This window comes from Strigops habroptila, chromosome 12, assembly GCF_004027225.2.
Source record: "Strigops habroptila isolate Jane chromosome 12, bStrHab1.2.pri, whole genome shotgun sequence".
NCBI lineage: Eukaryota > Metazoa > Chordata > Aves > Psittaciformes > Psittacidae > Strigops > Strigops habroptila.
Genome location: NC_044288.2, coordinates 24,155,433 through 24,399,225, shown reverse-complemented (window position 1 = coordinate 24,399,225; position 243,793 = coordinate 24,155,433). Strand labels below are relative to the sequence as shown.

The 243,793-nt window shown below is 38.1% G+C and overlaps 4 protein-coding genes across 7 annotated transcripts; 3 read left to right on the top strand and 1 right to left on the bottom strand.

Moving 5' to 3' along the window:
* The first annotated feature begins 16,773 nt into the window (after positions 1–16,773).
* On the top strand, positions 16,774–38,378 carry SPDL1 (spindle apparatus coiled-coil protein 1). Of its 3 annotated transcripts, none has more exons than XM_030503659.2 (13): positions 16,774–16,963; positions 18,355–18,402; positions 20,501–20,676; positions 22,117–22,293; positions 22,601–22,795; positions 23,139–23,288; positions 23,902–24,000; positions 24,851–24,961; positions 27,533–27,673; positions 29,121–29,227; positions 30,299–30,486; positions 31,438–31,783; positions 37,627–38,378. In XM_030503659.2, exons 3-13 carry the CDS (start codon positions 20,518–20,520, stop codon positions 37,775–37,777), a joined length of 1,824 nt encoding a protein of 607 aa, XP_030359519.1. In that variant the 5' UTR covers positions 16,774–16,963; positions 18,355–18,402; positions 20,501–20,517; the 3' UTR covers positions 37,778–38,378. The 3 variants fall into 3 exon arrangements, with proteins under 3 accessions (XP_030359519.1, XP_030359517.1, XP_030359518.1); XM_030503658.1 differs by adding an exon at positions 17,091–17,243 and having other exon boundaries at positions 16,791–16,963; positions 31,438–38,378; XM_030503657.2 differs by having other exon boundaries at positions 31,438–38,378.
* A 3,682-nt stretch (positions 38,379–42,060) lies between these two features.
* On the top strand, positions 42,061–213,309 carry DOCK2 (dedicator of cytokinesis 2). The gene is made up of 52 exons (XM_030503652.1): positions 42,061–42,247; positions 52,094–52,177; positions 55,016–55,056; positions 56,774–56,829; positions 56,983–57,079; positions 58,572–58,720; positions 60,751–60,886; positions 62,123–62,277; positions 62,882–62,963; positions 63,456–63,591; positions 64,180–64,255; positions 65,272–65,348; positions 65,701–65,826; positions 66,684–66,808; positions 68,326–68,424; positions 69,762–69,834; positions 69,930–70,033; positions 72,187–72,370; positions 72,473–72,570; positions 74,096–74,185; positions 74,445–74,545; positions 77,135–77,269; positions 80,494–80,602; positions 86,997–87,067; positions 87,739–87,845; positions 98,857–99,005; positions 105,661–105,756; positions 142,969–143,067; positions 144,496–144,590; positions 160,956–161,034; positions 170,480–170,580; positions 170,676–170,734; positions 173,580–173,728; positions 179,775–179,860; positions 184,054–184,210; positions 185,453–185,493; positions 186,047–186,137; positions 187,201–187,320; positions 188,997–189,086; positions 190,413–190,517; positions 192,758–192,899; positions 194,866–194,947; positions 197,852–197,936; positions 199,447–199,533; positions 199,862–200,038; positions 201,331–201,414; positions 204,529–204,666; positions 206,958–207,085; positions 208,328–208,508; positions 209,847–209,967; positions 210,872–211,014; positions 212,504–213,309. The coding sequence occupies exons 1-52, from the start codon at positions 42,205–42,207 to the stop codon at positions 212,576–212,578; spliced, it is 5,514 nt and encodes a 1,837-aa protein (XP_030359512.1). The 5' UTR covers positions 42,061–42,204; the 3' UTR covers positions 212,579–213,309.
* On the bottom strand, positions 107,403–141,862 carry INSYN2B (inhibitory synaptic factor family member 2B). Its single transcript, XM_030503653.1, has 4 exons — positions 141,645–141,862; positions 117,329–119,497; positions 114,270–114,344; positions 107,403–110,777 (listed from the first exon to the last, which is right to left on the bottom strand). Exons 2-4 carry the CDS (start codon positions 118,702–118,704, stop codon positions 110,591–110,593), a joined length of 1,638 nt encoding a protein of 545 aa, XP_030359513.1. The 5' UTR covers positions 118,705–119,497; positions 141,645–141,862; the 3' UTR covers positions 107,403–110,590.
* An 11,041-nt stretch (positions 213,310–224,350) lies between the features above and the next one.
* On the top strand, positions 224,351–228,045 carry FOXI1 (forkhead box I1). Of its 2 annotated transcripts, none has more exons than XM_030503656.1 (2): positions 224,351–225,104; positions 226,393–226,636. In XM_030503656.1, the coding sequence occupies exons 1-2, from the start codon at positions 224,497–224,499 to the stop codon at positions 226,634–226,636; spliced, it is 852 nt and encodes a 283-aa protein (XP_030359516.1). In that variant the 5' UTR covers positions 224,351–224,496. The 2 variants fall into 2 exon arrangements, with proteins under 2 accessions (XP_030359516.1, XP_030359514.1); XM_030503654.1 differs by having other exon boundaries at positions 224,352–225,070; positions 226,083–228,045.
* Positions 228,046–243,793: the final 15,748 nt, after the last annotated feature.

Below are 243,793 nucleotides of genomic sequence, written 5' to 3'. Positions count from 1 at the left end.
AGGGGATAACTGATAGTGAGCTGGTATGTATAAACGTGGCAGGGGATTGCTGAAGGCTTAAGCAATAAGTAAGTTAAAAGAATCAAACGAGTTGCACTCAAGGCAGCCTTTTTTCCCCAAAGGACAGTCAGATAACTCAATCCTGTATCACTGGGCAAGACATAAGACATCTTCAACTCAAAGCTGTATTAGAGAGTCCTAAATCACACCAGTCCCCCAAACAGTTACTGTACTTGTCTTACCATAACCAATGAGCAGAAAGGCTCCTTCCAAGCCTGATTTTGAGAATGAGTGCAACTTATAAACTGCAAATTCCCAGCATAAGCATTTGTCTAAGTCAGTCTCTGATGGGACATGAAGAGGCTAACTCCTGCTCTTGTGAGGAGCTGCTTTGACAGAGCTGGTTAAATTAACAACTGCGCAATGAGCACTCCACAAAGGTGAAGGGATTGAGCTGTAGAAATATTCGGAAAGTATATTAGTGAAACATCAAATTTCTATTTATTTCTGAAAAGATACTGAATAAAAAATAACAAACAGCATCTTTATAGGATGATTCCCTAATTCACATTGATTCTTTACATCTCAAACGCTTGAAATGGGGGTTTAACTTACAGAGAATGTCCAGCCACACCAGCATTAATAAATGCATTGTGAAACTATGGCAAAAGAGGGAGCCATTCAGGGGAGATCTCTTTAACTCTCAGCAAATGTGTCTCAATCCCTATGGTGGGAGCAGCAGCAGCATTGTGAGAACCGCCAGGCACAGAGCAGCAGAGGAAGGCAGCCAGGGGCAACACCTCCCAGGCCTGCAGCAGGGCAAGGAGACACACTCCCCCTCCAATGCAGCACAGAAACCCTGTCATTCAGGAGCACCACGGCTTGGGCACTGGCCTGTGCCCAAAACCTAAGGAAGATATAGACAGAAGGATAAAACCTATTTATGAAGAGTTCAATTTCTGATATGCTTCTGGTGTTAGAGGCCCAGGCCCAGAAAGAATCTTGAACATCAGCCCAAGGCCTTCATTAAACTACATTGTTAATACCAGGGAAGATAGCCCTTAGTACAGCACGCAGTGGAGTAACACCACAGTGCATTTTCACTACTACAAATTTAACTTTTATATGTCCCTATGTTTTACCTAGATTCTTCCCTCTAAAACCTTTTGCATTTGAAAAAGCTAAGCAGAGCATTACCCAGATTAGGCTTGCCTTGTTTGCTTCCAAATGTAACTTGTTTTTTCATGGCAGCTGTAGCCCCTGTCCTCAAGCATGCAGTATGCCAAGATATGAGATCACCATGAAGTTTTTAAGATCAAGAAATACCTTTGTGACATGACGCTAAGATTGCATTTGATGGACAGCTACAATTTCTGTTTATAGCATACCATTCCAAGGAAAAGATACTTTTCTGAGCAGTTTAATTTCAGTTTTATTCAGCTCATTTGCCAAGAAAATGAAATGCTGCCATAGCACAATATTTTAATGTGATTTATATATTGGTATGTGATAAGTCAATGTGATCACATGTCACAGAATATCTAATATTCACTTCAGACTTTGACTTCTGTTTTCCATAACTAAACTATGCAAGTAAGGAAAAGCACTGTACACAAATTTCTGACAAAGGTACACTGTAACTGGATGTAATGAATAACAACAGAAAACCCAAAACAAAACCCCAGAAAACTCCATCACAAAGCTACTGGATATTTAATACTGTTTCTTCTGCCTTGTTTGCACATTTAATACTGAGAAATGGTATTTTTGAATGAGGTACTTCTGAATATTTGATCAGAAGATCAAATTCCACCAGAGTTTTACTTGAACATCAGTTACTAGCACCATACCACTTTCTGTAGAATAGAAAATCAGTTACAGGCTCTGGATGCCGAGCTGCTGATGCACGGGGTAACTATTTCTATATTGACTGGCAGACACGCACATTTCACTGCCCATTGTGAAAGCCACTGTCTGAAAACGCAACATTGGTCCCAAGTAAACCCTTCAACCAGACTAGGACACAAATCCTGGCTTTTATTCCCAATCCACAGTTTTAAAGTACTTGAAAATCAGAAGTTTAATATCCTACCTGTAATGCTTATATTCAACCAACTATTGCACTGAATCCAGACTGGGCATAGTCAGTACAAACTGATCCTTAATACTTTGGTACTTGTGTAAGCATAAACATCATGTAGTACTCCAGCAAAATTTCAAGAGCCAGCTTTAGCATGTGCATTTAGAAACACTTCCCTTTGGAAGTGTAGCTCTCCACTAACCTTTTGGTAATACAACACGCTCGAGGAAAAATACGTAATCGCAAGCTACTGAAAACAGCAAGAACTACATTCACCAATACAGGCTCCATACTCAGTATAAGCACAGTATTTCCCAGCTTGGTATTAAAGTTATACCAGACCTATAAGTGCATTCTGCTCATTTCAAGTCATATTGCAAATGCCTACAAACTCAAGTACATGGTGATTATTTCCAATAGCTGTCTGTTGAGACCCATGTTAAAGCAACAGAAGTTTCTGTACCTAAAAAACAGCACAACAAATCATGAACGGAAATTTAAATACCAATTCTCCTCTCATTCATTCTCCACTATAAACCAATTGCTAATAACCTAAATGCCTTTCACTGACAGATCTGCTAGCTAGACCAAGAAAAACAAAGATACATTTCTAATGAAGCTAAAACCCATCAGCCACTGATAGCTGCTTTTTACAATTCTACTTTTGAAACTTGCTTCACTCACCTGTAATTCCAGAAGCAAGATGACTATATGCAAAGACAAAGGAGGAGGCAGCTCTAAGAGCTAATGCAAGTTCTATGCTGGAGATTAGCTGCACATAATGGACTAAAAATTAAAGAAAAAAAAATCAGGAAAAAAAAAAAAACCCCAACGAATTGTCCAGTAGCCAAGATATGTCAGGATCTAAATGACTACACTAAAGGCTGGGATCTTCAGGACTCCTGAGGAAAAGCAGGTGCTCAACATATAACTATTTCAAACACTTGTTTGAAGATGCCAGCCAAACAGATTAAACCCAATGTGGTCCAATTCATTTTGACTCATATTCTGTTGGAAGGAATATTAATTGCATAAACTTTTGCCAGTTTTCTGCCTAAAAATTAAGCACATTTGATTCTATTCCCCTGAAGGAAAAGTAGGAATAAAGTAACTCCATCATTACAAAGGTGTATAAGGAGTCAGCATAAGTGTGCTCAAATAAAATGAAACTGTGGTAAACAACTGACTCAGTGGGTGAGTCTTCCTACTCCTCCCATCACATTTAGAGTTTGCCTAAGGAAAAGCCTTAATTGAGGCTTGCTTTCTCAAACTGGGAAGCGACTGCCAAAACACTTTGTGCTAGAAATTAACAAATTAAAAATTCCAAAAGCACCTTAAATAAATTATCTAAGATGAGGGAAGCTTTTAAATTTAAGGTAGGAGCTAAATTTTATTTAGGAGTTAGGCAGTCTATGTTATTCTTCTAGCTGGTAGTGTACTGTACTTGTGTAACGTGACAGCACAGAAGTGGAAATAGTATACCCAATAGGTTTATATATACCATACAAAGGTTTATAGTGAAAGTGTAGCTAGTTTCATAGACTCATTCTATTCCCCCACTTTAGGAAACAAAGCAATGATCATAAGAGCAATTGCTTATATGTATACACTATCTCCAGAGGCATGAACCTTTCAGATTTCAAGCCAACTCTAAGCATAGTAACTCTTCAGTTCAGGTTTCTAATACACTGAACTTGAGCTAAAAAACTTCAAGCACAGCTACAGGTTGGGCAGAGAAGTGATTCAGAGCAGCCCTGGGAGAAGGACTTGGGGGTGTTGGTTGATGAGAAACTTAACAAGAGCCAGCTTCAGTGTGCACTCGCAGCCCAGAAAGCCAACCGTATCCTGGGCTGCATCAAAAGAAGCGTGACCAGCAGGTCGAAGGAGGTGATCCTGCCCCTCTACTCTGCTCTTGTGAGACCCCACTTGGAGCACTGTGTGCAGCTGTGGTGTCCTCAACATAAGGAGGACATGGAGCTGTTGAAGCAAGTCCAGAGGAGGCCACGAGGATGATCAAGGGGCTGGAGCACCTCCCGTATGAAGACAGGCTGAGAAAGTTGGGGCTGTTCAGCCTGGAGAACAGAAGCTGCGTGGAGACCTCAGAGCAGCTTCCAGTATCTGAAGGGGGCTACAAGGATACTGGAGAGGGCTGGCTTCATTAGGGACTGTAGTGACAAGACAAGGGGTAACGGCTTCAAACTTAAACAGGGGAAGTTCAGGTTAGATATAAGGAAGAAGTTCTTTACTGTGAGGGTGATGAGGCACTGGAACAGGGTGCCCAAAGAAGCAGAGAATGCTCCATCCCTCGCGGTGTTCAAGGCCAGGTTGGACAGAGCATTGGGTGACAAGGTTTAGTGCGAGGTGACCCTGCCCATGGCAGGGGGTTAGAACTAGATGATCTTAAGGTCCCTTCCAACCGTAACTATTCTATGATTTTATGTCATATATATACAATATGATGTTCGTATCTGTTGTTTTATTAGAGTTTCACATTTTGTGCTAATTAATGAATTTAATTTCAAGCTTCATTGTACTTTTCATTAATTGTCCACCTAATCAGCGGCATTCTTGAAACCATAAGAGTACATTGAATAGAGAACAAAAATAGGATAGCCAAGAATTTCTTTTTAGGATCATATATAGTTATGTGGTTCAGCTCAGAAATATAAAATTAGGCTGTCCATCTTCCAGAATTATGGCTAGAGACCCAGTTAAGCAAGAAAATTAATGACAACTGGGACAACAGCAGGGAGATGTAGCTCAAAATCTAATTAAAAGCTAACAGACGTCATAGGTAAGATTCCTGGATTTCATTTTCCTGTTTGAAATTTATGTATGAAGTGTGCCCATTTCTTCAGGCCTCAAATTTCTTGCAGTCACTGAGCATCAGTATAGTACTAATAGTAAATTGGAAGCCAGAGCAGAGATTCAGATATAAAATGCATGGGGTTTCAAAAGATATTTTGTGGTCAAATACAGATTTTTAAAATCTTGTAGTCAAAGCCAGAGAAATAGTGAATAGCATACAACAAGATAACAGATTGCAATAATCAAAAGTCACATTGTTTTGCTAGCAAATTGCTTAAGTAAATAAATGTTGTCAACTGTAAGGACTCTATGCCTCTCGAGAGTTAGGTTAAAATCTTAATGTTCAAGTCTGTTAAGTGTGTAAAATGAACAGCCTCAACAGAAGGCACGAGGTAACAGATGTCTGTCTGTCCTGGGTTCAGCTGTAGCAGTCATTTTTCTCCTTTTAGTAGCTGGTGCAGTGCTGTGTTTTCAACTTTAGCCTGAGAACAACGCTGATACGCTTTCAATTCTCCTCCCCATCCCTCTGGGAGCAGGAGGGGAAGAAGGCAGGAAGTGAGCGAGCGGCTACATGGTTCTGAGTTACCGGCTGGGCTTAAACCATGACACTGCCCTAATCAATTACATGACTTGGATACTTTCCTCCTTCTCTCCCACCCCCCCCCCCAAAGTGATGGGAGCTTTTAAATGAACAGCTTCCAGGTCAGGTAGTACAAGCAGCCAAATGAACCATCTCTATCTCAACCTGACAATTGATTATGATTTTTACATCTGGCTTTGATTAGTTTTTGCTTTCGAAGTTGGTGCACAACATCGCATTTGATACCACTGAACTCTAGAGAAGCAATGAAGACTTAAGCCTAAAATGCAGCACTTTGCAAAAGTTATTTCCAACTGAAAAATAAAATTCTAGTAGCTCGTTGTACATACCTGCTCCAAATACATCTTTTCTAAATGTACCTTCTAGAAGAACACTTACATACCAATAAAATCATGAAATAATTTAGAAGTAACAACTACTTTCTGCAGAATAGTAGCTTTTAAGAACAGTCCTACTGAAGACTCTAGATTAAAACCAGTTTCAGTATAACTTTCAACACAAGGCTACCTGGCTTCAGAGAACAATATTTTAGGATTGAGCAAGCCTCTAAAAAGTTTCTTAGAGCTTAAATGCATAAGAGATGGATTCTAAGGACCCAGCTTGAAGACTGTAAAGATTAAAGCTTTACATCTTTAATTTGATAACCTTGCCTTTAAATTCATTATACAACTAAAAGAAAACAGTAACACTTTACATGGCTGAACAGACCTCAAGGCAAGAGAAGTGCCTACTTCCCTTGGAAGCAAGCTTTGCTATGCAATACTATCTGTAAGATAACAAATACTAATTGTTTGGTTTATGCAATATATACCTCTTTCACTCCTTTCATTCTCCTTTTTTTTGTACACTTGCTATTCCAAAGACAGATCATAAATATCTCATTAGCCTGTGAATATCACACTTTGTAACAAGCTAGTGGCACACAAAGTTATCACGTGCCTGTCTGATTATCCACCTAAACTGTGAACAGTGTGTATATATATAATGCCTTACAGCTGAATAACAGGTTTCCACTAGATTTAAGCTTATAGGAGTCTTCTGTGTCAACATGTAATTTAAAGAATCAAGAGATTTATAAATAGAGAATAAGCAAGAGTCAAATATCAATTATGTGCAAAGACTTAGCAGAATGAATTAATTCATAACTAACAAAGTAGATGACAATTTTAAAAATTAACAGCTATTGACAGGAATGCAGCTTGTGCTGAGAGAGAAGAGGCTGATAAAATGCTGAAGGTAACTGATATTTCTAATCTCAAAATTTTCTGTAATTTAACTGGTAATATCCAAAGAGGCCTTTATTCAAAAATGTTTCATGGAAACCTCTGTGAAAGAGAAGCTGTTATGAAATTAAGACTTGGGTAAAGCATCCCAGTCAATTCATTATTGTCTTCTCTGGCAAGAATTACTATCCTGGGTATATTGGAACAACTAACATTACAGTATTTTTATAGCATGCTAGTCTTAGCTTAGCAACGTAGTTTGCTTCTTATCCATGTGAAAAGCTATCCAGAGTTCTAAACAAACACAAGAAGCTATTGAATTTCACTCCAGAAAATAAAACTTGGCACCTTGGAGGAAGCTGCACTCAGCAAGGTGAAAGGTGCAGGCAGCCCCATGGGGTACTGCAAGTATGAATCATTTAGTGAAAGGAATAAAGAAAGGTACATTTACAGCAAGTAAACTGCCATATCCTTCAATACTCACTGTAGGGCTAATCATACTTGCAGGAAAATATAGTAAAGAAAAAACACATCATCTTCCATGACATAAATGCCCCAAGACAATATGATACTATGCTTAACAGCATAAGTCATCCTAAAGGAGTCTACTGTCATCCTAGATGGTGAAGGAGAACTGATGTAGGGTTGTTCATGCCTTGTTTTGACAATATTTGTAGTAGTCATTTCTACCTCTGCAGAATCTGTCTACTCTAATAATAAACTGCTGGATGGAGCAAGAGCAATATTTTAAATCACCCTGGTTCCAATAGGTTGGACACAGACAAGCACCCTTTACCAGATGTCTAATGCTCATCTACTTCCAGAAGAGAAGGAAAAACTCCTCACTGTCTAATGTGTTATATTTATCAGCTGAAACACATTCAAGCTAGACTAGCAGTGCCAGTCTAGATTAAAATAAACTATACCCCATTTGATTGTCTGGGCCCATGAAATCTGGAATGGAACTTAGTTGTAATGCAAGTAGCTTACCTAGAGGAGCATCTGTTAATGAATAAGCAGTTTTCACATATTCTGCAAGAACACGATGAAGTTCTGGTTTTGGCTCTACAGGTTCCTGCCTTAATAGGCAAGAGTAAAGAGCTTATCTTTCCAGAAGCCTAGACAACCTGCAGTTCTATACAGCTCCACAAATTTAACTCAGAGGGTTTGATCTAGAGAAATCTACTCATACAATAATCTGGTTTAACTTTTAGTATAACTCTTCCACATCTGTTTGCTCTGCAAAGGAGTAAGCAAGTATATTAGTATGTCAAAAACTCCACTCTAAACAAACCTCTTCAACTGATATGACAGTTTGATTTCATATAAAAGCTTTATCTTCACAGCAGGTAGTTATTTGCTGCTATGCTGCACTGAACAAAACATTACTTAGCTAGCACAAAATACTTACATATCATTCTTCACAAAAAAACACAGGGTACTACCCAGGGAAGCACTAGTATCTTTACTTCCCGTGCCTCATCTACTGACTGTAACCTCAGCTGACAGACCAGTAAGAAAACCAAGTCTGCAAATTCCAGGAAAACAAGCAGCACTTTGGAAGAGCAAGCACCTGCCATTGCTGGGGAAAACCAGCTCTAGAACTGTACAACAGTACATGCCAAACATGAGAGAGAAAGCTTATAAGCCATCATAAGGTAAATACACAGGAAACCAAGATTCATTAATTTTGTTACTCATGCAAATAGTACTGGTTTGTAGCTGTCAGCATGTAAAACCAGCCAAAAACCCAAGAGAAAAACAACCCTGTGGACAGATGAAACATCTTGGCTGTAGGCATGCAGGAAAAGATATGCAAAACAATGTTAATGATAAAATACACAGAAATTTTCAGGATGGATTGAAACAGAGTGGTACGTGTACTGTAATTTTAGATTACTCATAAGAAATGGAGAAAGGCAAGGTCCAGGAGTCAGCCCATCTGTAGGGATCTGTCCCTACTATTCCCCGTATAGACTCCAGTTTCCTAACCAAGTTCCCTATATTGGGCACTTCAGCATAAGCAGTTCAAACTGTTCTTCACTATTTTACCAGTTGAAGACTTGTCTGTAACCATTGTTAACCATATTAGTATTTTTCAGAATCCCTTTGTATGTAAAGCCATACCTATCAGAGAAGTCAAAACCAGTAACTGCCCACCTTAATTTATCATAGTATCAAAATAAAAATTGAGATTTGCACTTGGAGAAAGACAGTGACATCCAGTGGTTCATTACTTAGTCAGTGACATGTTCTAAAAAGCTATTTTCAGAACTATTTCCTAAGTCCTATTACTCATCTAAATAGGATCATTTAAATCAAAGCCAGATCCCAGCTGCTCAAATCAGCACACAATTTAAAACAGATCCTAAGACATTACAAAGACATTCTGCATACCACAGGAAAAATATAGGCTTATTGCAAGCTTAATATTGCTATTCTTAGATATGATCAGTGTGAAAAAAATATCTCTTCACACTTAACATAAAGAGCATTTGACCTCAAATGCCTAACAGAAGTTAGCTATGTTCTTATTGCTATGATCAAGAATAAACGGTTATTTAATGACTACATGCATGAAAGTTTATGCTAATTTCTATTTCAAGTTCTGTATGTGTATATCTTACAGGAATAATATCTGAATATATTAATTGTTGCTAAAAGAAAAGACCAAGTAGCCCAAATCTTTTCACTAAGTTGCTTGTGCTCAAAAAGCTACTTCATTGCTTCATTTGGGCCACGTGAACAAGGGTGCGATACCTGTCACAGGTAAAACTTACCACATTTTAAGGTTTGCCCAGATGATCAAAAAGTTTAACAAGTAGCTTCAAAATATACAAATAGTATTTTATAAACCTGGTACTAGCCAAAATGAAAATAAAGAACAGCAAATATTTCAAAAGCAATAAAAACGCAAGGAACTAATGTTGAAATCAACCTCTGATACTACTATTCCCAGCTACACAAAGTACATGATCGTGATAAGGACTAGAGGAGAACCCAGGTAAGTCACTGAATTTTAACTTTGACCTTTTTATTTTCATTGTGTTCATTTATGTTTTAACTTCTTTCACCTTACTCTTCAGTAATGAGGATCTTTTCAAGTAGAACTACTGCTTCCCTTCACATTAAACTCATTAGCAGAAAATAGCACCCCAGTAGTTTGGGAGAAGTAGATATGCCTTAAAACATTCTACAATTGGGCAGACTCAATCTAGCAAAAATTGGTCCTGAATACTGAATATAACCATTTTGCTGCTTTCCTGAGTTAATCCCTAGCAGGAAGCCTATATATTTCAAGAAAAGAATGTTTCAGTGCTCAGAACTGCTTGCATTTCCACTTAAACTGAAAAAAGCATTTATGTGTCATTGCTGCAATTTGCCCCAATTCACATTGGCATTTTCTAGTAAATGTTGCCCAAGTTAAGACTTAGGCAAGAAAATATATGTAACTGGATATTTTAGCATGACATCACAATTGGTATAGAGTGGTGTTAGTTTTTCAAAATGGTAGACTTGAACCTAAAAAGCCCAAGACTTAAGTCAGAGTAGATTATCTAGGCTAAGTTTGGCTAAAGTAAGACTTTGTAAAGGCTGATACACTGCTTCACTAAATGACACAGTAAGTTCCATGGTTGGAAAGCTTTGTGCACCACATATTTCAGGCCATTCATACATAATTTGTCTGTGCAAAAGGATTAATTGTATTACTAAAGACACTATAATAATAAATACAAAGCATCAAGAATGGTTACAGGCCATCTTCCTTGAAGCACTTTGTAACTTTAATATTGAGTACACTCAATATTAAACAGTTCGTTATTTTGAGATACAACATTAATACTTAACAATAAAATAAAAGTAAATTGTGTTTAGAATTTTAAGATTAAAACCAGACTCTAAGTTATTCATCTGCCAGTAAAGCTATTGATTGGTATAATTATGTAGCAAATGAAGTTGAAAATACATCAGAATATCTTACCAGGCAGGGCAAATACAGAAAAACACATATCAAAGTGATTGGACCCTTCAAAAGTGACTATAAGGGGAAAACAATTATACGGGGGTGGAGGGGATCACAAAAAGGTTGTTGGCTTTGTTTGGGGTTTGGTTTTTTGGGGTTTTTTACAAGCTTTTTTTCAGAAGTTTTAGAAGACATACCTGCTTATTGGCAAGACTTCAACAGCTCACATCATTTTCAGCCTGCCAGTCCCAGAACGAAGCTATTTGGTTGCTGTGGTTGAGGATATGCTTGTAAAGTAGTAGGCAAGCAGGCAGTTGAAAATAGAATTAGTTAGTGGTTAACTTTTAAAACATCCATTTCTGTCTGATTCAGGCAGACTCATGTCATGCTGTACAGCTCTACAATCAGAACAGGACCACTTAATCCCAAATGGCACCACATAGATTTTTCTCAAGAGTAAGGAAAAATCCATTAGTTTTACCTAATTAAATACTTGAGCTCACCTTTTAATGAGGACAGAGACCAGCATTAAAAAGTCACAAGCATTTACTCATGGAAAAACTAGAACTGAAACAGGCTAAATAACTGCAGCTCAATTCATTACTCCTTTCTACTATAACCTAGGATACATTTACTCAACTCAACTGATCCTAAGTATTCTACAATTTTCAAACCTTCAGTCAGTTGTAAAGCAATAAACCTCAATCAATGAATACGTGACCCATTATGCTCCATGCGTTCTCACCTAAGATGGCTATAAGTTATCTACATCTCAGTTTATAACACCATTTTTCCACATAACATGGGACAATGTTCAAAGCTTAATTTAGACCCTTTTTGAACACTTCATGATACTATGTTTAAATAATAGCAGGCCTTAAAAGTAAAATACACTCCTTGAACCTTCCAATGCTTATATACCTAAATACAGCTCTTAAAGGTTACCACACTTGCTTTTTGTTTTTATTCTTCGTCTTATGTATCAGAGCTATATAATCCCAAAACATCATTTTCAAAACTAGTTTGTAGAGAATAAATTGATAAAAAGCAGATTAACAAGAAAACTAGCACCATCTTTAAACACCACGTTAGAATAAATAAAGCTAATGGTAAAAATGAAAAAAAAAAAAAGAAAAAAGGAAAAGTCAAAACAATCTCCTTTGTGTTGTATATTCACACAGACCACACAAACTACCATATCTTCAGGGCAAGTAAAGATCTTTTCTAGTGGGCCTGAAATCAGCTCCAGGTGAAAGCTAAATGGTTTTGATAGTGAAAAAGCTAATAACCTGCAGCCTGCAAAGCTGACTTTTCCCTCCAATTGATTAGAAATGCATGGTACCAGTGCTAGAATTATTGTCCAGAATGAAGCTGATTTGTATAAAATTAAATTTAATCAAAATTAAAGATAATTGCCCTGTCCAAGTGCTTACTGAAGAAAAATGCAGTCATGTAAACGAATTCGAAACATAGCTTTTGTCAAAATGAAGCCTTATCGCTTCATTAATATTTAATAGCTGTCACCGGCTTCTCATTATACTTCTTTTTCACCAAGAAAACTTCTACGGTGGGGATAGAGGAGTGCTGTCCCACCTGGGAGAGGCTGCAAGCGGTGGAAGCAAGCAGCAATTAGGCGTAATAGCCACAAGGTGGTGCTGGGGGTCTGCGGCAGCACGGCAGCCGGCGGAGGGGCCTCCGCACCTGACACTGCTCCTCGTTACCCTGGATGGAGTGAGAAATTGGCCTGTAAAAGCTACGTGGCTGGGAGAACGCCGGCCAGGTTAACTACCATGACACACACGGAACTTAAACAGCATATGACTGCGTTAGGGACGCTCTGCTATTAGTGAGGTGTATATATATAAAAAAAATAATTTTAGTAATTTATAAGTAGTTTCAGTAAACTACTTATAAATAGTAAACTACTGTTTGGGTTAGTTAATAGTTGTACAATTAGAACTTTTAATGATGATGTCTATATATATATTTCTATGTCACAAAATGTAGCTTTTAAATACTCATTTGATGTTGTTACCAAAATGCTTTTCTGTGGAAGAAAATAGTATTTAAATACTGAATTAACTATATATTAGCGCAGTATGTTGAACGATGGCTGGTGTCAACTAAGCAAATTCATAATTCATAGAAAAAAGCAGTGGGGATTCTGAACCACCATTTAATTACAGATTGATCTCAATGGATATCTGACTTTCCATTGGATATGAAGTTAAAATGACTTGTCCAGGTACTGCTTAAAGGAGGAAAAGTTAAAATTAATTTGAGTTACACTATGTTGAAGGTTCTATTGCATGTTGATTTGGTAAACTGGTTATGAGATTGAGCAAGCTCTAGAGCTACCAGGTATAATCAAACAAAACAATCAACTCTATAAAGTTAGTACTATAAATAAAACTTGTATCATTATCTTGTTGGTTTTATCAATGTCTTGCAATTATGACTTTAACCATGGTTATTTAAAGAACTTGAAAGGTACAGCCAATTTAACCTGATATTAATAAAAAAAACACCAAAAAACCAAAAACAAACAGGAAAAACGAAAGTATAGTTTACAAGCTGCTAGTGGAGTTATAATGTGGATTTCCACCATATTTTGACTATAAATTTATATTCTGAAGATGAAGAATGTATGTATTCATAATTGGACCCCTTGGTTGCATAAATCCAGCGATATTATTGTGAGGCTCCTGACCTATTCAAATAAGTAGTAAAAAATATAACAAATCTAAATAAAAGTACTGGAGAGAGTACCTGAAAGCTTGTATTTGAAAGCCTCTTACACCTACTAGCCAGATTTTTGCCAAGTAATGATGTGAACTCACAGAAGGCTGGTTAAGGTTAGAATAGTAGAAAAAAGCCAAACATCTTTGTTTAGTGAAGATGAAGTCATTTGGATGAGGTCAGTTTCTAATAGTTTAGAAAGGATTAGAAACAGTGTGTTACTGGCCCTCAATCTGTTGCTGTAATTAGTGAGCTATGTGAATTCCTTACAAAACAGCTTGGGTGTTAGTGTGACTGCTCTTGGATTTCACAGTAATAAATTAAAAAACATACACCTGTAAATTCTATTTAATTGCAGGTGAAAGTGTCTCATCAAAAAAAAAAACCAAAAAAAACCCAACCCTCAGAACAGTTTAACATTTACCAACTGAAAAACGTGGAAGGGGTTAAAACTGAGCTTTTGTGACATTCCACTAGCAAATAAAGTAACATGACTTTAAACTGTGCAAAATTGAGTGTTCTTAAATACTTAAAAGCAAGAACATGCACAAAAAAACCCCTCAACAACCTAATGCTCCAACAAGTTTTGATCATCCTGAGCCCTGCATCTCTTGTGCCAAAATGACTTGCACAGCTACACAACTGATGAGGTGCTTCTCAATAGGCTGCTGTTACTTGCTGGCTCCATATACCATTTGGGATCTCAAGCACCATTAGTTAACACGTTTGTCAGCTCATAAGTGATTTTGAGCAGCTAGCATGGAATGACTGTGGGGGCTTTACAATGTCATTTGGTTTTACGTAGATAAAGGCAACAAGCCCCCTGTTCAGAGGGTTGGGAGGGGTCCCCAACACATCTACTTGTATGGAATTTTTGCCTGCTAGCATAGATGAGACTTACAAACCACACATTTACATTTTACACAGGCTCAGCAGTGCATAGACTTAATTTAGTGATCTAAAATGTCAATAAACAAAAGTAAACATGCTTAGGAAACATTTATGCTTCAGTAACTACTGGATTTGTAGAATATTAGGAAAATAGCTGTTATTGAGGTCATAAGCAGGAGAAAAGTTTCTAAGAGCAAATATATAGTTGTAGTGGCAAGCAAGGGACTAAATACAACCCAAACTGAAGAGAAACATGAAAAGTAAAAGTCTTCTCATAGCTAAGTGGGACAAAATTTATTACAAATGATGGACATAATGACCTGATCATTCTATACTCTTAAGGTAACATCTATTTCAAAGCTAAGTACAACTCCAGGTTTATACCCAAACTATAAATATTGGTACAATGAAACTATTAGATATCCTAACGCTGGTGAATGACCTTGTAACAGCCACCCCACTAGACAAATCTGTATTGCTGGTAAGCTATTAGCAACTAATGTGTGTGTTTTATACTCACAAGACGTAGATGTCATCTGTAAAACAGTATCCTAGTGGATGCCAGTTCAATAGGAGAAAGAGAACAGTTCTGAAGATAAGGACATGTTTTAAATAATGAATTGGTTACTTGCACCTAAGCTCCTAACTCTATTTTAAAGGCATAAATGGAAATTCTAAGATGAGGAAAATACTATGGAGTTTCTACCATATTTCATATTTCAGCTGTTCCACATGACTGTGGAACCAAAGGTGTGGGGGAAGCAGCAGCTATTTTAACCGTTTTATGATTTAGCATGCTACAGCAGTTAACTGATCTGGTGGATTAATCATGTGAATACTTAGCATTTACAATGTATTTTATATTTTTCCAAGATGCACTCTATTAACTGTCCAGAGAATTATATGGATTTGTTAAATAAGTCACTGTTAACCTTGTTGTAAAACAAGGGTGTTTAGCCGTGGGTATTTGGAGTGGTTAATCACATGGTGAATGCAACAGAATCAGGATTAGAACAGGATTCTCTTGTTTCCTAATCCTGTTTTAATCAACTTGGCATTTTTGCCAGTTTAGACAAGTCTCTAACGTTTAAACCCATTTCTGTTTACAAAAGCTAAACTCCCATTTTGACAGAAGGGCAGAAGTAGTATCATTTTGACAGTTGTAGTAGTTTTACTGGCTTCCTTTGTAGAATTTTACACTATGTGCTTGTTTTCCAAGCCCTTTTTATCTTAAGACATCTATTTCTGTCCTGGTTGCTCCAAATAGGGTCGTTATACTTGCATCTACTGAAAGCCTGTTGCTTGAATTTAACCTTGCATTAATGGAAGCGTTTTTCATTAAAGGCAGAATTTGCCTTCTATGCAATGGCTTTTATTAGGAATGTCGCATTAAACATGAGAATAAACGTTCCACACTTGCTGACGTGGTTAGAGAAAGTGCAATAAATATATGAATTTTGCAGAACAGACTAAAAATTTAACCACTGCTTGAAAGGTAAAAATTACTCAGGTTCTCTTTTGGGGCAGAGAAAATGGCACATAAGATAGCTGTGCTTGGGATCTCAACCATCAGAACGGCATAGTGAAAGGCTCCAGCTAACTAATTTTGTTCATCTTTGTGGATATTACTGAGATCTTCAGCGGCTTAGAAAATCTGTGAGCTCTGGACACTATGAAACCCCTCCCTGATGCAGGAAGCAAAGATGAGTAGAAACTAGAGCAAGCCAAGGAGAAAAAACAGGAAGTTAATTGTTTGGCTGACAGGTGTGCTACAAGCACTGTAACTTGTGTAGCTCTTACAGTTTGGATGTTAACCTCTACAGGCTCCAGAGAAAGGTCTGGGTCAATAAGACGGCAACATTCCTCAGGGGCAGGCGGCCTCAGCAGCGCCTGTTGAGGACAGTGGGCTGTGGGGTAAGCCACACTTATGCCACTCTACTACCAGAATCAAAGCTTCTCCTACGGAATATTGCGCAGGAGGAGCAGACTGATCCTCTGCTTTGCAGGTTTCCCAGATAACACGTAGCACTATGTACACTTTGCCTTTCATCACTTACTCTGCGTGTTTCCTTTTGAGTGAGGTGGCACTGCCTGCGGCTCTAAAGCCAGGCACATCCTCTGCACCTCCAGTCTCCTGCGTTCTTGAGCAGCTACGGCCGGTCACCTACAGCTGGGCTGCTAACTTCGCTGCCTTCTCTTTCCTTTCAAATACGTCCCGTGGTTTCTGCGCTAACGCCCTTCCCTACCGACCTCACCTGCCCACACCACACCAAGCTTGGAGGAGCGGCTCCTATGCGACACACTCTAGAGGAACAGAGCGGCACCTCCCGCTCCTCACAGGACCGCTCCCGCCCCGCGCACGCGCGGCTGCACCCGGCGGGCGGCAGCACCGCGCACGCGCCGAGGTGGAGCTGAGCGGAGGAGGCGCAGACGGGCGGTGGCGGCAGCAGCAGCTCTCGCGAGATTTGGGGCGGGGCCGAGTTTGAACGGCGGGAGCAGCGGCGGGCGGCGGGTTGAGTCTGTGCGCGGCGGGGCTCGCTTCTGCCTCCGTCCCTTGTTCGCCCCAGGGCGCTCTGCGGTGGTGGGGCCGCCGTGTGCTCCTGTCTCCTTCCCGCTCCTCTTTCCGCGCTGCATCGTCTGAGACCTGCGGCCTGCAGGTCCGTCCTTCGCCGAGTCCCGCTGCGTGTGCCTTCCCCTGTTGCTCCGGGGCGGGGGGAGGAAGGCTGGTTCGTGTCTTGCGGCCCCGGGTTGGGCGCACTCCTCCTCTGCCGTTTTTTCCCGTAGAGTTACGATATGGGCAGAGGAGGCTCTTCCTACCGGAACCGGCCGTAAGCCGCTGCTCGGGTGTGTGAGGTGCTGAGGGGACGTGCCGGGGCTGGCCGGCCCCTCGCTGCAGTCGGTGTAGGACTTGCCCGCCCGGGAGCGGGTTTGTGGGAGGTGAGGAGCCCTGAGAACGTTTCATTTGGTGTGTGTGGTTTGGGAGGTGAAGAATTGGACGTGTTCAAGTAGCTGGAGTGCAATGGGAATACCTGCCTTATGGGAAAGGAACTTGCTGATGATGTTAGCGGTCAGAAAACTGCATAGGTACTTGTGAGCAGATCAGGACAGAGAGAGCCGTTAGGTGTGACCCCTGGGAATAGCAGTTAACTACAAGAGCAGTTAGTGAGAGAAGGAAGTTGGCGTGCCAGAATAGTGCCTTTGTATCTCTTACCCCATTATTTTTATCAATGAGTACTTAAATGGTTGAATAATCAAGGACCGGAGCCCTCAATACAGAAACCATCATAAAATGTTTGAAGATAATTAGGTAAAAGTGAGAAACTCTTCTAACTCCTGGTAGAATAAACCAAGACTGATTTCTATTATGTCCCCTCCTACCTGCTCATCTTGCTGCCTTTTAAAAACATTCTTTTCAAGTTAGTGTACTTAACCTCATATATAAGATTAAATTACAGGTAATTACTTCCCTATATAATAATACAGCCTTATGAACAAAGCTACCGGGATTTGTTTATTTTCATCCAGAATTGACAATGAAAAGTTGAGGATGTCTATGCTCTGAAGGCACCCTTGATGTTTTAAACTTCAACTATGAAATTAAAGCCTCAGTTCTCTTTTTATGAGATCTCTCAGTAAATGATTTATGAAGAGCTCAAAGACGTTGTAATGTGCAGAGAGCATGTAAAAGAGACAGAAGAAGTAGGAGGGAGCAAGACAAAAATCCCCAAATAACCCTTAAAAATGTCGTGTGCTACGAGGTGACCCAGGGTGTAGTCTGTTTACTTGCCCCACAGGCCAATTGCAGAGCAGCTATCGTTTGCCAGCATTGCCTGCTCTGCCTGTTTCTAAGCTATCTGTCAGCTGCCTCAACTCCAATTTGAATAAGATTTGCATTTCTGTGGGATTTTAGCTTGTGATCTGCATTTTCATGAGACAGCCACAGGCATTAAGCCTGTGCTGAGAGGACTGTGCTGTAATGGCAGCTTGTACTCATCTGGACTAGACAACAGTTGATTTTTTTTTTTTTTTTTTTTTCTTATTTCTAAAGGTGGAGTACAAGAATAAGGTCAAGAAAGACTTAAATGGACTTCTGAAGGTGAGTTAAAAATGTTACTTGAGTTTAGTAAGCTAGAAGCAATCAAATGGCTACGTTGCCTCTATACTGTTGTTTTTTCGGAAAATAAAGCTATTTTAAAAATTCTGTTAATGAAGTGAATAGGATTAATTCATCCTTTTTACTAATGTGAATGCGTGCCTGGAGTGGTTACCTATATGCTTGGATTGATAGATTTTACTGTTAAATGTTTCATTATTGAATTGTACCTGGCCTTGCGGTAGTAATAATATTTTTTATTCTTAGTTATAGGTATGCAAAATTCCTGTCTTTCCAGTGGCTTACTTTAGCATAAATGTGCAAAAGTAGTATTTCAAGCTTTGCAGTGGTTAGATGTGAAAAACTCGTTTCGGAGCCTGGCTGGATAAAGTCTGTTTGTGTTAAACTTGGATAACAGCAACAAGTGGTGGAAAATGAGTAAACCGGAATTTGATAATTTCTATCTTGTAGCTCAGAAAAGAATTAGCACAGTGTTGGCTTGATGTACTCCTGCGTATTAAAATTGCTTTTGTTTATAGGAAGCTAGGTAACCAGTAAGAGTTACCCATGTTGAATGAAAGATAGCAAAAATAAAAGTGAAGGCTGTACATTACAATAATGATTCTTAAAAATACTCTTATGTATTGAGCTGTGAAATTTGCTCTTTCAATACCAGCATCTTGCTGACATACATAAGAATAATATATATGCCGGTGAGAAATGGCAACAACTAAATTCTTTATGTAAGAAGAAAAAGCACAGAATATGACCTTCAATGAAGAATTACGTTAATCTTTGCATTATATAAAAAATTATGAACCTTGGCTTTGAAAAATTAAACTGCAGGGATGTTCTTTATTTGTATATCATTGGTGCTGCATGCTTTGAGAGAACTCTTGGATTATGTTGTTCAGAAGACTGAGTTGCTTAGTGTTTTCTGTCTTAATAGGATTTGTTTGCAGTGTGCTGGTTTAGTAGATTTGGGAGCAAGCAGTCATATAAGCTTATGGTGTTAATTTGAGTTTTATTTTTTAAAGTTGCTTGTTTGGATTTATTTTGACTAATTTTTGCAAAATTCACCTTTACTGGTGTCTTCTGTTATGATACAAGAATAAAAGGGATGAATTTTCTGAAACATGATAGAGGTGGCAATTAACAAGTAGGTTACCTGCAGCAGGTTACCTTAGGTGTAAAGACATGGAAGACTCCATTAAGCACTATAAACAAATAAGTAAATGTATTAAAATTCCGTATCTTTTACCAGGGTTTCTGTTTTTGACTCTTCATCTTTATCCCTTTCTATATCCCACATAATGTTACTAGGAGTAAACTATCCTCATACAGCTGCCTAAATGGATCTTAGGTGTTATTTGTGTACACAAGAAATGCTATACTTAATTGTGGGTTTATTTCTAATACCGCAGGAAATATCGTCAGCCATATGCATAGAAGTGTATTTTCAATGTTATTTCCTAACCTCCTCTTTTATATTCATTAGGAACTGTAGTGGTAGGACAAGGGGTAATGGGTTCAAACTTACACAGGGGAAGTTTAGATTAGATATAAGGAAGAAGTTCTTTACTGTGAGGGTGGTGAGGCACTGGAACAGGTTGCCCAAGGAAGTTGTGAATGCTCCATCCCTGGCAGTGTTCAAGGCCAGGTTGGACAGAGCCTTGGGTGGCATGGTTTAGTGCGAGGTGTCCCTGCCCGTGGCAGGGGGGTTGGAACTAGATGATCTTAAGGTCCTTTCCAACCCTAACTATTCTATGATTCTATACATGGCAAGATAGCTGTATAAAACATTAACTCTGGTTCCGGTGGGCTAGGAACATTGTCTGGTACACAGGAGTTGTTTTGTTGCATGCTATTAGTTAAGACATAGTCAGGTGTTAACCAAGTTTATTGAAGAAATAGCTATTACCTTACTGTTCATGGGAGTGTTTGTTCATAGCTGTCTTTTTTGTGTGTGTGTGTGTGTCTTAATGCAAAAATACATCCTTGTATCCTGATTAAGAAAGGAAATCCAATCACTTCTTTCAGATTAACTGCTGTCACTTACTGCAGTGTATTTTTTAATCCTTTTGCATTTGCTATGTTGAAGTAAAAAAAGGAAGAAAAATGGAGACAGAGACCATTCTAAGCCTTAAACACCAACTCAAGGAAGCAGAGAATGAGCGAAGAAAGGCAGCACAATATGGCTTACATTTATTGGAGTCTCAAAGTGAAGTTCAAAATCAGTTGGATGAAACACGTCGCGAATTGACTGAAAAAACTGAGGTGATGTTTTAAACTTTGAGTAGAAAAAGTAGTCAAGAACTTTGTTTTGACTCTTTTCTGAATGTCACAGGTGTTTTAAATGCCTTTTAGAGTCTAGATTAATTTTAATAAGCCTTTTTAGTGTAAATATTTGTAGAGAGGGCTTTTCATCTCTTCTCTGAAGATATTCAGCATAATTTTATCTAACTGGGACAGGGTTTCATAGCTAACTGTGCATCAAGTGTTCGCTACCATGTAGGAATGTAAAATGAAGTGCTACATTAAATTTGTCTTAAAGTACGTGGTTTGGGTATGTTTAGCAATTAATTCATGTTACGCTCTCCCTGTAAGCTTTGTATCACTTAAAGCTGTAAAAGGAATGCTGGCAGCAAGACTGTAGTATTGAATTCTTCTGTAGTGGGGTTTTCAAATATTCTAAATACTGAGGGATTCTGATTTTATTAAGACTTTCTTTACAGCTCAGAAAAGAGTAGTATAGTGTTGAAATATAGACGTATTACTTAGTCAACCTTATTCTTCATAGTAATTGTTAAAGAAAATTCCAATCAGGAAAATCTCTTCCACTTCTTATAAGCATGTTCATTTTGATGTTTGTTTGCAGCTGCAAAGCACAAGTGATGAGGAAGCAGGGCAGGATCACCCTTTTCTGCTGACAGCCTCCTATGGTAGCTAGTGTGTTGAGAAGCTGCATCCGTACGCTGTGATCCTGTTATAGGCTGGAGCAAAATTATGAGCAAAGCTTGGCTGAACTAGATCAATTGGTAACTTAAATTCCAAGGGCAGGTGGAAGGAATTGTCTGCTTTCATGCAGTGGAACAGCGTCTTGTGTGGGAACCATGGGTATCCAACAGATTCCTTTGAACTTTTGAATCTGTGGTTCTCCTCTTTGAAATCTGGGAGCCAAAGTAGTTACTGTGAACACAAGTTTTAACAGTAGGCACAAGGGACTTTCAGAAAAATCTGTGTGCTCTTCTGTAAAAGTCTGTGTAGTCTGTGGGATTTATTTAAAATCAGTAGACAATTTAGATGAATTATGTGAAGATGAATCCCTGAAGCCTTGTGCAGTAGGGGAACACTTGATGGACTGTAACAAGTTGTAACATAATTGTGTTCCATAGTGGTAGGAAGCACACCTTAAGCTCTCACTACGTTTGTTCCAGTTGTAGAAAAGATGCCCACAGCCTTAGTGGTGGGTGCAAAGAGATACACGGTTTCCATGAAGAAGAGAGTGTTACACAATCAAATAAGTCATAACATTTCAGAGCAGTTTTTGGTTTTCTTAAAACATGGGTCTGACGATTCCCTATTTGGGACTTAAGGTTGAGTGAGCTACAAGTTTAAGGCATTTAGTGTCTTGGTGCTGAGCCTATATTGAGTAAATTGCTCCCTGAACATTTATAAATATTGCATCTAGCTTTATTAGTCTGTTATTTCTTTCAGGAATTTGAACAAGAGAAATACTCTCTCCAGAGAGAAATTGAACTCAAGAATCGAATGTTGGAAAGCTTGAGTTTTGAATGTGATTCCCTTAAGCAACAGCAAAACATGCAACTGGATAAACAGAAAGAACAGCTTGCCAGAGTCTATGGACAAGAAATCAGTGACCTTAAAAACAAGGTTTGCCAACTAATATACAGCTAAAATGTTGCTAATAGCATTTTAAAGAATGTGTTTAACATTTTAAAGAATGTGTTTAACTAAAATAACTCGTATACCTATGATGTGTAGGAGCTTGCTTGGTTGTTTTTTAGCAAACATCTGCATAGTCACATTGTTAATTGCAATAAATTTCATACTTATTTTAAAGAGTTTGCTCTTAAATTGTATTTCTAAGACACTTTCTGTGATTAGAACAGTCAAAAGCATTGTGTGTTTTTAGAGTTTATTATAAAATGGTACTACTTAGTTATGAATTGTCTTTAAGTTGGAGAACCTGAAAGCGGAACTAGATGAAACGCGACTCTCAGAGAAACAACTGAGGCACAAAGTGGAGCATCAGAAGGAAATAATTGCTGCCAAGTCAGAAGAATTACATATCATGTCTCAGCGTGTACATGAGACCATGTCTTCAGAAATGCTCAATCTTCAGCTAGAACTCACTGAATTAGAAAGCGTGAAGGTGAGTGACTAGTACTTCATTATCAGCAGTGTAGGCTAATGGAAGATAAAATCCTGTGCTTTTGCCCTTCTCAATTTTCACTACTTTGTGATTGTTGCTACCTTGTGACTGGCTAACTATTCAGACAATGGGTACTGAACAAAATGGCCTTACTAACTATATTTTAATACAACCTCTTCAAGATAATACTTTGTATTAAAAGTAATGGCTACTGACAAGCCTATTTGGTTCACATAGTCCTGCTTTTCCTCATATTGTTTTAAAAATGGTTTATTTTATACTTTTTGGGGTTTGGTGTGGTTTTTTTTGCCTTTTTTTTTTTGTTTGTTTTTCTTTTGTTTAGACCAGTGTTGAAGAAAAGCTGAATGAACTACAGTACAGTAAAGAACAGCTAGAACTCATAAACAGTAACCTACGTAATCAGCTGGAGCGTCTACAGGGAGAGAAAGAAGAGAGGGAAAAAGAAGTTGTTTCTTACTGTAATGCATTAGAGGTATTCTCTTCCTGTTATTCAACAGTCGTAGATGATCCCTAAATGGCACAAGTTGTGCTGTTAACTTTTTAGTGAAGCATGAGTTTGGAGGGGGGAGGATATTGGCTCATCATCTTTGGTATTGCCTCTTGCTAAATACTCTTTCTGTTGGCTTTCTTTTGTGGAAGGCTGTGTATGGAGATCCTTGCATGGCAGAATTCTGCCTCATAATGGGACCTTCTCACAGGTCACTGATAGAATTCTCATTTTTATTTCAAGTTTCTACTGAATGTCTTGGAAAATTTTGTACTGGGTAGTAGAGGATTTGTGACAAAATAACACAGCAAGGCTAATAGTCTCAATACCATTAGTTCGGTTGATAAATGTCAAAGTTTTCCTTTAATGGATTTAGTTGTGCTCTGGTCCTGAAGAACAAGTGGAATATTAAGCCTTATAATGAAGCAAAATTGATTGTCTCTTACTAACTAGAACTGTATGCGCAGTTAACTACTGCAGTACAATATAATCTGTGCTAAAGGTATAGGAAATGAAAGAGGTAAACCCATCTGATTAAATTCATACATGCAGTATATCAGATGCTTAAATGGCTAATACCCTCTTTGCTTTAATCTAGAAAGCTCGCGAAGCTAATCAGGAGCTTCAGGTTCAGCTGGATCATGCAGTGCAGCAGTCTTTGGACCCTACAAGAAAAGGCAATTCTCTCTTTGCTGAGGTACAATTATTCCACAGATACCCAAGAATATACAGAGGAGAAAAGAAATATTTCATAAGTTTTATTTCTTATATTACATTGAAAATATTCAAGTATTTGTACCTGATCTGGCCAGCAGGAATCTCTGATCCTCAAATATTACTTCACTGTTGAACTGTCTAGGCACTGACCTACTGAAAACAATTCTTATGCATGCTCTGAATTTGAGGAGTTAATAAACTTAATGGAATAACTTAAAGTTACCTTGCTGTCAAGATAGAAGATGGGACTGACAATTCTGCCTGCAGCTTTTAGCTCTTAGTAGCTTTGTTCAGCTGGTAACTGTTCTTTAGTGTAGAAGATATTATGTGAAATATAACAAGATGCTGATAAATGCTGTCTTTTAAAAACATGCTGAAGATGGCTGGATGTTTGCATGTTTGGGAGAATTTTTGAATTAGTTCTATGAATAGGAGTTCAGCTGCTGTTAAATGCATAGGGAGTTATTTTGTTTTCTGGCAGCACCCAGGGAATGGGTGAAATTAGTACACAGTTCATATTTTTTTTTATTCTGATGCCAGTGGACAAAACTATTCTACAGCAACACTGAAGCATATGCAATGTTACTTGGATATCAAAAGAAAAATCTGTTGCACTTTACTGCTTGGGCTTCAGCTGCCCCAGCACTGTCTGCTCACTTTTATCTCAGAGGTATTGACAGTAGTGCATCATTTCAAGTACACTTGCTGGGAAAGCACTATTTGCAGAACCAACATGGATTGCTAGGTATCACCCCCTTGTAAAACTCATCATCCACATGACAACAAGTGTTATCATTTTCATAGTAATAACTGTTGACAATGTTCTGTAGGTGGAGGACCGTAGGGCAGAAATGGAACGACAACTGATCAGTGTGAAAGTAAAATATCAGTCCCTACAAAAGCAGCATGCATTCACTAGAGAACAGTTGCAAAGAATGAAGGTATGACCATTACTGCAATACTGCAGGGTTTCCTTGGTATCTGACAAGGCACTGCTTCAGTGCGCAGCCTGGGGCTTTGGTTATCTTTTAAGTATGATACAGTAGTCTGGGGGAGGGAAATGGGAGAAAAAATAAGTGAGATGTCATTGTGCTATTTGACTTCTATGGTACATCAGCATTTTTCTATTGCTACTAGTGTCACTACTTTATCCTGGAACTTCACGTTATACTGAAGGCACTGTGTTTGCTTACTTTGGAGTAAACCACAACTCCTGTCATTCAAACCAGCATTCAATTAGTCTTGAAAATTGCTGTTGTGGTTTTTTCTTTTTTTGTTTGTGTTTTTTTGTGTTGGTTTTTTTTTTTTTTTTAAGTCTAATTCTTGTACTACATGAATGGTTTATTTGTGGATTAACTATGGTTGCCAGGAATGAACATAAGGAGAATGGCTTGTACCCTGTCCTCTGATTACACTGTTCTGTTCCCCTTGTCCCAGGTTGCTTTCTTGTTTTGTTTGCCCATGTTTTTCTTGCTTTTCCTCTATTTGTAGTGCAAGAAAAAGTAATAACTTATGTCTTAACTATTTAATTTAGACTATACTCCCATACGATGTGAGCCTGTTGGTTAATACTGTTGAGAACTAGTTAGCAGAAGCTAATTTACAAGATAATGTGAAGGGGATGCTGCAAAACTGCCAACTGTTTTCATGTTGGTCTTGTGATTTTTCCAGCACAAGTGTAGATCCTTTCATTTGATCAAATTCTTCATCATGCAGTTAGAGGAGAGTGTTTAAATATCAATAGTGATGATAAGGAGTAATGCTGAAGATAGTAAGTCTGTGTTACCTGGCTTGTGAGGAGAAGTAGGTGGAAAATAATTGAAACAAAAAAACCCAACAACTGCTGATGCAGGAAAGGAATTGTCTTTCACTAAAATCTGACCTTTAGAGCTAAATACTTGAGGGAGTGAAGTGATTGAATAGGATCTGTTTCTTCATATTCTCCTTGTAACATGAGGTGAGGTCAGTCATACTGATTGAATGGTATAAAAAAAAAATTCCTAATACTGAAGATTTTCACCAAGAACTGAGGCAAATTGCTGTCTCTGTTCTACTACTCAATGATTTTATTTGGAATTTCAATTTGTATTCAGTTTCTTGCAGTGCCAACACCTGGAGACAGGCAGTTTGTCAGGGCAGCTGTTTTGCTTAACCTTGTACCTTAGATCCCTGTTAGGATCCTCTCTGCTTTGTGCTGCGTTATGATGCTGTATGTTAAAGCTCAATCTGTAGTTAACTGATCTCTTCATTCAGCAGCTGATTCCCATGGTGTAGTTAACTGTTGTTGCAGCTGTAGTTGTCAGAATGCCTGACTGGTATTTGCTGATGGCTTCTGAAGATCTGACTCCTGAACAGATTGTAGGCAGTGCTATTGGGAAAGTTTTACCATGTCTGGTGTTTTTTCCACAACCCACGGTATCCCTTCCAGTTTCTGTTCTTTGTTTTTATGTAGATCAACTGCAGTCTGCAGTTCTGCCAGTTAGCAAGTGGGCTTGTAAGCAGAAGGGGAATAGGTTAATGTCTGCAGGCTTGGGAAATGTAAGCATAGCTTTAGTCAGCTAGTGGGGGATAAAGTCTGCCTCCCTTTATGTCCTGTAGGAGCCATGAGGAGGAGGTGGCTCAATCTTTCTTTAGCTCTAGTTGGTGTACAGAATCATTGGTCTCCGTGACTCGATATAGGAGATTCTGTAGGGTAAATACTCTTCTCTGTCTTTCTCTGTTAATCTGTAGCCTGAATTTGTTTGAGTTGATCCTTTCCCTGTGATTTCTCCAACTGTACTACAGTGGTACTTTATCCATACTGACTGGACTGGGAAAAGTGCTACAGTTATCACTAACTCCCTGCTAAGTCTTTCTGTTACTGCATTTCATATTGTTTCTCCACATGTTTGAACATCTGAGGTATCACTTTGAACTGAATGCATTAATGCCCTTGTACTATGATGATATTGTTAATGGCATCAGAAAAATCTGCTATAAATGCAAGACTCATTGATAAACTTCTCCTTTTGTAATGAGAGAGGGTGTTGCCTGGCTTGGAAGGGTGCGCTTCACTAAAGGAACAGCTAAAATTCTTGGATTGGTATTACAGAAGGCAAGCTTAATGTTATCTATACCCCTGAATCAGGGTGACTGCAAAAAAAAGGGTTTTAAACTCATTGATGAACTAGAGTGTGTTTTCCCAAGTAAAGCGTTCTCAACAGATGCATTTTAGCTCTGATAAACAGCCTGGACTGGAGTTTGGTGAAATGTTGTGTGTGTCCTTGACAGAATACTTATAGGTTCTTTAGTAATATGCGGAAGAATGTGGCACTTCAGGGCTACTCTGTTCTGTAAGTTTTCAGCTGTCCTAAAGATTTCTAGTGTCAACCTAAGGTGGTAGTTGTGAAGACTATTATTCAGGATTAAAATTACAAGGCTTCAGTACCCTAATTCTTCTGGGTAAGAGGCTGAGGTTTTCAGTCACTTAACCCAGTATTTGTTGTAAAGATTTTGTTTTCCGTTTTTCCTAGCTGCAAATGGCTACACTGCTCCAGCTGAAAGGCTCTAAGGCAGAATTTGAGCAGCTGGAACGCTTGCAGTCAATGTTAGAACAGAAGAATGGTGAGATAGAAGATCTGCTTCTGAAAGTGAGACAGCTAGAAAAATTTAAGGTATGTGGTCTGTAATTAAGTGGAAAATTCATAATCAGAAGCTAAAGCATGAGAATAAGGAGAATTATGAAAACTGTTTGAAGTCCATGCTCAGGTTTGAAAAGGATCCAAACGACTTTATTTGACCAAAGTTCCATCTCACAGCTGGAGAACATACACTTCTGAAGCACAGTGAAGCAGGAAATTCTATACCACCTAGTCCCTGGTTTGGAAAACAATCTTTCTGGGTTCCTGTGTGTAGCAACTTTGTATTTTACATAGTTACTTGTAGTTTAAATTCAATTCAATTATGTGGCAAAGGTCACTGAGGTAACATCTGATTTTTCTCTTAGAAGACACAACCCTTTCACCCTTTGACTGTGTGTTCTTTGGCTTTACTCCTTTTTAGTTTCTCAGCTATATTGGATTTCTTAGATGTTTATTTTTTTCATGCATCTCAACTTTGCAGTTGAAGTATGCCCTTCCCTAGAAAAACTGAGTTGCTTCATCATCCTTTAAAGCAGTTTCTTCAGTCCTCTTATGCAAGTTGGTAGCACATTATTGTATTTTTCACCTTCCAAAATATTATAACACCACCTGTATGCACTATGTTACTGAGGTTTGTGTGTATGCGGAGTTAAAACCTATAGCTTTCTTACATACATATGGACTGGTTTGGCCATTTCTTATCACAGCTCTGGCATGAAACTTAGCTGTATTGGCCTATGCATCCTCTGTTCTGCATTTAACCAGGGTGGCGAAAAGCTAGGCTTAACCCATTTCAGTAAGCAATTAGATGGCTCAATTGCTTTATCACTTCTGTCATGTATAAGCTTGATGAGTATTTTTTTATCTCTGTGCCATAGATAAGTCGTGTCAGGAAATTAAATAATTGATTAATTAACCATTTAAAGTACTGGTAGTATTAAATCGTGAGTACTGCTTGTTCAAAAAAAACCCACAAAACAACCCGCCCAGAATGTCACATGTTACTGCTGTGTTTTATGGGAAGTTTATTGTGTTTATGGCATCTTTACTATGAACCAACTCTCTTGTTTAAAAGATGTAATTGATTTTGAGGGTTTGACCATTGTGTTCCTTTGGGGTCCAGCTGCTGAAGCCTAGAAATAAAGACTGAAACAAAATCCCTGCAGATTAACTAAATGGCCTGTATTTTCTAGTAAAAAGGAAGATAACTGTTCTTCAGTGCTACTTGAAAACCTTCTGGGGTTGGGCTAACTTGCTTTTTGTATTTCTCTTTGAGTGAATGAGAGAGAACTGTCAGTTTCAGTGCTATCTGACATTTGTAACCAATGAGGAAGTACTTGGAGCAACTGAGCTCTCTTGTATGTTGAAATGCCTCTATGATGAGGCTTCTCCATAGAAATACATGGAAACTGTCACCTCAGGACTTAAAGTGCTTCTGAAAAGTCCCTATTTGACAACCTGATATTTTTTTCTTTATCAGACTTTGTATGAGAATATGGAAGAATCCAGAGCTAGTAGCTCAAAAGGAGGGGAGTCTGAAGATGGTTACTATGTGGATTTACTGCAAATGAAACTTGACAACTCAAAGTAAGTACTTAATGGTCTGAGGCCTAGATATTGCTTGTAGTCTGGTTATCTTCTAGCCACTTGGTTTTATTCTCCCTTTTTTTATTACTATTTGTATGTAATCCACTGACTATATGTGTAAATATACTCATTTTCTTATTCTCTAATGCTGTGGAACCATTCTATCTTTGTTGTGGGACTGTGAGTTGTTTTGGTTTTAGTTATTGTTGCAAAAGATAGCAGCAGAACTACTTTTAATTCTTGTTGCCTTCTAGAATTGTTGTTAATGCTCCTAGATACAAGATAATTGAGAATTAAATAAAATAATCTGTAAGGGAACTGAATTAAGCTTCTTCAAGACTACAGGCTGTATGTATGTATTTCTCTGCTAAAAAGAGACATAATAACACTTGAAATGTTTTATTGGACTCTTTAGTTGTGTTCTTTGGCTAGCGAATTCCATATCTATCAATTAGAAAGTCCATAGTCTTCAGGACTGTTTTTAAGCCCTCAGATGGAAGTATTGCACATGCAGCAGGAGGCCATGATCTGCTGCGGGAATTTCCTGATAAGTCCGTTCCCTCACTGTGGTGCTGTTATGAGAAACTGGCATGACCCAAGTATTTTGGAATTGCCAAGGAATGCTGATTCAGTGCTTATGATATGGAAGTTAATGGCCTCCGAAACAGAGGCAAGGACATCCACTGAGTATTAACATAACTGGTTTTGTGTTGGACATTTGGAGTAACACCTCTGTGTAAAGTTTGTATTGTCAGTTACAGGAGTAATTATAGTAATTTATACACAGAAAACTTATACTAGAAAAGCCCCAGTGAAAGAGTGAGTTTCTAGGTTAGGGAACGTTTCTTAAGCCAGCATACAGCTTTGTTTTTAACATGAGTTTTATCTCTGGTAACTAAACTCACTGTTCTATGTGAAGTTCAAGTGAAAACTTTCATTGTATTGGAAGAGGTCTCTAGCATTTCCTGCTAGAGTATAATCCCAAATTTTATGCGCTGAATGCTTAGTTGACTTTGTCTCTACTACTTTACTAAAAACCTGCATAACTGTATCATTTTCCTCCTACCCCAGCAAGGAAACGGAAACCTTGAAAAATGAACTATCTTTGCAGAGGATGAAAGCTCTGCACGAGAGCCAAAGGGTTCTGGAAGTTGAAAGGAAACTCTTTGCAAATGAGAGGCATTTGCAAACTTGTCAGAGTGAGAATATGAACTTGCGAGTTATGCTGGATGAGCTAAAAATGAAATATGAACCTGAAGGTAAATACTACTTTTCTGTATGGGAAAAATGAAATCTCTGGTCTTCTCAACCTTTACAAGGTGAATGACATTAAACAGGAAACACTGGGTTAGTTCAGATATGAACTAATATTTAAAAGGCTGCCTCTCTGATAATAACCTGCTCCAAAACCTGCTGAAATGAAATAGTAAAGACCTATCTTTCTCGAGGACCTTATGTCAGTATGTATACAAACACTGATATTGGGAGACAAAAGAGTACGTATTAAGAGTGTTCAGCAGTTTTACAGAGCGTAGCTAGATAACCACAGTCAAGTAGGTGGGAACAGATTCTCAGGAGATGCTTTTCATCAAAGTAGCAGTATCTGTCTGTTGATGAGAAGTGTTGGCTTTCTGAATGCAGGCAGCTGAAAGGAGCTTTGTGCAAAGCATTCGGAGGAAAAACCGCTTAGTAGCTCAAGTTAATGTGGATTAAGTTCTGACATCAGAGGCTCACTCAAAAACCAGCTGATAGCTGGGTACGTGCAGAAACAAGGGAGTTACAGCCTGTGGAGGTGGATGAATGGGGAACCAGAGTGGTGAATTGCATTTGGTACTTGTCCATGCCCAAAGGATTTAATTTTGAAAACCTAGTTGTGGAAGCTTACCTCAGCAGCCTCCAAAATGGAAATAACATAATAGAGTATTCTCACATAGTTCAGATCAACTAGTTGAAAGGCTTGGTTAAAAAGGTGGAGTGAATGGGGAGAAAGAGTTTTGTCTCTCTTTCAGCCTACTGTCTACTGGGATGCTTACTTACTCTAACAGGTTAGATCAAGGACAGTCTTTAAGGAATGCGAGTTGTCTATTAAGAATTATTCCAAGGTCTTTAGTCATGTAAAATGTTCTTTATTAGCTTTATTCTGAACATATTGGTGGGCAAGTTAACTCCAGCTTCACCTGTGTATGAAAAATATATTCCTTTTTTCTTAGAATTACTTAAAGGTGCTAAAACTAAAAAGAGGAGGGAGAAGATTCCAGTGGACAATACTTGTGAATACTTGGACAGCAAAAATACTTCAGTAAAAGAAGCTGCTCTTATGCAGTCGCCAAGTAAGGAAGACATAAAGATGACTTCTAAGAACTTGAAGCAAAGTGGTGCTTCTCCAAAAAACCACGCTCCTGAAGCAGTGCCAATGAATATGGCTCTTCAAGTAATGCAGAAAGTAGTTGAACCTGAAAGAGAAAGAAAAAGAGTTAAAATTGAAGATAAGAATCATGATGCCTTTACTTCATGTAGCAGAAGTGGAAGCAATTCCTTGACTTCAGCTGCCCCCAGGTCAGTGTCGGCTTCTGTCTATGGTCAAGGCAATCAGCACAGACCTGCATCTCTTTTCTTTCGCTGCGTGAACTATGCTATCCACTTCTTTATCTATTTCCTCAGTGTTGCATGCAGTGTAATTCCTCAGCTCCGGCTGCCTGCGTTGAACCTCTTGATACCTTTAAGAAAGACTAAGATGATGACTAATAAAAGAGACTCTTGAAACTGTAACAATCTTTGAAATAACTTTTGCACTGCTTGAGAATGCTGAAGGTGTGCATGTAGCATGACAGCGTGCCCCGTTTGCTCTAACATCAGAAATAGCTCTTCTGTTTTCTTGGTCCCTTCAGAGCTACCACATGCCTGTTACATATCAAAGTAATAAAGGCAATAGGTATCATGCTTCAGTTTGACTGAATTTCAGCCCTCATCAACTACCAGATTTAGCTAAAACCCAGGAATTATTTAAGTAATTATTAATCTGAATTAGATGAGCAGAATTTGTATGAGCAAACAGACAATTTATGATGCTTTTTGTCAGACAAATGACTTCCATAATCTGCATGCATGAAAACTAGAAACACAACTGGTAAATTAAGATCAAGTTTTCCCCCTGAACTGAGAATTTCAGTTACTTTTTGATATATGAAGTAACTTAGAATAATAATTAGCTCAAACTTTTTTACCTTGGTAAAAGGAATGCTCATCTCTTTTCTCTTTTTCAGCTGATGCTTTTGTATTCTGTTCATACTTATAATCTTTGTAAACATGTGTTTGAGTGTTTGGAGGGGGGGAAATCTGGGATAATTTAGATACTTTGAGCTTACAACTTGCTAATGTCTGCTAGTAAAAATAGTTTGTCTCTAGAATGACAGCAGCTTCAGAGATAGAGGAAGGCATAACGTGGGAATCTGTATGGTACGCCCCAATCAGTGGCATTCAACTGTAACTGGATTGATATTTTGACTTTCAAATCAGTTATTGAAGGTTGCATTGGATGCAGTGAACAGTTTTAAAGTAACCAGTTTTAAAGTACAATGTTCTGAAACAGTCTGGAAAGAATATGTCAGAATTGGCACTTTAAGTAGCAGTGTCAAAATATGTGGGGACTTACCGAGGAGGAAAGATCAGAAAGGTCAAATGTGGGGGGTGCAAGTTGAGAGGGAAGGCTAGATAGTTTAATGATGGTCTTGTGTTTTGCCAGTGTTCTGTACACATCAAGGAACAGATTTCATGTAACCAGGGTGTGAAGAGTTTAACCGATTTCCTCCCGTTTCTTTTGGAAAGGAAAATCCAGTGTTTGCCAAAGGAAGTTGTTGGAAACAGTTTATGTGAAGTGAAGGGGAAACCTACCAGAGGGAGGGGGTGAGGAAAGTATTTTGTGGAGTTGATGTTTGAAAGCAGAGCGAGTGGGAAAAGTACAAGAGGAAGGTGAAGTCAGCTCAGAGAGAGGGTTCTAATCTTGCACCCATTGCTGTTGGCTCAATAAGAAACAAAATATAAATCAATAGATTTAAAAAGTAAAATCACTGACACAACAGGAAAAAAAAAAAAGCCACATAACACCATATAAGCTTCTAAGTTGTTTTCAGTAGCGGCATGAAGCTGTGAAAAGCAAATCCAGGCAGAAGGTTCCATTCATATTTTTATGTTAATGATCTACTAACTCCCCAGTTAGTGAAAAGATTGAGGATTTACTTAACCCTGAATCATTATCATTTATTATGAAATAGGAAATCCTGGTAAAATCTGAGAGGCTGGGTTTCTAAACCTAAATCCCTGGAGTGTTCTGTGGTGGATGTGGCCAAGCCCTAGATAGGAATACAAGCTAAATGCAAAGACACAAAAAATACGGGCAACTTGAGCAGGAATGTGGACCTGAAAACGGAGACTTTGGGGAGGAAAGAATAATTGGCGTGTGCATGGTGGGCAATTGTCAGTGTTTCACCTTGCGATGCTCCAGCTGAAAAGGCTGTTGTGGTCAGTGAGGGGTATTTTTGCAAGTGGAGTAGTTTTTGTGCAGCCATTAGCTTAGCTTTGTCATCACTGATCTATGAAATGTGGCAGTGAGAAATCATAGTAACTGTGAAAGGATTGCAAACTTCATTTCTAGGAAAGGTTGTTTGAAAAGCTTCGTTGTCTTTGCTGAGGGGGTGATGAAAAAGTGGTCAGAAGTGATCTGTGTGTACTGGTATGGGTGACAGATTTCCTTGTTTGAAGCTGCTTCTTTGCTGATGTGATTGAGTAAGATGAGGCTGGGTAACTTGGAACTAAGAGCATCTGTCTGTATCTGCAGAGCATGTGTGTACTTAAAGCGAGTAAACACTGGAATAATGTATTAGGTGATGCTGATTAGATTATGGTATGTGGATGTTGAGAGCATACTACTTGAGACTAAAGATTGAAATTTTAAGTCATTTTTAATTGTGAATTGCTACTGTAATTCAGACAATGCAAAGGTTATAGGCAGCAGTAGCTTTTGTTAGGCCAGCTGGTCAGTAAAAAGGTACACTTCTGCGTTGAAATGCTTTTCTTCATGTTTGACACTGATATAGGAAATTCCAGTCCTTGCTGCCCAATTTAGTTTGCATTTAGATTTGAGCTTGTCTGCTTTAGTTTGATCTCAAGAAGGGTTTGTGTGCCTAAAAGCTTATTTGTTCTTTTAAATTTAGTTGGATTACATATACCAAACCCACCTCACTTGAACATGATCCAAATGCCTGTAGCCATTTGGCTCAGCAGGAGATGTGGTTAACTAGTACTCTCTGGAGTTTTAGTCGTGGTGCTCATCCTTGGGAAGTAAAGCTCCATCTGATGGCACTAATTGATCTTCCTTGAATGGGTAGAAGGAACCCCCATTACATTACTGTGAAGTCAAAGCTTGATAGAATCATGTCATAGTTTCACAAGTGGCTTTTTTGAGTGAGAGTGTTTAACTGTCATATCTCCTTTCTGATCCATCCCTTGCCCTGTGCTAACACGTGATGAAATATGCCAATGCTGTTAAGGGGTGGTCAGTGCTGTGAGCTGGCCTTGGTTGTGGTGGGTTAATGTTGTCTTGCTGCCAGCTGCCCACCCAGCTGCTCTCATTCCCTCTCTTCAACAGGATGGGAGAGAAAAGAAGGTGGAAAAACCTTGTGGGTTGAGATCAAGACAGGGATCAATTAGTCATAGGCAAATCAGACTTGGGGAATAGCTGGGGAGTTCATCGCCAATTACAAATAGTGGGACAGTGAGAAAGAATGGCAACTATCTCCCCCCTGGCCCCCAGCCCTTCTTTTCAGGTTCAACTTTACTCCTTCATTCCCAACTTCTACCTCCTCCTTACCAAGTGGCACAAGGGGAATGGGGGTTGCAGTGAGTTCATAACACTTGATCGCTGCTGCTCCTTTGTTACCGTAAAGGTTGGTAGAAAAGAATTAATTTGCTGATTTTTGAGCTCCATGAGACCTAATTTCAGAAGGTGATGCTCAGCTCTTCGCTTAAGAATCTGTTAACTCTGTCACCTCACTCATTTGTCCCTTTTCTTGTGATATGTAGTAGCCTGTAGACATGGTCTGTCACACAGTAATAAAACGTTCTTTTCAACAAAAATTAATTCAGTATGGTAAGTAAGGTGTGGCTCAACTACTCAGGCTGCAGAATAATCATCCTGAAGCATTTGCAGGATGCTATAAGATACTAAGAATGAAAGAGGAAAAATTATTTGCTTGGATTGTCCATTGTCACATTAGAGCTCAATGATTTGAATGTTCAGGCATTTCTGAATACTTACTGCTGCAAACTAAGGTTTTCATAAGTGAAGCAGATTATGACGATTGCTGATTTAGAAAAAAGCTGTCAAAACTTTAAAGTGTAGCTTATAACATGAAATAGCTCATTTCATCTTCCTGAGCCAGAGTCAGTCCTCTGATAAAATCACTTCAGGTACTTACTAGGGTAGCTGTAGTCTGAGGAAGTTAACTCACTGTTTGCTGGCTTGCGTAACCATCCTGGTGTGCATTAGGAGCATACAAAGATGGTTCTTTTCTCTCTTCAAAGAACAGATTCTAACAGCTGTTTACTGCTATGAAACACTGTTGTGTTTCTCCTGTGAATTTGATTTCCGCAGTTCTTACACTGTACACTAACAGAATTACCTAATAACGTAGAAAAGGAGTATTTTGTATAAATCCAATTGTGCTGCTTTAGAACATAATTGAAGTCAATTCAATTTTTATTTGGCTTTTTGGTTTGAGTTATTTCTTTGTTCTGGATTTTTATAGGGAATTCTTTCTGGGAGTTATGGCTGCTGGACTACTGTTTCTGGTGGCCTTGCCCAGAGGTTGTTTTAAGGTAGCATAGGGGAGGGACAAATGAAGAGCATCTACCACAGGAACAAACTCTCCATCCCTAGTTAACAGCTGCCAGGGAAGCATAGGCTGAACTGCAGACTAAACACTAACCAGAACCAATTACCAAGAATAGACTTTTTCTCCTTTTCTGAATAATTGCTTCTTGTGGTAACCACATGATTATTGGGCTACATGCAAGCAGCAGCACATCGAAAATGGAGAGCAGCTGGGGAAAAGCCAGCCATAGACAAAAATGGTTACCCATTGGAATTACAGGTGTGGACTTACTGCAGAGCAATGGTGAGCAACACTGCTGGCCTAGGGGGATGCACAGCGAAGCATAACTTCTTTTCAGTCTGTTGATGTATAATACGTAGATTGCTTGCAATGGATAATAATAGTTTGATATATTATAGACTGGGGGGCAAGTCTGTAGTTAAACTTCCCAAAACTTCTTTGTTACGGCTCCTTTCATAGTCCTCATCTTCAGCTGTATATCTCTCTATTGCAAATACATCTCCATCAGCTGCGTAGCAGCTACTCTTGTTTGGAAACCCATCACTGAAAGCAGCTGTACTGCTGGAGGTTGCTCACTGGAGGCTCTTGAGATCACTAGAAATCCACAGAGTCACTAGAGAGTTGCTTTTGCTGGTGTGGTGATGGATTAGCATAGAATTTGCATTGGTATGTGAAGTGATGTTTCATTTGGAACTTCATTTTCCATAATCTGTTTGGCTGTGGGATTGTGTCTGATAGTCAACTCGTTGTAGGTGATTTGGTTGAGTGAATACCATTATTCATCAATCTGTTCTAATGACACATTTGCATGATTATGAAGTAATTCTGAAGTAATCAAAACACCTAATTGTGCTCAGGTGTTTAAATCTCATTTTTTACCTTGCCTATAACAGCAGCGTGGCAGTTGTGTTCCCTTTTACAGTCACAGCAGAATTAAAACATGTCAGTGGCAAATGATGTCATTTAGAACCTGAAAATAATTGTTTTCCTACAACTTAGTTTCAAATACTTGGGCATTAAGATAAAGGCAGGAGTAATGCAGCACTGGGGGGAAACTAGTACATTGCTTTCAGTGTAGTCCTTGATTTGGTGGTGTGAAAGCAGAATGTTTGACTTCATCACGTTTGTGTTCCATTGCGGGGACTTTTCTCTTGGAATTGTGCTTTTGTGAATGATTTCCTGTATGTGCATGGCACAGACACTGTGCGTTTGTGGTGTTTAACGGCTGATCCCAACCAGTTAACACATTCTGTAACCTTTTTTTACCAAACATTTCAGCAGATAAGGGCATGGGAGGGAAAGGCGATGCTGAAAGTGGTGAGCTGTTACTAGGACTGATATAAAAATGCTTTATTTTAGTCTTGTTTTACTCTTAAGCACTGCTTGTTCTTTCTTAGCATATGGATGGTCTTGTATGCCAGTTGGCTTGTTGACTTCGCTTGAAACTCTTATCTTAGCCCTGTTTTTTATTAACAAAATATGTATTTAGAATGATTGCTTTGCCTATAGGTTAACAGCTGAATCCAGCTTTGAAACTACGGAAAAAGAAGATGAAAAAGAAAATAAAATCACGATCAAGAAGAAAACGCAAAAGAAAAAATATACAACGTTGTATGTATCTTCTAAGCCAACTGCTGAAACACAGTGTGCTCAGCAATAACACAGTTCTGGAAGGCACCTCAACAATTTCGAGTCCTGCTTCAGCAGGAAATACTGAATAAACTTATGTCACACATGCATGTACAGATTCCAAACTTCAGTATTGATCTGCCCTGCTCTGTGAAGAGTATGGTGGCATTAATGAGAGTTGCACTTTTGATATCTTAACTTCCCAGAGGGCATCTGATAGTTCCCTGGCACCTGAAGTGATGCAGTGTCTTGAATCTTGGCTAAATCTCTAAACATGTGATAGTTGTTACTTGTTTGAAGCACAGTGCTATTCTGAAAGATAAGTACTGGCTACAGGTCTCCTAATATATCATAAGACAGGGGTCAGCCCTGAGCGAGAGAGACTAGACAGTGTTGATACAAAAGTCAGCTAAGCCATGTGCTCCTGAATTTCTTCCCTCCTGGATTCAGAATTCTTAATGGTTTGTTTTTCCCCCTTATATGTAATTGTTCAACTTTCAGACTGACCTGATTGCAAAGGTGCATGTGAATCTCTTTATGCATTTTTATGGGACAGTGTTCTTTTGAAACTATAAATTCTTGTATCTGTATCAATATTTGAAATAAACCTTTCTTTCTCTTCCTTTCTAAAATGTAGTCTGTATTGCATTTGTGAGTTTCCCACCACCAGAATACTTCTAGATAATGTACAAATGTACCTTACAGATACTGTGTCTGGAGTTAAGTAATCTTCTGTAGAAACATGGTGGTGTTTGTTAGTTTGTGGTGGGGGGAAGTCAATATGTTATGGTTTCTTGCATGAAATCGCATAGGAAGCTTTTGGAGAAATTGCTCACTAGATGTGCCTGATGAATCTGTGAATGCATTTTGTCTAAGACAACTGTTGGGATGTGCTCATTTACAGCTGTGCCTGCTCAGAAGTGGTGCTGGAGGCTGTTAACTATGTGCACGCTGAAGGGCTTTTGCTGTCAGTTGCTCATCTCCACGAGTCCTGAACTGTACCATTTGGAGTGACACAGAAGTGACTGAAGCTGTGGCTTGTCACTTTGTAGTGCAGTTTGAACTTGTTACCAGCACATTTCTACATAGTTAAATTTAGGCACAGTCTGGTGGCTGTTACTGCTGTTGTTGAACAATATAATCAGAAATCCATGCATCACAGAATCTAATTGTGGCATGTCATCAATCTAAGAAGTTACTCTTACTAATGAAGTCTGCATAAACTGAGAATATTTGATTTGTCAACTTTTATTAGGATTTTCCATGACATTACAGGCAGAAAATGTATATCTATGGAATTGTTCTTACTACTCTTGACTCTGACTGCACATATGAACATTAATACTACAGTGAAGAAATAGTGCTTTTCATGCTACAAAATATTAGAAGAAAGCCTTTTTCATGCATATGGTGACAGCTTTGTTTACTGTTGCTGTACTGAGATGCAAATAGCATAAAACTAAAGTACAGAATTGTTTTAATAAGACAAAAACCTGCAGTAATTTGGCATTAGATGTATGTACTTCAAATGGAGCACTGAGCTGTAGATGTCTACCAACACAATTAATGATGTATTGAGCTACTTAGCATATGACACTTCAATTTCTTTTTTAATTGGAAGAAGTTGTTAATGCTATGAACAATATTAGGGTGTTATTTCAACAAATTTATAGATCTGATTAGGGTTATCTAGTTAACCCCAAACCTGGCCTGCTGTGGCTTACTTTGAGTAGGTAACACTTAATCTATCACATGCATGCTTATCTTTTGCAGAATCACAACTAGTAGGTGGGGGATGATGTTTGGAATTTGGGGTGTTGTGGTGCCATAACATGCTTCAGGAATCGTCTTTGAAGTGCATGAGAATGCCTGGTGTATTTTTCTTTCTGTTTAGTTGCATCAGTTGCTTTCCTGCAACTGTGCTCACAGGTCTTGTCGTGTAATAGAATTAAGAGCCAGTTAAATGCAACTGCTGTGTCCTGCTTAATTTCTTCTGTGTTATGGAAATGAGCATAGCTAAAAGTCAATAATTAGAGGGCCAGCATTTGCAAAGATGTTGTTTTCTGAAATTGATAGCAGTATTAAAAGAAGCAAAAATTCTCTCTTCTTTTGCCAGCTTCCCACGAGGTAGGTTCTACCCATGAATTCAGAAAGATTTTTAGCTTTTGGGGAAGCAAAGAATTATCTACTCTACTGAAAAATACTTTCTGCCTGGAAAAAGACTTCAGGAAAAGATGACAAGGTATGTGAGAGCAATGAATGATTATCTGTTCACTGTTTTCTGTGGAATAGTGATGTGGAATGGTAATTGCACAAACCAACAAATACTTGGAATAAACCCCCCCACTGAGAAGGGAGTAACTATTATCCTGAATTCTCTAGAGCCATGTTGGGGGTTGCCCTCTGCTGCAGGGTTACCATGCATGCTTTACTCTCTGGATGCATTTTGAAGTTGAATAAAGATTCTGTTGCTCAATCCATTTGTTAAATCTATCACCAGGGCTTTTTCATACACAGAAGATTGTCTCAGCTGACTTATGGGAAAGTGGTGCTAGGTCTGAGTAGCTGTGTGTTGCAAAAGCATCAGCATCGTAGTAGGAGCTAGTAGCTAATGAGCTGTAAAAGCAGCATCATGAAAGCATTCCACACATCAGCTGTTGCTTCCTCCTGAGAGCTGGTTGTGGGGCAGGGGGTGCCAGGTGTGAAGCAGCAGTGACTTGAGCTCTGAGGTATGGAGCAGTGTTATGCTCTGTGCATGGTGGTATTCAGGTGTCTGTACTCTGCAGAATCTGACTGCAGATGGGAGAGATGGAGGGTATCAGACAACTGTTGCACGTTGGATCCCAGTTTGGAGGTGAAATTCCTGCATGCAGTTACTTTTCAAAGTATAGTAGCATTGTATTACTTAGGCTTATTAGACCTACATGCTGAAGCATGTCTTTGAGTGCTAGAAAGGAACAATTTTTCTTCAGGACTTTTGTATTACAGGGAAACATAATGAGGAACAGCAGTGTAGAACAAGAAAATAAATGCAAGTCATGACCTGTAGGCCAACTGGTATGCGGGAAGGGGTGATTTGTTGCAGGAGGGGGTCAGAGGAGTGAGGGAGATAGTTATCACTGGTTAGGAAGTTGTTACTCAAAATACATGGTAAACTAAAAGATGAAATGGTTCAGCCTCCAAATCTTTTTGATAAACTGTTATAAAGTGGGTGTTCTGTGGAAAAGAAAAATTGAGGACTTTTGAAGAAGCTGAAAGTCTGTAGATGGAGATAATCTGAGTTGCTCAGAATCATGCTCACTTTAATAAACATGAATTTCATGGTGGGTTTCCTCCAGAAATATGCATCAGAATTCCACGTGCAACGAGGCAGCCTGTGCTTCTTATGATTGCTCGTTAAAACCAAGAACTGCCATGTCATGTGCTACCAAAAATGTCCTGACGGATGTAGCACAGGCTGTGTTTAATGGCTGTGATGAACAAGGATTGCTAAATTGCAATGTACCATCCAGGGGACAGGATTGTCATATGAATTTGTTTACAAACAGTAAATCTTTTAAAGCATTTTCTGTTTGTTTGTTTAATTCCCAACTACAAGAACGTGAATGAAGGTGACATACTTCAATTCAGTAATCCAAATTAAAAAAAAAACTTGGTTTGATCTTTGCACATCCAAAATACCCTGTTAGCTCTCACAGCGGCCTGTGTGAAAGTAAAGGCTGAAAAAAAAATACAATAAATTGCTGTTTAAAGTTTTGCCTTGACAGTAAGTCTCTAAGGAAGTTCTGCTTTTAGAGAATAAAGAGACACTCTGCTGCTTTCCTCCAAAGGTAAAATGACAAATAAAAAGGAATGGGTGTAGTTTGAAATGTAGCTTTGTCTTCATTTCTCTTACAAATAGAAGTCTGTTACGAAAAACAGCTTCCCATTTCTGGATGGGTTGGAAGAAAGTAGCTTCAAAGATGGAGTGTCCTGTGGAGTCAAATATTTAACATCTAGTTTGGGCATAATGCAAGAAGTAGGGCCCCATGATGTTTCAGAGCTGAACTTGCCAATGCGTAGACTGTTGGTGTAACTGGGCTTTGCATGCAGCAGCCTTTCTGCTTAGAGCTGAAGCTCAGTGGTGGTGCAGGCACAGGCTGGGGTTTTTCACTCCGTTTTGCCTGCTTATGTGTTACTGCCAGTATCGTGCAACAGCAACACCCAGTTTGGGATTCCCCTCCCCCATGACACTGGGGTATGAGATCTTGTGTTGAAAAAAGAGGAAGGAAGCTCAGCTCAGAACAGCAAATCTCGCAGCACCCTCACAGCTGCCTCAGCCTGCTGCTAGTCCTCAGTGACAGCATTTGGGAAAGGGATCTTGCTTCCAGTGCCTTTGTTCCTTATCTTGAAGTCTGTGTCCTATAAACCCTGGTTCCCTTGGTGGTGATCATCCTTCAGAGCCTCACGGATTCATGTATGATGGCAAGATGGAGCAAGACAGACAAGAAGAGTGGCGTGGGTATGTAACTTGGTGAACTGCCATTTGTCTTCAGAACTTCTGAACAGGATGTGGGCAGGTGTTTGCTGTAGTGAGGACGGAACGCCCTCTGCTTTACCATGGTGCCTTCATTAAAATGATCCATTTTGTACAAAGTTGTAATCTTTCAGACATAATGACAAGTAGTACATGAGTGCCAGCAGTTTTGCTCTCATGGGAATGCAGCAGTAGTATGTTGTATAACACAGCAACTAGAAGGTAGGGGGAGCAAACGTGGGGGGGGGTGTCCTACAGTTGCTTCTGAGACTGTCACTTAAGATTAGTGTTAGAGAGAAAGCTGTAATGAGTTGGCAAGTCATACTTTTTGGGAGCAAAGTCACCTTCCAACATCAGTTTATCTTAAAATGAATTATGTTCACTTACATAAAGGACTGAATTGGGTTTTTTTAAAAAGGCCTTAAAATTAGGACTCAGCTGAAGTACTTGAAGAAATGTCCTGCTGAAGGTAACTGCAGGTTCTCAGTACAGAAAACAGTTAATCTTGTACTACTTGTGTTTTATTTTACCTACTAGTGTAGTTATAAATGTGGAATCCCTAAATTCTTCTAGAAGACACTCATTATTTTAAGGAGGCCATATTGTGAAACACATGAGAAACGGATAACCCAACTGGCTTCATGAAATAAAATGAACCATCAAGGAATCAGTAAGAGGAAAAGAATGTCTTCCTGTTCAGCTTTGATGTGCAGCAGTGGCAGAACTGCAAAATGGAAGTAGCCTGTTCTGGTGGCAGTTTGTATTGCAAAATAAAGGGTACAAATATTTTCTGTTTCAGTTTTATAAACAGGAGAAAGTACTAAATTTTTGCACTTGTTTTTCTGAAAGCTGCCAATTTGGGAGGCTATGACAGGATTTGTTGGCTGTGGTCTCTGCATCCTATACATGTGATGGATGTTACCTCACATATGGATAGAAGTTCTAGATACTCATCAGTTATTTCTGGGAATAATATAAAATAAGTTTCACTTACAGCAGCTTCTTACAAGGAGCATTTTGGGTCTGGGTGAGTTTCATGTCATTACAAAGGAAGCTTGCTGCTGTTGTACTGTCACTGTTAACATTATGGAGGCCAAATAACCTGACTTGATGTTCAGTGTATTATGAGCTAGGGACTTAACTGCACCTATCCCTTCAGTGGACTAACGTACCAGGTTTGAGGAGGCCCTGGCTGTGATCTGTCACTTGCTCAGCAGGCAGCTGCCATGCTTTGCTTGCATTGAAGTCCTGACAGTTTGGAACTTCACAGCCAATGTGATCACTGAGTGTACAAAAAGCCAGTATGATACAGGAGGCTCCACTGTATTTGGAGGGTGCAGTGGAGCATAATAAAAACAAGCTTGTGAAACAGCTTCATCAACTAATGGCGATCCTGCGAAGTTTGTTTTCATGACAATACAATTCATTTAGATTGAACAATTTGACTTAAAGTATTCAGAATATGCAATTTTCTATAGCGGTAGTCTTTGCTACCTCTGATCTAAGAATATTTCAAAATACTGCACTTTTAACTGAATCACTTAGCCTAAGTACTTAGTGCATAAAATGAGATCTGGTAATAGAATGTAACATTTAATTTCAGTAGTTTGATACTGTTAAGCTTAAACTGCCATAGAGACAACACAAATACAGGAGTTTTTAAAAACTCTGGACTAGGTTTTGTTGGACCAGTGCTCTTGCTCTTCAAATACTGTCTGCTCTAACAACTCTGGCACTTGTTTTAGAGGATGTACTATGTGTGGCTCAAAGGGTGGCCTCAGCGCAACCCCTACTCTGTACAGGTACCACTTTCTGAAACATAGTCTGGACAAACATTGCTTCTCCTTTTCTCACCCATCTCCCTAATCAGTCAGTTGTCCCCTTCAGTCAGGTTCTTTAGGTTTACAACAGAGACTGGAATCATAAGAAGTCTGGTTGTTTGAAGTCCTTGTGTGCCAAAGACACGTGGATTACTCATGTCAGTCACCCCACTGATGCAGTCTGTTGCATCATGTGGATGAGGAGTCCTGAGACTTGGGAAGTTTCCAGGTGCCAACACAGTGACCTGTAGCTTGAGTACCAGGTGTTAGAACTAACTGAAAGACTAACCTGCTGTCATAGAAGCATTTAGGACATCAGAGATAGTTTTGTTTTCAGGAAGAATGAAGATAAGGGCAAAATAAAACTCCATTATTGTGGTTGGGGGGAGGGAGAGGTATTTATTTATTTACAAGTTTAAAAATTTCATTTCCTGCTGCAAATTAAGGAGTCAGCACTTGACGTACTGTTGAGGTGAGCTCGAAGAGACAAACAGCCACTCTTTGACTAAAAGAAATCTGTAAAGAGCGCAATTACTGAGAAGGGATTATGAAGTGCACCAAATAAGAAATGATGCAACTGGTTGCATCAAATGCATTCTCATTCAAATGTTGCAAACTGATGCAACAAATTCCTTAATATATATATATATATTAAGGAATTTGCTAGTGTTTCAAAAGAGACAACAAATGTATCAAAGCTTTGATACTGTTGAGTTTAAACTGCCGTAGAGACAACACAAATACAGGAGTTGATTAATAAACTTTATCAAGACATTATCAAAGCTTTGATAAATTTTCTTTAAGTAGGTAAAGGAAGTGATGTATCCAGCTTGTGATGCAGCAGATGGACCTCTGCTTTGCAATCTGATAGTTCTCAAAGATGATACTTTTTCCTTTGTAAACAAGTAAACCTGGTCAGCCACTAAGTCGCTTGAAATCACGAAGTCCAGAACAAAGACTGCATAGTCTTGCCTGTGCAGGGCTAGTAATGGACCAATGAGATTAGGCCTGCTCCTTATAGAGATAATTCCAGAAGTCTCATGGCTGTGAGGGTCCGGGTAAATACACTAAGGTAGCACATATGAGATGTTAAGGAATCCATTACAAAGCATTTCAAAGCTGAAAAATAACAGCAGCTCTTTAACACTGTCGCATTTACTTTGAATAATACATTCCCTCTACTGTAGCTACCATAGCCATGGCAGATGATTGCACTACTCTATAAGTTGTTTTATATGTTTCCTCCTTGCCTATTGAACTTATTCCTGAAGAAGGGTAGGTATGACAGTGCTTTCCAGTGGGAACTCCAAAAGAGGGTGTCACTTTTCTAGTGCAAGTCATGGAGGAGACTTGACACTGTGGACCTGGTGGGGTTTCCTTTACCTCTGCTGTGCTAGGCTACAAGCGTGTGTGTTGATGTAAAAGGGAATCTGTGCAAGCTGCTTCACTGTGTGTGGTAACAGTACACTTGCTGTTTCTCTGCTCACCCTAAGTAGGTCTGTTTCCTAGGTTAAAGAAGTTTTTTTCCTGTTAAGCATTGTATTATAAGACTTTTTATACTTGTATGTAAAAAAAAGTCACAATTGTAGCAATGTCTGTGGCTTAGTCTGTCATAAAGCAGAATAGACAAAATGAGAACAATAATCAGACTATCCAACAATAATAAAATGCTAGTTGTATAAGCATTTATACATGTAATTTTGAAGGTCATCCTCAGTAGGGAGTTCTGTTTCTGCTTTACACCATTGCTTTAAGTTAATAGCTACAAATTCAATAAGCTATTACTTATCCCTAGGAGTTGTTTCTCTTAGTCAAGCTGTTGGCTCTCAGTCCCGTTTGTTTTCCCTTATTTATCTTGGAAACTAAATGTGTTTATTCTTTCATTATATGAGTTGGTGAGAATAGTGGGAGAATCCTTCACCAAGAGTAATTTAAAAAAGCCCCAAATACACACACCACCACCAGTTCTCCTTCCCTATAACTATAAATTAAATGTATACTCCTAGAAACTGAAAGGAAAATAGTATAATTGCTTAATTTTAACTCTAGGAAACTCAACAAATAATGAGGCCTGGAATATGGGGTATTGACAACTATATTCAGGAATGAAGTGCTTTTTGAATTTAAGGTGTGTTGTAAGAATGCCTCTTGTGTCTCAGGAAAATAAGAAATATGGGCAAATTGAGTCTACGGAGACACAAAGCCTGTGGAAGATTACAAGCTTTTGGAATAACACAGACTAAAAGCTTTTTGACAGTAGGGGTATTGGAACTTTGTTTTCAAGTCTCTCATGAATGGTTCTCATGTTGAATTTGCAAGTCTTTTATTAGAGGCATTCCTGATGCCTTCAGTTTCCACTGATGAGGAGAGTTTCAGCTCGAGTGTTGGTCTCAACCTGTTTTGGATGAGCAGTAGTGTGCTGGGTAGATCTGGAAGACCACAGGATCCCTTGGTTATGGTAAATGCAGGCTGTGTGTCCACTTCTGTGTTTTACCTAATTACATAGGATATGCCAGATAGCTGATACTCAGCTTTGCAGTTGGAAACCATATTTCCTGAGTTTACACGTGAAGCTTGTTCTTAGTCCTGAAGCATTCCCAGCATCCAGTGTATGCTATTTTCATGGATGGTACAAGGCAGGAAGTCATAGTAGGCTGATGGGTTTGATGACTGTTTCCTATTAATGTGCAAGATGAAAAGTGTCTGAAATCTGCTCAGACCTTGAGGAAACTATCACATTTGTGAAAAAGTTCCAAGCTGGCAAAATACTGTATTGGCATGTTATAGTCAAGTGTCAGATTTACTTCTCTCCTGCTGAACCTGAAAATGGCTATTTGTCAATTTGAAGCCTACATTGTGGGGAGGAGTGAGTGAGTTCTTTGGAACTGTAGCAAAGCATATGCTCAGCCTGAGAGCCAAGGGCTGTGACTGACTGGTCTGATTTCATCTGCTGAAGACCTCTGAAGATGATTCTGCATCTCTGAAACTGAACGAGGTTGAGCTGTAAGGGAGGCAGAGTTTTGTTTAGGGTAGGTTGGCTACTGCATAAAATGTAACTCTCGAACCCCACAGGCTGTTCTAGCTGCTTGGGAAACAATGAAAGGGAAACTGAAGTAAGATGAAGACAAAGCTGGGAAAGGAATCTCTTAATCCACTGTTTTTCATGAAAGGAAAAAGTACAATTAAATACTATTTATGAAGAACAGACTTGTAAGAAAAAGAACCATGCTACTGTTTTCTATGAAAAGGAAAAGTCAGAAACAATATCGTCATATAACTAGTTGGATATGTTAGAACTTCCTGGTTCTTATAATCCATACTGGCTTTATTGTGTTTAAGAAGGAAAATAAGTAGCTCAAGTCAGCTAAAACCTCCATCTGGCCCCAAGATTAAGCACAAGAAGAAACCTGTATTCAACTACTGCCTGAGCTAATGGCTTCTCGTCTGAGAAATGAAGAGTTACCCTTTGCTGAGTGTGATCTGCAATAAATGAAATCAGCCTCTATCCCACCTTGAGCTTTGGTCCATGCCTCTGACTTGTGAAATGGTCATCAGAAGTGTGTCCTTGTCATGTTCATGGTAGCATGTGGCTCTTTGAGAGTTACAATACTGCAATACAAATTTTATAGGTTTCTTTCCAGAAGTCAAGAAATCCTGTTAGGACTACATACTATCTTCACACAAAGCTTGTATGTGTTCTTGCTGAGTGATTTCACCCTGTTTTTATGAGAAGAAAATGGTAACTGAACACAAAGAATTGATCTGTAAGGAAACATTACTACCCAGGAACAGGATTCTTGCTGAGGAGGTGTTTGAATAAGCAAAACTCTTTATGAGTTATTACATGGAAATCATTCCAGATACTCCTCCTGTTATGGTAAAGTGAAATGAAGAGCTTGTTCAGCAAACCTATGCCTCAGCAACGTTGTTTCTAATTCTTTTTAAGTGGAAGGCTGGAAAGTAGCCAAGGAAACCAACTTGAAATATGGCATATTACTACAAAGTGAGTCTCAAAAATGAGACAATGTAATGCTTGTATTTCTTACAAAAAACAGGGCAGGATCTTCACATGAAGGAAAATGGGCAGGAAAGGCAGGTAGCAAGATCAGGATAATAAATGGCTTCAGTGTTGCAGGTCTGTGGGATTTTCTTTACTCATCATTCCCATTTTGCAGTGGCTTACAGTGTAATCATATAAGTATCAAGAATCTGGGGTTTTAAAGTACATAAATACCGAGGAGAGCTAGCTTTTTGAGGAAGGGATTCTGTTACCTGGATACCTGTGAGTTTTTTTAGAGAGTTTTGTGTGTGAATCTTCCCAAATGAGGTACAAAGTATGATTTTTATTCCACTTTCCCCTACTTGTCATCTTCTAAATGGAGGGCATATAATTTAAATTACAAAACGTTAACTGTGCTTCTGTCTTAGTTTGGGGTTGTTTGAATTTAATTCTTAATTCTTAACAGGAATCTTCCTCTGAACAGTGTGAGACTGTTTCATTCACCTTGTGTCTTGTGAAATGTCCTCTACAGATTTTTCACTACTCGGCTTTGGAAAACATGTACATACCTGTGTAGCTTAATGAAACAGGCTTCATAGCCACACGTGTAGTGACCAGCATTCATGCGTCTATATATAGTGGGAGTGATGTGCATATCATATCTGACAACCCTGGCTTTAATAGACATATTGGAATGAAATGCAAACAGGAGTTTTCTTCAACCTTCATAGTTCTTTTTTGCTGCTGGGATGGACACAGGTAGATGTCTTCACTTATGCTCTGGGGGGCTGAATGTGAGAGTGCTAGTGAAATCAGACACAGAAGCTTCTTAGAGTAACTGTCTTTACAACAGGTCTTTTTTGCCTGAACAAGAACACTTCCATCTTCCTGAGGTGTAATTCAAATCCCACTTTTGTTTGAGCAGTTTGGAGAATCTTTTCTCGTAGCAGTTTGACCTGGTATTTCTTCAGGCTTTTGTTCTGAAGCAATATTGTTGAGGTGTGCTGGCTTCCAGCTCAGCTCCTGAGGGAGCTAAGCCAAACCCCTAGAATCAAAGCGGGGTTTGCGGGTGGGGTTTTTGTTTCTGTTTTCTGTGTGGTGTGTGTGTCCTGCTGTAAAATTACCACTGAAGTTATGGTGAGCTCTAAAAAGAGCTGATCCGGGGACAAATTTGCTAACTGTATTCTCAATGAACTGTGAAGTCCATATTTAGAAAGACTGTCTTAAGGCTGGTATTCCTTGGCATTGTCTGTGCCATTCTGGGAGAATGTGACAGTGTCTGTGGACAGATATGGTATTGATGAGAACACCTTAGTCTGATGCTGACTGCTAGGTATATGCTGGCATATGTCGTCCAGATCTCTCCCACTAATCTTACTGACATGGCATCAGCTGTTCCTGAGGCCAGTAGTTGCTGCTGGGATTTAGTATAAATGCTGGGGTCTTCAAGCAGGCCACCTTCTGTGCCTTGAGGATACTGTCCCCTTTGTGTTTATGGCTGGGATAGGGGATGCCAGGGAGTGGAGTGGTAGAAAGTTCTTTGGAGTGATTTGAAGGGGCCTTTATTTCTACTGGCTGGAGAGTTTATTTAAAAACAATTAATAATTGTAAGCATCCTACCCAAAACTTTTAAGTCCATACAGGTTTTTCTCATACTGTTTCTGAAGAGCAAATAAATGAAATATGCGTTTGTCTGTGTGCACAAAACTGCATCCACACAACCGCATAGATCTCAAAAGAGGGTGGATGGAAAGGAACTCTCCTCTTGACTGGTGAACTCTGGAGTGATACTTGCAGTGTAAGAGGGTCACAGTTTGTAAAAGAAATTATATCATTCGCAGCTGACAGGAGACATAACTGGATGTAATAGTCAAATTTTGACTCACAGCTCATAATTCAAAACTAGCAGATGTGATAGTCAAGCTGTCTGATGCTGTAGATAATACAGCTGGATGTAAGCTGATGGTATTAATATAGCATTTTTTTGCAATGGTATATGAGAGATAATTTCTTACAATAAAATGTCTGGATAGGTCTATAGCTTAAAACTTTGTAAAGGAATCTGTGAAACTCATCCTACCAAACAATCCAAAATCTACAGTCAAATCTCTCTCAAGTTTCCACTTACTCATTTAGAAAAGTCTGAGCTTATACAGCCACTTCCCTTGTTGTTAAAAGAAGGTTTTAAGAGCGCAAACCCAATACACAATGTGAATATATGGCTCGGTGATTTGCATCTGTATTTTGAGATCAATACACTTGGAAGTAGAGCAGCATATGTTTTGAAATATAAAGTAGCTGCTAGTCAACAGTGGTCTTCATCTGTATGGACACTGAAAGAAGATAGTAAGAGCGCTCACATGCCCCCCAAACACTCTGGTGGAAATATCTCATGAAGTATGGGAGGCTTGTTTGCCATATTCCAGTTCTTGAAATCTGTGTCAAGACTAAAGAAAGGAAGCCAGTCAGCACATCCACTATACGCATCTGTACTGAAATTCACATTTGTGTTGAGCTAAGGCAGTTCTTGGTGGGTCAATGAGGAGGCAGCTTCAAGATTCTCTGGAATGAATGGCTGAATCTGGACAGCAGAGCCTCGCTTTCCAGTTAATTTTTTTTTTCCTCCCCCCTTTTTTTTTTTTCCCTCCCCATTATGTTTAACGGTTGAAGCCCTCCTCTGCCCAGTCAGGAGGAGAAACTGGTAGGAAGACCTCTTCATGTCAACAAAAATAATAACTTACTTTTGGTCCAGTAAGCCTCTTAATTAAATCTGAAATTCCTTCTAATTTTAGTTCAAGAAATATAATAAATATAATGATGGCAAAAGAAATTAGAAACTCAATTTATGGAACTTGAACAAGTGAAGAGGATGAATCTAATCAGCTCTACACCCCTACCTGAGGAATTTTTATGAAAGGCAATTGGATTTGAGACTTTAAGCGTAATTTTAAGTAAAATGTGTCATTAGTATACATTTTGGCCTAGCAGAGATGAATATCATGCTTTAGAAGCCGGGAGGGACATGCGAGCAAAAGGTATGTAGGAATATACTGAAGGTAGGCCCAGCGTTACCTAAGTTTGAATGCTCTGTGTCTGTGGACTGGAACACTGTCATGAGAAACGAAAGCAAACTGCTGACTGCTGTCTCTAATGAACAACAGAGGTCATGTTTACCAGCCAGCGTACTGTTCCTACCTGGACAATTTAATCATGGGTTCAGGCTTATGTATTTGAATCAGTTTCCCTGTATGATGCTAGCTTCAATAACTACTACTTCTACTCTGTAATGATCCTGTAAAAGTCTATAACCATGCCCATGAAATAAAAAATATACAGAAACAAATGTTCACCAGAGCAGCCCACATCCTGTAGCCCTGGAGTGTAAGAGCTAGTAAAGAAGCCGATGTTCTTGAAATCTCTCTGAAACTTGTCTCTTTCTTAACCACATATAGATAAACTTCTGATGAGAACACTTTTAAAATCTGCTGCTCCTGTGATCTTTTCACAGTGATTAACTGCAGAAGATGATGAAATTTTCTGCTTGTTTCCATATGAAACACAGTTTCATGTTAAGATGAAGCATCTAAACCCATGAAAGAACTCAGTAAATTCAGTTTCTGTGTGCATGTCTGTGCCCCTTCTCACCAGTGTAGCCATAAATTCCTGTAAACTACACTGGACTAACAATTCTCCAGCACAATGCACATGTATATATTGAAGACCTGTGTCTAATTAGGTGCTTTTAAATCCTGTGCAGAGCAGTTATGAAGAACAGCTTGGTTTTATGTGCATGCAGATTTGTTTGTTTTCAGCATTGGCTGTTTTCAACACCTTTGCATTTTCATAAGAAAAAAGACTAGGTAATGGTAACAGATGAAACTTCTTGATAGAATTGTGATTCCCGTTGTTTATTCTAGTGTATCAGAATCTTAGTAGCAATGTGTGGTTTTCAGTTTAACTCCAGTTTATGGCTGTATTGAAAAACATTATTTTCATCCTTTAATTTTTCAGCTATATACAATTTCAAAGGCACAGGAATACCACAACTGACTTTACAGATTGGTGATGTGGTCCATATCTTGGAGTCCTGTGAAGGTAAGTCAGTTGTCTCCAGGCTATAGGTTTATCTGAATAACTTAACCCTTTTAATTCTTAGCAATTCTCCGTGTTGCATAAGTAGTCGTCTAATGCTCTTATTTATATTGGTGGTGGTAAATTTTGAGGAAGAACCTATTCATTTCTGGAGAGCCAAAATCAGAAATGTTACAGTACATGTGCTTTTTTGGGAAGCTGTTATTGAATGAGGAAGTCATCAAGTAGAGTCTGTGAAGTTCATGCAGCTGTAATATACCTGATGGGAGTTACAGTAGATTTGATTGACATCTTAGTGGAGTGCATTTTTGTCTCTAAACTAAATATTTGTTGCTAGGAAATATTCAGCACCCTGATCATCCTATAGCAGAAGATGGAAATGTGGTATGTTAAAGTAGTCTGTAGGTCAGCATGATAGAAACATTTCTGAAAAGCATCCAGCTTACAGAACATGCTAAACAACAAAAGTCCAAGTCACGCATGACAGATAGTCAGTATGCTGATCCAGATTTATGTAGCTTTATACTTTTGTGAAGCTGAAGTCACTGTTGATACTGTAATGCTAGTGTATTCCTCCACAAGGATTTGATCTATACTTTCACAGTGTTACTGAATTCTCTCCCAAGTCTGCCCTAGTTATTAAAGTTCTTATTAGTATAATGCAACAGGGTAAAATTATTACTAACTCAACAGGTATCTGCAAATGTCCATTGTAATAGTAATTAATTTTCAATCTGTAGTGATGTGCTTGACTAAGTAAGAGTTAAAAAAATAAATTATGAAGTGCCTCAAGCTTTGCAAAATGTATTGTAAAATCATCAACTTACTTGTCCTGTCAGTGGTATTCTATTAACTGTAGTTATGTTAAAACAGACAGGCCAACTGCTGCACTATTCACTTACAGAGAGCTCTGTGCTGAAAGGCACTTTTGAGCCCAGCCCATTTCACTTCACAGAGGTCTAGGGAGTTTTGCATGGAAACAACAAAGTGTTAGAGAGAAAAGCATCTGAGAAACCATACCTTCCATGTTTTGGGGAGCAGAAGCATGCTTTTTTCTCTTTTGTTTCAAAGAGAAATTCAATATCTCAAAGTATCAGTGAAAATATCGATGTCACTCACTAGACGCTTAGTCAATAGGTGCATCTCTGTCATGAGTAATATTTGCGTCCTCTCCTAAAAATGAAAGGTCTGCATAATTCCGTAAGCCTCCGTTCTAAACATTTTGGCTAAGAAAGAATACATTGGTAATCCAGAAACCTCCTCATCCCTGTGTCGTCTCTGTTAATGGCAGAAACAGCATTCCAGGTTTCTCTATCCTGTGGTGCCTTTGTTGTCACCCCAGCCTAGCAAGTTGAGTGGTGATCTTGTGGTAGTTTTTTATCTGAAAGTCCTTTCTGAATCTTCTGCCCTTTACATGCAATATCACTTGCATTATGCAATGCATTTGCCAATGAAGAAGTGGAATCTTTAGCATTGTGCCAGTAAGTTATCTTTTATCAGATATCTTAAGAAATATGCTATGAGCTGCAGCTGAAGAGTAACCAACAGTAACAGGTTTTTTCCTACGCTCATTTTTCATGCTGTTTTAGTTTGTTTTGCATACACAAAATATGCACAGAACATACCTGTGCAGTAACAACAAATGGGATTAAATAGATTTTACACACTTGGATGTAAATTGGAGACTATGTGTAAATAATTCAGTTTTAGAAGTAAATAGGATTTTTATTGTTGAGAAGATATTGGAAAAAAAAAAATAAAAAATCCCAGTGCTGAGAAACCTGAGAAAAATTCAGTGTCTGTTTTTGAGGTCAGTGATTCTACTGAGTTTTGCAACATTGCCTTTCTCATAGGACTGTTTGCGGTTTGCAATTTCTTTGTTTATGCTTTGGTTGCATGGCTGAAATACCCGTTACAAACAGAGAGAGAGGAATGGTGGTAGGGGAAAAGATCATATCTGTTCATGAAACTATACCAGAAAATGTATACTTTTCATCATAAAATGCTTGCTTTGGATGAAATAGAAGAAACATTCAGCAGAGTTGAAAACTGTTGCTATGTAGGTAATGTTCCATGATGGAATGTGTGCACATTGGATGTGGCTTCTGCTGTAATTCAGTTAGGGTGAACTCTTTGTTTTATGTTCTTTGTAGATGTTTATTGTGACTGAACTGGGGCATAGATGGAACAAAGCCTGAACTAGTATTTTAACTGCCACTACTGCAATACTGCACTCTTTCAGGAGGGGTTCCTAGTTATGAATGAAGTAGGAGCCCCATAATAGCCCTTCATTTTCTTGAGGTTCTATCTTGAACTTTACACTAGGAGTAACTTTTGAGATAAGTCCAAAAGCTCTAATTCCTCACAGCAGAAAGATGGCCTGTTCTTACATTCAGGAAAGCTGGATATAGAACTACCATGTACTGTGTTGGATTAATAGGACACCTAGAACACAATTGGAAGAGCTTCATGGGCTATCCAGTATCATGAGTTATCTTGGTTAAGAGGCATATATATGTATGTGTGTTATATATTGCATTACAAAACAGCTTATCCCACCTTTTTTTAATGTGAGTGTGGGGGTATTATATTCTGTGTAAGATTGTCTGTGCTTACTATGCAAGACTTGAAAGTAAACCATATAATAATACTTGCTAATGTGCAAGTCATGCTCAGTATGCTTCCTGATACTCATTTACTTTTATTTATGTAGTTTTGAACTATTAATTTTTAAACATCCTATGCTAGATAGTTCTTATATGAAACAAACCCTATGACTTTCTAATATACTTTTTCATGCATGTGTTCTGTCACACTAAGTGCACTCTTTCTTCTTTTTAGGTTGGTACAAGGGTTATCTAGTAAGACATAAAGGATCAGAGGTAAGATCATGCTGTTCATTCCTATGAGACTATTTTTGAGGAATTAACCCATGAAGGTTTTTATTAGTATCTCTTGTCAGATAGTCCTTTTCTGATCTCTGAAGTCAGCTCTTTCCTTTCAAGATGAACAGAATGATCAGCATTTGTTTTGGACAATTGTTGGTAAATATTAGAAGGAGTGGGAGAAGCAGATCAATTAAGACAATATTACTGTGCCTTCAGGTTAACACATTGAGGAAGACATCATTTGGAATAACTTTTGAGTGAATTTGCTCCTATATGTGTCTGGTTCTGCACTTTTTTCTAAGGATTCTTTAGGCTACATTCAATATGAACAACTCCCATGAGACTTAAATTCTTAAATATATGTAAAAATCATATGAATAAAAAAAATCCATATTCTTATTCCTAAAGATGGAAAGCCACAAATGAATTGTTTTTACCCTGTGTATGATGACTCCTGACTGAAGTAGCAAGAAAATTACTTTTTAGTTTCAAATACACTTTTCTAGAAGAAAAGCATTTCTTTTGAAACTTGCTCTTAGTACCAGAATCTTTTAGGATGCAGCATTGTAAAGGCATTTCAAGTTAGAGACTCAGGCCTACATGAAAGTAAAAATGTTTGGTGGAAGTTGCATCTCTGTAGCCTGGAAAAAGGATGTACAAAACCTCCACAATCCCTTAAAAAGTGATATCTAGGGAGCAGAGGGACCGTTGTTGGCAGAGAATATGCATCAGAAAAAATCAGAATAGTCTTTCTTTCACTTTTCCTCTTATTCTGTATTCAGTGGCTTGTAGGTATTAACAATAATTTGCATTAACTTAGAGAAACTAATTTGTGTCCATTTTCAAACTGTATGTGACAGTAAAATATTCTAGTTTCCTTTCAGAAGTATTAGATGCTTGATTTACTGTTTCATTTCATTGCTCAATCACTGCACATTCTAAAAGACAGAGGAGTGAATAACTGTGTTCTCCAGACTTCTACCTGTTGTTTCTCACGTTATATGAGCTCCAATGCAACTGCATAGAAATGGAAGCAAGCAAATAAGGCGTACTAGCTCGTCAGAAATGAGGTGGAAGCCAGGCTAGTCATAGGAGAGTTCACCATAAGTTCTTGATGCAACGTAGTATTTGAGTGGAAGCTACCCAAAGTAGTTGTCAGCTGTTTGATCTGCAATACTTGAGGGTGGATATGAGAGAATGGCTCCCCATCCTGTCCAGTACAACTGTGTTTTAAATACTTCTTTGACATTTCTTTTGGCTCAAAATGCTATAGCTGTTTATTCTAATTAAAATTTGTATTTTAATAGATTAAAATTTAATCTAAAGCTAAAAAGGGAAAATATTTAACAGTACTAACCACTTCCTTTCAACTAATCCTTGATATTGCTAAAGGGTTTCAAGGTCAACATGCATTACATATTTTAAGAAGTATTATTAATTTCGTAAGATTTCACTAAACTACTGTCTAACTCTACTGTTTTCTGGGGGAGTACATGGAGAGTGGAAGATGGCGTTTCTTATGAAGAAATGTAATCCTATGCATTCTGTGTTTGCAGAAAAGGATAGGATAAAACTTCTATTATTTGTCAAACAAATGCATCTATCTGGACAGAAAACTAGATAGACAGCAGTTAATTTGGAGATTAGTCATGGTTGTTCCCTAAATACTCTTGGAGAATAAATATGGATACTTTTTTTAATCCTTCAACAGGGAATATTTCCTAAATCTTTCATCCACATCAAGGAAGTTCCTGTTGAAAAGAAAAGGTATTGAATGTTTTATTACATTTAGGATCTTATCTGCTAAAGAATAACTTTAAAGGCATTTATATGCCTTAAACACAATAACTATAATATAAACACGTGAAATTCAGATACTCTTCTTCATTTTCATTGTATTAGAATTTCTTCTCTTTCTAGACATTCAGAAAATATAATACCTGCTGAAATCCCTCTAGTTCAAGAAGTTACCACTACCCTTTGGGAATGGGGAAGCATCTGGAAACAGCTCTATGTGGTATGACATTTTTGCATGCTGTGTGTGACCTGGTAATTAGTCCTATTCATGCATCTTAAGGTCTTGCTCAGATTGGTGTCTTTTCTTAGATGCAGGGCAGGATCTGGGAGGATTTAAGCAATTACTTCTTCATCACTGCTTAGATGATTACCATTTTCTTCAGTGGCTTTAAATGAAAAGGCTGGCTTACTTCTGAGGAGTAGTGTAACTGCATGCCTTTAGTTCAAACCCTGAGTATCCTGTACATGATAAACTTTTCATAATTGCTCTTTTTAAAGTTGACAAGTTTCAAGATAGGAGCATCGAACTTAACTAAAATGCGTTTGAAAAAGATTCACCATGTTCTTGAATGTTAGAACAAAAGTTGTTCAAGTGTGTAATGGGAGTGTGTAGCTATTAACGACAGGCAATGTCGAGAAGTCAGTCTTTTTACTTTCAGTATCTTAACCTACATTTCGTAAAGAAAAACGTTTTTATTTTTTTTTTTCCCCCCTGTCTTGGAGAAAACCATTTTTTTTCCTCTGAGCACTTTTACTAATACATACAAGTGCAATGAATTTGGAGGTATTAGTCCAAAGATTAGTCCAAAAGAGCCACCGCATCAGTATTTGTGTTCTTCATAAGCAAGCAACCTCTACTCATGGTAGTCTTTTGCATATGCTTGTAATGTCCACAGTGTAGTGTGGAACTTAGAAGTGATTAATGCATTATTTCTTATTTATCTATCTCTTTTATTTTGCTTGTTGTGACCCTACATTAATCTCTACTGATACTAGTGACTTGTTTAACCTAAGCCTGATGGCCAGAAAGTCATTAAGTGTTGACTGGCAAAATATCAAAAGATGATGAATTCCCTAGTACCTGAGTAGTCTCTTCTGTTAACCTGTTTCAACAACTTGCACTGACTGCTCCAGGATCCCAGCCATTGGATTTTGCTTTTTCTCTGCTGAGGCACAGAAATCTTGAATATGGGTGGTTTTTTCTCATTAATATATTTTCTGAAACATGTCACTTCTGAGTCTTCCTCTTGTTAAAGTTAACAATTAAAACTTTTAATGTTTCTGCGAATGGCACTGGAACTGCTTTAGTGACTTCTATTCATTCTCTCACTATTCTCTTGAATGTATTAAAACCACAGTGTTCTTATCAGTATCTCATACAGACCTAAATTGCTTTTATAATGTTTTCTCTTGATGAGACTTAGTTAACGAACTTTAAAACAGCACAATTAAACCCAATATAATGCAATTCCCTATCCCCATACAAACTGCTTACTTTTCATGGAATTTCTTTATGGTCACGTGGAAGGTCCTGTCCTTAAAAATTTGTGGGATGAGAGAAGGAAAGAAGCCAGGCTTAGTACTTAGCCGAATTCTTGCTCCTACAATCACTTAGCATTAAATAGGACACATGCTTGAATTGTCAAGACCAATGTTTCACTTCAACGTTAAGTTTGAAACCTACTGTTTTCTTTTCTATCTATCTATCTTAGACAAACAAGAAGGAGCAGTTCCAGCAGGTGCAGTCCATGATGTATGACCTCATGGAGTGGCGGTCACAGCTTCTGTCTGGGACTTTGCCAAAAGATGAGCTCAAAGAACTCAAACAGAAAGTCACCTCCAAAATTGACTATGGTAACAAGTAAGTGGCATATGTTACTTCTGGAAAACATGTTTTATTTTAAAGCAGCCAGCTAGAACAGAGATGATGATCAAGTTTTCCTCTTTGCAGTTTTGTAACTCATTAATGCAAGATATAGACATATTGAATCTTCCTTTCCAAACTTCTCCCTGTTATGCCTGTGATAATAGTAAATGCCATGTTGAGGCTTCTCATAACAATTGTTTTTTCAAAATATTCATTTATTTAACTACAGATATATGAGTTTGTCAGTTGTAAAGATTTGAGGTCAGATAACTGGCCTTTATATGCACATAACATCAGTGTACTCAGGACCCAAAACTTTTCCAACTTTCACAAACACAGCCTACCACCAGTAGTGTTAGGCTACCGCTTCCAAAGTGGTGCTGAGAGGCCTTAGTGTGGTGGATGAATAGCAAAATCTGAAGTGTACAGAGCCTTTGCTAGAGGCACCACACCACCACCCTCACCCCAGTTTCCTAGTGAATTTCCAGGCAGAACTCTGGTGTTGGTAATAAAAGTGAAACTACCAGAGACAGAATAGCTATTTGACAAAATGCTTTGTTTCTTGCCAATGAGAAGTCACTGCAATACAACACATTTTAGGCAAAAATGGGGTTATGTAGGGGCAAGTGGTGTTCCACCATATGATAAAGGGGGAGAGAGAGCTTAGTAAACAAATCTTCATAGCATTGGAATATATAGCTAGGAACATAGCCTATAAAGGCATTGGAATCTACTTACAATCTGTACTTAGCTGTTGCAAGTGGCTGTGGTTACTGTGACCTGAAGGCTTACGCAGCTGAAAGTCTTCAGCTACCTGTGGCCTACATAAGCAATGACCACGAGACATTATGAAACTCTCAATTTGTTCACTGTGATTTGGGTGCACAGAGTTCTGTTGAATTGTGTTCTTGCAGAGCACACTATGGTAATACATGTATCCTGCTATCCTATGTGGAGCTGAACTGTCACTTCAAACAGATTTGACTTTGAAATGCTCCAGTCAAAGAAGCCTAACTCTGATTAAGCCAACACTAACATTACTTTGCTCTCAGACTTTTGTTTTCCACAGTCTTCTTTCCAAATTATGAGACAATAAGCTTCTTCCTTCAGAGGAGCAGGGATGGAGGAGATATTTAAAATGGCTTGGGATTGTATAGAGGAAAAGTGAAAGTTGGATAGTATTTGTGAGAAAGTGTGGGTTTGAGTTGTGATGTATGAAGGAAACACTGTGGGGAAGGAATAAAGGGGAATGACAGTGGAGGCTGAATGGGTCATTGTGGAAGAGGAGATTGAACACCCTGTCAGGAGAGGTTGTGGATAATCATGTAAGGTGATGAAGGTGGCTTGCAGTCTGATACAGACTGCTTCAAACAACATTAGCAGTGCCAGAAGGGCAGCCAGTACCTTTTAGAAATTGTGAAAGGTACCATCTGGCATGAAGTAGTCTGATTTTAGAGGGGCATGAAAGAGTGAGATCCTGGATAGGCAAGAAAGGTATCTCGTGACTGAGGTGACACTAAGACACTGTGGACAAGAATGTGTAGGGCATATGGAGGTAAGACTTGAGGTTTTTAACTTTGGGGTGGGGGAAGAGTGGAAGGAAAAAAGGCATAATTTGTATGACAACAAAGAAAGCAGAGAACAGTAGTTAAGTAACAGGACTGGGAGTGTAAGAGAACAACAGAAAAGCAGAAGGCAACAGGAAAAACCTACGCATCTTCATTGCAAAGGTTATATGTTAAAAAGTGAAAGAGATTAAGACTGTTTGAAGTCACTGAACATGGTGAATCTACTTTATGTGAGAGGCATTTAAATGCTTTTGTGACATTACTGTAAATTCCTAAAATGTATAAATACTATACAACAGCTTGAAAAGAAAATCATTTGGTTTAGTTATGTTTTTCTTCAATGAAATGCTGTTGCATGTATTTAAACCTCAAAGCAGGTCCTTGTGCATTCCATTTCTAAACTTTATTTTTATAGAAGGAAATAATCCTGCCTTTATGCCCTTTGTATTTTCACAGAATACTTGAGCTAGATCTGATAGTTAGAGATGAAGATGGAAATATCTTGGATCCAGATAAAACCAGTGTCATCAGCCTATTTCATGCACATGAAGAAGCAACTAATAAAATCACTGAGCGAATTAAGGAGGAAATGGTAGGAATGACTGGTAATCACTTTAATGTAATGGGTAAAATCAAAATGAAAATCCAGTACAAGGGTTGAAGGTTGTAACCTACCCCGAAACCTAGTGGAAACTTTTGCCTCTGACTTAAGAGTAGAATCACATTCATTTAAGTATGGCTAAGCCTCAAACTGATTTAGCTTCATTTATGCACTGGATTCAGGCTGTGGGTTAGGATGAAAGTCTGTTTCTAAAGCAGCTTCTAAATCCATTATTGGTTTCCTAAATGGAAATACTTTTCCTCACTTTTCCTCATTCTATCTGTGGGCTACTCAGTAGGCTGATTCACATAGTGAATAGTTACGTGCTTGGAGTTCAGCCTGCAAGCTATGAGTAACCAAAGCTCGCTCTTAGAAGATCTTGTGACAACACTAATTGTTCGCTGTATGTTGCTGCTTGTTAGTTAGTCTAATGGAGTTGAAGAATTTAAGCTCATTAAAGAGGAACTCAGGTGAACTCAGCATAATCTTGTGGACGCTAGAAGTTAGCATGCCTAAGCAAAGCTGATGAGTGCATACATTTAATCTTTTACAACGCAAAGCAGGTGACTACACTTTCCTTGACCTTTGTCTATATTAAATCTGTTCAGGGATTTGTAAGATGCTTGAGTTCTTTCCTGGATTCATAAGAGGGTAAACTGTAATAAAGCAAGTAAAGCACTTAACTAAAAAAAAGTTGAGTTGTTGTGACTCTTGAATAATGCCCATGACAGATCACTGGAAAACACCTTATGAGTTGTTCTCATCAGTGTCACTGAAGAAGTCTTGTTTCCCAGACATCAAAATGTCATTAACTGACAATATAAGGAAAATGAAACTTAGTAGTCTGCAACAGATTGTGTTGACTTGTTTTAAAAATATGTAAAAAGAGCTTTAGGACATCAAACAGTAAGTAGCTGTTGCTTGGCGGTTAAAGTGGGATGTAGGTAGAATTTAGGAGCCTATTTCAGAGTCAGTGAACCTGCTTGGCTGTGTCCTTATCTCAGCATGTTATTGTTTCCTCTTCAAAAAGGTGTATTTTCTTTTGCTAGTACTCCCAACATACTGAAACCCTACCACAATGTAGAAAGTAGGCTTTCTGCTATATCCTACTGTGTTTGGACAACATCTTTTTCAGACTTTCAGGTTTGCCTCTGTAGGGACAGCTTGATGCATTTTCTCTTTACAAGCGGTAATAATGTAGCTAATTCTTTTCCTTCTTCTGAGTAGTCAAAGGATCAACCAGATTATGCATCATACTCCCGAATGTCTTCATCCCCCACCCACAGTCTGTATGTCTTTGTGCGGAATTTTGTTTGCCGAATTGGAGAGGATGCGGAACTCTTTATGTCACTATACGACCCACAGAAGTCAACAATTATAAGGCAAGCTTTCTTTTTATTGCAAAGGAGTGGCAAAAGGAGCTGGCCAAAATGAAGCAAAATAGCTGCCAACATGCTAGTAATGCAGAGAATAAGTAAATGAAAGGAAGAAAACCAAAAGGAAAGGGAAGTGTGGACAAATCTAGTTGTTGGTGGCTATTAAAGAATTCTAAGATGAGGGAACCCAAGTAGGTTGATAGAAAATTCCTGGATTAAGCATTTCAGAATTTAGGAGAAACCTGAGGACACTTCAAAGTTAAGTGATTATTCTTGATGGGTGTCTAGAGTGAAGTACTGAAATGGAGGGAAGGGAACAAAATGGAAGTAACTTACAAATTCAAAGATAAATTAAGATTCTATTGAGTATTCCTGTCAAACAGATTACTATGACAGTAATGTTTCTTCCAAAAAAGGTGCCATCCTGTCTTATGCTCAAGTTATTTTGTATAGCATTCTTCTTGTCTATTTAGACTGGTATTAGATTTAAACAATCACCAGAGACTACTGTCTGTTATGCAACCTTTGTTATGTACTGTGGGTTTTAATGTACTGTGAAAGGGAAGAATTTTTAAATCCCATGACATTAAGATATTTATCTTCAAAACAGTGAGAACTACTTGGTGAGATGGGGAAGTAGAGGCTTTCCAAAGGAAATTGATATGCTCAACAATCTTAAAGTAGTATTCACAGTAAGTGTTCTCCCATTTATCTTACCCATATTTGCAAATTGGCTTGTCTTTTCTCTGTGGTCACTGCCAGAACTCCTGAAGATGGAGCAAGATGAAGAAGGAAGCAGAAGACGTCTTAGCAACAGAACAAGATGACCAGTCACTGAGTGCTTTAAGGCAGTGACAATGCTTCAGTGACCTTTCTTGAAACCAATTTGCTACCTCACAAATTTACTGTTTACTTGATTATTATTTTTATTTGCTGTACCTCATGATTGCTACTATTTTCTCTATGTTTCTTACCTTATATTTTCTTCAACCTTTAAACTGTCAGGTTTTCCATCCGTTCTGTGGGCTCAGTTTGAGTGTGAGTTTGGTTTTTCTTTCTTCCCTTTTTTTTTTTTTTTAATGCATTGATTACGGAGGCTCGATTTATTATTGGAGGTCCCGTTTAAATTCCACAACTTGGTTCTGCCTAACTAATGCTTCAGTTCCTTTTCATTTGTATCTTAGGATCTTGGAAATAAAGACCTTAGCCGAGACAAAATTTATCTAGTTTGTCAAATAGTCCGAGTTGGAAGGATGGATCTCAGAGACAGTAACTCAAAGAAATACACACAAGGACTAAGACGACCCTTTGGAGTGGCAGGTAACTGATGTCTCCTGTGCTGACTGTATCTGAAATAGGACCCAAGCAACACTTGTCAACCCTGGACCGTAATATTCTGACATGTCTTGGTAGAGATTCAAAACAGCCGTATCAGTTATCTTCCATATTTGATTTTTTTTAAGGCCATAAAGACTGCACATACATTAGCATTTTCAGGTCAGAAATGTGCTTTTGAATTTATTTTCATAGTAATTCATACTTATGGCTATGCAGAGCAAACCAAAACAGTGCCAGAGGATAGTAACAGAATTCTTTGCAAATGAAATAAAACCACAACTGTGTCCCAAGAGCACCACCAATGCACTCATACCTGTATTCATGGGATTAGACCAAAAGTTGTCTGAAGTATTTCTCCCTTTACAAAATGTCATGTCGGTAGTGTGGACTTTGTATATAAGTGTTCTGCCCCCCAGATCTACCCCTATTGGGCTGCACTGCTTGCTAGTGGGAAAAAAAAAATAAATCTACCTAGAGGCATGAGGACATTAAGGTACACCATGCAGAGAGAAGAGGAACTATTTCATGATGTTATTATATGTTTTGATGATTTTTCTGTTACTCTTCTAGTTATGGATATTACAGATGTCATAAAAGGAAAAGCTGAAAGTGATGAAGAAAAGCAGCATTTCATTCCCTTTCACCCGTAAGATAGTCACAGATACGGTTTTTTGTATACACACAAAAATATTTCTGTATGTTTTTGGCTGTATCAATCATGAAATGTTTCAGAAAAAATATTTTTTCCTTTTAATAACTTCATGATTTAATAGTGCTAATGATTTAAGTATCACTTTAAAACGCATTTAAGACTTAACAGGGGTTGCATAGTATGTTAAGTGAATGTATATTTCTATGAATGTGCTCCTTCAGACAGCTGGTCCCATGTCCTGTTTAGCAAAACCCAAGTTAAACAGTTACATATGCTTAACAGAAAGCTTTACACATGTGGATAACTAGTACTTTGTGCATGATTCTGTTTTGGATTTGAGAAAAATCTGAGTGAAAAATTGGGTTTCAATTACAAAGTAGTTGAATTGTCACACACTAACTGTTTTTAAAAGAAATGCCAGGCCAGCTACCTAACAATATGATTATGATACTTGCAGATCAAATGGAAACATGCCAGTTTCACTGGAAACATATTTATGCATTCTACATAGCACTGCTGTTATGTCCAACAGAGAATAAATTCAATTCTGCAAGACCCATGCATGACACACTGCCCTATTGTTTCACTTGTTTAAAATTTGAGCCACCATGTTTGTTATGTAAGAATTTGTTTCTCATTGCAAAAGTAGCTGAAAATTTTCTAAGTTCATTTGTTTGTAAGGCTGCTTATCAGGGAAAGAGGACTGGAGTGGCATGGTGGTGAATGCACTCACATTGCGCATGCCTACAAAATGATAAGCTTTCATATTGTCATTCTGTCACAAAATGCTGTTCCTAAACTTGCTGACTGAATCTTTTTCACTTAAGTGGACACATAAGTTTGATGTGAGTGGTCTGCAACTCAGAGTGAGAGATCATGAAATTACAGAATGTGTCACAGTAAGGTCAAGTACGGCAAAGTGGGCTGAGCCTGTTTGTCACTTCTGTTCTGAATGGGGTTTGATATATTTAGCACTTAATTCCTAGTAGAAATCATTGTTTCTCCCGCAGGGTAGTGGCAGAGAATGACTTTTTACACAGTCTCCTAAGCAGAGTGACTGCATCAAAAGGAGACAGTGGTGGACAAGGTAAAGTAGGTTGGTTTGTTTGTTTGTTTTTAAGTAACAAGGTATTTTTGTGGAACTTTATTTTGGATGGTTTACATTTTAGAGAGGGTCTTTGTTAGAGCTGTAGGTCCACGTTGGAGGTCGGTCAGCTTAGATGGAAGTGAAGCAGCATGAGTTTGTTACAGTATCTTATTTAAATTACTAGCTACAGCGTTGGATTGTAGAACTTTCAGCTAAAGGAAGTGGAGGAAATGAGTTCTTATCACAATTTTGGTGGGTGTAAGAGGCAATCATCCGAAGACAGATTTTTTCTTTTTTTTCCTTACCATGAATGTAATCTTTGTTGTTGTTCTTCTTGTTTTTCTCTTAATAGGTGTCTGGGTAACTGTGAAAATGCTTGTTGGAGATGTGATTCAAACTAGAAAGGACTATCCACATCTTGTAGACAGAACTACGGTTGTTGCTAGAAAGCTAGGATTTCCTGAAATCATCATGCCAGGTAGGAGGTGCTTTGTTCTGTAATAGGAATGGATTTTTTTTTCCCATTCCCTCAGGTAATGAGCATCAGCTGCATTCTTCCTTTCTTATTTCTGTAATGGGTAACTCAGAGATGCCTTTAATTCACTCTTCCTGGTAAGTTTGTTCCAGTATTAGAGGCTTGTATAAAATAGTTAAATTCTTGGAAAGTATTTTCTAGTACTGAAACATAAAACCAAAATCACGACAGAGAGGGATAATCCCAGGTCCTTGTACATAGCTTTTTTTTGTCTTCTAAATAGATTATGATGGATGCTTACTTGAATTTTAAATTAACCTTATTTTTATTGCAACTTATCACTGTCATTTAATAATATTAAACATATGAGTTCACAATCTGTTGATTTTTTTGGATTTATATTTTCCAGTCAAAGTCACTCACTGTCTGCAGTGCTCCTTTACTAAAACAAACAAAACCACCACAACACAACCCATTCCTCCCTTCAAGTCAAATCTCGATTCCTTTAAAAGGAGTATTAATTAGTTCAGAGGAGAAACTTCAAATATGAAGATCCCTCACGAAAGAGAACTGTAAATCTGGGAAAAATCAGTAACGGCACCATCAGCCACCTCACCAGCAGGTGTCAGGGCAGGACGAGAATTGCCTCGAGTCGCTTTGAGGACTCTGGTTTGGTTCGTTTCACATCGTAGTATCTGCTTAGCTAAAAATAACAGCTGAAGATTTAAGTTCAGGTGGAAAAGGACACATTTTTATCTGTTTCACCGTAGAAAAAGTGGTACTCTTGTGAAGTTCAGGTGACCCTGTGCTCTCACAGCTTTTTCTTTGTTTTTTTTTTAACCTTTCAATTTCTTTTGCAGGAGATATAAGAAATGACATTTATATTACATTGCTGTATGGAGATTTTGATAAATACAATAAAACAACTCAGAGAAATGTGGAAGTGATAATGTGTGTCTGTGATGAAGAAGGAAAAGTGATGCCAGTAAGTTTTCTTTTTTATGTATGACGGACTTAGATAAGAGTCGCATTTTAGAAGTAACTCGGAATTTTTTATAAAAATACCATTGTACAAAAACTTACAGTTCCCTCACATGTGACATCTTGTGACTGATAAGTTTTATGGTGTTTAAAGTGGCATATTTATAGAAGTCCTATAACTGTCTTGCATTAAACTCTAACAAGAAATACCATCGAATGACCTATCTTAGCTGTGCCAAGGAACAAACACTGTTTCTGACAAATCTGCATTCTTACTCCAGGGTTTTTCTTGTGGAAGTTGCCAGAGGAATGCAATTTGGCTGTTAAAATGTTAGAAGTACCATTTCTGCTATATAACAAACCATTGATTTGTGCCAGGAAGGGTGTGTCATTGTCCCTTGAATGAAGTACATGGCTAATAACTAAATTAGTGACAACAGAGGAGTGTGGACACTGTGCATATACAACATAAATATTTACAGTGTCTTTTTGCTTGTCTAATTGCATTTTAAGGAATTTTTGCCTTTTCCTTAGAGTGTTTTAACACCGGGGGGGGTTTGGCCTTTCCTTTTCTGAGCTTTATACTGTTCATTAAATAAGTACTGTGATCATGAGGGTGAAATCATAAGGACACTTCTTGAGATGAAATGAAGGTGGAGTAACTCATTGTGGTTCAGGACTTACTGAAATGAGTTTATGAACTAAAATTAAATGCTTGACGTTAAAGGTATCCTTAAAGCTTGAATGAAGAAAATCCTAAACCCATGTAATGCTTGGAGTCCACACAACAAATTATAACCCTGATTACAAAACACTACCTATATCTATGAAAACACCGAACCACGTGACTTGCATGTACAGAAGTTAACTCTGTTAAATTGACTTCAGTGATCTCTGTCTATCCACAGGTTATATGCTTAAAACACATATACCAAATATTTCTTACAGAAATTAACCTATTGCAATGCATTGAATATTGTATTCCAATATTATACATGTTCAGTTCTACATGAGCATCTTTTCTCCAAATGCTGGGAGAAAGTGGATCTGTCACTATGTCTACGGACTGAAATATATGTTCAGTTCATGCCTGCTTTCTGTTGGTAATATGCTTTAGACATGTTAAAGCAACAATTTTGAGGACTTAATTGAAATGCTGTTCAATGCAAGTAATTGAACAGCAAAACAAAAGTAACTGATTTTCCCTTTAAGCCTAAAAAAAAAATAAAAATTATACCCATAAGCTTTCAAACCCATGAATTTGTATTAATTTCAATGTTTCTAATTATCCATAGATCGAAACAGGTACATGTTCACTAAACAGCAACTGGTTGGCTCTGTTTAGGTATCAAACTAGTTTCAGCTGAAGAGCTATCACTAGGTTTACTGGTGCAAGTAAATGCCTTTTGTTCCAAGTGAATCTCATAGAATCTTTCAAACAAGCCTCTTATTGTGCTCGATTAAATGATTTGAACACGTTAATGAGCCGCTAAGCACTGTTTCTTCCCTCCTTTTTGTAAGAATGCTGTTTGCTTGGGAGCAGGGGACAAACCCGTGAGTGAATACAGATCAGTTCTCTACTATCAAGTCAAACAGCCTCGTTGGATGGAAACATTGAAGGTATGGTGTAGATACTTTCCACCTGCCTTTTTCTCTTCATTTCTTTTTAATTCACAGAGAAAGGTTGCATGGCATCAGCTTTTCCTAAAACATAAAAATTGGTCCTGACTACAGCTGTAAGGATGGAGCCTTAGTCATACATCAGTTGTTAGAGATACATGGTTACTGAGGCTGAAAATTTGGCCTAGAAAATGATGTTAGGATTTTGTTTAGCAAAATAAATGTGGTCCTCTTAGATAACCTTATGTCCTAACATGGCTCATAAAAAATGAAATACTGCGTTTGTTCTATTGGAGTGAGACAATAGGCATGCGGGGCTCCAGTTGCATAATTAAAGAAAAAAACCCACAAAACTCCCAAACTAACAAAAACCCCATACAACCCATAGTCCTCCTCTCCGATATTGTGACTTTAGAGAGAAAAAACTGTCTTGGATTTCTTTTGAGGCACATCAGTAATTATCTAATCTGGATTTAAAGTCTTTGACTGGAAAATGCTCAGAAGCTTCCAGTAGTTCTTATGAAGTATGTCTCAGGCTTGCTAGGAAGTATATTTTTATTTTTAAGATGACTGTGGAAAGCGATATTGTCATGTATGACAAGCCTATAATTATTACATCAAGGTGCATTGCTGAGATTGGGCAGGGCAGGACAGGGAGGGGATGAAGGTTGGAACAGAAACTTCTTTGTTACCTTGAAAACATTGAGCCATTCTGTTCATTGCTTACTGTATTAGTTTTAAAAATTAACATGTAGTTAATGTCAAGGAGTGTTATGCAGTAAGGGAAAATTGTGAATGAACACAAAGGAGTACAAGTCTAAAGTTTCAGAACTATAAACTTGATAATGTGAAAGTTTGTTCTCATTCTTCTGCAGTTGAGCTTTTTTGTTGTGTATTTTTTATAATTATACCTAATTTCGCTCAAATTTTCATACCTTTTTCACCTGTTTATTAAATTGGTTGTCAGTTTATGTGTATGAAATAGAAGTTTCACAGAGCAGAGGTGTTTCATAATTTGGTTCAATTAACAGGGTAGATAATAAGGCTGCAGCGTGCTTATTTTCTAGCGTACAAGCACCCGTGTGTTTTAACTCTCTCTGTTCAGTGCTTCATTTCTTTGGTGGCGCTAGACTTTGAGCAAAGTCTAACAGATAATTGCTTATCAGCCACCACTTCTGCTACTGTAATCAGGCTCAATAATTTTAAATGGACTGTGGAAGACATTATGGAGCCAGCAGAAGTGGTGCTTATTTGTTTTAAAATAGGAGGTGGTTGGATGTGAAACCACCTTCTGCCTTCCCCATAACTCTACTGGTTATTTTCTGATTTTAAAAAAGGTAGCAGTCCCTATTGAAGACATGCAAAGGATACACCTGCGCTTCATGTTCAGACACAGGTCATCTCAAGAGTGTAAGTAGGGAATTTTACTTTAGTGAATATTCATTCATTAATTATTAATTATTAATTCATTAGTTTCAGTCAACTGAAAATATTTTTCTTTGTAGCTAAAGATAAAGGAGAAAAGAATTTTGCAATGGCCTACATAAGACTAATGAAGGAGGATGGAACAACTCTTCAGGATGGCATCCATGATTTGTTAGTCTTAAAGGTATTGGACCAATTTTTTTCTATATCCCCCATGACACCTTTTTTTATACTGTTGTCTTTGACTGCACTGTTTAATTTTAGTGAAGAAATTTCTATTGTTCTGTCAAAGAGAAATATGGCTTTCATCTGAACAAAAAAAAATAAATAATGTAACTTGCTCCATGGTAAGTAAATGTTGCTCTAAATTTTAATTAGGCAGAGATGATTTCTAAGCACAATGACAAACAGTTACTCTTCCTCCTATTTTTACGGAAGTTTGTGCTTTTGGCCTTCTGTAATATTGGGGAAACTACGCTAAAACTCAGTACCTGGATGGGGGGGGGGGGAGGGGAGGGGGAGAAATGTTGTTTCCATTCATTTAGAATCTTTGTCACATGAATAATCAGGCAATATAATCTTACGGAATTGGTTGTTTGCTCGGTGTAGTTACTTGGGTACAAAAGCGAAAGTTTCAGGAATTTGGTTGAAATCACTTCCAATATAGAAGAAATTTTACTGTAGGTATTAATGTTCTTTTCAATAAACTAGTTTACCTTAACACTAGTGGCAAGCGAGATGCATACGACTAGATCAAGCAGTTTAGATAGATAGTGCAACAAAGGTTTATGGCAGTGTAATAGTATTTATTTTCTCTTCATTGATACCAACATTGATAAATACTTAGACCAGAAGGAAAATAGTGATCACGTTGTATAACTGTGTGGTTAATGTTGGTTATGAAATTCCATCTAATTAATTTCTGCATCGACCCAGTAATTTTTCCTTAAGTGACACCATAGATGAGGAATGCTAAATGGAGTTGACCTTATTTGTTTGGAAGAAGTAGACAGATTTTCTGACATATGTTTGCCTATTCTAGTGTTAAGAACAGTAACTGTAAACTCTAAAAGTTTCAGTCATACATCTGGCCTCTCAAAATAAGTAATTTGAAAACCATGAAGTTTAAACAATGTACTTTATTTTCACTGCCTTCAGGCGTTGAATCTTGTTGAGAGACTTGGATCAAAATGTCAAGTCTTTTCTCCATTTTCTGTCTAACTTCTCTCAAAAAGAGGGAGTCAAGGTTCTCTTTGGGTTCCAAAAATTCTGAGAAGTAATTATTTGGCAAGCTTGATACAATCATAAGAGTTAGTAATGTTGTCTTGCTGCATAAGGATTTTGCCTTTGTCTGTCTAGGTCTCTATATAGTCAATTTTTAATCCTACTTCATGCCTGATAGTAAGTAGTCTGCACATCTACACAATCAGTCACAGAACTACAGAGTATCATTCTAGATCACGGTTTCTGCAGCTCCTTATTTATCTGCAGTTGTAGACGAAGGATCTGTAATTGAGTCAAAAATGTCACGGTGCTCTTGGTTTAAGCGACAACTCTTAAACTCATTGGAGAAACTTTATTGAGCAGGGTATTTGAAGAAAAATCATATCTCTAAACACTGACTATGATTTTTATTGTTTTTGTCTAAAAGCTGTTTTCCTGTCTGCAGTGTGAATCAGAAGTTGAGACACAAAATAATCTGTGAGGGCTGTGGCATGCAACTTGATGAAATAGAAAGGGAAAAATACCTGTTGGTTCTCTGGTTTCGTACTGTTCATTCTACTGAACAGCATAAAATCTGTGATACCTGTGTCAGTTACTGCAGCATATTGTGTAGTTTAAATACAATCTTACCATTCTCTGATCTTTGATAGTGTTGCTATTCTTTCCCTACTCTGTTCTATTTTCATCTTTAATCATATGCAGACATCGTAACCGTGTTCTCTATATCCTGTGTACAGTCTTGAAGGTGATGCTCAATAGTCTATTGCATTTTGTAGCTATTGACATTTTAATGACAAATCAGCTCTTTCTTTTACTGTGACACTGATGTCACTCCTCATAGTTCCTTATTGCACCTTAAAACACTTACCTTTATAATTTCAATGTAGTATTTTCCCTGCATGTTCATTACAGCCTTTCTTGCTGACTAACTTGCTTGACTCTTGGTTTACCTGTACTGAGTCACGTTGGGACTTGGGTGTTCTTTGTCTTTTAGTGCATGTGTTTAAGCCCATAGGAACAGAGCTTTTTGTTTATTTCTCTATAAAGTACAAAATAAATCTAATTTTAAATCCAGTGCATGAAATATGTAGTAAATGGTATGTTGTTTTTCAGGGGGACAGTAAAAAATTGGAGGATGCTAATGCTTATTTGACATTACCTTCTACACGTCAACCCATAGAAAATAAAGGAGCAACCATAGGCAGGAACTCGAGTATTGTAGGGGGGCTTTCAGTAAGCTCACGAGATGCGTTCTGTATTTCAACTCTTGTTTGTTCTACAAAGCTAACCCAGAATGGTATGTATCTTCTAATCAGGTAGAAACTTTAGAAAGCAGACATTTAAACAAATGATAAATCACATCTTAAATTTTATTGTCTGTCCATTTATTTTCTATTAGTGGGGTTACTAGGTCTCTTGAAGTGGCGTATGAAGCCAGAGCTGCTTCAGGAGAACCTGGAAAAACTGAAGATTGTGGATGGAGAGGAAGTTGTGAAGGTATACTTCTATATAGTTATTTCCATCATAGTTATTCTTCATGTCCTTTCATACCACGGCAGAAATAAAATGCTGCATAGTTTAAAAAAAAAAAAGAAACTGAAGGGTCAGCTTGGTAAAGATAGGAACTTAAAGCAGCCTGTCAATTATACTTTCTTTAATGGGCGTCATTCAGTGTAATGCCTTTGTTAGGGACAGTTTGCAAAAGAAGTGAGCAAAAAACTCTTCAGTGGAGGGAGATAGCAAGGAATCAAGCACTTGGACAGGATTCTTTATAGTGTAAGCCATCTTTTTTCCTACTTAATGCTCCCAAACATCTCTGGTATTGGCTACCATTAGGCTGTAGAGATTTGTGAGATTACTAGTCAAATCTGTCCGCTTTCACTGGTAAATTATTAGGATTTTTCCTGCTTTCTGTTGGTTTATTTGCTGGAAATTTTGTGCATAAATGGAAAGAATTCAATACCAAGAATTTTATTTGAAGTCATTACTGCTTTGGTCAGGTGTTTACATGTATGTGAGAGGTAAACTTCAATTTTGAGCATGCACAGAAAATTTTATTTTATAGAATCACAGAATGGTTTGGGTTGGAAAGGACCTTAAGATCATCCAGTTCCAACCCCTGCCATGGGCAGGGACAGCTTCTACTGGACCATGTTGCCCAGGGCTCTGTACAGCCTGGCCTTTGAACACTGCCAGGGATCGAGCATTCACCACTTTGGGCCACCTGTTCCAGTGCCTCACAACCCTCACACTAAAGAACTTCTTCCTTATATATAACCTGAACTTCCCCTATTTAAGTTTAAAACTTGTTAGGATTTAAAAACTTGATACTGTGTAAAGGCAGTAATGGTGAAATATTTTCCACAATCTCGGTACAACTGTTTGCTTTTTTCAATCTGAAACATCACAAACGATTCCTCCTGCTTTGTTTACAGTTCTAAGTGTTAATTTACATGTTTATATAAAAAATAAACTGTGCACCCAATGAAGTGCTTTGTTAATGTAATGAGAGTATAAATATGAACAAAAACTTGTTAATATTTTGGAAACTGGCAGATACTATTACATTTGTGTTACTCTTCAAATACAAGCACTAGATGTTGAGAGAAGGAAGAAGGAGGAAGGCAACTTACAACAGAGAAGAAAAAAAGTGAGCTTTGAATCAGACCACAGAAGTATGAAGCGTGTTTTTAAGCATCATGTATATGTGACAATTGCAACTACTACTCAGTATCTCTAAGAGACTAGGAATACAGTTTTAGATAGTTACGTCATTTATATAATATTTTTAGCTTTTCCATACACTTCGAGCTAAACATTTAGTATTTCCTGCTCATGGTCTGAGGATGTAGGTTCTTAAAATTAAGGAAACTAAAGCCTAAATCCTTGGAAATGTTTTCTGAATGTAAGTGACATTTCAGTGAAGGCCTTTAAAATTCAAACTCGAGAGAAACCAGATCTACTGTCTGAGAACTGACAGGTTGTATTGGTTGCCAATTTGTCATTTCTTGTTGTTCTATAGTTTCTCCAAGATACACTGGATGCCCTGTTTAACATCATGATGGAGCATTCCCACAGTAACGAATATGACATCCTTGTCTTTGATGCACTGGTAAGAATCAACATTGAAGAATTTTATTTGTCAAAGTGAATGGCCTATCAAGTTTTTTGAATGGCCTATCAAGTTGTGTATTTCAGATAATTAGTATTAAAATCTCTACAGAACAGCTGAAATATTACTATTGTAACTGAAAAGCAAATTTCTTCTAAAACTCCTAAATAATAGATTGTCAAGAATATTTCAGAAGACTAATATTTACATTTAAAATATGTCTTTATGAAAAATGCTGATTATGTCCATGTCTGTTTAGATCTATATCATAGGGCTCATCGCAGACCGTAAATTTCAACATTTTAACACTGTTCTGGAAGCATATATCCAGCAGCATTTTAGTGCAACGTTGGCATACAAGTAAGTTTGTTTTCTTTTATTTCTCTTTTTTTGCTGAATCTTCTCCATCACATTAAGGAAAGTAAATCCTGTTTGTTTGTGACTTTTCTGATGTAATTTATGATGACTGTTGTTTTAATGCTGCTGTTTGCTTATCTGGAAATAAACCTGCCTCTGAGAGAGACGTATGGCTATGTGTAGAGTTGACTGACAGATAGTAGTTGATTTGTAGTTAAATGATTCTTTGGTATTCATTTTCTCCTGTCTGAGCACTTCACCTGTATACTGTCAAATTTGTCAAAATATGCTTTTCTGTAAAGGTCCTCTCTATATTCTTGGCCTTGGAATGCCTTAAGTGGGGACTTGAGGATGTCCTTAACCTGTTAATAAAGGTTTTCATGTATTCTTTTACAGCAAACAAACTCATGGGGAAAAAAAATTGTCTAGGAACTGTCAAGTCTTCATATGCAGTTCACAGTTAGATGTTGCACAAGGCAGGCTTCAGTGCTGTGAACTAGAATTTTGGTATTTGTTATGTGGTCTGCTGCGAACTGGAGTCTGAGTATTTGTTACATGGTCACAGCAGTGGGCAGGTGGACAGACTTGTGGTGGGGTTTGTTCTTTTTATTTTATTTTTGAAGCGTCCAGATAATGCCCAGATGGGAAGACATGGCTTCATAGAAAATAATAAAAATAAAACTCTGCGGTCATGTTATACAGTAAATTTAATACTGGATTTCTGCTTTATTTAAAAAAGAAGTTTAATACTGGATTTCTGCTTTATTTAAGTAATGTTTTCCCAGATGATGGTAGGATAAAATTGCTTTGAATGATAAGAACGATAACATCTTCGGCTAGTGCTGAACTTGGGGAAGTGCCATAACAGGATAGTTGTATTTTTTTTTAATCTACCTGAAGTCTTGTTCTGGCAGCTTAATGGCATGGCAGATTGAAGCAGAACTTGAATTTGGGATATGAATAGTAGATGGAAGACTTTAGCTGAAGGTTTGGAATAGTTGAGAATGTCTTGCAGTTTCCTCTGCTGAATTTGCATCAGTTCCAACTCAGCAGGAAATGTCACACAGATTGCACTAGAACATGAGTTTGCTGTGCTGAAAGGCAGTAGTGCACAATCAATCCTTTATCACATTCTGGAAAAGATGAAGTTAGCATTACTGGGCTCAGAAAGCTCAAGCACATACTTCTCTCTAGTCCTCTGTCACTCCGTAAGTAATAAGCACATTTTATTTAATGTTTTATATTATTGTGAAAGAAGGGAAGGTTGGCTATGGAACTATTTGGGACAGCCTTATTTGCGTAAAATATCTCTAAGATTTACCTAACTGTGAGTTTCTGATGATTTAATCAAAGCGGCAGAGGCAAAATGATGTTTATGACTGTTCCCCGTATCATGAGTTTTCTTGGCATCATTGGTTATATGCACATCATGGAAGATGAACTGTGTTTCAAGTATAGTTGACGATACCAAAAAATAGCTGTATATGACCTAACTCATAGTTAGGAAGGAGACACTGTGTCTCAGGCGTATTATGACATATTATGATATTGTATTTTGGCCAAACTGTTAGTATACTAACAGGAGAATAACTGTTTGTTATTCAGTTCCTATTTAGTTATCCATTTGTACCTAGCTTTTATACAGGGCTTTACATTGACAGTTGAGGGACCTTGAGTGGACTGCCCCTGCATGCAGGTTGGATAAATTTTGTTACAACTCAGCACAGATTACTGAACTGTGAACTCAGAGAAGCTGTGAAAAGGAGTAAATGGAAACACACAATGGGTGTAGTGCTCAGAAGGCTGAGAGGCTGAAAGCATGATATTTTGGTCCTGAAATGTGAGTTAGGCTAGGGCAGTGGGGCTGAAAGATATATTCACAGACAGATATATATGTATTTTCTGTGCAATTGCAAGCAGTTCCTGGTGTTATTATTTGCATGCAAGTGTGTTCCAAATATCATCATGATCATTTACTAACATTTCAGCAGTCCAGTTGGTGAACTGTTAAGTTTCATCAACATGCAAGTGCTTGTTTGGTTTTTGTTGCTTTGGTTGGTTGTTTTGGTTTGCTTAGGGTAGTGGATGGGATTTTTTTAGTGCTATTAAAAAAAAAAACAAAGCAAAGCAACAAAAAACCAAAACCCAAAAAACCCCCCAAAAGAAAGTCTAGAAAACAAACAAAATAAAAACAACCCCCCAAATCAAACCACCCCTAATTCTTATGGCTACAATAAGCTCAATATTATATTATTAATATTAGCTTAATCATTTAAGATGAAACTATAACTATAAATTAAGGAATGAACTTAGTTTTAGATGAGCTTTTGCACTTTATCAGGTTGTGTGTTTAGCAACAAATTGCCTTTGGATACAAAGCAAGGAAGTGTTTAAGTAAAAGAAATACTTTAAGCAGATATTGCTGTGTACCAGAATATTGTACTATTTTCACATGCAGTTAATTTAGAGCATGTCATAACATTTTGGTGTGTGTGCTTGACTAAGCAGAAACATTTATTTAGAGTAGCCAAACAAGTCAGAGAAGTTAATTAAGAAAGTAATAATTATTTTTAAAATGTGTTTTAACTTCAGGAAATTAATGAGTGTTCTGAAAACTTACCTGGATACCTCCAGCCGAGGGGAGCAATGCGAACCTATCCTGAGAACTCTGAAAGCACTGGAATATGTTTTCAAGTTCATTGTTAGATCAAGGACATTATTTTCACAGTAAGTATCCAGGCAATTGCCATTTAACTTGCAGCTCAATAACAGGAATAGAAGTAAACCTGAGAAACGGAAAAAATTGGTTCCAGAACAGAACTGTATCTTTTGTTTTCACAAATAAAACATGAAAACTGGCAACTAACTCAAAATACAGACATGCTAGAACATTTTTTTGAGAGGGAATGTTCAAAAATCTGCTTTCTGATTCACAGTGTAAGTTCCAGAGACACATTCATCATCATCTGATACTGTTTAGTAACAGCAGCCGATTTCAAAGGGTGATTATTCTTCATGTCAGGTGGCTTGGCCTAAGACCAATGGATGGCCAAATGTGACAGATGGCTTGAATCTCGATGCTTGTCCTTGAGATCACAGGGTTCAGCAGCTCAGATTGTGCATAGAACAATGTGATTTTCAGTAATCATTGTTCATCTGAATTTAGAGTTTCAGATCTCCAGTTAAGGAATTTATATTTACTACTTATAGATGGACACACATAAAAAGGCTGTAAAGCTGTGTAAAGAAGGAGATGATGCTTATGAGAATAGAACATTACTAGTTCAAAGCTCTATTTTTAATTTTTATAATAGGTGTTGTGGCAAAAGGAGACATTTAGAGTTTTGGGGAAAGCAGCATCATGTAGAGGATTGTGGAAGATGTTTTGTATGGATGAAGGTCAGAAGGCAGGGTTTTGTTCTGGGGAAAACTTTAGTCTCCATTATAATTCCTAGTAATACCTGCAGCAGCATTGGACAGTCTGTGGCAAATGAGGTCTGAAACTCTAAATTCAGTTAGACAATTATTATTATAGGCAGTAATAGCTCTTGCAAACAGTAGCTTCAGGCAAATGCAACCAAACAGTGAACAGTGTCATCTGATACTGTATATTCTATCTGTTATTCTATCTATCTCTAGAAATTGTGATCTAACTTTTTGTAGTCAATTTGCTATTGTCAGACTGGTCATGAAAATAAAGAAAATGTGGAAAAGAAATGGATTAATGTGTTTTCTTCCCATGAGAAAAGTTAGGGTTTACAGTTAAAGTACTTTCAAAGGTTGAGATTAGCTTTCTTGGAGACAAATATTTTGAATTAGTAGAGCTGAGACAGATCTTTAGAGCATTCTCTCATTAATTTGATGGGCTGCTGAAGAAACTAAGCTGCCTTGCTGAAAGGTAAGAGACGTTAGAGTGGAAATTGTGTAGGAAGGAGATGAATAATGACTACTAATGTTAGACATAAAATGGGAGACTTTTTTTATCTCGTTGTCAGGCAGATACATTGACGATAACCAAGTTCTACTTTAATTTACATTCATTCATTCAATCAACCATGTGGAAGCTCTATAGAGATGTCATGGAAGCAGATTTTTTTTTTTACTCCAGTCAGCTGAACTAAGGTTATATCTTGCAGCTGTTTGTTCAGTGACTATGTTTTCCCAAAAGGTCACATATGTTAGCCAAAGGTTTGCATAATACAGACTCTGAAAACATGAAATGTTTACTTTCCTCCTTTCATTGGCCTAAGTATATTTTTGTTGCTGAAATTCATGTGCACTGTTGGGATGAAGTTGTTTCCAAGCAAATAATTAATAATCTTTTTTAAATTTGTTTTCAGAACAAGTGATTTTAATCGAAATTTAGCACAGAAAATTGTGTCTAAATGGAAGCTACACGATGAGTCATGAAATACTTATAATGCTACCTGGCATAATGAATCCTAGTGGAAATTTTAAAAGCATGTTTAATGCATGTTGTGTGATGCCTCTGCCTCCCTCCTTACTCCATGGGTTGAGTCAAGAGAACTTCCAATTTCCTCTTGCACTAAAACAATAGGTTTAAGAAACTTCCTTTACTTTTGCAGCAAGGTTTTATAGTCAATAGAAGCATCAGTGCATTAGTCAAGTAACTTAAATAAACACTTAGACTGAGACAGTCACATTGCCACAACTTCCGTTTACTTCATTCCCATTGAAAACCAGTTTTAAATAGCCCGCCATGCCACAATCTCCAATATGTTTAAAAAAAATTCAACCAAAACCCAAGCTCCTAAAATATGACTTGATACTAAATGAGGTGACTTTTCTATCTAAGTGTGCTTGTACTAAAACTTACTAGTTTCAACATGCCTTTCACATCTAAGTTTTTTGGGTATGCAGTTTTTGTTCAGCTAGCACACCTCAGTAGGGACATACCTCAAGCAGCGTGCATTATGTATGTTTTTCCTCTCCAGATGATGTTTTGGATCTTGGGGTTCCTTTCCAAGTACTGACTTAAATCTCATTGACAAGCAATAACCTAATCAGTGTAGAGGTCATGAGCCTGAACGGTGTACCTCTGTTTCACTTTCCTCAAAGCTTCTTGCCAGTCACTGTATAAATAGCAGTTTTGACTTTTCCTTGCTGTAGACAAAAGCTCTAAATTTGCCTTTAGTTCCTTTAAGGAACTTAAGTTGAAAAGGAAAGAACATGATGCTGGCATAACATGACTTGATAAAGAGGGATTTTTCTCTTCTGATAGAGAAGGCAGTATACAGGAGGTGCAGCGTTCAGTTCACAGTGTTCTACACACATTTCTGGCTTCTCGTGCTGCCTCGGCTTTTTGCTTAGCTTGTTCAACTTCTGACAGCTGTTTCAGGTAACTAATTTACCATGTCACCAGTGGTTTTTCCTGTTCATGGAAGCAGCATTTAGTATTAATAGCTAGTATGAACAATACAGGAGAGAGAATCTGAAAGATTCAGACTTTAGGACAGGGAATAAAGAAATAATGGAGAAAGCTTAATTTAAATGCACTATTTCACTTTCAAGCACCAAATAGAGACTTTTTTCAAAAAACAGACTGGTTTATGGGGACAGTAAAAATAACTATTTGAGAAAATGGCAATAACAGAAGAAACAGTGAGAATATGTGACAAATAGCTTAGAGTACCTTTGCCATACAAGTCACTTTTTGAAAGTGAAATGACTTTTTTTCATAAGCTCAAATCTGGGAGGTATAATTTGTTAGAGGCTTTTAAATAAAATGAAAATGCTTCTGTTGTGTTCAAGATGCAGAATTTCTACACCATATATCTGTAGTGAATAGCAGATATAACCCATTGGCAAAACACCTATGTACATAACGTTGGATCAACTTAAAATATGTTTGTAAGGTAGTGTTAAGTCTGGTACATCTAGGACTATGATGTTTTCTGTTTCTGAAAGGATACTCTGATGTGTCTCAACAGATTATATGAAGGCAAAGAACAAATAGAATTTGAAGAATCTATGAGGAGACTCTTTGAATCCATCAACAACCTGATGAAAAGCCAATATAAAACTGCCATTTTGTTGCAGGTTGGTGCGTGTAAACAAGTTTGCTTTGGCTTTTTATATGGTTTGGTTTGTGGGCTTTTTGTTCTTTATAAACTGAGGAAAAGACACTTGTAGGAAACTTATTTTTTGTGTCTCTTTTGCAATTCCCCTGTACTGGGAGACCAAGTTGCCTAACACAGTTTGAAGCCTAAGTTGAAAAGGTTAGGAGAAGAAACATTTAAATAGTTGCCTGAACGTAGGGAGTGAAAGAACCAAAACACAGATGCTGGAATCTTTCAGGGAATCTAATGAAGTGAAGCCATCAGTGGGAGCTGAATATTTAATTCCCGAGTTTCTTCAGATAATGCTAAACAGGGATTCCATCATCTTAGTTTGAGAAGTAAACTTGATAGTATCAGCCTTTTGGAGGTATGTCATTTAAACAACAACTAAATGTAGCATCAAGGCTTCCCATTCGTGTCAATCTTAGTTATTCTAACACTTTGGAATCTGACATTAAGAAAACTAGAAAAGAAAGACCTATTAAGATCATTAATAGCAAATAATTGGTATGCGGTTCTGCATTAAAATAGAAAACTATCAAGGCTTTCTATAAAGTAGGAAGCAGAAGGTTTTCTTAGACAACTGCAATATTGATGCTCCCACAGCTATCTGCTATGGTAAGTGAATATGAATTGTCCATAACAGGCCAGGATAATGGAGATATTTTCTGTACTAGGTGTCATGGAGCAGGAAGGGGTAGAAGTAATTTCCTGCCTGCCTCCTTCTAAAGCTAAGACTGATTCTTCCCCCAGCCCCGTATTAAGTTTTGGCATGACAGTGATAGATGTTATAGTAGTACAAAGTTAACTTTGCAGAGTAAGGGAAAGGTGGTTATGCAGAGCTATTGCAAACGCACAAGTCTCCATAGGTGTTACGCTTTGCATACCCAGAGAGGAAAGTTCACAAAGTCTATTGGAAAAGTAGACAAATAATCAGAGTATCAAAATAGCCTTAAATTTGAAATGATCATTAATGTTAATTAAAGGGGAACATAGATTGCTACGATCAACTTTATGAGTTCAAGTGGATTATACTCTGATGATAACAGACAAGAAAGTTTTAGGAGCTGTGGAGAAAGTTACTGTAATTGGGCTTCCCATGATATTGAGACTTAAAATGCAGAGTTTGCAGAGCCTTGGAATGTGAAATCTTAACTCTTATTTAACCCTTAGTTCTTCAAATACCTCTGATGTTTAACTCTAGAAGATTTACAGAATTCTTTTGAAACCTGAAATGGCTGTTGGTCTCTAATAATGATTTTTATTATTTTTTTTAAACTTGGCACTCAGTGTTTTAGTCAGTAGTGATTTTCCAGTCATTTTTACTGATAGCAATCATACTCAGGCTTATGTTGAATATTAATTCAATCAGGAAAAAATGGGGTTTAAAATTTCATACATTTTGTATGAAACAGCCCAGTCAGTGCCAGAAGCACTTTATTGTCTCAATTTAGATTTATCTTCAGAGTAATATCTTCTTCATCTGTTACGTGATGTATAAGTTTACAAAGTTTCAAATCTAACTTTTCGATCTCTTGTTCTCAAGCTGGCTGCAATAGATAGATGCTTTGACTTATTTTACTGCCTGAGCTTTGAGAAGGGTTGATATATCTGCTTCTGTTTTGCAGTACTATTTATGTCAGCTTTGAACAGCAGAATGTTGAATTTCCAGTTGGTAATTCTCAAATTGGTGAAGTTACCTCTTTTGTTTAAAGATACAGACAGAATGCTTCTCAACTTCAGCATTGCAGGAAGTCATTTTATTACAATTAGGATTATAGTTTTAATATACTAACTTTGCTGAGGTTTAAAAACAACCATGTGAACTGGAGAGTGACCTCTTTTCAGGTCTTGGGATGTTACTTTGTAAAGAGATTACTCCTTGTAGTCAAGATTGGGAATGTTATAAATTCACTAGCAGGAGTGTGCATCTTTTAAGTGGAGTGTGCACTCCTTTCAAGATGTTTTTCACAGTTTGGGGTTTTTTTGGTTTTGTTTTTTTTTTAATTATTTGAAACGATCATTTCTGAACTTGTACTGACTTAGTGATAGCGGCACTCATCTTCCTAGATACTAGACTTAAACCTTTTCCATTTATTTTGGCGGGGATGATATTGCAGCTCTGTTTCATTTGTCAGTTGCTTCTCTGTAGCCACTACTGATGAATTTTTGTAGGTTTTAAAGATTTTTTTTTTCCTAAAATCTGTACTTCTGAAGTTAGACTTCTTGAAATCTGGGAACCTGGAAGTTAATTTCTAGAACCTGCAAACAGTTTGGTCAAGGAAGACTCTGGGGGCAAGAGGGAGTAGGGAGGTGTTAGTACTTTCTTTACTTTCTCTGGGCTCTCAGGGAGCAAACACAATTTTCTGCAGATGTATTTTGTCTCTGTGCAAATCAGCTTGTATTTCTGGGGAATTAAATCTGATAAATTATTTTTAGATTTCAGGTTGATTTTTTCATAAGGTCATGCTGGTGATGTCTAATCTGTAGTCTGTGAGTGTGCCCTGTCATTGATAAGGTTGTGCTCTCAACCTTAAATTGCTAATCTGGCCCCAGTTCTGTCTCCAACTGACACATCACATTTGACCTACAGACAATCTTTTCTGTTGCAAATCTCGGCTACACCTGGCTTACTACTAGGGACTTGTTTTACAAAGTACTACTCCCAGTTCTGTGTATGCTTTCAGAAACCTTATATGACACAGTCTCAAGGTCATGAAAACACAGGAAGGGGAGCTATGATCTGTGGCATCGAGAAGTAGGAAAATAATGTAATACGAAGATGCTACCTTTATCCTCTCATTTTTGCCCACATTTTTGACCCATCCATACTGCTGCAGTAGATTCTAGGAGCTTAAAACAGTACAGGGATGCATAGATTACTTAACAGAGAATAAGGTTAGAAAGGTACTGGCAGTGGCACTTTGATTGTGGTGTGCAAAAGGGTTGGCACAATAACTTGTTAAAGCTGCCTTGATAGCAAATAAAATTAGACTAAGAAACAGAGCACTGATACTTTATTTGAATGTTCTTTTCATCTCATGGGTACTGAAATTTCATAAATATGTATAATGTAATGTAACAAAAGAGGGCTAAAAATAAGCTTGGTCAGGAATAAAGGTGAAAATAAATTTAATAGTATATGTTACATGTAAGAAATAATTTTCTGCAATGCTGTGGGTTTATCTCTAAGGTCTGAAGAATGCAGAACATATTGTACTGCTTCCTGGGAGATTTTTATGATTTCATTAAGGGCAGTGCTCACTTGTGTCCGTAGTGCACCATTTGAAGCAATTACTGCAAATGAAACTTGGGACTTTAAAATAACACAGGGAATATACTTGTTATTGTCCTGCAGTTGGTACTACCGATCTACAGGGATGTGGCAGCTATATCCTTCCAATTTCCCTCCTCATAAGGGTCTGAAGAAGGGAATATGTGGGAAGGGAGACAGCACAATAGACAAAGTGTCACTGGAGTACTGCCCAAAATATTTTGTGGCCTTCTCCTTTATCAGTATATTTCACAATGTGAATTGGTGTAAAGGAAATTCAGTGCTGCTATTGTATAGTATCTTCTTATAGTATTTGACTTGTGAAGAGCAAGGAACACCACATTACTGAAGTAAAACTAGGTTATATTTGTAGTCCACCACAGGCATTTGTACAGGGGTTATAAGTAGCTCTGATGTTTCACAGACTTAGTTTGGTTTGCTTTTTTTTTTTTATTAAAACAACACAGAATTTTTTTCTCCAGCCTATTGCAAGGAGCTGATAATGTCTAAGATCAGTAGGAGATACAATCTCTTCATTGAAGTGGCAACAGCTTTTAAACGCTCCTTTGACCTTATCGGGTTTGAATTGTGGGGATGAGGTCTGCAGAAGAATGACTTTATCTGAAAGCATCTTAAGCCAGCATCAAGTCAGTTTGAAATACTGTATACAGCCTCACAGAAGCTCACAGCAATAAAATGGTAGCTTTATGGTGCTTAAAAGGCCTAAATGAGAGCCAAAGCAAGCTGTGCTCTGATTGTCTTTATTCTAACCTCCCTACACCCAATAAAGAAGAAACTAAGTTTTTATCAAGGAATTTGTATTACAGATACAGAGTCTACATATGCTTCATTCTAAGCCTCTTCTTGTTGAAAGCCTCATCTTTGTTGAAAGTTTCAGTATAGAAGTGCTGTGATGTTGGTAGCTATTGAGGAAACAGTAGACAGCTGCTCATTTAGCAACAAAACAAAAAGCTTGTGAAACTATTGGCACACTTAAATTTCAAATTGATAACTGAAAAGTACTTCTTCCTCGGTCTTTGTTGTTTCAGCTGTATATTCATAGTAATGTTCTCCCACTGCTGATTGCAGTTTCAATGTGCTTCCAGTTTCCTGTTGGCCTTGCCATGTTCCTTATGCTCCCTCTCACTAGAAATATTTGAGCAGGCTCTACTTTTATGTTGTATGTCTTAGTGCATTCTATTATAACTGTTGTCTTATAATTCATGTACAGAAAGGTATTGTCCTGAGTAAGCTGAAATATTGGTGCTTTGGAGCAACTAGTGTGTATTTTGAATGTTCAATTTCTTCATTTGCAATGCTTGTTCACAAAGTTGTGTTTAGAGTACTCTTAGTGTGATGGTTCAAATGATTCTCCTGTTGTTTGAAATCGAGTTATAAAATCTCAGGAAATGTAAATTCTAAGAGTTTATTGGGTGCTTTCACATGTTTTGTGGCTGAGATTCAATGACTTTTAGGCAGTGATGAAGCTGCAAGGAGCTATCTGAGGGCAATCAAGAGAGACTTCAGGGCTTTGGGGTGATTGGTTAAGGAATCAGGAGCACAAGCAGTGTTGCAGGGAATGATGTGGAAAGTAACAAGGAGCCAGCAGATCAATACCTGGCTCTAAGCCTGCTGACACTGGCAGAATTTGTGATTTTTTTTTTTTTGGTCATGGGTTAGTCTACACAACACAAGGCCTGCTGGCAACAGATGGAGTACAGCTGTCTCAAAGAGGGAAAAGGATCTTTTTCCAGGAATTAGCAGGGCTTATAGAATTAGCTTTAAGCTAAATTTGAAGGAGGTGAGGGATAAAACTAGGCTTACTAAAGGTAAGCTTGATAAGCATGATATGATTGCACAGCATCTTTATGCAGATTTGAACTTCCATAAAAAGGATCTACCGTACATGACCTATTGGAATAGAAAGATGGAAGGGAAGGAAGATGCTACCAGGCCTATATCAATGTGGCCAGGTTTTCCTTTTTTGACAACTTAGGTAGTATTTTACAAAAAATGCTTTTAAAACCACAGAATCAATTTTTGCTTGGAATGTATTTATTACAACTCTCAACCAAGAACTATGGCATATCCTCATGTATTTGAGGAGTATTGTTAGTTGGATGATAAGTCACAGGTCCTTTTGTGAATGTAAAAATCATTGCAGACAGCTCTTAGTATCTAAAGATAAATAGAGAAATAAGTGGACATCTGCTCAGCAAGTGTTATATATATGTAATGCTTCTGCTTTTTATTGCAAGACTCTTCACATGTGTGTTTTCAAAAGGTATGAGAGAGGCTGAAAACCTACAAAAGAACTTTCTGACAGAGTAATGCAAGTGAGTCTTTAAGGATGTTAGCCTTAAATGTCAGTGATGATTTGAGCCTGAAAATCACCTGCTTAAGTAATCTTCTCGATGTAAGAATAGTAACATGTTTTTTCTTACCCTTGACATCTTTTAAGGTTTGATTATTCCTTTGCACTGTCAAAATATACCTCAGCAATCGATAGGATAAGCTAACCCACCAGATAGTTTAGCTGCAGATGGCTGGTTAGGGAGATGATGCTCCATTTCATCTGTTCCAGAAAGTGTAGGTTTGGGTTGGAGAAATGACTGTTATTCTGACTTCTGTCTCCTGCATGGCACATTTCTGGGATGGAATCAGTACAAAGTATGATCAAAAAGCTCCTGCTTTGATCAGTGCTTGGTTTACATATTTGCATCAGAATGACAGTCTTAGTGGTCTGTGAAGAAAGTATGACCTACAAAAGAGGGTCTTAGCCCTTCCAGCCGTCTACAAAGAAAATATGATCCACTTGGTACTATTAATTGAATTCAACTGAATGGAATTGAATTGAATTGAATTGAATGCCAAAGTTCCTCTGCATATCCTCAGCGTAAGAGCCCTTATGTGACTATATACTCCGTTGTGAAAGAAATTAATATTCAAATGTGATGTAAAATGTCAGTCTGAGGAAAGAACAAATTGATTATTGTTTGTTTTGTGTGTATCTATCTGTTTCGGTGGTGTGCTCTGTATTGTTACATGCTGTATAGGCAGATAAACATACAAAATTAACACAATCTCTACATCAATTCAGGTTGCTGCCTTGAAGTATATACCATCAGTTCTTCATGACGTTGAAATGGTCTTTGATGCCAAGTTACTGAGGTGAGCTGCTTCTGAGCTTTTGGTACATGTATCATGTGGTGTATATGATGCTGCTGTCAACAATGAATTCTTAGTGATCAGCTCGAGTCGACAAAACTATGTCAGTTTTTACTGATCAAGGTAGTGGTGGAACACAGGGTGTATGTTTTTAACTCAAAGTTCTTACCTGACTCACATAATGAATGAATTTGGTATGATAGCCCAATGTTTATTGAATAATTATTAGTGAATTATTGAATATTTGTTAGTGAATAAAATGCACAAGTGGAACAATCTATCTCTTTTTCTCTTTCTCTCTCCCTGCCCCTCCCTTCAGTAAGTCCTATTCCAGAAAACCAAAGCTGATTTTAGCAGTTTGAAATAAATGTCTATCTTTATTCGTCAAAGATAAATTGTCTCCTCCACACAAAAATATCTTTGTTCTATTGAAAACAATGGAAAGTAATAAACATTTGTAAACACAGCAAAATCTAGTTCATCCTTATCTTGTTTCTCTTGAAAGTTTTCTTTCTAATCTGCTACTGATCAATGTTCTTGATATAATAAATAAATCTAAGCCTTAAAAGGAAGTAAATGGTTAGAAAGAGATGATCTTTTGCTTTTTCTGTCTTTATTAACACATGATGTATTAATCTGTATGGTATTTATGACACTTTTCCTTTTTCATGCAGTCGGCTACTGTATGAATTTTATACTTGCATCCCACCAGTGAAACTACAGAAGCAGAAGGTGCAGTCCATGAAGGAAATAGTACGCAGCAACCTTTTTAAAAAACAAGGTAAATATAAAATGCCTTTCAGGCTTCAAATAAATAAGTGTGAAAATATTGACTCACATGTTTTGTGCAATTCATGTTTGAAATCGAGTAAAACAAATACTGAAAAACTGTGAATGCCAGAAGTCTGACCTCTAGAGAGGATTTTCCTCTTTCTACAAGATGGCTATTGTCCCAAGCATGACTCCTAGCCTAGAACCAGGAATAGGTGGGTCTCAAAGGAAGAGCTTTGTGTGGTTTTCCTATGATATAATGGCTAGACGGATGAGCTGTATATATCCTTTCAACCCTTTTTAAGCTCTAAAGTGAAATAGGAAGTGAAATCTTGAGAACACAGCTTTTGTTATATAAGGCCTCTGCCTGGGCAGAGGAAAAAAAATCTGATTGTGCTGTAGTATAGCTCAGCTGCAATGCAGCATTCCCAGTCATAGGAATTACAATGTTTCTTAACCTTCATCAGAACCTGGTGTCCTTCTTCACTGGCAGAAGTAATAAGTAGTACTGAAATGTCTTTATCAGCCTTGTGCTTGGTTTTCCTTCATTTTATCATGGAAAGGGAGTTGTTGCTAAAGGAATCCTAGCAGAGAACTCCAGTTTGACATGATTGACTTGATCTTGCCTGCTAAGCGTTCTGTCTCCTCTCTTGTGGACCAGATGGCTTACTTCTCTCTCAGCATCTTACTGCTGTGTAGAAGATCTCCAGAACATTGAAGGCACATAAGCTACTCAGATGTCCATTTTGTCAGATGTTCAGTTTCTGACGATTCATAGATCATTCTAGGAACTTGACAGTTTAACAGTGGGTAGCAAATAGTACTGGGCATGAGTAGAGTAAGAGAGGATTGCTCTCATCTCATTCTTCTGTGTTGCCAGAGGAGTGATGCAGTTCTAACTACCTAGGACAGATAAAAATTTAGCTTTGTTTGAAGATCTATGTTGCATTGTATTGAGACTGAAACATATATGGTAAGCTATAACGATAATTAGCTGTGTCTGTTGTGTTTTGAGACCATTATAGATTTCCTGGACAAAAATCAAGAAAGTAACATAGTTGGTTTTATTGCTTAGATTAAATTAGGTATATTTTAACCCATATTTGTGTTAGTAATTTCAACAGCGATTTTTTTTTTTTTTTCTGTAACTATCTGTAGGACTCAAGGTTGCTTGAATCAATGGAGCTTTCATAGCTACAGCTTGGGTATCTGCAGACACTAATCCTCTATTAAGAGCAGATCCGACCAGCTGATTTTCAAACAGATCTAATTCTGTATTCATATTTTTTCCCTGTAGTTTACTGTATGTATTTTACAAGTACTGTGTGACATATCATTGCATTACCAGTTGCTTTTCCTGCTATGGCTGCTAAGGTCAGAAGTGCCAGTCTTAGTTTTATCTCTGCTTCTTGTGGTGAGTAGTATTTAGACCGGAAGGAAAAATATCCTCTCACAAAACTTAAAGGTTCATGGGTTATAATAATGCACTCTGTTGAACTCCTGATCTTACTAGAATTCAGTCAGGTACTTTCACTGTGTTTGGTACTGAGAAATTAAGTCATGATATTGTTAACCAGAGGACATTCATTCAAAGATTTTACACTTACTTATTTTGATGAAGTTGCAGGACAAAACTGCTTCTTTCTGTAGTTGGAGAGTTTATAATTTATACATACCTGAACCTGACAATCTTCTTTTTGTTATTTTTTCCTTTGCGGGGGGGAAGAGGGGGCAAGCATAACTTCTAACCACCCTCAGTGCAACCCAGTCAGGATCAGATAGACTCTTGTGAGTATATTTTCTTTTTCATGAGACCATTCCATTACAAAGTTGTCACGCCTCTTGACACTTAGTATGTTCAGCAAACCATGTTACTTTTGCCTCAGTGGTGTTACCCGAGTATCTGTTAAGGTGTTTAGTCATAGAGTTTCTCTGTTGGGCGATGATCTTCATAACTTTCACCCAATTCCTTTCACTGCCACATTACTAAATGCAGAAAATCAACTTTGGGATAATCACAATGTTTTATACGTAACTGAAATTTTGTGATTTTTTTTTTTTTTTTTTTTTTGTTTTTTTTTTAATAGCAGTGTTTTCTTTTTGTATTGCTTGATTTTAAACTTTGGGCTGCAATTACTATAGGGAAAGTTCACAGCATGTTTAAGTGCAGGCACTAAAGAGTAGGAAAAGACCAATACACAGTCAAGTACCTTTGCTGTTATAGTAGTATAAAAAAGTTTCTGTAGTGTGCTATTGCAATATTGTGCACAGTAAATAGCAAACAAGTAATTTTTCTTGTACATTACTGTGGTTTAAAATAGAAAATTCTGAAGATGCTTTTTGCTTTCTGTTAAATACAATTGATTCTAAAATTAATTGGGTAGAGAACCAGCAGTGTGTGGAGGGTGTAGACAGTGCCTGATTCATTGCTCCAGGCAAGGAGGGAGAAGGTAATTTACAAGAACGAAAGCATATGTAGTGAATCACAAAGTAGGATGCAGCACGATAATTCAAGTACGATTGCCAACAGTATCATTAACTAAAGTTCGCATTTATCTGCAACAGGTAGTATTTTTTTCTGCCATGAATATGTATTATATTTAACTACATTGCTAATTACAGTCAAGTCTTTTCATTTGGGTGTGTTTCAAATTATGCGTCTTTCCTCCAGGCTTTGGTATTTAGTCTCTTTCCATGTAGTTCATTACATTTCCAGTTCAGTTAATTTACCTTCAGTCCCAAAGGTATTGTCTTTATAATTCAATTGGATTTCATATATTGGTAATTCTTTTCCCCTACCCATTGATGTTTACAGCATTTGCTAAGGAAATGAACTTGTGAAACATGAAAATGCATTTAAAAAAAGAAAAAAAGCCAGTGAAACTTGTTTTTAAGTTACACATATACCTGAAGTTGGACGCCTTGAGGTTAAACTGAAAGTATTGGTATGTATTCCCAGGCATTCCAAAGTTTTCGCTGTAGACTGTCATGGGCTAGAGTGCTTTCGTCAGGTAGGATGCACAGGCCTGTTGACTGCTACTGTACGTGATCTTTAGAAACCCCACAGCACTACAGCACTTTCAGAAGCCTTTAAATTACATTGACAGATAATATTTCTTTGAGACATTGATACCTTGTTCCCAGTCTTGAACTAGAATACAACTTAGAGGGGTTATGGTGGTTCAGGTGTTTTGAGTGGCTGAATATAGCAAGACTTATGCTTTCAACTGCTTATGTGCTTTTACCATGACTTTTAGGAGCATTCTAACAGGATATGTGAGTACACTCACAGGCATTTACCTAGTTTTTGCCTTCTGACAATATGTCCTGGATCAGAGGACAAGAAATCTTCTTAAATTTAACTTTTTACACTTTATTTTTAGATCACTTGATAATTCATTATTTAAAAATATCAGAGGGAAAGAAATGATTGTTTTGTCCTGTATAAGCACCCCAATGGGATTTCAGAGTCTCATTTATATATAAGAAACTTTCTCCTGTCATATATCCCTTTGTGTAGTGGGATGTAATGTATTAGTCTCTGTTTTTTGTGAAATTCCCTATTAGGCCTACCAAAGAAAAGTTTCACTAGAATTGCTTCATTTCCATGTAAAACTGCATTTTATATGAAAAATGTATGGAAAATTACTTGGATCACTGTGGTTTTTCTTTTTTCAGGAAACCTAATTGCCAAAATTGCCTGATCATTTCTCCATGCTTGAGAGATCACTAAATTAAGACATAGCTGTTTACATGCCGTTTTTATTGTAGTTAGTGTTTCTGAGCTTGTGGTATTTGGAGCTAGATTTTTATTCTAAGCTGGCATGGAATATCCACTGACATTATGCCAAAATTTGTATTCTAGTTAGCCTTGGGAGAATTGATTTTTATTGGTGTGAAATGAAAATAGAGTGTTTGAACATACAATAAAATGTGTACGTATTCACACTGCTGCTTTTGACTTGCTATTCTCTAGAGCTCCACTCCTGATTAGGAGTTTGTGCTGCAGCAGAACACTGTGAGATCTCCTCCAAAGACTAGAAAATCTAAGTAGGTCAGACAGATGGTCACTGGCAGGGATGGGAATAGAGTTTCAGTCTCTTGGCTCAAAATCCAGGTCCTCTGCTCACTGTGGCTGTAGACATAGCTACTGCGTGTTCAGCATATGCAAACCACTTGCTGATTTTGGAAGAACAGCAGCAAGAGACATATGTTAGCGGCAGGGGTTAATTTGCCAGATGCCAGAAGAAATATTGAGACTATAGTAATTTTTTTTCACCTAACTGAGGAACTCTTCCTATTACACTACTGTTTAAAGAAGATAGGTACCCGCACACACCTGTAATTAGACTTCTTTCTAGAAGTTTGCATTTGGGACGTGGGTTATGATCTGTCAGGAAATGCAGGTTTGTGTTGTATAATGCCAGTGTTGCACAAGGAATATGTCTGATTTCTTTGAAGGATTCAGCTGTAAGTCCCATGTTGTAATTTTGGGTATGTGCAAGTCCGGGTCAACTAAGAAAATGTTAGAGTTAAATGGTGGCATATAACCCGTATCAAGCCTGTGTTCTCTCTTCTATGTAACCCAGTTAAAGATTTAGAAACAAGTGTATTGTCTTTGCCTTTAGGACTGTTAAAAGATATTTTAAAAGAAGTAGAATGAACATTGATTTCTGATAAAGCATCTTTCAGTTTAATTCTTGTTACCAGAATTGAGTTATAGATATTGATTTTATCCATTCTTGTAATCTTATCTTGTATTTCTACTGATAGGAGTTCTTAAACCAAAGTGTAACTTTTCATTTTTTGTGCTTGTTTCACTGCACTACTTTCAACAAAATTTCTCAACATTTTAGAATGTTTGAACATAGGAATTGTTAATGAATTAGCTACTAGAAAAAAATGGAAAATACTCACTGTCCATAAATTCCATTAAAATAGATCTCTGTTGAAACACAAAATCATTCCTGTGGATTCATTCTTGAATTTTTTATATAGCTTGGACGAGAGTTGTTCAAGAAACACACTTCTAAGAGTAGGTTTGTTTTGGTTTTTTTTCTCCTTCCTACTTTTGTAATATGCAGTAGTGTTTTTAAGGATCTATTACCTTTAATGCATCACTTCAACTCCTGTATTTATTTTTTTGCCTTTTTTATTCCTGCAGTATCTTGATAGGGATAAGGAAGCCATATGCATATTTGTAGGTATTTATCTGCAAATATTTGTGATGAATGCATGCAGATTACAGCCATTGCTTTCTGCTGTTTGTGGAGGAGTATGTGACATGCTCAATATTGCTACTGGTAACTTTTTGTTAGATGTGATGAATTATGGCAATTATTTAGTCATATTTTTTCAAGAAGCTTGATATATGGAACTGTAAATCAAGTTAGGTGAACTCGTTAGTTTTAACAATGAACTTCTGAATGTATGTGTAAAACTCTGTTTATAACTAGAAATAGAAAAGAGAACAAAGGTGTATTGCAGTCATTGATATGAAGCTTTAGCAACATTTTGTGTCAATTAAATGGAATGTGGAAACATGCAAGTTGGAATTCATCAATATAATAATCCGAACACAAAGCAAATTATGAAATCTGCCAGCGAGGAAATGCTGACAACCATTTCTGGCAGGCTATAATGGCTGGAAAAGGCACTGAACAACACTGAAGTGTTGTTTTAGCTAAAGCAATGATAGTGTTGCATGTTGCTCTGGCTGCCTTTGAATACATGGCATTACTCAGCTCCTGTGTGGAGCGGAGAAGCTAGAAGATATGCCTGGAAGTTTGGAGGCATATCTCCAAACTTCACTGCAGTGTTATGACTGGTTACAGTGGTGTGCTGTGACCATTAGCACTGTAGTGCAGTGTTATGACTGGTTGCAGTGGTGTGCTGTGACCATTAGCACCGTAGCTATTCTAATTTCAGTTGCTTGGAGTGGTGAGCAGCAATGTTGTATGGTGGCTTCAGAGGATCAACTGTTGTGTTTCTCCTTCCTATGTTAGTGCTAGATTCCAGGAGACAAGAATTTGCATATTGAAGTGCTGTCAAAACTTGTAGATGACCTCCCCTTTCTATGGCTCTCACCTAAACTGTGAAATTCCAATTTACATTTAGAAATTAAGAAAACATATACAATTTAAAATTCATTACATTTGTGCTCCCAGCAAAAATTAAATGGCAAATAACAAAGAGGCATCTTTTAATAGAAAGATGCCTACAGCTGTGACCAGATGTCCTTTGTGAAGATGCATGGTGCTTTAATTGAGCACTGGCTGCCATCAGAATTCTATCCTCCTTGAAAGAATCTTGTTCACTGATTTTATTTTTTAGGCTTTGTTCTAGATCTGTATTTGGATGATACCTGTGTCCTTATTAATTTGGCATGCTAGTTTTTAAGTGGGCAGGAAGCCATCCTAACAGATGGATGTGACTACAGGCGTGCCAGGGAATCAAGAGTAGTGTTTCCTAAGGGAGACAAAAGTGGTGTTAAATCTTTATTACCATTTTGGCTGCACACAGGAGGCAGTCAGGAATGAAGCCCGTCTGTGATTTTTACTAAAGGAGACCCAAATGTCTGTTTTTAAATGACATTATTACATTAATGACTTACCTGGTACAGAAGAAATTGGTATCTTCTGAAGGAGAATAAGGCGAATAAGGGGGTGCGAACCTCTCTTCCCCCCCCCCCCCCAAACAATAACAATCAAACCCAAAACTGAAACATATAACTGCTTAATCTTTTACAAGAACGCATCTACCTGTCTTAATTCAGGAGTGTGCTACCAGGGAACTTCTGAGAAGTGTGTTGGAATTTGGTGTTGATAAATACCTGGGCCATATGTCTCTTGACAGACCTTAATGAAATAAATGCAAGGGGCTCAAACTGTGTTTTGACTATGTATGTGCTCAAATACAGTTTGGGGCAGTACACATAGTCAGTTGTCAACCAACACTGCAGGTCCTTTCCTGCCAAGCAGCTTTCCAGCCACGCTTCCCCAAGCCTAGAGTGTTCCATGGAGTTGTTGTAGCCCAAGTGCATGACCTGGCATTGAGCCTTGTTGAACCTCATACATTGTCCACAGCACTTGATCCAGCCTGTCCAAATCCCTCTGTAAAGTCTTCCTTTCCTTCAGTTGATCAACACTTCCAGCCAACATGGTGTCATCTGCAAACTTACTAAAGACATACTCAGTAAGATCAGATGAACTCAGTAATGAGTTCAGATCATCAAATACGAGAACAGCAAATTTTACTTCAGCTATTTATTTTCTCAGTTGCTGCCTTCCACGAGTTTTTTTTTTTCCTTTTCCTTAGCCAGTGTGTAATTGATACTCAAGTGAGCACTTAGCTCATTTTGCTTACTTAATTTGTGCAATGATACCTTCATATCTGAATTTGTATACCCATTCAGTAAACATTTCATCTTCCCTACATAATAGAGTGTTTTCAGATTTTGTGTAATATTCTAGTGAAATGGTTTTAACAGGGTTTTTAATGATGAGAAAGCATGAATGCACTTTTGTGTTAATACCGGTCCTCCTGCAGACTCACGCTGAGCCCAGGTCTTGTTTGCTACAAATGCTATTACTTTTCAGGTACTTAGATTGTATGTGTTCATGAGAACATGATGGAGTTGCATCCTCATGTGGGATGTCTTATAAAACCTAATTAATTTTCCTTTTTTAAGACTATTGTCTTTTGTTTATGAATAATGTCCTGGAAATACATTATCTAAGTTCTTTACTCCACACAAAATAAAGGTATTCTGTATTGGCTCAAGTAAAAAGATGTGTGTGTTTAGCAGCCAGTCACAAATACCCAGGCATATAGCCTTAGTGTAAACCAAAATAATTAACACAAAAAGACAGTTTCATAATGAAAATATGTTGAACAATTTTCCCATTATTTACAGTTGCAGGGTTTGGGTTTTTTTAAGGGAACACTATAGCTAAGACTGGTTAAACAACCTTTCCATGGAGCTTGACACTTCAATTTTGTTCACATCTGAAAATGCACTCTAAATAATTGATCAAGTGCCTCTGTTAAGTCCTTTTAATAGATTCTGTATGTATCAAATATGGCTCAAATTTTAATTTATAATGTAAAGTACGTCTGGGAGTAATGAAGCTTGTAGAGCAATTAGCTCATAGAACTGGAGGAAATCCATTGTACCTTCTGCCTCAGCAGTCCTCTCAGAACTATAGGAATGTTTAAGAAGTTTTATGGTTTTATGCAGAACAAAAATTATTTCTAAGGCTTTTTTTTTTTTTTTTTTTTTATTACCAAAATACGTATGTATGTGTGGTTTTTAAATGATAGACAACAGAGGGCATTTTGTATTCTCTGGACTTGCTCCAGTTGGGTTTTGAAAACCTCCAAAGATAGAGTCTATGGAAGCTGTTCATTCTACTGCCTGACCCTCATGAGAAAGAAGTTTTTCCTTATATACAGTTTCAGTTGTGAGTCCATTTTTTTATTAGATCCACTTTTTAATATGCTAAATGTATGCCATCTTTCAGGAGCAGGCTGTAAATCACTGCAGTCCCATTTTAATTCCTTTTGCAACTTCATAAACAAGTTCCTTGCATGCATGTCACTGAGGTGTCATGTATCTTCTACCTTGGCAGCATATGGGCTGCAGGGGGAAGTTACAAGTCTGGCAAATAACTCTTTCAGTCCAACTGTGCAGTGGGAATGAAGCAGTCATTGCTGTGTTGGAAAAGTGGGTGTTCTTACTAGTATGTTTAGCAGGGGTTTACACTAACAGGCTTAGGGTCTTTTCATAACCATCATGAAATGAACTTAGTTACCAATAAATATTATATCTAAAGGAAAAATATCGTCAATATTTTTGTAGTGGTGAGAACCTTGATAAATGAACTTGTCATGGTATGAACTGTTTCCCCCCTGAACAACCCTGGGCTGTTGAAGGACAGTTTCCACAGACTGCAATGAAACCAGAATGAAAGCTTGTGTTTTAGTTTTTTCAAAAGTAGGTTAGTAATAACCTAATTTACAACTTGGATTTATTTGTTGCCTGAATACATAAGGCCATATAAGCATCATGTTTCTTTGGTGTAGTTTTTGGTCAAGAAGCTAATGGCGCTGCAGTTGTTGCATTTAGAATTACTTAATAGAGGTGGTTCATATGCGCAAATCAAGAAAGAATTTGCTAATTATGAAATTACAGCTCAGTTTCAGAAATGTGTAGAATGTTGAGTGTCTGCAGGTGGTGATAAGGAATCTACTTGTATCGGTGACTTTTGGAGGGCAGTTTGTCTCCATGGACATAAATCCACACTGGAGTACTTCAGAAGTGTTAGTGTGCTCTGCTAAGCGCTTTTTAAGTGCAGCTGTTTGGTTTCTGGATCAGAGGTGTTGTCTGTGTCCTGCAGTAAGTGCAGGAAGCTTGTGTAAGTGCAGAATTGGTCACATAAATGAGCTGTAAGTGGTGTGAAATTCCTTTTTACACTGCTCATTGAACAGGTCCTGTGTTGATACGTGTTCTGTAACTGCTGCCATACTGGTGAGTTTGTAATTTAGTCATAGAGTAAGATTTCTCTTGTAGCTTGGAACAAGGGTTATATTAAAATCAAGTAAGTAGTGTTTATTCATGTTGTGGCATTACCAGGAGTAGAGATACTTTCTGAGGCAAGATATTATGCTGCTCCTTAGACTTGATTAAAAGCTGCTGGCTTTATATGGCTTGGAGCTGTAACGTGAAATAAGAATAATCTGCATGAATGGCTTCTGCTGATTCATCTGCAACATTCAGAAACTTACAGTCTACTTCCTTTTCTTTTCTTCTCTCTTTCTTTCTTACCCTCCTATCTTTGGGAGGATTCTGAGCCCCTGTCTTGTTTTACATCACATTGGATACAGTTTCACTAAGGCTCGCCCTCCACTTTTTTATCAGTGAGTACGCTGTATGTCCAGGTAACGTGTTCTTAATAATTGTTAAAAGAAAAAATAAAAAGCCACATTTTCATTTTTGTTTGCAGCAATTAAGGTTTTCTAGTTTTGTTGTGTTATTTTCAGAAGCTGTGATACGTGGTGTTGAAAGAAAACAGTATCCAATCTCTGATATAAATATTTTTCCAAAGAGTTAATACAGACAAGAATTTAAAGCAATAAAAGATCAGTTGAGTGGAAATAAGTAGGAACTGCAGCTCACTGTCTGTGAGTAGAATGCTTCTGGAGTTCTTTACAGATTTGATTCTGAGGTAGAACGTTTGAAGCTATGTTCAGCTCTGTCTTCTTCCCAGGTTATTTTCATAACTATAACAAATCTTTGAAGCATCTGCTCAGCGTTATTCACACCGTTGTGCTGTACCCTCTTTAATTACATAGCACTGTATAAGCAAGTTGCTGCTTAAATCACTTGGTGACATGTAGCAGTTACATTAGACAAAACCATGTAACTTTTATTCTTTGGTAGGTAGTGCCTTCAGTGAGCTTATTTCAGTTTTGTGTGTCTTGTCCTCCTGACATTTCTTGTACACAGCTCTGTCCTAAGAAGTTCATGTTCATGTGAGATGAAATGCTCGCTCTTTGTGTCAGCTTCCCTAAATAACAATAAATGTATGCATAGGTTGCTTTTTATTAGTCTTTTGCTTGTCTGTGTTCTTACAAGATATGTTTCAAAATGATGCACATATAGAACAATTCTGTTGGTGTTTGTGTCTTATTTTCAGAAAGAATGATTTTATATTTATAGTATTTTTCTTACATTAAAATTTGCCACTACTTAAACATAGCTTATTTCCAGGTGCTTTGTACGTAAAGTGAAAAATTTGTTCCTAAATGTTTGGGGCAAGTATTATTATCAGGGGTTTTTTTGCTATGTGAGAAGGATTGTTGGCTTACAAAATCATCACGTAAGTTTAAGAATATCCCTGAGGCATAATTGGAAAATCAACAATTCAATGTTGGAGAGGACTGTGGCTGTTACAGCATGTTGTGCTTGAGGAGTAGTATTTGATTTATATTTGTTCTTAAGATAATTTGCTTTCTTCTAGAATGCAGGGACATTCTGCTTCCTGTGATTACAAAAGAGCTGAAGGAATTACTGGAACAAAAGGATGATCAGCAGCTCCAGGCCCAAGAGAAGAAATACTGTGTTGAATTACTCAATAGCATCCTGGAGGTTCTGAGCTCTCAAGACCCTGTAAGTATTGATGATATAGATAGTCCAAGGCTGTGGTAAGCCTGAGCTGATGAGGTAGTAAATTATTGATGCAGATGAATCTCATTTAAATTTTTAATACAAGTCAGTGGCAAATTGAACTTGTCTCCTATTATTCATGAATTTAAGTTAAAGGGCAGTTGAGCTATTAGAGGAGAAGTACTGAAATCTATGCTATCTCTTCTTATTTCACGATTATATGTTCCTTAAATAGTCAGCTGCTATAAGTCGCTGTAGTATTAAATGCAGTGAGGCTGCTATGTTTTGCCTAGCAGAGGTTTAGGCACTTATAGTTTTCACTAATAAAGTTCAATGGCACCCATTATGTCATGAAAACTGCTGAGAATTTAAAACACATGCATTTAAAAAAACATCTTCACATCTGCTAAAAACAAGTAGCATTTCTCCAAAAACTTCTTGTAAGGGAGCTACCCTGTAAATTGTTGAGTCTTTGTGAGATGTTTGGGTGGCAGTTATCTACAAATTGTGTTTACAATAAATACTGATGAATTTCTAAGATAAGGAGAAAGTTCCTTAGAGCAGGTTTAAATCTAATACTGGTATCAGCATGTGACAACCCCTCTGGAGGGATCATATTTATGAATATAAGAAACATTCCGGAATAGTTGGGACATCAACAAAAAGAACTGGATGCTTTTGCTGAGAAAAAATATATGACCTGGCATGCCTTCTGGCAATATAATTGCTGATCAGAGACAATATGAATGCTAGAATATATTAAGGTATATGTCATGAAATATAAGACTTTTTTAAACTACAACAGGAAATACATGACTATCACTGGTGGTATTTTCCTTTCTTTGACAGAGAATCCCTGGGTCATGGTCTCAATTTTTTAGCTACACTAAACACTAACTGCTTTAGTACTAAACATTCACTTTTGATATGACTTACTTGGAGGAGGAAAAAAGAGTAAAGGAAGGCAACGCCTTCAGTACAGCAGTCTCTAAGGCATAAGGCAGTAATTCATCTTTAAGAGATGATGCAGATTTCTCCTCTGGAGTGCAACACTGCAGTTTATTTTTGAGCTAAAATGAAAAATCTTGTTTCAAGAATGTACACTTTTGACTTACACTGGGAAATACTTTCTATCCCATACTCGTGCAGGTGAATGGAAAAGGTTCATTACATGACCACATTATTACGATAGTACTATTTAGGTTATCTGCTTTGAATACCTTTATTCAGGGTGATCTAGATATAGAGAACTGTTTTGCTAATTAACCGAATTATTTCTTATAGGATTGCACTTGAACCTTAAAGTTAACGCAGTTTCTACTGAACAGTTAATTTCCTGCATCTTTCAGTGACTTTCTAAGACAACAAATGATTTGACCTGCTGGAGAACAATCCCTAGAAGCAGACAGAAAAAGACAAAGGACAGAAAAGAAACAGCAGTAGTTGGTCTGTTTTGTGTGCTCAAATTTTATATTGTGAGGTGATCTTTGAAGTTGTTACAGAATTTTTGAAGAATGTATTTTCTTCATCAAAGAAAAAGGTATTGGAGCATTACCTCTACTGCTTTTCTCTACTGTTTTGCCCTACATTGTTTAGAGAGTGGGAACATGTGAATCATCAGATCCTTCTGTTCAAACAGTATTGTCTCCAGCTGCTGCCTAGCTGCTGGGTTCTGCAGGTAGCAGGTACATTGTTAAGAGCACGGATTTATGTTAAGGACATGGTTTTGATGAATAGTCTTTCATTGTTAGGCATCTGGGCAAGGTGCTTATGTTTCATTTTAAATTGCCTCTAAAGCAAACAACTTTTGGACCTGGATGACATTGTTTTGACTGAATCAAGTCTAAAATCAGATTTATAGCTTTGAGACTGTGTGCTTTGAGCACCTGTGAAATACAGTTGAAGCTCAGAACTGCAAGTAAATGGTTGACGAAGGTCATGGTGAAATCCATGACATCTTGTTTCTGTTTTAATTAAAAACACTTCCCTTTTCCTCCTTCACAATAGCTTTGATTCATGCAGTCTGAGCCCTTCATAAGGTGACTTTGTCTCTAATCTGATATATATCTTATAGTTTAATATTTACTGTATTAGAATGAGGTTTTATTTATAGTGCTTACACCACAAAATGTAATGGTAAACTTTGACATGGAACCTTTTCCTGTCTCGTGCAGAAATCAAGATTTGGCAGCAGCTGTATTTTAAGCTGTTGATTATATTGGCAAATGAGTCTGGGAGCATTTTAGAATTGTACAGAAATTTGTAAAGCATTTGCCTAACTTATGGTTGATCTTAAGACTTTAGCAAAAGAGTACTTCAAAGGAACTCAGGGAACCTGCATGTTCTTGTAGGGCCAGTTAGCTTATGTTCTTCTGCAGGCAGTATTCAGTCAGAACAATGCATTATGAACTATGTGTTTAAAAAAACACGCAAACATATTTATCCTTTTATGTATGCTCTTTTTTTCTGCATATGTCCTGGGGAAAACACATAGATCTGGCTGCATAAGAGCATGAGCATAGTGGATCCAGGTGGTATAACAGTTTTTTTTGCGGTGGCTCCTATGATGCTATGGTTTAGATTTGTGACCAAACCAGTGTTGATAACACATCAATGAAAATTTTAGTTATTGCTCAGCAGTGCTTGCACAGTGTAGGTGCCTTCTGAGTTTCTCACTCTGCCCCATGAAGGGCAGTAGGCTGGATCTGGGCAAGAGTTTGGGAGGGGACACAGCTGGGATGGCTGAAATGAGTTGACCAAAGAGTTATTTCCAAGTGAATATCTCAAGTACAGGCTATGTAATCTTATCATTCTGAAGGAGTCTGTTTGTCACTGTCCAAATAAATGAGACCTCTATCATAATCTGAAGTTCATGGCTGACTCTGCGATGATGAAATCATTCTAATTTTTTTCTCAACCCTGTAGAAGTTTAAATGGAACATGAAAGCTAAATCAAACCATAACTGCTATTACTCTGTGGTGGTATTTTTACAGAGAGTGGAATTTTGTTTGGTTTGGATTTTCTATTAGCTTATTTCTGTACCAGTGTGTGCATCCATCCCATCAATGAATCTGAAGGCAGTTGAGTTCTGTATGTGAACTTTCTACTGCTGACCTGCATATATCATGTATGAGCTGTGATTGTCTCATGCCTTTTTCAGGCATACATTTGTGATGACCATATTCCATTAAATAGAATAATACAATTCATGTTTTCCGAGGGAGAATTTATATATAGTACAAGTTGTTAATTTAGCTTCTGAAAAGTCTTATGTTTAATCAAATGGGCTGCAGCCAAATGGTCGGGGGTCCCGGTTTCACCAAAAGATATATATTATTCTTGTGAAGTGAATTATGGTCTACAAATAAAACATACAAAATGTATGTTACAGTGGGTTGCTAGACTGTCTTCTGAAGCCTAGAAACAACTAAAATGAAAGCTGAAATCTTGTGTATAGGCAATGCGTGAAAACACTGTTTTTGTTACATTAGCAATGTCAGTATTGAATGCCTAATTGTTCCTCAGATTATCAAAAAGAAGGGTAGTCTCAGTTTCATAAAGAAACCATTCTAATTGATTTGCTAGCGCTTATCTGCAAATTCAAAGGCTTAGCAGAAAACAACCTTTGCATGCTTGAGCGTATATTAGATTTTTATCCAGGAAAGGTGTGTTATGTGCTTCTTGTGGATTCAGGGGCAGGGTACATAATTGTATAAATGTGTTGTACTTTAGGTTGCTCTACGTTTCTCTACTGCTCTGTTAACTGGTAGCTGGATAAAATTTCATGTGGCAGGTGGCTTGCCATATGTTCCCTGCTGGCCTCGGATGTATTGTTTCAACAGCCAGGAACACTGGTTTGAAACAAAATGCTACATTTTGACTTGATGCACCGGGGTACCCTTCAAAGCAAATCTTGAAAGTATTTAATAAATGCAATACTCTAGAATTAGGGATGGCAAACAGCTTTCGGACAGGAGTACACAATCATAAAATATAGTGCTATAGTCAAAGTACAAGAAAAATATACTAGAAAAGTTAGAAAAGGAGGAAAATAAAAAATCCAACACAAACCAGAAAAGCTGCTGAGACCTCTGTAAATAAACCAACATTCATCAAGAGTACACTCTGAAGAGATATCAAAACCTTACTCAGAGTGTAGCAGCTGATTATTTCCTGAAAGTTGCAGTTGACATTGCAGTATTGCTAGTGAATATGGAAAGCATTCAAGTTCAAAGAACAAATAAGATGCCTTTCACAAAAGAAACAAAATCCTGCTGAAAAACACAAGCATCTGGCGCAGGCAGATGGATTTCACTGCAAGGCTACCAAACAGTTCCATGGCTGTATGCTCAATATTGCAGTTTCCTCTGTTTTTCACTGTGTAAACTTTATCTGTTAAGTAGAGAATGACTAGATCTGATAAGAGCAATACTTGGATGGAATGCATTTTTTTTGAGTGGTTTTCACCAATGTTTCCAGTAGCAGAGTCACATTTGACCATGTGTTGCATTTTGTGTCCTGAAAGCAGTGTATGAAAGAGGTCTTCTGTATATGTTCTAGACCAAGAAAAGATGCTATCAAGCACCTTGGTGGCATTTTAACTTCCTGTGGTTGGCTTATCTTTTTTAACATGCTTTTTCTCCTCTACCTCACACTGTCAACATCTGTCTGCTTGTCCTTTTTTCTGACTTCTTGTGAGATGCCATTCCCCTCTGAATATCTTTCATATTACACTCTGCCCCCCGTTCTTAGTTTCAAGCAGGGTGCAGTAACTAATACACTGTATGGTGAAACAGTAATAAAGAATCTGTGATGCAGTTCAATGTACCTGTAGTGCATTAGCAGTCCTGCAAAGAGAAATACTTCAGTTGGTAAGAGTGACTTGTGTAGCCCCTTAGTCTGATCAAATTTATAGTGTTTTACAAGGGATGTTTCAAATAATTTCTTCCTTTCTAGCTGTATAATTAACACCTCAAAAATGAAAAGCCTGTGCAGATACTCTAGTGCCAGGGGCAGCTGCTGTTCAACCACCCAGCAGCAAGGCTACATCTTCCTTTTTGTACTGCGAGGCCATTCATCGGGAGGTCTAAGATACTCTGCTTCTGCAACACAGAGGCCAAAAGATTCTGGTTGTTGCTCTCTGAATGAGAATTTTCTTTCTGATTACAACTTTGCATAAGCCTGAAAAATTTGCTTTGCTGTGTGAGAAAGTGCAGTTCTGTTTTACTGGAAGGTTTTTCAGGTAACTTACAAAAAATGAAAAGAAAACAATAGAACATTTGGTTCATGATTCAAGTTGATGTGGGGAGAGATGCACTGTAGCTTTTTAGTTTTGCTTTCTCTGTTATTTCCAGCAGATTTAAAATACAAGCATGCTGTATGGGTTTCATATTAATTGATTGGCATAAATCTTAAAACTTATGGTGCGTGTATTGGGAAGCGGAGGAGATGGAAGAGAAATCATCTTTGGGACTGCACTCCAATAAATGTGTGTTCTCTGCAGTAACTGTCAGGTGTAGTCTTGTTACAGGTATGGGACTATACCAAAGAAATATAAATTAAAAAAAGCAAACATGACCACAACCTGATTATTCTGAGAATACATTGTTCATTTGTAGAATATAGTAACTTTTGAAATGCTATGACAGGAGAGAACATCATTTAAGCTTAGTCATAGTCAAAGGGCAAAATAGGACTAAATGGTGATAGTAAATAAATGGCTCGATATGAGGATGATTTCTGTTGCAAGGGTTGCTGGCCTGATCCAGCTTAATCGGAGCAGGAGCGAGAAAAGGGACAATGTTGGACGTCTCAGAGAAGAAACAGAGTCAGAAGCAGTTTCTCCTGGCGTGGTATTGGGGCTCAGTCACCTCAAATACTTTTAACAAATCAAGATGGCTCTGTGACCGTGGTGCTCTCTCTGTGTCACTGTGACATTAAAAAGGTGCCTTGTTCACTGTAAGCTATTTTTATTTTTCTATCAGAAATTTGTTTAGAATTTCCTTTCTTTGGTTGTTGCATGCTAATTTCCAAAGTTGTCTAGTCAGTGAAGGTGATGAGTGTAAGGTTATACCCCCCTGCTGAGTGTTTTAAAGTAATCAGATGTCCTTTTGCAGCACAACGACCAGTACTTTGGCTATGGGGTCAGAGAGCAAACCATCTTCAATTGACTCCCTCACACAGCTACAAAGTGAAATGATAATAACTGTGTCCTGGAGTAATTACATACTTTGTGACTGCAAGCTAAGACTGTTACTGAGCTTCAGACCCTCCTGACAGCCGTTGGCCTATGTGGAGAACTACGATACAATTCGCCTCAATTTTCTGTTACTGGGGAGTCACTGTTCAGTTACAGGCCACTCAGTGACTGGGAAAACATGAGTCCCTTGAGTGAGGGATAGGAAATGACTTTCTATAATGAAAAACAGTTATGGTAAGACAGGGCTAAAATTGGACGGCACTACTTGATATGAGTATTCCACTGAAATTGCTGGAGCTGAGGAACATCGTGAGCAAAAAGAATTAGTGTTGTTCTTTTAATAGGATGGTTATATTCTACAACTTGAACTGTCAGCATGGAAATAATTGATCTCTTCTTTCTTTCACAAGACATACGGATTGAATACCAAAGGTGTTTGTTGTTTTCTTTTTTAACAGGCATCAACTTATAACCACATTCAGGAAATAATGGTGCAGTTATTACGCACAGTGAACAGAACTGTTATTACAATGGGACGAGATGATCCCTTAATCGTGAGTAATGCTTTAATATATTTTTAACACTTTGAAACTGATTTTATACCTCTCCTGAAAAAAAAAAAAAAATGCAGATATAGCATTTGTGGAGTCCTTATTTGAGAACTTTTTAGATTTAAAATGAAAGGACTAACGGTTTTCTGTTTTTTCATTCGCTGTAGCTGAATACTGGGAGATTTGTGCATTTCTTAATAAAAAAAAACCCAACCAAACAACCAAAAAAACCCAAACAATAAGTATGAAGTTATTTGTTTGCAAAAAGAAGAATGTTTCACAAACCTACATAAAGGGCACATTCTAACACACTGAAAATAATGTTTCTAGTAATCTGAAGTGGAAGTAAAACTATAAAAAAATAGACTGTTCTGAAAAGTTCACATAAGTAATGGGTGCATGCTCTGTTTCTCCCAGTTTTTCCACATGCTTTACTTTTTGGTGGGTTGGAGTTGCTACAGAACAGCTGCTCTTCCTGGCTGTGTTTCTGGAGAGGGATGATGATGCTCCAATACCATGTTATATTAATAAAAGGTTACCATTTGCAAGACTGCACGTGATAGAGTACTGGATTTTGCCTTTACCTGAGTGGTTTTGCTTTCTGGCAGAGCTAAGCAGGTTAATTTTCAAATTCAGGTGTCCTTTTCACAATGTGCTAGTTTATTGGCTGGGAGGGACTGAAAAGGATTTTGGGTTACAGTTTCTTTTATATTTTCTTGCTACAATGCCAATTGAACCTAAGGGAAAATGCTGCATTGTGTTCAGCTGGTAACAGCATGCTGTAAGCTTTGGTCATGTAATTACTGGAAAAAGTCAGGCTCAGAAGGTTATAATCCCTTCAGGAGAAGGTGTTGGTGGTGGGAAAGTAATTTGTGTCTCTGCAATTACTGCAAAGAAGACTTAGATGCCATTCTTCATTATGATGTTTTGGCAATTGAAGGCTTTAACAGCAGCTTGGTTATTTTCACTATTGAAAGAAAAAGCCTTGTCTGTTTTGTTATACAAGTGCTTCTAAACTTGTAACAAAGGGACAAGTTCATTGAAATTGGATCTTCAAGCTTTACCTTGAGTTCTTGATGAAATTTAGACTTTCAGTTAAACGGTGTTGTGATGCAGTAGCTGAAGTCCTACCACAGTGATTGTAGCAGTAAAACATACGTGGAATATAGAAATATTTGTCTTCAGTATTGGCTTGGTTAGGTAAATAAAAATACCATAAATACAACATATGTTCTTGATTTTGTTCACCGTATCATTTCAGCATGATGAAAAGAGTGCAGTTCTGCTGCACAGAAAAGGTTTTAGGCAATATTCATGTAAGTTACTGTACTGTAAAAGATTTTGCTGAAAACAGTCTGCTCTGTTAACCAGAGCTACTCTAGATAGCATAGTGGTGCAAAACCCAATACTCTTTGCGGGAATAATGGCCTGAGAAAGCATTGGGCAGAGCTGCTGTGCTTGGAGAAGATGATGGTCTAGCTAAAAGTTACAGCTTTTTTGTTCAGCATTCATATTGCAATCCTTTCTCTACCTAGAGAAGTTGTGGTATGATTTCCTGAAAGACCTGTTCATTTATTTACCATTCCTTTTCCTTTTCCAAAGGACAATTGTTCATTTCCTTTGTAATCCAAATGCTGTTTGTTATTAACTGACTCCTGAAACCCAAGAAAAATATCTCATTTTATTGCAAAAGATAACGTCACATTTCAAGAACCTAGAAATTTACAAAATATACATTAAACAATACATTTCCTTAGGAAGATGTTTTGTATCTAAGCTATCAGAATTACTCAGTATTGTGGCTTTCTGGAAAGAGCTCAAAGTGCACAGAACTGTAAAAGGCCTACATGAATTGCTGTTTTATGGCACAGAGAAATCAGTATTTTACTCACACATTCTGAATTCTTTAAGTGAGTTTGACTCCAGTAAACAGAAATTTCCAATACAGTCATTCTGGAATGTGCCGTGTTCTGAGCAACTTTTTAGCGCTAGTGTATTGTAGCGGTCATTGAAATGTGCCTTTCAGAGAAGGCTGCAGTATTTCGTATGCAAGTGCTGTCAGCTGTGGTTAGCTGTTGTTTTTGTGTGTTTGTGTGCGTGTGTGTTTTTAGGTTTTACTTAAGATTGTGTTTGTAGGTATATCCAACATCTATTTTCTACTCTGGGAACTGGTTTAGGCATTACACCTTAGTTTTCTAAATCAGAGATTTTTATAGCCAGTACTATTCTCTTCCAACAATATACCAATTCCTATTGCTTTTCCAAATCTGACATCGTAAGTTGCATAGTGTGTCTGGTCATTTTTAAATTTCATATATGAATTAATAATAACAAATATTTATTAAACAATAAAAATAGCCCCCAATGCTTACATGTAAAATCTTGACATAGCTCAGATTCACCAATTAGATGTTACAAAGCTATTAAATTGTAGGTGTTTTGTGTTGTTAGGATGTACAGATTTCTATGTTGAACCTAAACAAAATAGATAGCAACTCTTGCTGTGGCTGATGCTCACCCTGGCTGACATGTTCCCACCCTTCCCTTTCAATCTAACAAATAGCCTTTTGCTCTAGTGTTTCTAAAGTTTCATGTAGAAAGCATGTTGTGTCTGACATGTGGAGAAGTCTGGCTGTAGACCAAAAGATCAGTTCACTGCAGAAGAAGACTTGCTGGTTTTGCTTGTGTTGTGCCTGTTGGTATTGTTTATGATGATACCTTTACCTTTACAGATGATATTAATATTAAAATGTTATTATAGTACATAAGAAACATTTACACACTAGTAAATCCTTCATTATCTCATTATAGACTAGTGCAAAATAGGAATGTTCTTGGAATACCAGCATAAGCAGTACATGCATTTGAGTGTAATGTAACGTGTTTGATGTAATAATTTAATTCTTACCTTTGTTATTGAAGAGGTTTTCTGTCTCGCTAAAGGCAGCCCTTTTGCTAGTAAAAATTCATAGAAGATTTTTGTTCTCAAAAGCCTCTAAAATAATGATAATTTTATGCCTGTAATTTCTGTACTGACTGAGCTCAGCATGGAAATGTTTTTTAACACTGTCAGTCCTGTCCAAGTGTGATAGATTAAGCCGTATCACTTTACATGCACTCTTCTACATGAACACAACTAGTTCTATCAAAAAACTTAGTTCTTCCAGACAACATTCTGTGCAAAATTGACTTTAATGTGTTTTCAAATGTGTAATTAACCCTAAGAATTCAAGGAACACAGAAGTGTGCAAAAAGCATCCAGACATCTTTAACTAACATTGCACAATTAATACGAGTTAGAAAAATAAGATCCAGGAGTTAATCTGTGGAATACCCTGGCATCGTCTGCACTGGTTAACCAGAGTCACTTCCAAGAAAAGGTCTGCAGGACATTCCGCTAAACATAAAATACATTATTTGGGCTTTACAATGTGCCCTTCTGGAAAACGGGTTCACCTCTGCCCCCAATATGAAAGATGACTGTGTTTTCATGAGGAAAATAGTATCATCAACCCTAAAATAGATTACATTGGCATACCCTGTGCTAGCTGGTAACTCAGCTATTCCTGAAGGAAGGAAATAGCTCCACTGACATCTGATAAAATCTTTTCAGCACTTATATTTTTTTATAAAACACAGATTAGTTCATTAAATATATCAACTTATTTATACCTTAAGGCCAAAAAAAACATGTCTTGGGATATTTTGGTGTAGTGATACAGGTCTTAAATAGATGAATTGGGCAAGTGGTTTAGCAAGACAGTAGCCAGAGTGGTTATTCTCCTCACTCGATTGCATGATGACATCTGAGGCATTGTGTCCTGTTGTAGGCTTCCAAGTAGATGAAATACATCAACTTACTGGAGGGAAACCACCAAGATGACTGTGGGCTGCAGCACATAACGTGTGAAGAGAGGCAGTGAAAACTGGATATGTTCAGACTTGAAGAAATAAAAGCTTAGGAGAGAGGTTTTATTATCTGTCTACTTCCTTTTACAGATATAGTTGGATAGGAAACAAGTAATGGACACAAGTTTTAGAGCACAACAAATTCAGGTTAGATGTTGGGGGGGAGGGGGAAAAATGCAGCAGTTTTCCCCAGGGGGTTATGGATTTTTGTCTTTGGAGATCCTCAGAACTCAAATTCACCTGACTAGGCTTTGCTTGACTAGGGGGTGTAAGACTAGAATTACTGAGTTATGATTCTATAATTCTTTTCAGAGTATTCACTGAATCGTCTAAATGATTGCTTTTCAAACTGAACCAATGAAAGGATGGAGTAAAACTTAACCTGAAATTCTTCTTTCGTTGTTAAGTATTAGCTGATGACAACAACAACAACAACAACAACAAAAGTGGGGATGTGAAATACTTGTCTCCTTTGAGGAGAGATTTGTTTGAACAACATAGATTCCCCTGAATTTGTTCTTGATTATGTGGTTTGTTTAAAGGTCAATGAAATTCTTTCCTCTTAATCCATGCTGCTTACAGGAAATGAAGACTGTGTAACACCCTTAGTTTTGTCTACCATTGTGTTTTAAAAGTAGAGATAGTTAATTTTTTGTAAAGTTGGAAAGTCTTTACAAAGCATATGAAAGTGTCCTTGATAAAAAATGAGAAAGCTTCCTCTTGAAAGAAACAGTCTCTTTTTGAAAACAGTTTCTTCATGCACCTTTATTCAGTGAGGTGATTTAAGTAAATTCAATTCTTTTGATTTTTAAGATACTCTAATTAAACATTCTTTAGCTTTGTGATGTTGGAATAGCATATTTTCAGGTGTGTGCTCTCAAACCTCTTCAGATTTAGCTTTTGAAATGTAGAAGGTTCCCTAAGGAAGTCAAATCCACCAGAAGCATTTTCTTTTCACCTTTTTTGGTTTTCTTCTCAACTCCTTTTTCTCGGGAGCTGGATGATCAGATGGCAGCTTCTGAGGTGAAGCTGGAGCTGGAGTTTGCTCTGCATGATCCAGTGTTTTCAAAATCTGATGAAATCTTCCTTCTTGTTGTCTGAAGTCATATTCTACACTATGGAAAAATGAAGAGATTTGAGGTAGCAAGTGAGAAATTCCCTCAGTAAAATACATGCAGAAAGGATGCTTACCTCACAAGAATAATTTGGCATTATTCAATATTAGAGCCTGGTTAAAACACAAGGTGTATAGGTTGCTGCTTTGAAAAGAAGTTCATCTCTTAATCTTTCTAAGAGAAACCTTTTTCTTTCTATGAGTTAAAAACTCCAACACTGTGCCCATGCAGTGAAACAAAACTTAAGGGAGTGGAAAATGTATTAGGATGACCTTTCCGTGGTCAGGTTTTGATAGTGTAATCTAACTCAGTCATAGGCTTGGCATGAATTCAGGATTCCCAAGTGCTTTAAATGTGAATGTCTCCACTAGGACCAAAAATATATGAAATTAAGCAAATATTTAAGTCTTTGAAATAAGTGGTATGAGTTAATAGAAAATTAGAGTGTAACTCACTTTCTCCATTGAAACCCATAATTATTATTGATGTTAAATGAGAGCCAAGATGTTTATTTATGGAAGACATGCAGATCTGTGCAGGGAAGTCCAAGTAAGGTTCAAATAGATGCGGATAGTGATTAAGCCTGTCTGATGCAACCAGCAGCTGTACTGGTCCTGTATGGCTTTTCTTTATTTCAACCATCTTTTCTAGGCAGGAGAGTGGGAGTTGTATAAGCTCTGTTTGCTGTGGAGGTTTTAGCAGGCAGAGGGGAGAGTAAAAAGGAGCTGGTTGTGTTTTCCATAATGCAAGCTCCTTGGGAGGAATAAGATATCATCAGAAGTATACTGGGATATATCACATAAAGGCCCTGAACCTCATTTGGGCACTAAGTAGAATAAATAAGTAAAATCAGTAAATATGCATAACTTGAAACACTATTAATTGTGTATATTTGTATATATATAGAAATCCATAAGCATTTTTGAGTAATATGTTAAAATTAACTAGATGCTTGTTTCCCTTATAATTAATGTGGTTTGGATGGTTTAGTGAAATAGCTCAGCTGGTAAAAGGAAAGCAATAGGATTATTCTAATTTAGAAGAACTGGAGAGTGATCTCTAGACAAGGAGAAATATGTAGTAAATAGAAGAAACTGATATAAATGAAAAATTTGATCAGCGTCTCCTGAATTTTATCAGCCTATTGCAAAAAACTGCACTTAATTTTCAGTAATCCAGATCACATGTTCGACAATGAAATGTTCAGCTTATAGCATACATAAGGATAGCATCTGCTCATGTTCTTTTTTTAATTCCCTTCTTCAGAGTTTCTAATTTACTGTTGGAGAGATCATCTCTAGAGGCAAGAGGTCAGTTCAGTCTTTGTTTAATACTGTCCCTTACATGCCAGGATAACAGTGGTTTCAGTTGCTGCTTGCATTTGTTCATTGTAGTATAAACATTTGTCTTGCAGGATCTAGACAGAAAGTCCTAAGTAATGTCACATAATCCTGCTGAATAGTTAATAAAGCTGAATTTACAGCCACTATACTATATACCTGAAAAGCTCTTTATTACTTTACTTGTTGGTGTAATCCACGCTTGGATTGATGTGAGATTAATGTATTGCTTGACACAGTGACTGCTTAGAATGAGCATGATCAAGATGCTTCAGTGATATTAACACAAAAAAAACCAGAGAGTAAGATGAAGCACCTAGTTTAATAATTAATACCAACAGGAATGCTATGTTAGTGGAAAGAAATACTTCCATAGCTCTTTTTGGCTACATAAAACATAAGGATTGTATGGGTTTGTCTAGGGAAAACCTGATAACAATTACTTGTTTCAGAATGTTGTCTAATGAATATTCATAAGCATGTCTGAAGAACATCTCTGTAAAGTGAAAACTATTATGTTTCCTTGCTATCTCTGGTTTTGACTCTTAGAGCTAGAAACTTTTCAGAGGAGCTATGTTCTCTTGCATGTGTTCTACTAATCATTGCACTGTAAGTCTCCAGGCACCATTTTCATCACAAACTACCTAGTATATCTAAAATGCACATCAACGTTTTGTTACTTTCCTTGTTCTTTAGTTCAGATTCTTGTGCTTGTTGCTCAGGATCTTTCCTGTATTGAAACTGCATAAATTAAAATTGCAGGGACACCTCGTAGTTTATTGTTCTGAAGGGAGAAAGCAGTTAAAGGGTAGTTTGTACATAAATTCTAGAGTCACCTCTGTTCCTGTACAGCCAAATAAAAATGCGCAGAGATTGTTCAAAGACAATGACCAAGTAAAGAAAATCTGTTTTGACCTGGATCTTCCTTTTCATACAGATCCAGTCTATGCTATTGGATAAGTCATGTAACTTCCTGGAGTATCTGGAGGGCTGTGGAGAAGACTAACCCCTTTGTCTTAGAGGAGCTGAGGTGTTCAATTTGTGACACAACATTTACTTTGCAATTTCATTGCCAGAGGTTTAGGACATCAGTACTCGACTGAGTTGTATGTTAGCAACAGGTTCCAAAGCTGTGTCCAACCTTGACTTTACCTAACAAGCTTATAAAGCTCTTTAAAAAATCTGGCTCATGTAGAAAAAATGGTGGAAAAACCCTTCCATGTGGATATAACGTATTCACTATATCAATAAAAATTGCAAACTGGCAAAGCTAAAGGTTGCAATATTCTGCGAACTAAAGGAAGAGTTTTCAACCTAGAAGAATAGTTCTCTTACCCTTTATTTTTGTAAATGTAATCAAATAACTGAAAATGTGTATTTTCTGCCTCATGACTGAGGTTGCAGAGATTAGTTAAGATGATGTGTTTCTAGGTTGACAGAAACCCTACAAAATCCTTGCTAAGTGCACAAGCTGCGTATGTGGTATAACCAAGAGCTTGTACCAGCTAGATTTCGACTGATGTCTGGCAAGCTGGGGACTCCTACAGTGTGTCTGTATAGACAGAGCATTCAAAGCACATACAGCTTCCGGAACAGAGGACTACCAAGGTTTTTGGTCATAAGAGTTTAATGTAAACTGCAGTTTAAATTTGGAGTAACTTACTTACACTCAGGTTGCACTCCCCCAAAATAATTGCAAATAAACACTTAGTGCAGCGGGAAGTGTGGGAGTTTGTTTTTGGTTTGCATGTAAACATGAGCTGTAGCTTACTGGCATTGGAGAACTGAGTGTTTATCTTGGAAAAGATCTACAATTTTTAGTGAAATCCTAGCTTTAAAAATGTAACACACAGAGAATTTCATCATCAGAAAGGTTTGAAAAACCTTTGCATCAAGGTTTTTCAAAGCATGCTGATAATAATAATGCTGGGAAACATTATTGGGAAATTTTTTTGAGTTCTCAGAAGTACGTCTTTCAGATAACACCAGTATTGTTTTCTATGTAGGAAAACAAACCAACCACCTCACTCATATCACTTGATCTTTTGTTAAAAACCAGATTTAGAATAATTGAGTAGCTGTAAGCAAAATATTGTATTATATGCTTGTGAGATATTCAGACAACACAAACTGATGCAAAGGAGTTGGGTACCTGTAAATGATACATGCGGTGTTCTGGCAGGTGCTGCAGTTGTTGAGGTCTTGACCAGTGTGGTAGAAGTTACGCCTGTAACAGACAGTAGTTCATGTCGTGTATTTATAGCTACATTAACAGATCTCTGAATCAATCTTTCCCACCTCATGCTGGCAAGATTCTGGTTGTTGGTTCTTGCATGAATAGTTGTGAAAACACTTAGACATGCAACTGCTTCCTATAAATGCAATTTTTTTAAGTATTTGAATATCCATGCTTTTGGTGACTCAATCTGATCTCTCCCCTTATGCTTTCCATTCTTTCCCTTTTTCATGTTTCCTTGCTTGAGGTAACCAAGTCAGGCTTTTCCTGCTGAGACTATACAAGTTCGGAGCGCTGAGAAAACAAGGAAAGTGACTTTCATACTTCACACCAACTAGAATTCAAGTATGTTTATGATGGACGGATCTGCAGAAGCAGTTTGAGGTGGCTCATTACATCTGAAGGATGCAGAAAGCTTTGAATGAGTTTTATTTGAATTACAGGAGTTTGCACCAACATATTTTTCTGATTGCTTTTGGAATTAAAGTGGAGGTTCTCCACATATGTTATTGTACTACCTCCACAAGTACTTGGGACGTTCAGTTTTACTGCTAGATAATTCTAGCAGCATTGATTGAAGTTTATCATTGAATCTCAGTGTGACGTTGAGAGATATTTGGCAAAACTTTTGTTTTTAGCCATATGGGAACTGAACAGAAATGGACTGTAAATGTTGTTGGGTCATCTGAGACTGCTTAACTCCAAGTAACTCTTTGTAATTCTCAGATTTTCAAATGTCATTGAAAATCATCCACCATCAGACATAAATACATGTAGAGGACAAGGAAGGAGCATTTTTTCCTGTAATTTCCTGCAGAACTGTAGTTGGGTGTTAGTTGTATGAAATATGCTATAGACAAGTGATTGTTTAAGCTTGACATATGGATTTTTCTTCCCACCACCTGCCTTGAATCTTGCTTCTAAACTGAACTTTCGGGTTTTGGTGTTCTATAAATGGTTTTGCATATTTGTTATCAGCGTGTCTGTATGGGGGTTGTCTGCTGTGTCTAGGTTTGTGCAAAGTTGGAACTAGAAAATTGTATAGGCTTTTCAGATAGGGAAAAATGACTAAGAACAATCCTCTGAAAAAGGATAGTTGGAGCTGAATTATATGGGGAAATATTACATAGAATAAAAATTTATGCAGTCACAGAAGTTGACAGAAATATTTTCACCTTAACAGTCAGATGAACATTAATGGTTAATGTTTCCAGAAAAAAAGGTACTCTGTACAGAGTAAAATTACATGTTAACTTGATTTATAGTATTTTAATTATTTTAATGAGTGTAAGTCATCAGAAATTCAAGAAGGTCATTTCAATTCCCAGATAAAATACTTGGAGAAAGAAAGAATCCTTCAAAATGGATTTATTTTTCTTCAGAAGTTGTGAAAAAATTGGGGTGTATAAAATTGTGGCTTCAGTTAGTTCTGTCCTGACAGGTTATGCACAGCCACACAGCCCTTTCCTGTCCACATGGGAACAAGTGCAAAGATGTGGTGCTAGGTCACAGGAGCAAGTCAGTGCCATGTTCTGTGTTATTTCTGTGCAAATGAATCTACACAAAAATCTCCATGTCTCACATTTCAATATACTTTGCAGAAACCACAAAAAGAATGCTGCACTGTCAGATTTACTCTTTAACTGCAGTCAGTAAATACTATAGATGCACACGATTTGATTTTAAGGATGCAGTTTTACACACAGACCATGGTGCATAATGATTACTTTAGATGCCTGAGCTGCCTGAGTAAATGATGACATACTTCATGTTGTTTTATCCTTACAAAATAAAATGGAACCTTTGTTGTCTCAATACTTTGAAAGATTTACATGGGGTTTTTTCAAAGGCAAAAAGCATTTGATGGTTAAACTATGGTATCATAAAACAGAACTTTAAAATTTATCCTAGCTGTATTTATTGTAAGTAGGAGCTGCTGTTCATGGTTTGGAAAACATTATTAGGGTATTCTAAAACCTGTAGTGAGCATAGATATATTTAAAACTCTATTTAAACATTGTCCTACGAAGGTGTCCAATCTTTAGCAATTAGTTGCATTTATAGTAGTAGTATTATTTCTGATGCACAAATAAGTTGTATGATTAAGTTACATAAATAATGCTGGCAGCCTTGGCTGTAGTCACTGTGAGAACAGGCTAAAAATAAATAAGAGGTCACAACATCTCATGACAGTGCAGAAAACAGTCATTGACACCTGAGATTCCAAAGTGAGTTCTTACGACCTATCTTCACATGCTCTATGTTCATAGTTTTAATTCCTTTTAAGCACCTACCTCCACCTCTCATGAAATCTTCCTGACATATTGGAGCCCTTGAAGTTTAGCTGGCATTGTGCCTGTGCCTGTGCTCAAGGCGTGCCTTTTAAGCAGCTGTGGTGTTTGTGGTATCATGACTTACAACTAGCAGTGGCAGGGGGTGTCCCCACCTGTCTGCAGATGCTGGGCTTTAGCTGATAATCCTTTTGCTGGCTTATGAAGGCAGTAGTAATGTGTTGAACAGAAGCAGGGTTTTGCTGATAAAAACGCTTTCAGTAGTAAGACTGCTTTGGCACTAAGTGCGTATCTGATCTTGCTAGCAAAAGGTAGTTTTCTTGCTACAGATTTCTATTATACTACATTAGCTTGTAGGGTTTTGTTGTTCTACCACATACAGATTTTAGCTGGATCTCAGGTGTTCAGTGGCTTTGTATCTGACACCATGAATCTAAATAAAAAAGGGAGTTAATAAACCATGTCTTACACTGGGTTTAGTAAAGGTGGTGTCAGCTAAAGGCATATTATCAGAAGACTTGCTTCTCTTCTGAGGTCCTAACACCAGAAAGAGAGTGTAAGATACAATTTTGCAAACTCATCTCTAAATATTTCAGGAAAGGTTTTTTCAGTAGCAAAGGTTAAAAAAATGCCAGCACCTGCTTTACACTACTGCTGAATTACTGATATTCAAATGCACCATACCCTTCACTGAGGGCTCTGGATTTTTCCAGGTCTTGGATTACATTCAAAAGGACTTTAATCTTCTCCTGGTTGGAGTGCAAGGATTCCTCTACAGACTGCAGCCTGCCTTGTAGGGCACAGAGTTCACCGTGTGCCAAATGGATTTGATTGAGTTCACTAATCTCTTTGTTGGTTTCTGGTTTTATTTCGTTCCTTGGAAGATAAGACTTTATGTGAAATCCTTCTAAACAGCTGTTACAGTGGGAAACATCTGGCTGGGTAGAATTGTTCTCCATTTCAGAACTACATGTCAGAATAGATTTTGACGCATTACTGCTGGTCACTGACATTATTGTGCAATCATCATTTGTTAATGTCACACAGCTGGAATCTGTTTTGTGCTCTCCTGTCTGTTGATAGTCTCTGAGGAAACAAGATGAACTGTGATTTGATGGAGATGGGAATGGAGCAGGTTCCTTACTGCTTGCATCTTTGCTGGCTACAAGTGACTCCAAATCACTTCTATCTGCTTCACAGGAGTCAAAATGAGCATTACATTCACGGCAGCTAGTGGAATTGAGATGGCAAGGGTATGCTTTTCCAGAATTAGATGACAGCATGCTGTTGTCATTATTTTCATTGCTATTTATGACAGTAGAAGAATGCAGTGAATTACTTAAATTTGTGGTTGTGTCTGGTGCATCCATGGAAACATTTCTGTCTCGTGGAAAACTCACATGTATGTATTCAGGCATCTGTGTGGAAACAGTTGTCTTTGATCCTGAGAAGTTGTCAGTCTGGATAGGTCCATTGCTTTGTGCTTTTGATGGTCTTTGACTCAACTGACCATCCACCTCACTATTCCTAAACCCATCTTCCAAATGATTCGTTATTCTTAAGTAACAGAGATCTGAAGACATCATGTGTTGCTCAGAATGATTGCCATTCACCTGGGTAGAGTTTGCAGGCTCACTTGGCATTTCTGTTAGTGATTTGCTGATGGTCAGCTTTTTCCTTTTAAAAACTGGGAAGTGTTTCCTGAGGCTGGGAGATGTTTGTATGGCAATATTCTGCAGCCCCTTCTGAGCCCTTGCAACAGATGTAGATTGATCTAGCAAAAAATTGTGATCAGTAAATATTTCTGGTTTTCCAGCCATGAATGCTATATGTTGGGCAGGATTAGGGTCCAGTTCATTTTTTGTGTTCACACCATCATCCTTGAATCGGACTTGCTGAGATTTGCTCCTGCGGTGCTGTGGCTGTCTTATAAAATCAGCTGAATCCAGACTGTTCCTTTTCAGGAGCACTGGGCGCATTTTCATGTTTTGCTGAGCCATTGAATCACAATTTAAGGTCTGTAAGTAATGTGCTTCTTTGCGACCCATTTCATTTGTCATTGGAACTAAATATTAAGATTGTTCCTAAGATGCAAATGAATACCTTGCTCTTGAAGAAACTAAGCTTTTCATTCTTATTGTTGTTATGTATGCTTTTAACTGACATGCTCTCTTTAGGAATGCCCTTTCAAATTTGATTGACCAAATACTAAAATAAAGAAATTAATATCATATTTAAGGAAAGATTTCTTGTAGCAAGGGAGTGCAGAAATCCATGTGTTGCAAAGCTAACATAATCTTCATATTACAAAATTACACAGGCTGTTATGCTCACAGTTAGACAATTTAAAGGTAAGCTTGAGTCTATGGCTTTCCTGATGGCTCTTGTGTGACAGTCAGCTCTCGACTGGTGATCCAGCCTTTTTTTATGATGGACCAGTCACATGTGTTTTATTTGCATGTTTTCTAAACAACAAGCATTATAACTTTTGGGTGTATTTTCATTTCTGATGTGTAGTTTTCCTAATAGAATATATCCATTAATGCCAAACTGAATTGCTTTCTTTAGAGAGGGTTTTTCTTCTTCAGCCATCTTTTTTAAGTTGGAAATGAAACTAATCTTCCCAAACAGTTAAGCAAAATGTAACCAATTCTGACCAGGTGAAAATACAGCATCCAGTGGGTTTCTGTGAAAGAAGTTATCAGTGTGTGGCTGTTACTTCAGTTCGTGCAAATACAAGGCCAGTCATATCCAACGGACTGTTTCACTTTGGGAAGTTCTGTAAATACTTTGGCATCAGAAGAGTGGTCCAGACTGAAGAACCAGCAAGTGCAGAATAGCAGGAAATGTTTCCTGAAAGTAACAACAGTTGTAGATGAACAAAGTGCCAAACACTAAATTTCTTACGCTGTCTTCTAAAAAATGTCATCTCCATTGATTTTGTAACTTTGACAGTGAGATACTTGTACAGAAACTTAAAAATGTTTTGTAGTGTTGAAGTGCCTAAAGTTTTCATCATATGAAATACAAAACACCAAAAATTGATATAAAACATTCAGAGGGGTAGTTTTCTCGTTGTGGTCAGTACTCATTCTCCTACTCAAATCATTCCAGAATAGTTCGAACTGAAATTCAGTACCTGCAATGAATAGTAGCAGATTTTAAGTAAGTCCTGAATTTCAAAACTCATGACATGTACCTGTATGTAAAATATGCTTCCTGTATTTTTAATAAAGAATGCTAGATCTGAAATCAGCTGCTAGAATAGAATAGGGCTAAGAGGAGAAATTTATGCAAAATACATGAAATATTCTATGGGATTTTGAATAATCCAGCGTAGTTTGCTTTTTGGATTGCAATGATCTTAAAGACTGGAGCTAAATTCCCAGCATAGTGTTAATTTACCAGTAATCCTGTTCCCTGATTCTTTCATCAGCCTTATTACTTCCATTCCTTTAGCGTATATTTTATTTAAGCATTGCAGAAACTTTATCATATTTTATTTACAAGAATTGATGAGATGGGAGCAGTGTGGAAGATTTGTTACAGAATACAGCAAACTGTTCTGTAGCCTCCTATAATATTTAGGCAATGTAATATAATTCAAATAATTATGTGATATTATTCTATTATTAAGTTTGAGAAGAAAGTGAGCATTAAATGATTTCACTGCAGAGAGAAATGTTGTGTAAGATAGATATTGAGGAAACAAGTATGTACATTAATAACAAATTTTACTTTCATGATATGCTAGCATTAGGTCGCTTAACTCCCTGTACTGCTTATTCAGTGGAAACAAGTATACACAATAAACAAGTCAAACTGTTCCTGCAGATAAAGTTCCAGTGCCAAGTTCTGAATTCTCATATTGTCCACTAATTACTGGAGGCTTTTTGTGGTTTCGTTTGAGAATGTATCCAAATATTGCAGTACCATTCTCCATTTCCCATCACAGCTGCTGTGCTCCAGGCAGATGGACTACTTTAAAAGTTATACTTGCCTAATTACATTTGGAAAGGAGCTTTAGAAATCTAATCCTTTGTATTTTAAATACAAGAAAAAAGCCCTTAAGGGCTTTAGGAGAGCTGTAGAGGCATTTAAGCTAGATTCCTGCATTCTTCCTTTGCAAACTGCTATTTTAATTCTGTGTGATTTTTAGCCACCTTGGCATTCATTAGTCTGGGATTCGTATGAATTGTTGTAATGAAAGTTAAACATTAATCAAATTATTAAAACAAGATGAAAATGTATAGGTAGGAATGCTCAAATACTTGGATTGAAAACCCAAACTAGTGCTTTCACTGAGTTATATGTGACTGTGTTCAGATTAACAAATCAGTGTAACATTGCCAGTGACTAAGTTTAAATAGCATTTTCCCTTGCTTGGGTTATCATTCCTCATTCTTTCTTGGCGCAGACATTTCCTGGTCTTGTTTTCCTCATTATTTCATGTTGACTGAATATGAAAAGTTCTAAGGATCTATTTTATGGAAATGCTTTCAATGTATTAATTTAAGATATGTCACTCATAACAAAAAGCATGTGTCAGTTTGCAGTTTATGTCTTTTAGGAGTAATAATAATATCAACAGTTTTGGTAGGAGAAATGTAGTAGGAATTAATGTGTGCCAGGGTTTCATGACCTCACATCCAGCTATCCATTCTCTTTCTCCCTATCCCTTCCCTTGGCAGCTGCTCATCAGTCCTGAGGACATGCCTCGTGCCTTGGTTGATTTGCTTGATTAGCGCTGTAGATTCATCTCATTCTCTTCATTCACTGGTTGTTGGAGCAAGCAGCCCATGAGGTGCTTGATGATTAATGTTACTTTAAATGTTGCCTATTTTATACTCCTCTTTTAAATGGTTTGAGTATGTGAATTTGACTAATAAATATAATTGCTTTTTTTTCTATTATGCTTGCCTTATGCTGTTAGAGCAGATCTTGATTTTTAAAGCCTTTGCATGCTTTGCACACACACTTCAGAACGGTGAAAGTTAGTCTTCAGTGTAAATTTATTCTAGCTCCAGTGTGTAATAAATGAATTGCCTGGAAAAGACTAAGGTGCAAACCTACTACCTCAAACAACAATGGAACCCCTTTTCTAATGTCAAGATTTTTTTTTTAATTCTAAAATAAAGCATAAGTTTTAAAACATGAATATTGGAAAAAACATGCTGGGATGAAAAATATCCGACATGGAAGCAATCTTTAATATCTAAAAGTATAAACAAATTCAATCATTTAATGGCTCTGTAACTATCAAAATTCTTAATGCTGTTAGCCAGAATTTTCTTTGTTCAGTATTCAGTCAAAGCTAGCTCTAAAGCAACAATGACAGCAAGTCATTCTAGGGTGGATTGTAATGCACATTTGAGATTTTTGTAACAAGAAACCTCAGTGGAGTTGAGAAACTTATTTTTTGCCAACTTCTAAGTTCAGTAAGACTGGAAAGGATTTCATCACAATCTGGTGATCTGCAGAATGATTCTTTTTGTACTAACATGTCTATTGAATATTTTTGAAACATTATTCATTTTCCCTATTCAGTTAATCAGTGATAGATTTTTAAAATGCAGTTTCATATCAGTAGATACTGCCAGGATAATGAATCTGGGGAAACTAAGAGATGTAAATTGAAATTGTCATTTCATAAGGAAGAAAAACATTAATTGCATCTGAATAAGTTTTTCCTCTGTGTATTTTCCTGCCTTGCCTCAGGTTGCAGGGTGTTTTGTAATGTTATCTTAGACTCTTAGACTTTTTTTGGATTGGAGCTGGATTTGGATATTTTTCGGGTCAAGCTAGAATAACATCTCAGCTATCTTGCGTATCTGAACCATTCCACATCCAGTTACTTGTTTTTACAGTATCTGTAGCATGGTTCTGCTCCACTGACTTAATGAATGTCCCAACAACTCCCAGGGCTTCCCCAGTCCCAAGTAGCGATGGGAAATTTCCAAACTATGGAGTATAGTAAATTGCTGCTCCACCATAAATCTGTAGGTCTGGACTTGGTGCCATGTCTACCTGTGAAAAAGGTGGTATTTAATTCTGATGTTCAGTCAAAAACTGTGGCTGTAAATATGGACACAGCAATCAGGCTCCCTTTCTCACCTGACACTTCCGCAGTTAGTTTTACAGCGTTCAGTTTTCCAGACTGGAGGTAACTGAAATGATTACCATTTGTGGCAGTCTTTAAAAGTTCAAGCCAGTATGCAAGTATCCCCAGGAAGTGCTGAGCTGTACATGAGAAATGAAGCTGTGAACTATGATGATCATCATGATTTGATATCTTGGGCCCAGATATTAACCACTTGGGGTACAGGCATACTCTTCAGGTCAGTGTAACGATTCTGTTGGAAAGCTTTACTCCAGAATTTGTTGGGATGGAACTGTCGGTTTCTGTCATATCTGAGAACATTTTTACTGGTTGTCAAAAGGGTTTGTGACAAAGTACAGAGAAAAACATATCCCTCTTTGCAGTTACCTGATGTACCAGTTGTATTCTTTAGGACACAGACATAATAAGCAGTTGAGTTATTTTAATAGTCGTTAATAGCAACAAACATAACTTTGGCCCCCAAATTATTACTACAGTCTGTAAAGGACTGTCCTGAAAATTCCATAGATCTCTCATTCCATTTATCTTTCCATATTTCCTGTATTATTTTATTTATTGTGATGCTGCTGAAGTACAGCTGTTTCTATGATACGCTTTGGTTGGTTTCTTGGATTTAGCTATTACAATTGACTCATGTAGTACTTGCCCACTAATAATGTTGCTGTAAGAATGGATTGTGAGAGTTCTCAAACTAATTCTAGTTTGTTTTATTTCGCTATTTGCATCTGTGCTGTCAAATATCCTCTACGTTACTGGCCTACATTTTGGCACAATCTTAGTCCTCTGTTTCCATCTGTATACCCTGGGTTTATGCCCAGCACCTGAGCAAAGAGGTAGCTGTGGCAGGCTCCCACCTGATCACTGAGGGCCCAGTCAAGCAACAGGTTTCTGCTGATCCAATTTTATTTCTTCCTGCTCAGGACAAATGGACTAGTGAAAACCCCTCTATTGTCAGGATGTTTCTTTCTAACATAACTAGAAACCGGGTGAGTTTCCTGGAGCTTTTGAAAGACATAAAGGAAGTGTGAAAAGAAATTAAAGGCAAAGTCAGAAAGAACTTTTTTGGCTTCCTTATTGTGTTACTCCACATGAAAGCTTTGCTTTTTAAAAATCTTGCATAAAAAGCCAGTACCTCTGCCTTTACAGGAAAAATAGTGCACATTCCCAAACCCTGCCAAATCCAACCAGGAACAGCTTTATTTTACTTGATGTGGCCTCTGTAAACATGGTGTGAAGTTTATGTTTCTGTAGTGATTTTATTTATGATACCTCTGCCAATCTTTAAAAAAGTGGTTGTATTTATTCAGTTAGAGCTTTAACCTTAATTTCAAAATTGCAATAATCTGAAATGGCAAGGTTCTAATGTTCAGAAGATTTACACAGTTTCTTTCTCACAGCTTAGACACTCTAAACTGTATGGCTTCTCCCTTACTTTCTGAACACACAGTATGAGCAGTAACTACTGAACATGACAGTCACCAGTTTTCTGAGCTAATGTTAACATCAAACACCATCATCTTATTATTTTCCAATCACAACTTTTCTTCAACTTGCAAATCTCCAACACTTGTTGAGGATGCCAAAGACTCAAATAAGACTCAAGTTCTTCCTTTTATGAAGAACATTCAAAAGGCAGCATATGGCAATCGCAGGTACTGCTTGATAGCATAAAACACAGAGCAAGAGCATTTTGTCATGCAATGAGTAGCTTCATATGCAAATCTTGATGCATATCTCTCAGAGTTTTCTTTCAGAATCTCATTGGCACTGAAACAAGAGGTTTTGGTTTTTGAACAAACCCTCTAAGACTAGAAGGAAGAAGTTTTAGTGAACACATTTTAGATTGTGTTTCTTGCAGAAGGAAATGGATGGAAAATATATTGAAAGTTACAGCTGAACTGCAAGGAGGTTTCTGAAGGGAATATTTTCAGATGGAAGTGGCTGAAAGATACAGAGCTTGTAAAGGCAATCCCCCCAGGTGCAAATTTGCTGCTTATTTTGATACACAGGCAAAAGCTGACAGAGAAAAGGAAACATGAAGCTGCCTAGATAGATTTTTCAATGGTTTCTGTGCATTGGGCCCAATCATTGATCACAGCGAGTGAGTCTTGCTTTGGGTCTTGCCGTATAAAGCAGAAAGCTGTTTCTGAAGCTAAATGTGTTTGTTATAAGAGATGGAATATTCTGTGTATCATAGTTTGGTATCTGGAGTTTTCTCCAGTGCACAGGTAGCCATTTTTAGTGTTCTTCTATTGCCTATTTGCATTGGCCTGTACACAGAATATCCTGTTCTGCTTGTGTACACTGTCACAGAAGAGTTCTCTGTGTGTTTCTCTATTGCACTGCTCAACTGTTCCCTGCAAACCCACTGCAGTGGGTTTGGTAATGAACCTCACCTGAGCACCTAAGACATGAGGACCTAAGGGTGAACTTTTTTACAAGTCCTGCTGGCAGGTTTTGTGAACCACATCAAGGTGGGATCAAGGTGAATGGAGAAAAGGATCTAACATAGATAAGGAATACAGGGTAGGATGTAACCTTCTGATTTCAGAAAGGGAACGTTTCCATGATGGAAGAGATTATAGGATTTTCTCTCTGAGTACTATTACAGCAAGACTTGTAAATTACTTCAGACTGGTGAGACAGGGTAGAGAAGATACTGCAATATTTACTGCAGCAGCAAAATGTCCTTAGCTAAGCAAGTTTTAGGAATGAAAATTGAGTGTGGCTTGGCTGTACTTTGAGATGATGCAATGCCATTCCGCATGAAGATGCACTGAAAGATAAATGATCTTCTGAATATACTTTTCAGAACTATGATACTTAATTCTTTTATTCTACTCTAACAAAAATAGAAGTTCAACCATCTCCTTTGAAGAGATGATACATTCCGTTGACTGTTACAGAACAAAAGACTTCATGGATTAGAAAATATTTCTATCTCAATATTTGTTTTGGAGCATATATTGGAAATTGTTCACACAAGGATTACTATCAAGGGATAAGACACAAGTTAAGAAGTTCAGTCATGTATATACAATACAGAAATTGGAATTAATTTTTTTTTTCAGTGTTAGTTTGCAAAGACAAGTGTACTTCAAACTGAGAAATTTCTCTTGAAAAGTGCTAGAGTGCCTACAGGGAGATGGAAGTTATCCGAAGTGACAGGTTGGTGAGCTGGAAAGTGTCCAAATAGCTGGTTCATGACATAACATTTCAGTGCTCTTTCTTTAATAAATCTGGTATTCTACTATTTTCCTTGTAGTTGAAAGAATCCTGGGAAGTACTTGGTGTTTGCGTAAAAGTATGCCTACGTGTTACATCTTAGATTACTGTAAATTTATATCCTGGCTTTATAAAATGTTAGCATATCTCTATCTAAATGTAGATAGATTTATGTAAGTAGGTAGGTTGCGGACAGGCAGATATGTAGCTCTGTGTGTGTACGAGAGCAACCTGTTTCCCAGGCTGTAGCAGTTTGATTACAAATGTATTAGCTCCTGAAATTTACCTTTGGAACTTTCTCTTCGGTTGTCTAGTTATAACAACTCTACCTCTTGTAACAACAAACCTACATATTTTTCCTAAGTACCAATCCTAAAAGCTACTTCTACTGTGGTTCCTGTGGTAACATCTTGCTACTCCCCACCACCTTTCTGCTGGGTGTCTTCGTTGAGAAGGCTGCTATAGAAGATGTCTGCTATGTATTTAATATATGGGTTTGTCACTTTGCTCTGCTATCCCCTGCCTTATCTGACACTTCTGAGTAATATACGTGCTGAATTTCTTCTTCCTTTACAGTGCTCACCACTCCTGTTTATTTCTTAACACAGGCAGTTGGCATCTTTTCTAGACAGAAGATAAAGAGGCCAAAACTGTCTGAAACGTCTTCTTGTAAATCTGTAACATAATCCCTTCCCATAGTCCCACAGGATCTTGTTTGCTTTCCTCAGAACAACAAAGATCAATGATGTGTTGTTATGGCACAGAAGTAATTTCATTACAGAATTAATTTTTCTTTTCAGTGCTTGGCTCACTAATATTTCCAGGAATCCTTCTAATATGGGTGTCTTGTGTTATGCACACATCTGTAGTAATCTTTACATGCATATGTTGGTTGTAACATGCTGTGATAACTTTCAGCTTTTAGAGTGTAGTTCAGTAAGTATCCAATTGAAGCCACCACCTGCATGGAGAAGGATAAACAAGGGCCCAGTCTGTGGCTGCGAAATATTTCTATTCAGTTCAACTTTGCAATGTATTATTCAAATTTGAATTCCATTCCATCGCATGCAGAGAAAAGATAGCTTTAGTTTCAATTGTACTGATTCAGACAAATAAAACCATTTGTTTCCTTATTGGAATTATTTTATCTTCTTGTAATTAAAGCTCCTAATTAATTTTAGGAGAAAGAAACATAATCTCTACTTAAACTTTCCTACACTGAACATGATCCTTCTGTCTTTAATTGTGAGCTGCAGAACTCTTTGATTTGAATGTATATGCTCCTCTCAAACTGCAATCCAAACACTAGCAAAATGATACTGCATGCTTTGTTAAGCCTCAGTCATTAATGAAATGTTATGAGGATGTTTGTGAGCCCTTGAGGAATATATCCATGCAGTGTGTAGGAAGGCTTTAAGTATGTAACGGGAAAGATTTTGCCATATTGCCTAACAATGTTCTCCAGTTTTACAACACATTACTCTTTCTAATTTGCTGTGCTTCTGGATTTTGAAAACATAGTAAGATTCATGTCTTTTCCTACGGTAGGTGTCTATGTTGGGAATGCTTGGTAAGATGACAGCATCTGCCCCAAGTTGTGTAGTTGTTCATTGTGGGTATTTATGAATAATTTTTGGTCAATATAACAAATCACTTGATTATTAAAGACATTTTTGCTTTTTCTATATAGGCTGTTTATATCGGCAATGCATTGTAGGTGGGAATAGAGGAATCTTGGATAAACTCCTAATACTAGACACTGTGATTCCATTTAAAATATGTGGGCCACTGCATTAACAGTGAAGTTTAAGCCTGGCTGAGAGCTAGAGTGTTATTTCTTTCTGCAGAGCCTCCCTGCTGACCTGCAAGTATGATTTACAGGTCAGAATTGGCTCTCGGTGAACCTGTCAAGAATATGACTAGAAGGACTGGGACTTGTCTTCTTGTGTTCTGTGAGAAGGTCCAGAGGATACTGGGAGCAAAGAAAGGAGTCCAGTGTTAAGCCTGTATGGATAACTGGGAGTGGGAGGGAAGGGAATGTTGTCTTTATTCCATGGTTGCTCTTAGTCTTCCTTGCTAAAATAGATGTGCAAATCGTAACTGGAGTGAACATTGTTATTCAGAAAAGAGTTTTATGTCTGTTGTGTAGAGGCTTATATACTTCAGTTTTCTGGCAAGATTTGTTCTGAATTCCCCAAGAAAGAAGTTCTTGTATTTAGGTGAGTTTTAAAACTATAGCTCATTTACTTTGTACCCATGGATGTATTTGGTGGAGTGTTTCTTCTGCTCATGCCTACTTGGATGCATTCTTCGTATTTTATTTGTTGAGTGAATATGAAAGGAAGGGTTTAGGGGGTAGTACTGCTTTTGTACATGAAGAGCTGTTTTCCTGTTGAGCTATAGACATGTAGGGTGTATCTAAGTGATTTTAACACCAGGAAAAAATACTATTTCTTTCCTAAACCATTTAAAATCAGAATAAAGTACTTGCTGAAGATGGTGACTTCTACACTTGAGTTGTTTTCACCATTACAATATTTATTTACTTCTAAAAAACAACTTTTGAGTGTACTTGCTGCAGCCTCTTTGCTTTTAGCTGGTTTCTGAATTCTGCTTTTTCAATTAGTTTATCACTTCAGAGTAAGAAGAATGACATGGCAAAGCCGAGTCCAAAAATACTGAGCAGTCTGCTGTGCTGCAGTCTTGTAAGCATCGTGTTCTCAGCTGTGATCCATCAGGAGCTTCATAACTTTTTTTTGCCACATCAGTACGTGGGAGTATTCAGTAAATGTAAGGAATCAACTATTGCTCTCACTTCTATCCCAAATCTGGATATACTGGGAGCCAGGGAAGAAAGCATGACAGGTTCCTGCTGAAATACGCTTTCCAATGCCTTCTGGGTTTCCTATGGAAATATTGAAACCTGTGTGGAAAAGTTTTGCCAGATTCATCTTGATAACAGGGCTGGAGTTTAAAATCTGCATCTTGAGGCTTTTTAACCTGCGTTCCTTCAGGGCAGCGAACGACATCTGAAGTGCAAGTGGCAGTATATTTCGTCCTCATGAGATGTATTTGTGTACTTAGCTGAATATACTTTGCTGTATCTCTTTCTAACTACTGGTTTTAAAAAATATTTTCAGTGTGGGGGAATTGAATTATGGCAGTTTAGAGACTGGGATACAGGAAAATGGCTGACAGCAAGTGCTGGAGAGACTGAAATTATGCTTGCTGGCTTTGGCAGGATGTATGTAGAGAATGACATTTCCCATAAGCTCCCTGCTTCTGGTCTGAAAAGCTGCAGGTGGAGAAGGAATGTAGGTTGAGAGATAATGAGCTGGGGACTCCTCTGAGAAAATCTGCTATCAATTGTGATCATGACTACTTCTCAGCATCAGAGGAATCTTTACTCAGGTTTTATCCTTCTACAGTGTAGTCAGCTAAGAGTCTAATGCATTGGCATGTCTTTTCTCTGGATGTCTGCAGAATGAACCAGTGATACAATTGTCAATAAGGTTGGTAGTTTGGGTTCTTGTATGAATTCTGTTTATTTTATCGTCAACCTGCTGGGAGCCAGAATTACCCATTCTTGTGAGGGTGGCTGGTGAGAAGAGCAGAGCAAGAGAGAACCTGCTGCTTATTACAAGTTCCTGTTATAAGTAATTTTACTTCAACACCATCAGGTTGCTATGTTTTGGAGAGCTCAATGACGTGTATTTTGGGGGATTACAGTTCAAGACATGAGAATTACATGATAAAAAGTCTTTGGACATGCTTGTTCTCTTCCTTCGGCTTTGCCTTTGCCAATTTTACATCTGTTTCATACTGTCTGTAACGTAGGCATTAGGAAACTCAAGGTGCAGATTTGTAAGACTTAAAAGAATATGTTAAAACCAACAACACTTCGTATCCTGACTGGCTCTTCAGCAACCCAACAGCTTGATGTTGCTAATACCTAATGTGCAGTGACAATGAAGGGATGTTTTGCATTGCTTGCATCTGATCTGTTGTGCAGTGCTGCTCTTTCAAGCCATGAGAATGGACACAGGTTTCTTTTGTAAGAATATTCCATAATTCTCTGTGACTTTATTCTGTCATTTTACAGACCACTTCTGTCCTGTGTATTTTAATGCTTTGCTTGTGAGGTGCACAGGTTATTATGCAGGGCAGGTGCCTTTAAAAATTAATTGTGCCATCATTACTGCCTGACTACTTTCTAAAAATAGAGAGAAGTTGCTTTGGAAAAGCCTTGCTGTTTGTGAGGAGAGGATTTGGAAAAAAGCCCACTTCAGTTTATAATTTCCAGCCTGAAAAATAATATAGCCTTGCAATGGCTCTCTAAGCTTTGCAACAATGGTAGGAGCACCAGGTATTGAACACAAGCTCCTCTGCAGCTCTTTCCTTGGCAGAGATAGCAATTCTAAGTGACAGCATTATTGCCATGTGTAGCATTGGTTTAATATTCCTGCTCTCCTGTTAGAATGGCAAAAGCTCTGGCATTATGTCTGTGGAATATGACTGAATCGCTTCTATGTGGAGTAGAAATAAATCTCAGCACTGACCATAAAAACCGTGAATGTGGCGATTTTAACTTCTGAACTTGCTGAGATCATTGTTTTCCTGTCAAATGTTTCATTTATTGTAAATCCTAGGAGATTCATTAACATAGAAGCATCTGCATGCAGTTAGTGTTCCATGTATGGCCAAGGCCTTGCAGGGCCAAGAGGATTGTGTTTTTCCAGACCAAAAGGTCATCTCCTTCTTCTCAATGCTCAAGATGTTACCGTCGCTGCCTCTCAGAAGACAGCACTGTCTGGTGTATGCCCAGCCTGCTGCTATGTGAGAGGCATAAACTGGCAGGATGGTTTCTTTGTCTCATCACAGATATGACTGTGTGTGCAGTTTTCCCACTGTTTTCCAGAGAAAGTTAAACAAGAAACCAAGTGACTACTTGACCACAAAATTGAGCAAGGCAGGCAACCCAGAATTTGTTAGTGAAGCTTGGGTTATCTTACAGTGTGTTAGCAAAAAATAACTAGGTATGCAATTCAGCTTCATGTGCTTGGGTTTTGTCTTGTAAAATTAAAAAACTCTATCAGAACACTTAAATATGCTAGAAACAACAGAAATGCTGCTGTGTATTCTGTCAAGATTGCAATGTTATTCTCCTAACTGTAAGTCCAAAAAAAGCCTTATAAGACAGGAATATCCGGCTATGTAAGTGGCAGCCTAAAGGCATTTATATCCTTGTATAATAGGAATGACCAGAAATTTCCTTTTTTTTTCTTTTTTTGAAATTTTTGTGTATTGATACAGACGTTTGTGTTCCCACTATTATTTCATGAATAGCTTCCAGAAAACCATAGGATTCACATAGTTATTTCTGCTGCAGAATATGAAGGCTTATCTTCATACACTTTGCATGTCTCCGCAATACTACATAGGCTTGTACTTTAGGTTGTTTCCTCCTTTACTTTTTGTCTTGAAATGCTGGTGTGCCCCAAACCTGGAGGGGAGCATCACTGATGAAGAAGGAAGAGCCAGCAACAGAGAAATTCACTTGAACAAAGGCTAGGTTTCGGATTTTTTCAGCTGCTAACAGTGACTAGTCTAAACTACTCTGCCTGCCCACTGCCCATATCTTACACTATTTCTTCCTTAGTTTGCCACCAAAGAACCTCTTCCCTACACAGTGCTGTGAAATCCTTAATAGTATATTCTTGAATTCAATAGAGTGCAGTTGCTTTTCTCTCTCCTCCAAGATCCTGCTGGCTACATTATTGGTTTCCCGGTTTTGTGCTCGATTATTCTGTTCTTCCCTAGCATCTGCGACTTGAGCTGTACAACCTGCTCAGGCCGACCTAATGTCCTGGAACTCCCTAATTGCAGCACTGTCGTTTAGGTTTTTACAATGATCTGGAAGGGGTAAGGGAGCTCCACTACTGTTCCAGTGTTTCACATTTGCCTTATTCATTTGGCATCAACATATACACAATATTATTTCTCTTCCTACTTGGTTGTAAACTCCTTTCTGTCTTTGCATTTTCAAAAAATGGGTTGTAATTAGTTGCTAGAATTATTTTAATATTTCAATATATGTATTTAGCAATCTCACAGGTTGGGACATTATACTGAGGAGATAGTAAATAAAAGTCACTTTTATCTCTTTAAAAAGTATAGTAGTATATGTTTTTTTGCAAGATGTTTTTTAAATTTAAGAAGTTCAGTAGGATGGAGTGTATAGCATCTTGTACTGTCTATTTGGGTTTTTTTGGACAAAATACTGGCACTAAGCTCTGCAGTCCAGTGATTCTGGTTTAAGCTATAAAATACTAGCAGTATCCTTTAAAATTAAAACTGAGCATAACAACGTACCTTTTCCCTCTTAATAAAACATGCCTTAAAAGCAGATAATGATCCAAATGGGAAATTAGATTCCAGTTCCCTTTGAAGTTAAATAAGAGCATGAGAATCACCTCTGGCTTTCCAAGCTCTTCTCTTAATATTGTCAGCTTGCAGCCATAATTCTGAGAGGGCTTTGTTTGAATAGGAACCACACAATAGATCACAGGAAGCTGTAATGTAACATTCAGCTCAATTTGTTTGTGCTAAATTAGATGAGAAAAGAATTTGCTTATAAAACATGCCATAATGATGCCATCAAGAGGTTAGTCCTCTTAAAAAATCTTGAAAAATCTTTTGAATATGTAATGGTAGAGAATCTACCAAATGCTTGTCCTGTCTTTCAGTTCCATAGAGGTTCCATTATGTATTCATGACTATGTTAAAATGACAAAAACTAACTGGCTTCATAAGCAGCTCCTTTCGTATCATTTCAATGGAGTGGTGTAATAAGGACGATTCTACACACCATGACCTAATAAGCTTTTATCAACAGTTTCTGTAGTATAGTTCTGAAACTGCTATTAAATCTAATAGCATTAATATAGAAATGTAATCAGTGGAGGTGTAGGTTGCAGTAGTTCTAATCATAATCTTTTTTCTGTATGTGTCATTAGATATATGCAGATGTTCCCACACATTCTGTATTGCAGTGACTAATCATAAAAATAAGCGACTTCTTAGAAGACTGAATATTTTGGCAGAAAAGCAACACAAAGAAAGAAGTTTCTTTCTGGTGTATAGTTGTCATTCCCTAAATGATGGAAGGATCATATGGTCAGAAGTCCAAAAGTCAATGTCCAGTTGGAAAACAGTGACGAGTGGTGTCCCTCAGGGATCGGTGCTGGGACCTGTCTTGTTCAACATCTTTGTTGGTAACACGGACAGTGGGATTGAGTGTGCCCTCAGGAAGTTTGCCGACAACACCAAGCTGTGTGGTTCAGTTGATATGCTGGAGGGAAGGGATGCCATCCAGAGGGACCTTGACACGCTTGTGAGGTGGGCCAATGCCAACCTTATGAAGTTTAACCAAGCCAAGTGTAAGGTCCTACACCTGGGTCGGGGCAATCCCAGGCACAGCTACAGGTTGGGCAGAGAAGAGATTCAGAGCAGCCCTGCAGAGAAGGACTTGGGGGTGTTGGTTGATGAGAAGCTTAACATGAGCCGGCAGTGTGCGCTTGCAGCCCAGAAAGCCAACCATATCCTGGGCTGCATCAAAAGAAGCGTGACCAGCAGGTCAAAGGAGGTGATCCTGCCCCTCTACTCTGCTCTTGTGAGACCTCACTTGGAGTATTGTGTACAGTTCTGGTGTCCTCAACATAAAAAGGACATGGAGCTGTTGGAGGAAGTCCAGAGGAGGGCCACGAGGATGATAAGGGAGCTAGTGCACCTCCTGTATGAAGACAGGCTGAGAAAATTGGGGCTGTTCAGCCTGGAGAAGAGAAGGCTGCGTGGAGACCTCAGAGCAGCTTCCGGTATCTGAAGGGGTCTATAAGGATGCTGGGGAGGGACCCTTCATTAGGGACTGTAGTGGTAGGACGAGGGGTAACGGATTCAAACTGAAACAGGGGAAGTTTAGATTAGATATAAGGAAGAAGTTCTTTACAGTGAGGGTGGTGAGGCACTGGAATGGGTTGCCCACGGAAGTTGTGAATGCTCCATCCCTGGCAGTCTTCAAGGCCAGGTTGGACAGAGCCTTGGGCGACATGGTTTAGTGCAAGGTTTCCCTGCCCATGGCAGGGGGGTTGGAACTAGGTGATCTTAAGGTCCTTTCCAACCCTAACGATTCTATGATTCTAAGTCCTGGCACCACAAATACCTTGATATTCATGTTTGCTAATTTGCAGGGAAAAAGTTGGAAAATCAGTTTGTGTTTGGGAAGACACTGCTTTTGTAGCTATACTTTCATTTATTCTGAGGAGAATTTATGTTTGGGGTTTTTTTGTGTGTAAGTGAGGTGAATTTTAGAAAGGATATAATTTGTTGTCAGAAAGAATGAATGCTATGGTAGCCAAGGGTGTTGCCTTTAAGCATGCTAGTGTGTGTTACAAAAAAAACCTCATAAAAACCAAAGCAAACAAAAACCACAAAATGCCTAAAATCCCAAAATCCCACTCAGCAAACTCCCAAGCAAACCAGGGACTTGTCCTATTTGTCTTGTCCTATTGCCTTCATTGAGCAACTGAGGGACAGTCACACTAGTGATGGAGTTTAAGCCAGGGCTTTCTGGAATTCAATGTGCTCTCCTCTTCATTGGCAAAATTGCTGTCCCAGCCTCATGGAGCAGATTTAGTGGTCAAATTGAGAAGCTTCCCAAGTAGATACAATTCTAGGACTGTTCAGAGCACATATGAATGAAGATGGTTCTAAAAGAGTGTTTTGTACCTATGTATGGTTATGTATTTACCCTTACCTGTATAATTATGTGATTGTTCATCTCCTGTAGTAATGGCCTTGCCTTTTTACAGGCTTTTCCCTGGTTTCTCTTTTCCTCAGTTAGAAAATGGAAGAAAGAAACAAGAGCTAAAATATTGCCTGATTTAGTTATTCAAAGTAATTTCTACTCCCATCTTCATCCTAGTTTTCTAGTGAATACATACTGAATTCAGCTCTCATTGGGCTGGTGCAGAGTTATTAAAGGAATACTCCTTATTCTGCCAGAGCCCAGGTGTCACATGTTAATATGACGGAATTCCCCCAAAGGAGATATATGTGTGCAGACAATGCTCCTTTAGTGATTTTCTCTGTATATTATCGCAGATTCAGGATTCTTTGGTTCTGTGATATTATAACTGAAACTAACACATCTGAAACATGTTAGAAGTAGCACTTCCTAAAAAGAGCCACACTGAGAAGGATGCTTATTTGGCAGTAGTTGGTGGAAGACCCACAAACAGGTTATTCTGTAGCTTGCGACATTTCATCCCTTCATGTTTATACATGTGTTCCCATGGGGTTTTCTTCTTTCAGAGTATTCCCTATGCTTTCTATTAACCATGTTACCTAAGATTCAACATGGAAAGCTCACTGTCTTAGCAAGAGTTCTATTTTTTTGCTGTGAATTTCGGTTTTTGGCCACTCTGGTAACCACACTTCAAGATTTTTTGCATATTTAAAGGTGGAGCCCCCCTCATGTAGAAACTAAAAACCTAAAATATAACCCCCTATTGGATATAATTTAAACATTTTTCATATTTCAGATACAAAATAAAACTGTTCAAAAAGTTGCTAGTTACTCTCTTGATTTTACTTAAAAATGAAAATTTTTAAGTGATTTCTGTGCACTTAGTCCCTGCTTTCATCTGTGGCAGAAAGTAGCAACTTAACAGAACAGCATGAAGAAGTTCATGTAACACCTTTCCACAGAGTAGCTGCCTTTAAAACCCACATACTATTTTATCCAGTGTAAGAGTTATATAGTTAGAAAATGTTATAATAGGTTTTTATACATGCTGTGTTACACTAACCAAGATTTATGTCAGTACATCATCCTTCCTTGATGGGGAAGTCCCCATTTATGCAGACTGGATGCATTTTACATGATTGTCTGATGTAGTATGAATTCTTTTTAAACTCTGTGGGTAAATTCATATATATACTGGAGCTCCAGTGCATACATATGCTTGAATCTATCTCAATTCTTCCATTTTCCCCTACTGTAGCTGTGAAAAAGCAGAGCAACATTTTGCTAGTGCGAGTCCTTTGGCCAGGGTAGTGTTGGCAGACAACTGAGTTAACAGGGCAGCTTCAGGGCAAATACCTTTGCACCTCCATGAATTTCAGCTAGTTTGCTACCACAATCTTGAGGATCCCTGTGAAAGGTTCAGGGTGTTCGGGGATTTTTTTGCTGCCCCTTCATATATTCATCGTCGAGGTCCTGAAAAAAATCCTCTTCATAAACATTTGTGTAATGGTATCAACAATGTGCAAATTAACTTCTTTCTTTAAGGCAGGCTGAGTATGAAATATTGCTTTAAGGGAAATATTGAAATTTCTCCTGGATTTAGGCAATGTGTGTTTGCAGGGTATGCTGAGTATGTTTTGTGGTTACCCTTTCCCACCTGCACAGACCAGAACAGACCATAGAGGGGTTTCACCCCATCACAGCAGTAGTCAAAACAATTTTAAGATATGGAGGTAAAGATAAACTATAATTTAAAAGAAGCTATAAATACAACAGCGACTTCCAAACTCTTGTCATTTGCAGCCTGGCTTTATTGTTCTTTTTACAAAATTAAACAAATGACCAGAGTCAAAATACCAGGAAAAGTACCAGGTTCAACACAGGAATGTTTATCTCAGCAGCTAAAAAAGTCAGTGATTTGAAATTAATTTCATTTTAATTTCTCAGCAACTTGGATCTTATGACTTAGCTATGCCTAAGTAAAAGGGTAGATATGGACCTTGCAAAAGGGTTATCAACCTTGCCAATTTGAATCTCAGCCTAAGAGATGGCTGCATGTTGTTGTTTCTGTGAGATACTGACTGCACCATCTTTAGCATAGGAATGCTTTCACTGGGACACTTGGCAGGACAAGCCATGATTTGCCAACTTGACTGACCATCTGGTTTAGTGGCAACAGGGAAAGGGAATGCCACTTCACATAAGAAATTAGTGAAATAATCAGCCTGAAAGCACCAGGATACTTGGGATTCTCAGTGGATAATCTCATGAACCAGGGCAGGAAGTTTCTTCTGGTCTATGAGACCAGTCTGAAACTAAAGTAATTGTGCTGAAACAGGCAGTGTATTGCAGAGGAAGAGGGAAGAGATGCAGCATGAAGCTGCACAGATCCCTGAAGGCAAGGATGGAAGATTTTCTCTGATACAGCAGAGCTGAGATGGGGAGTGTGGGCAGCAGTGGTTAAGTGAGGAGGTGAAACACAGTTTTTGGTAACTGCTGTGAACAAGCTAGTTCAGTTTTCAAGCAGCGATTGCTCATTCCAGAGGATTGCCTTCCTGCTTCATAGGAAATAGTTATCCATAATTTATTTGTACCTACACCTTGAAGATTAACACAAAGTTAATATTCTGGGAGAAGTAGTAAATAACACAACTGTGTGTAAGCACAGGCTTAAGCACAAGCTAGATCAATTACAGTAGAGTGTTCATGCTAGCCAGAGACTGTAGTAGTAATTCTGGAGTGGATTTATGGCACAAAACCAATCAAACAACAAAACCCACCAGCAGCAAAAAACATTGCAGAGAATGAAAAATCTTCTTTTTGGAATATTGCTGAGAAATAAACACAAAGTTAAAAATAAATAAATAAATAGAGATGGCAAAGGGTATATTCTAAAAAAGTTATGCTGCTTTTATGTCACAGCGTAAGCCATTCCCTTACTGCTTTTATCTATGTCTGAAAAAGTTTTAAACTGAAATAATTCTGGAGTTGCCTTGATTGCCTAACTTGTGACATACCTTTAAATCTTACAGAGCAGCTGCTTTACTCTTTCATTGTGTTATAAAATTGTTCTATATTTTTCCATCTGCTAGTCTCCTGGTTTTATAGTTGTATATCCTTTTGGCTAAATCACATGAACGTGAAGAAAACAGTACAGCAAGCTAAACCAGCCCAGCATGTTTTCAGTCGGAAATCAGAAGCCGTCAGTAAGATATGGAAGAAGGATGCTTAAGCTTCTGTTCAGCTATAAAAGACAAGACGACAAACCCAGTGAACTGTATGAATATATAAATGGGAAATGAAAACCTCAGACCTGCTAAGAGTAGATGAATCTGTTATTGTGAAATATTAGTAAGGTGTGCTCATTGGCAAGCTCCAGGTCTGTATGGATTAGGAGCTATTTCCCGTTTCAGACATACTCCACATATCTGATGAATACCCTGGGTCGTTGCATAGCAGCCTATTCTAATGCTTACATTTTTGCACTTTTACAGCTAGAAACAGTACATTTTAGGACAGCACATGCATTGGCAGTGACATCTATTTCTGGAGAAGAAACAGAACTACTCCATTAGCATTTCTGCTTATTTTTTCATTTCAGAGTGCTACTGTTCAGTGTTTCCAGAATAAGATAAAGACATTTGTGCTAACCTCTGCATATGCCACAGTTCTCAAAGTTTAATGTGGTTTTGTGCGGAGCTGTGGCTTCAAACCACTATCGTTCCTCATGGCATCACTAAGCATCTTCCATACTTGGCTTGGTAATTTTGTTGCCCTTTGGCTCATGATGCTGCACGGGTGTGATGACTCAATGATTCTGTGATGACAGTATTTTGGAAGGCCTTCTCAATTATGTGTTCATGATTTTTAGCATTAGCTTGAAGCAGTTGACTGGTTAGCTTTGCTTTACTTACATTAGAGTTAATATATTTATCACTTCTCCTCCAGAAAGTTTTTTGCACTAGATTTGAACAGAAAAAAAAAAAAGATGGAACTGTTTGGCTTGTAGAAATTCTAGGTCACCCTTTTTATGTGCACCATTGTTGCAATTACTGTTACTAAGATATGATGAGTTTTGAAACTTCTGGCTTCACCTGAAAAGGAGTTCAGAATTAAATCTAATCTAAGCAGTAAGATCACTTCCTACACCACAAAAAAGTTGGACCTTCTGGTCCAATACAGAAAACTGCAGTAATCAGCATAAACCATCATGAGTGAATATAGGGTTATAGATTGTGAAGATGGTGGTATGTACAGGAGTCCTCTTACATTAATTATGAAGGTTAGTAAAATGAGCATTTAAAACATCCACTAATCTGCTAAAAAGCGGATATAAAACCCCCTACATCATCTTTGTCCTTCAGAAGTCTTTGAATTATTAGGAATTATTGATGTTTCTATTTTACCTGCTTTTTAATGATGAACATGTGGTTATATATTTACACTCAGGCTCTATGTTGGTCAAGTGTTCTTTTAATGAAGATAAATGTTACTTAAGTGCCAACATGAAATAAATAACCTCTTTAGTCCTTCCACAGGTAGACCTGCATGAAGATTACCCACCCTAGAGCCACTGAAATACTTCTGCCAGATTTGGAGCAAAGTGTAGCTTCATTGGGGGTTATTTCTGTTGCTGTTCGGTTTCCAGTGCACTTGCTTTATTCTTGCAGTGCTAGTGTTATTTGAAGTTACTACGGCAACCTGTCACCATCTGCTATTAGAAAGTATGCTGGGATTTAGTTGCTAGGTGTTGAAATCTGTCATCTTACTCATATGACCCTAATGTTTTCAGATGTTTCTTTTCCTGTTCATATTGCACCCACAGCTAATATGCGCTCTAACAACAGTGCAAATGACTCTGCATTCTTTCTGCTTGACCTTAGGAAGCTCTATCTGTTTTGCAGAGTGCATCTATGATCCTTTCAGTGTACTTTGTATAGACTCAACCAAAGCAGCATTTCTTTTATCTTAGCCACTATTTTGCAGTGTTTATACTAGAGCCAGCGTTACAGGTCCTTTAAATTTGATTTTAATTATGCTTCTTTTAAGTGGGCAGGGAGTTTGCGTGCTTCCTGACACATTTTCTACTCTGTCTCACTGTCATTTGATTACCTATTTACTCATGTTCCTGCTCCTGATCAAGTGCAATGTTCAGACTATTGATTCCTTATTTCTTCACACATTTTATGAAGGGCTGTCAGCCAATTGGTTAATTAAAAAACAGAATGCAGTGCTGTTTCCGCTCCAGGTTCTTTTGCATTTCAATGGAAATGAATATTTTAAAGTTGGAAAACATATTTTATTAAATCTCTTTGTAGCAGTGCAGTGTGTTCAGAATTATTTCTGTTAATTTTTCTGTGAGTGTTGTCTCATCAGTCAACATTTTACTTGGATACATTTATCTTTTTTTACACATTTGACTCAATTCCAATCAACATTTCCTGCTGTAATTCACAGGATAAATCCTAACAGGCTGAAGTGCCTTATTAGGATTCCTTGGACCACATGGTTTCGGGCAAGGTGTCCCTGCCCATGGCAGGGGGGTTGGAACTAGATGATCTTAAGGTCCTTTCCAACCCTTACTATTCTATGGTTCTTTCTGAAGAACTTCACCTTCTCTGCCACAGCCTTTTTTATACTATTCAATCCCTACATACAATGCTTGACTTAATGAAATGAAGTTTTGAACCATAAGCATTAGACTTGTGTTTGTAAGTGATGTTTGATTCTGAAGTTCCTCTGTCCATCTAGTGAAGATGTAGTCTGCATGCAGAGTGCAATAGATGGTTCTCATGCAAAACTTACTCTGTTTTCAAGCAGTTCATGCTCTTTGCACGTTCCTGTAAGAGGTACTTATACAGCATAGGAGAATTTAAGTGACTACATAAAGATATCTGCAGATTTCATCACAGCTCTTTATAGTCCTATATTACACTTAAGTTCCAGCAGTGAGAATGGTAATGTTGAGACTGCATAAGTACTTCAGAGATCTGAAGCTGCATCTGAGAAGCGAATCTTTATTGCTGGTGTTGGGGGATTAGGAGGGAGGGGCAAGATTTTAACCTATAAAGCAGCTTGCAGTTCATTTCTGATCGTGGAGATTGCTGGCAGGAAAATTATTAAAGATCAGACAGTATTTGTGTATTTTGCTGCTTTACAGTTACATGGAAATAATGGAGGAAGTTTTTGTAGCAAGCCAGCTTTACTGTCACCTTACTGTCACCTTTTTTATCTATTATTCAGTCCCACCAATATGAATTTGAGAGGCTGGGTGTGAGGTACTGGCCAGCAATATCTGATCTTTGCTTACAGATCTTTTCAGTAATCAAGGCATATCATCTGTTAATTTTAAAATCACCATACACAGGTTCTAAGAATAGGCACTCATGCTGTACCAGAATCACACATACAGCTAGACACATTTTAGAAGTTGGTTTCAGCAAAAGAAATAACCTTCTTCAAGTCTGTGTGCCTTTAAGCATGTTAATACATCTGTTCAATGCTCGGGAAGAAATGCTGTTTATTGCAAGAAGTGACTGGTTAACACGAGTCTGGAAAAGCATTCTGTGCTAAACGTTCAGCTACTAAAAATACAAGCTTTCTGCATGTACCATTCTCTAACTTCTGTCAGTAATCTTTTTGCAAAATCAAGACATCAGATGACAACACGCTCCCCCCCCCCAATTTCATTACTGAATCCTTTGCGATTTATTATTACTTTCAGCTACACATTTAACATCACAGAAAGGATTTTTTTCTGATCCATAACTGTAGAAGTGAACTACTACAGCAGGAAAACCGGCATTTCTTTTTAGAAGAGCATCAATACCCGAGAACGCACGATTCCTTACCTGAAAGCTTTTGGTTTACCTGTGGAAAATGTGTCTTCTTAGGCTTAAAAAGTAGACAAGCTTTTCACTAGCACTAATGTTACTCCAAAAGAAGGCATGATAGGTCCTTTAGATTGTAATTTTCACTGTTTATATGCAAGAAGTGTGCTGGGTCTGCTCACGTAGCAATAAATAAATAAAAAACGGCAGTACAAACTGCACAGCAGCTCCATGTGGAAGTGAAAGACCCCTAGTGGCCACAACCTGAAGGGACGCTTCCCTGCCCTGAGCGGTGACAGAATGGTCGGGTACGACAAACCGCAGCTGGTACTTCGGTGATGCACTTTGGTGTCTTTCTGATGTGACAGGAGTATAAAGTCAATCGGAGTTCAACAGAGAGTCTGATCAGTCCCGACTGGAAGGGAAATTCTGGTCAGAGTAAATTCTGCCAAGTCCCCTGTATCAGTTCTAAATCAGTCTCATGAAAAGATCCAAGTAAATCTAGACAATTATTTTCAATGTTCATTACTTCACAGTGCCTTCTTTTAAAAAAATCAAAGGATTTAAAGCAGCTTCACTTTAAAAACGATGATTAAAACTTCAGCAAATGAAAAGGCATCAGTAAGAAGGATTCTTCACTGTCTTAAAGGAGAACTGCAAATAACTCACTGTTATTGCTAGAGAGATCAATGTCTTCGTGACTTCCAGTAAATCACAGTGAAAACCCAGGATTATGAATCATTTCTCTCTTTCAGCATTGGGAAAAAATTTTTCAGGAACTGAGAAAAAAATAAAATATTTCCTTCTAAGGAAGTTTGGAAAGAGTTGAGGGATGAAGGTGACAGAATTGTATAGAAGTTTTCCAGAGTACTGTAATAGTTGCTTAAATGACCGCAGAATGTAAAAAATACCTTTTCTTACAATATTTCTTCCTGTGAATAGCCCATGTTTCTAGAATGATTAGAAAATATTGAGGCTAATCTATTCTCTTCCTATAAATTCCTAATGGAAGAATTCTGGCAACATCACATGCCTTTTAGGAATCTTGAGGTAATATTGAGTTGTACTTTGTTTTCTTGTCACAGTGTGTGTTTCCATGTGGCATTACATAAATAACACAACTTTCTCACCAGAGCCTACCGCTTGCCGGGGCAGCTTTTGAATTACCCTTTTCAAGTCATTAGGATGTTTCTTTCATCTGGGCTTACAAAAGCTCGACTATTATTTTACTTTTACAGACATAAAAAGATGCATCAGGCATTGAGAGTAGTTTTGCTTTAGAAAGAACACGACCCAATATCTTAAGGTATCTGCATGTGTTGATTTCTGTCTTGTTTTCTTTCAGAGTCATTTTGTGGCATGCATGACAGCAATCTTAAACCAGATGAACAACCAGCATTATTCAGTTTACATTGAAACTTTTCAGACAAGTTCAGAACTAGTGGTGAGTACAAAATAGTCATGGGGGATGAGAAATAATCCAAAAAATTTCCTGTGAAAAATCAGTAGTATTGTTTTGGACTATTTTGTCTGATTTTTCCTAGAATTAAGTCTGTTTCTGTACAATTTCTGCCTCTATGTCATTCTGTTGCCTCCCTCTTGTAATGGTGACCTCGGCCAATACTGTAATCAGAGACATAAACGTCACTATTGTTGACCCTAGTACCAAGGTGGTAGTATAATAATCTAGAATATGTAATGGAATCTTTGAGTTATACTGTTCTGAAGAGGGAAAAAACCCCAAACCAACCACTCCCCCCAAACCCACAAAACTACAAGCAACAAAACCAACACTCAACTAACTGAATCCCCCCTCTCCATGTCACCCGTGGTGATTCATGTCCACTTTTCATTTTCATCGAGTCTACTCCTGGGCCAGGTAATGTTCTAAGCTAAATGCAGTAAATGCCTTATTCTTGCAACATGTTATTTTATGCCAGTTGTTTCTGGCATAATTTAACAATACTTGGGGTATATTCTAGTTTGTACCAGTAATCACTATGTTCTAGAAGGTTTCAGTAGTCCCATATCTGTCCTTTAACACTCCTGATATAACTCTGAAATAAGTCTGGGTATTGGCAAAGGTTGTGATTTTACCATCTATGGTTTGCCCATGGAGGTAATATTTTCAGTTGGCAAGATTTGTTCATTTTGCTTTCTTTCTAAAAGTCAGAGTGATGCTGTAACTGCAATGCTCACAGATCAAATCTTGGATAGCATTTGCAATTTTTCATGTGCTTTAGTTTATTTGAAATTGTAAGACTAACATAATTTCAGCTTCCAAGCAGCTTGGATACTTGGTCCTGGAAGTTTTTGTAATCCTTAAACTACTCCCAACAAAGGGAAAAAGACACGAAGGAGAACTGAAATGTTTATGTTCATTTCATTTAAGTTCATTATGTAGCAATCTCTAAATACTTCTAGGAAAAGTAGCAGTGTTTAGATTGTTTGGAAACTTTCTGTTACCGCCTTCAATATTTCATTTAGAATACTAAATTTGGACTAAATGGACTAAGTAAATGTCCTATATTTTTCAATTCTGTTTATTCTTTATGCATAGTGAGACTGTTTTGCTAATTAATAAATAATTCAACAGCTTTACTCCAACATACTAGAACTTTTTCTTTCCATTCATTTATGGCTTATCTTCTTTAAAGAGCCCAATGTAATGACTTTTAGCTTTCATTTGTAATCTGAGACTGCTGTTTTGCAGAACTTCTTTTCCAATCTTGGGCATACTGATATCACCAGTAATTTTTTCCATTGACTTCAGTGGAAAGCAAAGAGGAACCTTCCATCTTAGTTCTTTAATCACAGCAGGAACGCTTAAACTTTGTGTTAGTCACAGGCTTACTGTGTTTTGTTGTTCTAGGACTTCTTGATGGAAACATTCATAATGTTCAAAGATCTCATTGGGAAGAATGTTTACCCTTCAGACTGGATGGCAATGAGCATGGTGCAGAACAGGTAAAATGGGACTGGAGGATGAGTGCTCATATTCCATGTGTTTGTGAAAAGTGACTTGTTTCAGAGCTTACATAAAGTTTTGCTGTGCAGTCTAAGAGAATTATGTCATTCCAGTTTGCTGAATATCAAGAAGGTCATAATCTGAAATAATTCACTGACAAGACTTTAAATAGCTAGCTGCCTGTGCTTGAAGTACACTTACAGTGGAAAGGAAAAAGCAAATTAACTAACAGTAAAGTGCAAGTATGTCGTTGGTCTCCATGTTGACAGTCAACAGAAGCCAAACTGTAAAAAGCCTGTTGAATCTTAAAAGTACAATTTCTGCACATGGTTAGAATGTCCTCACTAATATGTCAGCCACTTCATTGTGACACAACTATCATCGAACACAGATTTCTTTCTGAACTAATATGGTACTTGGATTGTTGAAAGATCTGAGGATAAAGACAATATTTGAGCACAACACACTCTTTGTAGGAAGTTGGATCCTTGGTGCTTGCTGTAGCTCACATCATTGAGGAAATGTGTTGCTATACTATGAGTTGTTTCGGGTTTTGTCATGAGCAATTACTAAAACCTCAGGTATGTTGCCTCTGTAGATCAAGACAGCATCTAAGTAAAGTTTGTATAATCAAATTTATCATGTTCCCTATTGTTTGCTTTATGAGAGTTTGCTATTAATAAGACATCTTTGAGTACTCTTCTGTTATAAAATAGACTGAAGGAAATACCTTGTGGGCATAAACTGTGCAGATTATACACCTTTACCCACAGCTATGATCTGTCTGCTTTGGTGTCATCAGAAATGATGGTGGGATAAACAAAGTATTGTTTGATCTCTGTTAAGCCACAGGGCCTCTGTTGTCATGGTTTTAGGATTGCAAGCGATGTAAGTGAAGTTTCATGTGATATAGATTTTGCTGACACAAGAGCTCTTTTCAATTTATCGTTTATATATATGGGATATATATATTTTTATATATCATTTATGTATATGGGATACTGAATTGGAACAAAATGGGAAGTGATCTTTGTGTATCTCCACACTGAGAATGGTTTCAGACAGCTGGACCACCATTTCACAGATGTATTTCTTCAGAGTGTCTTTGAAATATTGCTTGTTTGAAGAGTAAAGGAAATGTTCTTCTCTTGAGGTGTGAGGTTGTTTGGTTATTATGGGCTTCAGTTAGAAATGAATGTTTTTGGCAGCAAGAAAAGGCTAGTACATAGGGTACGGGATAGGTTAGGTGAGGATTTATTTCCTCATAATTGTTCCTAGCCATTCTGAGGGTACTGGCTTTTTCCTTTTTATGTCTCTAGTCTATAACAGAGGAAAGCAAGGGAGGCTTGGGCTGAGAATGTAAAACACATGGCTGCTGTAAACAAAGGTAGTTGGTTCAATGTATTTATTTGTGGAAATTGTGAGGAAGAGTTTCCTTACAATTTGAATGCGCAGAGGTTTAACAGGCATCTATGTATGCAGAAGAAATTGAACAGAAAAGCAGCCATGGGCATGTGACCACTTTACCTTGTGGAGTTCTTTTTTTATTTTCTGGGTTTCCTCCTCTTATGAAATCATGGAATAGTTTGGGTTAGAAGGGACCAACCCCCCTGCAATGAGCAGGGACCTCACCATGTAGATCAGGTTTCCCAGAACCACATCCAGCCTGGCCTTAAATGCCTCCAAGAATGGCTCATCCACGCCCTCTCTGGGCAACCTGTGCCAGTGTTTTACCACCCTTGTAAAGAATTTTTGCTCACATCCAGCCTGAATCTCCCTCTTTTAGTGTAAAACCAACACCTGTCGTCCTATCACAACAGCCACTGCTAAAAAGTCTTTCTCCATCTTTCTTATAGGCCCCTTTTCAGAACTGAAAGGTTGCAATAGGCCTCTTCATACTTAGTGCAAATCATGGCTAAAAATGTCACTGAACGGGATTTTGTTTTGGGTAAAAAAATCACTTCATTACCACTTTTTGATCACCTGTACTATGATTAATTTAGTTTCGTAGAAATGGCAGTAACATTGAGTTTGCTAGGAGTCTCAGAAGGACTAGTCTAAAAATGAAGTCAAGTCAAAAGATGCATAGATTCCAGTTAACTTAGCGGTAATAGAATTACAGAATGGTTTGGATGTGAAGGGACCTTAAATCTCATCCAGTTCCAACCTCCTCCCATGGGCAGGGACACTTTCCACTAAAGCAGGTTGTTCCAAGACCCGTCCAATCTGGCCTTGAAAGTCCATAGATACTGTTTATTTGAAATGTCACAGTTACGTAATTTCACTCTTCCAGTTTTATAGTATTGAAAAAGAGAGAACAGAGGATACTTAATAAAGCTCTTAATCTCCTGAGAATATTTGGTCTTGAGGAAAATATTTGCTAAGAAAGCTTACAGCAGTATGATATTAAATTTTGATATTGGATACCTTTTCATATTACATGAAAAGGTTTTCTTTTTTGTGTTCCATGATTCAAAGTGAGAATTGTGTTTCTAGTGGGTACTGATGTGGCAGTGAGGCCTCAGGTGCCTAAACCTCACTTTGTCACTCATGTGCACTCATTCATGTGGAGAGATCGCGAACCCCTTTTCTGAGGTGGGCAGATACAGATAAGATGTTCATTCCAGGTAAGATTTTGTAACTGATACTAGTTTCAGCCCACTTGTGTTTCAGTCTGAGCCAGTCTTTGGCCTATAAAGGTAAAATCTAATCAGTGTTGGTGCTTCAACTGGCAATTATTTTTAATGTAGCAAGGATTACACTTGAAAAGTATCAGCTTAGTATTAAAGGAAGCTAACAATCTTCTATTGTATGTAAGCACATCAAAACTTTCATATGTGAAACTATTTCTCTCATTTAAGAAATGCTGTTAGCATCTGCATTATTCACAAGTACACGGTTTTCTTTATTCCATGGGGCAGGGGAAGTATCAATCCTTGTTCAAAGAATACGCCTTTGGGGCTTGGGATTTACTTGGTGGCATCTCTATTGCCTCAGTCACTGACAACAGAAATGCACTGGTCATGCTGTGCATTTGCTGTTAGTGCCTCCTAATGACTCTGACCTTTGTGGGGCAATATGTCGCACAGACAGGTTTTGTTGCTCTACACCTTACCCTGCACTGGGTGAGTTAAATGAAAATATTTAAAGAAGAGAGTCAGCATTAAAAAAAAAAAAAAAAATAAATCGAGTTTAGAAGCTATTTAACAGTGCTCTGTAAACACATCGCCTACCTAAATTGCCTTGGCACTGTTTATACTCTTTGATGATGTTGCTGTTCCCAAGATTACATAAGGAAATGAGTTATTGATCTTACTTTCATGTCTCAATTTTATGTTATACCAACAACTGGGAGGGGAGACTTTTGTTGTCAGTCTTGATAGAAATTTGGTTTTGGGGGTTTTTGTTTGATTTTTTTTTTGAGGGGATGGGTGTTCTGTGATATAAATTTGAGACCAATTTAGATTTCTAAATTTGTCTTATTAACATGTTGTACTTCAAACTAGAGAAGTAGCAGGGAAGAAGTCACAAGGGAGCAGGCTGGGGTCTCTTGTAATAACAGTGAGAGAAGAAAATAAAACCCAGAAAAAGGGTTAGCATAGATGTTTTGCACTCTTAATTCCTCTGTTCTGAGCAGGAGGCTACATGCATGCAGACCTTTTTACTCTCAAGGAGGTATTTTACCGTAAGAGTATCCCCTTTCTGAACTTGCAGAAATATTAGTTACAGGCTGAAAGGCATGTCTGTTGTGTAACCTGGCCAGTGGCAGAATGGAACTGGCACTTCTTCCCTACAGGCATTCAACAGAGCCTGACAGTCTCCCCCAGATGATCCCTTGTGTTTTGTACCTTGCAAGGTAAGTGGGCATTGGAAAAGTTTTGCTGTAGGATATACTGCAGTACAGGAATGTAAAAATCAGAGTGCATTTACTGAAAGGCAGAGGAAAGGGAAGAGCATAACTGGTGCTGCAAGTGTGGTCTTGTTTGTGAGTAAAGGTGTTCTTAATAAGCAGGTTACTCAAATTACTCTTATACAGAAACAAAGTCAGACAGTGCATTTATGACATCAGCGATAGTTCTACTAAATGTTAGATGTCTGACATAGATCAGGGGAAAAGAAAGAAAGAATGACTTCTTATAAGGGCCAAAGGAAGGGAGGATGGACACATTCATGTCCAGGAGAGATTGTGGTAGGTGAATTGAAAGAACAAGAGTAGAGGCTTGATTGACTAAACTTAGTCAAGCTTTGCCTGTATCAAGATGGAATGATTTAACTTAAATTACTTTAAATCACTTCTGAATAATGTCGTTTGCTCTCAAGGCATGTTCTGATTCCCAAAGCCCATCTGAAGGAGGCAGAGGCTGTGTATACTAGTCCCACTGTACTGGGAGTATTCTATTAGCAACTGAGAATGAAAAAGGGGAATGAGCTCCAATTCTCCTCCTCCTCCCCTTCCACTAACAGCAAGATGGGAAGTACACTTTTTTGTGGCATGGTAGGTGGGGCAGAACACTTTGGGAAATAGTAAAATCCTCATTGAGGATTATAAGAATATAATATCCGAGTTATTTTTGTGATCCTCCATGGTAGATTTAATTAACTTTTCTTCTAATGAAGGTTGCTTTTTGCACACTTCCTACTAGTTGATGTTGCTTGTATGTGCACTTTATTCCACTTACAGTACTTACACTATTGGTTATTAGCTTACTAAAAGTAGTAATTTCTAGGTACACGGCATTCGTGGGGAACTGCTTTGCTGGATTAGGTAATACGAAATAGTTTGCTTTTCTCTCAGCTGTTCATAATTTGTATTTAGAGACACATCATTCCTCCCAGGAAATTCCCCTATCTTATTATCAACATTGGAGTGCATAGGGAGTCGAATTCACCAAATAAAAGAAATTATATGGGGAGTTAGCAACTAAAGGGAAACTATTCACGAACCCTTCCTTCTGTTCTGGGTTTGAAATGGTAATTTCTTAGGCACTTGATCTTACCATAATTAGTACCTGGAATCAGTTTCAGTTGATGTCCAGTCCGAAGTGGCTTAGTAAGCACTCTCTTTGTTTGTCTGTCCATTTGAGTTGGGGTTTGAACCTCGCTGACATATTTAGAAAGAAAAGGAAATGTTTTTCACCAGCACATTTCAAGGTCAGATCCTATTTGTGGAAAAACTCAAGTGAGAGAACACTGAAGGCTATTTTCTAACACCAGTAGTTAGGCTTTTTCTAAAACATGTTTTCATTGCCTGTGTATGTGTTTTCAGACATCTGTTGGAGCCAAGTGTTCCCCAGCCCCTTTAAAATTGAACTTCAAAGGTTTAGCACTGCAGGTATTTGGCAACAGAGCAGGAAATATTGCCAATTTCCTTTCATTATACGTGCTAAAAATAGTTGCTTATTTGCTGATAAATGCTTTGTAACACCCTCAAGACCTGGTTCTCATGTAACTCACCTGTCTGGGCAGCTTTATTAACTCAGCAAAATCCCACCATGGCTTCACATCAGTGCCACCTGCATCCCCAAGTGCCTCACCATCGCTCACACTGCCAGGAACTAGAGATCCTGTCGGTATCATTAGTTCCTGGCCAGCTAGTGAAATGAGGCAGGATAAGTTCCTACCTGTCACCAAGCAAGGGACTCTAGGGATTGCTTTTCAGAAAAGGGCAGCAGCGGTTCCAACCCTCCTTCTTTTTTTGGGTTGGTTTTTTTTTTTTTCATGGGTCATCTGTGAATGGCTCTGTTAAACCTGACTTTGGAAAAGCATGTTTTCCACACTCCATGTACGTGTGTTTCTGAACAAGTCTACCTTTGGATAGAAAAAGTCCTCTCAGAAGTAGTAGCTGCTTACCGTATTGTCCTGTGAAACTTGACAAAATGTTGCTTTATGAGGAGATGGTGTTTTTAAAGGCATAGCCTCAACCTTTAAGTAACAACAGTGGCTGTTGGACTGCTTTTTTTTTTAATTTTCTGAAGAGAAAACCTGCACAGCTGTAGTCCCCATTTAAGCCTACTATGGGAGAATAGTATTTGTAATAGAAGTTGGGAGAGAAGGGAAACTGAACACAGTTGGCAGAACATAGGGAAACATGCCTTTTTCAAGCAAGAAGTTTGAGAGACCTCTGCAGACTGTATTGCTACTACCAACTCACTAGATTGCAGAGCCATAGAATATCTCACATTGGAAGGGAGAAACCTCCCAAATTAATTAAATTCTCAGTTTAATATCAAATTAATTCAGAGTCTTCCACCTATCTGGAAATGAAAGCTTGTCATATTTTCATGTTTTGGAAATATTTAATACTGTGATGTGTGTACTTATGTCAGTGGGTACTGTGACTATTCACAGGCACTAAGACTGTACACAAGGTACACAAATTCAGCTGTTAAGAGTCTGTATTACCCTTTTCTGCATCTGGTGCTATAATATGCTGTTAAATTTATAACAAGTGTGATGAGATTCTCAAATCAAGAATAACATTTTAATCATGAAAATAGGAAAACCCTCTCCTCTTCAACTTTATTTCCTTGATTATTGCTATGAAGTGGTTCTGCTGTCATAGGAAATGTAGAAGAAAACTCAGGTATTTTCTCTCCATCTATGCTTCAACAGAGTGCTTAAAACATTGCTTAGCTCATTATTTGTTTTGCAGAGAATAAAAAGGGCATTTATTTATTTATGCTTAAAAAGAAAAAGATAACACAAGTATCTTAAGTTAGTTTTATTGTTCTTTTTCGAAGATGTATTGGGAGTTAAGCTGCATTTATGTAGCTAAAGTTGGATGATGGTGTTGCAGTTGATTTTGCACAAGTGAGGCAGAATTTAGAAGGCTGAGCTGTTGCATGCAAGTAACTCCTTTCTTTGATCTCCTTTTCCTCTGGCAACTTCTGACTGGCCTAAACATACTTGACAGAAATGCAGTTGTTTTTCTTAAGGGCTTGAATTTGAATTTTCAGGGGGTCAGAATGCATTTCCATGTGGGCTTATGGCATATTGCACAGCTGTGTAATTTTAATATACGGAAAAGTAGTTTAAGCAACAGGTATAAATGTCTAATGAAAATATTCCTTTGTGCACATGTGCACAAGAGAGTTAATGAAGCAGTATAACAAGTTCAAACAGTTTGTACTGTTTAGTCATTTCTTTAATCATGTATAACATTAAGATGTGTCCTTGGACAGTTTGGTTTTGCTATGAGACTGAAAATGTCGGTGCTGAAATGCGGTTTCCCTGTAATATAAAGTTTCTTTCAGAGGCAAAGGACATTTTATTTATTGATTGATTGTTTTTCTTGCTGGGCTATTTGCTATACAGTGTCTTAGGATTCTCAAATTTGTATCATCTAACTCCTTGCCATTACAACAAGGTAACTCTGTTTCCCAGTTGTTTTCCCCAGTCCCTACAAAAGTACTTGTAACTAGGGCAAATGGCATAAGGTTAGTCCTGGGAAAAGGAGTAAAGCAGTTAAAGAGAAGCGGCAGTTGTTTCACTGCAGGTTGTAAATTTACTTCCATGGAGAGTTACACTTCCAGCTGTGGCTGATAAGTCTGACTCAGTCCTTTAATGCTTTGCTGTCAGCTATGAGCCTAGCAGAGAGAATGTCTTCTATCTGTAGGTGTTTGTGTCTAATGTAACCCTAATTTTCAATCACTGCATCTTTCTAGCACCAAATACTTCAAGATGCTTATTCTGCACTAACTCTGCATGTTGCTTGTTGTTACCCATGTGGTGGAATTATCTGCTTACCAAGAATCTAAACACTTAATTATGTGGCGACTGCAGCAGATCATCCACTCAGCAAGACACGTTATTGCATATCATGGCTGGGATACACAGTGGATGCACGCCGCGTTCTGACTGCAGTCATCTAGTCTTTTATCTAAAATGCAGAGAAAACACGCTGTGAGATACCCCTTTCCCACTCCCACTACAGAGCATCATCTCATCTTCCATGGCATCAACTGCTAGGATGCGCCTGCTTCTGGGGATGTCCTGAGCTAAAAGCAAAACTTCAGTGGAGAGAGCAACTCAACACAGAAAAACAACTTGTTACTTTGATGTTTTCAGCAAGTCAGTAAGATACTGTTATTTTTCTGGATGTAACTTTGATTCACAGATAGAAATCTCTAAGGTTCTTTGCTATGTGCCTTGTTCTAAAATATTCTTTTTATGTTTTCAGGTATTTTAATTTTAGTAAATAATTTGGGGGGTAAGACAATGAGTAGTATTTTCCACTCTGTAGAATATAGGTGCAAATGAGTAACTTCAGCCAGCACTTCTTACCTAGAAGGGATTTTGGGGAAATTAAATATATAAAATTTTCTTATGTTTAGCATTATTTTGAACAGTTATTTTCATATTTTTTATACAGCAGCATCACAAAATAACCTGCTAGTTATGCATAATGATCTGCTTTAAAATTCATACTGTGCTGATTCAGTGCAGCTTCTGCATTGATAAAGTTTGTGCTGTAAAGTACTAAGCTCAGGCAGGCAGCAATTAGACAAGAGGCAGATGCATAGTTGTCTGTACCTGTAATGAGAGATCCTGTTCTTCACTTCTGATAAAGCCAGGATTCCCTAAAAGGAAAGATAAAAGGTATTCACTAAATATTTTCAACAAGAATATCTGAGAAATCGAAAGTACATGTACTATAAATACAAATATAATGCAGGTATAGGGAAGGGATTTAAAATGCAGAAAGCTAATGTGATGGGGGAGAAGAAAAAGCAAAGCCCATATACTACATTTTACCTTTAATGTTTTATGGTGAGATTACGAATAAAATACAGAGCTACTTAAATAAAACCACCTCAAACCCAAGCAAACAAACCTACAGTGTTATCCATTAGCTTCATGTAATTCTCCAATTTTATTTTTGATGTGAATTTCTAGAAATAGGCCCTAGAAACAGCCATGAGAGTGTGTTTACTGAAGTATCACTTCCGCACCATTCTTAGCTGTATAGAAATAAGGATTAAATGATATGTGCAAACATCACAGTCATCGTAAATTAGTGTTAATAGGTGGAAAACCAGTGGAAGAACGGAGAAGTAATTTCACAATATCAATTCAAACTTCCTTCAAAAGTGAAGGCCCTAAGAGTTTCCTGTAGTGTATGACATCCTGATATACCATGTCATCACATTCATGTTTACTAACCGGTTTTCAGCTTTTCATCTTATTCCCAGTCTTGGCCTAGGACCAATGACACCATGTGATCTTTAATTTCATTTTAAATTCAGATTGTTTCTACTCTGCAGACTATTAGCTAGAATACACTAAAGAGGAGAGTAGATTGAAGCGAGAAACTGCTCCCAATACAAGGCAAATTACTGAAAATATCTTTCCAACTAAGTGATTTATACCAGAGTCCATTAGACAGCTTTTTGTGCACTTAGTTTTCAAGCTGGGAAGTTTCTTAAAGTGTCCTAAACATCAGATTTTTCAAGAGTTTGCCATAAATGTGCACCTAATGTACATTTTTGAAAATGTATTTTGATTCCTAAATGGGAGATAAGCAGTCGTTAAAGCATGCTTTAGGGAGATGCTGAAGGAAAAGCTACAGAGACTCTGGGCAAAGTCAAGAGATCTTGAACGGAAATCTAGCTTCTACAGTGAAGTATTAAAGCAATTGCTCATTCTTGCCTTCCTCTGGCTGTTGCTGTTGTACTGCTGCCCAGTTGATATCTTACAGCATGTAGTGTTTTTGTATGCTTGACATAGCTATCCAAGATAAACTTTCAAATAATATTAATAAAGGAAATGAATTGTACATAACAAAACATTTATAAATGAGACAAGAGAAGCTGGACAGCAGTGATTTCTAAGCAGTTATTTTCTGATAATGCTATTTAGATAGACTCTCTGGCCATACATTGGAAATTTAGGAGAATGACAATTGCTTTATCGTTAGGATTCAATATGAATGTACAAAATAAATATTACTCAGTCTATAGCGATACTGAATTGACACAAGGGAGAAATATGATTAATTATACTACATTCTTTGCACTACTGGCCGTATTTTGCCAGTTTCCATGGGAGTAATCCTCTTACTTCCTGAGTTTTACCATTATGGTGCTCTTAATAACCAGGCTTCACATAGCTACAAGGTTTGCAATAGTGTTTCCATCTTGCATTGCCCTTTGTTTCTAATCAGCGATAGCTTGCCACGCTCTCAGGAGATAATTTCTGCTGTTGTTTTGTATAGATTTTTGTTACTATCTTTTCATCATTTTTCTCAGGCTTTCTCCTGCTCCTCTGTTTTGGTCACTGAAAAAGTAAATGTGCATTTTTAACCTCTTCTGTCACACCGGTTGCTTCTCTGAGCTCTTTTCTGTAGATTTCATATCTTCCAGGTTTAGTTGATAATTGCTGATCACAGTTTCAGCCAGTGACAATGATCAGCATTTGGGTTTGGGTCTTACCCATGTTGTTGGTCTCTTTATTTAACACACCACGTTGTAGCTTTGCACACAAGCAGGAAGAGGCTTCACCAATGAAAGTGGTGATTGATCAGCCTTTGGATATAAAAAAAATCGCCTGCCAAACCGAAGTTAGTGTAACTCCTTCTGACTTTGTGGACCAAAGTCTCTGAAAGAAAAGCACTTCCCACAAAAGGGTTTGTGGGAAGAAGTTATGACTTTTAAGAATGGTCTTCTTTTAAGAATGTCATCATTGCTTTTCAGACATGACTTGAAAAATACATATATTCCATCATTATAATGGTTTCTTTCAGTAAGAACTTTCATAATGACATAGGAAATAATATTCTTTCAAAGCTTATCTCTACTTTTCTGTGTCTGATTATCTGATAGACATTTGTACGTGATTAACTTTTTCCACCTGTCATTGCATCACAGCAAATGTGATACAGCAAGCATGAGTCTGAGTTGATGCTCATAAACACCTAAGTGAATTAATTCAGCCTTCACTCAATATCTGCGTTACTCATCTCAAAATTGCAGCAGCGAACTCCCAAATTTTAGAGCCTCGTGAACTTGAAAAGGCATTGAAGAGAATCTCACTGCTGCTGGACCACTGCTGGAAAAAAAATCCTGTTAAGAGTCAGAGGAAAGGGCAATTCATCATTTTGGGAAGGTTTGTAATTCTGTACCTGATTTAGGCACCTTTCCCAAAATAACTTTGAGGAGCCAGAAGCATCTGAGTCTGAAACTAGGCGCAGAAAAAGGCCAGCTTTTTCAAAGCCACCTAAGAACAGGCAATGCCTGTCTAAGGGGGATTCCTTCTTTGTTTGGGTGTTTTTTGTTGTTGGTTTTGTTTTACTGTGAACATCTCTTTGTTTTCTGCTGCAAGGAGCTGATGCACTAATTCTAACTTTTTTGGTAAAAATAACTTGGAGTTCCAAATCTATATTTGAGGTTTATCACCTATTTGCACTTCAAAAGCAAGGACAATATGCAGACCTATTTTACTGTTAAATAGAGTCATCATCTTCTAAGGAATAGCCTTGAAATCCTTCTTTGATTAACAGCATGTTGTTTCTGAATACAAAATTGTTTCTTTGCTTCATGTCAGCACCTCTGTTTTGTTTTGGTTTGTTTGGGGTTTTTTTGGTTGGATTTTTTGTGGGTTTGTTTTATTTTGAGGGAGCATCACTTTGAAACCACATTTTAATATTAGGATGATTTTTCAGTTTTCTCTGTCTTACATTATTTATATGAAGTACTTATGGTATTGTTTTATCCCTATTTGGAACATATATCTAAGTATTTGAACCTAAGTACTGTTGCACAGAATTCTACTCATTAGGCTTTCTTTCAAGCCAAAATTTGAAAGCAATTTCTCTGACAGTACAGTAGAAGCAAAGCAGAAATCTAGGAAGCTAAGGGAGATAGCAGCAGTTGAACCATGGTGATTCTGTTGCTGTCTGATGCCAAAACCTTGCCTTTTTATACCCAGATTGGGCCCAGCGACTGGCCTGTGTAGATCATACATAAATCTCCAGGCCCAAGAGGTAGGTATAAACAGTAAATTAGGAGCATCAATTCCCATAAACTCAGTAAATATCATGGAAATTACTGTGAGTAAAGGAATTTCAACAATTTTAGATCACAACTATCTAAACTTACAAAAAATTAATTTCTTATTAAGTAAATGTAGAAAAGTTAGTGAAGTTTAACACCTGAAAGAACAATTTGTAGTCCTGTGTGATGATTAAAATTAAGGGAAAATGTGACAAGAAGAATGTTAAACAGGAAAACCACCTCATGACATAATCTGTATGAGAAATAAAGATCCACTCCTTTAGTCACTCTAGATCAGTCTGAGCTTGCAAAGCAAAACTGAGCACCAAGCCTCAAGTTCAGAGAAAAGGTAAGCTCCAATGATCTGTTACAGGAGCAAGAGAAATGAAGTTCTAGTACATTGTGAAAAGATAAACCCTTCCAGTAATTTTCCTCAGTAACTTCTTCCGAGGTCAGACAGTACCTATTGTGTTTTCTGAGCTGTTCTGGGGCACGCTTTTTCTATCTTCTCTTTTCTAGCTGTAGCTTCTCTGTTAGGTCAGTTGTAATTGAGAACTGATGTTATGAATAATCATGAAAGGAATGCTGACTTCTCCAGTCAATGACTTTAACTCTCTCCTTCTGGATCAATGTTTAGGTCTTTAAACAGGGATACGCTATAGTTATTGTGTTTTAATTATTACTAAAATTATACCTTCTTTCATTTTCATAAAAATCTCCAAGTGTTTCCTAAGTATCTGTGTAGCTTCCTACTTGTGTTCCTACTTCCTACTAGTTAATTGTCCCTTTTTGGTGGAAGGGGAGACTGAGGCATATAGAACTGGAGTCATTCAGGTAGGACAGCATGGCATTGGCAGCAGCCAGGAATAGAACTCAAACCTTCTGCCTAAGTGACTTCCAATGACAGAAATAGATACACCCTTTAGGCAAAATACAAATGCATCGAAATATTTGGAACCTGACAGTCTGGAATTACTGCGGGCTTCTTGCAAACGTGTCATTCCGCTATGTCAGATAAAAATATCCATGAGAACAAACAGGGTAGTCACAGAAGATAGCTCACATGTGAGCTATCTTGTATAGAACACCATAAATATTTTAAATATTATCAGTAATTTTTACTGGGCATTAAGTACATCAATATTTCTCAGGAGACCCTGAGGCTTTGCTTGTATGGCTAACATTAAACCACAAGCTCTTCACAAAATATATAAATATGACACACAGTATGTCCATATTATGAAATAGATTGGCACTAATAAATTTCATGTGTGTGTTATGATTATTTCTACTGTATCTTGCATGGTATTTCTGTGCTAAAAGTCAAAGTACCTAAAAGTGTGGGGGTTTTTAATGTAAGAAAAATTATCAGCAACATAGCAGATTCTGCCCAAACAGGATAGTTGCATGACATGTTCCACTGTAGGTGCTGGAGTAGTGTGTAAATACAGAGAATTTGGGGAATCAGAAATGGAGGGCTCCCACTTCTACTCCATCCAAAGAGTTAGAGTGAAGGGAAATGCCACCTCTGAGCAGCTGGAGCTGGAGAACTTTATTATGTGAGTTGGCAGGAAATATACTTTGTAAATCAAAGGAGAATCCAGAGCAATATAGTTCTAGAGAAAAGACATGATGCTAAAAACACCCTGACCCCAAACTCCTACTCAGAAGACTGACGGGGCTGCTGACAGATAGAATAACATGTGGGTGCCTGGGATTCTGCCTTGCTGTGTAATTTTTGTGCTGTCTAAAGTAGACCATTCTTTTTAGAATCTCCTTTTTTTGCAAAATCTTAAACTGTTTGTGTCAAGCATCCAGCAGTTCTGTAGAGATAAATGTACACGTAAGTGTGCAGCTTTAGGGAAGACTGTGTTTATTTGCTTGTGGGTAGTGTAGGGCAGCTCCAGAGGAAATCACATCTTCCAGAATAAGAGTTGATCACATAAAAGGCTAAAAAGGAAGTGCAACAGCCTGATCAGACCAACAAAGGCTAGAATTGCAGTGGGTACAGGGGTCAAGTTGGCGAGTACATAGAGGTTGTGTAGGAGAGTGGCGATAACCTGCAAGAGCAGTATTGAGCAAAATTAGGTTTCTTGAACTTGAGGTGATCTGATGGCAGCATTTCACAGCTCATACCCTTAACTCAGCTGGCAGGATTAGCTGAGATAGTTTTAGAAGATGAGACCAGACTATGTCCAGACCACTGGAGAGAAGCTCATCTGAATGTGTGTGGTAATGCAGCAGAGCAACACAGCATCTTTAGAAGCCTGATATCTTCCAGTGCCACAGGTATCATTGTAGTTAATACTGTGGTGTCCTTCTGACCACATTAAACGAAAGGACTTGGCAAGATGTAACACTGCATATAAATGACTATTTCCTTTATCACATCAGCAGTCCAGAGGAATGTTATGTTGATGCAAAGGAACTATTCTTCTTTAGGTTTTCACAAAGAATTTTTTCCTCCTGGAAAACCAGGGTCATAACAAAGGATTTCAATCTGGCTAGTCAAGGTGTTGCCCTGGTGAAGAAGCGCTTTTCTTTGGACTGCTACGTTGTGGTTAACCAGCAGTCCCTGTCATAACCCTGCCAAAACATGAACTTTTGCTTTACCTCTCATTAAGAAACTGAATTTAGCCAGTGCAATTTTTTTCTTTTTCTTTTTTTTTGGTGGTGGTGAGACTGAAATTCCTTTCAGTGGCTGTTCTGCTTCTGGTAGCAGCTCATGAACAGCTGCCTAGGGAACAGTATAACAGCAGAGCTGGGAAGAAGTAGCACTGTTTGCTGTGTTCTCCCAGCCTCCGGTGAGGAATGACATTTAGTAGTCCTCCCTTCCCTTCGCCTTTGATCTGTCTAATCACTTCTAAGCCACTATAAAATTCAGGCATTCACAGCATCCTGTAAGAATGAGTTGCATAGCTGAGCAAGACTAGCATAAAACCTCTCTCTTTGCTTATTTGAATGCACACTGATTTTGTTCAGTGCTCTCCAATGCTTGTATGAGAAATGGTGAACAGTAGGTCTCTCATCTTCATGGTGCTTCTGAGTTTATAGGTTCTGCCATGTCCCTTCTCAGACATAGAGTGTCCCCTGACTAAAGAAACCAGGTGTCATGCCCAATACATTAGATGTGTTTGATTGTTTCTTTGTCACATTTATTTGCTTGTTTTCTTCTCTTACTTATTTTTGTATGTGTTTATCTTGTTGAGGCGGGAGACCAGAACACCACACAGAATCCAACACCAGCGATAGTGTTCCTTTGATAGTAACATGTGGATATCCTGTGGTCTCTGAATCTTTTGCTAATAATTCTAATTACTGAATTATTGCTTTTTCAGATGCTATGAATGCTAAGATGGTGGGGGGGGGTTGTGGACCTTATGCCTTTTAGACCTTTTCTCTGATTGGTGACAGCTAGTTGACAGTCAGTCATTGCATTTGAACAGTTTGGATTGTTTTTTCCCTTGTGTTCACATCTTTTGGCTGTCGTGTTTGCTCCCACAGAGCTTGCCCTAGAAATATTTTACCTTAAAACTTTTAAAACTTTTACCTATGAAGCAGAGGGAAATGGATCACTTGTTTTCAAAATTGTAAATGGAATTAAACTGAATTATTTAAATAAGCTTTATAAATATTTAGAGATAAAATTGATTTTTGTTTTACAATGGTACTGGACTGGAAAATTAGACAAAGATTTTAGTTTTAGAAACATGCCTTAATCTTGCTGCATTAATAAAGAACATAAATAGGTGCTGCTTTTCAATCCAAAGAGATAATATTCACTCTCTTCCTCTTGGAAGAAATAACTCCATAGTAATAAGCTTTGAATATGGTTTTATAATCAATCTGAGGAGGAAGATGGGCAGTGGTGTGATCCCCACCCCCAACCTCTGAGGAAATCAAGAGCTGCACAGAATATCTTTGAGTTGGGAAAATGCAATGGCAGCTCCTAACTAATAATGCAAGTACAGGAACTCTTTCAGCTGCCAAGCCCGGGAGGAGGAGGCAATAATGCTTGTAAATGATTTGGGTTTGTCAAATAGAAAGTAAAATTGTGTTTGAAAGTTGCTCTCTATGTTTTCTCAGGAGTGCAATGCAGTGTGCAGTGGGGAAAAAGAGATTACATTGTCTGAATTTTTATATGGGGATCAAGAAACTTTTTGAATGAAGAAACAATTGCGTACTTATGTTTTTAACGTATGACAGCCTATAAATAACATTCCATTGCACAGAATGTCATCTGCTGTGTTCATGTATGTGTGAATGTACTTCTTCTAGTGTGTTCAGTGTTTAAATGTGTTTCCGCCAGTATGGTTGGAGTAGATTCCCAGAGATTACATTCACTTACCTGTAACATTGCTTTTTTTTTTTAAGGGTATTCTTGAGAGCCATCAACAGATTTGCAGAGACAATGAACCAGAAATTTCTGGAGAATATGAATTTTGAAGTCCAAGTAAGTATTTCAGCTGTCAAGTAACTATTCTGGTCTGTCAGAGCCCCTTCTGACACTTCATGTCAGTACCAAAATGAGTGTGGATTTCAGTGTGGCAGGACTGAAATCATACTTCGATTATTTAAAATAATGCACCCAAGCAGAGTAGTTTGTACTGAGATTCTCTCAGAACTGGCAAGCAGAAAACTCTGTTCTTTTTTTTTCTTAGCCAGCCAAGCATATTCAGAAAGGCAATCTTTCTGCACATAGCCTTTGCAATGTCGCTTCTCTGTATGTAGGGCAGAAAGAGCTTAACTTGATTTGATTATCCTACAGTACTTAGAATTTATTTTTTTAACTTGTAGTCCTCCCTTATAAGTCTATCTTCATTTTATTTTCCTGTTATTTTAGTAGCAATTCTTTCTGAAATAATTTTAAATTAGGGCAGCTTTTTCAGTTTGTTCAGTATTATTCTTTGTAACTTCACTATTTGGTCATGCATTTTACCATATGTTCGGCTTGCTTCAGATAAAAATGAAAATGCCTGTACTTTTCACATTCATTAAGTTGTTATTAAAATATAAATACAGATTTAGAATCAGCATGTGTCACTGAATGCTGCCTGATTATGGTGTGTGCTATAGATAGAAAACACAATAACAAAGTATAGTATGAAAACTTACTCTGTTTCACTGTTTATAATAACTGTCGTTAACAGTAAATGTTTTAAGGCAAAAAATGCTCCTGATTGATTGCAAAAATCTAATCTGTTTGTTAGATAATAACTTACTGACCCTGCCATGAAGTTCAGAAAAGGTTCAGGGCTCTGTCTTCATTTCTTTGGTTTTATATTTTATTGTTAATCCTGCAACTTGCAATCTGGTATAAGTGATTCTACTGCACGTGAATGTTTAGGCTTATGCCAAGAACTGTTTGGGTACTGGTGTCTCTCTCCTTAACATAAGCCACCTCCATCACAAATAGCTGGAGCAGTCATGTCAGGTGTTACACAGGAAGAGTTGAAAAGACAATAGTAAAAAGAAAGGTAAAAACCATTCAGTTCATACTCAGTTACAATGGCCTCCACATCTTTGGCATACTTATGATATAATTTCTCTTAGGCTGTGTCAATTTACTAACAACCACTTTGTAACCTATTATTTCTATAACACTTGATCATTTTTACTGCACAATGTGTCAGTATCTTTTAAAAGCAAATAAAACAGGTCTGGTGGACATCAGTATGTGTAGGCTACCAATACCACTGACTGCTAGAAACACTGTGTATCTGTCAACATTTGAAGGTGTACGCTGCCTCTTCTAAATGTTACAGCAGCAGCCTAAACCTACAACTGTTATTTCAGATGTTTCCTGTGGCAGTTCTGTGCATTCCCAAATGTTATCAAGCAACCAGGAACATTGTAGTTCAACACTGAACCTTGTAGTTCAAGGGAATGTATTAATGCTTGCTCTTTTATTCATGGCTTGACTTGACTTGGCATTCATGACAGTCAAATACCTGGAGGCTTTGAGTAAGCTAAACAACAATATAGGAAATAAGTAGTGCCATCTAAAGAATTGTTGGATCATTACAGTTTTCACAAGAGACTTATAGTACAAGTCAGGGAGATACATTAATTTCCTTCCATGAATAAAAGCACTGAAACCCTTCTCACAGTATCCTAAATATACCTATTAAGAAAGCTGCGACTGGACTAAAGGTCTGAATAATGCAGAGCATCTTGTCTAATTTCCTTAATTAAAAATTCACATTTTAATTCCCACTCATATGTATGTATTCAGATCGATGATAGCTGGAGCTTTTAATGTTTCAAAGGTTCTTTTACTGTTTTTCGTATTTTAATTTTTTGAAAAGAATCTATAAATCAGTGTCTTGCAACTACTCAGGCTATGAAAACTTGACTATACAGAAGCACTATAGCCTATATGTGTTATGAATGAGGAACTTGAGAGGCCCCTTAGTGCACCCTCTTCCTTTTCTGAGGATCAACTTCATTTCTAACAATAATTTTGTCTAACTATGCTAGAGCCTTTTATGATAAGAGTAGTCTGTGACCTTCCTAAACACACTACATTATCCTTAGAGTTATAAAATTGTCTTTAAATGCTCTGAAGTATAGAGTCACAATAGACAGGAACAAAGAGCGAAAAGTGACTACAGCAGAACTAATAACTTAAATAAGTAGTTGTATATGGAGTTTCTGTGAAACAAATGGAATTTCACTTAAAAACCCAAACAAAACACAAGCACAAAACAAGAAGTGTCTGTTTGAGGGTCAGTGATGCAATAGGCAGCAGCCTTCAGGCAATCTAGTCTCCTGTTGATTTCTGGTTTCAAAGACAAAGGGATGAGTGAAGTTCCAGTCGCTCCTGAGCACAGGCAGCAAGAATGAGGTCTGAAGAATTTGGAAGCTAAACCAGGGACAACTATTGTAATATTCCTGATTAAGGGTAATTTAAACTACAAAAATGGAATATATCAGGATAGCAAAAATAGGGATGTGTATCTCTAAGTTGCATCTTTAAGTTCTTTATAAATGAATGAATCAATCTGTTTGTAGGATGGTGTTTTCAAATCTGATTATTCACAAATAGTTGAAGAAAAGGCTTAAGTAACATATTTTTAAAAAGGGATTTAAAGCACAGTCAAGTAGATCTGAGGATTTGTCACTTGGCTGAGTGATTACATGACAGTACATAGCAGACAACCAAACTAAACAAGTAGACTGTGAAGTAACCGAGCAACTAAAAAATGCTGTTTTAAATCTAGACAAAATCAATGAAGAAATTTTTGCTGCTCTTTTGGAGCTCGTTAAATGGAGGAAAAAAGTTTCCTGGCAAAACTGTGCCCAGGCCAGCAGTGATGAGCTCTTGAGTTTTCTGCCGTAATGTGTGTTCTGCAGTACTGGAAGTAAACTGCAATATGAAGATTTAGTACACAGAAATCTGAAGTTTCAGTAGAAATTATTGAAAGAGGTAACATACTTCAACATTTAGCAGTTTATAATCTATTCATGTCTTTGTATTTGAAATAGGTTATTGACTTGCATTTATGTTAGACACAAACACAGGTATGTATTGAAACACATTATCTAGAAAGGCTGGGAGATATTTCTCACTTAAAAGATTCTAAAGAATGGATGCAACAGAGACCTGTCTGAGGAAGGTTAGCAGACCTTGCCTTGGCCTATGGAGCTTGCTTAGCTGACCGCTCAGGTTTCCTTCCACATACACCTACTGTGTATGCAACTAGGAAAAGTTCACTCAAGTGTAAATTGTGTCACTGAAGGTTTGCAACTATGGAAAGCTTAATAGCTTAAGAATCTTTGTTCAGAATGAGCATATTGAGATAGTGTAAGGAGATATATTGATGGTATACAAGAAAAATGCAAAAAGTAAGTTAGGAAAGCAGGTCTGAGGCTAGGCTTTTCTCTGAAGACCAGGAACAATATATGTCTTAGTAGTGTTGAGTTTTACCTTTGACTTCTTCGTGGCATTTTGTGTCAATAAAATATCTTACCTGTGTGATTGTAAATTGCTTATATTTTCTTTCCCCTCTACTTTTTTTTTTCTATTTGCTCTCAGTAATATCCTATCGTATACTACTACACAATATTTAAATACTATAGATATTTATATGGCATTTATACTAATATTCATAAAGATTCTCTTAATTGATTGCAGCACTGTCTTCTCAGCCAGGCAGGATCCCCACTGCTTCTCACATACTGGTGCTCATGAGCCAGGATCCTGTTAGGTAGTTTTACAGGATCTGTGCTGTGAGTTGGCTTTGGTGTTTGGGGGTTTCTGCAGGGGCCGTGGTGGGACGCTGAAGGGTAGAACTGGCTTTTTGTTACCAGATTCTACTAGTAAAGACAATTTTGTTTTGGAAACAAAGCCATTGCAGGTATTCCAGCTGTGTTCAACATACATAGAGATTTGAAGGAGACGCAATCTTGGTGTTTTTTGCTGGTTTGTGTTTTCACTTTTTGCTGCTTTGAATCAGGTACCAGTTTTGTAAGGATTTGCCAGTTTCAGATGCAGAGATCAAATACTTGTCCAGATCCCTGCCTTGCTGCTCGACTTTTACAGGGTAGCGGAACAGACACACCAGAATAATGTGCAAATTCCCGATTTAGGATGAGTTGAGATGGATTCTTCAGAAGAGACTTAACAAACAAACAAAAATATGAATTGTAGAATATATTTTGGAAAAAATGCTCCCTGAAAGTGAGCATTTCTTGGTTTCTTGGGTTGAATTGTAATCAAACCTTTGTGTAGTTCTGTACTTAGGCAATATATGCATTCATAGTATTTGCTATGAATGTCAGAGAAGCATACTTCATTTGTGGTTGGTAGGACAATCCCCAGACTTTTCAGTATAATTCTCTTTTACCTTTTGTGGGAATTGTACCATCTTGTTCAATCAAAAATGCTAATGTTGTTTGACTGAAAGCTTCTGTGTTTCAAGCCCCCAGGGTGTTAAATAAGGGGCAATAAGCAGGGGGTAATGTGGCTTCCTTAAGCAGTCTCAATACCTTTATCCCAAAGACAAAGTGCCTTTGTACACCCATTTCTATGTTATACCGAGGACCATCCAGCTGGCTGATTTGCCATGTATTTGATTCACAAGGATTTTAAAGGAAGCAAATACTGGAGGATAGTTCAATTTTGAAGACAAATATTATCTCTCCACACGGATATAGAGTTGTAGGTATGAAATAAAAAAGTAAGTTCAAATGTGAATTAACATTTTCTTTCTTGTTCTATAGAAATACAATAATTAAATGACCTTCCTATTTACGAGATATGTCTTAACTGTCAACAGTTTCCCTATTTTTATGAATGAAGAACAAGAAGGTTTTATTTCTTCTTTCTGCGCCTGCAGAAATCACTTTTCAATTTGAAAGTTGTGGGTTTTTTCATCTTCATTTTATTTAGTTTGAATGAACTGTAAGCCAGTCTTCCGTCAACAGAAAAATGAAGATAACAGCGTTTAATGGTTCACTTCGAAGTTTCAGTTACATTTTCCAGTGTGCATGTTTACCTTTGTAGAACCTACGTAGACCTCGGATGACGTTGCTTTGTTTTTTGCTGGTATCTGTGTCCTTAGCAAGGAGTTGTCTTTGTCATGGGGAACAGAGTATTTTCACTCTGCTGTCACTGTCAGCTCCTGGCTCCATCAGTGGTGGGGTTCAAAGTCCTGCTCTGTGTAGGAAGCATTCCCATGCAGCGACCGCACACTCCAGCACTCTCATGCAGTCAGTGGCCGTTGCTGCGCTTAATGCCGCTTCACTCATTGAAATGAGGTTTTTGCGCAACGTTCCTTTTATAATGTTTCTGATTGGAGGTGGCAGCTTCTGACATATTAGGGACAGGGAAGAGTGAACAAACAGAAACTGTTTTGTTGTGGTCAGGCGTAGCTATCGTAGGGTTTCTACTGTGGAAGATACAGTGCTCTTGATTCCTGTTCCTACCCTTCTCTTCTGTTAGCACTGTTTTTACAGGGCATTAGAAAGAATTACATTTTTAAATCTGTACTGTTACAGCAATTATAATTTAATACTAATAATCTATATTCCCACCACAGAATTTTATTATAAAAGGCATAGATCCTATTCCATTATAACATCATTCTGATTTAAAAGAAAATGCTTCTTTTTCAGGTTTAGAAATGGTAGATGTCTGGAGTAGAAACTATTTGCAAGTATTTTTCTTCAGTTGTATTATTAAGCAAGAAGCATATGACAAAACCAAATAGAGAATGGGATTATGACACAAAAATCTTTAAAGACTAAAAAGAAAATGAACTTTTGTTGGTTTATATAATGTGCTGTGTTTCTTCAGAGCTTCTGTAAACTTACTGTCATTAACCTGAAAATTTTCTAGCTTTGTTCATTCCTTTTGAAATATATAACCAATGCAAAGGAATTTTGGCAGAGATCCCAAAGGATTCTCAATTCTTTACTCTGAGATGCTTAATACTCTCTTCGACCTCACAGCAAATACTAAACCTGTCATGAACCAATCTGCATAACATGGGAATAAACACTAAATATTGTGCTTGTAACTTACAGAATTTATGAATGAGTTGTAACTCTGAAAATTATATTTGTTGACTCACTTAAACAAAAAGCAGAGCTTGCTTTGCTGAAGTTATAATGGTTATCAGTTGGTGAGTTATTCTGAATGTTGGTCTTCACATTCTGTTTATGCCTCTGTTTAGCAATATCTGGTTTTCTACTGTGATGCTGTAAAAGACAATGCAGAATAATTTTCATGAGTGTTGATTTGGAGTGTTAGGACTGAGTGATGCAGCCTATGTGCTGTCTGTGTGACTGAAGGTCAGTCTCTCTGGTTGATCCGGTGAATCAATTTCTTTAAAACAAGTTACTATTCATTTGTTTAAAATTGTTTGTACTCAAAGGCTCACAAAAATAGTAAAAAATAGATGTTTCCTTTAAACTATTTAGTTTTAAGTGATGAAGAAATGTATTCTACAAGATTCAAAATGTTATTTCTAGCTAATCTACCTCAACAGCTTATAACTACATGTAATTCTGCATACAGCCCAAAAGTTTAAGTGTCATTTATCTTACAAAATCCAAGTATGGATTTTGTATCTGAAATGTTTTGTCTGCTGCTCTCAGGGGGCTGAACTTGATTTTACCATAGTATTTAAAGAGAAAATAAAACAAAACCAACTTGATACTGTCATCTAGTCTGTTTTATGAAATGACAGAGTACATTTAGGATCTGCAGTAATGTGTCAGCAATTCAACAGTCTCCAAGGACTTTAAGTTTCTCCTACATTATCAAAAAGAATTGAGCACAGAGGTCTGTAGAGAAAGCAGGGGCTAAATGATAGGCAGTCATGCAGCAGGGGCTTTGCTTTCAGAGGGGTGTCTGAAGGAGGAGGCAGCAGAGATTACCTGTGGTAGTTATTCTGAAAATCATCCAAATCTCCTCCTCTTTGTGCAATGGATAGGAATTTCTTACTAAATTAACTCCACACTTCCCAGTGGAGCAGCTGTCACATTTTCTAGGTGGGAGGCACCTTTTGCTTTCTGGGGAAAAAAAAACCCAGGATTGAGAGATCTTTTTCTTCTAAGTTCCCTTAGCCCTGTATAGAGGGGAATGGATCTGAGGCCCTCAGCATGTGTGCTTAGGCAATGGAGTTGCCATGTTCCGCAGTGTTAATAACACACTAAGGCAGCCTGCGCTGCTGCTGTCGCCTGCTGCATCTCAGCATGTGTTTGCAGTGAACAACTGATACCTAATGACAGAGACAGGTCACTTCTCTGCTCTCGCTCTGTCTCCAGCACTCTGTCCCTAGCTGACAACTCAGCACTGGGGTTCATGTCAAGAAGCAAGCAAAGCGCGGGTGTCACACAAACCAGAGCATGAGAGCTCTGGTCCTCTCACTGTGCTGCATCACCTCAGCCCCAATGCATGCTGGATAACTAGGTGCTTGCAAGCAGACCAGCTTGTAATGTTATTGCAGGCCTGAGAAAACAGAACAGGTCTCATATGCATATTTTTTGCATTTAAAAAATCTGTTTCTTTCAGCTTTTGCCAATTTCTACTTTTAAGAGACTGTTTTGCCTCCCAGGATTTAAAGTTAGTTTTGGTGCTTAAAAGCTTGCAAGTCCATAATTTGAATATACTATTGAAATGTAAAGGATTGTCATTTTTTCAGCCATCACTGAGTACTGTGAGGGCAAAAGAAAACGTGTTTTCTATATACAGATATTGAGTCTAGGGTGTGTCTCTGGCAAAGGTGGCATTGAACTTGGAGCTATTAGATGACTAAATAGACCATTAGCTGTAGCAATAGGTTTCATTTTTCTCCCCATAGTCTAGAATGATTTAAGAAATTTTCCATTGTCCTGCTATAATTGACATATGCAAAGAACATTCCCTACATGTCAATAAATGTGGCTTCTCAAGGGACTGAAAACTCTAAATTGATCAAATTAATCTTTTAAAATGTTGGGGCGGGGGGGGGGAACCAGCCTTTAAGGGCATAAATAACACTTTTCCTGGGGGGAAAAAGGCTCTGAATTAGTATGTACTATTAGTATACTGTGAAAAACTAGATATGAACATAATTTAAATGTTTGAATTAAGGGGGGAGAGTAGCTGCTAATACTGAAATGTAGTTTTTGATAAGGCTGTGGCTGGTTTAGGTGCATTCAGAGCATCTTTGAATGGTGTAATACACACCAGTTACTGCTGTTTCCAGTGCTATGCCACTTGCAGCTGGCTGGCGGCACCAAGGTGACTGCTCTCTGGACTCTAATCACTTACAGATTGACACAGCCCTTGTCAGGGCTTTTACATGAGCAAGTCTGCTTGGGAGAGCTTTAGTTGGGCCTCAAAGAGAGGAATTAATTAAACGCAGGATCTTCACACTGTAGAGTGTGTTTGAGAATCTTACCTACTATAGAAAATGCCTGTGTATGTGTATGTGTGTGTGTGTGTGTGTATCTATTTTTCCTGGTTATTTGTGCCCAAGTTTCCCAGGTTATAAAGGACAGAGGTCACTTTTGGTTTTGATGAAACATTTCTAGGCTATTCTAGGGTTCCCAAGCTGGAGTAATAATGTTATATGTTTTGTTTCCATCCTTTCAATTACCACTGAATGCATTTGCCATTGCCTTCCTACCATCTCACTGATACCCACTATGCATATTTTTAGATGCCGCTGTTTTTAAGTGTCTAACATCATTGCTGATTGCTTAGAAGCTTCTGAAAAGTCTTTACTTCCTTGAATTTGTGTTTCCTAGTGAAGTATCTTTTTTCCCCTCTCCATCTCTAGCATATAAGAGAAGTACCTCATTTTGTTTGTCTGGCAAACAAGTTATTTGCTTTAGAAACCAAGCATTGTGCACTGGAAATACAAGGGTTTGCCTTCCAGTTCAAGTACATGCCTCGCTATTAGTACTATTAGTAGTTATTTAGGGATGTATTTTGCCCTTGTTTCATGTAGAGAGCTCTTAACAAAATATATTGGAACTTCACAGAAATGGTTGTTGAATCCAAAGAGAAGCCTTTTGAAGTAGTTCTGTGAAATACAGTGTAATTATATTGGATGCCTTTAGCTCCACGTTGTTAAGATTCACTGGCACGTAATGTATTTCACTAGGCCTGCTATGGTTCATGGCTTAATGTCATTAGCTAATGAATCTCCTGTGAATCTTTTTTTTAGCAATATTTATTCAGCTGCTGTGTTATTAAGAGCAAATCTGTAGTAGTGGTCATTAAAATGAATCTTTCTTGCTTTCCAGCTAATTGCATAATACTGATGTACATCTTTGCATAATATAACAATCTCATATTGCTTGCATCATTTGGTTCCATAAATTATTCAGCATTATGCATAGTTTAATATGATTCCTGCTTTTCTCAAAACTATTATAATTTCCTTATATTCAATTTACAGCTGTGGAACAACTACTTTCATTTGGCTGTGGCTTTTATTACCCAAGATTCACTACAGCTAGAAAACTTTTCCCACGCAAAGTACAGCAAAATCCAGAACAAGTAAGCAAAACTGATACTTTAGCTTATGTCTTTAATTTTGTAGCAAAATTAGGGTAACGATAAAAATACCTTTCATATTTCATTTTCTTCCCTAGATATGGAGATATGAGATGTTTAATTGGCTTTGCTATCCGTGACATGTGGTACAAACTTGGTGAGTAGCAAATGGACTTAACTGAACCCAGAGCATATTGCCTTTCTCACTGACAACTATCTGACATGAAGGGCTTCTGTAAATAGTTTTGCTTTTTGAACTTACATATGTTCTCATTCCTGTGATTGGGACTGACATGAGATACTGTCTGACTACTGCTCATTGTTTATTCCTAAGAGAACTCACAACCTGCTCTCAGATTTCAGAAATATTATTTGGCTGAAATAGAGACCAGATAAATTTTCCCCAAGGCGGCTCAGTCTGAATCTACAGTTCCAGGAATTAGTTGGCTCAGATTTGCAATCTGCTGCATTAAAATGCCAAAATGTTTTTACATTTGTTGTATAGCCTTTTTCCTTTTTCTGCTACTGCTCCTTTGACAGTTGATGGTGAAGGGAACAGCAATGTGTTGTTACATGAATATATGTACAATAGAGGTTCTCTGAAACATACAATGAAGACAGTTATGATGATACTTTAAAATGCAGGCCGAATGTGTAATTTTTGCAAAGTTCTTCTGTTAGGACATGTGAAAATTCTTTATGACCTCTATAAACATTCTAGTTTCCCAGGTGTATCAGCGCTTGCCTGGAGATTTGAAATTATTTATTTCATCACATTGCACATGCTACTTCTGGTGATATATCCCCCTTCCAGTCTTTCCTTTCTTATTTTTTTCTTCTCATATTTCTTATTATAAAATAATTTTTAATGCATTGGTATACTCTGATGTTTCAAAAAGATGTAGTCAAGATTTTAAAGGCTGTGATACTTTTGGTGATTAATTGGTGAACTCTCCAACCTGCTTTCAGCATAGTCATTAATTTCCTAGTTTAAGACCATTGTCCTCTTCACTACTAGTAGGTGTAAATTTCAAATTAATTGTTTTTAAATGAATTCTGGAACCACTCAAATGAATCCTGAACCATTAACATCTGTTTCTTAAAATAAACTTTCAAGTTTTCATTTTACAACAAAGTACAACAAATCCTGCATTTGTTGTACACACTCTTCCTCTTGTGTGTATTTGAGATTTGCTGTCTGCGTCCTCCTCAGGCTGGATCTGCGAGTCCATATTAAAACCAGCAAACACAATTGTATTATAAAAATTTAAGGGCCTTTAACAGTTCTGTCTAGCAGAATGGTGAAGACCAAAAATTGTTTTCTAATATCCACATGCATTATTAATTTATTTGAATGATATTGTCTTACATTCCTAACGGCAAAAGTGAGGCATACAGATTGAGAAATGTTTCAAACTAATAGGCAATAATTCTCACTTAAGACTAAATGTCCCTTCTATTTATTTTCTATAATTTTCAGGCTTCTTTTGTAGCTTTAACAAAAAGGAATCTGAATTCTGACAAGCAGTAGAGCATCTTTATAAATCACAGTTGAGGGGTACATGTACAGTAGGATTGAAATAGGCAAATGCATGTCAGAGAATCTCATTCTGTGACCTTCAGAGCGCCTTTTGAATTAGGAAGTGCCCTGTTTTCTGGGGCACTGTCTTCCTCTGCCCATTTCAGTCACTGTGTGGTTTGAGATGTTACTCTTGATTCCTGCAGTGGAAATAATAGTTGCTGATGGCTGGATAGTCTCCAAAACGCCTTTTTATATTTTTAAATTTTATTTATGTGTTTGTTTATTTAAAGCTGTGTACTAAGTTCTTTTGGGTTTAAGTGTAGGATTAGTCTCTGGGTCAAGCAATAGCACTGCTGTTATTTAGCTCAAAGTTTCTCTTTTTTACTCGTATCAGAGGATCGTTTGGTAAAGTAAAGATTCTGGAGGTGAATGGATAGCTATGTAATGCATGAATGTGGTTGTCAAAAGTTGCAGAGCGGAAAGGTCTAATACATATAGGCATTGGAAGCCATTCAGTCTCCGTAAGATTCTTTTAAACCTTACTGATGTTACTGATTTAACAAGGATTAATAACGATTTTAATTAACATGAGTGGAATTGAAACTAATGTTGCATAAACTGTTATAGTTCAGTTGTGCTTAGATTTACATGAGTGTGGCACCTACGTGAGAGGAAAATCACAATGCTTTTGAGTTATGGAACAAAAGACCAGACACATTTGTTTATGACAATATTTTTATCTTCTTACATGTGCTGGGCAGTATTGACACTCTTACACAGGTCAGGGGATTTTGCTGGTCGTCTGCTCCACATATCAAATGTTTTTCTTCCCCAGCAAACAAGGAGCATTTGAAGAATATCTTGGACCTGGTTGAGTTGTTTGCAGGTTTGGATGTCTTTTGGCAGCTGATGTAACTGCTGTGCCACAAGATGATTAGGTGTGGGTTTGAAGGCTGAGTTTTGTGGATAGTGTTTCTGTTGTTGCTTGCAATGTTTGTGGCACTGGTTGGTTTGAGTTATTGGTTGCAAAGTTTGATGCTATTCAGAAACGAAAACAACTCATGTTTTTCCCCTTCATAAGCTAGAAATGCTACACCATGTGGCATTATCCTGTGGCACTCTCCAACTGATGGAATTTGGGTTATTCTTAGGGTTTTTTATTATTTTCTACTTTGCTTATTTAAAAGGCGATGCCAAAGGCTGAAAAACAGACATGGTCACAGGAAATGTCAACTAAGTGGCATACACTTTTGCACTCAGTTTGCACTCAATTCTGGTGTCTCAGGCTGAGGCTGTACCCATTAAATATGCTTTCAGCTTCTGACAGGGAATAAAGATGAGTGACTAAGTTACAAGACTTTACCAACACAGGTGGTTTAAACTATTGCTTTAAATGATTGCATGTTCTAAATGTATTCGTAAAAGAGATATTTTTTTCTTTCCTCTCCTCTCAAATACCCAATTTGTGTTTCCGTTTCAGGCCACAATAAAATTTGCTTTATTCCGGGGATGGTTGGCCCCATCTTGGAAATGACTCTTATTCCAGAAGTTGAACTACAAAAAGCCACAATCCCAATTTTCTTTGACATGATGCTGTGTGAATATCAAAGGACAGGAGAATTCAAGAAGGTAATTAAAAATATTCTATGTGAAAGGAAATTCATTCAAATGTCATGTGGTCAGTTTATTTCTGGGAAATGAGTTTTGTGGGCTTTTCTGTTTACCGAAAGTAAAATCCAAACTATTAAGAACAAAGGGATATCTATTGTGCAAGTGAGTGTAGGTTCTCCAGAGTGATTTAGTTGGACTTAAATAGAACTTCCATCACAATGATAGCAATGAAGTGCTGGAATGGGGACCCAGAGAGGTTGCAGGGTCTTTATTAAAGTTTTCCAAATTTTCCTGCAACAAGACATGACATTGAAGTCAGCCCTGGGTGAAGTAGGAGGTGGAATTAAATGATGTCTGGGGTCCTTTCTAATCTAAATTTATCGTTTTACAACTTCCTTGTGAAATAAACCAAACCTTCCAATTTTTAATACAGAATATCTTACAGAAGGAACAGTTAATTCTATATTACCGGATTTCTCAGGAAACTCTAGCTTTTCTATATATTTATTGTAAGAAAAATAACCACTGTGAAAAACTGACATTCCTAAAATGTGTTCTACAGTCATTTTGAAAAGGAAAATTATTTTAAAATTACAAGTATTAAAGATTTTTGATCGATGGTGGCATGGTGGGATAGGACGTTTGGGAAAGTGATCTGAATCTCCTACCACTGCTTGCTGTGTCTACCCAGGCAGTTTCTTTCCTAGTTGACTTTTGTGTTTCCAGGAGAATAAGGCCTCACCTTATTCTGTGTTGGCACAGGGCCTTTCAAAGTGAATTTAAAATTGGAGATTCAGGCTTTGTAGTTACATAAATAATGAATTCAGAACAATCTGTGTAACAGTAAGTGGCAAACGAAAAGTCATAATTTTAGACATTCATAGGGAAGTAAATATATATCTCTCACTTATATATCCAGCTATGTTTAATACTTAAAATCATGTGGGGCATTTCTGTGGCAACTACATGTACAACAAACAAGCAGATGGAATTTCCATTTTGGTCTGTATTCCACAGGGCAAAGCTTTTGGTTCAAGGCCAAGATTAAAACCTACTTTGCTTCTGTGCATCTGTTCCCTCAGTGTACTAGTAGTCCTGTATTTGGTTTCTTAAAAATGTTTTCCTGCTCTTGGCTTATATTTTGTCTCTTGGGAGAGATGCACAGATCTGTACAGGCCAGAAATCCTGAACGCTCATCAGTCATAGTGACTGATTAATAGCAACTTAGGAGCACCAGCTTAAGAGCCTGGAAGATGCCAGGCACTTGGGTCACCCTCAAACCACTTCTTACGCTAATACGGGTAAGTTTCAGGTGCTATTTCTTCAGTGCTGAGGGACAAAGAGGTTTGTTTTATTGCAGCTTAAAAACAAGAGGTAATTTTTATCAGATGGCGCTAAAACTATTTCATAATTGAGCAGTTGAGTCTCGTTGGTTTCTCATGATCTGCTTTAGGAATTGCAGTCATTTACTGTTAAGAATTGCAGGTTTTATCCTCTCCTTTCCTATGGATCAGGTAACTAAGATACATTTCTTAAACTTGCATCTGTAAGTTTGGCAGTTCTGGTGAGTATTTAAGAATATATATTTTAAAGGAAAGGCACATTAAGTTTTATGACTTAAAATTCATACCATGTTAATTAGAAAGGGCAAAGAATGAATATGAATGGAAAATTATTTGATACACAAACATGTAAATTTTAGCTTTTGCCAGTGGACAATTTTCACTTCACATTGGCAGTTAGTATTATAAAGGATATTGTCAAAAGAAGCGTGACCAGCAGGTCGAAGGAGGTGATCCTGCCCCTCTACTCTGCTCTCGTGAGACCTCACTTGGAGTACTGTGTACAGTTCTGGTGTCCTCAACACAAAAAGCACATGGAGCTGTTGGAGCGAGTCCAGAGGAGGGCCACGAGGATGATAAGAGGGCTGGAGCACCTCCCGTATGAAGACAGGCTGAGAGAGTTGGGGCTGTTCAGCCTGGAGAAGAGAAGGCTGCGTGGTGACCTCATAGCAGCCTTCCAGTATCTGAAGGGGGTCTACAGGGATGCTGGGGAGGGACTCTTCCTTAGGGACTGTAGTGGTAGGACAAGGGGTAATGGGTTCAAACTTAAACAGGGGAAGTTTAGACTAGATATAAGGAAGAAGTTCTTTACAGTGAGGGTGGTGAAGCACTGGAATGGGTTGCCCAGGGAGGTTGTGAATGCTCCATCCCTGGCAGTGTTCAAGGCCAAGTTGGACAGAGCCTTGAACCACGTGGTTTAGGGCAAGGTGTCCCTGCCCATGGCAGGGGGGTTGGAACTAGATGATCTTAAGGTCCTTTCCAACCCTTACGATTCTATGATTCTATGATTCTAAAACATCATTTTGCTGAACTTTAAACATAAATAATTCATTTCTAATCTAATCTTCTCTAATGAGATAGGAGAATCAAACACAAACAGAGCCATCTTTACTAGTTGAGGCTGTACCAGCACTGGAACTAGAGCTTGACTAGTACCTGCCAGGTGATTTAATAAACTTTCCCCAAAAGATGGATTTCCATAACCTGATATGGTGCTGTGTCAGGACATGTGTGTGTCAGGGCTCCTTTCTGCTGGACACACATTGTGCTGGTGCTAGCTCAAGAGGCTGTGTCCTGCTTTATGCACACAATAGATGTGCACTAAGGGTGTAAAGTTATTTCAATTTATCCAGCAGGAATTTTATTTTATTTAGCTTTTTCTAGGAAATCAGCTAATCCCAGAGAAAACACAATTCCACCTCTGACTATCTCAGAATGTCCTACTATACATACACAGTTAGTGGAATAGGATATACACATGGGTGTATAAAGGGAATGTAGTTGCCTGTGTGTTGGGCACATGTTGAAAGAATCCCATCCTGAAATGTTGATAACTCATCTTTCCTTGCAAGATCAGCTTGTGCATTTTACTAAGACTTCCCAATGTAAGATACATCATGAAGCAACCTCATACTGTTTGTTCTACCTGATCATGTGAGGCCAGAAGCTAGAAAAGACTTACTTAAAAAAGAAAATAAAATTTAAAAAATGGCTCTTTGCAATGCAAATGAAAATATAATTTAAAAAACATTGATCCAAGTTATGTTATGGATTTAAATTGGCTTAGGAAAGAGTAATTCATCTGTGTTTATATTCTTGTTCAAATAAGTCCTTCTGTTTGTGCTTGGTGTTTTCAATATAGTCTCTCTCACTGGCTCCACCAGTTGCTGAAGCCATCTGGGGAGGTTCTCTGTTGGCTTTCCACTGTCATTGGATTGTGCCAGAAAATAGTACTGCCTGATGGTGTGTTCTTGAGCTTGCAGACTTACTGATAGAGGATAGATGTTTATTCATAGTGAACCTGTTGGAGCCCTGTATCTTTCTGGGCTAGCAGCTGTCAAAGGTTACTAAATGAGTGAATAAAGATGTTCTCAGCAAGCTCCTCTGGTACATGTGATTTGTAATTGCTGTAAACACTCGTCTTTCTTACTCTCAGTTCTTGAAATTTTATTATGCAAAGGATTTCAGAAGGATGTGGGATTGATCCATTAGCAGACACCAGGTTTGCATGGCTTGGTGCTTTGGACAGATCCATGTAGAAAAAACTGATATGTTTTGTGGTTTGGTAGTGAAGTGTGTTCAGAGATGTGGAGATTTCTGGGATCTGTTAGATAGATAAGCAGGTGTTTTAAAGTAAAATTTTTGCCGATGACAATTAGGCATACTCTGTTTAAGTGAGAGGAGAAATACTTTTTCCAGGGCTTAATTTTGGCACAGACACATTAAAACTTTTGTCCTGGTTTCAGCTGTAAGTTTTTTTTCTTTCCTAGTAGCTGGTGCAGTGCTGTGTTTTGGCTTTAGTCTTAGAACAATGCTGATAACACACCAATGTTTTAGTTGTTGCTCTGTAGCACTTACCCTGATGAAGGACTATTCAGTCTCTCATGCTCTGGCAGTGAGGAGGGGCACAAGAAGCCGGGAGGAAGCAGAGACAGGACACCTGACCCAAACTAGCCAAAGGGGTATTCCATACCACAGTACGTCATGCCCAGTATAGAAACTGGGGGGAGTTACCCGGAAGGGCAAAACGCTGTTTGGGTTGGGCTGGGTATCGGTCGGCGCGTGGTGAGCAATGTTATTAGGCATCACTGCTGGTTATTGGGGTTTTTTCCCCCCTTTCCCCTTTTAGTTTTATATTCTCTCCCCTTATTATTTCCCTTATCATTATCATTTGTGGTAGAAGTAGTAGTTTTGTACTATACTTTAGTTATTGGACTGTTCTTTTCTCAACCCCTGGGGTTTACATTCTTTCCATTCTCCTCCCTCTCCTGCCCGGGGGGTGAGTGAGCAGCTGCTGGTGCTGAGTTACTGGCTGGGCTTAAACCGCCACAACTTTATTCTATATTTCTGCCAGCTATTTTATCTGTTTTGATTCAAGCAACTGGCTTTTCTGCAGCTTGTTGAGAAACTGCAGGAAAGATGCTTAGGAAGAGGTTTTTTGTCCTGATCCAGCATCTGTGAAATGATTGCCTCTTAGTGAAGTAATCAATTCTCTACCTGCTGAATAAGTGCTAGGAAGGATTTAAGAGGTGGATGGTTTTTAACTGGTGCTTGACTTGCACTATATTCACAGATTTCTGTCTTACCACAGTAAGTCCACAGAAGAAGCTCTAGAAAATTACTAGATTGGCTGGTTTTGCTTAATACTGCCTTGTCCTGAAACTGCCATATGACTGTGTTACCCATGTAACATCTATAGACTAATACACATAGTAATTACACACAGAAATTAACTCTGAGTCCTTTAAATGTCTTTTGCAGCCCAAAGCGGCAAGAGTAATTTTATTTCCTCCTGTTTCTCTATATGTCAATGATAGCACTTTATTCTCTAGTATTGGTATAGTATGTACTGTTCCACTGGCAATCTTTAATTTGTATTTAATTACAGAGAAAGAGCTAATATTAGAGCAGCAAAACCTGCAAGTAACAGGACAAAGAATTGTTCTGGATCACAGAGTACTGGTGCTCCTAACAAACCAAAATTCTTTGCAGCCTCTAAGGAAAAAATAAGGTTCCCTCTTATTTGACAGTCCTATAGAAAATAGAATTAAGAAATAGTGCCAATGTAGTAGTCCTTTCCTTCTACTCAAATCAGAAAATGGGATTGCTGTTTCTACTAAACAATTTCTAGTTTTCTCTGAGAACATTATGGGAAGTAGTTCTCAATGGAGACTCCAAGATCTGAAGTCATTAGGTATTTTGAGGAGCAGTGTAGAGCCTGTTCAGTGTCCACAGAGATGAAACATGTGCTGCCAGCTTCTGTTGGAATACTGGACTAATGCTGCTCAGTTCTGGAGTTCTGTTCTGCTGTTAATGTTTCTCACATGCATACTGTAGAGGTTTGCAAATTCACATTCAGCAATGACTTTTTATATTTAGGCATCTCAATGATAATAAACAGAACCGTATGTTCTCAGATTTCGCCTTCATCCAGGCAGCAGGCTATTTAAACCATTCTGTGTCCTTTTAAACCAGTGCTACTCATGTTTTCATAAACATTACTTTCCTACTCAGTCAACTTTGAATGTGCTCATGATCTTTAAAGTCCCTTCCAAACCAAATCATTCTATCAATCTGTGATCTTTCACACCTCTTGAAAATACTATCATAAAATCATTTTATATTGGGGGGAGGAGGGAACCCCAACACAAAAAACCCAAAGAAAACAAATTATCTTTTGTATTTCTGTTACAAGTCTGATGCTAAATATCAACTATTTGAGGACATTTTTCAAACACACAAATCAACGCTTTTAGGTGCCTAGAAAATGGGGGTACCCCAAACAAACCATATGCATGTATACCCTCAGGTTATTTTATCAGTTTGTACTAAGAAACAGGTATCTGGAGATAGTCAGGTGTGCATTATTCAACTGGAATGCACTCAAGCATTTAACCCTTGGGACCATGTGATGTAACAAACAATCCACAGATACTCTTTGGATGCCATCTTGAAATGTGTTTGACCTCTGTGTATCTGCTCCATGTTTCTTTCTTTCTTAGTTTGAAAATGAAATCATTCTGAAGTTGGACCATGAAGTGGAAGGAGGACGAGGGGATGAACACTACATGCAGCTGTTTGAGTCCATGTAAGTAGTGCATGAGAACAAATGCCTTTAGGATGCCTTCTTATTGTGCCCACTTCTCAAGCTGGAAACCTCACTTAAAAATAACATAGAATCTTAGCAGCTTTTTTCATGAAGGGATGGAAATAACATAATGTTTGAGTAAACCTGTTTTGGATTGTGGTTTTCTCATTTGAACTATTTTTCTAGTAGCTTTTCAGTATTCTATGCTTCAGCTAAATTATGAAGAAATTCTACCTAACCTGCATTTCTCTATCCAACTTTCAAAGAAAGATAATAAAATATTCACTTTTTAGTCTTTCTCATTTTTCTTTTCATGGTTTTATTTCACACTAGTGAGAAGTTATTTTAGAATGTCTTACTTGCTTTTCTCAATGTCTAGCTTGGACTCCAAGAGGTTATTCTCTGAATTTACATAAGGTGACTGGAATGAGAATATTGCAGAGTGGCAGTTTATTCAGAAAGTTTCTATTTCTCTGTTTCTAACAATCCCAAAGCCCATAGAACATCTCCTCCTCTTGGCTGCCCAGATTCAGGTTTATTCTCAGAGGTGCCCGTTGTGCCTGTGGCAGGCTGTGTGTGGGATGTACTGGGCAGTGGAGGAATCCTCATGCCTGCCTCTGAGACTGTGTCCCTACCTCTGGGCATTGGACTGTAACAGTGAGGAAGCACATTGCTCCTCCTGCACTTTCTCCAGCACTGATAACCTAATAGATATTGAGTACAGAAGTGCTGTAGCACTTTGGCTACCTGACAAAATCAATACAGGCCTTGTGACGTGGAGCAGGTATGTTTTTACTTTCTCCAAGTCTGTTACCTTGTATGTATTGTACTTTTGTGTAGGGGCTAGCAAGCTTGGCAAAGTCACATTCCTCACCAGGTGAAGCATCAAATCCTTGTGTATACAATAGTGGGGAAAAAAAAAATCTACTTTCAGGGAAAACATAAATTTGTCAAAAATATTGAACTATACGATCAAAGAATAATGTGTAAATGTTATCTTCTGCAAATAACATGTAATTATGTTCTAATTAAATAGTAAAATTTAAAAGAAACATCATTATATCAAACATAATTTAAATGTTTGCTATTTTAGTTTCATTTCTGTCCTATGAGGACGCAGATAAAATATAGAGGCAGACTTGAAAAAGGTAAAACTACTGACACTTTTCAAGCAATATGAAATTGTTCTTTGAAGCTGAAACACCATCAAGGATGGGGGAAGTTTTAAAGATGTTTCTTTCACTTCCTGACACGCAGTGACTATGTAAACTGGGAGCAATTACCTGTTTCCATTTTGAATGTGGTTTGGTTTCAAGCGTTACGATAGCTAAGAGGTGACACAGAGGTGTTCGGAGCAGCTCGTGGCGCGACCGAAACCAGGTCTGTGAGTATGTCATGGTCTTAATCACACCACTGCAAAGCCTCAACCATGATGCCTGCCTGAGCTGTCACTACAGTTACTCATCTCTGAATCTGCAGATTCAGCTGACACAGGGACATTGACCGCATCGCTAAACTTCCCTTGCTGTTAGTAAGCTTTTTTCCAAATATCCATACCAAATCTTCCTTGCCTCAGTTTAAGCTAGTTATTTCTTGTTTTACCCACAGGGGACACAATGAATCATTTATTCAGTTTGTCTTTGTAGCAGCTTTTAACAAATTTGAAAGTTGCTGTTCAGTTTTCTTCAGCCTTTTCTTTATGGTAAACAGACCCAGTATTTCAGTTTATCATATGGAATGTTCTCTGAACATTCCTACAATGTCTAATTTGAAATATTTCATTGCTGGAGAAGGTATTCAAACTGTGAGTTTAACAATGCAGAGAGAAAAGACTCCTTCAGATGTTGCGCAGGAGGCTCTTTGCAGCTCATTGTTTCTGAGCAACCTGTGCAGTTAAACCTCATCTTGGAGTAGCACAGTTAAATAGTCTCATCAAATACAGTTCACAGCATTTGTTCTCCTGCCTTTCCAAAGTACCCTTCTTTCTTTAACCTATCTGTTTTTTCCCATTGATACTGTCCCACATTCTACAAGACTTTAAGTTCAAGGTCTCCACATTTCTAAAGATGTCACTTCATATTATCTTCAGATAATATTTTTTTGTTCCACCCTTGAACTTGTTTAATGACGCCTGTAGAGGAACAACTGAAGCAGAGGCTGGTGACCTGTCTGTGGTAGGACCCAGTTCTCTCTCCTCTCTGTTGATTGTATGGTTGGTTAGGTTTAAACCTTCCTACCTCCTCACGTTTCACAGCAGGGTTTTCAAACCTCTGTCCCCAACCCCCTGTTCCAACTGGATAGAGACCCAGTTAAACTGGGCTCCAGATATATTCATTTGGTCATATTTTTACCAGCTCATTTCCTGTAACTCTCTGCATTCCTGCACAGTTCGTGTTCCCACGCGAATGCAGAATTTAGCCATAGTCAGTGACTCTCTTGTGAGTTGCTGCTCACCTGAGCAGCCAACACATACCCACACTGGTTGCTGGGCACTTGCCCATGCCCCACAAACTACATAGGGTCAGGAGAAGTGTAAGGGCTGCTTGGCATTTGCCCATAGCCCTGCATGTCAGCATGTGCCATGGCAAGGTGATGACCTGTGTGGATGAATGCTGCCCTGGACACCACCAAGGAAGAGTTGGGGTAATGTGGAACATGTGAGAGGCTGCTCTCTACAGGCAGAAGAGACAAGGCTGCCCCATTTTGGGAAGTGGAGGAGAACCCAGCTATGAGAATATGAGCTGTGTTAACGCCACTTGGCCTCCAGCTCAGAAAAAGAATTCTGGCATAGCATTAGTTACTAATATAGGCATAACAGAAAATAGCATTTGGAAGCTTTCCAGTTCCCCATCATTGCAGTAGCCCATGTTACGCAGTTGTTTCCTTGAGCTTTTATGAAAATATTTTGTCTTTTAAAAATTCTGGTTTTTTTCAAGCTCTGTTTAAAAATTCAAAGGGTTCTTGCTCCCTCCTGGGGAAAAAAAATCTTCTGAAGTTTTACAGCTCCTTTTTATTGGGATTACTGTATAAAGCTGAGCAAGACAATGTTTTAAGTCTTCCCTCATGAGACAGACATTCCTCTCTCCTGTTCAGTTTGCAGTTCCTTTGGTCACCGGGCTCAGCTCTCCAGGCTGTGCCCACCCCCAGCCTACTGGTGAGGGGGATGTTGGAAAGCCAGCCTTGATGCTGGCTTTCAGCTGCTCAACTGTAGTGTGTTATCAACCTTTCTAGCTCCCAACACACAACACAGCACTGTGAGGAACACTAACTCCATCTCAGCCAGACCCAATGCATGCATCTAGAAATATATATGTGAAAAAAAAACCCAAAACAAAACCAAAACTACCTACAAACCCCCCATATATATGTGTATATATGTTATATATATATATATAAAATAATGCAGTTTGTCAGAGAGAATCCTGATGGAAAACCAGAGTGCTAAGTAGAGGAAATAAGCTCTTAAGAGAAAGAAAATAATCCTTCATGAGATTCTGATGATCATAATGTTTAAACAGTTAAGCTTTGAAAACAAAGCTGTAGCAGTAATGTGAAATATCTACTCCTAAATCACTTCAGCACTTTATAGAAACAGCATATGCTAATATTATTAATGCAAATTGGAACATGATGATGACGTATAAAACTCACTTTCCTATATTTTTATCAAAAGAGAACTAACTGCTTTTTTCAGTCTTCAGGAAGCTTATTGTTTGGGTTTGCTTATTTCTCACAGGCAAATTGCTCAGGGTTTTTGACCTGAAATTGTAATTTATGTTAGTTTGTACAGTTAAGTGTAAGTAGAAAGTTCAAAGAGAATGGACTAACTGTTGCATTTTCTGTTGCACAATAACAGAGGAGAGGAAGATGTAGTGTTTATCACAGTGGTGTGGCATTCCAGAGACTTGCATTGGTTATACCACAGATGCAGGTTGCTCTGTTCTGAAATTGTGGGTATACCCTTGAATTTGAAGTTATCTTCAGCCCGGAGAAGTAAATCACTCATTTCTTCTTTTGGTTTATATCCCATCTGTCTTCTGGATTTCTAAATTACCAAGGCACAAAGAGAATTTCCAGTGCATTCTGCAGTTGCTTTAGCCCTAAATTGGTATTTGCCTTCATGTCCGAACAATTTTTCAGCTGCTGGGGCACTAATTCTCACAGTACTGTAAATCCATGGTCTGTGTTTGCAGCCTTATAGAGTGCGCAGGTCAGCATCCCGGCATCTGTCACCTGGTGGGAAGGTTTGTTTGCCTAGTTAAAGGCCTCTTGGAGAAGCTGCTGGATTACCGGACTGTGATGAATGACGAAAACAAGGACAACCGAATGAGCTGCACTGTGAACTTACTGGTATGTTCTCTTGTCATTCCTGTATGAGGAAGTGAAAGAGCTTTAGAATGCAGTTAGTAACAATGAAGGTAAATCTTCCTGGGGACAGGAGTGGCTGACAATGCTCAGTAGTGATTTAAACTCTGAGGCAAGATATTTTTATATCTGTTTGTGTGGATATATGCACAAACCTGAAAGCAATGTCCTTCTGTTCTTTGATTTTGCTTGTGTGTTTTATACACTTTGATTCTGTGGATAAATAAGGAAATCTATAGCTTTTGATAGGCTTAACGTAACAGTGGGCTATTCCAAAGTCAAGTTTTGCACCAGGAGCTAACCCGCTTCCTGCTTTAGCAATTTAGCAATTACAGTTTTAATATCTGGGAAGAAACCTGCAAGATGCACTTGCACTAAGGTACCAAGAAGATTTGAGTCTCTGCTCTGGTTCTAGGCCACTCTGTCTTTTTTCTGTTCCAATTTTGTGTTGAGGATATTGCATACAGAGATTCCTCGACCAGGAAATTCCTCTAAGCTGAAGAGGAACCTTCATCAGCTGTAAAGGTTGGAGGGAGAACATGGTTAGTACGTATTGTGCTCGCATACACTTCTGTTCCTCAGTATCTGCTGCACCATGGGGTATTGATTTCTGCAACTCTTGAGGAAGCCACTCTTGTCAGACATTGTGCACAACCTTAGCAACTCGTACACCCACAAAAGCGCTCTTGTCACAAAAATGGGTTTACTCCTGGAATCAGCCCTTTAGAGGTATTACACAACAGTGTTGCATATCAACAGTGTGGCCTATCAGCTTCATTAAATACCAGCTTTTTTTCTGGCCATCATGTGTAGCCAGAGCATGCAGTTTATTCTGTTAATGTACTTGGATAACCATATTTTTCTCTTCTCCAACAGAAAAACTTTCACTACTGATTTCTTTAGTGAACTAGTATAAATATGTATACGTCTAATTAGTTATTATTATACATATGTATAATAACATATACACATATATACACATATATACACATGTGTATGTATATATACTAATACATATGTATAATAATATGTATACATATATATGTATAATAATAACTAATTAAAATATTAATTGTAGTAGTGCCATGTTTAAACATAAGATATCTGTAGATAATGTATTTATTACACTGTCCTACTACCAAGAAAAGCGAAGCTTCAGCATGCGTATTTTTATCTTGTTTTAATAAAAGACTTTAGGAGATAACTTCTAAATGTTTGTGTCCCTAGAATTTCTACAAGAACATTAACCGTGAAGAGATGTATATCAGGTATGGCAGCTGTTCTGTTGGATCTGTTTTGGAGAGGGCAATGATATTCTCTTGTGAACACTGGCAACATAGAAACTACTCTTCTGCCCCTGCCACCTTCCAGGTTTTACAGGGACTTGCTTTGTCTTTGAGGGTTTTCTCCTTTGCCTTTATCTGTTGTGCCTGCATTTATTTACATGGAAAATGTTTACATGCAGTCCAAAAGTGCTGCAGAGGAAGGCAGCTATCTTTAGTAAAGAAATAACGGACTCAGAGGTCTGATTTAGACCTTGAGTCTGGTAGTTCTGCCTCTCTGAGGTGGAGCTGACAGCAGTTCATAGGAGGCTGGCTCCTTCTCCTCCTTTTGTGCAATGTTTCAGCACACACAGAGAACACAGAAAAGTCTGAACAAATGCACAGCACTTTAACCCTCTCAGAGTGTCCTTAAAAATTCTCTGGGAGGTGACTGCATAGCATCTATCTTGAAGCTACACGGGTTATCTACAACTTCTGTGACAGTTCGTATTCCAGTCATGTCAATATCCAGTGTCATTCTTGTTCTCTCCTCTAATAGATATTTGTATAAGCTGCGAGATCTTCATTTAGATTGTGAGAATTACACAGAAGCAGCATATACCCTTCTGCTCCACACCTGGCTCTTGAAGGTTAGATTTTCTCAGCTCAATATATAAATAAGACCTTGCAATTTCCAAACTTACAAATTAAAAAATGATTGTCTTAATCTCTGATTTACTGCGTATAAGTAATTCTCCATAGGAGTATTCAAGTGTCTAGTTAAAAATACTGCAGTAGGTAACACAATATGAACATTAATTGTTGAAATAGTGCTATTTTCCATAGGTGATTAAAAGCCACATATTGCTAAAACTAAGTATTGTAGCAAAAGTAGGTTTTTTTATGGAGATAACTTTGTGTGCAAATTCTGAAGCCACTTAACTTCCACATGGTTTTCATTTTGCCAATTTCTTACTATCCCAAATACTACAATGATGAAAATTAATTGCCGTTTTTTACAGCTTTCACAGGGGACATCTGACTTCATTTCAAATGATCACTCTGTCAAATTATGTTTGCTTTCTCTTGCAGCTGGTAATGATTTTTCACTACAAGTAATGTTTGTTGTCACTGAATCTGATGTTATAAATAGTAAGATGCATTTCAATTTCCAGAGAAAATTCAACATTTATATATTCTTCAGCAAAAATCTGAGTTTTCTTATGGAATTTCTTTTAGTGCAGAACCATATAACTGTGGCTTTTCACAGTGCTATTTTGCTTAAACTTCATTTTGACTTCTCTGATCGTACAAAAATATGAGGCAGATTGTATATATTGGTATAGACAAAGATAATATTACATGCAAATATTTTAATACAAAAACATGTCACAAACCCCAAATCAGTCCAGATGACACCACTGAAATAAACAAATTTTCTCACACAGATTTTTATCCAAAATTTTTGGGTGGGGGCAGGAAGGAACAGAGGTTTTTAAAGTATTATGTCTAGTGTGGCTACCACATGAAGCAGAGCACATGTTTGAAGGGGTGATGGAAACATTCCCAGGCCCTCTTTGTGGTTGGGTAAAAGAGACTGGAGAAAAAAACACTCAGAAGAGCACAGGGGACAAGATCTTGGGGGAGGGGAGACGTGTCTGCGAAACGCTGAACTCCAGAAAGTTGTGGTTTCTAATGCGGCTTTATTCTCAGTGGTCAGATGAGCAGTGTGCACCCCAAGTCATGTCAACAGAGTTCCAGTGTTCACAGACCTATCGCCAATTGAAAGAGAATTTGTATGAGAAGATCATAGAATACTTTGACAAAGGAAAGGTAGGTCTGAAAAGTTCTTCTCCTGCCAAATGTCTTTTTACTGTGTTACTTTGTATAGTAATATTTAATGAATATCCTCTGTATAAAGCATTTGTGTAGGAAATCCTCTTTGAAATGTGTGTCTACAAATTGTGTTCTGAAGGGTTATTCACAGTGTGTATCTGTATATGAACATAATTCTTTCAATAACCACACTCACCAAGAAAGAGGACTGATGTTTACACTAATCACAAGCATCTCTGTCACACAGTAATAAAATAGTAACAGTTCTTGAGTATACTTCCTTTTACTACACAAAAGCCCACGGACTACACAGACCTCACTGCTGACCCATTCCGTCATTATCTCCCACAACCAGACAGTTCAAAATGGGCATATTTGTTTCAGAGAAGTCTGAGAACTGCATCCCAAACTGAAAATGTTGCAGTTTGATGTTCAGTACCTGGGGTTAGTTCAGCTCTTTTAAAACCCCTGTTAATAAGATTGCCTGTCAATGCAATGACAGTAGAGTTGAGATTTCTGAAAATAAAGCAAAGGGCTAGAAAGCAGGGAAAAATCCTGCCCTGCTGGATAAGGAATCTTATGACCCAGTAAGGCCTTTAAAGCATTATGTCTTATTCAGCTTTAACCAAAGGTGTGAAGGGGAAAGGCAATTCGTTACTGCTTCTTGCAAAATAAAGGCATATATCTCCCACAGAAGCCCCTCCTATAATTCAGGTAGAACGTTGTTCATGCTTCAGCTTCAACTTCTCAGTTTTGGGGTTTTTTTGTTGGCATCTGAACTACTACAATGTAGCAGTTCCCACCCACTGCATCAGAATAGTCAAATCCTCCTGAGTTCTGCTCTACGTAGCATTCAGGTTCTTCTGAGATACATTCAGCAGGTACCTGAATGCTGCTTTCGGGTTCAGAACTGCCCAGCCTAGGAGGACCTAGGACCACCAGAAACCCCCTATTGTCTCCTTTATTCTGAATACGTGAGAAGACTGACAGAATTTGAGGATACAACCTCAAGAGAGGGCATTTCTATCTGCTTTAAGACCACTTTTGTGCTGCATACATTAAATGCCCATAGCAGAAGAGTATAAACTGTCCCAGTCTTTCCAAAGCAGCTCAGTAATTCCTCATGGTAATTTTCAGAGCTGGTGTTAAGTTGCATGGAAGGAAACAGGCTGCTACTCCAGGCAAGTGGCAATTGAAGTCATAAAAGTTTTTAGCTGACTAGGGGGGCTCTCGTATGCAAGTCTACTGATGATTATATCTCTTTCGGAATTTCCTGTGAAATGAAGTGTGCTGGGTTTAAGGAGGGGCAGGTGTCAGTCCCTTCATACACTGCTCCTGTGCTTAGGGTATATTCTGCATGTTATGCACCTTAGAGCTGTGCTCTTCTTTTTTTAATGTATCTGAAAGGTTAGGTGATTCTTTTACTATCTCATTGTAAGAATGAAGTAGGTTTACTTATTCCTTCCCAGAATGAACCATATAACACTTTTATTTTTCACAATAATCTGCTTTCCTAAAATTTATGATTGCCTTGAGTCTTCCGTTCTAAATGTGCAGGTAATAAATGTCTTCAATTTAAAGACAGCATAATCAATAAAACTGTAGTTAAACAGTGATGCATTAGGAACTTGTTGGTACTGGATTGTCTTTATGAATATGTGGTTGCATTGCAGATGTGGGAAGAAGCCATAGCTTTGTGCAAAGAACTTGCAGAGCAATATGAAAAGGAAGTTTTTGACTATGAACTTCTAAGTCAAAACCTGGTAAGTTTATATAGAGGTCTTAAAATTATTTCAGTCACAGAAATTAGTTCTTTCGAGCTGTCAAATGATAGAGCTGCTTATGAGCTTTTTGTCTACAGTTGGTTTTTAATTCATTTGTCAAAGTGTTGCTATGTTTTATCGTAACCATCCACGGGTAAAGTAGAGATTCCCAAAGAACTTTGTTAAAGTTGTATGGACATCTGCCTAGTAAGGTATTTTGAAACTTCTATAGATGAATCAACATGTTCTTACTTAGTGCAATTTAAAGTCATGTATAAAATAAATGTAACAGGTTTTGAGGCCGTTGTACACATTCAGGATAGAAAAAGCACCTGGATGCATTTTTTTTCATTGAAAATTTTCTTTAAGTTTTAGGAACTTGAATCTTGACAAGCTGAAGAATTCTGTCCTAATTAGGGAGCGGGGGAGTAACACATCACAAGGAATTAGAACTAGGTCCAAAGGCTAGAAGGAAGATGAAATGTTCAGTAATTTCTTTTCATTAAAATTGAAATAATCTAAAAAGATTCTCTCCTCCACATACCTTCTCTTTTCGACCCCAAAGATTCCACACTCGCATGATCTGTAACAGATGTTTAGGGCTCATTCAATAGATTTCCCTGAATCTTCCACAAAGAAACCACAAGAATCAAAACAGGATGTTCATGAACAGTGTTGTGTACAGAAACAGCTTCTCTTCCTCCCAATAAATTCTACTTTTATCACAAACTAAAGGCTCAAGACAAGATAAAGCCAGTATTTTTGCCAATCCCATTTCAGTTGCAGTGCTGGATGTCTCCTAGCTATAACACAGGAAATATGAATAGTAAACCTAAATGACACTTGGTATTTCAGGGAAGACTTTCTTCCAAGCCCTTTACACGGTGTGTGTCCTTAGCATGATGTTAGGGCAAAAGTGTGAGTTGATCCATAGCTCTGAAAACATTTGAGGCAAGGAGTTTTTCCAAGTGGATAATTTCAGTAATGTTATCAGTTAATTGTTTAAAGTGTAAAGTATGATTTGGGTCTTTGTTTTTCTTTTCCTAAAGAAATGAAGGGTAAGGCTGATTCTGAGGCCACATAATTCAAGTTGAAGCCATACACATTTAGCTATGTATTATATTTGCACAGAAATGTAAACAGTGTTTAATGTACTGCAGCAGTACATGTGCCGGTGCATGCAGACTGATTAGTGCTGTAGCTCACCGACTGATTGGTAGCTCTCACATATTCACTGAGAGCTGTAGCGCAGAGCCTGGTACTGCTGTGCAGGTTAACAACAAAAAAAACCCAAACGGAAGTAATTGCAATTGCTTTTGCTTTCAGATTCAACAAGCAAAATTCTATGAAAACATCATGAAAATTCTGAGACCTAAGCCGGACTATTTTGCTGTTGGGTATTATGGCCAAGGATTCCCCACATTTCTAAGGGTAAACCTGTTTAAATTCTTACTTTTTTTTTTTCATTTATTTTCATATGCTTCTAAAAATATGAGCATGCTCTACTAATGCAAGTGAGTCTCTGGGGATATTTGGCATTGATTTAGCTTTGCTTGGGTGCAGGACTGTAGACAGTCTGAATTGTCACTTGTAAGACTGTGCACGAAATGTTTTCAGATGCATTTAAGTTGACTATTTCTCTTAGTTTGATTGTAGAAACTGGAAGATACTTCAGTAGTGAAGGTGATAGACGAGAGCCAAATGCAGCAATATGATGTAATTTGTCATGGGCAGCTCTTATGGTACATGGGTGTTGGAACTAGATGATCTTAAGGTCCTTTCCAACCCTAACTATTCTATGATTCTATGTTTCTTGGATGAGTCCCCACGCAGGTTATTGGTAACTAGTAGAATGTCATTAACTAACTTGTGTTCAAATTAAATCCAAAATTCTGTTTCACATGAGGGAGGGATTTTTAGTGGGCCTTACATGAACTGCCAAGAGTTTCACTTTTATGTTGCCTCTCAGCTACAACTGAAATACATTACCAATGTAGAAACAGCATATTTTTCAGACCAATGCACTCTTTAGACAAATATTGTGTCTTTAACAGTGGGAAATAGTAGTTAAGTAGAGTAGGGAAGAGTATAATATAGAGCAGATGTGTAGTGATACTGACCTGGTAAATATTCCCTACTTACCTGATAAACAGCTTCCTAGGCTGGAGGTGACAGTTTTGTTTTCTAGCCCTTCATGGATTGTTCTACAGTGAATTTGTCCAGTTGCTTTCTGAACTGATGCCCTCCAGAACATACTGTGGCCTCACAGTATGTGTGTTGGAAATTTACTATTGCCTTTTTGTTGTCATCTGATAATTTCTCTGCACTAATTCTTATAGGGAGACTGAACAGTTGTTCTTTAATCCCTTTCCTCATCCCATTCATGATATATTGTTCCTTATAGTTTTGGTTTGTCTAATGCAAATCACTCCATATGTTTAACATCCTGGTTCTCTTGCTGTCCACGTCCTAGTTCACAAGATGGCAGGACAAGAAGTGTACATAGTATTTGAAATGTGGATATACTATGAATTTGTTTGGTGTGATACTGATTCTTCTTTTCTTTCCCCGTTTTCCTTGTAATGTCCCAAGTTCACATTGCTTTTTTGATATCTGATATGCATTGAGCTGACATGTTCATACCAACTGTCTGGTATTACTCCTGAATGAAAGTTTTTTCCTGAATGGTAGCAGCTAGTTGATATCTTAGCACAGTTATGGTAAGTCTGAGCTGTTTTCATTAAACAGACCTCTATACACTGAATCTACTCTCAGTTTTCTTTGCTTTTCTCCACTTCTGACTACCATGTGAAAAACAAGAATCCAAAGGGTCTGCTTTTAATCAGGAAACCTGCCAAACTTAGGAAGTCATGCACAAATGGTTTTTACTTTATACTTCTTTTACTTTTTACTGGTTTTAAAAGATCATTGCTTTCTTTTAACCACAGTAGTGCATGTCTCCACAGCATAAAACTAACCTGAATATTTGATGTTTTCATGTAGAAAAAGAATCTTTTCTTACATACTACAATGAATATTGTAGCTTTCCTCACTCTTGAAAAGCAGTGAAAGACCTCTTTGCCAGTTTTAAAGGCCAAATTTGCCTTGACAACAGTGGAAAAATACGCTAATATTACACCAAATTAAGCATGCACCTTTTGTTTCTGGTATTATAGAAATACCCCATTAAATAAAGCAAACTGAACCACAAATGGGGTTAGACTATTGTAAATGAGGACATGTCATAATATCAAGGAGAAGGAGCAGGATCAGGCAAAGGAAACACATACATTAGTATTAGAAAGCTGTGAAACCTGGGTCCAGAACATGTTTAAAAGAAGACGCATTTGCTTGACAGACAAGAAGAAAAAGAGTCGCAGTACTTTCCTTACCTCCCATTCTGATTTTATTCTGCTCTACAGGAGCATCCTCAGTGGTGGTGCCAGTTTGTCTTCATTCTAACAGCATCCAGTAGGGGTTCTGGACAGTCAGTACTGCCTTCCAGCACCTGGTCAAAGTGGTGTCCTGCTTCATAGCTAATGAATATTCAGAAAGCAGTAACACTCACTCCAAAATTTGGAGATCCTGTTGTGTCTTTGTACTGGTAAACATGCATCTCTAGCTTCTGCCTCAGCTTCATATAGCCCAAGAAATTTACCTATTCCTTGCAGAACAAAGTATTCATCTATCGTGGGAAGGAATATGAGCGGAGAGAGGATTTCCAGGCACAGCTGATGAGTCAATTTCCCAGTGCTGAGAAGATGAACACCACCTCAGCTCCTGCAGAGGAAGTGAAAAGGTCTCCTGGTCAATGTATCCTTCAACACGTGGGAGATGACAGAACGAAGGCGTGTTGGGGAGACCTTGTTTTTAGCAAGAGTTTATCCGTGTGGAACAAGAATTTCCTAAAAAGGAAGCAAGTTTATTAATGTAGCAGCTCAGTCTGCACTTTGATGTCCTTCATGTATTTTATGGTTTGTTCCTAAAGCGTTTGCTCCCGATTTTCTCACAGTTCTAAGCAGTCTGTCTCTTTCAGTCATCACAGAATCATGGAGGTTGGAAAAGACCCTTAAAATTGAGTCCAGCCATAAACCTAGGCCACACCTAAGCCATGTCCTCAAGCGCCACTTATACACGTCTCTAATACCTCCAGAGATGGTGACTCCACCACTGCCCTGGGCAGACTGTTCCAGCACTTGGCAGCCCTTTCAGTGAAGAATATTCATTCAAGTCCATACATGGTTTACCTTTATTTCCTTCAGATGGCAAAACTAGTGATGAACTCTTGAATTGGCCAAGCAGTGATTTGTCAGTTACCTCACATCCCTAGCTGTTTGTGTCTAGATATTAAATTCATGTCTTGTACATTGCTCTGACTGACACTGCACTTGGGTATCACCTGTATGTCTGGCAACATAAATAGGCCTGACATAAATGTCAGGCTCAGACATTTTCCTAGGAAAATTAACTCATAAACATCATTGGCCACCTTTAAAAATGCCCTAAATTATTTGTATTTAGAAGTACTCGAACAGTTGCTTGGATGCATTATCTTTTTCTTCATGTTTTGATTTAAATCATTCCTGGCTGAGCAGATATGAGATCACCTGATTGCATCAGACATTTTTTTGTCACATGTTGATTTTCCTTTATTAATTCTCAAGATAATGGAACACTTCACATGCTCTCTTAGGTGTAGTCTAATAGAACCTGCTGGAGGAGAAAAGAATCCTGCTTTCTGTTCACATGGTTGGTACTGAAGCAGATAGCATTACAGGCTTTTCTAAAGCCCTACATTAAGCTTGAGAGCCAAGCTCTCATAAGTCTGATCGGTGTCTTAACTAGTTGTATTTTTTTAAGATCATATGCTTCAGTCCTTTCTTAAAATAGAATTTGCTCAAGTCTAACAACAGAATCTTGTTATGACTTGTTATCTTGAATTTGCTCAAGTCTAACAAGAGAATCTTGTTATGACTTGTTATCTTGCCAAGTGCAAAAGACATGGGGCAAAATGGTTTCCATTTGTACTACGGTCAAGATTTTGTAAAGGAGGAAAGGAAAATAACTGTCCAAAGTATCTTGAGACCAGACTAGCTAACCTTTGTAGAACTGCTTGAACTTACTACATGCTCCTAATTAAGTGTTCTAACTATTTCAATATACCTGAAACTCATGCCCTCTGGCTAGATTTTTCTGACGTGCATAAGGACATATGCACTACTTATGCATGTCAGAAAAATCTAGCCAGAGGGCATGAGTTTCAGGTATATTGAAATACGTAATATGACATATTTACTTAGAAATACAGTATTCAGCTTAAAAAATAACACTTCCGTGGAAAAAGAAAAAAAAATTGGAGTAAAAGGGCTGCTCAGCTACAGATTTCCAAGATGAAATGCTAAACATGAGGACATTACACATGCCTAAAGCTAAACAGTGAAACCCTTAACGTCAGATGTTGTTGATGGTATTTTTGTAAATTGGCAGGGCTTTAAAATTTAATGAATGATTCAGTGCAATAAATTCGGCTACAAATACTCAAGCTCAGTAAATAATAAAAATACGCAGTTCAAAATTAATATTCATATATATTCACTGGTTACTACTGGCAGATTTTTCCTTTTTGGCAAAGGAAGCAGTGCAAATGAAGCCCTGAACCTTGCAAATATTTCATCAGGAAATGTCTTTTTTTACTATATTTCTGTTTTTTATTTCCCCCACAGCCTGCACTATTTCAAACCAATAGTCAATAACATGCCCTTAACTTGCACGGTTTCAGATATCCAGTGTTTTACAGTACAACCAGTCCTCGAGGAGCAACCCAGATTCAAAAATAAGGCAGTACCTGATCAAATTATAAAGTAAGTGAATTTCTGTAATAGATAATATAGTGGAAGTCAGGCCATGCTCCTAAACTGACCACCGTTACTTTGTGGATTCAGTCATTTTCCAATGGATCTTTTATTGTCTTAGTTAACTGACTCCTGTATTCCCTAGGAAATTCATGAAAGAATATCTACAACTTAAGGACTAGCATGTGGTGACAGGGTGAGGAGGTAGAATCCATGCTTTAGGTCCAAGTTATTGTGTTTTCAACACAGCTTCTTAGATAAATGATGTATAGAGAGGTCTTAGAGGTGGCTGGCAGCACGACAATGGTTGATTTGAAGGCTCTTGTACAGTAGAATCTTGCTATGACTTGCTATCTTGCCAAGTGCAAAAGACATGGGGCAAAATGGTTTCCATTTGTACTACGGTCAAGATTTTGTAAAGGAGGATAATTAAATCAAATAACTGTCCAAAGTATCTTGAGACCAGACTAGCTAACCTTTGTAGAACTGCTTGAACTTACTACATGCTCCTAATTAAGTGTTCTAACTACATATCTGAAAAGTGATAGTTCATTCCAATAGCTGATGCCAAAACTGCATACAGTACCTACTAGAATATTGGCTGATTTCAGGCTTGTGAGACTTTTGCCTCCAAATCCATTAATATATAAAGGGATATTATAAGATGGAGAGAGACTCAGGCCTGCAGTGACAGGATGGGAGGCAAAGGCTTTAAACAAAAAGAGGGTAAATTTAGATTGGATATAGGAAGAAGTTTTTCCCTGTTGAGGGTGGTGAGGCGCTAGCACAGGTTGCCCAGAGAAGCTGTGGCTGCCCCATCCCTGGGAGTGTGTAAGGACATGTTGGACAGGACTTGGAACAACCTGGTCTAGTGGAAGGTTGGAATTAGATGATCTTTAAAGGTTCCTTCCAACTCAAACCATTCTGTGATTTCCATGATTGCAAACACGGTCAATAAAAGCTGTTGCTTATCAGTAACCCCTGAACGAAACATTTCAAGGTAGTATTTGTTAGCTTGTAACTTATGGACAGCAAAATTACAAGCAGTTAAGATAAGCCAGGCTATATTTACTCCTTATTCTTGCCAGTGCCTTGTGAGAGCACAGGGTATGACTGTATCTCCCTAACTGAAATTGGTTAAAACAAGGCATCTCAAGCTAAAATTTCTCCAGGTAGACTGAGGCACCTGCATTTTTAACACAACAAAGGCTTTGCAATGCCTCCACACTTAAAGAGAAACTCAAACTAAATCCTTTAATGACACTTCAATTATGACTTTCCAAAAAGAGACTGAAGATAAAAGGCTTCTTTTTATTAGCTGAGATGAGCTCATTTCTAACTGTTCCACAGCTGGATTCAAACCAGATGTCACCCTTGTCTGCAACCTTCTCTATAGATTCTTTACTGAAACTGCAATTAACTCAGAATGGAAAAATAAGAATCACTTCCCCACATACACCAAAATAAATAAAGCACAGGTCTTGTGCTACAAGATTAAAAGCAACAACAACAACAAAACACAACCAAAAACCCCCAAATGAGCTGTGGTCCCACATTTTAGAATCAGTAACTTAAAACCAGCATATAAATCTGGTCCTGTTTCACTGGATTTCAGTGCAGTGCCAACCACTGAACTTGTAACAGTTTTGTTTAGCAAAGTGCTCCACATAAAGAACAATCTCCTGGCAATCTCTCCTGGGAGACTATGTACTTCTTTCTGAGACGCAGAATTCAACCAACTACTAATCTCATCTGGTTTTGGACATACATTTTTATGATTGTACTTTATTGGGTATTTAATTGTCAATTACATTAGTTGACTGCAATGCATTTATTCTATCAAAGAGCTCTGAAATATCTGTCCTTTCAGATGGAACTGTACAGCAGTACCTTCCACTTTCTGTTCTTTATTGATGAAGATAATCTTAGTAGGTTGGATCAGAAACCATATGTTCCTATGAAATACCATACCAGAAGCTTGCTTAACTCAATTGTTTGGGGTCTCTCCATTTGTTTCTTTCTCTTTCCAAAATATGGCTTGCTTTTACTGTAAAATATTTTTCTTTTCTCTGCAAAATTAGCTTTTACTTAAAATTTAATTAATCTTTAAAACAAAAACCAAAAAGCAAAAGGAGAGGGTTGTTCGGGTTTTTTTTCAGAGAGCCAAAACTGTGCAATCTCTGTGCTTTTGGATCAGCCAGTGCTAAAAGCCAAGGGGCTACAAGTTCAGTGGAAATACATGCTCACAGTGATTAGAAATGATTCATTAGCTAAACAGAATAGACCATAACAGGAATTTGCAATAGATTCTTTACACTTATGTCCCCTCTGCAAGTTTTTATATACGTTTTCTTATCTGTCACAAGAAATGGTTATTAATGGCTTCAAATGTTTAGTTTCTTGAATAACTAGTTCTGCATTGTGAGCAGAATTGCTAGATGTGATTAAACTGATGTGGCATGTGCTGTGGTGGAAAAAACACATGTATTTCAGTTCAGGTGAATAGAGCCACTCTGTTCAGCCAGTTATTTTGAACAAAATATATTCCTTTTCTATGTCATTCTAAAGCAGGCGAGCAATGTGCATGCCACAGCAAGAGACAGAAAAGCAAAAACCTTTTATAGACCTTCTGCTGTAGGTTTTAACACAATCTGGAAGTTCTGGAATTTTTATACCTGGAAATTACACCCAGTCACAAGCTGAAGCTAATACTTGTAAAATACTGTGTGTTGACCCTGATTTAGATAAATAGTTGTCTCCTGAGTTTTCAGCAAAATGCCTTATTTCTGAGCAGTAAATTTGCTTTTAATTAAAAACACAACTGCCTCAAAATGAAATATTTCACTGTGATACCAAGATCCACAAATTTCTGCATTCTGTATTTTACAATAGGTTTTCTTTTTATTCTTTTAGTTTTTACAAGTCCAACAATGTGCACCTGTTCCACTACTCAAGACCAGTCAGAAAAGGATCTGTTGATCCTGAAAATGAATTTGCTGTAAGTAAATGAATGACAGGGTGATGGATGAGGTTCTGGTAGCTGTGACTGAATTCTGATCTAGATCCTTTCTTAGTCTCAGATTACTCCTTACAGACACCCTAACTATAGGATCTGGTTCAAAAAACTAAAGGTTTCTCTGTTTCAGCACTACTTCTGTGTACTTACTCAATGATACATCCCTGTTTCAATTGCAGGTAAACATGTAGTGAAGTGTGTTCAACACATTTGTGTTAAGCAGTAACATTTTCTGGTACAGATATTCATTATGTATTGAAGTGTATTCAATACATTTGTGTTAAGCAGTAACATTTTCTGGTACAGATTTTCATTATGAAACAAGATGCCATGTAAATAAATCTCAAATGGTTTGCCTCTTGTAGCTGACAACACTTGAGTCAGCTGTCAGCTTAGCAATGAGGTGTGTGTTGACTGCCTTCATCAGTCCTCCCAAATCCAGACAGACTGCAGTACTACCTGTGCCATTTTTATTCCCATGCCCTGTGGTGTAATGCCAAGAATGGTCTTTATTGTTTAACTATTATAGGAAATCTGCAACACCATATATTATTTTTCAGTGTCATGCATAAAAATGCGGTAGATTTCTATATTCTAATTTTATAGATACCTGGTGTTGCATAGTTTGTCATGAAGCCGTGTCATCCAGTCCTTAAGGTTAAAGCTGTGCTCTAGGGAAAAGCCATTTATTTAAAAGAATGGACCATTTCAGTTCTGTGCGTGTTGATTAGTCCTGTCAACAGTTTCACTTGAGAAGCTTCTTTCTCCCTTGCTGTTAAATTCGATGCTTCAGATGCAAATTCTATCCTGACATCTCAGCTTGGCACTGTATTACCAAGACTCATGATGCACATCAACTTCCTTTGCAAACTGGAGAGTTTTGAAACCATTTATGAATATACCTTGGAATTATTTTACAAAACCTAAATTGTTAATGTTTTCACTGCTGATGACAATAGATAATATTCATACTTGCTTCAGATAGGTGAAGTTACATGAGCTTATCCTGGTAAAATAAGGAGCAAAAGCGTAAATGAACTAGTGGCATTTTAAAATACCAACAGCTAGTCTTGTTCAGAAGAAGAAAAGAAAGGAGCAGAGAAGGGTAAGAATGCTGGCAAGTTGTTGCAGGGGTATTACTGGTTTTAATTGCAGAAATATGTGGAGGGAGAAAGAATAATCTGGGTAGAGGTGAGAGCAGGTCATTTAGTTGTGGTCATTCAATCTGTAATGGCAAAAATAGGAATAGATACCAGAAGATTCAAGTGTGATTTTCTTTTTCCTCTGCTTTGTGCTACAGATGACCTAATCTGAAACCAGACAAATGATTTGTGCAAATTGCTGTGCTCGATTCATTTTGTAGAGTACTTCAATACAAAAATGTGCATATAGTTTCCATCTACATGTTTAGACTCTGAGATTTCAGAAGGCAGGAAAGATTAAAGTTTAAATCCTGATGTATCATTTTCTCCCTGTTATGTTTTTTTAACAGTCTATGTGGATTGAGAGAACATCATTTGTTACAGCATACAAACTTCCTGGGATTTTACGATGGTTTGAGGTTGTCGCCATGTCACAGGTGTGTATTAACATGCTGAGAATCCATAAAACATATATCCATACACATCCTCGTGTACAAAATTGCAAATTTATCACACAAGGCTATTGTTAGTTACTTATTTTTATATATACAAAACTGTTACTACTTACGTTTTATCTTGCTATTGCTAGGATCAATGTATCTTACACCTGATTTATAGCTTCAGAACCAAGTCCTAAGAGCATTGAACAAATCTCTGTTGGTTGATGAATATTAAGAATGTTGTTCATATACGTGAAGTTTTATAAAGCCAAAAAAGACCTTTTTATCTCTTTATAAACCTAAGAAGTTTTTTGTTTCTTTATAGACTACAATTAGTCCTTTAGAGAATGCCATTGAGACTATGTCCACAACGAATGAAAAGATTCTGATGATGATTAACCAATACCAGAGTGATGAGAACCTGCCTATTAATCCACTTTCTATGCTTCTGAATGGAATTGTTGATCCAGCGGTTATGGGTGGCTTTGCTAAATATGAGAGGGTAAGAGCTTTTAAGTCATTGCAAAGAACATATTCAGATGCAGTGTGTCATAATCCTCCTACATCCTTTGGTCGAAGTGGCAGTGAAATGTGGGCTGACAATATGAAAGCCAGTGATTAAGACATCCTCATATCCTGGTCACATCTGTCTTTGAAAGCAGAAACTAGCAACTAGAGTAACTGAAGCTCAGTATTAATTGCAGTTATGAGGGGTTTCATATGTTTGTGGGACAAAATGCCCCTTTTGTGGCAAAATAGGCTCTCACACACCAAAAGATTTGGTCTGCAGTAAATGAACCAAATTTATCCTACAGTAGGTCTGGAGTATTTAGATGTAGGTTATCAATCAAATTGTCACGAGGTTTTCTCAGTAACGGCAGTCTCTGTGTAGCAGGTTTCATTGTAAAAAATGGGAATACAAATAAAAATTGTTATGGCAATACCTGGAAAATGGAATGTCTTGAGGAACTGAACTGTAGAAAATTTGTCCGTAAGGCCACCTTGTGAAGGTGGAGCATTTAGGAATGCTAAAAACTCATATAAATTTTAAATTATTAATTATTCAAGTTTGGGATTAAAATGAATGTGGGGTTACCCAACAGCTGCAGAACAAGCAAGTGCCATGCCCAGTAGTAGGCTCAGCACATCAGATAGACTCAGTGCTGAAACAATGCCATACGCGGATGTATATATATATGTGTACACACATGAATTACATGTGGTAAGCATGAACTATTCTGGAGGAGTATGGCTTAGGCTATGTTAGTCCTAAAGTATCATTTGTTTAGCTATTTGCCAGTCATGGACTAATAGCTACATTCTTCTTTTGTACGTGGGGGATGAAATCTTTGAGCAGCAAAAGGCAGTGTGTACACAGTGTCTGGCTCTGCTTGTCTGTGGCAGAGAGAGATTCCCGTCTAAGGCTGACTCATGTCAGTAAGTAGGGTACTTGAATTAAGTGATCATTTGAAGATACATGAAATACCATGTAAATCATGGTGCTCCAAATATACAACTCTTTAGTTTGAGTGCAAGCTTAATAAAACAATAATTGGGTTTCATAGTAAGGGTCTCAGGCTCAGAAGTGTTGGACAGAGACTGAATACATTTTACCAAAACAAAGCACCTCAGTCCTCAGCTGGTAAGATAAGGAATTACCATCTGGTTAAGGAGCATGCATATGTCTCTCTGGTTTGATGGGCAATGTTGTGGTCACCAGTTGGAGTCACTGCAGTAATGACTGATCTCTTTTACTGTCAAAATGATGGACTGAATAATTTTTTTTTGTCTAAGGCTTTCTTTACAGATGAATATAGCAGAGATCATCCACAGGATCTGGAAAAGCTGAATAGACTCAAAGATCTAATCGCTTGGCAGGTAACTTCTTACTGACAGCAGTCATCTGAGCCTTCATCAGCTGTTCCTTTTTCCGCTCCTTTCTATCAGGAGAACACAGCATTTAGATGACTCATTTTTACCATTTTTTGGGGTGGTGGTGGGGTGGGGAAGGGTGTGTTGGTCATTTAGGGTTTTTTTTCACTGTTTCCCCAAAGCAGGGCGGGGTAGAAGAATGAAATTCTTGTTACAAACTTTCCTGCCTAGTTCTGTGATGAGTTCATAGAGTTTTTTGAAAAGAGATTCATAGTAAAATACTCTCTCTTAGGCTAAATGTTATGTTTCAGAGTATAGTTGTAAAAGGACTATCTATTTATTATCCTATTTATATATTAATAGTAGGAACAAGGACTTCAGTTCTTTCAATTTTAATGTGCCTAACAGGAAGCATGTATTACTGATCCATTAAGATCACTGCTGGAATAGCACAGCTGTAACTCCTTACCCTCTGATGTGGCACGTGATTGATAACACATTCATGGGGATCTAAGTGATCCAGTCCTTCAGGTTTTTTAAAATCTGTGTCTAAACTGGAGAAATGGCTTAATTAAAGGAATCACATTGTATTTCCTGAGGAATGTCATCATTATAGTGTCAGTTGTTAGATGAAATACTGCCAAGAATCAGGGGCCTTACCCATACATTTCTTTATGTCCCAGGGAAAGGAATAGGCCAGAAAAGCACTTTGTAGAACACATCATTTGGAGTGGTTTATCAAAAGCCACATATTGTGGGCTACATTTATGGTTAAAAGGGCCAGGATTTCAAATTCAGGTTGTATTCCTGGAGGCAAAAAAAACCATGACAAAAGTCATAAGCCTTCATGAATTTCTGGGGAAACAAGCAGTTGCAAATGTCAGAAATTCTCTTGGGAAACAGCTTTCCTAGAGATGGGTGTTCCTTGGTTTCTGTTTGTTTGTGGGTTTTGGTGTTTTTTGGGTTTTTTTTTCACTAGAAATGGAATGCTAGTTGCTCTCAGGAGTTACATTCATGCTCAGTGAACCTTCAAGGTTGCTGCTACCTGCCTTTTGTGTGACAAATAACATGGAAGGCCATTAGTAAATATTTGCAAGCTCTATCTCCAGAGGAAAACTGAATATTCTGCCTATACTTTAGCAGCACCAAGGTTATTTGTTATTTTGGTTTGGTTTGAGTAATTTATTTATTATTTTATATATATATAATCCATCTATAATCCACCCTATAAAGCCATCTATAGGAGGTGGGAGCAGAAAACCCCCTCTATTTTTACTGAGATTCAAGGGAAAATGGCTCTCTTTATTGACCTAAGCATTTCTCATGATAATAGAGGGAAGAAAAACATGACCTCAGAAATCATCAATTATATTTGCATTATCTAGTCCAAACAGAAATTATTACTATCAATATTGATGCTCATCAATTTATACCACTGCTGCGAGGGCTGGAGCAGCTCTGCTCTGGAGCCAGGCTGAGAGAGCTGGGCTGGGTCAGCCTGGAGAAGAGAAGGCTCCTGAAGGGGAGACCTTAGAGCAGCTCCAGTGCCTAAAGGGGCTCCAGGAAACCTGGAGAGGGGCTTTGGACAAGGGCCTGTAGGGACAGGACAAGGGGAATGGCTTTAACCTGCCACAGGGGAGATTGAGATGAGCTCTTAGGCAGAAATTCTTCCCTCACCTGTGAGGGTGCTGAGGCGCTGGCACAGGGTGCCCAGAGAAGCTGTGGCTGCCCCATCCCTGGCAGTGTTCAAGGCCAGGTTGGACACAGGGGCTTGGAGCAACCTGCTCTAGTGGAAGGTGTCCCTGCCCATGGCAGGGGGTTAGAACTGGATGAGCTTTAAAGGTGCCTTTGAACCCAAACTATTCTATGGTTCTATGATTTATCTCTGTTTCATAGATGAGAAACAAGATTTGACCATTTATTCCTCTCAGCCTTAAAATGAATCTTCCAAATAGTTTTAATAGATTTTTTTTTTTTGGTAACTCTTTTCTTAATGTTTCTCAAGTTTCTTCCTGTTTCATTTTGATTCATCTCAGTTTGATTATTGGTTTGAGTTGCCAACTTTTACAGCTTCTTCTGTATCATTGCCCGCCACAGGCTCTGTATATGGTTTCTTTCTGAGCATCAGAAGTACTCAGTGGATTTACTGGTATAAATTTGCTATAATACCATCTGGCATAAGGTGGTAATTTATATCTATGCCTGCAAATCTGTCTAAAGAGGACAAACAGATTTGTCTGTAATAGATGGGCTTTAATACCATGCTTTTAAAGTTATATTGAAATTGACCTTCCATAAAGCAGGATCAAGTCAGCGGTGGACTGATGTTTACAATATTATTTATGGGGTCAGAACACTAAAAGGAAGCATGGAATCTAAATGGATTTTATAGAAAAACCTCCAAACGTTAATGCAAAATAGCTAGCCTAAAGGATGAGCGGCAAAATCAAGAAGCACACGGGTAGAACTGAGCACAGTTGGTCTGGGTAGTGCAAGCTGCCTCTGTTCATGGCTTGAGTTGTTCATTGTTGTACTGAATATTTCTTGACATGTGGGGAGAACAGAGGAAGTCTGCAACGTAAAATCGAGGAGAAAGGAAGAGGTCATCTTCAGTAACCAGAATTGTTGCAGCAGTTGTCAAAGTGATCACACGAGGAAGCCCCAAAAGATTGATTGAAACCTTTCCCTTAACCTTGCTTAATCCTCCATTTGAAAGAAAAGGGTATGAAACCACCTGCCTAGAATCCACTTGGATATCTTTTCATCCCTGCCTTCTTTCTTGTAAACTATGGCAGGCATCTTCAGAAGCAGGTGGGATAGGAGTCTAAGAATGTTTTTAAATGCTCGCATAGTGTGTTTAATGTCATAAAGGATTAACACTGAAATACACAGGAGAGAGAGAACGGTTACTATGAGGCAGCCAACATGCTTCAAAAACTTACTGAGCAAGCCCATTTTTCAAGAGCCCTTTCCACCTCCTCTTGCTGCTAAAAGCTGAGATCAATTGACAAATCTATCTGCCAGTCACAGTAAGAGTTGACTTAGCAGATACTCTAAGTGCAGCCAGAGGGGTTGTCAGACACTAATATTCTCACTTCTTTTTTTATACCCCTACTCAAGATACCTTTCCTTGGGGCTGGAATTAAAATTCATGAAAGAAGAGTTTCTGATAATCTTCGTCCTTTCCATGACCGTATGGAGGAATGTTTCAAGCATTTAAAAGTTAAAGTGGAAAAGCAATATGGAGCCAGAGAATTGGTATTGTTCTACTTTTAATCTCTTCTGCATTTTCTCTTTGCTTAATACACATCTTGTTGCTCTGCACAAAAACACATACTAAACTTCTGCTTGTGGGTTTTCTTGTGATCTGAAGGTAGAAGGACCTGAGTTCTACAGTCAAAGAGTTGATTCAATTCTCTGATGTATCTGGAAGACTTGGAGTATTTTATTAAAGTTACAATTCTTTTCTGCTTTCTAAAGAAGTAAAAGCAAATTTTCATGTTTCTTCTCTTTGTAAGTTTTCATAGTGGTTTAGGGCTTTGATCTGCAATTGATGTCTCCCTGTGCTAGCCACTTCCAGCTGTGCTGCGAAGTAAACCCTATCATGTGGATAATACTATAAATATTAGTTGACACCAAGCTGAAATATATGGGAATTGAAGGATAACTTCTAAACACAAACTCTCCAGACAATTCTTCAATAAAATAGTCTATCTGAGCTTATGCAGGCTAGCAAGAATGATGTTGGCTGGTTTTTTGTGATTAAACAACAGCTGCCTTGGAAAATATTTTACGTTGTTGCTTTCATGTTGATGATTTTATAAAAGTATTTCTTTCTTCTGTTATAGGGGAAAAAGTAGCAAGTTTCTAATCTAAATTTTGGATATGTCCCTGCCCATTGCAACTAGATGATCTTAAGGTCCTTTCCAACCCTAACTATTCTATGATTCTATGATATTGTGCTGTGTTACAAAGCTATATGATGAAACATCTATGTATTTATCTCAGCATGTTTTTCTTATTTTCAGTTCTATGCCACCATCCTTGCAATAATAAAGAGATTGTAATCTACATTTAGCAATATTGCTAAAGTTTGAACCCTTCAGCACTCTTACAGATCAGCACTTACGCAAAAGCAACCTATTTGTAAGTTTGCAAGAGCAGAGAATGTTCTTGTGAATGGCACCACTGCCCTTTTGCCATGTCTGAGACTCTCTGGTGGCCGGCCTGAACTTCTTGATTAAAAGAAAAGAAAAATACCCCATCAAGTTATGCAGCTATTGTGTCTGTATCACAAGATTCCAGCCATTCAAACGATGAGCAGCATGTAAACTCATTGCATGTAAACTCTGCAAACCACTTGAAAGTAATTCTTGAAACGACAAATGTTTCCCAGTCTTCTGCTAGACATTGGTCTTAGTGAGAAATGACAGCAGAAGCAAAGCATTTGGGAATTTGGCACATGAAATTATACATGGATTTTTAATATTTTCTGGACAATCAGAACAAACTCCTGTGCTTTTGATATGAAATGTTTTTTTAAAGTTGTTCATATCCTGTTTATAGGATAGAAATTGAAGGAGGTTGGAAAATTAGTTTATGATTTGCACACGGGGAAATTCTTCAAAGCCTGTCTCATATCCCAACACTGATGAGCTAACTCAAGGGAGCTGTGCTCAGCCCAGGAAACACTCAAACACAAAAAGAGCGAAGAGCTAACTGCACTCTACAAATTTAGATCCCAGAAGTCACTCTGAAAAGAAAGAAAACAGTTCTAGAATTAGCAAAGAAATGTGACCCTTGTCCCTACCTTACTAACAAGAGTAACAGGAAGACGTTTGGAAATAAGTCAGACTGTTTCAGTTAACTTTGTACTAGGCTGCAAGCTTAAATCACCATCACCATTAAGCTTAATATTTCCAATGTGACAGCTAAGTCTTCTTCAAGAAGATCTGGACTGCTATCTTCTTTTTCTCCTTCCACTGCAGAACATATACTCTTCAACCTTCGCAGAGAGAGTTGGTGCTGCTTTGTGCAACATGGATACGTGGTGACATGCAGAGGAGTTCTGTTCTTTCTCCCTGGCTACTAGGGCAATATTGGTTTTGTCCAAATTGCAAACACATAATTTTAAAAGGTTAACACATTAACACATAGAGATGGCAGAACCTGTTGTGTTGGTGACAGAGCATGATTATCATCTTGGAGCAAAGACTAACTAAATCTATTTACCCAAGCAAGTACATTAATGGCATGCCCCAGGTCTGACTGAAATAAGATCAGCAGACACTGTTTCTCTTAATTTCTTTTTCAAACATACAGTTTATTATGTCAGTTGTAGTTTGTTTAGCTACTCACTGTGCCATCAAGTTTGAGAGGCCTTAAGAGTAAGAGTGTACCAGACAGAAGAAAATTAATGATAGCAAATAACTTCTTTCATGACAAATATGTTAAAACATTTGTGCTATCTTCAAGACCTAGTGACAAGGGATGAAATGAGGTTCACACCAAGCTGTTTGATAGAATGTGTTTCTCTTTCCATCCTGCAGCCAGATTTTGATGACAAGAGAGTAGGACGGCCGCGGTCAATGCTGAGATCCTATCGCCAGTTGTCAGTTATTTCTCTGTCTTCCATGAATTCAGACTGCAGTACTCCAAACAAAACCACTTCAGAAAGGTTGGTTATGAATACAATACACATTTTCTTTCAGTCCTGGTTTTTAACCAGTTTTATGGGATGAAACTAGAAGATACTTTAAAAAAGGCATTCAAGGGTAAAGACCATTAACAGTCTCTTCAGACTATGCCAAAATTATTTTTAATTGTAGCTATCACTTCCTCCAGGCTTAGAGCTTCAGTATTTCAACCTCAATAGGCAAAATATACTCACTTTTTAGAAGTCCAAAGGTGTATGCCTCTAATTTGGAGTGTTCCTTCTCAAGATACCCCTCTATTCTGGCATGTTTTACTGTCAGTTTCTTGTTTAACACTACTTAAGTATTCTGAGCTGCCTAACAAGGATGTGTAGTATCACACATTATGAGAGGCCCCAGGCTGCTATTCCTGCCCCTCAGCTTCCACTCAAGAAGGGTGTAGCACACAGCCATGATTTGTGTCACATCTGCCAGCCCCAGGTCCTTAGGAAAGCAGGACACCTCTTATGGAACCAGACAGCTACACTTCAGCAGCTGAATCATGCAACTATTTTTAATTCTTATGATGCTAATTTATTTCTAGGAAGCACTGGTCAATAGATTCACCAGGCTGCTTCATCTATCAATTTTTATGTTGTAAAATAAGTTCAGGAGGGGAGTAAAGTAAGTTCAGAGGGAGTAAAGCCAGCACCAATTTAATATCTGTTTGGGGTTTTTTAAATTAAAAATAGCCTGGTTTTGAACTATAAAAATTAGAGGAAGAGAGGAGGAAGATTTGAGGTTTGGGTTGGTTTTTTTTTTTTTGATCAATTATATGTGTTGTTGCTCAGTCTGGTGAAATAAATAGGAGAATGCATTTAAAACATGACAATAAATTCTCTGTTCCATTGTTTTCAACAACCAAAAGAGCATGTCAGCACCATCATCACTGCACATAAACTTGCCATATGAGCTCTTAACTCTGTTTAGTTTAGTTCTTCAGCTAATGCACGAAACTTTAAAAAGGGGATTTGAACTCATGTTAATATTTTACATTCTTTGCAAGATTTTAAGACAAGGTCATACCTCCTGAAGGCATCTCCTTTGTATCTACAGCTGCCAGCTGAAGCACATCGTATACGTTTTGCCAACAGTTTGCAAGGCTGCATAGAAAGTCAAAGGAAAGGATGACCTGCATTTATATTTCATGGGGAAATGACATCAGAATGCCAGTGGCTTTTAAAATATCACTCAGCAACTTGTACTTTTTTCTTTTCCTCCTGCAGCTTTGATCTGGAAGTAGTGCTACCAAAGCAGGGAAAAGCAGAATCAGAGGAGACTGCTCTGCAAATTAATCCTCACCCTGAAGTCAAGAGGAGAAAGTCCAAAAAAAGAACAAAGAGAAGCAGCGTGGTGTTTGCTGATGAGAAGACAGCACCTGATGTCTCTATCTCTGACATGAAATGTGTATGTTACTGATTTAGAGTAGTATTTTATATTCTATAAAAAAGAGGACATTACTGCTTTGCATAGGGAAATAAATAAAACCACATAAAACCCTGCCATAAAGGGAAATATGTAGGATGCAGAGATGATCTGCCCTGTTATGAACAAAACCTGTGAGGTGCTGAGGAAGAAACAAATCAGTGGAAAAATCAGAGCATCTCCTCTTGCTTATGATGACAGATAATAGAGCCCTGAAGTTGCAAATTCTGAAGCTCAGTTAGTTAGCTTAAACTGGGATACTGTGCTGGGCGGGTTCAGCCAGCGGTGCTGCAAGAAGCAACTGCCTGCGCTGCCATTTCATGGCAACTCTCCGCAGTCAGGGCTGTTCGGGAAGTAATGAGCCCTGTACATTTTGTACCTTGTTATGGAACATGCAGCTGTTAGGAAACTGCAAGCTTGCAAACAGTGTTCCTTAAACAGTGCCAGACTGAAGTCTGGAATCACTGGCATCTCTCGCTCCACAGATCATCTGGGTGCTTTTATTGCACTGCTAGATCATTAAAATGACTTACGCTCTCTCCATGGAATTGAACAATCTCTTGTTGCCAGATATTTTAATTTAGATAGGCCTTGTATAGCAAGAGGACACACAATCATCAAAGGCAAAGTGAATTCAGTAGAAAGCTAAGATTCTTTTGGGGAACAAGGAGAAGCTTGTGGAGGGTTATGATTGTCTTACACTACATGTCCTCAGACAAAACAGAGCTATAAAGCACAGTCATGCTTTGAGGAGCATTAATATCCAAAACCAAGCAACACCTTTGTCTTGTGATTAATGAGGTAACACACACCTAGCCGTGGGAATCTCACTGCTTACTGAGTCACAGGATTTTCCTTTGCTTCAGAAAAACAGTGACAATCTCGCAGCAGCCAAGGGGGCTATGGTATTGCAATAGTATTCAGAGCTGGCTGATAGCATTATTCCACAGATATGATAGGAATATCATCCTCCACTTCCCCATTACAGAATGACTTCTAGCTAGCTTTTTAGGGTAATATTTTTTCTATGTGGAATGACAAGTATTTCTCTAACAATAAATCATCTCCCAAATCATTACATGTTTTTAGCTAGTATATAATATTTGATGTGGATCCAGTTCTACTGCTTTTAGTTACTTTTACTGTTTACTCAGCAAACAATCCCATAAAGAACTAGGGTTAGGCATTATAATTTGTTTTTTCGTTATTTTCTTTTATGCTTTTCACATAATACCATTTTGCTTGCATCTTTGTTGCTGACATCTCAGTTCATCATTAATGGACTTTGGCTTTTTTTTTTTGTTTTTTTTTATTAAACAGGTGCTGAGGAAATACGAGTTCATGAGTGACACCAACCTCTCAGAACACGCAGTGGCACCTCAGAAAACGTCTGTCCTCAAGCAGATGAGTTCTGTCAGTCGTTCTATGCCAGCTATTCCAGGTAAGCTGCTTACAGTAAGATGAGAGTTCTGCACTTCTTTGTTGCTGTGTTAAGGAAACAGCAATAAAGGGTTTGGCCCAGGCAGAGCAGGTAGTGCTGTCTATGGCTCTGTGCCTCTGAGATGGAGATTACAATAAGTGTGTATTGTGCACACAGGGCTGGACTGCTGCTTGTGGGCATTCTCCCTGCCTTGAAAGAGGCAAGGTCCATTCATCTTCCTTACTCCTCAAAGCAGAGGGCAGTGTTTGAAATGGGAAGAGAAGCTCTGTACTCTGCTTTGGCAGATGAATATCCCCAGAGGCTGCCCCATAGTACGGTTTCAACTTCTGCTTTGAATGTTAGAGAGCAATCTCATAAGCCTCCCTCATAGGAAGAGGAAGGGGAAACAAGATAAGGTAACTGCCCACTAGAAAGACTGACAGTTGCATGACAGAGGAGGGGAAAGTGTAACTGAAAGTGGATCTCATTTCCAGGCCAGGGTATGTAGAGAAAATGTGCCCTATTTCCATGTTCTTTACCCCCTACTTCTTCCATAGCATGTCCCATTTCTCAGCTTGCACTTCCTCTATCTCTCTCATTGTGCCCATCTTTCCAGATGCCTTTAACAGACATCTAGCACAACACAACAGACTGTCACAGCCCACTTCTTTTTCATGTATTTATCTATTTTTAATTCTGTGACCAGATTGGTTCATTTTTTCACTATTCAGTTTCCATGTAATGAAGTTTACTGCTTCCCCATTACTTACTTTTGTATTCTAAGAATACAGTTAGAATAAAAATGTCTAATTTCTTTCTAGTCATTGCAGGAGCTCATTATTTTGAATTCTGCTTTGTCTTACACTCTGACTCTCATGTTTTGGTTTTGTTTTATTTTGTGCAACCAATATGTTTCTCTTCTAAGGATTAACTCTGTCCGTTGGCCCTGTGGCACCTGATGAAACAATTGCGTCACACAGGTTGAGTCAACCAGTGTTTCCTTCCACTTCAGATGGTGACAAGAAAACCTTCAAAAAAAAGAAAGTGAACCAGTTGTTTAAAACAATGGTAAGTTCTGTGCGTTTATGGGGGAAGGAGAAAGTGTTGCCTCTTCAGGAATCCTAGGCTCTGAAAATTAAGTCTTTTCAAAATAACAGAAGATCATGTCAAACTCTTCCTTTTCTCTCCCCCTTTCCACCTCCCCCTTCCCCCCTTCTCTCGTCAGAGAGAGGAGTGGAAGCTCTATGGGGATGCAAACATTTGCCTCTGGCTGTGCTTGCTGGAGTACGAGGGTCCATCTTCGATTGTTTGAAAGGCAGGCTCCGATGTGCAGTTCTGCTTCGGGACCACAAGAGGTCTCATGTGACCTACTAATTTACTCGGATTTGCTTTTGATAACGTTGATTAGCAGCAGAGGAAAGTGATTGTTTCTTGTTCGATTAATCACATGGGGCAGTTAGCACAGGCAGCTAAGTAAGGTAAGCATAGCATATGTGGCAAAACATGAACAGTGTGGTCAACCTCTGATGGCAGAGATGCTGCTTTCAAAGTAGAACTTGGCTTACACTGAAGCAACAGTGTAAGCTCAAACAGCTGCTCCAAACAGGTTGCCTTCGTTCGAAGTAGGAAACCTTTCACTCATGTCTGTGGAAAATTCCCACAATTAAAACAATTGAATTTAATGCATTGTATGAAATCAAATGATGTATATTCAGTGCAGATATTAAGATTGAAATGTTTAAAAGTTTTCCTGTTCTTTCAGGTAGTGGGTGACATTTAATGCAGGTGCAGGTAGCTGATAGGCATAATGCATAAGCATTCTGTGACACCTGCAATGTTCGATGTGTCAACTTTGCTGATCTTTCAAAGCTAAAGTTTATTTATTTTATTTTATTTTATTTTATTTTATTTTATTTTATTGTATTGTATTTTGTTTTGTTTGGGGTTTTATTTATTTTTTTCTGGTGAATAGGTTTCATTGTCATCCATTAGTTTCTTCAGTGTTTCAAAAAAAAAAAAACCAGATAGTGCTTTCAGGGACCACTGAGCAACATTTAGGAAAATCTGCACTTAGGTGTGTTCATAATATTTTCCTGGTAGGAACAAAATTAACCCATTAATTTGAAGTCTGTAGGATTTCACTTCTGTTCAGTTTATCACATACTTGTTCTTTTCAGACCCAGGAGTAACAGCTTTTCAGTGTGATCTCATCCAGTCACATTTAAACCTAAATAGGATTTAAAATGAGGAGGACAAAATGTCCTTTTTTACAAGTCTGAAAAAGGACTGAACAAAGCTACAGATCCATTTGTGTAGTGCTTCACAACATGACTGGAATCATGTGGACAGGTTTAAACACAGGTTTATGGTTTTGCAGGATGGAGAAATTAATTCAAAATTTCCAGGATTTGGTCAACATAATTTTTTCTCTCGCCACAGCTTAAGGCCACAAGCTATTAATTAATATATGCATTTTATATCTATATATTACTATACATACTGAATCCAATGCAGCAGTCATTTTAACATATGGCACTCTGTTCCTCTTGTTTTCCAGCGCATTTCCAAAGTTCTAGAAGATGGAAAGCAGTCTGTGGAGCATCATTTCAAATCTTCATCTACAGATCTGTGATTGAGTCTGTTACAAGACTGCTTCTCAACTGAAAATAATTACCTATACATACATCTCCTATTTTAGAGTGCCAGCTACTCTAAAGAAAGATAACATAGATGGCTAATAAATAGGAACAACAATATTAATGGGCTCCGATAAGTGACTTGTGATACAGATACAGGAATAACATTTGAAGAAAATACTACAGGATGTGCCCACCAGGACATGCAACAGAAGTTCACTGAGCCTCTGGGCATAGAGGTCAAAGGACATTGTGTGTTCCCTGGTGACAAAACTTATTCCTCAGAAGAAAGATGTATTAAAAGGTCATCTGCAGTGCTTGCTGTAAAATGTAAGTCAGATCCTGTTCTTTTCAAAGAGGACAGAAGTTATTATTTTCTGTAGCTGGTACAGACACACTCCAGCTATCTTTCAACTATTACTGTCAGCGTAGTCAAGGCAACAGATGGCTCAGCACAAAATAGCTGCTGACAATGTGCTCTGTGGCTGGATTTACAGTCGTTGGATCCCTCTGCTGCTCCCACCCCACTGCTCTGTATCCTCAGTCTTTCTCAGGGTGATGTCCATGACTCTGACACCATACGCCTGAGTTATTTTCAGAACAGTGGCTATTATGTTGAAAACGTGCAAAAGTTTATTTACACATGTATGAGTTGCTATTACATCCAGCAGCACGATAAACAAAAGCTGCATTTTTGGCTGTTCATCAATAAAATGTTAAAAATTTATTTGCCTTGAACCTTTCTCCCTGAAATCTTTAGATACCATCGATAGAAGGTAATAGTTTCTTACTGACAGCAAATGGAATTCTATCAGTCCAAGTCTTCTGCTTTCAGAATTGATTTTCTGTGCCTCTCCAACTCATGAGGTAGAGTTGGAGGATGATCTCTTGTTGGCATGAAGCTACACTGCACATCAGCACCTGAAGGTTCTGTAGCCTGTCAGTTCTTTCTAAAGGCAAGTATGTTATCCACATATAAACATGAATAATTGATTTCCTTTGCTCATCCCTTCATGTTTCAGACACCTACATGGGTTTATATTAATAAAATATGACCATGAGTAGTGCTGTGGATGGGAGAGGCTGGCCTTGCTGCCATTTGCATGGATATGGGAAAGACTGAGAGCTTAAAATTGTTCCTTGGTGAATTGCTGAATCAATGGGAAGACATCTTCAGTTTGTTCTAAGCATAACTATTTCTATAAACACTTTTATAGAAGTTCAGCATGAATAATTGATTTAATGAATTTAGCCTCTCTTTGCAAGTTGGCAGTGTGAAGCTGTTCTCTACAGGAATAATTAGCGATTGTTTTCTGTGAAAAGTTTGAAATGTTTGGCATTGGAACTAATACTGTGCCAAGAAATACTTTTCACTAGAATAACCATAGACAGCAAACCAAAAGGGGACCAGTTTAACACTAACCACAGTCTTTGTTGGCATGGATACTGAGGGACTTCTTGTTTCCTTTGCTTTTCAAAGAAAATCCTGTGGTACTGCCACTGAGGAAGCACAGAGGAAGCACAAAGCTTTTCTAGCAAAACAGCTCAGTTTACCAGAGCAGGTTATCTGGGAGTGGAAGTGAAAGGTTGGGGGGTGCATCTTTAACATCTTGCTAACCTGGGGGAAGAGGAGGGAGGTGCTCAGGTTGTCCTACAATACTATTTGCAGATACATTGAAGAAATATCACAAACTAAAAAGTATTTTAAAATACAAGGCTTTGTTCTACTGGGAATGAGTAAGAAAAGGATGATTTAGCAATTGTTTGTTCTTCGTACAGATACTTGTTGAGGGCTTTCTTTTGCTTATTGCATCTTGCAGCTATGTTTTCATGTGAGAATGAGAGTTTTAGCTCAAGCTGTTATTATAAATTCTAATTTAAGTACTGTGATGAAAAATAAAAAAGTCCAAAGAATGGAAACAAATATCAGGAAGGCAGGAGCATGATGTCTGAAGGAAGTTTGGTGTTGAGTCTTTAGCTAATGGTGCAAGATTGATGCGTGTGTTTTGTTTGGGGTTTAGTATAATTTTTGATGAAGAACTTAGATTCACACTTAATTTAACAAATATCATCAAAAATCCCGTTGGTTGTCCCACATCACAGATTTTCCTCCTCTTGCCAGACTGGTTTTGGATATGATTCAAGCCTGAAATCATGTAAATCAACTTTGCAGCAAAGCAAAATTAACTAAGAAAAAACAACTGCCAAGAACAAGGCATACATGGGACTGGAATTTTAAGGGTGTTGGGACAACAAGCTCCAGCCATTCACAAGTTTCCAGAAACTGTAGATCCTGGTGCTTAGTCCAGATAAACAACATACTGTGAAGAACGAGTGATGCCCTGGGATAACAGAGTGAAAGTAGGCAATCTGTCAACATTTCTTTAAAAATGTAAATCAGCACCAATTGTCATTTTTGTCACAAGCTGAATAGGTACTGCTTGACATTGTATCACACACAGTCTGTAACCTTCTTTGTTAGACAGTGGAAACTGAGAGTGAATAGAATCATAGAATGGTTTGGGTTGAAAGACTTTAAAGTTCATCTAGTTCCAACTCCCACTGGGGGTAGTGGGTGCCATATTAGTTATTCTGTATGAAGTCCACAGACCCATTAGGCATCACTGGAGCTCTTTTTTCATTTGCCTTTTTGATATTCCTTGGTCTGGCTTTTGGCTTTCTCTCTAGTTCTCTAATTTGTTTCATCCAGTCCCCGACCTTTCTTTAAGGATTCATTAAGGCAGGATTCTTACTCTCTGTCTTGGGACACCAGTCTTGTATGGGAGAGAAAGAGGATTGGATTTCTTCATAGTTTCAGAAGGGCAGAATATAAAATTAACAATTTTCTCTTTTTCTAGCCTATTCATAGTTGATAGGTCACAACAAGCAAGTTACATTAACTCAGACCAGTATGTTAAAAAAAAGGCAGTACAACACTGTGTAAGTAGACTTTCCTGGGTTTGTTACTAATGCATCACATGAACCTTAGTAGTGTAGAAGATTGAGGGTCTGGAATGTGTCCAATTTCATCATGCTTAAATTGAAGGAACCTTGTGCCGTCCTGGTCTGTGGAGAACAGAGCTCATATAATTGACATGGTGGACTATTCTGCTTTCCACAGGAGGTTTGAGATGCAGAGGCAGTGTGCTCCCACAATTACTAAGACAAAGAAGCTGAACCATACAGCTTCTGTAAGAGTGTAAAATTTTCCTCAATCAGGAGGACATCAAGTAGCCTGAGTGGTGATGAAGAATTTTAGCACCAGCTACTAAATTCTACTGTGTTTTCAGGCAGCAACCATTTTACTGTAAGAACTGGCTGAAGAGCAGTTCCTAACCTGAACTGGCAAAGAGCAATAAATCTGTGCCAAGCACTTGTTCACAGTTCTTAGAAAAGCAGGGAGTGGGCAGACAGGTTAATGCTTTTATGTCATGTTACTGAAGTTACTGAAATGTCAGTGACAAAACGGATTCAGAGATTGAGTTGCTCTCTTTAACCCATTTGATATACGCAGCTTTTGTTGTTTGGCTACTTTGCTGCTTGCTTCATTGGTGGCAATGATGGAGCAGAGGCTTTCATTCAAAACAAGTTGAAGGTACATGCAAAGAATCCTGCAAGACAAAAATTTGGAATGATGATGGCAAACTGCTAAGAGGACTTAGATGATCTGACTTCATCAGTTTGAATAAGAAGTCTCAGCAACTCAACAACTGAAGGCTGGTTAAATCATGCAGTGCAGTCCATACCCAGAGTCATAGTGAGATTTTACACTGATTGCACTAATGAGTACAAATCTCTGCTTTGGACTATGATAAATCCATAAATATTTTATTGTACTTACAACTACGGAGATTCTGGATCAAGCTGCTCACTAATGTCACAGTATTGCAGCAGCTGTAGCATGTCAGGCTTATTATGAAGGGATTTTTATTTCAGCCCAAGTAAGAGCAATGGAAGCATCTTTGAAATGATGATATAACTACTAAGAGCTATACAATCACTAAGAGCTTGCCAAGTTCCCAGGTAGGTCTGTTCCACCCTGATCATGGGATGAGGGTGCTTTTCAACAAGAAAAGCTGTTAAATCAGCTGTTAAACCTGATTTTAAGATCTCAAGGGAGGACAGGAGAAGATGTTTTGTTTGTTATTATATCTGGTTTCTCTTTAAGTCAGGTCAAGGAGTTGTTTTTAAAGTTGTTTTTAAAGATCTAATCACATCATTCTCTATGCTAACGTGCTCTTCCATTTTAAAGGATGTTACTTTAACTATCATGACAAGACCAAAAGATCCTTTTTTGTTCCAGCTTCAGAGTAACTCCACCAAACATAGGATCCTTCTCATGTAGAAATCAAGAGAATTCAGCCAATCTAAAGCCAAACTGTCTTTTGTGTAATCTCTTTTTTAAAACTATTTCTAAGGAGTGAAAAATAAACAGTTTAAGGACCCTTTTCCTCACTGATTTTTGAAGGTGGATATGTCCATCTTGTTACATGATTAATTTTTTTCTGAGGAATATGGAAGTCTATGGAACAAGTTTGCAGCCATCTCCAATCCTAGATGCCTTGGAGTAGTCACTAGTGTTATGGTACTTCTATTTCCCTCCCAGAACTGAGTTCCTATTTGCTCTTAGGCATTCAAGGTCCTTTTGAAAGGGAACATTGAGCAACATCCCAGAGACTGCCCTCAGTTGTAAGGACTTCAGCATAGGCAATGTTTGCTGCTATGGGGGGAGGAGAGTAGTTTTTCTTTATTGACTCTGTAATTTTCTATTCTGATTTGCTATCATGATGCAGTGTGTGCTAAAGATTAACACTGTAAACGAATAATTGCTCTGCAAACAAAGCTCAGGTAGGCCATGGATTTCATAAACTTTAAAAATGTTACATAAATTTAATCAGGATTTTAAAGTGAGGACAGTTTGATCTGATAGGATTTTGGATAGAATCATCCCTTAGTTCTTATCCCTTAGTTCTTTGACTTCCAGGATAGCACTCCATTGTGCCATGAGTGATCTTTCGTATGGCTGACCCTAGAATTAGACAGCCACTGAGTGTCTGTAACAAATACAGTTTCTGTGTTAATGATTTTTTCATGAGTATTAGTGCAGTTCCATATGCCCCACTGTGCATGGCAGTATTCAGCCTACCTTTACTAACAAACAGGTTAATGTGAGAGGCATGAGTGGTCTCTCATTCATAGTTAACACTTCAGAGGCCTTCCCTTTACCTTGAATTAGTTCAGCTGATGGTCGGTAGCTGTTGATGGTGTTGCAATGGCTTTAAGTTGTGATTGATTCAGAAGGCACAGGAAAGGTGATGGGGATCAGAAACCAGTCCTTTAAGGTATTTATGTCCTGACTTGGTCGCTGACAGCCAGAAAAAGGAAGGTCATGTAGTAGGAATCTTGCACTGTTGTAACTAGAAAAAGTCTAAAAAACCCCTCCGTGTTTGACAGATATTTTGAGGGATTTTCCCCAGAATGTTTTTATACCCAAGAAAACAGCCCTGGATAGAGTTGCTTTAGATGCAGCTCTTTTAGCTGGGAATATCATATTTTATCATACAATAAAGCATATTATGGGTGGATACCTGGATTTTACAGATACTGAGGAACATGAAGTCTTTACTACATGACTTCTCGGCGATGCTTCAGTAGTGCTTTGACACACTCACTAGTACTAATTCACAATGCCTGAATTTATAGAATCTTTCTTAACAAATGCATTTAGACTTCCTTCATGAGATAAGAAAACAGTACTATTGGAGATCAGTACTGGAAAAGAGAAGAGCAAAGGAGGCAAACCTAAAAGAAAGACATAAGTCTCTAAACTTACCAGAATTTCTGCACAGAATTTCAGAGCAAATGAAGGATTCTAATATGAAAAATTTACAAATGTTTGCATATACAATTGGTTATTTTGACAGATCCCAGAATTAGATCTAGATTTATATAATACTGGTAAGGGGCCAGTGATCACGCCAGTGTAAAAACCTGTTGCAAAGTTACCTCTAGGGCAGATCCCGACTGATTCGATATCTTTCCCAGAATTGTCACTAGGGGGAGATAAGAAGTTGCGATACTTTGCCGATACGATGGATCTCCAACTACTGATCTGTCTACCCAAATAATGGAAAACCAAAGTGGAGCAACTGGAAGTGCAAGGAGTATTAACACTGTAAATCATCCTATTCACAAGTTAGATGATCTTGGTTTACTGCAGTTAAACCCTGGTACATTAAAACAAGTTTATCTATGACTGGGTGTGTCTATAGAGTAGTTCACTGCACTTACTTGTTCCAATTCACTTATCAGGTTTAGTTGTTAATTAATTTTCGCCAAGTGTTTGTGTTGTGCAAGTACCAAAGGGCGGAGAACATCGTGAACAAACAGGGGGGAAAAAAAGGAAGTTATGTTTTCTGAAAAATCCTTGGTTCTAAAATGTCTACTCAATGATATCTGCATTTACCTTGCGGAGTGGGAGGAGCTGATTTATCCATACAAGCAAATACCTTGATGCTGAAATCTGACTGAAACAGAAGTTTTAGCATGTCACTTTTCTTCCTTTGTATAAATCCTGCTGTGCATCTCATTGAAATACACAATAATTCAAATTGTAAAGGGGTTTGGAAAGATGTACAGTTTAATTTCCATGGTAAATACTATTAATGTTCATACAACACCTCATTTGATTTTAGCACCATTTATTCCTGGTATGAACAGACATTTAGTGGTAAGCATAGACAAATAACCAGATAATCTGAAACAGGAAAGCATTTTAGATGTTTGGAAGCTGGTAGCAGTAGTGAGGTTCTCCAAGTATGATTGATTGAAGTATCTCTAGTTGTACTCATTTCCCATAGCTGAGAGATGCCTCGGATTCTAACATGAGTGAAATTTGTTGCCGAATCTCTCCATGTTTGGCTCAGACTTGAGGTATCCCTCTGTGGCAGGGCTGAGCATGTCTGTATATCTAAATGCAGCAGATCTCATGGGACCCACCCGCAGCCAAATGGAAGCTATAGATCTCTTGCCTGCCTATGGCTTGTCATGACTTATGTACAAGTCAGGGGACACCTAATCCCCTCTGCCATATTATATGTGGCAAGATGGTGGATGACTTTTGTTGAAGCAGGAGTTATGACTACTTTTATTGCCACAGTTCTCATAGTCAGAAAGCAGCTATGAGCCCTCATAAGGTTTTACAGTCTTCTAAAACCCCAGTTATAAAGTTCCTTTAAAAATCCACAGTGGTTTCCTTCTGAAAGACTTAAAAAGTCTAAGGGCATTCTAGCATTGCAGCATTTATGGCTCATATCCAAATGATCCTGTCTTTTCCATTAATTTAATGTTCAACCTGCATTTCTCGATATAAAGCCCAGTTCCCCTGTTTTGCAATACTGTATTTTACATTTCCTATGCTTTTGGAATGACCTTGAGATGACATTCTTTCACCTGCTACACCCTGTTTCTTCGGATAGTGTAGTTTATTTTGTGCATACACTGGGCAGACAATTATTGGAGTAAGACATGAAGACTTCTACATGTAATCTCCTAGACAGTTGAGATTATAGATAATTCATTCTTATGTGAAAATGTGTTATTGATGGATACGAGAATGTTTCTGAAGTCAGGGTGTCATATGTTTGAAACAAGGTGGGCTGCTTGGTATACTGAATTGGAGATGAACTCTTTAATTTTAAAAGCAGGTTTTCCCTCATCTTTCTTATCACATGAATAGCTTGTACGAACTTTTCTTCAGCAAGGTGTTAAGCTGTGATAATACATCACGATTGGAGTTATACACAGTGTTAACAGTACAGTTTACAGCTCCATATTCATTAAAATATCTCTACACCGTGGGATTATCTGGCAATAGGTACCAGGATCAAGAGTAAACAGTGAATTGAATTTCTGATGCAGAGTGCTTTACATTGGCTATATAAGGGACAAATGATACACATTATGTTATAGGGTTGGCCAGGATGAAGCTACTACTACAAAATTTGGTACCTGTTTGAGCTATTAGAGTGGGTTTGCACTATGTTATACTTCGCATTACACAGGCATGGTGCTTTTGATCTAAGTTCTCTAAAACTGTCACCCTGTGAAACAGCTTGCTGACTTAAAGGTGCTTGTGAGACTAGAAGGTATCATGCTTTATTTTGCTTTACTGTATTGAAAGATCCAGTTAAGAAGGGAGGTGGGAGTATTTCAGTCAAAGCATTACAAATGTGTACAGCGTTCCCCATATTATTCTCTACTTTTTGACACCTGTGCTTCTGCTCCCTGCTGTGTGCTGGTGTGTATGCACCTCTCCCGGGCCACTGCATTTCAAAAGCACTGGACAGGTTACCTTGGAGCCTAAGTGAAAATGCTGAGGAATCCCAGTTTTAAAGAAATCAATTTGAACTTTTCATAACCCAAGATTTCAGGCAATTATGGTTTCCTTTGTTCAAGGGCAATCAGTGTGAAGAAATATTAATCTTGGCTGGAGCAGAGAGGTACATAGGAGTTGATCTAAAAAAACCCTGTGGACATCAACAGTTCTGCAGTGGCTCGGCCTCAACCTTGCAGGTTTTGGAGTTTCACTTAAGGAATTGAGAGGAGGAAAATACTCAGTAACAGAGGAGTTGACAACAGTCTTTGGCTTAATAACAATCTGTGGTTGATCAGGCTTCCAATTGGTAAAGATGTGCATTCAGGGCTGTATGGTACTGTACTGCAGTGAAAAGAAATGTTAAAATCATGACACGATGCATCTGTCATAGTTTAACCCCAGCTGGCAACGAGGACAGCATCCTGCCTAGAAAGACCTCACCAAACCCAATGCTTTTGGAAGTAATGATTACTAAACTCTGACTCCAGCATCACTCTCCATTTTATTTCTAGAGCTTTTCAGCCCTAAACATGATCTGTTAGCATAGCTTGGTCAGCATATGACATCTTCCCAGCCTCTTTATACGGAAGCCACACCATTTTTCCTTCTCCTTTCTCCACACCTGGGATTGCTACCTTCTCCTCCCAGCCCTGCCAGGACTTTAGTGGCACCTTTAGTGGTGAGGGCCCCAGGGCAGTATTCCCAGCTAGACTCAATTATCTCCAGTTCTGACCAGCCCTGCTCAGCAATCACAGCTCGAGCAAAGTTTGTTCTTTCCTTGCTGCCTTTTGCCTGCATGTGAGCATCTGCATCAGAAGTGCTGTACAGGAACATGCACTGCAGTAACTCCTGAGCAGTGAGGTGTGCCCACAGGACTGGCAAAATACCTCTTTTACTGGCAATGTTTATACTCTGAGCTGAGTAAATCAGCACAGCCAGTTGGAAGAAAAATGTTGCTGATTGTATTGTGTCTCTGCTACAGGCTGTGCCAGCACACACATGCCAGGGAGGGATCAGACCTTTGCACTCTCTTTCTGAGCTCCGTGGGCAGAAGCCTACAGTTGTCTTTGTACTTCATGGCTCTAAAAGTAGTACTTGCCATTCTTCACCCTCATCCTTGCTTTACCTAGTTGTGTGTGAAACTTTGCTCAGGTGGCACATCAAGGTGGGTCTGGCAGTAACATGCATTCTCAGGCAGCAGTAGAGCATGGCTTGGACTTGACCATGCTAAAATGCACTGCACCAAAACTTCAGAAAGATTAATGTGTGGAGGAGGTTTTACAACCTTCATCAGTCTCTGGTTGCAGAAGTAATATTTTCTTCCTTTGTAAAGCCTGGCATAGTTTCAAAGCATGTATTCACTCAGCACCCACTTCAGTGTATTTTAATTGTAACTAAGTGTGCAGAGCACCTCAGGGAAGAAGTATTTAGATGCGACCCATGGAAATCCGTGATGCAGTTAGCTGAATTTTTACTTCTTGGAATAAACAAACCCTGAGTAATAATAAGTTTGCATGTTTTTCTTGTTTTCAAGGGGGGAGAGGTTGGCATTTCTTACATGTTTTGCTCCTCTTCTGTAAATAATGGGTTTTATTATTAGTGATATTTGTAACATTAATATTTGCAGGACTACAGATTAATTTTAGAACATACCTATATGTCAGTTGATTAGGAAGCTGTAGGCAATGTTGCTCAAGCAGCTTTTTGCAAGTTTGTAACTCAGATTCTATGAAGAAAATAACTATTCCAGGTAGCTTTCTTGAGGAGGGAGGTGCTCACATTATTATTTCCTGAAAAATTAATCATTTGGGGTTTTTGTTCAAGTCCCCTTGTGCACAGAAGTTGTCATTTCAAAAACAAGCCAGCCCCACTATGTTCTGCTTCACTTTTGTCTCTTTAATGTGTACCTCTGCATAGGCTAGGTAGCATTTACAAACTGAATTCTCAGTCATTCCAATCACAACAGCAACTTGTTTATCCCTAGTTGTGGTACAAATGCTTTTCTGTGCAGTGCAGGCATGTGTTCTAAATAGCAGCTGTGGAGATGCATTTCTGAGCTGGCAAAGTGGCTAGCTCTTGGCTAGCTTTGTCCTTTGCACTCAACATTCCAGTTGTATTTCCAGTGGTTTTTTTTTGTATCTTTCATAGCAACAATGATATTAATGTGATATTGGTGAATCACTAATGCTTGGGGAGGGGGGCATCTTGGTGGTGCTGTAGCACAAAAGATTAAATGAATTGATGAATGTGTGACAAAGCAAAAAAGTCTTTGGTACAGCCAGGAATTCAAATCCACAGGTTAAAACTCATGTTTCTGCAGAAATTATAGGACTAGAGCCATCTTAAAGGCCTTGTCATACCAGGACTTTCTTTAATTGCATGCGATAATAAGGCTGAGACAAGTACCAAATGTATCTATGTTCCTTAAACATAAAAAAATATGCAAATATCACTTCTGAAGGTAACTGCAACCCTGCTTTTAACTACAGTGTAGTCTGTCATGCAGTGAAATGCTGTCCCCATTTCTGAGACAAGTATCAGTGAGATTGCTTTTTCCTCCCTTGAAAGCGTGGCTGCCATGCAAGGCAGTAAGTATGTTTCTAAGTCATAAAAGTGCTAGAGGTTTTTCCTTGTTGCCTGATCATAAGGAATCAACTTTTGTCTGTATAGATACAAAGGGAGGTATTGGAACTTTGCTAACACTGTCTCTTTCCTGTTTGCAAATTCTGCTAAGAGGTTTTATGAGCTCTTTGCACCAATCCTGCAGCAAAGAGGAAGCAACGAATAATGATTTCCCATCTCAGTTCACCACTTTAAGCTCTAAAGAAAGGTTTGATGATTAAGCTTGACATTTTTCTTCTCACAAGATTAATCCTTACTTTAGGGAGTAATTCCATGTGTATCAGCAAGATTACTCACATGAGTAACCAGCTACAGAATTTGCCTGCAGTACTGTGATTGCCTGGGGGGAAGTACAAGCAACTCTGCAATTAAAATCACAGAAGGAAAAGGAGGCCTGACCTTTTCTTTTTTCTTTTTTATTTTAAGTGTGCGTATATATATATATATGCCTCTGTTTAACTGATGAGTGACAATGGCTTTTGCATTCTGAGGTGTTAGTAGCAGCAGTACAAAATGGCTTCTCTTTAAAAAGAAAGAATTGCTAAATGCTAAAGCTTCATTGTGAAAGGTAGAAAGAGGAGGATCTCTGATGAGGAGTTTTAACTTCAAGGCACCTTACTCTTTCCTTACGTGCACCACATTAGTGGAAATTTCCTTCATTCATTTAAGAAGATAAACAGTTGTAACTTTCTCGTTTGGTTGATGTGACATCAATGACTAGCTGGGACTGCCAGCATTCCAAAAAGGATATCGTCCTCATCTGCAGCCACTCAGGGCTGTGGGGTGGAGCCTGCACACAGGCTGAAGCATTTACAGGTGCATAAGTAGGTAGGGAAGGGCACAGGTGATGCACCTGTCTTGGGAAGGGAGCACTAACACAGGCGTGTCATAACTTATCAGCTGCTGGCTTAGAGCATGAGCTTCTTTGATCCACAAACGCACTCGCCACCGCGCTGCAGCCCACAGTTCCCAAATATTGGTCAAGAACCTCCAGAGATGAGTATCTACTATGAGAACTTTTTCCATCCACAGAACATCCCTAGTCCACAACGACCAAACACCTTTGAGACGACGGATTACAACGCCACTCCCAATCCTTACCTCTGGCTAAATGGACCTTCCATTACCCCACCACCGTATCTCCCAGGATCCAATGCCAGCCCCTTCATTCCTCAGTCTTATGGGATGCAAAGGCAGCTCTTGCCTAACGTGCACGGCTTGGGAGGGACTGACCTTGGCTGGCTTCCTCTCCCATCCCAAGAAGAGCTTATGAAGTTGGTTAGACCACCTTACTCCTACTCTGCACTTATCGCCATGGCTATCCATGGAGCACCTGAAAAGAGGCTGACTCTCAGTCAGATCTACCAGTATGTGGCTGACAACTTCCCCTTTTATAACAAAAGCAAGGCTGGCTGGCAGAACTCCATACGACACAACTTGTCTCTCAACGACTGCTTCAAGAAGGTGCCCCGAGACGAAGATGATCCAGGTAGCGCTCTCTCCACCTCTTCCCCCTCCCTCCTGTTCCCCCTTCCCCCCCAAAACTGAATTCGATTAATCTAAAAATGCCTAATGCATTATAAAGAGACATAAGAGCCTAGATATGGGACATACACACAGTAGTTCTATTTTCATAGGTCTGAACTAGAAGGCATAGTTGAGGTCTGAATCAGTGTGGCTATTAAACCTCTGTAGGAAAGGGGATTCTTTACTGCTCCAGGTCTTCCTGAGAACTGATCAATGTCCTGAGCAGAGGCTCAGGAAGCACAGGAGCAGTCTAATGGAGCAAGTCACATTCAAAACCCATTCAGTGTAATGCATATGGCTTATGTCAAACTGAACTGGGAGTTAATGGAAAGGGGATAAGGCAAACTCAGATTTGTGTTGCTTTAGGGAGTCAACAACAACTCTCAAGAGGCGAGCAGGCTGCTTTTATTTTGTTTGTTTCAAATAGTTTTTGCTTGGAATCACAACTCTGCTGTTTCCAACCCCTTGGCTACTATGCTGTCAGACCATTCCTTTATTTATTGTTTTCTATCAATAGCTGTTAAGAACCACAGGGAACATTTAAAAAACATTCAATTATGCTGCCTCGGAAGGCAAAAAATGTGGTTCTCTCTCGTTAGAGACCTATCCTACCTGGAGGAGCAGCCAGTATGGGGCTACGTTACTCTCTGCTGTAAATTCAGAGGACCAGCTACATAATGAAAATCTCCTTCCCTCACCAAGGAAACAAACCAAGAAAAAACACCTCTCCATGGCTCCACTTGTAGTTTATGTATGTGAAGAGTCAGGGCTAAAGTACACAGCCCAAAACATTACACTTTTTTTCTGAATTCAACAGATTTCTGCTTTTGTGTGATTAAAAAATGCCTATGGTTTTTGCTCATGCAATTGTTCTGTTTCTCTTAAATGAAACATTCTAAAGCTCTAAATAACTGATCTTTTCTGTCTGTGCATATTTTCAAGCTAAGAATATGCCTTTTTTTCCCCTTTGACAGGAAAAGGGAACTACTGGACTCTGGACCCGAACTGTGAAAAGATGTTTGACAATGGAAACTTTCGCAGGAAGAGGAAAAGGAAGTCTGACATTGGGGCTAGTGCTGCCGCTCTTGCATCTGAGAAATCAGAGGACAGTGGCCTGACTGGCAGCCCCAAAGCTGTAGAGCATCAGGATATCTTGGAAAACACATCACCTGGGACTGACAGTTCACCTGAGAAAGGATCTCCACCTCCAGCTTCCAGCAGCCCATGCCTCAGTAACTTCCTCTCCAGTATGACTGCGTATGTTAACGGCTCTAACTCAGGGAGCCGCATGGTGTCTTTGGGACTCAACTCTGAACCCATTGACAAAATGGGTCAGAATATGGTAGGCTTTAATTCCTACTCTCCACTCTCCAATATCCCCAGCCATGGTGTGGGAGAGTGGTCCAATTCTATGCCTTCTAGCCACTTTGGCCATAGCAACTCTGTGCTCAACCAGTTTAACACTCATTTTTACAGCAGTATCAGCACAAACAACACACTGTATTCCAGGGAAGGAACAGAGGTTTAAATGAAGGATTCTGAGACACTTAAGTATAGCTATTTATGAGAGGAAATGATCTGTGGGCAGATGATTAGCGTTAGCCTGTTGTCTCTGGGACCCACACTGCATCCTACGTTCTGACAGCTGCAAACTTGTTACCCATTATACTTATTCAAATCACAAACACCCCACATGCAGCAGCTCCACATAGAAAATCAGGGATCATAACACCAAGGGTAGTGAAGAGTTCTGAGAGACTGTGCTTGTCTTGCTGCCCAGCCATGGTCCTCTAGAGACATCCTTGAGAAGCTACTGTTTGCCTTCGGCATGAAACTTTCTCTGGCATGGCACTAATATTGCTACACTTTTTAAAGTACTAATAGAAATGTTGTTACATCTTTAAATACCCTCTCTTGCTAGTGTAGGCTGGCTGTACTAGACATGCCTAGCAAGTTCTTATTTGGCCAAAGCTGTCCTGAGACACTGAAGGATCTGTAATAAAAACTACTGTAGAGTGAGTAACAACTAACCCTTGAACGGTGAGTGCTCTCTTTGGTTTTCTCTCAAAGTAGTGCATACACTGTCTAAATTGTGATCCCCTTTCAGCCCCACAGGGACCATGGCTGTGAAGCAAGCTAGCATTCTCATGGACACAACAGTCACTTTGAAACTGAAGGGGAGCATAACAAAGTAGAGTGGAATTGCCTGCTGCTGCAGTCAGATCTTCATGTTTCCAAAGTGTTTTCAATTCTAATAACAGGGTCTTTTTTTTTTACTGCCTTCTGCATGCAAATGTCTTCACATAGGAAAAACAGGAGCTGTCCTGAATATACATATAAAATACACGTGTTTTCTAAGAAGAGAACACATTTATTCTATCTTAACATTCTACCTGAGTAATTTCTACTGAGTAAAGAATTTGAATATTGGGGGGGGGGGTGGGAGCAGAGAGGGAAGAAGAAAAGGGAAGTGGAAAGTTTAACTGTCTCTGAGTTTCAATTCCAAAGGCTGGATCTTTCAAAGTACCAGTTGCAGATATTGTAAAAAGTGCCTGTGCTGTATTTTTGTTCTGTTTTGTCAAAGTCCATGCTGTTTGTCCTTGTGTAAATATTAGAAATAATGCTTATTTTTCCTACACTCTAGTCACAAACAAAATTTCAAAATAGATATGAAGTTTTTTCAAACCAACACTTGAATCAAGTTCCACATTTACGTAGGGTGAGATCTCAAACTGGATAGCCTGCAGCATACATAGACAGCAAGTTTAGTTGTTCACATCTGGGCACTCACCAGACTTCTGGAATGATAGAAAACATAATAACGCATTGCAACAGATACCATTTTGCCTTGATTTTTTTTACTTTACATGGGTATAGTTTTGTTACGGACCACCCCAGAAGCATTTTTAATAAAGCGTTTGTACAGAAGAGAGTGTACCTCTGTGTGTGTGTGTGTACTATACTACTCACGTCTTTAAAAGTCTCCTTAATAGTTTGACTTCAGCAATTTGCCTGAGGAAAGAGCAGTCTAATAGTCACAGAAGGTCAGAGACTGAGATAGTGTATGTCTACGCAATCAAATCTGCATGCCGGAGGAACAGAATTGGCTGCTATTATGCAAAATACTATCATTAAATAAAAACCATGTCCATTTCCCTGCTGGAGCTGAGTGGTGCTGATTACTTAAACCTTCAGAAACCAGACTGTATTTTCACCCGCCAATTGGCAGATGTGACTGCAATCTTTTCTGCATTCTTATTTATTATTTTTATGTTTAAACATTTTCAATATCAAGGCTGCCCTGACTATTCATAGTTTTGTACCCACTATGGTAAGTTCTCACTTGGGAGTTGAAACCTACCTACACTGCTAACATTCCTGCCTAACAAAAGAATAAAATGACCTTCTGGTTGTGTCCTTCTGCTGTGACTATAACTTTCTCTGAAGTCAGGCACGTGCTGAGGCATGAGCTGTAACTCCTGCTCTCAGAATTTTACAGCCCTTCCAAGTATCTCAGCCCAGTAGGTGGGCCATAATATGCCCTGCAACGCAGCAGCTGGCAGCAGAGAGACTTGCTCATGTGGCAATTGTGAAGTACACTCAGTCAGTGCTATTATGCCTTGGATTCAGCAGACATACAACAAATTGCCCAGAAATATAGTTCTTGTGGGGTATATGGTTCACAAAACTGAGAGAAAATTGATTTCTCCAGTGCTGAAATGGAAAATATTCCATTATGGACTTACAGAACAGAGTGTAGGGAAAAATAACATGCAAAGTATGCTAAGAAGAATGATGTTGCTAAAAGACAGCAGAAGGTAAAAAGCAACTCCTTTGTCACTCAGCATTTTGTTTGACTCTCTGAGTTCCCAGTCCCAAATAATAAAAGGAAATCCATACAGGTATGAAAAGGGACAAGGGCTTGTGCCACGTTGCTTCCCAGGTGCTGCCAATCAAATACCACCTTCAGCTTATGCACAATGAGGAAGTGGTGCTGATGTGCTAGTTCTTCACAGACAAAGGTATGTTTTCCAGTGCTTTCCTGACCAGAGAGATTAACTGGCTCCTGCAACCTTTCAGCTAACCGAACACATCAGCTCAGTTGATGAAGCTGCTGTTGAAGGAGGAGTGGAAAGATGATTGCATGCCATTTCTTCTCAAATCAGAACTACTTTGTAACAAAACACATTAGGAGCACTGTTCTTCAGCTCTATTTTTGTGTTTTCCAGAGAGAATTGGTTTTGATAACCAGCAATATTGATATGTTCCTGGAGTTGCTGCACATTAGTCTAGCACCTGCAGGGAAACTTAACTACTGTTCTTACATGAGCAGCAGCACTACTCTGTCAAAGGTAATACTATTCGTGTATTTACCGCTATGGTAAACATATCGCTTTTGGAGGGAAAAGCATCTGGTTTTTAAGGGTGGGATTTTGTTGTTGTTTTTAAGTACGACATTAAAGAAGCTGTTAAACTAGGACCTGTAACTAAAATACATTTAGAACATTACAGACCTATAGTCTGATTTACAAACATATTTACTGATTCATGCTCATTCATACCTGTCTTTTAAAGCAAACACCTAAGACTGTTACAAAGTGGAAGAAGAGTAAAGCTAGACCACAAAGCTTAAAGAATTGTATGGAACTGTAAGATTCTGGAATGCCTGACTTTCCAGATGATAAGTTGGTGAGAGGTTAAATGTTACTCTTTCTTCAAAGATGACACCAAGAGGTGTGGTGCAGGTATCTGTAAAGGAAAATCACATTCCAGTCCTGCCAGCATTTACTTCTCCAATAAATAGCAGTGGGTACTTTGGCAGATACGTTCCCAATTACAATGCACTAACCTTTCTCTCATGATGGGATACTTCATGAATTCTTCAGAGTTTAGAAGTGTCAATAGTTTCTTTATTGCTTCATGTGAAAAAATTCCCAGGTGAGGAAAATTATGAACTTCCCCCAGTAGGTTTGCCTAGTTTGGTTCCAGATGAAGTGGGAACGTGAATGATTTAAATATTATTATGGGCAAGTAGGATTGCCATAGTAGACTGAAACAGATGAGATGTGCAGTCAGCAAGCAGGGCAGCATACTCACAAAACAGCCAGAGTCATAAGTTACAAGGGAAAGTACAGGAGTAGCAAAATCAGCTACCTCTGTTCATACAATCATAGAACCAGGAGGCTACAACATTCTGTATGCATGCATTTGCTCCTAGGAAAATAAAGAACTTGTGCAGTGTAAGCTGAGTGCATCTGAAATGGAAATGGTTGCCAGAACAAACAGTGGTCTGTCTGCTCATAGCTTCTTACTGTTGGAAGTGGTCCTTCATTTCTGCTAAGTGTTTCAGAGGCAATCTGAAAGGAGCACCCTACCCCTGAGGTGACAGAACCTTTCTGCACTTACTGTTTTCTTAATTTTTTTTTAAATGTACTTATACTACATGACAAAGACTTCCAGCAATATTCTTCAAATATTAGGTATGCTTTGGTTAGGTAACTGCCCCAAACTGTTGCTACTGCTCTCATTCAACTTTTCCAGCCAAAAATCTCTCCTACTACCTCCTAGTTACTAGTGATGAATCACAGTAATTCATTCCTCTTGCTTCTGTTCCTCTGACAGATTCAAGAGGCCAAGTAAGGTAAGCAGGCACTAAGCAGGTTTTAGCATCAAACTCTATGTGTAATTCCAAGAGGTAAACAGAGCTAAACCTTGGCATGCTGATACTTTCCATGAAAAGCTGTCAGAAGCTGTGATGTAAGTATATTCCACATCAGGAGAGTTTTCCCCTGTGTTTCAAATTTTATCTGGGTGACCTACAACATCAGCATGTCCAGCTGGACTAGTAACATGCTTTTATTCCTGCAAAGCCAGAAGTAATTTGCTCGACATTGTAATGCCAAAAGTTTAACAGCAACATTACACAGATAGTAGCTAATATACATTGCCTGAATTGATGTATATTTCCAAGCAGCACATTAAAAAAGAGGGGTAACATTTGTGTCATCAGGGAAAGCTTTTTATGCTCATACAGGTTCATCTAGGACTCGGGATTTCCATCTTGTCAGGATGTCCCTCAAAGCAATAGAGATTATTTGGATTGCAGCACTATGAGAGATACAAAGCTGTTGAGTTTATTTCTTTTTGTTGCCTTCTAGAGGTGTAGGTTTGTTGTGGCAAAGTACGAGTAAAACAAGAGCAGTAGTAATACTGATGTGCCTTTACAGCTCAGTAGCTATTTTATGCTGCTGTTTGAACAATGTGTTCTGACATGAGCAGCTTATTGTTTGCTAGTTGATGACAAGAGTTTTGTGTATGCAAACTTGCATGCAAATCAGGCTTAATTTATTATGCTTCCCTCCAATAAGCGTGGAGGGAAAAAAGCCCTCACCGTTTAGCTTTAGCAATACATTTTCCTATGAATAGGGCAGCTATTAAATGATTTGTGGAAAGAATGCTAAGAATGCAACAAGTTCAGAGAAGGTGAAGGGATATCTTTTTGCCTTGTCAGCTGGGAACCTGGATATTTAGTGCTGATAACGCCATCATCTAACTTGACTTAAACTATTGTGCCCATAAGACATACCTGCCTTTCACTGTATCACAAGCAGGCAGAGCTCCAATTATAGGCCTTACTTTTATTAACGAAAAGAAAAGAGAAAATAGTTTAGCACAATTCTTGCATGGAAGAAGAAAGGGTGAGGGGTTTGATACGTACTCAATATCTCTGTCTGCTGCTTTGCAGAGGACAGTGTGGCTTCAGCTGCAGTTCCTTTCCCACCCTCAGGCCTGAGGAATTCTCTTGGACCTGCTCTTTAATTTTGGCACTGGAAACAAGTGTTCCTTGGCCAGAATGGGGATGCTTTTGGGATGCTCCAACTTCTTTAAACCCCCAAACTTGCATGATGATTTCCCTTCTGCAGGGAAATAGGTAACATTTCCACAAAGGTAAGGTTTTTAGGGTCTTTTTCTTTTTTGTTCAGGTAATATTACATAATCTAATAGAAAATATCTTAACAAGAAAATTCTACAGGATGAGTTAAAATTAACACTAATAAGCTGGCCTTCTGACAGACCTTACTTGGAGTTTCATTGTGCAGACCTACTTTAATGAGCAATAAAATGAGCATTATTTTTTATTCAACTTTATTGGCTTCATTCCTATGCAATGTGTCAGGTTGACAATATAAACATTCATATTAGAGATATGTCTCTTTGTGTGGACTGAATACCACTTGTAAATGGTGATGAACAAACGCGTGCCCTGCATGCAAATATTGAAAACTCCCTATTCCTGGGATGCTACATATCTTTATATAGCATTCCTATTCCTGGGATATTCTATTCCTGGGATGCTACATTAGTCTTTACTAATTGCCATCAACTATTCAATCTGTCTCCCTTTCTATAACAGGAAAAATTTAGAGCGAAATTTATCTGACACCTTGTTACCTATGGAAAACTTCCTGGGTTGCTACAGAGATAGATAGTCTTGCGTGTTCTAAAATCCCAGCTTCTCTGATAGGACTAGCATGCCTACTGAATTGTGTCTCTGAAAAGGTATCTCACTTTACACTGAAAGCCATCTTCATTCATAGTACCATCAGTGTACAGAGTTATAGCTCTGAAAGATGTTATGTACTGAGACTATTTTAACTTCTCTATCATTTCACATATGTTCTCATTAGTTAGCAGGAGACGTTCTGTTCGTTTCTTATTTGGTCTAAGCATTAAGTTTTATTGACCCCAGATTTGCTCTAAGGAAAAATGCAAATCTTACAAAACCTGAACATTTTTCCAGGACCACAAAATCATCTCTTGCTCTGTTTGGAAGTCACAAATCTAACTGTGGCTAGTTATGGAGCAAGATACTCTTCAAATCTAGATTTATCTAATCCTGTCACCATACACCTTAAGGAGATGTGTGACAAGCAAGCATGCAGAGCACTCATTGTTTTCCTGGTATATCATGTGTACCCTTCAGTATTTTAAAACTACTTTGGTATAAAATGGATGCATCCAAAGAGCATGACAACCTGTAACCTTCTCCCCACAAGCAAGGATAGGACAATGTAAGTCACTTGAAGGTTTGCTTGCAGTATTTTATTTTTGGTTTTCATAGAATGTTATTTAAAGCAAATATTGTAAATTTATGCAATTTTGGATGTTAATGTTCATGCAAATAAATATGCAAAAAGGCATGCTCTTTTATCCCTGGCAAGTTAGTAAGGTAGCCCTTAGACGTTGAAAGCCCTCAGACTACTCTCAATCAGGACTTTTTTTTCCCCTCTATCAAAGAGTATTTAACATTCCGAACCCTGCACAGAAGGGGGAAAATAAGGTCATAGCTGTGGAAAAACCTGTTGATGATAACTGATAATACAAAAATGAAGCAGTCAAGCAGGCTGTGGATAGCATAGGTCAGGTCTACTTAAACAAAAGCAAAGTTAGAAATGCAGGGATAGAAACATGAAAATTCTGGAACATGAGTGAAACAGAAGCCATCAATCGTGGCCAGATTAATCCTTTAATACTGCTGTTATATCCTCATTGCCATGTGGGACAGGTGATGGCTGGAGTGTCCTCTTATTCCAAGTAACTGCTTAAAGGGGGAGCAACACCAACAAACATGACATAGAAAGGGCTGACCTAAACCCTGAAGTGTGAATTCAGAGCACTGATGAGCAAACAAAAAGTCTGCAATTTACACTGAATCTGGGTTCATACCTGATATCAGAACAGCTTATACTCTAGATTCACTCTGTCCTCTGGGTCTGTTGCAAGCTTTAACCATGTGCTGTAGATGCACACCTGGGTTGGAAAGAAGCCACTGGCACTGTGGACTTGGCAGTTATTTTTAAGAGAATGGGATAATTACATTGATAGAAAAGAGAAAATGAGCCATGCACAAATTAAAAATGAAAATTCAATACATGTGTAATTAAATACAAATAATGGAACAGCTCAGTTTAAAAAGTTGCTTATGAAACTGCATCAGACTTGGTAAAAAGGGCCACAAGTCACTCCTGGAAGCAGGCTTTTGCCACTTGCTGGTATTATCTCCAATTTGCTTTACAAATTTAAGGTACACTCGTGAACTAAAGTGAATTTATCTGCTTGTACGCCACACGGTGAAATAGACTGATGCCTAGAGTTTCTGCAGAGTTCTAGAGCCTGGGAACCTGTAATATTTCACTAATTGATGTTTGTTGTAGACTAAATCTAGGCGGAGTATGTCTGCTCCTGCTGCAATAGTTCTATGGATTCCACTTCAAGCGGCACTCACATGTATCTCCAGATGGAGTCCATTGTAGTAACTACAGCACTAATTGAAGTCAACCTCTTTGGTCAATAACACAGGACATTTACTTCTACAGTTGAAAAGGAAGAAAAGAAAATCCTTCTTCTTTAAATTACTCTCTAAAAAGAAAATGCACCTTAAAACTAAACAATTTTTCAACACAGAGTCCTTGGACTACTGTTTCCAAATTTGCCCACACTTAAGGCATGGAGTAATTTCTCTGGGATGTAGAAAGTGACCTACTGATAAATCTGCCGGAAGTTCCAGTTTTTAGAGTCTATGTCATTTTCAAACACTAAAAAAGCTACTATTCACTTTTGAAATCTGTTGTCAGTCTGTCTCTTCTTGGGAGAGACTAGGCAGAAGGTATTACGAAACCACTGCAAGCATTCCCCATGCTCACACAGTGCCCAAACAGAAGTCTGTGGTGGTAGGTAGTAAGCTTGCCTGGATCATGCAGATAGCTAGTTGTGGAGCAGAACAACTATTCCTGTATCTTTCATTAGAAATTGAAAACACCAACTTGGCCATCCCGACCACAACAGAAGAAGGAGATGCTTTATACATTCTACCTGTCTTGTCCAACTTTAAAAGCTTATGGAATCAATTTGAACCAATCAATAAGAAATGCCAGTAGCTGAGGGGAAGATTGAATCAGTTTTCCCCATACTATGAAATCCATTTAGTAAAGCCCAACAGTCAGGTCTTTTGCCCAGATACACAAACTTTGCATTAATATCTTACAAAATCAGTTGTATTTTTTTTTTTCTATAGCACCCTGCCTGACTTGTATTGAAGGAGACTAAAGTGAAAGACGGCCTGATCTTGGCAGCACAGCTCAATTAAGGTAAAGGAATCCACAAAAATCCATTTGTCTGCTAAAGCTGCAGTGAGAACAACTAATCTCTCCCAGCAATAACGTAATTACATGGATTGGCTTTACAAACTCAGTGCTTTGTCTGCCTTATGTTTACATTTGAATACTACTAATAGGTGAGAATAATTTTGTAAGTATTCAATGCAGCCTGATATTTTCCTTTGTGCCCAGTGTATGTTTCGCTTTCAAAGGAAGGAAAATGCTTTAGAAAATTGCCTTCATTAGGCTTCCCTAAAATATCAGTTTCCTGCAAATTTTCAAGGCTGTTCTAGAAATCTTGACGAGATCTCAAAATTTCCATTCCTACTTCTGATTGTGGGACCCCAATATCACAGAACATACCCCCCAAGGCCTGCCTGTTTATTTCTCCCTTTTAAGAGACTTTAAATCCCTTCCCCTTTAGTCTGTAAGGCGATGTTGTTACCATGACAGCTGACAGTCACAGAGAGGACAAGGAGGACATAGCATACCTGGGTTATGATGTGCTTAGTTAAAAATTGTAGTACAATGCAGTGCCCTATACTACAATCAAAGGTACTAGTAGAAACATCAGCATCCTGCTTTGCCCTAGACTCCTTATTCTACCTGTGTGATTATATCTTACAGCGTGTAATTACCTCATTGGTGCAGCCCCCTAAAGAAACAATCGTCCCTCCTTAACTTTTCTGCAAGAGGGAGTTAACACATATTTCCAGTGAACAGACCTACTTACACTGAACTGTGATGGCTCTTTAAAGAATAATAACATCAAACTTTTAATTACCAAATGTGTATCTATATTTTAACCTCATTATACAGAGTTTTAGACTCAGCAGGAGCCATCTTTAACTTTCTGCATCTTTCCTAATTTAGTTAGAAAGCACTCTTACAATGGAGCAGAATTTAACCACCACTGATCATTCTGCAGTTACTTCTAATGTGTGCTGGTAAACAGGTTTACCCTACACTTGCCATGGTATAAGAGGGACAATTGCGAGAAATATAGTCCTTAATTCAACATGTTTCACATAATAGTTGTGAGATAAAAGCAGAGGAGTTATGGAAAATCCCGTGAGAACATTCTTCACATGTTGATGATGCACATTTATAAAGAGGCTTTCCCCTGGCTGAGTTGGTGATACAAATACAACTGCATTTGCAGTTTCCTAATGTCTATGGCATACAGTTTGTGACCGCATTAATTCTGCTACCATGCAACTTGTAGCACTCCTGTAACAGAAGATCACTTAATATCAAGTGAAGACTCTGTACATTCAAATAAAATCACTTCTTATATGACCACAAACATAAACAGCACATGAAACCAAAGAATCCAAGCAGAGATATGAGCACGTGTATTAGTGATCTCAGAATGTAGAAAATTACAGTGAAACATGCAAAAATAAACTTAGTTATGCATTATTTTCATCATGAAAATCTCTATAAATCCGTAAAGTTGTGTTCTGAAATAATTTACTTCTGTTTATATTATTTTTATCAGTTTAATATTGACTGAAAAACCTAAACCCGTTAGTAAGTTAATATTTTTGGGTTCAGTTTTACTTTTTGTTTCTTTTCTTGAAAGGGATTCTTCAGAAAGAGTATTTGAATTGATATTATTGTAGGTCTTAAAGCTCCTGAGCTTATACTCATAAGAAGCACACAATATCCCATCCCCATCTGTACTGGTAACGAAACCTGTATGAAAACGGGTTTCAGTGAACAGATAGAAACAGAAAAGCAGACCCTTGCACACCACTGTAACTGCAATATTGCTGTTAGCTTTTGCAGCTAAACTGGAAGTAAAATTTGAAAGCCGCTCAGGAAAGAAACAAAATAGAGAAGTGCAAATTCTTGTGCAATTTAAGGTTGAAATAAAATGCAAGCATGTCTCATGAACTCTCCTTTCCCATTTGTCTGCATATGCTTTTGTTTTCCTGTAGGAAGCCCACAAAGACATTCAAATTCAAGATTTCACTGGTATTTGTAGAGCAACTAAGTCAACAAATTTTATGTTAAAACAGACATGGGTTTTTTGTGAATAAGTAGTTCAAATTTTTCCCCCAAGACTTTTGAGTATCCTTCCAAAAAAAAGAGCTTCTAGTGTATGCTTTATTTCCTTTCACAGGAACTGAAGAAATTATGGAAATGGTACGAAATGTTAATTCTATCAATAAGAAAACACAATCATATATTTTAGATATTCTGTTTCAAGTGTGACGTGACAGTACTGACATTACCTCATAAAATCCTGGGCAGTTTGAGACAATGTGGAGAAGGATCCATGCAGCAATAGCTGCTCTCTGCGGTGATAAATTCTGAATCTGTAAAGGAAAAACAATGGGGAAAAATATTTGTGTTAACAGTCATTTAGACAGAGACATTTTCATGAAAATTACAACCCAGTAATGTAGAGAAAAGAGAAAACCAGAAATAGTAATTCTCATAATACTGTCAGAAAAATGTCATGTCCATTGTACAGTATGGATATACAATAAGGCATTGAACGGAAAATTATGGAAATAAATGTATTGTTTTAATCATTTACATTTGCATCTTGCTGAAAAAAGCCTAGTATTTAAAAAAAAAGAAGTTTATATTATGCTAAACAAACCGCACAAGTAGTATCAGTCCTATTGAAGAGCAAAGCAAAGCATTTTACTCTAATTTCATGCACGTGTAAGTCACAAGGTCCCACTATATCCATCTAAAATTGGTAAACGGGAGATCAGAATCAGGCCCAGTTCTTGGGGGAAAAATATCACAGATCTATGTTTATAATATTTAGCAATAAAATTTACAGCCCTGTTATCGTCTAGCTATGCAAAAACAAACACTCGTGCAGGTGGAGTGTGCCACATGTTTATATGTAAACAAATGGCCTAATTCTGCCTTAGGGCACTGTAATGTTATAGTGCACAGCTCCAGTGAGATAGCACTGGTTTTGTAGAAACCAGCCAGCACAGGAGAAAGTTAATTTGTCCAAACCACCTAGAGGCAACCTGAGGTGAAGTTCCAGTCAAAGGTAAAGTTCACGTATATAACCAGCCTGGTGACTAGGCATAGATCAGAGCTGAGGGAACAAGTAACGCAGAAGTCTGAGCTTGCCCAAATCATCCACATGGAAACACAGTTTCAGGAGAGCTGCCTGACACCTGCCCAGCCTGCTGCCAGTCTGTCAAAGCAGAACCACATTTGCTCCACATGCTTTTCTCCAGGGTCTCGCTACCACCAGTGACTTCTTTGTACCACTTTCCAGCATGAGGAGAGGGTAAGCCTCTTCAGGCATGCTACGCTAACCTAGGAGGTACTCCTGTGATGTCTTAAACAATATAAAGACGTGAAGGTTGTAGAAGGCTCTGTTTCTCATACTTTCCTGAAAAGCTGTTTCAGGTCATTCATTAAATGTGGAACATAAATTATGCTATATATAGCACCCTCATACTTTTTAATGTAATAGATAATCTTCCAGTTACCTTTTCCAGCCACAGCTAGGAAGTTTGATAATGAAATTGAGATTAAAGGTTTACTGGCAGTCAGGCAGTTTTTCTTGATGTGGCTCATGTGGTACAGAGGAAACCAAGTTGAATGAATGCTACTATTCCTGGAAAGCCAGTTTGTGAAAGCTTTACAGGCTCTCAGCACTCTGTCTTTCTGCCACGAATGTTGAGATTGGCGTTGGTCAGCTGTCAATTTTGCTACACAGCAAGCTGTAAGGAAATGACTGACTGTCACCAGGGGACAGGACAACAGTAGAGAACTACGAAGTTACATCCCTTCTGCAGGGCGGATTTGCTTCCTGAGCACATTGAAGTGGTTTATGGCCTTACCCTGCACACTGGAGGAAGCAACTAGTATGTTTATATCAGAAGCTTTTGTAGGGGTTGTAGAAAACTTCTGACTAAAAGCCCATATTTATTGTGAAAATTAGCCCTTTGGTAGAAACAGGCCAAGGTAATCTAGGCCTTAATAAAAATAACGATTTGTTGCATGAGACATCTCAAGCCTATCTTCACTGCTATAAAAAAGGAGGCATTTAAGTCATTATGTATCTATGATATGTGGTGCCCATGCAACAAAGTGCACTGTTTTGCTCTAAAGCAAGACACAGTTTTATTCTGTATACAACTTAAGGTATTTTTGGCTGGGCTTGGGTGGGAGTTTTTGGTGGTTGGTTGGCTGTTGTTGGATTGTTGGGGTTTGGGGTTTTTTTCCTGTTATGGTTGGTTGACATCATAGATGTAGCAACAGAAAGGCCACATCGGCTTTAGCTCTAAAAGCTTTTTTTCCAGTAGAACAGGAAGGGACCTTTACATAAATCCAGGATTAAAGAGGATAAATGAGTCATGAATTATATTTACAAACAAGTTGCAAGGCTCGTTGTCGAAGGCAGTGGCCTTACTTAAAATGAGGCCATGATGTCATTCAAACGAACTCTTAAGTGAAAAAACAAGTGCTTTTTTTTTACTGTGCTTTTGTTTGTAGGACTGATTTTTCTGCTTTTGTAGCGGATTTACTACGTGTCTGTAGTGCTGACTTCTTTGCTTTGAGCAAAACAAAACTGGCCCAATATATGTCCAAGTTTCCAGAGCACTGATGACTCCCCTGCAACTTGTTATAGTCCAGCCAGTCTTTGGAGCTCTCTTCCTTCACAACCAGTTGCAGCAAAGCATAGAGGCACAAACCTAAAGCTGAAGTCAATATGAATTTTACTGCAACATAGAAATGACATACATGTCAATGATTGCTAAATGGAAAGTGGTTTATTTTTTTTCTTAATATGTTATTCAATTTAGGGCAGAAACAGGTCTGTGTCTCTGCAAATGTTTGAGTTCTGTATGGGAATGCTTAAGACAGACATTCTGGTTCAAAGATCAGTATTTCAGGAAAGGTACAGTCTGATATTGAACATTCATTTCAATATTGTGAACAGTTCACACCATTTTACATCTTGAGTCTGATTACATTTTTATGCACCTGACATTGTGATGAAGAAAGTCCAGTCCCTCCTTTCTAGCCTAAATCACACTTTATATCCTTCACAGTATCTTCCCTTGCAAACCTCATTTTCATTAGGATCCCTGTATTCATTTTTAATCATTTGTTCTCCAGTCTGTATTTTGACTACAGCCCTCTTGCAGCAAGGTGGATTACAGCTCCTGAGTTAGTTACTTTTGTTTGCATGAAGCAAAAACACCGAGGTTGTGATAAAGAACACTGGAATAACAAAACTGTGGACATTTACGTATGAAACAGCAGCAGAAAGACTAAGACTTGAAAGCTATGGGAGTTGATACAGTTTACCACAGCTTGCAACTGTGAGAAACTTCCCCACATGCAGAAAAAATTCTCTCCTTGGAAGAGGTTCTCTTGTTCGATGCCTACCAATCTGTCTTTGGTTATATTATTATGTCCTGTTATCAAAACCTTAGCAATTTTTTCTCAGTAGAAAATATGAAGATCAAATACGAGAAACTTTGGTTAAACTGAAGAAAAAGCAACTAAGTTTTATGCAAAGATGAATCATTAAATTAATAAAACCTGATACAAGTCATTCTAGGTTATGACAGAAAATGGCTGAAGCATTGCAAAGGCTGGAAAGCACATTTTTTCTTTTCTCCTTTTCTTTTAAGACAGGGGGAAAGACACGATCTTTCTAAGTCAGCCAGCTGAACAGAATTTCAAGAAAAATCCTTTGACCATATTAGCAAATACACATCTTTCAGCAAATCTGAATCTGTCAGGAAAAAAAGTCACGCTAAACTAGTCGAAATTCCTCCTCTTTGACAGGGCAGCATCACCATCCTAACAGAAGCAGTGGTGCCTGTCCCGTAAGTGGACTGCAGCAAGGCTTTGGGGACCACACACACTTGGTGTGACAGACTTCACACTTGGCCAGGCGGAATAAGAGCAGACAGGTAAGATCACACCTGAAAGATGGTGTTTAAGCACTGTTCTGCAGAGAGCAGTGCTCAGAGATGCTGAACTCCCAAAACACGTATAGCCCAAGTCTCCCCTCATATACCTATAAATAAAATAACAAGAGTAGCAAACACCTAGAGTAGTGATTCAAAGAAATCACTTCACAGTACACGCTGTAAAGTAAAGCACAGACCTCTATTGGCGCCGGGAGCAGGTGGGGGTTGAAGCCTCCATACACGTGTCCAAAGCATAGTAAATTTCAGGGTTTTTTATACTTTACATTTCCATCTTGATATAATGTCATCTAAAGCATCCACACACACAATTCGTTAAGTTACATAACTGTAGTTCTCTTATCCTACTGCACACTTGGGTTAGGGTTACAACAACAGTCTATTGGTTAGCATTAATCAGGATTCTTACAGGTGTTTAGCTTTTAGCTTTAGTATTACTGATCAACTGCTAATACCTGCAAGATATGTGCTTAGTTCTTCGTTCAAATTGTTATCATATCTTATCATTAGGGATGTCCCTGCTTAGAAGCAATTTACAGAAGCAGATGCAAGCTGTCTACAGGCCCGAATTCGAACGCATTGCTTATCACGCCTCACCAGAAGAGCAGGTCCCCACGCCCAGGGGGCTCTCTGCTGAGCGAGCAGAAGGGCAGTTCTCCACCGGCAGAGGAGCCCCGTGCTAAGTCATACTCATGCTAAAAAGTACAGTTATTTCAACTGAGGCCTAATGGCTTGGTCTCACTAGATTTCCAGGATAGTTCTGGTATCTCTGCACTTAGAGCGCTTCAAAGAAAAGTCAGACCAAGAGCTGCTGGCAGAGACGGGGTGCTGCCAGTCCCCCAAGCTGTTCACCTCTGTCCCCGAGGACTCGGCTCTCCCACCCGCTCCGAGCACTCGTTGCCCACTGCAGTCACGCCAGCCGTGAGGCTCATGAGGGCAACGAGCAGGCGAAGCCCCGCGCCCGGCCGGGTCCTCACCAGAGCCGCCATCAGCCCCCTCCTCTCTCATAGCCAGCGCGGGAGCGCCTCCCGCCCTTAGGCCGCCAACAGCCCGCGCACGCCCCCTCGCACAGCCCGCCACGTTCCGCGCCCGGTTCCTGTCAGCGAGGCGCGGCGCTGCCCCCAGTGCCCTCCAACCGACCGCGGATTGGGAGCAGAAACGATGCCAGCTCCAACTATCAAGCCTAGCTGCGCCTACTGAGCTACAGAGACACCCCTACCCTTCACCAGGGCCTTAGGTGAGCCTTGTAATGCCTGTGGAATCTCCACCTCTAAAACCACACCTTTTGTGTAGAATGCCTCAAACAATAGCATTGTTATTTAATGTTTGGTTAATAATGTTCAGTTTCTGGCTGGAGGGGGAAAAGAGCAAGTTGGAGAGGGGAAAATTAAAAAGGTGTTTGTGCTGCTAGCTGGGCGGTCAGTGGTACAACACTGGGCAGATTGCTCTGAGTATCCCTGAGCTGCGTCTTCTTTCTGCTGCTGCACTTTCATTGCAGTATTTACTCACAGGGGGGGGGAAGCTTCCTCCAGGTGCTGCCCTTCTGCCTTAAACAAAGCCCCTCCACTGGGAACTAAAAGCTCCCACGCTCCCAAAATGTGAATCTCAGTCTCTGCCAAGCTGTCTGTACTGTGCCTGTATTGTGCACTTTAGGCCGTAGACTTGTGCTGTTTTATCATTACACTGTTCCTACAAAATGAATGAAACGTTTAAATTATTCGCAGTTTGCTTTTATAGAGGAAGTGCGAGCAAAACCTGGGCTTTAATGGGGTTTAAGTGGAGTTGAGTAGCACTGTTCAGGGGCAGCTACTGCTGTTGAATTCTTCTTAAACAAAAATGCAGCGACTGCGTTATCTCTGCTTTTCAGAGCTCCTGATTTGAATTTAGATTGAAAATCTTTTGATGATATCAGCCAGCTTCATAGGCTGCAGAGACAGGTCTCGGAGCTGAGAAACCAGAAATAATTGAACCCTTGTTATATAGGAATCTCAGTGGTCTCAGTTCGCACAAGCCAACATTTTGAAAACTCAGTGTTGGTAAACTGACTGCACTGTACACTGCAGATATTAGTGAGAAAAGTTTGCTGCCCTGAAACAAAACAAAACGAAAAATTACCCACCCACCCCCAATTCCTCATATTTTACACCAGTGTCACCTACAGCACTGTGGTAAGGGTAAGACTAGAAGAGAGAGTCCTGTAATTCATAACTATGGGAAGAAGAATCTGAAACCAAATTCCCCTCTTTTGTATAGTTTGACTGTTTCAACATTAATTGCTAGCATGCAAGTAAGAGTCATTATCTCAGCTATACAATTAGAGTTTAATATACCTACTAGAAAGGCATAAAGTTTAGTACAGTACACTAGACATTTTTAATTTTGATGCAGGAAACCAAACTGACATATTTTGAAATTGCATGTTACCACAATGTAAAGCAATTTGTAGTATAGGAAGGATCGTGTCAGTGTGTGTATAAGGGCAGTGCTGCAAACTATTTTCTACTCTGTCAATGAGCAGCAAGTAGCAGTGTGTTCCTCTGTGTCTTAAGCTGCCCTGAGATATGGTATCTAACATGAATGAAGTATTTCAGC

Coding starts and splice junctions, on each gene's coding strand:
- SPDL1 (XM_030503657.2), top strand. CDS start 20,518: ATGGAGACAGAGACCATTCTAAGCCTTAAACACCAACTCAAGGAAGCA. Junction 22,294..22,600: donor TCAGTGACCTTAAAAACAAG/GTTTGCCAACTA, acceptor ATTGTCTTTAAG/TTGGAGAACCTGAAAGCGGA. Junction 29,228..30,298: donor ATGAAACTTGACAACTCAAA/GTAAGTACTTAA, acceptor CTCCTACCCCAG/CAAGGAAACGGAAACCTTGA.
- DOCK2 (XM_030503652.1), top strand. CDS start 42,205: ATGATGGCAAGATGGAGCAAGACAGACAAGAAGAGTGGCGTGG. Junction 190,518..192,757: donor GATTCCCCACATTTCTAAGG/GTAAACCTGTTT, acceptor TATTCCTTGCAG/AACAAAGTATTCATCTATCG. Junction 197,937..199,446: donor ATCCTGAAAATGAATTTGCT/GTAAGTAAATGA, acceptor TTTTTTTAACAG/TCTATGTGGATTGAGAGAAC.
- INSYN2B (XM_030503653.1), bottom strand. CDS start 118,704: ATGACAAATGAAATGGGTCGCAAAGAAGCACATTACTTACAGACCTTA. Junction 114,345..117,328: donor TCCAGAGCCCTCAGTGAAGG/GTATGGTGCATT, acceptor TGTCTGTTACAG/GCGTAACTTCTACCACACTG. Junction 110,778..114,269: donor ACCGCATGTATCATTTACAG/GTACCCAACTCC, acceptor ATTTTTCCATAG/TGTAGAATATGACTTCAGAC.
- FOXI1 (XM_030503654.1), top strand. CDS start 224,497: ATGAGCTTCTTTGATCCACAAACGCACTCGCCACCGCGCTGCAGCCCA. Junction 225,071..226,082: donor CCGAGACGAAGATGATCCAG/GTAGCGCTCTCT, acceptor CCCCTTTGACAG/GAAAAGGGAACTACTGGACT.